At 45.1% G+C, this 288358-nt stretch overlaps 3 protein-coding genes, 2 long non-coding RNA genes and 1 pseudogene across 19 annotated transcripts; 3 read left to right on the forward strand and 3 right to left on the reverse strand.

Annotated features, from left to right (window-relative positions):
• The first annotated feature begins 295 nt into the window (after positions 1-295).
• DDR2 (discoidin domain receptor tyrosine kinase 2) lies at positions 296-149663 on the forward strand. 5 transcript variants are annotated; one of them, XM_077886841.1, is made up of 18 exons: positions 304-428; positions 22918-23062; positions 88026-88134; positions 114015-114117; positions 115535-115766; positions 116075-116222; positions 116607-116712; positions 120812-120995; positions 124570-124813; positions 128539-128601; positions 129377-129507; positions 132064-132274; positions 133682-133905; positions 135119-135246; positions 137296-137487; positions 137765-137999; positions 140718-140867; positions 142845-149663. In XM_077886841.1, exons 2-18 carry the CDS (start codon positions 23057-23059, stop codon positions 142977-142979), a joined length of 2601 nt encoding a protein of 866 aa, XP_077742967.1. In that variant the 5' UTR covers positions 304-428; positions 22918-23056; the 3' UTR covers positions 142980-149663. The 5 variants fall into 5 exon arrangements, with proteins under 5 accessions (XP_077742970.1, XP_077742967.1, XP_077742966.1 ...); XM_077886840.1 differs by lacking the exon at positions 304-428 and adding an exon at positions 747-950; XM_077886844.1 differs by lacking the exon at positions 22918-23062 and having other exon boundaries at positions 296-428.
• LOC144307005 (uncharacterized) lies at positions 54819-62544 on the forward strand. The gene is made up of 3 exons (XR_013373964.1): positions 54819-56844; positions 57558-57660; positions 61759-62544. It is a non-coding gene; the product is annotated as an uncharacterized LOC144307005 (long non-coding RNA).
• LOC144307241 (uncharacterized) lies at positions 119777-139602 on the reverse strand. Of its 3 annotated transcripts, none has more exons than XR_013374163.1 (4): positions 139477-139602; positions 129295-129498; positions 127720-127881; positions 119777-119926 (listed from the first exon to the last, which is right to left on the reverse strand). It is a non-coding gene; the product is annotated as an uncharacterized LOC144307241 (long non-coding RNA). The 3 variants fall into 3 exon arrangements; XR_013374164.1 differs by lacking the exon at positions 139477-139602 and adding an exon at positions 137275-137421; XR_013374162.1 differs by lacking the exon at positions 139477-139602 and adding an exon at positions 134013-134586.
• A 3925-nt stretch (positions 149664-153588) lies between the features above and the next one.
• On the forward strand, positions 153589-176865 carry HSD17B7 (hydroxysteroid 17-beta dehydrogenase 7). 8 transcript variants are annotated; one of them, XM_077887087.1, is made up of 9 exons: positions 153589-153702; positions 155149-155352; positions 158705-158797; positions 160156-160270; positions 164252-164446; positions 167572-167676; positions 168412-168468; positions 172494-172592; positions 175339-176865. In XM_077887087.1, the coding sequence occupies exons 1-9, from the start codon at positions 153668-153670 to the stop codon at positions 175453-175455; spliced, it is 1020 nt and encodes a 339-aa protein (XP_077743213.1). In that variant the 5' UTR covers positions 153589-153667; the 3' UTR covers positions 175456-176865. The 8 variants fall into 8 exon arrangements, 5 of the variants coding, with proteins under 5 accessions (XP_077743213.1, XP_077743214.1, XP_077743215.1 ...); XM_077887088.1 differs by lacking the exon at positions 158705-158797; XR_013374248.1 differs by lacking the exons at positions 168412-168468; positions 172494-172592; positions 175339-176865 and having other exon boundaries at positions 164284-164446.
• Positions 176866-201211: 24346 nt separating this feature from the next.
• CCDC190 (coiled-coil domain containing 190) lies at positions 201212-209747 on the reverse strand. Of its 2 annotated transcripts, XM_077886575.1 has the most exons (5): positions 209469-209671; positions 208211-208409; positions 203394-203520; positions 202557-203124; positions 201212-201695 (listed from the first exon to the last, which is right to left on the reverse strand). In XM_077886575.1, the coding sequence occupies exons 2-5, from the start codon at positions 208404-208406 to the stop codon at positions 201630-201632; spliced, it is 957 nt and encodes a 318-aa protein (XP_077742701.1). In that variant the 5' UTR covers positions 208407-208409; positions 209469-209671; the 3' UTR covers positions 201212-201629. The 2 variants fall into 2 exon arrangements, 1 of the variants encoding a protein (XP_077742701.1); XR_013373994.1 differs by lacking the exons at positions 201212-201695; positions 203394-203520; positions 208211-208409 and having other exon boundaries at positions 202986-203124; positions 209469-209747.
• Positions 209748-223412: 13665 nt separating this feature from the next.
• Positions 223413-224031, reverse strand: LOC144307225 (large ribosomal subunit protein eL15 pseudogene; annotated as a pseudogene).
• Positions 224032-288358: the final 64327 nt, after the last annotated feature.

The following is a 288358-nucleotide window of genomic DNA, read 5'->3' on the forward strand; positions in this document are numbered from 1 at the left end:
CCGCCTACACTCCCCTTTCACATGATCTCTGGCCATGGCCACGGATAGGAGGGGGAGAGAAGCGGAAAAGGAAGAAAAAAAAAAGGTTTTCAAAATAATTTAGAAGGTCTTTGTACAAGCTTGTGTTTTCAACCAGCAGCACGAATCCCAGGCAGCAATAGACCCTCGGAGGCAATAACCAACTGGGAATTGAGTGGAAAGAAAATAGGAATTCTAGACCCGAGAGCTGTCCAGTTTTTTTTTTTTTTTTTGGTGGGAGAGGGAGTAGGGGGAAGGGATTAAGTCCAATCTTTCTGGGGGAGGGCTCAGCTCTGGGCTTTCATGGATAAAACACTAAAGATCAACTCCATGTGTGTGACCCAACTGTCCTGGAAACTTCAGCTGGAAGGGAATCCAAACCTTCAGTTGTGCTTATAACTTCAGCTCAAGTAAGAAAAATGAGGTGGGGGGGGGGACAGGGTGGGGACCGAGGCTTCGGTGGCGGGGGAGGGCTTGGGGATGGATGCGGTGGGGACGAGGCGGAAGAGAGCTATGTCTTTAATTCTGTCCTATGGTTATACATATTTTTCTTCTATGAATGGGTTTTGCTGTAAATTATAGCTTTGCCCGTGGTCCCTTGGGTCAAAAGAAATAGTCTCTAAACAGAAAACAGCTCTGATTGGTGACTTTCCTTCTCCCCTCCCAACCCCCTTCCTAATTGAAACCAAATGTGCAATATATTGGATGCTGGGATCCCTGGCGCTCTCCCAGGAATCCTCAGAATGTGAGGTTTCTCTCAAAGCATCTTGCATCAGCCTGTGGATGTATGCCTACCGCCGGGCTCCTTCGCCGGCAAAGTGGAAAAAGAAGCGTTTCACAACAGATTCTTTTTTTGGGGGGGGTTGGAGGGGGACGCAGTGGATTATAAACTCTGTTTTCTTCTTCCCCAATCTGTGTACTCCTGGATGAACGTAAGTTACTGTTTTTGTTTCTCTTTCCTCTCCCCCACCCCCCCATTTTTCTAAAAAACGAAAGCTCTGAATTTGCTTCTGATGGCTCAGGAAAAGTTTTCAAAAGGAGGCAGAAGGGGGGTTTGGAGCCAGGCGAGGCCGGGGAGGGAACGGGGGCGCCGTAGACCCGAGAGATCCAAGCTCTCACGGTGTGCGGGGAGGGGTCCTGGATTTATCTTTACGGAGGGAAGAGAAAAGCAGCCGAAGCCAGAGCGCCCGGCCCGGAGCCACCAGCCGCATCCTCAGTGGCAGCTCCAGTGCAGGGCACGGCGGGGTGGCGTGTGGCAGGCAGGCCAGGCCCACGGCACCGCTGGTTCCTGCGCCTGGACAGGCCGAGCGCGGGAGCTGGTTTTGGGGTGCAGTAAGCGTGGTGCCCGAGGGTCCTGAGTCCGGGAGAGGACAACTGATTGCACTTTCGTTTTCTCAGCAGCGTCGCCGACTCCACTGGGAGCAGGGCAGCTTGCGGGCTGTCTGGCCGGGTGGCTGGGAGGGGGCCCGTGTGGAGCGGGGCTTCTCACCCCGCCTGGCTGGCCCGGGGGTGCCTTTCCCTTTGTTACCCCGCAGCTCGAGGCTGTTTGCAGTTGGGAGCCCTGCGTCCTGGCTGATGTTCAGGAGTCCCATCCAAGCGGCTGAAACTCTCGGGGTTGGGGTGCTCGCCCTGTCCGGGCCCGTGGAGGGTCAGCACCATCTTGCCCTCTGCTTTCTGCGTCCCTTCCCCCGAGTTAGAGCCCCGCGAGGAGCCTCAGAGGTGCACCCAGCCCGTTGATCCGCAGCTGCAGCAGGACTGACATGCCGGGGCCGCGCCGCGCACGCTGGTGGGCCTGGCCGTGGAATCGGGGCTTCCCTCGCCTTGAATGCAGCCCTCCGTCCCCCCCCCACCTCTACTTTCTTGTTCATTTCGTGGCCGAGACTATGGGGACACTTCAATGAACGAGTCCCCACAGGGACCCTCGTTACCGCCCATGGAGGATGCTAACGGTGGCTCATCAGCTCGTGGTATCTCTGGTCACACAGGGGACCCTTGAACAACAGGAGTTGGGGCACCGACCTCTTTGCAGTCGGAAGTTCATGTATAATTTCTGACTCCCCCAGAACTTACCTACCGATAGCCCACTGTGGACCAGAAGCCTTGCCCGCAACAGCTAGTCGGTTAGCGCGTGGACTGTGTGTCGTGTGTTCGCATATGTGTGTCTGTTACGTGCCGTATTCACGCAATAGAGTCGACTGGAGGAAAAATGTTACCGAGAAAATCATGAGGAAGAGGAAGAAGCATTAGCAGTACTGTACGTTTTTTTTTTTTATCAGAAAAAATCTGTATCAGCAGACCCACGCCGTTCAGACCCGTGTTTTTCGAGGGTCAGCTGTATTTGGTTGTGTGTGTGCATGTGTGTGTGTGTGTGTGTGTGTGTGGAAAGTAAAGGAGCTGACATCCGAGTGCTTACTATGCACCAGGCTCCACGCTCAGAGCTCAGTATGCAGCGTTGGACGGATCCTCAGCTCCGTAAGACGCGATTCCTATCTCATACGTGAGGATACCGAGTCTCCGCGAAGCGGAGCGGGCTGCTCAAGGAAATGCAGCTAAGAAGTCTGAAATTCACTCACGCCGGACTCTAAAACCTGTGCTCTTTTTTTTTTTTTTTTTTTTTAAACATCCTTTGCATTTTACTTTCTTACATTGAGGTATACCCATAACGGCCAGATATTTGTACTCCTTGCAAAGTGATCACCACGGTTCGTTCAGTCCCCATCCGTCTCCGCACATCGCCCCACAGAAGCGTTGCCTTGTGATGAGAGCTGAAATCTGTGCTTCGAGTCCCTGGGCGGTCATGCCCCCCTCACCCCTCCACACACGCCTGTGGTTACTTTCCGGGTCGAATTCCGCGTTTCCCTCCGTGGCCAGGAGGTGAAGGCATCAGGCTGGGCCGGGACGGATTCGGATTCTCTTGCGGGGTGTGCCCCTGTGCACGTGGCTGCGTATTTATCTGGTGCCAGACAGGGGCTGCAAGTGGGCACCCCTGCAGGCTTCCTTCTGCGCGTTCCCTAAATACTTCCCTTTGCCGTGCAAGGAGCCTGGGGTTTAGAGTCGGAAGCACCGAGTTCAGGTGCCGGCTCCACTTTTTACCTCCTGGCAGTGTTGCACCTTGGCCTCTGTATTTATTACCCGGGGACGACGGCAGGACTTCCCAGTGTTCTTGTTTGACGAGATATGGGACAGGAGCGTGTCCTGGAGGCTGGGAAGGGCTTAACCATACCCATTCCTGTAACGATGATCACTGCAAACCCAGGACCACAACGTGGGGCCGCCTGTGGCATGTACTTGTCTAAAACCCTGAAATGGGAGGCCGCAGCCCCAGCCTCCTTCGGATGGAAGCAGCCCCTCTCCGTGGGGGGAGCAGTTCCAGTCTTTCCATCTGAGGCTCCCCTCCGGTGGCCTGGCTTGGCCATCGCTCCTCGCCCCAGAGGTCACAGCGGGGACCGGAGGACACCATGCTGGCCTTGGGTCCCCTGCTTCGGTCTCCACCACCTCTGACCAGGGGGGTGTGTAGTCGTCCCTTGGTTTCTCCTTGAAGGAGATCGGCCTTTGAGGGGCTTCATGGCTGAGGGTGGATCCCTGACCCGAGGCTTTCTTGTCCTTGGCAGAGCGGCTCTGCACCCCATGTCCCCCGGGCTGTGCCTGTAGCCAGAAGGAATGCAGCTGCTCCCTGGGGTGGGGCTGGCGGCCCGGGCAGCGGGGAGGCCTCTGCCTCTGCTTCTGGTTAAGATCTGTTTGCTTTATAAACACGGAAGGTAAGGGCAGGGGGAGGGCCTTCTCAGGATCTCTTACTAAGAATCCTCACACTGCAAGTGCCCACAGTGTCTGTGCCTGTGGGATGATAGGAAATGCATGCCTGGTCTCTGCCCCCGGCCCTGGGCACAGGGCGCCTCACGCCCTCCTAGTTTTCCAAGCGCTGAGAGCACTGGGGGCATTTCTTTTGAGTCCTTCGGTCTCTGACCCATGTCCTGACCCAGGGCTCCTAAATCCCTCAGAATTTCCTGGGTGACAGGAGTGTCCTTTGTTCTAATGGGTGACTCTCGGTGGGCTCCTGGATGGGGGCCGGTCACCAGAAAGACAGCCCTGATCAGAAGCCTGATCAGCCCCAGAGGCTGGAGGGTGAGTCAATGATCCATCCTGCCTGCACGCGGAAGCTTCCATGAGAATCCCCGCAGAATGCAAGGGGGAGCTCGGCGAGCGCGTCTACCTGCTGGGGGGTGGTACGCCCCAACCCCAGGACAGAGGCTCCCGTTCTCGGGACGCTCCCAGGCCTCACCTGTGTATCTCTTCTTCCGGCTGTTCATCCGTCTCTCTTCTCGTATCTTTCTTTATATAATAAACTGGTAAAAGGAAGTAAGCGGTTCCTTGAGTTCCGTGGGCTGTTCTAGCAAATGATCAAATCCAAGGATGGGGTCGTGGGAACCTCTGATTCGTGGGCCGAGTCAGACAGAAGTTGGGGACCTGGTATTTGCCATTGATGCCTGCACTGGAGGGGGACGGTCTCGGGGGCCTGAGCCCTACCCTGTGGGGTCCACACCAGCTCCAGGAGGCCTGCGTCAAAATTTCTGGGTGCGGAAACCCACACAGCTGGTGGCAGAGGCATTGTGAGTGCGTGAGCGGAGGAAACGGAGTTTTTCCTGGACGATGTCTGAGCACAGGGTGGGAGCATCATCCAAGGGAGCCCCATCAGCCCCCCTCTCCTCTAGCGTCTCTGGTAGCGCACCGTCTTCTTCCTCCACAGTCCCTCCCTGGGCTTCAAGGCACATGAGCTACCTATGACACGTCAAGAATATAGTGCATAGTGCAGACCTTCCCACTCCGACTGCCTTTCTAACAGGCTACCAAATAAGAGCCCCCCCCACCCCGCTCTTGTTAACGCCACACGGTTCTAGGTTAGTGATCGTTCTCAGACTCGCTTCCTGAGCTCCTTTATGAGATCCCCTCTCAGGCACATCACCCACACCTCAAACACGCAACCCAAACACGTGTCTCACTGGCATCCAGAAGGCTCACCCCCGCCCCATCTAAAAACAGACTTCCTCGACGTGCCCAAGTCCTGTGCAGGCTCGCCCCAGCGGCGACCGTCGCGGTGCAGACACACTGGGCTCTTTATGCCCCTTGCCCTGTTGGAAGCCGTGCCCCGTGTGAATCGACTCTCTCCCAGCGATGACGACTCAGTCCAGAAATGTGCCCGACATCCCCAGGCATCCAAGAGCGTCTCTGAATTCAGCAGCCCGTCCGCAGTGAGGACTGCTCCCCAGGAAATTAGAAACCCCAGTGGGACTTAAGGACCTCCAGGCCAATGACGTCAGAGCATCTCCAGCTGGGGGTTGGGAACCAGTACTTTGAAGTGCCCGCAGAGTGGCTCTACCGTGAACCTCCCCTGCTGAATATCCACTTCGGTTGCCTCAGCCACTCCTTGACAGGCATGAAGGGCAGCCCGGACTGCACCCCCCTCTCCTGTTGTCCTACAAGCAATCTAACGCTTCGTGCCTCCCTCCTCCAGTTGCCTCGTGTGAGCTTCCCACAGACCTCCTCATGCTGTGTCCGACCTCGCTTTTCCCCTTAAGTGGAAATTGTCCAGGCCTCAGACTCTTCCCAGTGTGGAGTCAGATAGACCTGACTCCCAACCCGGGCCACGCTCACCCACGCTGGGCCCCTGGGCCACCTGCTCAAACCCCCTACGTCTCAGTGTCCCACTCTGTGATGTCAGGATTATAATTCCCATTTAATAGGCATTGCAAACGCCGCCCCCGAGCACTACACAGTTAATAGACGAGGTCGACGCGGATATCACCAGTTCAGCACTGCTGTGTGGTCCTCCCTGTTTTCCCGAGGCCCATTCTCAGCACTCACCTGCCCAAGTCGGCCTCTGCCAGCAACAGCACCCAAGGTGTGCTCGCAGAGCAGAGGACGTGGGTTCAAGTTCTGGCTTGGCCACTGTGTATTAGCCAAATGACCATAGACAAGATACCCAACCTCCTTGAATCTCCTTCGTCTTGTCTCACGGGTGTGATAGAAGAACAGGTGCCACTAGATATGCAGGGAGGCCCGTGCAAAGCCTCGCACATGGTGGGGTGAACGCTCAGTAAATGGCGCCTCTCTTACTTGTTCTGAGGCAACCATTGGTTCCTCACAGGCCACAGGCTCACTTTGCATGAACCTTGGGGACCAATGCCTTGGATTGATTCCTTTCATCTGAACACCTTGGTTAGGTCATGGATGAGATTTGCTGGAAATTAGCCTTTTTGGATTTGAAATGACAGCCGTTGTGTCATCTCCTCACCCCCACTCCCTGCTTCCCCCACTGCACCTTTACCCAACCTTTCCCCTAATACCCGGGACACACCTGTGCCCAATACCATCTTGTCATGGGGAACTGATCAAAGAGTGGGTTACATGGCTGGGGGTCTACATGACACCAGAAGAAAAAAAGAATTGGCAGTTTGGGGCAGGTAGGGAAGAGGGATATTATATATTAGCCATTGGGCAAGTCACTCCCATTACAATGAAAAGATTTAGAGGCTGTTACAAAGAGAAGATAATCCCATTACAATGAGAGGTTATGAGTCACAATGTCGACTGCTGTTAGCTGAATGCAAAATGCATTCAGGAAAGGGAGAGATGAGCTAACCAAAGAGAAATTCAAGTTTTGTGCTTCCGTAGGAATCTTCCAATAATAGACTGGTCCCACCATGGGTTCCAAACTGGAGGGACCACAGGAGGTGGGGGTCTGGGGGCACTGGCCTTGACTTGTTTGTGTTGACCTGTTTTCCCCTCCTTCTCATACCCAAGTCCCTGCCTCCCTTCCCCATCCCCACACTTCTCGGGAATTTCTAATCTGTTTCTCTCTGGTTGTTCTGGGTTCTCTCGGAAATTCCATTTTATTTTATTTGGTTTTCAATAAATGCGTCTATTCAACAAGTATTTATTCACTGCCTATTAGTGTAAGACACTCTGTTTAACATTTTTAAATAACCACAGCTTAATAAGGGAACTGAGATGTCCAGACGCCGGCCCAGGGACATTCACCAGAACACTCATCACCTAGTGGCTAAAGCAACGGTCTCCCTAAACTTTCTTTGTCTCTTTTCATTTCATATGCATGCATTTGGATTTGTTATGATTGGGCCCATATTATTCTGACATGACTTAGTTGAAAATAATTCTCTTCTTCTTTTGGTTTTCTCTCTGATTTTTGCTTTCTGTCCTTTCTGTTTTGCGTAGAACTATTTGATGCTTCCAAGTTTGTCTAATTCTCAAGCAATGGAGGCTCCCAGCACTTGGCAGGGTGTATACTTTTTAGCTGGAATCTCACCTTGGCCTTCCTCGCCTAAGAAAGGTCGAGTTTGACCCAGCCCAAGTGTCACTGAGTCCTGGAGGAGCAGTGAAAAGGTGAAGAAGTTCTAAACTGGGCTCATACTCACTTCGAAGGCCCTGGGTTCAGCTGGGCTTCTCCTGGACACCGGGAGGGTCTGCAGTGGATCACTCATTCACCTGTCTTGTGGATTGTGTTTTGTGCCTAGACAGACACCAAAGAGATGTTGGAGGGTCCCTTGGACCTACTGCTCAGAGGTTAAGAGTACCTGCACTGTGGTGTATGGGTTGGAGGGGAGGACATGATGGTTTCAGCACCATCATTTTCTAGATTTTTTTTTTAAAGATTTAATTTATTTATTCATGAGAGACACACACAGAGAGAGGCAGAGACACAGGCAGAGGGAGAAGCAGGCTCCATGCAGGGAGCCCGATGTGGGACTCGATCCCAGGTCTCCAGGATCACACCCTGGGCTGAAGGCAGGCTCTAAACCGCTGAGCCACGCGGGCTGCCCAATTTTCTAGATTTTTGAACTCAGAGAAGTCTTTTGACGTCCTTGGGCCTCAATGTCCTCATCTGTCTCCCTCCTGAGTTTTTATCCCCTCCTCCTTAGGTTCATATAAGATGATGTGTAAGAAGCTTTATACTGGAAAGCACCGTGCTTATGCCTACGAAGATGGTAGGTGGCCTGTCATTTTGGACACATTTCAGAGGTAGCTAATCCAGCAAAATTTTCCATATGCAAGATTGTCCTTAGGGTCTTCATGGCTTAGGCAGCCAAAAATGAATTGAGATGGGAAATGGATTAAAAAGAAGGACAAGGAGTATGTGAAAGAGGAATAATGTCTAGAACTTGAAAGTCAAGGAGTAGTAAAGGGGGGGTTGCTGTTTTTCTTTCTTTTTCTTTAAGATTTTATTTATTTATTCATGAGAAACACAGAGAGAGGCAGAGACACAGGCAGAGGGAGAAGCAGGCTCCCTGTAGGGGGCCCGATGTGGGACTCGATCCTAGGATGCCGGGATCACGCCCTGAACTGAAGGCAGATGCTTAACCACTGAGCCATCCAGGCATCCTATAGTGTTTTTCTAAATAAACTTATGAGTATATATAATTTTGATAAATATATGCCCTAATTACGAAGCAGTTCCTTTGCCATATATGCACGTGTGTAAATATATTTATTGTTTGTATCTTGATTATAGATTTTTATGTAGTTGTAGAAAAGGACAAATAATCTAGTTTTTTTTTTCATTTCTTCTTTAAAAATTTTGAACACTATAATTGAGAAAAATCCAACAATTAAAATCTTGGTGAATTCTTATGTCTTTTTTTAAAAAAAATTTAATTTATTTTGGTAGTCACAGAGAGAGAGAGAGGCAGAGACACAGGCAGAGGGAGAAGCAGGCTCCATGCACTGGGAGCCCGACGTAGGATTCGATCCCGGGTCTCCAGGATCGCACCCTAGGCCAAAGGCAGGCGCTAAACCGCTGCGCCACCCAAGGATCCTGAATTCTTATGTCTAAGAGAAGTAGTTTCTCACCAATTTTTACTCCAATGGCACTGATTTTTTAAAAGATCAATTTTTTTTTATCCATTATGAATTTTATGGCGTCTGGGAAGCTGTCATCGCTTTGTTTTTGCTGAATACATACATTTATGTCTTAGCAGATGTTTGTTGTGGGTTTGCTCTCTGCCAGGTGCTAGTCTAGGTGTTAGTGATCAAGAAGACTAACAAGATTTTAGATGTTTATGATCCTTCATTACATGATTACAAATCATGCTCCTTGGTATTTCCCTAAATGAGTTGAGAGCGTATGTCCGTCCACACAGAAACCTGCCTCAGATATTTGTGATGTTTATAGCAGGTTTATTTGCAATCGCCAAATGGATAAACTGAACGGACAAACTGTGGTCCATTCAGACCATGGAATATTACTTTGCAGTGAAAAGAAATTAGCCACCAAGCCGCGAAAAAAAAAAAAATAAGGAAGAGCATTCAATGCATGTGACTAAGTGACAGAAGCCAATGTGAAAAGGCTGCATTCTGTGTGGTTCCGACTCCATGACGTTCTGGAAAGGGCAAAACTATGGAGGCAGTAACAGGATGAGTGGTTTTTGGGGGTTAACGAGGAGGGAGAGATGAACATGAAGAGCGCAGAGGATTTTTAAGGCAGTGAAACTATTCTGTACGATACTAAATGGCAAATACATGTCATTATACTTTTGTGCAAACCCACAGAATGTGCAACACCAGGAATGAAGCCTGATGTCAACTATGGACTTTGGGTGATAATGACGTGTCAGCGTAAACTCACGGAGTGTTAGGAATGTACCACTGTTGGGGCGCCCGGGTGGCTTAATCGGTTGGGCATCCGACTCAGGTCTTGATCTCAGGGTCGTAAGTTCAGGCCCCACAATGTAACACGATGGTGCAGGATGTTGACGTAGGGAAGGCTGGATGCGTGTTTGGGGCGCAGGGAGTATATGAGAACGCTCTAGTGTCTGCTCAGCTTTGCTGTGAGCTGAAAACTGCTCTGCAGAATGAAGTCTCAAATCCCAAATTTCCAGTGTTTTGATTTCATTCTGGCTTCCTTTCTATTTGGAGGCAGACCTCGTATCATAGTTATAACGGTGAGCATTTCTATTTAAAAATTATTTTTACTTTTCAGATAACTGTTGCTATTGTACCCTAACGAATAATATATAATAATTAATAATAATAATAAATAAATAATAATGAATAATATCTTATTTATTAAAGGTAATGGAGGCAAAACTTTTGCTATAAGTGGTTAAAACGATTGGTAAAGACTGATTTAACAGCTTACTAGCAGATATTTGGGAAATCTCTTTGTCACATCATTCAAATTATAATAACTATCACCTGAAAGGAGAGTCATTTGTTTAATGTAACACACAAATACTCTCGCTTAAAATCATAGTGTGGTAGCAAGAGTGGGATAGTTCAGGTTAAAAGAATAAGCTTTTTTTTTTTTAATTTATTTTTTATTGGTGTTCAATTTACTAACATACAGAATAACCCCCAGTGCCGTCACCCTTTTTTTTAAAGTTTTTATTTAAATTCCACTTAACATACAGTGTAATATTAGTTTCAGGTGTACAATATAATGACTCAACACTCCCATACAACACCCGGTGCTCATCACAACAGTACACTCCTTCATCCCCCTCACCTGTTTCACCCATCCCCCCCCCACACCCGCCCCCTCTGGTGACCATCGGTGTGTTCTCTACAGTTAAGAGTCTGTTTCTTGGTTTTTATTTTCTCCCTCTTTCTCTTTTCCCCTTGGTTTTTATTTTCTTTCTCTTTCTCTTCCCCCCCTTTGGTTATTTGTTTTGTTTCTTAAATTCACATATGAGTGAAATCATGTGTATTTGTCTTTCTCTGAGTGACTTACTTCACTTAGCATTATGCTCCATCCACATCACTGCAAATGGTAAGCTTCATTCTTTTTTATAGCCAAGTAGTATTCCATTGTGTGTGTGTGTGACATCTTTTTTTATTCATTCATCAATCAATGAACAAATGAACACGTGGGCTGTTTTATAGTTTGGCTCTGGTAAGTAGTGTTGCTATAAATGTTCAGGGGCATGTATCCCTTTGAGTATTTTTGTATTATTGGGTAAATACCTAGTAGCACAATTGCACGTCTGTAGGGTAGCTCTTTTTTTAACTTACTGAGGGATCTCCATACTGTTTTCCAGAGTGGTTTCACCAATTTGCATTCCCACCAACAGTTCATGAGGGTTTCCTTTTCCCCATCCTTGTCAACATTGTTTCTTGTGTTGTTGACCTTAGCCATTCTGACAGGCATGAGGTGATACCTCATTGTGGTTTTGTTTTGCATTTCCCTGATGATGAGTGATGTTGAGCATCTTTTCATGTGTCTATTGGCCATCTGGATGTCTTCTTTGGAAAAATGTCTATTTATGTCTTCTGTCCATTTTTAAATTGGATTATTCATCTTGGGGGTGTTTAGTTTTTAATTTTAACTTTGCCACATTAGCAATTGGACTTTATGCAAGTATTTTTTAGACCTGTCTGCATTTCAATATTCTCATCTGGGCAATATGAAATTTCTCTATCTTCTTGTTCAAGTATGCTAATCACTGTCCATACCAGCACCCATTCTCCCATTTTCACTTTTATAGCTAGGTCTTCGATCACTGCAGTCTCAACTGTAGTTCTTACCATGTGCTCTGAATATCCTCTTCTGTCCTCTCATGTTAGCTAAATGCCACCCTCCTCTAAAGGTCAGCTTGAGTTTCAGATCCTCTGGCCAATTCAGACCTTCCTTTTGGAATCCCTGGTTCTTTGGGTCACAATCATGTAGTTTAGCAAGGAAAATGTCTTAGGTAATTTTTATAAGTCACCTTGTGGCATAATCCATAAGTATTTGCTGAGCTATCAATATATATTCTATTAAGGTCTCATGATTTGCCTCACATAGCGTTATTTGTTGCTGGGAAAATTCTTAGAGGGCTGTAACTGAAGCCTCATATACTATAGTCTTTGAGGATGTAAAGGAGCTCAATAGACTTCTATTACTTGGTTATTCTGTAAGATCAGGATGTCCAGAGAGCCAGGTTTTGGAGAAATGGTGTAAGCACTGGGCTCACTATCAGACATACTGGACTCAGTTCCTGCTTCTCTTGCACGGTGGAAATTGAAGAAAGGAACTAATGAATGTCTCTGTGAGTACAAATGAGAAGGAATAAAGTCACATGTGAACACTTGGTACACTGAGTATACAATGTACACAGGGCTAATTTTTTAAAAAGCAGTGAGTAGAGAATGGTTATTCCCAGAGACCAATGACTAGTCGATTCAGGTTTCAGGATACAGCCCCAGATTTGGCTTCTCCTGGTTTGACGATGGGCAGAGCTGGTGTCTTTCTTCGGATCATGCTTTTTCTCTCATGCGTTTGCTCAGACCTCTGGGGATAGAAGTGCTTACCTTTCACCTTCCCTTCGCACACTAGTACTCACTCTTCTTTGAAGCAGCTTTCATTTAAAACAATTATTAAAAAATTCTCATTTGAACATTCAGTGTCACATAAGAAGCAAATTAACTGCTGCTTTAGATCATACTTAGAGGTGAAAAAAATTTTAAACCTTTTAAAAGCTATTCATTACCACGGGGATGTCAAGCTAGGATGTAAATTCTAGACTTATGTGGATCCCTCAAAGGAGTATGAAAAGTTATTTTCTAACTCTTTTCCTGTGCTTTTGGTGGTAAACTTTGTTTTTGCAGGATAGAAGGCCAAGGATCGATGGCCTTCCTATTATCTCTTCACAACTTTCTGATGTTTACTTGCCTCCCTCATTTTCATGACTTCAGGTGCTAACTTTGGCCCCTTTACAAAGGCCCACAGGCACCCCACTTCTTCCAGAAAAAAGAGGGGCTCTGCTGTGCTGTATGCTTAGCTCGAAGAAATTCTAGCTCTAGGATACCAGGTCTCCTGGCTTTCATTTTCTAATTGATCATGTAGTTGCCAGCATTTATGATGGGTCTTCAATCAAAGACACTCAGAGTGTCTAAAGTTATCCTGTGAAACTTCAAATGACTTTGTACTTCCTGATGATCCTACTACCAGGAGCTTTGCGCCCTGGGCAGAGCAATCTAGGAGATGGAAGGAGCACCAAAATAGGCCGAAGTTCTCATTTTCAGCCCAAACTTCTCAAGTAGTATGAATCTTGAAAGGACTTTCAGTGTTTAAGATCTAAGTCCTCACTTGAGTTGAGCAGGGCAAGGAAAAGTCTGGCGAAGTTCTTAGGTAAATAGGAAAAAAAAAAGAGTTTGACGCTTTACAAATGGCTCCACATTTGTTATCTGCAGACTCCGTGTAACACACGAGTCCTGGTTTTGAGGGAGATGGTGCATGTGGAAAGTCTAGATACACTTACGATGTTGCTTTGTGCAAAGGTGATTAAGGCACGAGCTGGGGTACCTCCAATTTCTTTTGGAAATAAACTGATATTAGGTTTTCCAAAGAAGTATTGAAAAAGTCATAATGAAAAGGAATAGAAACTGTATTGAATACTGTTATACTTAATGCTATATTTTAGTGTGTGTGTGTGCGTGTGTGTGTTTTATAACAAAGTACTTTGTGGGGTGGGAGTGGGGAAGGTGCTCTAATACTTCAGTGCTCAGAGCCTCTAAAGGTTCTTCATCCAGCCCTTTATAGGAGTATCAGCCATAATTGTCATCGCTGATTTGTTCCCAAATTTACTCAGCCCCAGTTCCGTAGGGCCGTTGGAGAAACACTGTGATGCTATTCAAAAATACACCCAAATCTATCCCTGTGATGAGGTTATTGTAGTTTCTACTGAGTGATCCAGCAATCAGCATTAGGGAAGAACATCCATCCCACTGATCATGGGGGGTTCCAACACTTCCTTCTGAATAAATGAGGGTTAGATGAGAATGTTGACGAAGCATGGTGACGTCTAGACCCACGTCCTTTCCTTTGATCAGAACTCAGCAATTCCCAGCACCACCACTAACCACAACTCTTAGGGCCAGGCAAGTGGCTTCAAGGGCGAGGTGAGTGGTGTTCCAAGGAGAGTCTCTTGACCACCTCACCTCCACCCCCCTGCCCCCCACCAGACTAGTAGCTTTGCTGATACCAATGTAGGGGGCTTTGGGAAGTTAACAAAATGGTACAGAAGGCTGTATGGAACAGACATCCTGCAGGGGTGGCTTTGGGTGTGGGGTTCTGAAGGAGCAGATTCTCTGCTGCTTACTCTTGGTGAAAAGGCCGGGAGCAGGCTTTTCACAGGAGGCAGGTGCTCATGGGATAAACTTAGCTCTCCAAACATCTTCTCTTGGGATTATCCAGTTTGATGTTACTCAAATCTGAACAATATATAATAGACATATTTTATAGGATTTTTTTTCAGTTCCTCAGGACAATTGATTATTTAGATGTCATTAAAATATGAATACACATGACAATAGGTTTACACTTCTTGTGCTTATAGTTCTCCTGCAACTATAAAGCCAAACCAAATTTATAAATGAAATCAAATATAACTATGAACTCAATAAAATAAATTGAAAACATTATTTTACTGGTCAAATGATGTGGTTAGTTGAAACGAACTATTAGTGTGGAGGGTAAAGATAGAGTGGAACCATGTGGCCTCAGGGCTTGGTCTATGTTTCATTTGGGTCTGAAACAAGTGTAATTTAAATGTAATTAATATGCATGCAGAAAATGCCCATCAGGATAAGTATGCTAAATTGTTAATGATAGTCTCAGGGGTTTATGAGTTCAGGAAAATAAAATCTCATACTTAACCAAACACTAAAAGTAGGAAATGGTCAAATGTCAGTATTTATTTATTTATTTGAGAGAGCACACACACGAGCAGGGGAGGAACAGAGAGAGAGTGGCAAGCAGACTCCGCACTGCGTGTGGAGCCCGACATGGGACTGGATCTCGTGACCCTGAGATCGTGAGTCGAAACCAAGAAAACTGAAACCAAGAGTCGGTGGCTCAAACTGACGGAGCCACCCAGGCGCCCCCAGATGTCAGTTTTAATGAGGTATCATTTGATAATTTGTTTAATTGTCTGTTCACTGGAGGATAAGATTAGCATGGTGGTGACATTAAAATTAAGAGAATGAGGGACAGGACCATTCTGCTTTGTGTATTTATGCCTTGGGCTTCTGCGTACAAACCAGGAGGTGTTGGTATGTGAGAAGTCAGAGTCCACATCACACTTCTGCTCACAGCATGAACGTGGCACTGACGTCTATGGTGAGCAGATTGAACTGCCCGGTGCCATTCGGTGACTCAGTGCCCCCTCCCACCCCCCGCGTGTCCTCTGTTTGTAGATTGGTTCTTGACTTGATCTGGCTCTCATTTGGCATTTGTAGAGCGGTGAACACAAATGAAAAGGCAGGCACTGAAATTACACAGCAGAACTTGGTTCCCACTCCCATTAAGAGTTTCAAATGATAGAATCATAGATACAAAATTTTTAAAATGCTGGAAATTTTGTAGGTGGCAACTTACACTTGGGGACACTGCCTTTTTTTTTTTTTAATAAATTTATTTTTTATTGGTGTTCAATTTGCCAACATATAGAATAACACCCAGTGCTCATCCATCAAGTGCCCCCCTCAGTGCTTGTCACCCAGTCACCCCCACCCCCCGCCCACCTCCCCTTCCACCACCCCTAGTTCATTTCCCAGAGTTAGGAGTCTCTCATGTTTGGGGACACTGCTTTTAAACTAAATTCAGACTCCAGTTTTTCTCAGCAAAGACATTCTGATCTCCCCGGGTCTCTTTCAAATGTTTTAGTAATTACAGTAACAATCATGATGAATTCAGGGTGATGTGTTTAGTGTGTACCAAGATTTAGGCAAAGCCCTTTCTCTGCATAACCTTGTGGAAGCCTCGTGGTAGTTGTGTGGGGTGGGTGTCTTTCTGTTTTCCTATTTTATCTAGGAGGACACGTGGCGCGAATCACACGGCGATTTGCACGCAGGTCTCCCTTAACCCCACACCTAACCCTTCCCCACCACTTAGTCACTCTCCGCTCGCCTCCGTTACACATGGTGAACTTCCCTTTCGCTGGAAGCCGGCATCACATTTTATAAGGATCTCCTTAGCAGCCCGTCTTTTCCGCTGGCCAGTGGGGCTCTCCCCTTGAGTGTGCATCAGAATCACGTGGAGGGATTTTTACAAATGCAGATCCCAGGCTCCACCAGTGAATAAGAACTTTTTTTTCTTTTTTTTTTTTTTAAAGATTTTATTTATTTATTCATGAGAGACACAGAGAGAAGGAGAGGCAGAGAGACACAGGCAGAGGGAGAAGCAGGCTCCTCGCAGGGAGCCCGATGTGGGACTCGATCCCAGGTCTCCAGGATCAGGCCCTGGGCTGAAGGCGGCGCTAAACCGCTGAGCCACCCGGGCTGCCCGAATAAGAACTTTTCTGTGCAGCATCCGGGGAACCTGCATTTTCCTTTGAAACAACCTCCCCCAGGGGATTTTGTTGCAGGTGTTCTTCTGATGCACTTTGAGTAAAAGAGGGTCTGACCGTGGGTGCCTCATGGTTGTCTCTTAACCACCTCTGCATCCCAAGGCCTTGCTCGCCAAGTGTTTGTTGAATAAATCAGGGAATGAATGAAGAAACAATTTTCAATAGAGAATGTTCTTCTTGAGAAGAACACTCTTTTGGCCAGACCTTTGGAAAATGTGGAGCTCCTGTTTAAATATCACGGGATATGGTCAAGCTAGACTCTCCCCTGTGAGAAGGTGGTGGAAAGCACAGCTCTGTCTTCCAGAAAAAGAACAAAAACTCACTGGGTCCTTCAGGATGGGATTGAATCTGTCTTCCTTTTAATAAAAGAGGAAGCTCAAGATCAACTGAGCTAGAAACATTTTAATGCCTTGAGGCCCAGGAAAGGGTTAGTTTCCCCCAGTGTTTTATAGACGTGACGTTTTCTGCTTAACTTGTAGTTCTGAGGTCAGCGTGGATTAATTCCTTTATTCAGCAAGAGTGTTTTTGAATGCTTACTAAGTGCCTTGAATGTATTAAGGCCTGATCTTTTTTTTCTTCCTGAGTCTAATACCCATCAGAAAACTCAGGAAACACTGAAGCCATGCGAGTGTGTGCGGGGCTGGGTGCTCAGCGTCTGGAAGCACAAGAGCCCACGGAGGCGCTGGTACAGCAGGGCCCTGGAGCCCAAAGTGGCACGAGACTGGATTGAATCGGACAGGCAGGAAGCAGAGGGCAGGAGGCGTGGCGCCTTGGCAGCCACAGTGCTTGTGGCCGGCTGGTTCAGCTAGCAGAGGGGCCGGGCGCCTGCAGGGGTAGAAATGTGCACCGGGGAGCATGGAGAAACAGCATTGCACAGGCGTGTTTTCATACATGAAGGGGAGCTTTGGGTGTTGTGGGGTTTGGAACATTCCTTTTTGTCTTGGAGCAGATCATGTGTTGTTTTAAGATTAATGTGACTGTAGCCTGTAAGGTACACGGCTGGGGAGAAGGGGTTGAGTCAGAAGACCCATTAGAAGGCTGCTCTCGATCATCCAGATGTGGTTGGCTTTGGACCACGGTGGCAGAGTGAGCGAGGAAAAAAGCCCGAGTGGCTGTGGAAGGAACTGGAAAGGACACAAGGAGAGCTAATTGCTGGTAACGGTGCGGAAGCCCAGTGAAGCCTGCATGCTGGTGATGGGTGGGGTGAGCACCATTTCCCCACAAGAGCTCTTCGTTGGAGACCAGTGTCTGATGCTTCTGACCAGGACCCCAAGTCAGAATTTCTCAAGTAGATGTTTCACCCTTTGCTGTGGGCACAGCGGATGGCTCAGAAGACACTAGGACTGTTTGTTGTTCCTCCATCCTTCTCTGCCTCCTGTCGCTTCCCCGCCTGGTTCCCAGGCTTCTTGACACTTATGCTTGGGACCTACCAGAGAACTCTTGCTAATTAGACAGGGATGGTGTCTCCCAAAGTACAATCCTTGGAAACCTGTGGGTTTTTAAATAGATAACAGCAGGGGCAGGGCAAGGGCCAGAGTTCTACGGTCAAATAAGTTGGGGAAATATTCTTAGAGAATGACCCAGGTTTCTTTCCTGTAGGACTTGCCAAGATCTTTTAATATGGTAATAAGCATCTTGGCCGTCCAAGAGAGGGGTAGCTTATAGCACTCCACAAACCTTTTTCTTTTTAAAAGCATTCTTATTTTTTTTTAAAGATCTTACATATTTATTCGTGAGAGACACACAGAGAGAGGCAGAGGGAGAAGCAGGCTCCCTCTGGGGAACCCAATGTAGGACTCGATCCCAGGACCCCAGGATCATGCCCTGAGCCGAAGGCAGACGCTCAACCACTTAGCCACCCAAGTGCCCCTCCACAAATTTTTTGGACCATGGAGTTCCTTTTTAAAGAAGTATCTTTAGAGGAGAGGGCTTCATTGCATACATTTGGAAAAATTAGAGACTAAAGAGTTTGTCTTGGGAATAAGTCTCTGGCAGGGCGCCTGCGTGGCTCAGATGGTTAAGCATCGGACTCTTGACTTCGGCTCAGGCCATGATCTCAAGGCCCTGGGATCGGGCTCTGCGGTCAGCAGGGAGTCGGCCTCAGAGTCTCTCTCTCCCGCTGCCCTCCCCACCACTCGCATTCTCTCTCTCCCTCAAATAAATACATAAATCGTTAAGAAGTCTCTTGCATTAAAGGTTGGTAGTGAAATGGAAAGAAACGGGAGACTGGAATCTTGGTCTGGGCTCTACTACCAACAGCTCCTCTGGTCACCGAACCTCCCGGGGTCTGTTTCCATGGAGGCTGCACTAATGTGAGACAAACTGCCAAGCTCCTTCAGCTCTAGAGGCCTACGGTCACGTGCACGTTCAGAAGAACATTGTCGCTGATTTTTCTACCCTGTAATGACACCGGTGGCAGAGACGGTGCTGGGGAAAAGTCGGTGCAGAGGGTCCGTGGCAAGATGAGTAAGATGCAGTTTGAACCCTGAGCTGACTATGTGGTGGGGCACAGTGACAGTGCTGGACTCACGTAGCGGAGATAAAACAAGTTTCCAGTTGGTTCTCAGGCTTCTCTGAGTCCGGCCGTGTCCTGTGGTGCACGTGCAAGGCTACGTCGCCAAGGCAGTGCTAATTCCCAGGGGTCACGTAACCATCTAGTTACGGCTTGGCAGCTGTGAGGCCTCAGATACATCAGCCGCCTGGGCCTGAGTTTTCTTCATCTGTGAAATAAGGGATTTGGGGGAGATCGGGGGCTCCTGATGTTCTGGGAGGGGGAACTATTTTTGAGTTGTTCTGGGTCTCACCTGGGGAGGTTGGTCTTCTGCCCCCACTCAAGGCAGATGGGCCCCACGGGTTGTCTTCCTTGTTCTTCTCTTCCTTATTCCCACATCATTTCATCTGCCTCAGCCCTCATTTACTCCTTCATTCATTTGATGGTCAAACATTTATCTCTAACACCCAATTCTCTGGAACGCCAGACCCAAATTTCTGCCTCTCTGCCTGGTGTGTTTATCTGTTTCCATCTTAAGGAAGCCAGTTCTTTTTCTTTAGGGCGGGGACGAGTGGAGGGAGGGAGGGAGAGAATCCCAAGTAGACCCCGTGCGCAGCGCAGAGCCCAATGTGGGGCTCGATCTCACAATCTTGAGATTATGACCTGAGCCAAAATCAGGGGTTAATGCTTAACTGACTGAACCACCCCCCTTCAGGCAACCAATTCTTTATGTTCAAAACCAAACGCACCATCTCCCCTTACATACCAGTTCCTCTTCCGGTTTGCCCCGGTTTTATGAATAGTGACATGCTGCTGGTCACGTGCAGGTTGGAAACTCAGGCTTCTCTGATCCCTCCCTTCTTCCCTGCTGTAGCCAGCCACTGGCCAACCCTCAATTCTCTCCACATTATTATCTCTTTCTCTTCCTTCCTGAGGCCATGATTCTAGGCCAGGATCTGGTCGGTCCCTCTGCCCCTTGTCTCCCCTCTAGAGCATCCCTCATGCCAGATTAAGCCTGTAGCCTCCTGAACCTGCCATCTTTCTCTTCCGAGGCTGGCAAAATCCTATTTATATTTCAAGAGGGAGCTAAATGGTGCCTCACTCCTTCAGGCCTTCCCTGAACACCCCACTGGCTGCATGTCTCCTTCTTTTAGCACCTTATTCTTGTCTATCTTATTTCCCCACTAACCCAAATACGTATATGGTTATAGCTTATATCATGTGATAGGCCTTATACCTTCTTTGAGGCCAAGGGACAAGTTTCCTTCACATGTAGCACCTGACACCCCCTGGGAGCTAGAAATGTCATTGGATAAATTACCATGACATTATTTACTCATTATTCAAAATAATCATCTATAAATTGTAACAACCTATTCATCTCAATAACTGATATAATCAAATACTAATTAAATAAGACAATAAAATTTGTAATTCCCAAACTAATTAAATCTTGGCTTTGGTGTCCCGCCACTCTTAACTTCTGTGTCTAGTGCGGGGATGATTTTCTGAAGAATCTTGATTTTGATTTTGGTTACAGTATTGGGTTCAGACAATCATTAAATTACAGTTAACGAGGACTTGTCTGCCTTGCGAGACCATCCCTGTGAAGCCGCTGGCCTTGCCCCTTCGCCACAGGAACCTTAGTTTCCTCATCTGTAAATCGAGGTCGTAACACATCCGTCCTGTAATTATTGCAGACGCTGGTTCTACTCCCGAGAATTGTTCAGGAGTAAGTCCCTCATTTCTCATCCTCACCTGAGGGGCTCCTCCAAACCTGGTGGATTTCCTCTAGGTTCTGTGGATCTAAAAGTGCCAACCACACTGTCCCAGGTGATTTCAGAGGCAGACGGGACAGTCGAGACAGGATGGCAGGGAGTGTTGGTGCCCGTTTTCCTTGCCAGGGAGGAGGAAAGCAGACCCACGTCTCTCATTTTGAATCAGACAAAGACAAACATCTCACGAAATCCTTTTTGTTTGAAAAAAAAATCTCTACCATCCTGTCTTGCCCCAGTCTCTTAGATCTCCAGGCTTCCTAAAAGGCTGCACCCCTGGGTTTTCAGTGAAGAGCCAGCTCAGTCCAGGACCTAGGATCAGTCTCCTGTCTTATTTCTGTTCATAGAAATAGAAGGAGGTTACCAATGGTCAAGCATTGAACACCTACCTACTATGTGGTAGGCACACTCTATAGATAATTAAAATTACTTTTTTTTTTTTTTAGAAAAGATTTAATTTCTTTGAAAGAGAGAGAAAGAGCATATGAGTAAGCAGGGAGAGGGGAAGAGGGAGAGAGAATCTCAAGCAGACTAGACCCTAAGCAAGGAGCCGATGTGGGGGCGGTGGGGGGGACATGACTCGACGTCATGACGCTGACATCATGACCTGAGCCAAAATCAAGTGTCGGATGCTTAACCGAGCCCCCCGGGCCCCCCTGGATAATTAGAAGTGCTCTTAATAACTTCACGAGGTAGGTGTCATTGCTTCCATTTTACAAGTGAGTGGGAGCTACGATTGTATGGCTGGTAAATCTCAGAGAGAGGAAGTGAACCCTCATGGTCTGCATCAGTTCTAGCATTTGGAGCGTGCGACGTAACTGGACCAAAGTATCCCCGTGAGGGGCGGGTTTCCTGCGGGTGAGGGGTGTTGTGTTTCTGTGTCAGGGAAGTTGTGACCTAACAGGGTTAATCTCCGTTAACTTAGCACCACAGGGAAATAGTTTTCAGAAATACTGTCCGGGGACACTTGGACTACGATCCGGCCTTCTTGCCTCACAGTTATGTGACACTGATGGTAGCAGGTGTGTTTCCAGACAGGTTGATGTTTGTAAACATTCCTGTAAAAATAGGCACAGGGATTGTCAACACGAGTCTTTCTGGCACAGTGAGGTAAGCCCCAAGTATAATACTGGGTGACCCCAGTAATATGGCAAAAAAATGGGATATTTTCTCAAATTTTGAAGACTTCAGCTGCATGGCTTCTTAGGAAACTAGAAGCTGCAAGAAAGCTGTGCTAATACGTGTGACACCTGGTTTTTGCTCCATGTGGCCACTTCATTCCCATTAAGTCCTGTGTCCTTCACTGAAGAAAGTGGCAAGTCACCGTGGCTGTCCAGCAACCCGCCTGCGTACCGTGGCGCGGTACCAAGCTACGTGTTGTTAGATCCATTTAGTGGAGTACAAGAGGCCTGCAGAGATGACATAGTGACAAACACTAAAACGCAACGCCCCCCAACACGCGTAATGGAAAACTAGGTGAAATATAGAGTGTGCTCATAGTTGACTGTTGAAGATTAATTTAAAAAACCTCTACATCCCTATATTTACATGTATGTGTAGATACTTCTAGAAGACCGCTCAGGTCACTGATCACTGGTGGCATTGACGAAAGGTGATGACAGTCTGAGGGAGAAGCGGGACCTACTTTGATTGCACAGAACGGTGGGTCCAGGGCCGCCTGGGCGCCCGGGGAGCTCAGGAGACCCTCTCAGGGGATCTACAAGAATAAGAGTATTTTCACGATAATCCTAAAATGCTTTGCTTTTTTTTCCCCACTCTCATTTTCTCCCACGATTATATGGTGGAGTTTTCAAGAAGTTAAGTGATATGTGATATTGCAACAAATTTAATTCAGAAGCAGGTAGGAGAATCTGTGTTTGATTGAGCCAGATACCAAAGAGATTCTTTAAATTGTACAATTCACTCCACTCTTATTATTCTCTAAAAAATAGGTATTTTTATTTAAAAAAAATCATGACTTAATGTGGACACATAATCATCATAATTACATAAAAACAATGTTTAAGACATTAAAATGAATGATAAAATCTAAACACTATCATTTCAAATACATAATACATCGAAAATTCCGTTTTAATTTCTAAATCGATGAACATCAGTGGGTGTAACAACTAACCCTCGGAAACAAAATGTCTTTGAGATCTCCTTGGCGCCTGGGACACCTGGGACGTTTCTGTTTGACAGTCGTCAGGTAGGGAAGAAAACTGTGCATGGAGCCCATTTTCACGAAGCTTGTCACCTGGCATTGCTTTCCTTTGTTTCCTCCTCCATGAAGGGATATCTACAAGTGGCTGGAGTTCCGTGCTCTAGAAAGTTCCACGGCTTGTGGCTTAAAGCAGAGGCTGTGCCAGTTGAGGAGACACAGGAGGCAGCTGTCGTCGAGGATCCTGTTCCTCGGAGAATGTTCTGCACCTATGGCTGTAAGTCGGGCCAGCGCTGAAGCTGTCACCCCCTGAGCCGGGGTGGGGGGTGGTGGCAGGAGGGGTCACCGCCCCCTGCCAGTCTGGCCACCCTAGAGCCCCTCGCCCACCTGGCCGGTGTCCCAAGGCACGTCGAGTCCACGGGTTCTGTGCTGAGAGCTGATGTCGCCGGTGAACATGTGTCTGACCCGCCGGGAGGGCCGATGGGCAGCGTCAGTGGGCTCCGGGCACTTGCTGCCCTGGATGTGGCTAGCCCAGGTTAGGGGCCGCTCCGGGGTGTCCCCTGGCTCTGAGCCGCCCGGGTACCCCGCCTTCCCTGTCCCTGCAGAGCCCCCTGGAATCTCGGGGTTCCCACATCCGTCTGGATCTCTCCTATGTCATTCATCCATTTATTTTTTTTATGAGTTGCCTCCTTCCAGCAATACTTTGGGGTGGCTTAGAGAGCAACAATAATTCGGAGAACTACTAAAACCAGGGTCCTCATGAGGCTTGGAGGAGTTACACGTGCGGGAGGACCGAGCCCGGGGTACTTACTGCACAGAAATGCCCCCTTAGCCCCGGGCCCTGGTGCGTGGCCACCTGGAGCTTCTGCGGGGAAGGTGGGACAGGCTCACACATGGCTGGATCTGGGCTCGAGGGGAACCTCTCAGTTCATCCCTTAGCAGACTTGGATCCCACTAACGGATCCCCCTAACAGATCCCCCTAACGGATCCCACTAATGGATCTCATAACGGATCCCACTAACAGATCCCATAATGGATCCCACTAATGAGCCTCGAACTGTAGTCACGGCACAGGCCTGAGACTTTTCAGCCCGGAGCTCCCTCCAGGCAGAAACCGTGTCTCCTTCCCGCCCGCATCTCCAGCATCGGGCCGGGGCCTGGCACCCACCACATGCCCAGGGGGACCCCCTGACTTGACTTACCCCCCCTCACGGCGTCTGTAGAACCTGCTGAATGAATGATGTGGACCTGGGAGTCGCGGGGGTGAAGGGGGCAGTGTTTCCTCACCTCCTCTAGGAGGCGATTTCTTTGCACTGTCAGGTGCTCCGTGGATTAGACCCTCCTTCCTTCCCCTTATTATCCAGGGGGAGCCTCCTCCCCATTTCTCCGGCACTTCCTTGGGGCGGTAAACGTGCGGGGTCCCCTTCTTCCCACAGATTGCCTTGAAACTAATTTGTTCCCCGCCCCTGCTTCCAGCACCGCCCCCCCCATCCCCTCCCCAGGCTCCTGATGCGGGTCCTCGGGGGCCTCGGGGTCCTCGCGGGCCTCGGGCCTCCGCCGTGCGCCGACCCCAGTGAACAGCTCGGGGCTGCCCTTAACCCCAACCCGGAGTTACTGGGGGTTTCTCTGTTACACGAGGTTCCTCAGACGGGATTGGTCTGTGGCTCGCACCGCTCTGCTTTCCAGAGACCGTCCCTGCGGCCTTTTCTTCCCCAGACACCCAGGCCCCAGGGACGGTTTCAGGAATGAATATTTCAGCCCCGCGGCCTCGGCTGTGGCGCCCCGTCTGGCCGCCTCTCCCCACCTGCACCGACGCCGACGCCGACGCCGACCTCAGCCCCCCCCACCCCCCAGCCCCTCTGGCCTCTTCTGGCGGCCAGGCCAGGCTTCCTCCTGCGCTGGAGAAGGTCGCCACCACGTGTTCCCTTCTGGCCGGGGCCGCCGCGGCTCCTACCAGGAGGACCCAGTAGCCCAGCTTCGAAGCGGGAACACTTGGGGGGCTCATTACTGCCATTAAGGGGTGCTCCGGACCCGGGCTAACCCGCGCCTTCCCTTTCCTCCCTCGCCCTCCTCTCCTCTCCGCCCCCGCTCCTGTGGGCCTCCCGCCCGCTCCTCCCGCTCCTCCCTCTTCCCCTCCCCGCTCCTCCCTCTGGCTACTCCTTCCGGCTCCTCCGCCCGCTTCCCCCTCCCGCTCCCCCCTCCCGCTCCTCCCTCCCTCCCTCCCACTCCTCCCTCCCTCCCTCCCGCTCCTCCCTCCTGCTCCTCCTTCCCGCTCCCCCCTCTCGCTCCTCCCTCCCTCCCACCCGCTCCTCCCTCCCGCTCCTCCTTCCGCTCCTCCCTCCCTCCCTCCCGCTCCTCCCTCCCGCTCCTCCCTCCCACTCCTCCTTCCGCTCCTCCCTTCCGCTCCTCCCTCCCTCCCACCCGCTCCTCCCTCCCGCTCCTCCTTCCGCTCCTCCCTCCCTCCCTCCCTCCCTCCCTCTCCTCCCTCCCGCTCCCCCCTCTCGCTCTTCCCTCCCTCCCACCCGCTCCTCCCTCCTGCTCCTCCCTCCCTCCCTCCCGCTCCTCCCGCCCGCTCCTCCCTCCCACTCCTCCTTCCGCTCCTCCCTTCCGCTCCTCCCTTCCGCTCCTCCCTCCCACTCCTCCTTCTGCTCCTCCCTCCCGCTCCTCCCTCCCGCTCCTCCTTCCGCTCCTCCCTCCTCCTCCGCCTCCCCCTCCCGCTCCCCCCTCTGGCCCCCTGCTCCCTGTTCCTCCGTCTGTCTCCCGTCCACTTGTCACTCACGCGGTCTTCCCTCCCCTCTCCCCCAGGACGGCTCTCCCGGGTCGCTCAGCGGAGCATCGCTGCCAGCGTTAGCTTCTCCTTTAAAGGAAAAGTTTGTATTTCCAACTGGAACGTGATTTCCCTTCGTGCGTTAGAAGCCGCCCCCCCCGCCCCGCCCGTCTGCCGCGTGTCCGGTGCGCGGCGCTGCCTCGGCGTGTCCTGGGGGACGTGCGGTGTCCGTCGGGGCATCTGGGGCTGGGACCCGGACAGACGCACCCGGGCCGCGCCGCCCTGAACGAGCCTCCGGCCGCGAGGGGTCTGCCCGCAGGACCGGGCGGCCTTGGCTGCGGGGATGCTGCGCCGGGGCCGGGGCCAGAGAGCAGCGGGGGCTCCAGGGCCGGGGGGGGGGGCGGGGTGAGGCAGCTCTACTAACAAAAGCAGGAGCTGGTTTTTGTGTTTTAAGGTTTTATTTATTTGTTCCTGAAAGACACACACGGAGAGAGGCAGAGACCCAGGCAGAGGGAGAAGCGGGCTCCCTGCGGGGAGCCGGACGGGGGACTCGATCCCGGGACCCCGGGGTCACGCCCTGAGCCGAGGGCCCCAGGCCCCCGTGGTAACTGGTTATTGGGCACCTGTGATGGGTGGGGGCCCCGCAGGGGACCTGAAAGCGAGCAAGTACGAGATGATCCCAGCCCAAGTGCTCGTGGCAGGCAGGAGGCAGGAACAGGAGGAACAGAAAGGAGAACCGAGCTCGGGGTGGGGGGAAGGAGGTGCCCGGAGGTGCCCGGAGGGTGGTGGGTGCTGATGGAAGGCCCGGCCCTGTGTCTGGGTGGTCCTCGACTGCGGTGAGGGTGGGGGTACAGGTGCGTCACCACTGGGCATTCTCGGTGGAGCCGACCTCAGCACCAGGGACACCGAGTGACTAGTGAACAAGACCCCCCTGGACGTGGGGTCGAAGGGAGGGAGCAAATGGCAATCCGGCTGAGGCGTTCTGGAAGAGAAATCTGGAAAGGAAGGTGGCTGCCGGACTGGGGAGAGCGTGGCCTGCTGGCTGGGTGGCCATCTGGGTGCCATCCCAGGGGTTCTGTGCCCTGGGGGTGATGCCTCGGCTGTGGGGGACGCCGGCTTCCCATGCCCCTGCCCAGCGGAGCGTGAGTGCAGGTCCCAGCCAGGTTTAAGGGGGAACGGTTCGGGAGCCCAGAGATCCGCATGTGTGCCACACACCCCCGGCTGCGAGAGCAAGGATCTCACTTCCACGCTTGCAATGTTCACTTCCTTAGAATTTCTCACGTTATATTAGTCACTCTGGCCTGAGCTCGTGGCCCCAGGAGGCAGGTTCGGTGCTCCTGCCTGGCAACATTCACCGGATTTTTTTCTGCGCTTGAACCGACTCAAAGCTCCTGCTTCCCGGGATGTGGAGCCCCTGGTTCTTCCTTTTGTGATGGATGGGGTTGGGGGGGGGCATCCCTTCTAGACACCCATAGCATTCGCCAGGGTTTCCTCACTGATGTCTCATTGTCTTAGACATCCATGTGAACTCTTGTATTCAGTAATATTTTTTAGGTGTGTGAGCTCCCCTCTTTTACCCCCCCCCAAAAAAAAAAAGATTGTGAGAACCTCTTAGCCAAGGTCTGAGCCTCGGTCAGGTATTTTTGCTTTTGTGTTCCATCTAGCACAGTATTACACATGCGTCATCTGTTTTGGGGTAAAGAAACTGGGTAGCTGGTGGGGGGCTGCTGGAACCCCCCCCAGCTCTTGTGGTCATCCCAGGCCTGAGTTTTGTAGAGGATGCTCCAAAAGAGATCTTTGCTAATGAAAGCATCATCCACTGATAGCATCAGTGTCACTCAGGAGCTTGTGGGTCTCAGGCCTCAGGCCTCAGACCTCAGAGTCTGTAATTTGCCTGGTGTTTGAGGTGCAGTGGTCTCCAGATGTAACGCGTACAAACCCCCTGGGGATCATGTTAGAAGTGCCGTTTCTGGTGTCCTTTGAGGTTACTTAGATAACGGTAGAAGACGGAGGCCTCAGACTTTTCTCGTACCAAAGCAGCAACTCCCTTTCTAAGGGTGGCAGTGAGCTTCCCTCCCTCCTCCAACTGACTCCTGCACAGAACAGATGGTTTATATCAGGGATTGGTGGTCCAAATCCAGCTGCTTGGTGTTGTAAATAAAGTTTTATTAGCACACAGCTCTGCTCATTCATTTACATATTGCCTATGGCTTCTTTTGTGCTACCTAGGCCAAGCTGCATAGTTATGCCAGGGACCTTTTGGCCCACAAAGCCTAAAATATTTACTATCTGGGACCTTGCAGAAAAAAAGGAAAAAAAAAAGTTTGCCGGTGCTGGCTTATGCGATGAACCTAAAATATTTCCTTGAAGTAAAGGAAATAGCTATAATCCTTTGCCCCAGCGGCAAAATTTGCAAGCCCGTCTTAATCCATCACAGAGAAGCTGAGTCATAAAACGTAACTCCCAGGTGGGCAATGAAGCGTCTCGAGCCACAGATCGATCCTAATGGTACCAAGGAGTCTGTGACTTTCCAAGGCCTCTTTCATAACAACCTCCTAAAGAAATGATTGTAATTTTATTGAGCTGACTCCTTCCTCCACAAATTGATTCCATTAATTGTACAAAGTAAGTTTGGCTTTTCCTCAAGAATGGGGAGGAGCCAAAGGAAACAGGAGTGGAAATGTTTGGGACCAAAGAACCAAACAGCCTGGAAGGGGTTGGATAGAACGTCCTGGAACAGTAGCCTCAGCCCAGCCCACCTCTGGGCTCTTCACTGGGCAGCCAGACTCAGACGGCGTGGGCTGGGAGGCCTTCTCTTCATTCCCTCGGAGAATCCCACCACCTGTCTCTTATTTGGGGTTTTTGAATTGTGAAATGATGGCACACTCCAGCTCCAGGCTTGCTGCGTGTGTGCGCCAAGCACACAGAAACAGAAGGCAGAGGCTTGGGCTGGGGGGCAGGAAGCGCAGAAGGGGGGCAGCTGGCACCAGGCATCTGCTCTGCAAACCCAGCGGAGCAGGGGTTCGGGGCGGGGAGCGCAGCCCCTGTAGCTGCTTGAGGATGTGGGCGCCCTGCTCTGATCTTTACGCCTTGGAAATCCTGGCCGTCTTCCTTCCAGAACCGAGTTTCAGAGGAGGTGGTGTAGGATTAGGATCCCTTTTCTTATCCAGAGTGTCCGGGGCCAGCGTGGTTTAGTGTGGGATTCTATGGGAATCTTTGCTGTAGCTCTAGGAGCCTAAGGCTTACTTAGCTTCTTCTCCCATCGTCTGCATAGCCCGGGACACCAGACCTGAGGAGCTGGAGTGGACGAAAGCAGGGGGTCCCCTCCTCAATTCCAGACTATCTTACCTCCAGCCAATTCTGAGAGGTTGTAGGAGTGAATTAGCGCCTCCTATGTTGAGAACCCCCTGCTTTGTTGCAGAAAGTCCCTAAGCTGATCAGAACGTGGGGGTCTTTTTTTTTTTTAAGATTTTTATTTATTTATTCATGAGAGACACGGAGAGAGAGAGGCAGAGACAGAGGCAGAGGGAGAAGCAGGCTCCATGCAGGGAGCCCGATGTTGGACTCGATCCTAGGACCCCAGGATCACGCCCTGAGCCGAAGGCAGACACTCAACCACCGAGCCACCCAGGTGCCCCAAGAACGTGGGGGTCTTACAGCCAAAGCTACTATCTGGGCTGACATTTCGGCAGTTCTCTCCCCTGGAAGAAGTATAATGTAGTCATTGATTCATTCGTTTCTTCTTGGGTTCAGTGACTATCCCTGGAGAGCCCACCATGAAACAGGATGGTGGGAAAAACATGAACTGGGGAGTCAGGCAGACCTGGGTTCAAATTCTGGTTTCCCCGCTATGAACTAACTGCTCCTCACTCAAGTTCCAGTTGGCAGGTTTCCTCGCCCCTCACCCCACTTTCCCTGTGTCTCCCTGAGTCTGTGGTTGGCCTGGATGACCCCTTCTCTTGGCGTTGGCTGCAACTCCCGCAAGGTCTGGCCACGTACCGTATTATATGGAAATTATCTGGTCAGACGACAGTTTCTCTCGGCCCAGATTATAAAGTCACGGATGGCAGGGATTTTTGTTAATGTTTTTTACCCTTAGTTCTTGATACACACAGATATTGTCTTTCTAATAATCTGGATCGGGGGATCCCTGGGTGGCGTAGTGGTTTAGTGCCTGCCTTTGGCCCAGGGCGCGATCCTGGAGACCCTGGATCGAATCCCACGTCGGGCTCCCGGTGCATGGAGCCTGCTTCTCCCTCTGCCTGTGTCTCTGCCTCTCTCTCTCTCTCTGTGTGACTATCATGAATAAATTAAAAAATAAATAAAAATAAATAAAATAATCTGGATCGGTTGGGTTTTGGTAGAAGACAAGTAGAGGAGACTCATGAAAATGCGTGGAGATGTCCTAGTCCGCTTCTCCCGAAGTGAATGGTTGAGCTAGGCGGTGGGTCTGGAGAGCCCCGGGCTTGGGAGGCACAGTTTGGGTGGACAAGGTGGCAATGGCCAGGAAGCTCTGCGTCTCCCCTACTATTACATGCTTACAACGGGGGGCGGGGGTGTGTGTCTTATTTGCTTCTGTACCCCTTTATGCTCTTTTTTTTAAAGAAAAGATTTCATTTATTTATTCATGAGAGACACAGAGAGAGGGAGAGACACAGGCAGAGGGAGAAGCAGGCTCCCTGCAGGGAGCCTGATGCGGAACTTGATCCCAGGACCCCGGGATCACAACCTGGGCCAAAGGCAGCTGCTCAACGGCTGAGCCACCCCTTTATGCCTTTAAACACAACTAAAGAAGTGAGTAAGTGAGATGGACACTTACAAGTCAAAAATCCCCTGCCCTCAGATCTCCCCATATTCCTGACACGTATCTATCTGTCTTGAGAACCTGGATAGTGGAACCATTATACAAAGAGCTTGGATTTGGGGAGAAGAGAGTAAATTCAGTTTGAAACACGTCAAGTGCGAGCTCTGCCTGTGGAGCGTGCAGGCCTGGAGAACTGGAGGGAGGCGAGGGCTGGAGCCTCGTGACCCTTCCCACGTCTGGGTCAGCTCCCCTCTCCAGACGCAGAGCTCATGGCCCATCCCCTACGGCGCTTCACCAGTGCCCGTTAAAAAGCCTATGGTATATCTTTATCGACCCACTCCTGGATACCGACTTCCCATGTAAGTAACGGAGATGCTTGGACAGAGCTGCAAGGTGATAGGAATCTTGCTCCAGAAAGGCCTGCTTTTGCTGCAGCCAACAAGGAAGATTGTAAGGGGAAGGGGGTAGAGGCGGAGGCTCGGAGGCTCGGGAGGAGGCCAGCAGGGGGGCGGTGAAGGAGTCTGGGAGCAGAGCTGTGCCCGAAGGGAAAGGGAGCAGGGGGTTTTGACTGTGCGAGGGACTGGTGGTCTCCCCAGCACTAGCTCTAGAGAAGTCGCCTTGTCCTGGGAGGAGAAGGACCAGCCTCGGGTGGCTTTGGAACAAAAGCCAGCTACTACCTCCCGGGGGGGGGAGGGGGGGGGCGGGGGGGGGATGATGAGAAACACACAGGCCGTGAGGATCTGGAAAGCACCGCTCATCTCGTTGCAAACCGTACTTTCCAGAGCCCTGGGCAAGGGTGCAGAAGCCTCTGTGTGTGGACTTGTGTCCTTTACTAGGAAACACAAGATGGGATCCCCCTGGATAACCACAGACACACGTTGTCCCGGGATCTGAGAGGCCAAGAGAAGACGGGGCGGGGTGGGGAGTCAGGGAAGGGAGGGCCGGAGCACTGATCAGGAGACGGGGAAAGGAAGCAAAGGTGGTCCAGGGTGAGGGCGCACTAGGTTTCCTGGGCGCTGTGTTTTCTCACCGCCCAGCAGTCTAATTTTATGGAGAATTTTCTCTCCTTCAAATACGAAATATTTCTTTGTCATTAAAGGAAAGGCATCAAAGCAGAGAAACTACTTTCATTCAATAAAAACTCTAGTTTTAAGAGTTATGTGTTGTCAGATGCATAAGAACCGCCCCCACCCCGCGTTGTAAATCAATTCGACGAGGTGCGCCAATGACCTTAAAAACAGTCCATACTGGGGATCCCTGGGTGGCTCAGCGGTTTAGCACCTGCCTTTGGCCCAGGGCGCGATCCTGGAGTCCCGGGATCGAGTTCCGCATCGGGCTCCCAGCATGGAGCCTGTTTCTCCCTCCTCCTGTGTCTCTGCCTCTCTCTCTCTCTCTATCATAAATAAAAAAATCTTAAAAAAAATAAAAAAAAAAACAGTCCATACTATTGACGTGGGAATTTTGCTCTCATGAGTCTGTTCTAAGGAAATATTCGGAAGGGAACAAAAGCTGCTCACAACAATGTGTAGCATGAAGGAGGCAAGAGAAAGGACGCGAATGGCCAAACTTGAGAGTGTGGTTACGCATACAGATCACAAGCCTTTAAAATGATGCCTCTGAGAATTTTAAATAACATAAGATGGTATTTATGGTTTTATATTAAGTGAATTAGAAGTTATAAAGTCATATAAATATGGTATTCAGTAATGATGTAAAATCCACAAAAGAAAACTCCGATGAAATTGCGTCACAATATTAACTGGCTTTGGTTTTAGGTGAAGAGACCGGAGGAGTCATTTTGATTCTTCATCAAATTGGATGTTCATCAATGAGCATGTGTGGCTTTTGTTATATCAGAAAAGAAATAAAAGAAGTAATGTAATTTTTTTTTTTAAACGGAATGTTGTTATAAAGGAGTATTTGATGTTTTCAGAGAGAAAATACGAGAAATCTCAGTGAGCTCTCTCCTTCCCTGGAACTCTGAAGGGTTTTCCTCTCTTCCAGTCAGAAGTCCTCCCACATTCGTGGGGACAAAAAAAAAAAAAAAAAGCAAGGGTGCCACCTGAGCTCTGCTCCGATGCACATAGTGGTTGTCCGACTTCTACACAGTGAAAGACCCAAGATCGCATCCCCTTGGTCTCCTGTTTGACGCCTTTTGGAAGCACCTCCCAATCCATCCCTCCAGCTTCACTTCCCATCTGTTCCCTATGTGCTTTTTTTTTTTTTTCTCCTAAAATCAGATCCCCGTCAGACTTGCTATTTCTTGCACGTGTCCCCGTAGCTTCCCGTGTCTGCGCCTCTGCTTGTTCTGGGGACAGCACAGTGGCACACCTGTCATGTGCGGGAGGTGATAGCCGGTTGCCAAGCTTCCTTGCAGTGTCAAAGCCGGGGGGAGCCGGGTTCCTTCCGTGTCCTAGGTGTGCTTATTCATCCGTCCCCTGACCGCATTGGAACTGTCGCCTGAAGTGGCCCTCCCGTCCTCCCCAGCTGTCAAGTTGTGCACTTCCCAGCTCCTGTTCCTTTTCCTCATGAGCTGTCCCTAAGGGCTTCCAATGGACAATGAACTCGTTGCCCGTCCTTTGGCCACCCGTACGTACTGCCCCTTGCCAGACCCAGGGCTCCTGCCCAGGGTACAATAGATACTCCCGTTTGAGTAAAAATTCAGCTCCACGTGAGAAAAACCAAATTAAGGAAACTTTTGAGAGGAAGGTGCACACTTCTCTAAATCCTTTGTTGCTGGTCCAGACAGACCCCAGCCTGTGATCCCCACATATTTCAGGGGAGAGGAGCACGTAGACCATTTACAGTATCCCCCTAAATCCTAAGAAAAATCTCACGGTGGCCCACGGCAAGTCTGTGTTCATCGTGAGTCAGAGGAATTTTTCTTCTTTTTTGGCCAGCATGTAAATGTGAACCTCACAGCTTCCCCTCCTGCCAGCCACCGGCTTGACGTCCAGTCCACGTGTGGCTCCTACCCTGGCCAGAGCCCTTCTCTCCCTCCAGATTTCCACCAATACCTGGCTCCCCTCCTTTCTCTCCACTCCCCGTATATGTCCATGTTGGACCAAACCAAGAGGTTGGTTGAGCAAACAGAGATGTACCCAGACGTTGAGGGCATCTTTGGCACGTTCCAGCACAAAGGCCCCTCAAGAAGAAGGGGCATCAGAGTCATCTTCTGACTCAACCTCATGAGCGTAACCAGGGCGGCTGGGCTGTCCCAGCTGTTGGCTCTGTCTGCCCAGGGAGCCTTCTGCTTCCTCCTGTTTCCTATTAACAGCACAAGAGACTGTGAGCTGCTTAAGGGCAGAAATCTTGCCTTGTCCATCTTTGCAGCTCTTTCTGGAACCAAGTATGGTGCCAAGCCCACGGCAGGCCTCGGCGTTAGTGGACTGAACGAATGAGCACACGAAGGACAGATGTACTGTGACGGCAGCAGGGCCAGTGGGAACGGTGGCGAGAGCACAGGGCTAGAGGCAGAGTGGACCGTGGGTCCTTGCCTTGACCCTGACTTCCTGGTTGTGTGACCCTGGGCACGCCTCTTCATCACTGTGGGATTAGTCCCCCCAGCTGTTGAAAAAGTCTGCGTGAAGCAGCTAGTGATGGAAAATGTCTGCTTTCCGGGGAGTGTATATAAAATCATCCAGCATCGGCTGCAGGCATTTATGCAACACCGTGTTTCTTTAAATATTTGTAAAATTAAAAAACCTGAAAATCACCGATAATCCATAATCCCAGCATATAAGAAGGATATGAAATGAGAAGTAAAATCTCCCTTCCCAGCCATCTCTTTGGACTCCCCAGAGACAAGTGCTTTCCTTGACATTTAAGGCTTGATGCTGATTCTTTCTGCCTCTGAAGTTGCGCAGGCCGACCTATATGCACCCCCCCCGCCCCGCACATTTTCCAAATGGAACTGTTTTCATCTGTTTGTCTATCAGTTGTCTGTCTACCCACCTGCCTATCATCTATCATCTCTAATTCGATTATTTTCTGAATGATTACAGGATTATTCATCGTCTGCATATGCCGTAATTTACCCTCAGTCCCGCGATTCCCATGTTCTGTGATTACAAACCATACTTCCTTTTTTTTTAAGACTTTATTTATTCATGACAGACACAGAGAGAGAGAGAGGGAGAGAGAGAGAGAGAGAGACAGGCAGAGACACAAGCACAGGCAGAAGCAGGCTCCCATGCAGGGAGCCTGACGCGGGACTTGATCCCGAGTCCCCAGGATCAGGCCCTGGGCCCAAGGCAGCGTTAAACTGCTGGGGCTGCCCCAAACCATACTTCCTTATACAGATGCATTCGTAAGCTCTCACACAGCACTTAATTTAGCAGCAAGGCGCCTCAGCATCTACCATTCTCTTGGCTTATAACCACCATGAGAAGGAAGGATAGATATTGTTCGTCCATTTTATAGATGAAGAGACGGAGGATGGAAGGGAGCAAGCACCTTTCTGGAAACCCTGGATGCCGATGGAGTCAGGCCCTCTCATTAGAGCAGCCACGTGCGATATAGCCCTTGAATAAAACACTAGGCAGGGCCTGGGGTGGGGCGCCTGGGGGGGCTCAGTCGATGAAGCGTCTGACTCTTGGTTCCGGCTTAGGTCTTGATCTTGGGGTCATGGGATTGAGCTCCCATCAAGCCCCACAATGAGCTCTGTGCTCAGCGTGGAGTCTGCTTGAAATTCTCTCTCCCTCTGCTTCTGCCCCCTCCTTGTGCGCGCACGCTCTATCTCTCAAATAAATAAATAAATAAATAAATAAATAAATAAATAAATCTTTTAAAAAATAAAACACAAAAAATAAATAAAACACACACACACACACACACAAAGAAAAAAAAAAACAAACAAAAAAATAAAAAATAAAACAAACCACTAGGTGAAGAGTGGATCATGAGCAGGGAGTTACATTGAAATTGTACTTAGAACCCCAGAAGAATACAGAAACAATTTACAAAAAACTCACGGCCTAACACACTTGGAGGCAGTTGTTCAGAAGAGATGCGCTAGTGGCCAGCGAGGGGCCGACACCGGGTGAGTTGTTTTCATCCAGATATCCCCCCTTCTGGAGCGTTCTCAAGACGGCATCCCAGTGTGGAGGCTGGCTCGGGTGGCATAAATGTGGCAGGAGAATTACATGGGACACCCCAACAGTCCCAACAAGGACCCTGGCCCCCCGGCCCCACCCCCACCCCTTCACAGGGCAGCATCTAAAAAGGCCCTAGAGGCATCTGGTTAGGATTGGCCTTAATTGGCATCTTCCTCAATTATCTGCAGGAAATATCAGTGTTCAGTAAAATATTTTTTAAAAATGCCTAAAAACAGATGAATCAACTGGCAGAGTCACTGGAGACCAAGAATTATTGGTCATTGGAGGAGAACAATTCAACCTGGAAAAATGCCAACTAGTGAAAAGAACGTGAAAAGTCTGAGCGGAACAGGGCCAGGCCTGGGCTGAGGCCGGGAGGCACCCGCCTCCAGTAGAAACTGTAAAGGGGGGGGGGCACCAAAGCACCCCATGCCCAAGATGAATAAAGCTCTCATAGACTATATTAAAACATTCAGTTTGGCAAACTATACCCCACAAGCAGGGGGCCCGTTTGTAAAACCCAGTTTTTCTGGGAAGCCACTGAAAGCGAACGTAGAGCCACAAGTGAGCACCAATTCCCTGACCTGCAAAAACCCGGGTCAGGTCTAGCATGAGGATGTGAGACTGGACACATCGGACCCTACTTAGTCTGTGATTTATGGGACAGATACTTCTGAAGAAAAAGAATGAAGGAATTTGACTTTTTTTGATTACTTTCCTAGGGCTGCCTTCACAGGTGCCCACAAACGGGGCGGCTCCAGCCAAGGGCCACCCATTGCCTCCCAGTTCTGGAGACTAGAAGGCCCGAGTCACAGTGTCAGCAGGGTCAGGGCCCCCGGGAAGGCTCCGGGGAAGCATCCTTCCCTGTCTCTTCTACTTCTGGGGGGCTCCCGTGGCCACTCGGACCCCGCCTCTGTCGTCAGGGAGCCTTCTTCTCTGCGGGTGTCTCTGTGTCCCTGAAAACAGGGCTTCAGATGCCGTCAGAGGAGCCCCAGTCGGAGCCGGCGGTCTGGCACTCACGTCACAGGGCAGCCGCCCCCTGCCTGTCTTTGTTCCAGTCCCTTCCATCTCCGCCGTCTAGAACAGGGACGGCCCCCAGCAGACACTCAGATCTGTACTGACGGGGTGCATCTTTTCGGAGGCTGTCCTGGAGTGTATCGCTCAGAATCCAGCTGGAGACGCAGAGCCACCAGGAGATACACGTCGTGAGGGTCACTGCAAGGACTCGGTGTAGGCGACCTCGGGGCCCGGGCTGATGCTTTTCCCCCTTGGCCTGGTAAACATTCTGTGCTCGTTGCGGTGGTTCAAGGGGTGGATGGGATCTTCTCCTTGTGGCCCAGGAGGTTCACAGTAGACGAGGGGTGTGGCTTGGCCTCTGCTCGCCGTCGGGCATGAACGTGCCCTGTAACATGTGAATGCGTCTCGTCTGCAGCCTGGGTCTGGGGGGACAGGGACGCAGGGGGCGTCGTAGGAACAGGACTCCATGAGTGCCTCCTCCTAACCTCTCACCAGTGAAGCCCCTCCAGTGCCCCGTCCATTCCCTCGATACTCAGGATGTACTCTGGCCAGCGCCAGGCTAAGCAGGAGGCCCAAGGATTGAGCAGTGCACCTGTCGGATGCCCTCCCGGGCCTTGCAGAGCTTACCAGGGAGCAGTTGCAATGAGCAACGACTATCGTGACTGTCTTTGTTCTTTCAACCCAAGAAGAACCGGCCCTCCATGTTACGAGTTTCAGGTTTACAATGTAGAGGTTCGACAGTTCTCGATGGTTCTGTTGTGCTCGGCGTGAAGGCAGCCGCATGTGTCCGGTACAGCGCTGTCGCAGCCACGACATTCTGGGGGCTGTGCCTCTCCTCCCCGCTGCGGGGTGGTCATGACCTTACGACTTCCTGAAGGGCACTGTTTCCCAGGGGTGTGGGTTGTGATTGCGGAAGTGGGGGGCTAGTGTGGGTTAGGGCTAGGAGCTTCTGGTGGCCGATGGTTGATTATTCACACCTTTCCTGCTTGGGGTCACACCCTTCCCCTTGGGCCTCTTTTCCCCTCCCATGGTCCCCTCTTTTGGGTCTCAGGTGCCCCCTGGCCTGGGTCTCCTCTCCTCGGAGACCGCCTGCTGGGGAGCCTGGCCAGCCCGACCTCTAGTCCAAGCTGTAGCTGCCTGAAGGACGCCTCCCCAGGGAGCCCCCCAGGCCTCTCATGGGCACAGCATCTGTGCAAGAGCCTCACGTTTCCCTTCTATTCTTCCTTCCCTGATCCTGTCTCCTATTACTGACAATAATTCTTTTCTTTTTTTCATTTCCATTCAAAAACATAGTCATCTTTGATGTACTGTCCCCATCAGACCTGCTGGCCCCTTAGTCCCGTCCTCCGGGCGCCCTTCTATCTCTTCCCCTTGTTGATCTGCCCCCCAGGGCCGCCCCCAGTGCCCAGCTTTCCCCCACAACCTCAGTACTGCACCTTCCCCCTGTGTTAGTCCATCCTTTCCAGAACTACCAGAGCCTGGGTCCCTGATAGGCCTCATGGTGTCACTGTGTTGGTGTCAGAAGCCTTCAGCGGATCGGTGCTGGGTTCTAACCCCGCCTGCTGCACTTGGGCCAGGGATTCCCCACTCCTTGCCATCAGCTAGGTCGTCCTCAAGAGTTGTGCCCACCTCGTACGGTTGTGACCAGGCGTCAGTGAGCCAACATACGTGCAAGTGCTTGTAAAGGTCCCTGCCACTATATCAGCGTTCCATCCAGGTAGACCCCCAGGCTTCTTGTTTCTCCACGTTTTCTCTCTTATACCTTGACTTTGGCTTTTCTGGTTTGTCGCCTGTTATATTCCTGAATTGTTCTTTGCAAAGTAGCCCACTCACTATTGGCTGGACCTACATGAAATATGTATTTATCTTTCTTCACATCCCCCTAAAAATATATATTTTATTTATTATTACTTATTATTTTTATTTATTAAGTATATATATATATTTTACATGTATATTTTCTAAACTAGATCTGCATAGAGATGTGCACAGGTGCACTATACTAGTAAATACTAGTGTATACTAGTATATACACTAAACTATATATATATACACACACAGATGTACATATAGATTCACAAATACTCTCTTCTTTGTTTCTTGTTTAATTGACTCAATGTTCTGATGATGCTTCCAAATCATAAAGACTTGGGCAAATCCCTACCCACTATATGACGGTGAAAGAGTTATTTTTCCAAACCGTCCAGAGAACCGTTTTCCATCACCCTAATCATGACAGAGATATGTTTCCCAGTGTACCGGTCTTTCTGATAAGGGCGGACTGAGCCGGTTGGTCTCAGAGAAAGGGGCCCAGGCGTATCTTCTCAGGAGCCCTCTGTCCCTATGAAACAAATCCGCTCAGAGACACAGAAAACCTCTGAGATGAGCTCACATAGATGGTTTCGGCGATGAGAATAGCAATGTGAGGCAGTGCCAGGGATTTCAGGTTCCCAGAGTATAATTAGGATTTCTCCCGACTCATTGCACACTGTAATTTCATTGTTATATGCATCCTTTAATTATGGGCTCTAATTGTCCATTTTAGTTCTGTAATTAGATATAAAGATGTTGATTTTGTAGATATTATAATCAACTCAAATATACTTCCAGATTCTTTCCCCTACCCTCCCTTTTAAAGAAAATTAATACATCATTTAAAAGTTTGTACATGGAAGGAGCCTCTCAGAGGGCACCTGTTGGGAGCCAGTATTCTCTGGTTCAGGAAGGATATGGGAGCCTTACTCTGCTTCTATTCCCCCGTAGACCATACGGCTTCATGTCAGAGAGACAGTGTCAGGTCCAGAGCAGTGAAGAACTCCTTTGACTCATAAAGAAATGATTTCTCTCTCTCTTTTAAAAATTTAAATTCAGCTAATTAACATATAATGTATTATTTGGTTCAGAGGTAGAGGTCAGTGATACATCATCAGTCTTGTATGACACCCAGGGCTCACGACATCACGTGCCCTCCTCCATGCCCGTCACCCAGCTACCCCCTCCCCCCATGATACAATTTCTCTTCACTGGAAAATTTGAAGGTGACACCAATGCTTAGTGAATCTTGGGAGAGGAAAGAGCTAATGTTAGGGCCACTCTGGCCTCTTCTTTCTCTTGTGACTTGTTAAAGATGAAAATAGGAGGCATTTTAGATTCATGGAGTTTGCATTTTTATTTATGGGCAGCAGCTTATCTATATCAATCACCTATCTATCATTATCAGAGAGAGGAGGAAGAGAGGGGGCTTGCTTTACTTGAAAAAACCCCACAAGCCTTAACTAAACTAGAATTCATTTTATGGGTATCCTCAATAATTCAGATCTCTCTTCATTTTTTCCTCCACCTATAGCACTCTACTTTAAGAGAAAAAGACAGACTCTAGGGTTTTAACCAGTGGACTCTGCTATACCCATTTTATCCTCTATATTCTACGTATTTACCTATTTTACCCCCATTGATAAATCTGAACAAAAAGAGTCAGTGTGGTAGAGTAGAAAGGGCCTCTCCAGGTTCTGACCCCTCCCTCTTCTCCATTTCTCAAATACACCGTGTGATTATGTTAGTCTCAGACTTTACCGCGCTGTCTGTATGCTTCTGTCTCTCAACTTTCTGCCTCCAACCCCTCCTCTCCCCTGAGCTCCAGATGCAGATAACAATCAGAACTCTTGATATTTCCTCTTGGATGACTCATAGATATTTTAAGCTTGCCGTGTCCCAGACCGAATTGACTTATCCCCCAAACTCTTTGCTCCTTCCTTCCCAAACTTGATCAATGGTGACCCATCCACTGAGCCAGTCAAGCCAGAACACTCAGCCATCTCGATGGTTCCTCTCTCTATCCATGAGCCGTCTGCAAGGTGTGTTTTGTGCTCCAGAGCATACCTCAGGTCTGTCCAGCTCCCACCCTCGCCAGCGCCATTGTCCCAGTCCTAACTGCCTTCATGACATGCCTCATGACTGTGACCCCAATAGCTTCTAGTTTGCCCCCTTTGGTGTTTCCCCACCTTTCTCCCCAGCGCCAGCAAACACATTGATCATAAAAAATAAATTAGCTAATGTCACTCCCTTGCTTAAACTTTTTCATTGATTCCCTTTGTCTAAAACTCAAAGCTCTTACCATGGTGCATGCGTCAGCTTGAGCTTCTGTAACAAAATGCCATAGACTGCATGGCTCACACACTGACATTTACTTCCTCATAGTCCTGAAAGCTAGAAGATCCAAGATGAAGGTGCAGCAGGGTTTGGATTCTGGGGAGAGCTGCCCCCCTGGCTGGATGGCTGGCCGCCTTCTTGCCATGTCCCCACGTGGCACAGAGGGAGAGCAAGCGAGTCTTCTTGTTTCTCTTCTTCTAAGAACACTGATCTGATAGGATCTGGCTCCCTCCCTTATGACCTCATTTAACCTTAATTACCTCCTTATAAGCCTTGTCTCCAGATACAGTCACAGTAGAAGTTAGGGCTTCAACATACGCATTTTTTGGGCGGGGGGAGAGGAGATGCCTGCAATTCAGTCCACAGCACATGGTTGTGAAGCTCTGTGTGGTATCCCCCCCTCCACCCTTCCACCCCGCTCTGGTCATCTCCAATCTGGCCACTTGGGGTTCTTTTTGGTTTGAACCAGCCAAACTCTTTTCTGCTTAGGACTTTCTTGCAGATTATTTTATTTGCCAGGAGCAGCCAATGTCACATGACCCTTCTCCTGGTGATTCATCCTTCAGGTCTGGGCTTTCATCTTCTCAGGGGCCCCCCTACTCCCCCCTTCTGCAGGCCCCCACCTGCAGAGATCCTTCTCATTCTCAACAGCTGTGTGCTGGCCGTTTCTGTCACAGGACTCAGCGTGCTCCAATCATCCATAGATCCTTAATTCACTGCTGGGGTATCCAGCATTTAACATGGAACCCGGAACATGTTAGATGCTCAGTGATAGACGCTGAAGAGTGAATGAAGGAGAAACAGGGATGTGCCTGCGAGGAATTAAAAACTCAGAGCAGGACTGACCCAATTCCATAGGTAATCAATGAACAAGGTAAAGTGCACCATTTATCTTTTGGTGAGAATGGACTATTCCTTTGCTGTACTTTTCACCAACAAATCTTCCATTTTTCCTCCATTTTTAAAAATTATGGTAAAATACTTATAATACAAAAATTCCATTTTAACGATTTTTAAGGATAGAGTTTAGTTATATTAAATATACAGTTGACCCTTGAACAATATGAGAGCTAGGGACATTGATCCCCTGTGCAGTCAAAAATTTGTGTATAACTTTTGACTCCCCCAGATCTTAACTGCTAAGAGCCTACTGTTGACTAGAAGGCCTAACACAAGAGCCGATTAACATGTTTTGTGTATGTGTTGTATACTGTGTGTTTACAGTAAAGTAAGCTAGAGAAAAGGAAATGTTATTAAGAAAACCATAAGAAAGAGAAAATTCATTCACAGTATTGTATTGTCTTTATGGGAAAACATCCGTATATAAGTGGACCCATGTAGTTCAAACCCATGTTGTTCAAGGGTCAACTGTGTTCAGAATATTCAACCTCTACCACCGTCTGTCTCCGTAGCTGTTTTCATCTCATAAAACTGAAACTCTACACCCATCGAGCAGGAACTCCCCATCCCCCTCTGTCCAGCCCCTCGCTACCGTCTTGTACTTTCTCTCCCTGTCACGAATGCTTTCTAACACTCATTTATTTGGCCTAAAAGCCCAGGAAGTACTCCTTCTCCCTTTCGTTTTGAACCCACAGTACAGTCAGAAGTCTGAACACTGTACCAGATTTGTATATCATTTGCTAATTATGTTGTAATTGTTGCTCATAAAGCAAATATCAGTGTTGGAGGCCCACGAAGAGCGTTCTTTCTAGAACCACTTGAACGGGGAGGGATCAATGGTGCAAACACTGGGAACTGGGCAGAAACACTGCTTCACTCTGCAAGCACTTCCCGTGAGGTTCTCATGGTCCCGGGGGGACGTGCAAGCGCACAGTACAGAGATCACAGGCTAGTGGGTGTGGGGTAGGTGAACAAGAACTGGAAGGAAGGGACGCTGTCGTGGGTGCAGCTCCCACTGCAGGTTGGGTGGGGCCCCAGAGGCATGTGGTCAGTTCTGTGGGGCCATGACGGTGGGAAGGGGAATGCTGGTGATGGTGTCATGTTGGTGGTGTGTTTAGAAGGAACAGATCGAGAGGCAAAGGCCTGGAGGCTTTCAGGGAGCCACATTTTGGCCCTTGGACTCAGCTGTGTCAAAGAGAATGGGCTTGGCCCAAAGACTTGCCCATAGTAGGCACTCAGTGAATATTTAGTAAAGCCATGCATGGGTAACAGTGGCATGGGGTGGGTGGGGCTAGAGAGTTGGAGAGAGGCAAGATCACAGAGGGCCTTGGGTGCCGTGCTGGGACCGAGATGGGGTAAGGAGGTGGCCCCCGGGGTCTTCCCTCAGCAGTGCAGGGGGAGAGACTCTACCATCTGGGGACTGATTGGCATGTGTGAGCACGATGATGTTGAATGTCTGTGTTGGATAAAGTTGGGAAGTGAGTCGGAATGTCTGTGTGTGTGCATATGTCGGAGTGCTTACACTGTCATGCTTGGGAGTGTGTGTGTGTGTGTGTGTGTGTGTGCAAGTGAGCAGTCAGGAGTGCTCTCTAATACTCATCTCTTTGGCCTAAAGCTCAGGACGTGCTCCTTATGCTTTACTCCTGGTCACATGGTCCAAGTCACACGCAGAAATGGGCAGAAGAGCTCAGACCAGTACTTCTGTCCTGACTCACACTAAGCTGCCTCCAGCCAAGTTAATTAATTGCTCCTTCCTCATTGCTCACACAGCACTTTCCTCTACAACACTTCTCACACTGCTATTCTTAAGTTTATGTAATACTCGCTCCTTGCTAGCCTGTGAAATCCTTAAGGCTGGGAAAGTGTGTCATTCATCTTTCTGTCCCCAGGGCCTAACTTATTCAGGCACATAGTAGGTTCTCAGCTACTGTCTGTTGAATAAACTACAGGAAAAACTTATTTAGCTTATTTAGCCTAAATTGGCTGGTTACATTTAAAAAAATAATAAATCTCATGATCACCTCCTTCTGTATTTTTGGAAACAATACCAGTTACCAATTTTTAAGAACCTCCTATGAGCTAAGTACAATACCAGCTACATTATGTGCAAGGTTTTTAAAAATCCCTGGAGTTTCAAAAATCCTAGGAGGTCAGTATTATCCACTGCCTCCTACGGATGACACAGGGAGGCCCACTAGGGTTAGGTCACTTGCCAGGTCACAGCTAGAAAGTAGAGAACCACAATCAGAACCAAAGCCTATGCCCTTAACTCACTGTTCTCCATCCTGCCATTCCCTGTGGTGCCCTACCCTCTGCTCTTTCCTGCAGGATGCGAAAAAGTCACTCCTTTCCTGTGAGAAATAAAAGGGGTGAATTTGGTCAAAAGGAAACAGTGTTTCCTCTGTGCTCAAGGGGGTTTGGCCAATCACACGGAGGGAACCAAAAGCAATATTATCCCAGAGAAATGGCCAGTTTGGGTTAGCTCCAGTCCTGGATGCTATGAGCTGGTTCCCAGGAGTACAGGAAGAATGATAATTGTTCAGTCGAGATCCAAGCTCATGGCGGGTTGAAGATAGAGATTCCCCTTCCCTCAAATGTTTGCCTTTTTTCTTTTCTTCCCCAAGGATTCAGGCAGGATGCTTTCTACTCCCTGGGGAGCCACCTCCCAATTCTACTGTTACTGGGTTGAAATTTTCAAATTCATTGTGGGTTTTCTCTTTCCAGCCCTGTGTTGGATACGGAGGTAGATTTAAACAAAATGGCAAGGACTTTCTATCTCCAGATTACCTTGCATATATAGTTGGTATTCTATTAATATTCTATTTGTTGATGGCTTCGAATTTTCTGGTTACTCTTTGCCAGGCTCCATTCATGGATATATTGCAGCTGATTTTTGCAGGCTCCTCAGCTCTTTTCCCAGTGGGTTTCTCATCTTCATGGGTAACCCCGGGGAGGCGGAGGAGGAACAGAGGAGCTTCCGACTGGGGCAGGTGGGAGGATAGCAGGGAAGTTTTATAGCCGGTTCCTTCCTTCCTGACTTTTCTATACTCTCCAGATTGGGTGACTCATCCACACAGTCCTTCTACTTAGCATCTTGGGGCTGAGCGGCACCTCCCAGGCAGCCTCCCGCTGTGGGATGCAGACAGAAGTGAACATGGGGGTTATGACTTTTGGGAAAGTCCATGATTTCAGGACGCCCAGAAGGTGCCCTACCTCTGAAAACCACTTCCTGGGATATTGTCTGTATTGTCTCAGTTTTAGGCTTACATCTCTAGCTATGCTGTTCATCACCTCTCTCATTTCATATTATTTATACCTGTGTGCCGGGGCTTGGGCAAAGGTTTGTTGTTTGTTTGCTTTTTAGGGTTTTTTATTCTTAAAAAAATTTTATAGAAGGGAAACGATGCAGAGTTTGGACAACTGGTAGGGAAGGCGGGAGTGAATTTGGTGAAATCTGAAGTCAGGAAAGGTCATTCACTGGGGAGACACTGGGTTCTGCAGACAGATCTCTCCACCTAGAACAGCCCTTACAATACATGGCTCTGAAGCCAAACTGGCTGAGCTCATGAGTCAACTCGGCTCCCTACTAGTTGTATGACCACGGGCAGGTTAATTAAGTTCTCTGAGCCTTAGTTTATTCATGGGCAAATTAGTGGTAGGAATCGTTCCCATCTCATAGGGTCGTTGTGGGCATTGAATGGAACGATGTATGTAGAACATTACAGATTGTACATGACACATGGTAAACACTCATTCAAAAGCTATGACTAATGTTCGGTGGCTAAAGTTCTATCCTACCTGGTGTGTCAACCCCTCTCAACTAATTCTTCTGGGATTTGGCATTAGGGACCGAAGCCTGTGGAAAGTTAGGAGGGGGAGGAACCTTCAAGATTGTGCAACCCTAACGCCTTTGTAGATGAGGAAATGCAGGCCCGGGGTCACTGAGTGAGTGACTGTGGCATGGGACAAGGGGGTCCGGTCTGCTGCCCAGAACACGTTCCTTACAAAGCTGCCTGTCCTCCAGGTGCAACCTCATGTCTCCCTATAAATGCACCGCCTATCAAGCAGCTGGTGCAATTTCTACAAGAGTCTCTCAGATAACCAAGTAGGTTATGTTCTCAATCCTGGAGACCTATGGGTATAGGAGAGGTCTCGGGGTGATTTGATATGTAACGAGGAACACAAAAATTATCGAAGACACAGATGAACATCCCATCTTTAAGTCAAAGACTTGAGTAAAACATTGCCATGATGCTTCCTGCAATGCCCAGGCGTATTCTTAACAAGAGCCACACTTCCTAAGCTAATTTCTTTCTTGCCGAAGGCCTCAGTTCATTGGCCTCAGACATAATTAGAATGACACTGGGGGACACAGTCGTTCTTTTGTCATTTTGAAAAGAAAAAAGTGTAAAAATAATACAACCCAATCTTAGAGAAGGTTCCCTTTCTGGGGGAGACAACTTTACTCATCATTCTATCGGCTTGAATACATTCCAGTCTTTTTCTATCGACACAAAATTTTGTAAAATTAAAATTATAGGGCTAGACATTTCTAAGAAAACTCAAATCCTGTTCTTGGTTGAGTCAGAGACTTGCTGACTATTCTCAGGGAAGTCAATCTGGCTTCTTTTGGGAGGAGTGGGAGGAGTGTTTCCTCCATATAAACGCGAGCACTGGAGCGTGCCTCTGTGGTGGAGGGTGGTAGGATGGAGAGATCGCTCTGGAGCCAAAAGGCCTAGATTGAAACCAGACTGTAAGACTGAGCTCTGCTTTCCCATTTGCTGCATGACTTTGAGAAAATGTCTTAACCTTTCTGCATCAGGTTTTCTAGCTTTTTTAAAATAGATTATTGCCACACAGCAGTAGCATAGGCTGTTTAATGTGTGCTCTGCTCCACCTTGATGATGGCAAAAGGCTTCCTGGGGCTCAGGCTGAAATCTCATCTATATGGTCTTTACCTGCAGTTTGGTTGTTTGATTCGTACAATATTTACAATTGTGGATTGACAGAGTCATTGGTTTTTTTCCTTTATGCTGGTTCCTCAGGTCCTCTCCTCTCTGTGGTGACACGGGTCACTTACCAGATCACTGTATCCTTCCATTTTTACCCATCAGGCCATTAGAACCCACTCAGATCCCAGGAGAGCCTGCATGGATGATGGGAGTGGTAGGAGAGTGAACGTTCCCAGCCCAGGGATATTCACAGCTAAAGGGAACCATGACTTGTGTGCAGAGCTCTGCTTCTCTGCCCTGAGTCATCTTATTAGCTGCTTCATTTCAAGAGAGGAAAGTTAATTTTGGGTCCCCTCTGGAACATTCAGGGGCCTCTTGCCATATTCAGAATAGCCTGAGCTGTAACCTCATGAGGTCCCTGATGTGTCTGTGTGTCTGCTTTGGATCAGGCCCAAGGTGCTGCCCTGTGTTTTATCCACAGTGAGGGTGGAGGGTGGGGAGGGTCAGTGTTTATCTTGTGGGCCTCACTTGAGCTGGACACTGCTGCTTTGTTGGCTCAGGCTGAAGTATGCTTCTCCTCTTTTAATTGGCTGGGGACTCTCCCCCAGGCGCTTGGTCTGCCAATGATTTTGGCCCTTGCGTCTCAGGCCCTCTGGGATCACAAGCAGAGCACTCTTTTCCCCTTGCCTGCCCCAACCCAGCAGCTGTCAGTTATGAGTGGCATACGTGGTTGCAAGAACTATCAGGCCAAAGGTGTAGCCAGCGATCTGGAACTTTGCTTCTCACCCTAGTGAGGAGGTGGACCTATTAGAATATGTAGAGTCTTTGCCAAACGACTCCCAGGGCAAGAACCAGGCAGCGTGCTTGCGGGCTAGCTCAGGCGGGTGAAGCATTGTGGGTGTAGGCAAGCGCACCGGAGCCAGATTGGGTTTCAGTTCCAACCCACTGCTGCCTGGATGTGTTAAGCTAGGCAAATATATCTCAGCTTTCTAATTTGTAAAATAGGTATATTTGGAAGGTTCTGAGGATAGTGTGTTAAAGATTAAGCAAACTAATACATTAGATCCGAAACACCCGTAATTGCCGATATCGTAACTGTTTTGAATCCAAGACATAACAAAGACAGGAGAGTGCTCTCAAAACGTGACTCAACTACATGCTGTCCGTAAGAAATCCACTTCAGAGATGTAATGATACAAGCATGTTGAAAGAAAAAGGACGACAAAGGTTATGTTCTGCAAATGTTAACCAAAGGAAAGCAGGAGAGGCTGCTGAATTACTAGATGTGAAAATCGTCCACAAATATTACCAAATAGAATTCAATGATATATGAAAAGAATTGTACACTATGATCAAGTGGGATTTACTCCAGGTATGCAAGGGCGGTTCGGTGTGAAAAATCATATGCTCATATTAATTGATGTAGAAATAGCAAAACCCACTCACAATGGGAACTCTCAGAAAGGTAGGAGTAGAAGGGAGTTGCATCAACTTGATATAAAGCATTTATAAAACGTCCACAGCTAACAGTACACTCAATTGTGAAAGGCCAAATGCTTTCTCCCTAAGATAGTGCCACTTATAATCACTAGAAAACACTGAATAAAGTTCGCACAGCACTTGTATGCTGAAATTTATAAAGCACAAGGAAAGAAACAAAAAGGAGAATTAAATACATGGAGAGACACACGATGTCTGTGGATTAGAAAACTCCATATGGCGAAGATGCCAATTCTCCCCAAAGGACATACGGGTTTAACATGACTTCTCTCAAAGTTTTAGCAACTTTAAAAAATGAAGATAGACTAGATTATCCTAAAATTTAGATGAGAAGGGCAAGGAACTATATACCAGCTAGAACAAGTTTGAGAAAGAAGAATGGAGTGGGAGGACTCCGTCTGTCCTGGTTGACACTTACGTGGCCGTAGTAATCAAGACTGTGTGGTAGAGGCCGAAGAGAGGGCATGTGAATCAAAGCAACACAGCGGAGACTATAGAGACCACGCAGGTAGGCCCCTGTGTGGCTTTATTTATTTATTTATTTATTTATTTATTTATTTTTAAAAAAACTCTAGATTCAGAGACAGGAGGCCCACATTTAGGTACCACTTGCTGCATGGCCTTGGACGAATGACTTCTTCCAGTTGTAAGTCTTTGATTCTGGGTCTACATCACTTTCCTGTTCTGTTTAATGGGGAGAGCCTGCCCTCCCTTCCAGTCTTCTGTTTGACAGGGGATGGGTGACAAAATGCCTTTCTATTTTTTTTTTTTTTTGTATGAAGAATTCTGCTGGCCAAAAGAGTTGCTACATTGATCGTTGTAAATAATACCTCAGCACCATGAGAACCCTACTCTGTACCTGAAGCCAGATGCCAAGAACGTTAGTGTAATGTCTTCATGTGGCTTCTTTCTTCCCATCTGACACCAAGACTTCTTCATCTGGACGCCTTAAAGCGCACAAGGAACAGGCCTCATTTTTGAGGAGCTGCGTTTAGGGCTCTCTAAGGCCCAAAGTTTCGGGTTTGGTTGTGTGAATATCTGAGAATGTCTGTGAATAAAAGATTTTATAGTAGTTTAAGAGAGGTTCAGAGGGGCACCTGGCTGGCTCAGTCAAGTAAGCGTCCAACTCTTGATATCAGCTCAGGTCTTGATCTCAGGGTGGTGAGTTCAAACCCCACATTGGGTTCCATGATGGGTATGGAGCGAACTTAAGAAAAAGAAGAAGAAAAAAAGGAGAGAGATTCAGAGATAGATGATATGTGTCCCAGGAGACTGCTTCTGCTTATGTGGGTGGAACAGTCTTGAAATGATTCAACCAACCAACAATCAACCACCCAAAGGGGATTATATGTAAATTATATGTTGTGTGGGTCCTGGGAGCTGTGTAAGCCACATATGTGGGATACAGACAGACAGACAGACAGACACACACACACACACACAGACTCAGCACCCTCAGTACCAATGCCACTTTATGTGATTATTACCATAAATATTCATGGTTAAAGCCAAGCAAAAAAATTTAAGACATATGATATTGATAACACCCAGACCTGAACTAGGGCCACAGAACTTTTCCCTCTCAAACCAAACATATTTTAGAATGGGGTGAAGCAGAAATAGTCGTGTTCTTTTATATAATGTACAATTGCAGTGGGACGATTGGGGGCCCAGTGCCTTGAAATAATTTCTCCATGTATGTTGTCATGGTGTGGTCACCATAATACTCCTACCAACTATTCATTTCTTTGTTTGTGTAACTGAAAAACAAATATGTTCTGAGGAGGGTCAGCAGAATTATTTATAAATTATGAACTATAGCTTCTTAGACTGGGAGGCAGTTTGAAGACCTGGGGGAGGGGCTGGGTCTAACTCAAGACTCCTTTAACAAAGCGTGTGTTTGTGGACAAGCCTACTGGTGTCCTGGAGCCTCGTTCTCACCTGCACGCTGAGGAGGTCGAACCGTATGCATGACTGCTGAGGTCCTCCCCAGCTCTTAGATCTGAAGAGACAGGGGCCCCTGCAGGTGAGGAGACTGTCTTATCAAAATAAATACTGTTCTGTAGCAGCCACTCTTCTTAGCCTTTGACCTGTGTAACCCTGCAGCCATCCTATAAAAAGAAGGCTTTCTTATTACATAACCCCATTAAAAAAATATTTTATTTATTTATTTGAGAGAGACAGAGTATGTGATAGAGAGCCTGAGTGGATGGTGGAAAGAAGGGCAGAGGGTGAGGGAGAAGCAGACACCCCTCTGAGCAAGACTCTGGGATCTTGACCTGAGCCAAAGGCTGATGCTCAACTGAGTGAGCCACCCGGCGCCCCTATTACCCCCATTTTGCGGATAAGGAAACTGAAGCAGAGAGAGGCTGTGGTTGGCCCAGGGTCACGTGGCTGTTAAGTGGCACAGCTGGGCTTCATATCCGTACAGGGTCAAATACACATCCCAGGCTTTCAGTTCAGCACCAGACAGTGCTAGACAAGTAACGAAGCGGGAGAGACTGTCCTGCTCACCTCGTTTGCGCCACAGATCTGTAAGAGCGCCTAGAACTTTTTACAGGTCCTCAGCAAACCTCTACCATTCTTGTTGATGGGGATGACAAACATTTGTTGCGTGATGTTGATTCCAGCCTCCTGGGTTGCTAATTGCATAGCAAAGCCGGCCATGTTAAGCTGCATTTTCTTTTTTTTCTTCTCTTCCTTTCTTTTCTTTTTTTGCTGTTCTTTTCTTTCTTTTTTCTTTTCTTTTCTTTTCTTTTCTTTTGTTTTTTCTTTTCTTCTTTCTTTTCTTTTCTTTTTTTTTTTTCAAAAAGATTTTATTTATTTATTCATGAGACACACAGAGACACAGGTAGAGGGAGAGGCAGGCTCCCTGTGGGGAGCCCAATGGGGGACTCGATCCCTGGACCCTGGGATCATGACTTCAGCTGAAGGCAGATGTTCAACCACTAAACCACCCAGACGTCCCTTATTTTCTTTAGTTAATGTTATTCACACAAGGTGAAGGTTCTGGTTAAGGGCACAGGGAGGCTCCTGACAGGGTGGAAAGTGGGAAGATCCAGAGCAAGAGGAAGACGACAAGGCTGCCAGGCTTTGGGCTAGTCCAGCCTTTCCTCTGCCTGCCATCGTCTTCCTTTTATGACTGGTAAAGTGGTCTTGCTGGGTTCCTACAAGACCGAGTTTCGCCTCTCTGATGTCCCTCCAAGGTACCCCAAATGTGATAAAAGGAAGAGTAGGCAAGCCATTACCTAGACCAGGAGCATTGACAAGGCTTTGCTCCTTCCTGTGTGCCTAGTGCACTTGCCTTAGGCCTGAGAATGAGCGTGGCCACCATGGCCGTGACGGGGCGCCGCTGCTTGCTTTGCTTCCCCTCACCTCCGTACGTTTGGTGCTAATGGTGTAGACTGTCCCTGGCAATGCTGAGAGCTCACTTACTATTTCTAAAAGTGACCGTGGTAGAAGAGCAATGTTGCTTTGCTTTGAACTTTTCTTAAGGTTTGTCTTATTCATTTATTTATTTTTTTATTTTTTTAGTTCTGCGTATTGTTGAAAGGACATAATCTTTAGAAGTGTTTTCCCAGCTGTCTTAGAAAAAGAGCTCTGATCTTGGAGCCAGGAGCCCTGGGTGTTCTCGTCTCAGTTTTGGTTTTGACTGACTGTAGTACTGTGATCCCACTCTGACCTGTGCTCTCTTGTGACCCAGATCTCTGGTGGGGATGAAGGAGATGCCTGAGGCACTGACCCAGAGGCCATGCTGCCTGGGCCGTGGGGGGGATGGGGACAGATTGAACTCTTAGACCCTGGCCTTGTCAGTTCTGGCCAAATCGCAGTCACGCACCATATCCCATAATGGATAATGCGTATTTGGGGTACCCACGCCAAATATTAATGGGATAGTAGGCTGGATCATTTTTGTGGTTGCCCTTTTGTATTTCGGTACAATTGGAGAAGCAAAACATGATGTAGGTGGGCGTCTAGTGCTTTCACCCACAGCTTTTTGAAACTGCAACCCAGTCTACTAAAAGTTTCCAGGGTGACTCAGTGCAAAGGTGATTGTTTTGGAAAATCTGAATGAGATTGGTTTGGGCAACTTCAGGGTTATGCAAATAAAGGGATGGGGGCACTTGAAAGAACCTTGGCTTTGGACTTATTCTGAGTGACTTTCTACCAATGGGAATACTTGAGCATGGGTCAACAGGGGGACGAGGGACACCATCCTATTTCTCCGGTCCAAGCACCAGCACACAGAAATGGGCACCGCCCTTTGTTTTGTTCGGCGTGAGACCTCCTTTCGTGTGTCCTTTCCTTCCCTTTGCACAGATACCTTTACCCCCCTGGTGTGAGTGGTCTGCTAATCATAGCTGGCTGTGGATAGCGTTTACTACTTATCAGATACTTCCTAATGGTTTTACCCATGTTCTCTGGTTTGGTCTCGCGGAAACCATGTGCAGTCGATATAATGGTTGTATTTTACTGATAAGGCAACTGGGGCACAGAGAGGTTAGGTATCTCACACGAGGTGAGTGAGTGGTTCCGTTGAGCAGTGAACTCAAGTAGCACCCGGCTGTGGAACCTAAGCTCATAACCACAGCGCTCCCCTGGCTCTATAAAATATGCAAGTTTATTGATTTTAAGCTCTGTTAGTCGACGAGTGTTTATGCACCATCTCTATTAAAAATCCGAACTGTGTGTGTTGTGAATCTGTCCATAAGGAAGACTCTGCCGTGACTCACAAAGGAGGGGCATCTGGGGGGTGCGTCAGTAGACATGATCATCCAAAAGCTGTCCTGGGTTGAACTGAGCTGTTGGGGCTGCCAAACACCGGCTGGAGGAGGTCCAGGGAAGAACGAAGGGGTGGAAGGTAACCTGAGTGCTCAGCTCCCCACGTGTCCTTGGCGCCCAGCACTCGTAGCTCAGTTGGTTCTGGCCACGAACCAGCCTGGTGGTGCTGGCTCTCCTTAGACTCTCATCCATGGGTTGGTACCTCGGTGGCCTCGCATCCACTGATGATGGAGACCCGGACCCCAGGGCCCATTCACCATGTTCTGCCAGAAAATTGCCCTCACATTTGTTGTGTGGCTCAGGCCTTTAAATTCAGCCCGATTGACTGGACTTAGTTCCAGGAATGAGTACCGGCTTCATGTGCTCCTCTGTGCATCATTTCAGGCTGGTGTGAGGTGTGAGGGCCGGACCGTGAGCTGGGACCATGGCTCTGGGGACAGGCCAGGGTTGGTCACTGGAGAGACAGCAATACACCTTCAAGTCGCTGAGTCTGTGCCTTTGTACATGAATTCACAGGGGTCCCCACTGCCTGTGATGACGGCCACGTGCCTGTCTAGTCCTCACCACCGCCCTGTCAGGAGGTGCAGTTATGAAACTCACTGTGATTTGAAGAAATGTCGGCACACAGAGTCACCAACTTGCCCCAGGGCCATACGGTGAACGAACGGAGGAAGTAGGATTGAAGTCCTAGCAGCTAAGGCTGAGCATCTGTGCTCTTGACCACCAGGCTACCCCACCTCTCCTCTGCCAGGCTGTCTATGGGATAAAGTGATGAATAGTGTAGGACCTTCCCTCAAAGTCTGTCTCATTGTCTCGGATTTTTGGTAGCCTGTGGGTACGCTTCAAGTTGACGGACTTCTGGGAAAACTGTGATGTGTCATTTATAAGTAATGTTTCAGGTTTTGTCTCAGGCTCATTTTTCAAAGAGCTTACTTACCACGAACACAGAAGACCAAGTTGGGCCTTTAGGGACTAAGATTATTTATTTATTTATTTATTTATTTATTTATTCATTTTTAAGATTTTATTTGTTTATTCATGAGAGGCACACACAGAGAGAGGCAGAGACACAGGCAGAGGGAGAAGCAGGCTCCATGCAGGGAGCCCTATGCAGGACTCGATTCCGGGACCCCAGGATCATGCCCTGAGCCAAAGACAGATGCTCAACCGCTGAGCCACCCAGGCGTCCAAGATCATTTAGTCCCATCTTATCATTTGTGGTATAATAATAATGGCCCTTGTGCAGGGAACACATCCTGTGAGCTGGGCACTTGCAACATACTCTACATGTACTTCCTTGTTTGATGCTCACGATTGCCCTTAGGGAGTGGACCATGATTACCCCCACTTTATGGAAGAGGAGATTGAGTTTCAAGGATGTTATATAACCTGTTCACGGTCACACAGTTAGTAAGTGGTGGGGCTGGCTCAGGATCCCGAGCAGCCTGGCTCCAGAGCCCCATTTTCTTAATTAACCACCACTCCAGGGTAGAAAGATCACTGGGTTTGGGGTTAGGACGTTCACACCGGCTCCACCAAAATGTCAACATGACTAATGCTGGCCCAAGTCACAGCTTCTCTGTAGTTCTCACTCATTCATTCATTCATTCATTCATTCATTCAACAACTACTTAGAGCATACCTATGGTGTGCCAGCTGTGATTGGCACTGGGCATGTCCCAGTAAATAAGACAGACCTGGTTCGTGCTGGTGTAGAGCTTACAGTTAAATATTCAGTTTTCTTATCTGTAAAAGATGAGGATTAAAATATGTTAAGATATGTCTCATCCCTTTGAAAACCCGTGCCTCTCTTTATAACCATAAACCTTCATTCTTTCCCTCATGTTCTTTGAAATTTCCAAGTAAGTGAATTACCATGACTAAAAATAAGTTAAATCAATTATAATATTGAGTAATTTTTGTTTGAATCGCTGGCCCTCATCCCTACCCGGAGGGTGATTGTGATCCGCTGCCCACCCCCGCACCCCCCGCCACCCCCAGCCCTGGGCAGTCTTTCAGTTAAGAATCATAGGGATGGTATTTTCACTCTAACAACAAAGGGATCTACAGTTAATGTTTTAGATTGCTTTGAAATGCCGGGGTTGTGTCTTTTTGACTTTGTTTTCATTCTTTTGCTAGGTTTTGGCTCTTGGGTGTGCGTGGCAAATAAAACTTTACTCATTCCTCTTACTGAAAACCCCCTACCCCACCAGGCATTGTTGTGAGTCATGAATTCTCTCACCAACTGACATTTCCTCATCCTGTTTGTGGAGGGAAGGCCAAGGGCCGTGCCCTCGCGTGTCTGACACAGGGGCCCACGGGCTCCTCCTCGTTCGAGGACCTCGTGAGTGAGATGAGCTTTTGGCTCTAGACAGTGTCTGGGCTGTTTTTACTGAGATTTGCATAGGAAGCCATGCTTCCCAGACCTCTTAGGAGCACCAGCTGGCTCCGAAATGCCTCCTGAGGCCCGGGCTTCTCCGACACACGTCCTGTGTGCTCACTATGTGTCACTCTCTTGTGGCTCCCAAGCTCTCAGGGATGGTGTCACCATGCAGAGTAAATGAGCACCACGTACTCGCTGGTTGGACTGAGGGGTAGACAGCAGGATTCTTTAAAAACATTTTCTATTTTGAAAAGAACACTTAACATGAGAGCCACCCTCTTGACAAATGTTAAGCACGCAGTACATTGTTGTGTACAGGATGCGATGTTGGACAGCAGATCGTTAGAGTGAGTTCATCCTTACTTAACTGAAACTTCCGGCCTCTTGATCGGTAACACCCTGTTTCTTCTCCCTCCCCAACCCCTGGCAACCACCACTGCAGGCTCTGATTTTATGAATTTGACTGTTTCAGATTCCTCACATAAGTGGAATCACACAGTACTTGCCTTTCTGTGTTTGACTTGTTTCACTTAGCACGATGCTGGTAACAAAGGGAGGAGTTTCTTGTTGTTCTGAAAGTAGTGTTAGGTGTGAAAAAATACACCTTAATTCAACAGACATTGGTGCAGCCACTAGGCTCGGTGCTGTCATCTACGGTTGAATGAGACCAGCGTCTAATGATGTCTAACAGTGTCCAACGGTGGGCTCTGTGGGGCTCGGTGGCCTTGCTGATTGCCGTCGTGTAAAAATACTCTCACCGTGCTTCATTTCCAGCTACCAACATGATGCCAAATTGTTGATCGTGGAATAGCTCTCATGAGGCTATGCAAGCTTGTCCTGCATCTACTGCCATTGTTTGCAAACAAGTGTCTGCTTAGACTCCAAGCTGCAGGTGCAGCATGACAAGGCTGAGATGGAAGTATGTCCAGGGTAGGAAGGCAGCACGGGGGGACAGCGGTTCAGCTCTACTTTGGGCACATGTACTCGGTGAGCTGCAGGTACAGGAAGGACGGTGAGAAGGCCTACAGCTAGGTGGAGCTGGGGACCTCCAGCCACCTCCATTGTGTTCAGGTCAAGGAGAGGTGCCTTGGCCTACTTGGAGGTCCCTCATGGCCTAGGCTCACTTCATTGGGCTAACCTTTTCTCCCACGTTGACCAGCACACACTTTCCCCTCTAGCCTGGCCCAGCACAATCTAGGGAGCACGGCCCTGCCTTGGCTCACACCAGTCTCCACGTTTGGAAAGCACGTTCCCTTCCTTCCCACCTCTACTTCCCGCGTCCCCCTTTACCAATGCTTCCAGGTCACAGAAAACACCAACCAGAAGGGAAAAGGTGGATAACGTGGGTTACATCAAACTTAGGAATTTATGTTCCTCAAGAGTCACTGTTAGAAGGTGAAAGGCAAACACTAGAGTCTGAACAAGATGTTTGCAGCAGTCATAAACACTGATGAAGGGTTTGCACTCAGAACACAAAGGGAAATGCTTTGGAGCAAGAAGAGAAAGACAAAAGCAGGGAAGAGAGGCTTGTGCAGGAACTCACGAGAGTGGGTGTCACGTGGCGTGGACGAGAGAATGCTCCTCTGTGCTAGTCAGTCCCTGGGAGGTGAGACATTACTACAAACCCACCCGCACGGCCAACATGGATTAGACTCACAACCAAGTGCCAAGGATTTGGAGCAATGGAAAATTGCTCCATACATTGCAGGTGAGAGTTGAAATTGCTGCAATCATTTCACATAATGTATGACAACTGGGACAAAGCTCACAAATCTAATATTGAGCGAAAAGGGACCAGACGCTGAATACAAAGGGAACTAATTCTGTTTATGGAAAGTTCGAAACCAGGCAAAACTCTTTGTGGGGTTAGGAGTCAGTTTCCTGGGAACCTCTGGGGGAGAGCAAGAGGGGTGGTGCTTGGGAGGGTCGTGTTGGAAGCTCCTGAGGGTGTTTTATTCTCGCCCTGAGGGGTGATAACCTGAGTATGTTCGTTTTACCGGGATTGGCGGAGCCATCCGTGTATGATTTGTGCCCCTTTCCATATATCTAATGTTTTCATTAACTAAAAAACAGAGGAGCTGCTAAATGAAAGTGTGAGAAACAGAGGTCAGCGTGTTTTTCTAGACTGCTTCTGTTTCCTCTTTTAGCATTATCTATTTTTACAAATTTAATCTTTAGACAAAATATATTAAGAGTGATTATGTGCCAGGAACTATGTGAGATGCTGAGGATAAAAAAGGGAACAAAATAGAAAAAAAAAAAAACCCCTGCTGCTCCCATTCCCACGGGCTCAGGAAGGCGATTGAAGAAACAAACACATCCAGCGTGAGGTGGGGATGAATGCTGTGAACTAATACAGGCGGTAGGAGGGTAGGGAGTCGCGATGTGGGTGCTGATTAGGTGTCATTTTGTATCGGGCAGTTGAAGACTCTCCGATAGGGCAGCTTTTGAGCAGGGACCTGAATGTGGTGGAGAGTGAGCCCAACAGGAATGTGGGGAAAGAGCACTGCAGGCAGAGAGAACAGTAAGTGCAAAGGCCCTGTGGTGGGACCCCCTCCCCCCAGCTTCCCACACCAGAAACTTAGGCCCCAGTCTTGGCTTCTCTCTCCTCCCTTGCCCTCACATTCAACCCAGATCATTAATCCATTTGATTCCACACCTACATATCTCTTTATTTTTCCACTTTTTCCACCATCCTCACTGTTGTTGCTTATTCAGGAAATAGTTTCTTAACTCTGTCTTCTCATCCTCCTATTTATTTATTTATTTAGGTGACTGCCAGGGCTCCCCTTTATGCTTATATTAAATGCCCTACAAGACTTCTGCTTTCTTCTCTGGTCTCCTTTCTTGCTGCTTATGCCTTGCATCCCACACTTGAGTCATGCCTAAGTGATAACATTCCTCTAAGCCCTCCGGTCTCTGGGCCTTTCTCCATGAGGGTGCCCCTACTCGCAGCAATCCTTCCCCTCCGACCTGCTCATTCCAAGCTTTGCTCATCCCACAAGTCTTAACTTAGATGTTGCTGATGCTGGGAAGTTTTCCCTGCCCCTTAGCCGTGGCCAGGTGCCCTTCCTCCCCATCATTGCTGTCTTACATCACTCTGTAACTGCCTTTTATTTTCCTCAACTTCCCACTAACCTCCACGACACAGGTGGGAAGGAGCTCTGCTCTGTGTCTCAGTGCTTAGCACGGTTCCTGACATTTAGAAATTGCACAATAAATATCAAACGAGGGATCCCTGGGTGGCGCAGTGGTTTAGCGCCTGCCTTTGGCCCAGGGCGCGATCCTGGAGACCTGAGATCGAATCCCACGTCGGGCTCCCGGTGCATGGAGCCTGTTTCTCTCTCTGCCTGTGTCTCTGCCTCTCTTTCTCTCTCTCTGTGTGACTATCATAAATAAATAAAAATTAAAAAAAAATATCAAACGAATGAATGCATGTCGAGGTAGATCTCTATGATAGGACAAGGGTCTGGTGGTATTTTTGTTGGTAACTGATGGAACTTTTTAATTTTTTTAAAGATTTTATTTATTTGAGAGAGAAAGAGAACACGCATAAGCAGGGTAGGGGGTGCACAGGGAGAGGGAGAAGCAGATTCTCCGCTGAGCAGGGAGCCTGGTGCAGGAATCGAGATGCTCAGCCACTGAGCCTCCCAGGTGCAGATGGAACGATTTTACAGTCAAGACAGTCTTCACCACAAGAACCAGACCTGCTGTGTTTCAATTCTTATTCCTGGTAATTTTGTGTTCCATAATTTCTCAAACACATAAATAATATCCATCAAGTTTTAACATCACCTTATTTCACTCAATCATACGTAAAAACATCAGTTCAGGGGATCCCTGGGTGGCTCAGCAGTTTAGTGCCTGCCTTCAGCCCAAGGCATGATCCTGGAGACCTGGGATCAAGTCCCGCATCGGGCTCCCCGCATGGAGCCTGCTTCTTCCTCTGCCTGTGTCTCTGCCTCTCTCTCTCTCTCTCTCTCATGAATAAATAAATAAAATCTTTTAAAAAAAAATCAATTCAGAGAACTTTGAATATGTGGAAACATTTAAATGCAGAGATCCAAATGTCTTGCTCTGGCAGCAGAGTGATGTGATCACCGTGACTTATTCCTAGAATTGAAACTTAATTTCTAGAAAACAAAATCTGAGTTAGACTTTATTAGTTTTGTCAGGTTTTGGGCATGCCAGGTGGACGGTTCTTGCCAATTTATCACAGCTCCTTCATATGGAAACGAAAGCTCTTAACATGAGAAGAGAGTGGGAGACACAAGAAGAAAGATGTGCATGGTTGGTTCCCAGGTGGGACTGGAGGCTCCTGATCCCTGCTTGGCATGAGGGTTAGAAGAGATTATGGCAGGGAATTCAAATGGCAATGGGGGCACTGCGCCAAAGTCTCTCAAACTGACTTTTAAAAATGGTTTCAACAGGATGATTTGGAGAATTATAAATACTTGAGCATCAGATACCCCTATAGCTACTGTCTATTAAGCACTTGCTGTGTGGCACTGAAACTGTTTTAAAGAGACAATCTTACTTAGTTTTAATGCCAGTCATATGGGATCAATACCATTATATCCCCATTTTGCAGATGAGGAAATAAGGCCTAGAGAGGTTGAATGATTTGCCCTAGGTCACATAGCAGATTGGTGGTAGTACTGAACTGTGAACCCATTCTAATTTATTTTATTTTATTTTATTTTATTTTATTTTATTTTATTTTATTTTATTTTATTTTATTTTATTTATTTTATATTTTATTTTATTTTATTTTATTTTATTTTATTTTATTTTATTTTATTTTATTTTATATTTCCAGTTTAGTTAACATACAGTGTTATATTAATTTCAGGTGTGCAATGTAGTGACTCAGCACTTGCATGCATCACCTGGTGCTCATCACAAGTGCGTTCCTTAATCCCCATCACCTGTTTGACCTGTTCCTCCCCCATCCACCTCCCCTCTGGTGACCATCAGCTCTCAGTAGTTTAGAATCTGTTTCTAGGCTTGTCGCTTGCTCTCTCGCTCTGTCTCTCTCTTTTCCTTCAGTTTTTTGTTTGTTTGTTTGCTGGTTTGTTTCTTAAACTCCACATATGAATGAAATCATGTGGCATTTGTCTTTCTCTGACTGACTTATCGGATTTAGCATTATACCCTCTAGCTCCATCCATGTCATTGCAAATGGCAAGAGTTCTTTTTTCTTTTTAAGATTTTATTTATTTATTCATGAGAGACACCGAGAGACAGAGGCAGAGACCCAGGCAGAGGGAGAAGCAGACTCCCCGCAGGGGAGCTTTTTATCTTGATGAAGTCCCAATGGTTTATTTTTGCTTTTGTTTCCCTTGCCTCTGGAGACGTATCTAGAAAAATGTTGCGGTGGCCAGTGTCAAAGACCTTACTGTCTGTGTGCTCTCTTCTAGGAATTTTATGATTTCAAGTCTCACATTTAATTTTTTCATCCATTTTGAGTCTATTTCTGTGTATGCTGGAAGAAGGTGGCCCAGTTTCATTCTGGTGCAAGTAGCTGTCCAGTTTTCCCAACACCATTCGTTGAAGAGACTGCTTTCCCGTTGCATATTTTTTCTTACTTTGTTGAAGATGAACTGACTATATAATTGTGGGTTTATTTCTGGATTTTCTATTTTGTTCTCTTGACTTATGTGTCTATTTTTGGGCCAGTGCCATACTGTTTTGATTATTCGGGCTTTGTAGTATCACTTGAAGTCTGGGTTGCTTTGGTCCGCTTTTTCAAGATTGCTGTGGCTACTTAGGGGTCTTTTGTGCTTCCACACGAGTTTTAGAATTGTTTGTTCTAATTCTTTGAAAAATGCTGTTGGAGTTTTGATAGGGATTACATTAAATGTGTAGACTGCTTTTGGTGCTGTAGACATTTTAACAGTACTTGTTCTTCTGATCCATGAACATGGAATGTCTTTCCATTTCTTTGTAGGGTCTTCAATTTCTTTCGCTATTCTCTCTTTCTAGTCATTAGGCTGCACTGCCTCCCATATTGAACAACAAACCAACTAACTCATTCTAGAGCTAAATGCATCTTTTTTTAAAATAAATTTATTTTTTATTGGTGTTCAATTTGCCAACATATAGAATAACACCCAGTGCTCATCCCATCAAGTGCCCCCCTCAGTGCCCGTCACCCAGTCATCCCTACCCCCCCTTCCACCACCCCTAGTTCGTTTCCCAGAGTAGAGCTAAATGCATCTTACTTTGAGGTGTCTATTGCCGTGGATTATTCATGGCCTAATCCACTCATTTTGCTCCGGTACTGGCTAAAGGATAGGAGGGCTGTGATGGCAAATTCCCTGCAAAGGCAGGCATTTGATTACAGAGACTTTGCAAGACAATGTCTTTTTTTTTCTCCATCAAATAGCACCAAAATAAGCTTCACCAAGCAAGGATTCATAAAATAAGATTTTTCAGTTGTGGGCGGGATGGGTAAGTGTAGTCTTTGAACAAAAAGAGTCTCCCCGCTGGTGCAGTTGTGATCCTGGAGAGAAAGGGAGCAAATATCTGGCCCTCCTTCCCTCTCTGGCCCCTGGGCTCAGCTCTGGCCAAGGGTGTGTTTGTTTGGCTGTGATTCTTTTCCTTCAGTTTCCCTCTCTAGGTGTCGTGTTTCATGAGCTCCAGGGCCAGAGCCTGCCACAGAGCTCCAGGCTCCCGCCTGTTTCAGCCTCAGCCTCTGGCTTTCATCGCTGCTTCTTGGCCAAAGTGGAGTGAGGGTTTGCAGAACGACACGGATTGGATGCATATTTGGTGGGGGCGATGGCTGGACGAGCACCTCACCAATCCCTAGCCCCAAAGAAAACTGACAGCGACGCCCTCCTGGTTGGGGCCCAAACCACTACCTTATTAAGAGAGGCCCCTCAGCTCTCTGCTCCCCACCCACACCCTTGCAGCTTGCCCGTTCTTCCTGCTGCAGTCAGAGCGAGGCCTTGTGCCTCAGCCTTCTTCTCCGGCCTGCTCTCCACCCGCTGCTAGTTTCCTTGGACGGAAACTCGCTGAGCCTCCAGAAGTCACTTCCCAACCTCTGGAACCTTGAGTCCCTGTACTTAGTGGGCCAGAACCTCCACTTCCTGCTGAGGTTTCTCAGGACCCGGCGCCCTCTCTTTGTGTGTCCTCCTTCCGTGGAGTCTCCTGTCACTGCTCTGGGGGTGGGGGGTGGGGGGCACCTGTGTATCTGGAGTCCGATTGTCATCTTAGGAGAGCACAGTGGAGAAGTAATGACTTATTTATTTATTTATTTATTTATTTATTTATATTTTTTTAATGACACGTTTATAAGCAACTCTTTCTGTTCGTTTGTTGACTTCATAGGATGCATGGATCAGGATATTGGTCAGAGTGTGTGTCTCTTATAAGAGATGGAATTAAAGACAGGTTTTTAAAAAAATATTTTATTTATCTATTTATTTAAAGAGCACGAGCAGGGAGAGGGAGAGGGAGAGTCCCAAGGAGGCCCCGTGCCTAGCATGGAGCTCAACATGAGGCTTGATCTCAGGGACCCCAAGATCAGGACCTGAGTTGAAATCAAGAGTCAGATGCTCAACTCACTGAGCCACCCAGGCGCCCTTTAAAAACCTGGTTTTTAAGAAGCAAGGACTGGCTCCCAGAAGTCCACAGAGCAGCTCCACAACCAGAGCCAAAGTAGCCTCCTGGGTAGGTCGTAAGATCCAGGTCACAAGAACCCCCCAGGCAAGGAGAAATGGAGACTGCAGAGTCTCTCCCAGCCATGTGCTAAAGGCTGAAGTATCCCCCCACCCCCTGCAAGTTTATAACTCAAGAAGCACCAGGACATACTGGGAGAAACCCATTGCAGGGAGAGAAGGAATCTGACAATTCAGCATGCCAACCTGGGCTGTCTCTTGTCAGAGCAAGGGACGTGGAGCTCTTTGTTTTTTTGGTATGTTTGTTTTTGCTGCCAGGGTCTTGTCATGTTATGATTATTTAATATGTGCGAGCCCCAGCCAGGTACTTGGGGTAGTCAAAATATATTTACTGTGAAATGAGACAAACTCCAGGTCTTTAAACAGCTCCAGTTGTAATAATAAGACTCGAGGCTAAGCATCATTCTGAGTATTAACTCCTTTCTTCCTCACGGTGATCCTTTGGGGCGGTATCTGCCCCTAGCGGCCTGCTACTTCTTGGATGAAGAAACTGAGGCACGTGTGCTCTGAAAGGTCCGTGTTGAGATCTACAGGCAGGCCTCCTGGGGCTCCCCGGCCGAGCTGTGCTGCTTGCTCAGGGTGTTGGGGGCGGGGGGGTTGGTAGTGGTGGTAGCACGGATCAGACCAAGGTTATCCAGTACTAACCCTGGTTATCTCCACTTACTGGGAACAAGACAAAGCTGCCCCTTAGAGGAACCTGCCCCCCGAGCCTGAGAATAGAACCCACTCATCTGTGGGCGACTGACCTTTGCAACTTGTCTTCTCACCTGTGTGCATAACCGTGTTAGAACCTGGTTCTGAATGAATCTGAACGCTGGGGGCGGGCGGGTGGGGTGGATCGGAGAAGTGGGTGGGACAGGCTGAGAGGCAGGGAGATGGGACAAGTGGCAAAGCTCTGTGGGCCACTGTGTCCAGGGATCGAGTCCTCAGGAGCCGTGCAGGCAGCTGCTGTGGCTCCAGGGGTGCCGCTTGCTGGAAGCATCAGGGGAGGCACAGCCCGAGGCTCCCGCAGGAGGCCTACTCCTGCTGCCCCCTTAGCCCTGCCTGCCAGGAGAATGCACTTAACTAACCCTTTCTCGTCCCTTTATATTCACTCTGGATGAGCCCTGGGGATTGCTTTTCGAGGGAGAGGGAGTAATAGCACCTCCCAGGTTTGGGCTGAGATCCAGCCCTGTGGTTAGGGTAGGGCCGTCCTCCGCTGCCTCCCCCTGCCTTGGCCGCATGGGCCCCACTCAGTCAGGGCTGGGAGAAGGTCAGGAATGTTCCCACCTACCTAAGCTGATCCTGGGCAGCTCGCAGGTGCCTAGATGCTCACGGGCTTCTTTTCACATAGCAAGGGAGCCCTGAGGAGTCACTTGGAGGTTCCTCCCTGATTGTCCCTTTGCTGGCTTTGGAGGGCTTCTCTGACAATTGAGGCCTCTTAAGAACGTGCTTCACTTCTAAAGGGCGCCCTGGGGGTGTTCAGAGGAAAAGGAAGAGAGATCAGGAGGCTTTCCCCAGCCTGAAATTGCTCTGTTTGATTAATAGGGTGAAGAGTTTTCTTTTGATTTGCCAACATATCTTTTAACACCCAGTGCTCATCCCACCAAGTGCCCCCCTCAGTGCCCGTCACCCAGTCCACCCCATCCCCCTGCCCACCTCCCTTTCCAGTACCTCTTTTGTTCATTTCCCAGAGTCAGGAGTCTCTCATGTACTGTCATCCTCTCTGATATTTCCATGAAATGGGCAAAAGACATGAACAGAAATTTCACAGAGGAGGACATACACACTGACAACAAGCACTGTTGTCACTGAGAAAATGCTCCCTATCACTTGCCATCAGGGAAATACAAATCAAAACCACAATGAGATCCCACCTCACACCAGTGAGAATGGGGAAAATTAACAAGGCAGGAAGCAACAAATGTTGGAGAGGATGTGGAGCAAGGGGAACCCTCCTGCACTGTTGGTGGGAATGTGCACTGGTGCAGGCACTCTGGAAAACTGTGTGGAGGTTCCTCAAAGAGTTAAAAATAGACCTGCCCTACGACCCAGCAATTACACGGCTGGGGATTTACCCCAAAGATACAGATGCAGTGAAACGCTGGGACACCTGCACCCCGATGTTTCTAGCAGCAATGTCCACAATAGCCAAACTGTGGAAGGAGCCTCGGTGTCCATCGAAAGATGAATGGATAAAGAAGCTGTGGTCTATGTATACAATGGAATATTCCTCAGCCATTAGAAACGACAAATACCCACCATTTGCTTCAATGTGGTTGGAACTGGAGGGGATTATGCTGAGTGAATAAATCAGTCGGAGAAGGACAAGCATCATATGGTTTTACTCATACGGGAAATATAAAAAATGAGGGGGAGGAGTTTTCAATCTGTAATCCTTTGGGGGTTTTCTGTGCTGTGAGACTGTTCTCTGGGGCTCTTCAGATCCTGATGTAACCTGGATCATCTGCACCAGGATGCTCCCATGGCAGTCCACACTGCAGAAGGCTAGCATGGCCTGTTGACTTATGTCCCTGCCCCGTGATGCGGGATGTGAATGTGGTGGGAGGGCAAGGAAATCTTGAGAACGGACTGGAGGCATTCGGATTTTCCTGTGCCGCCTCAAAACCTGTGTGCTGAACTGAATTGGAACTGGTCCTGTTAGCATCATCATCCTAAACAGTGGCCTTGCTAGGCCACAATGATTTAAGGGTTGCCCTTATAAGATCTGTGCTGATTCCACTTGCATTTGTTTATACCCCATTGTTCCAAATCTGCATTCGTTCTGGACACTTCTCCTACTTTCCCAATATCACTCGTTGATTTTACCCTGCACTGCAAATCCAGATATTTTTTTTTGTAAAAAACTGACTGTAGTGGTTGCTGTAATTTGGGATTGCTCCCTTCTATGAACGTTGGCTTTGAAGAGCATGGAGTGCTGTTGGAGAATGGTTTGTGGCTAGATGTGGTTTTGTGATCTGGTCCCTACAGGCCGCCCAGCTGGTGGCTGGACACTCTCATGCCATTCTCTGTACCTCGTTTGGTTCGTTCAAAGCATGAGAAAATAAAAGCAAAATGTAGAGTTTCTCAGTGTATTCAACTTAAGTTTCTTTTTATTTCCTTTCTATAAGAATTGCTCATTATTTCTAAAGTGCCATCAGTTTTATCCAAGTGAATACGCAGTTGTAGCTTCATAAAACCATGGATGTGGGCTTAATTGCTCAGGCTCCCAGGTGACATTCTTATTCACAAAATGCCAAGATTTTTGGATTTGCAAAACAAATACTTTAGATAGTACTCAGAAAGATCTCTTCCTCCTAATTAGCTTCTTTTCTTACCTGCCCTGTTATATCAATTGGGACCTGGCCAAATTAGTTAGGAAAGTAGTAGCCCACACATGCCCTGACTATAAGCATCTTTGAACAAATATTTCTCATGAGAGAGCTTCTTTAAACTGCCACCGATGTACAGAGGTGCACGTCAGCACATTCACAGTGACCATGACTTTGCCCTGAGACTCTACCTGTGTCTCTTGTTTCCAATATTGCAGGATACAAACCTTATGATTCGCTTTCCTGTTTTCAACCTTAGCTCACCCCACACTTGATGTTTGGCAGCAATATCCTGGCTTCCCCTGGTAACATTACATTCTGGCACTTTGGGTGAAGGTGTTCCTTCTAATCAGCCCTGGACCCTATATTCAGGTGCGGGACCTGGTGAATGCTATGCTTCTTGGGTTACCATGGATCCCACGGCCATAACCTAGGAACTTCTATATGTCACATCCCTTCTCAGGGAGCTAAGCCAAGGATACCGTGCCACTTATTTGAGCACTATATTGGAGATTCACACCCAAGGCTCCGGGACTCCAGGATTTTATATGAGTGGTGTTGAGCTTTCGAGATTTTTATCACATGATGTCAGCCTCGGGACCCTGGTGTCCACACAGATGTCTGCACAATAGGGAGTATTTGCATAGAAGGATGAGCAGACTTGGGTTGGGTCATTCTTTTATTAAATGGACATTAAATATGGTATGTCTGTGAAAATGTACATTCAAACTAAAGTTTTGGAAGCCCTGGGACTGTAGAACTCTAATTTTGGGATTTGAGGACATGACAGGCTGTTAGAGGAGATGGCTCTGAGAGGCTGTAGCTATGAGATGTGGCTCGGTCATTAGTCACCTTCAGGACACTGTGGGTACATGCAGAGTCCAGGCCCCCAAAACTGCTTAGAGCTACTGAGACAGAAAAGGAAACTATATGCTGTGTGATTCAAACCTGTGTTTTCTTTCCCATATTCTGTCTTCTGTATGTGTCATAGGGAAGCGAAATAAGACAAACACTGAGCAGTGTCGGCTTACATTTCAGTGGTATCCAAGACCCTGATAAATAATTTAGGGTTTAGGGAGATCAGAACACAAGAGGAGGAACTGAAAAACAGGTAATTTACTCATGTATGTTTATAGATTCAAACACTTCAGTGCCTGGGACTTTATGACTGACCCCAGTAGATCGAATTATTCTTTATGACTATTAAGTGGTCTTCAATAAGTTTGCTATATTTTCTTGGAAAAGTGATCAATACTACTCTCCAGATCTTATTTCTGACTGAAGCTCAAAGTTACTTTAAGCAATTGAGCCCTAGTAGAGCAAAGTCCTGATACGTCACTTTTGCCACAGGATCTGGGCCAGATGGCCTATGCATAAGATGAAAGGTAACAATGGTCTGCTGTGGTGTCTGCTTGCATAGGTGGTGTGAGCGTGCAAGTGTTCACATGTCCACAAATCGTGGAACTCAGTGGCCATAAGTTATCATTGTGTGAAGCTTCGAATCTGCATCAGCATAAAAAAATAGTTCTTTCAAATCACACATTCCTCTGCGTTGGATTGCCCGTCAGCTTACCCTGTTTGGGGCTGTAATGAACAGACACATAGATGATTAAAACTGGAAGGGATTTTAGAAGTTAGCTAACACAGTCTCTTGCACAACAAAGGACTGTTCCCTACAGTCTTATAAATAAGGTGATTGTTCAGCTTCTACTTGAACACTTCCTGTAATGGGGAGCTCATACCCCGACAAAAAACACACCCCAATTTTGGATGGCTCTAATTTTTAGGATGTTCCCTCTTATGTTTGGTTAAAATCTGCCTCTCTGCAACTTGGTTAGTTATGACTTTGAAGCTGTGCTGTGTGATCTGAATACCTCTACTTTGGAAGAGTGTATCATGTATTTCAAGACCATCAACTCCTAGGGGAGCTTGTTTTTTTTGGCCAGGTGAAACATTCTAAGGTCCTTCAATGAATCCTCTTATTTTCTTTGTAGGGAAATAACTTCTTTCCTTTTCCTACTTGAACCTGTGGACTCTGGAGATTCTGCTCCCTTGTCACAGAGTCCAAAACACTTTCCCCGAGGAAAGTCTCATTCTTCTTATGGTGCCAGCCGTACAGTCTGGAGTTCTTTTCTCCACTTTTCTCATTTTCTTCCCAGCATCCTTACCACAGGCATTATTGTGCACAAAGTACTGAATCATATTCCTTACTCTTGCTTTTGTGTGAATGCTGTCATTCTTCCTTCCCTTTTGGATGATTTCTTCCATTTTCCTTTGAAAATTTTCAACTTCTCCCATCAGCTGGAAAAAAAAGAGTTATACTCTATTAGGAACTTTTCCTTCTCCTCCAGCTATAAAACCAGATTATATTTTCAGCTCATGGAACCAGTGAGTTCGAAAAGACCAAGAATAATATAAAGTCTTATATTCACTCTTGTTTCATGTGGAAGTTGGCTTCCCAACTGGATTCACAAGTGTGACTTTGAGTATAGACCAGTCACTGAGTGTCGCTACTAAAGTCTCTGGGTAGGGAGTTTGTTGATGTGGGCTTAAAAGTAGCTGCTTCTGGCCACAGAATCATTTTTTTCTAGATGTGTCTCCTCAGGCAAAGGAAACAAAAGCAAAAATAAAATTATTGGGACTACACCAAAATAAAGAGCTTTTGGATAGCAAAGGAAACTCTCAGCAAAACAAAAAGGCAGGCCACTGAATGGGAGAAGATATTTGCAGATGATATATCCAATAAGGGGTTAATATCCAAAATATTTAAAGAATTTATACAACTCAACACCAAAAAAAGCCAAATAATGAGATAAAAAAAAATGGGCAGAGGACCTGAATAGACGTTTTTCCAAGGAATGTATCCAGATGGCCAGCAGATATGAAAAGATCAACATCACTAATCGTCAGGGAAATGCGAATGAAAATCACAACGAGATATCACCTCATACCTTTCAGAATGGCTGGAATCAAAAAGATAAGAAATAACAAATGTTGGTGAGGATGTGGGGAAAAAAGAGGAACCCTTGTGTGCTGTTGGTGAGAATGCAGTTTGGTGCAGTCACTGTGGAAAAGAGTATAGAGATTTCTCAAAAAATTAAAGCAGTAATACCACATAATCCAGTAATTCCACTCCTGGGTATTTACCCAAAGAAAATGCAAATATGAATTCAGAAAGATAATGCACCCCGATGTTTATAGCAGCTTTACTTACAATGGCTAAGATGTGGAAGCAGTCCAGGTGACTATCGATAGATGAATGGATAAAGAAGATGTGATGCGTATATAAAACGGAATATTACTCAGCCATGAAAGAATGAGATCTTGTCATTGGCAACAGCATAGGTGGAGCTAGAGAGTGTAATGCCAAGTGAAATAATTCAGAGAAAGACAAATACTATATGATTTCACTTATGTGAAATGTAAGAGACAAAACAAATGAACAGAGAAAGAAAGAGACAAACAAAAAAGCCAGACTCTTAAACACAGAACAAACTGGTGGTTTCTAGAGGGGAAATGGGTGGGGGGGCATGGGTGAAATGGGTAAAGAGGATTAAGCGGTATAGATTTTCAGTTATAAGACAAATAAGCCACAGGGATGAAAAGTGCAGCCTAGGGAATAGAATCAATAATATAATAGTGTCATCTGGTGACAGATGGTGACTCTGCCTATCGTGGTGGCCACTGAGTAATGGATAGAATTGTTGAATCATTACATTATATGATTATATATGAAGTTGATAATTCAATTTTTAAATAGCTGTTTTTAAACACAGTTTAGATTTTATCTTCTATTTCAATCTCATGACTCTTGTTCTCTCAATAGCTAAAGCTCTTTTATTTCTTAAGGTTTATTTATTTATTTGAGAGAGAGAGACAGAGAGAGAGCACAGAAGCAAGGGGAGGGGCAGAGGGAGGGGGAAGCAGACTTCTTGCTGAGCATGGAGCTCAATCCCAGGACCCTGAGATCATGACCTTGAGCTGAAACCAAGAGCCAGACACTCAATGGACTGAGCCACCCATGTGCCCCAGCTCTAGCTCTTTTATTTTCCACTACAGATTGTCAGCATATGAACTTTGGAGCTGTTCATTGTCCACAAGGGACAGTATATGAGAGAGGGCGTGTCCTTGGCATGTCCTTTGTTTTACAGATTAAGAGGAAGAGTCTCAGGATAGAGTACTGAGCTCCTCCAAGTCTACACCGTTAGCGGAGCAGCTAGTCAGGCACCATTTCCGCCAAACCACCCAGCTACCTCACTCTCGGCTTTTGTAGAGAAAGAGACTTACACCATGACTTTTCTGATCTACATTGCATGTGTGTGTGTGCGTGTACGCAGGCCTACCTTGTTTTACTGTGCTTTATCACATTTGCAGATACTTTTTTTTTTTTTTTTTAACACATTGAAGGTTTGTGGTACTCCTGTGTTGAGCAAGTGTAGTGACACCATTTTTCCAACAGGTTTTGCTCACTTTGTGTCTTTGGGTCACATTTTGGTGATTCTCACAGTAGTTCAAACTTTTTTTGTTGTTATTATACTTGTTACGGTGATCTGTGATTGGCGATTATGACTCGCTGAGAGCTCAGGTGGTTAGCATTTTTTATCAATAAATTGGTGGTTAGCATTTTTTATCAATAAATTATTTTTAATAATTAATTAATAATTTAATAATAATAAAAAATTATTATTTTAATTTTTAAAGTCATGATGCTATTGCACACTTAATAGACTGCAGTATAGTGTAAGTAGAACTTAAATGCACTGGGAAACCAACAAATTCATTTGACACACTTTGTTGGGATATTCATTGTGGTGGTGGTCTGGCACCAGACCTACGATATCTCGAAGGTACGCCTGTATACAGCTTTTCCTCTTTCCCACCCAGCACATCGTCTGGTATGTGAGAACTCATCAATAAATGCTGGTTAAGGAATGTCTAGAGCCTTTTATCCTTTTAAAAGTTGGGAATACATTTAAGGGAAAAGGAGCAGTGTGAGTAATGAATACAGCATTCCCAGGGAAGTCAGAGCTCGGGAGACAGTCTGTGCAGTTTGGAAATGTATATCGCAGGGCGCTGGCTGCCATGGCGCCTACAGAGGATCTGTAACTCAGTCCCTGACCTCAGTGAATTTATAATGAGATAAGTACAGTAGGCCCTATACACATGGGATAAAAACAGAGACAAGACTGAATCATATGAAAAGAAAATTAACTTCCAGTCCAAGGCAGTAGGTAATCACCATCAGTGAGGAGTTCAGAGAAGGGAAGGAAATGGAGAGCTTGCTGCTGTGCGGTTCTCGGTTCTCGGTGGAATGGGGTGAGGGGGAAGGAGGAGGGAGGCCAGATGAGGAATGTGCTCTAGGACAGTCCTGTCCATTTAGAACCAGCCACAAAGTAAGTGGCAGAAGAGCCACACACCCACTGTCCACTTAAGTTCCTGAGAGACATGGAGAAGGAAAGGCAACCAACGTTTGCGGACACCTACTAACCAGGAGGTCAACCCCTACGTCCTGATCGCCTGCTCCATGACACTGTGTCAGGTGTGGGGGATTCAGCGGTTGATTCAGACCAACAGAGCAAGGGCTCCCTTCACGGAGCCTATGTTCTAGGGCTGACCAGGCCACGTGGTGGGAACCGGACATTCCAGGTGCTGGTTTTCATGTTCAGTGGATTTCGTAGTAGCTTCCTCCCTCCCAGCCCCCAACCCCCAGCCCCCAACCCCAGCCTTTTCCCAAGACTAACTCCCCTGGCCTAGCTCTGTCCTCTGCGAGCACGTGGGGATCCCCACGATGCGGGTGGTGCACATTCCTGCGGAACTGCCGGGCAGGATCCTCGCAAAAGGAGCTCAGTCCTTCATTTGACTTCAGACCTTCCACTCTCCTTTAAAAATATCTGACTGACACGGTTATGGGGAAACCTTATCCAGGAAGAACCTAAAGCTTAGGGAAGAGTTGCCCACAGGTGGCTTGCCATCAAACACAAATTACTGGCAAATCTCTCAACTTCCTTTTCTGGTGGAGGCACCGCACACGGGGGGGAGAGTGGGGGTGGCGGGGAGGGGTTAGGGTTGGGACTGGCAGGGTGTAGCAAGAGCATCTGCCTCCCCTCACCCCATCTGTCCTGATGTACATGCTGGCTACTTTCCCTAATCATGGTGGGCTGGGGGGGGGGGCACCTTGGAGCGGCAGAGGCGGCCAGCCAGAGGCAGGGAGGGGAGGAGGTGAGGCCGGAGGGAGGACGGTGTGCCTGTGGCCCTGCTCACCGTCCAGCGTGGAGGATGCTCAGGGCCCTTCATCCTGCCTTCAACACCAACTCACCACACGACGAGGCCTCTGAATCCCCCACACCTAACACAGGTGAATCCCCCACACCTAACACAGGTCACCTTACAGAACATGCGTTTGCTCAGGACCCTCTGTGGTGAGCTGACCGGCGTCGTGGTTGCTTCCAGGCCTTGTAGGGCCTCCTGGGTCCCCCTGCAGGTCGGCTCTGCGGCTTTGGGGGAAGTCGAGGGACAAGGCATCCGGCTCCGCGCCTCTCCACATTGCCCACTGGCTCCTTCCCAGCTGATGGATGCTTGTCGTTCTGCTTTGCGGGTGCCTCCCAGGACCCAGGGGGAGGCTCGCCTCATTTCTGTGGAGACCTCTGGCTGGACTCCTCGGCCTCTCCCAGGGGTGAGAGACGGCGGTTCCTGCAGCCTCAGGCCTGGCACCGGCTCGGCCCTGGTGGATCCAGGACCCGGGCCTCCAATCTCTCTCACTCTCTGGGGCCTCTTTGTCCCAGAGTGACCTCGCGGGCTGTCTCCGTGACCGGCTCTTCACGGCCCCTGCCATGGGTGATTTTCATTCCAGATGCGAGCCAGTGGATTCCTGAAAGGGACTATGTGGGCTTCGCTCGCCATCTCCGCTCTGGCCTCGGTCTGGCGGCGCTCTCCTCTGTGGTCTGGACGGGGGACGATGATGGACACAGGCTGCCCGTTGTTTTTGTTTTGTGATATTTAAAGCAACCAAAGCTCTCATTACTGTAATACAGTATGTGCCTGGGCTGGAGGGAGGAGCTGAATCCCTCCCGGGCCGGGGGGCAGTTCTGTTAGGTTGCGGTGAGCCTGGGCCCGGGTTCCGCACCACGCGCGATAAAATTCAGTGTGTCAGGGCCGAGCGGGGCCTCATCCCAACCCCGCTCCTCCTCATCCCAACCCCTCATCTGTAGCCCGATCAGGGAAGGGGATCGCGAGTAGCGGAGCCAGAACCAGAGCTCAGATCCCGAGGTGCACTCGCTGCCAGGTGCTGTAGCTTCTGCGTCTGCCCTCCTCACTTGTTCGAGATCCTTCTGAGGTCCTGACCCTAATTTGCCATTTGTAATTTTATACCATGTTTCTTAACAAAGTGGGCCTTCCGAAATTGTCCAAGCTTCGAGAGCCATAGAGACAGCTGCCCCCCAACCAGAACTTTCGGCTACCCCGAGCCGACCGTGTGGGTGAGTTCGCGTGAGCCGTCCCGACGCCGCGATGCCAAACCCAGCTCCGAGCTCAGGTACCCGGGAGGCTCCCCTTCGTCCCTCAGTGGGAAACAGTGAGCGGCGCGGGGATCAGGTGGGAATGCCCTCCCCGAGTCGGGTTCACTGGCTGGCGGTAGGGTCGAAATCTTGCAAGCGGAGTAGTTGACCATCGCCTCGTGCCTGATGACGATGTCCTGTAGCCTGGGAGTAGGGGTGCTGGGGAAAGCCCGCCCGGCCCAGCTTCAGAGCCGTGGTAGCCAGCTGTCAGGAACCAGAGATGGAAGGCCATTGCACTCGCCACCCGAGCCATCTCCGGCTGATTTTCTCTTCTCAGTGTTTTCTTCTGTACAACGAGGATGATAATCGTAATAACCTCAGGGAGCTGCTAGGAGGGCCACGTGGGAATATTCAGGTGAGACTTAGCGTGCTGCCTGGCATTGAACACGTGCTCCACAAGTGCCTGCGTATTCTCAGGAGCCCTGCGAGGTGCCAAGGGTCCTCGCCCTCCAGGAGCTCCGAGTCCTGCTGCGGAGACAAGATTTTCGCACCGTCCACAAGCCCGGTGACGGAGCGATAGAAGCCCCCACGCGGCACCTGCTAAGTTACGGGGTCTGGATGCCATGGTGTCGAGTCGGAGGAGGAGACCCCTTTAGGCTTGGGAGGAGGGCCGGGCAGGAGCGGGGCCAAGGGACGAAGCTTGTGTACTCCCCCCTCCCAGCGGTCAGCAGGCCAACCGGCTCCCCTGGACGTTCCTGGGCGCCGCGGACCCCCGGGGTCACCCATGCATCCACCAGCACCTTCCGCGCATATGTCCAGACTCTGCCCTGCCCTGGGGATTTAAAGCCACCTTGATAAGGTCCCTCCCTTGGGGGAGGCGCTCACAGCCCAGCTGGGAAGGGGAGGCCGTGGAGCAAGATCGCAGCCGACAAATGTTATGTCCGTGTCTGTTTCTGTCCCGAAGCCAAGCCTCTGAGCCCCAGGTGGGAGGGCTGATGTGAGAGAAGGCGTGATCTACCTGGTGGAAGGGGCTCCCTCTAGGCCACGTCCAGAGGAGCTGGAGGGGGTGGGCCTTCCGCCGGTGGAGTGGAGACAGTGGCTTGACCTCAGGGTGGGCGCCCCCTGACTGCGTGGAGAAGGCTCCCTGGCCGGGACGGGGCAGGTCCAGGTCCTCGGTTCCACACTTGGCCCTGGTGACGTGGCGTCTTGGCCCCGGGCTGGGAGTCGGGGGGCGCGGGCGGCTCTTCCGAAGGCAGGGGCCAGCGGCCAGCACAGGTGGCTCGGTGGGGAACCTCCCGAAGCAGATGGAGTCTGCAGGTGTCTCCGATCCTTAAATAAACTTCTGTTCTCTGCCCGCTTGCTTCGGGGGCTGCCGTGGAAGGCGGCAGAGGAGGGACGGTCTAGTGGCCACGAAGGCAGCCCGTGGAAAGTGTGAGAAGCGCGGCTCCCCTGGCCAAGCGCCTTCCTACTCGGCCGGGAGTGTAGGCCGCGGGGGCTGTTGGTGGGGGCGTGGGGACCCCGACGGGACCAGGCTGTGCCATTCAAACCCAAGCACCGCCAAGAGGCTTTCGGGCTCCGCGATCTGGGCAGAAAGCCGGGGGCCCCGTGTGTCCAGGGTGGTGGAGCCAGCACCCTGGGGGTCTGTGCGTCCCTGGGCCCCGGCTCCGTAACACCCTGGGTTCCACTGTGCCCTGCGAGCCCTGGAGCCAGGGCCGGGTGCCAGCCTGCTCACCCGCTGTCTGGCTGGTTTTCCTGCATGTTTGTCTGTGCATCTGCGGCCCGGAGCTGGCATTGATGACTTTTTTTTCCCAAAGATTTTATTTATTTATTCATGAGAGACACAGAGAGAGAAAGAGAGAGAGGGAGAGAGAGAGAGGCAGAGACCAGGCAGAGGGAGAAGCAAGCTCCATGCAGGGAGCCCAATGTGGGACTCGATCCTGGGACCCCGGGGTCACGCCCTGAGCTGAAGGCAGGTGCTCAACTGTGGAGCCACCCGGGTGGCCCTGATGCTTTTTGTTGTGTTATGTTCAGGTGACCAGGCCTGGGCTGGGCCCACCCCAGACGCCCTTGTCACCGTGGCTACTGGCCTGGTTTCCTTCTCCGCCGCCATCCTATGCATGATTCTGCTACTAAATAACAACTAAATATGAACAAGCACCTGCCATCTCCCGGGCACCGGGCACTGCGCTGCGAGCCCTTTATGTGCATCATCCCGTCTAATTGTGACAGCGACATCGTTTTCAAATTGTGTCCGTATCTCATACTGTCCTGGTCCCTAGATAAGTGCCTTTTAACCACGGCATTAATTGGTATCTGGTTGTTTAAAGGGCCTGACGTGGGGCAGCTGGCTGGCTCAGCTGGGAGAGCGCATGGCTCTTGATGTTGGGGTCGTGGGTTCAAGCCCCGGGTTGGGTGTGGAGCCTACTTTAAAATAATAAACAAATAAATGAAGGGTCTGACCTATATTATGGTTGAAGGTTTCACCACACACCCTGGTTGCCAGGGTCTCAGAGGTGAAGTCCTCCTGCTGAGGGTGGCAGAGGAGGAGAGGGATGTCCGAGCTCTTTGTGGCAAAAGCCCCGTGGTTAGCGCACGTATTCAGGAGGCCCCGAGTATGTAAAGGGGAGACACTTGGGTTGCTTTGCTGCAAGGGAGGTCCCAGCTGGTGTCTGGGAAAGAGGATCTGAGAGCCTGTCGTGGAGAAACTCTGGCGGAACGGAAAGCAGGGCTCGCTGGCAGCGCGCTGCCATCCTCTGGGGTTCGGGAGAGCTTCCTGCCACCCGATGCGAAGGGATCCACTCGCGTCCTGGAGAGTCTGCAGGTGTGATCGGGCTCCTGCAGGAAGCCAGCCCCCCGATGGGGCCCCGGGCTGTTAAGGCACCAGCACGACCATGGCCCCGAGAGAGGGCGGCCCGGGGGGTGGGGGGGGGCGAGGGTGCAGGGAGCCCGAGGCCTGCAGGTGGTGCAGCCGGGTGTGCCGTCACACCCAGGGACCCGCAGCGCGATCACGTCACTGTCCCCACACGTGTGGCCACCGCCCGGCTCTCCTGGGCCCCAGGCCGCCTCCTGCTGTGCTGCATCACAGTTCAGGACCTTTTATGGCTGTCAGGCGACCGCAGGTAAAGGACCCAGTCGGTTTGTCCAGAGGAAGCGTCACTCACGGCGACCTTTAGCACGCGGGTCCCAGGCCAGGGGTTGGTGTTGTTGGCCTTGCCTGCTTTATGAGCAAGGAGGGGACCCGTCGGCCAGGCTTCGTGTCCTCTGAGCACCCGCTGGATAGCTGCTAGCTGGTGCAAAAACTAAAGGCACAGGTAAGAAGCACGCTTTTGGCCTCTGATTCGGCAGATTCATGGAGGGGTCCACGCGTGGGGGCAGCGAGAGTCAGATGGAAATGCAGACATGCAGGAGCACCCTGACTGGGCCATGTTCCTTTTTTTTTTTTTTTTTAAAGATTTTATTTATTTATTCATGAGAGACACAGAGAGAGAGGCAGAGACACAGGCACTGGGAGAAGCAGGCTCCCTGTGGGGAGCCCGACGCGGGATTCGATCTCGGGTCTCCAGGATCACGCCCTGGGCCACCCAGGTGCCCCAGTAATTAAAAAATCTTAGAAAAAAAAGAAATGAGTTATCTGAGAGAGACAGGGCCTAAGGAAGGTGTGTGCACTCAGAGGTTTAGGAAGGACGAAGAGGAGGTCGGCCCAGGGCAGGCCGTGAGGCAGGAGGGCAGAGCTGGTTTGGGGGACCAGAGGCTGGGCCCGGGCCCTGCCCCGCAGTTGCCTGTGTCGAGGCCTCTCCGCTTTCCAGGCTGCCCCACTTTCCTCACCTTTAACCAGAGGGGATGGAGATGGGTGAGCTCTCAGGTCCCCTAAGCTCCCACTGCTGTGGGTCCATATATTTGAAGACTAGAGTCTTTATTCCGTAACCCCCAAGCCCCTCAGAGCCTAGTACCTTGTGCCAAGACCTTCCAGCGCCTGGAAATGCACGCAGGTGCACGCAGTCCGCCCTCTGCTCCCCTGTGTGGGGTGGGGGCTGGGGGGAGGGGGGGGAGGGCCTGGGGCAGAGCGTGGGACGAGGGAGGGCATGGGAGGCTGGTGGGAAAGCTGCTCAGGTGCCGGCCCACGGGGGGTTAGGTGCCAAGGAGGGATGCACATGAAGACGCAGGGGCTGCTGGAGCTCAGCGGGACTCGGTGAGCACCCCCGGGACCCCGCAGGCCCTAGGGTGCTGGGCCACAGCTCTTTCTGTGTTTGCAAACTGCCCTGCCCTCGCTGTCCTTACCCTCCTTCTGCCTCCTGCTCATCCGGCGAAGGCGTCAGATGTGACGCCGATGATGTGGAAAGTAACCTCGCACGATGTCACACAGTCAGGGTTCTGGGCTCCATGTGTCCCTGGTCGGGGGCAGAGTCTTCTGGGGCCAGGATGTCACTCAGCATCCTGTCGTCTCCACAGAGGCCGAGGGACAGAAAGGGAGAGCTACCTGGCTTCCCTCCTCTGCCGCGGCAGACCCAGGTTGTGTCCACCTTCCAGCCCGAGGAGCGAGGAGGAGGAGGGAGCAAAGTGCCCTTCCAAGCAAGGCAGCCGCGCAGCTCGCAGACTCACGGCCTCTGAGCCGGGACCGTGACCTCGGGTGGCCGGGGCATGGCCTGTGTGCAAACACAGATGGGGCGGTGGGGCCCTTGGCCTTAGCTCTGCGGGGCTACACTTTGCGAAGCGCGAGGCTGGGCCTCCCAGAGGAAGGACGGGCTGAGGGAGACTTAGTAAGTCTCTGGGAGCCCATCACCCGAGGCTGGCTGGTGTGTGAGTGTGCCCTTGCACATGCATCCGTGTGCGCGCGCGCGCGTGTGTGTGTATGGGTGTGTGTCTGGGGGCCCGACTCTTGCCAAAACCAAGCTCATTTCTGCATATTTGTTTGCTGAGTATTAAACACTCCAAAGATTGCTCTTTCGAATTGTTGAATCTGAGATGAAAATGAGTCAGCAGAGAGGAAAACAAGCCTGGAGGCCCCGATGGCCCCTGCGTGAAAACATGCGGCCCTAAAGCAAGCATGTGGGGCTTCTCTACCTGCCTCGGCCCCCCGCCCGCGCCCCCGAGGCCCCCCCCCCCCCCAGTACCCCTGGCTTCCCAGTACCGGCGTCTGCTGCAGCCTGACGAGCCTTCCAGAACCCCGCCCTTGCCCGCGGGGAAGGCCTGTCCTTAGGCTGGAGGCTACAGATGACTTTCCGGGAGGGCAGGCACTTCCTCTTCAGACCCCAGGGCAGCCTGAACAGGAAGATCTCTGCTGGGAATCCGGGAAGGCGCCGCCGTCCCCTGGAACCTCCTCTCGGGCCTTGGGACCTGGGAAGCCCGCTGGCCGGGGAGGATGACCATCTGCCAAATCAGATGCGCCTCGCTTCGGAGCTGGGCTGTCTTCCTGAAAACTTGACCGTGACAGCACTTAAGCACACCGGGCCATGCTCTGAATGCCCTGGAAGGATTTACCGGTCAAGGGAACCCGGTGCCCGGTGCGCCGAGCGAACGGCTGTTTGTAAGGTGGAGCCGCACTCGTGATTCAGGAGGTCAGTAAGTAGATGGGGCGGTTCTGGGTGCTGCGCGTCGGTGCCCTCGTACCCCGTGGAAAGCTCTTATTCAGGGGTACCTGGCGCTTCAGGGCTGTGCAGAGAGTTCTTGCGAAATGTGGATAAACGCTGCATGATTTGTGAGTTTGGCAAGTTCAGACGCTTCTCCGAGTGGGGCGTGTACCCCCGGTTCTGCTGCAGGGAAGAAGGCGTGGGTGCTGCTATTCGCACTTGCGGGGAGGAGAAAGCTCCACTATGTGTGAGTTAGGGTCACTCCAAAGGTGCTTGGGAGGAACAGAGACGCCCGCGGTTCCCATCCAGTGAGGGTGAGAGGTCCCCAGGGGTCCCTGCCCAGCCTACCTGCCGTGTCAGAGTGGAAATGATGGTGCGTTGTTCCCCCCAAATAAATGCAGTTACCTGTGATGGCTACATTTCTCAAGATGTTTCTCTTTATATCTACCTATGTGTCATCGAAATCTCCGTCATCTATCATCTATCTATCTATCATCTATCTATCTATCTATCTATCTATCATCTATCATGTATATTCAGTTCTCTAGCAAAGGAAGAGACATGGCGTGGGGCTCCGGTTTGGGAGCCCTGAAAGGCTGTTCCTTGAACCAGGATGGAGCGAGACACCTGACCTTGCCCCGCACCCCGCCTCACTCAGCATCCCAAAGGCATTCAGACCCCTCTCCTAAGTTCCCGTGCCTCGTCCTCAGCTGCCATCCTATTTGGGCGCCAGAGCAGAGCCTGTTACTAGGGCAACAGTCTGACTTTTCAAGGCGGTTGGAGAAGAGGAGTGTGTGTCTCCAGGCGCGTGTGACCTGGAGCTGTAGGCGACACAGGACAGACCAGGAGCGAGCCCTTCCTGTGTGAACTCTCCGTAGGATGGGATGGTGTCGGGCACAAGGTGCTGATGACTCGCTGCATGTGCTCCTGACTGTGTTTCAGGAAGAAGCTTTTAGAAATTCACTCAGTTACTGCGGTAACTTGTCACAAGTTTGACCTTCTAGATTCTTGTTTTTTTGACTTTGTTTTTTTTCATCCTTGCCGATTTCTTGTTGTGGCCATCACACTCCCACCTGCCTCCCATTTACTTCCTGGTTTTCCTGATGGCTTTGACCCACAGCCTGTCCAGATTCTGGTGTGGGCAGACCTGAGATGGAGTGCCAACCGTTCCCATCAGGTCTGGGGGTTCCTGAGCCATGGCTCCCTTTGGGGTCAGTTTGGAGTGTTCATCCAGCTTGGCCAGGGGAGGGGATTTTTGACTGTGAAGAGGGAAGTGAGTTCTTTATTACAAGGGACACATTCTCAGGGCACCTGGGTGGTCAGCAGTTGAGCATCTGTCTTTGGCTCAAGTCATGATCCTGGGGTCCTGGGATCGAGTCCCACATGGGGCTCCTTGCAGAGAGCCTGCTTCTCCCTCTGCCTCTCTCTCTGTGTGTCTCTCATGAATAAATAAATAAAATCTTAAAAAAAAAAGGAGACACCTTCTCTCTGAGCTACATACCTAATGATATTCTTTTTTTTTAATTTTTATTTGTTTATGATAGTCACACAGAGAGAGAGAGAGAGAGAGAGAGAGGCAGAGACATAGGCAGAGGGAGAAGCAGGCTTCATGCACCGGGAGCCCGACGTGGGATTCGATCCCAGCTCTCCAGGATCGCGCCCTGGGCCAAAGGGAGGTGCTAAACTGCTGCGCCACCCAGGGATCCCCCCTAATGATATTCTTTGGAAAATATTGGGCTGTGAGTGGGTGAAGGGACCTACGTCCTTACTTTCCTAGTCTGTAAAGGGAGGTGGTACTCTTTCTCCTCAGGAATGTTGTGAGGCTCAATAATAATGTGTTTAGGGGCACCTACTGAAGTGCAAGTGTTCTAGAAAAAAAAAAAAGCTCAACAAAGTAAGATATAAGCAGCAATTCTCAACTGTTTTTTTTTTTTTGCTTCTACTTTATTCATGTACGAGGTGTCCCAATCAATAAGACTGCTCAGTCCCACAAGTGCTTCTTCAGATACAAGAGAAGTTCCCCACATACCTCTAACCTCTGGGACATGCATGGTTGTAAGCACTCCCCCCCCCATTCTGATAGATTGCCCCCAGAAAATTGTTTTTTGTCACAAAAAGCAATGTAGAAGACATTAACAAGGAACACATTTTCCTTGTTAAGGATCCAAACACGACAAGTAAGGCTAGAGTTTCCTTTTGCTCGCCATTCCCAATCTCCTCTGCCAAGCACTCCTGTCTCTGAGGGACCTACTGTTATCAGCACTGTCTCTGAAGGGTCCTTGCTCTGCCTCTGTTTACCCTCTTATTTGAACACTGGGGGGAGCACTAGAATGAAGCTTGTTTTTAGGGCAGTGTTTACCCTTCTAGAGCTTTTGTGTAGGTATAAAAGTATGTGAGTGTGTGGGTGTATGTGCACTCACCCATAAAGATTTACATAGACCTTGTAACATGTTTGTTCATTCAAAAATACAAGATAGACACCTAACTATGTCACTCTCCAGCTCATCCTTTTAAAGTCTTGCATAGTATTTCACAGTAGGAATATACCGTAGTTTCTGGCATTCTCATATTTGTAGTAATTTCCCCCAAGTTTTTGTTATTTAAAAAAAAATATTGTGCCAACGGTGTCTTCACATCCTTGCCAACACTTCTCTCTCTCTCTCCCTCTCTCTCTTTGATACTGGCCTTTCTGAATAAGTGTGAGGTGATAACTCATTGCAGTTTTGATTTGTATTTGCCTGATGATGAATGATTAAGCATTTTTTTTTCATATGCCTCTTGTCCATTCATGTGTCTTCTTTGGAGAAATGTCTATTCAAGTCCTTAACCCATTTAAAAATTGGGTTATGAGTTTTTGGCTATTGAGTTGTAGTATTTTTTTTATATATTCTGAATATTAATCCCTTATCAGATGTATGGTTTACAGATCTTTTCTCCCATGGTATGGGTTGCCTTTCACTCTGTCAATGGTTTCCTTTGCTGTGGAGAAGCTTTTTAGTTTGGTGTAATCTTGCTTGTTTATTTTTGTTGTTGTTGCCTATGCTTTTGGTGTCGTATCTATGAAATCATCGCCAAGGCCGATGTCATGATGCTTTTCCCATGTTTTCTCCCAGGAGTTGTGAAGTTTCAGGTCTTACATTCAAGACTTTAATCCATTTTGAGTTGATCCTTGTGTGTGGCATAAGATCAGGGTCCAATTCCATTCTTTTACATGTGGGTATCGGTTTTTTTAATACCATTTTTGAAGAGATTGTTCCTTTCTCCAATTGTGTATTCATGGCACCCTTCTCAAAGATAAGTTGGCCACAGCCACTATGGAAGACAGTATGCAGGTTCATTAAATCCTACTTCTGCGGATTTTTTTCTTTTTTTTTTTTTGATTTTTTTCAAGAGAATTGGAATCAGGATCTTGAAGAAGTACTAGCACTCCCACATTCATTGCAGTACTATTTGCAAGAGCTAAGATGTGGAGACAATCCAGATATTGATACGTAAATGAATAAAAAAAATGTGGCCTATACACACAATGGAATATTATATTATTCGGCCTTCAAGAAGAAAGACATTCTGTAACATGCAACATTGATGAACCTTAAGGACATTATGTTAAGTGAAATAAATCAGTCACAGAAGGACAAATACTGCATAGTTCCAAGATATTATAATTATATTATATATTATATCCTGCCCTCAGCCCAGCATGTGATTCTGGATCTCCCTCTGCCTGTGTCTCTGCCTCTCTTTCTGTCTCTCTCATGAATAAATAAATAAAATCTTTAAAAAAATTATCTAATGGAAGAGTGGAATGGTGGTTGCCAGGGACTGAGGGGAAGGGGAAATGGGGAGCTACTAATTAACAGGCATAAAATTAAGATTGAGCAAGACGAGTGCATTCTAGAAATCTGATGTACCACATTGTACCTACGGTGAACAATAACATACTGAACACTGGAAAATTTATTAAGAGAGGAGATCTTACGTTATGTGTTCTTACCACAATAAAATAAAATTTTAAAAATATTCCAAAGCACTTCTTTGTACACACCCCATCGTGCAGGTTCATAAATATTTCTCTAGAGTAACTAATAATAAGTGGAATAGATGGATGATAGGGTATATGCAGTTTTAAATTTAAATTATTGTCTAATTTACACAGCCAGCGGCAGACTACAAGAGTATTTATTCCCCCACATTGTTGCCACATCCATATTATCACACTTAAAAATTTTGCCAACCTAATGAGTCAAATTGGTACTTAATGACGGTTTTAGTGTTTGTCTTTCTGATTCTTAATGAGGTTCAGTACTTTCAGATGTTTACTGGCATTATATTGTTTCTTCTGTTAAATGCTTTTAATTTACTTGGCTGATTTTAATAGTGGCTTTCAAAAAATGATCCATGCATCCATATTTACGTGGGAAATTACTTTGTTATAAAATTTCAAAGATCTATCTTAGCCTGTTGCTTCTCTGTTATGTTTATGATGCCTTTGGTCTCAAAGGCATTTAACATTTTGATGGAAGATTTTATCACTTTTTTCATTTTTGGATTTGTTTCCTTTGTCTCATTTGTGTAGGCCTTCCTTACGGTTAGCTTCTAGCAGATGCTATGCTTTCTTGAAATATTTTTAGAGTTCTACTTCTACATTTTGGGCTTTCTGTTTTGTGTGTGAGTTATGGGTATACCTTTATTTGTTTCCGAATACCCCTTTTAGAATTTAGTAAGTTCCCACTTATATATGAGTCTTTTCTGGGTTGCCTGTTCTCTTCATTGTTCTCTTTATATATTTCTGTGCCAATCCCACACTCGGACAGGGCTTTCCTGACCTCCGTACCTGAAGTAGCCCTCGTTTACTGTCTACTGCATCGCCCCATTGCGTTTTCTTCATGGCACACACATCTCTTTAGAGTTCTTGTTTATTTATTTGTTCGCTTGTGGATTGCAAGCTTCATGATGGCAGCTCCAAGCTGCCTTTTTTAGCACGTGGAATAGCACCCGTAGACACTTAGAGCATAGCTACTGGAAGAAGGGATGAAGGAACACCCCTTGAGCAAGGATATTTACAGTTGAGCTTTATTCTCAAAACTTGCATGAATTGTCAAAAGGATTTGTACTATCAACCAAAGAAGTGGATAGAGAAGGGCCTTTCTACATCCTTGAAGTTCTCCTATGTGTGTTTGTGGCTTCTGCTCACATTGTCGCATTGCTTAAATATGGAACCCTTGGAAAAACTCCCCCAAAGGGGCAGAAAAGGGTGATGTATGCTTATCATAAACCTCGGGTACACTTCCTTTTAGGGTATGGAATTTAGCGTGGCCAAATGTAGTCACTGAATATGTGGCCCAAGGCAATCATTAATTCACGCTGCAAATATTTATCCAGCACTCTGGTAGGTGTTGAGAAAGCAATGGCGAGTAGAATAAACATGGAACTTATAGGGGGAGGGGTGTAGGGGGAGACCCTAATTAGACACTACAGCAAAGAGTATGTAATTAGAAACTAGGATCATTTCTTTGTAGAAAAATAATAAGAAGCTTTTAGTGCGTGCAACCAGAAGGCCAGAGAGTAGTTCACAGAGGAAGTGACTGCTGAACAGAGCTTTGATGTAGACAAAGAGAGCACGAAGCATTTTGGCGGAGGTCCTGAGGCAGAAGCAGGAGTGTAGCTCTGGTGACGTGCGTGGGCAGAGGCCAGATCAAAGGATGACGACAAAAACAAAACAAACAACGACGACGACGACAAAACCCATGTGGGTATTGGAGTAATACAAACCCTGGGTTCGCATGAGTTTTGGCACCTGTCAGCTGTGTAACCAGATCAGTTTTAACCTCTTCCTCCTCAGTTACCTTGCTGATGAAAACTAACCAACTTGGGTTACCGTGAATATTACATGAGAGAGTCTTTGGCACGTGTTAGAGATCTGTGGTGTAGTTAGGGTACTTCACTTCTTCCGTGTTTGTTAGCTGCCAACACCTTAATTTTAAGCAAGCAAAGCAGAAATAGTCACTTGTTTTGGGGATTCACAGCCTGAAACCAAGCTGCAGTTTCCAAAAGGAAATGCAGTCAAAATTTTTTGAACATCTGATAGGTTCTACTTCATTCCGTGAAAAACCATTTTTGAGCACCTGCTTTGTGCAAAATAGAAAGTATTCTTCAGGGGATACAAGGATGAGCCATTTTGAAGGTAATGACTACATGGGTAAATTTATAACCGTGTCACAGAGAATCTATGGAGGCAAGATCAGTGTGTGTTTTGGTGAACGAGTGAGGTATAAAAGATGGGCCCAGTAGAAGGAACCACCGGGGATGGCTATGGTGGGGAGGAGGGCATGGCCAACAACTCAGGAGAAAGGTGCCATGAGAGAGAATTGTAGGACTCCCTTACAAAAGGAGAGGGCAGTTGGCCTCGGCAGTGCTCGCAGGGCCAAATGGTTGCACGCAAGGAGCTCAGTCTTTGTGGAAGGACATCCTGGATTGTGGTCATGGCTGGTGCTGGAGTACAGCCACGACCAATGTCTCCAAGATCTGCCTGCGTGCTTCTCTGGACATACTAGTTTGGGGACTCTTTGATGGAAACACGATGTTCTTGCTGCTGGCAGTGACTAGGGATGCTGCGACACATATCTACCCATCCAAATCAGTGCCATGAGACCATGCTTATCTTTTGTGGTCTTTGGATCACCCATCGCTGACCCCCACCATAAGGCCACTTTAGTCTTGTGTGTTTGATTAGTTTTGGCTCCATCCTCTCCAGGCATATGAATAACTGCTTTGGTGCTGTGGTTTGGTGTGTGTTTTTTCTTTTTTCTTTTTTCTTTTTTTTTACCACTTTTTTTGAGGAGGGCAGATCAGAGTTCTACTGCCTAGAAAACATCATGGAAAGCTTCTGTTTCCTCAAACAGGGTCTTGGCTATGTTAGCACATTATTTACTCTCTCCCCATTGTAGCCCATTATAATCCTACTAGCTTTCAAGAACCTGATCAGATCAGAGTTCTCCGTGAAGCCTTCTTTAATCACCCCAGCTGAACGGGATTTTGTCTTCCTTTATAATTATGTATTACAGGTTATTTATAACAGTGGATCCAGTGTTTGGTTGATGACTGGTGTTACCTGGAGAAAACTTTTGAAGAAAATTTTTATTCTAGAACAACTTTATATTTACAGAATCAATGCAAGGATAGTGCATGAAATTCCTGTTTATCCAATAGCCAGTGTGTCTCCTATTATTAACGTTGTACATTAGTATAGGACCTTTGTCACAGTAAATGAACCAATGTTGATACGTTATTATTAACTAAAGTCTATACTTTATTCAGAAGTCCTCAGTTTTCTGCTGATGTCCTTTATCTGTTCCAGGATGGTCCTTCAGGGCACCACACTACCTGTAGTTATGACGTCTCCTAAGTCTCCCTTAGCTGTGACAGTTTCTTGGACTTTCTTGTCTTTGGTGATCTTGACAGTTTTGAGGATTACTCAATAGGGATTTTGGAAAATGTCCCTAAATTTGGATCCGTCTGATGGTTTTCTCATGATCAGACTGAAGTAATGAGTTTTTAGGAGGAAGACCACAGAGGCTAAGTACCATTCTCATCACATCATATCCAGGATATGTAGTATCAGTATGACTTATCAGTGGTGAGGCTAACCTCCATCACCTGGCTTGAGGTTGTGTTCATCAAGTTCCTCTGCTGAAAAGGTCCTTTCTCCATGTCCATACTGGGCTCTTTGGGAGAAAGTCACTGTGCGCAGTTCACCCTAAGGGGAGAGGTTATGTGTCAACTCTTTTAAGAGCTGAGTGTCTGCCTAAATTATTTAGAATTCTTCTGAATGGGAAATTTTTCTGTTCTCCCCATTTGTTTATTCAATCATTTATTTATATCAACACGGACTTGTAGATATTTATTTTATACCTTGAGTTATAATCCAATACTACTTTATTTATTTTGTCACTCAAGATGTTCCAGCTTTGGCCACTGGGAACTTTTTCAGTTGATTCCTGTGTCCCTTTGATACGTCCCCATCATTTTGGGGGGTGTATGCTTTCTTGATTTCTGTCACTAAAAGATTCTGTATGTGTCCTGCCCCAGACCTGGGATCAGCCACGTCTCCAGGGAACTCTGGTTCCTTTTTTTGAGGTATTGAAAACCAAGATGGGGGCACCAGGCTTACTTGCGGACATCATGGTGTCTGGCTTCCAGGCCCTCTTGGCCGACACAGCAAAGAGACCATGTGTGTATGCTAACCTGTATATATGCCTATATCTGTAAATGTTCCATATGTAACGTTATGTATCTCTATTAAACTGAATGTGAGTTCATACTCAGTGTCTCAACCCTAAGCCCTTACCACACAGGTCATTTGGGGGAATTTAAAGACACAGAATCCCAGGTACCTACCACTCCAGAGCCAGTAAAGTCAGGATCAATATTGACCTTAGATCTTTTGAAAGGCAAACACATTAACACCATGGAATGTTTTTCTTGGTTTAGTTTTGGAATCAATATCAAAATTATGAAAACTTCATAAACGTAGGTTTTGTTTTCTCACCATTTGCAATTTGGGTAGTTTTATATCTCAGTAAAAGTTTGTTGCCTGTCTAAAATTTTGCTAATTTTAATTCCACAATCTAATAGAGTTTGGAAATTCCTACATGATGTGACTTTTGAGTGTCCCAATGGTTCTCAAAGTCTGTGATTTGAAGTCCCTGATATAGAAATAAAAACGCTAAGAACACAAATATAATCGTACAAGTCATATTCATTCATGTTGACAGTATTTATGTCACTCATTTCCTCTCCTCTTTCTTGTTTTCTCGAATTTTTTGGTGGGCTGCAGTCTCCAGTTCCAACACCATCTTGTGAGCTGAACTCCGTTCCCAGGATGCCCTTGATGCTGCTCCTGCTGCTGCCCATCTTGAGTTCTGCAAAAGCTCAGGTCAATCCAGGTAACACAGCCATTGCTCAGCCACATGCTGGAAGAGTCCATCAGTGTTCATCTTGGGAAAGACCCTGCCAAGGGTACCCAAAGGGTTCCTTCCTTCCTTCTCTTGCTTTCCCTTCCTTCTTTCCTTCCTTCCTTCCTTCCTTCCTTCCTTCCTTCCTTCCTTCCTTCCTTCCTTCCTTCCTTCTTTCTTTCCTTCTCTCTTTTTTTCTCTTTCTCTCTCTTTCCTGCTCCCTCCCTCTCTCCTTCCTTCCTTCCTTCCTTCCTTCCTTCCTTCCTTCCTTCCTCTTACTTTCATGATGAAACATGTCCAAAATAGAATCAGAAACTAATGTCCTGTGTCTGTATAACATCTTGACTATCACAAAAGAGTTCCTGATATAAAGTAGGGTGGAGGAAATGGGAATTAAAAAAAAAAAAGTGGAAGAAGCAGGCATTTGCTTCTGCATCTTCTAAGAAACAGAAGGAGAGAATTTTTAGATGCCATGCAGAACCTCTGCAGGTTGGATTTCCAGTTATTTTTCTCTGGTTCAGGTTTGTGTTTTACTTGGACGTCCTGTTGTGCCTTTGGGACCTTCGTCTTGTGGGCAGTCTTTCCTGCCGGGTGTGGCCATACTAAAAAATACATGTGTTAAGAGAAATCTTTTTAGTTTCCCTCATTTTTTAAAAGTTACATGTATATTTTACCTTTAAATTGAAGCATACGGTTTTATCCCTTGTCTATTACCCCAGCAGTGCCTCCTAACAACCTGTGTAGTGCTGGTAATTTAGTTTGGGCTTGGTTGAACTGTTGTTCTGATCTCTGGGTTCATGCACATATCCGGGAGTCAGCTGGTTATTGGTTCATCGGGGATGGTGTTGGCTCTGATGACCAGGCACCTTGGCTGTGCTCTCTTCCAGCAGACTAGTATGGAGATCTTTTAGCAGAATTGCACAAGAGCAAAAGCAGAAGCAGAAATGCGCAGCATTTTGCAAGCTGATGCTTCAGTCACTGAAATCTCATTGTCCAAAGTGAGTGGCATGGCCAAGCCCAGCATCACAGTGGAATGGCATAAAGAGTTACCGGGGGGAAGGCTTGAATACAGGGAAGGGTGAAGGACAACAGTCAATTTTTCATGTCAACACATAAAAATATAGGAAGGTACCCATAGTCTAAGTGCTCAATGTGATGAATTTTGCAAACTGAATACATCCATCAGCAGGATCCAGATTACAAAACAGAGCTTCACCAGACTTGGAAGGCAGGCTCTCCTCATGCTCCTCTCCAGTTACTTCTTCCCACGCTCACCCCATGCTAAATGTTATCCTGCTTTCTAACAATATAGGTTAATTTTTGCCTGTTTTTGTACTTTATATAAGTGAAAGCAGATGATCCCTAAATACTCTTTTGTGTCTGGCTTCTTTCATTCATTGTGTTGTTTGTGACATTCATCCCTACTCTTACATGCAGTTGGCAACTGTTTGTTTTCATTGTTATATAATGTTACTTTGTTTGACTATTTTATTTATCCAGTCTACTGTGGATGGGAATTTGGATTGTTTCCAGTTTGCATTCATCAGGAACAAATCTGCTACAATCATTCTCATAAAGGTCTTTTGGTAGAACTATGTACTCAGCTTTTTGGGGTACACACCTAGAAGCGGAATTGCTGGGTTGTATGCTACATACAATATGATTTTCTACATACTGCCAAAGGGTTTTCTAAAGGGATTTTTCCTAATTTTCCACTCCACGATAGTGTATGAGAGTTTTAGGTGCTCCATGATGTATTTGATTTTTGAGGACATTTTTATTTTGTCCTTTTCATGTAGCATGAGGGTAGTTGTGAAAATTCTCACCCTCTTCCCCTCACCAGAATCCCATCTCCACGGGATATTCTTCATACCTGAAAAGGAACTATAATCAAAACACCTTAAAACCAAAGATTTATTGGTTTAATAAACCCAGTGCCCTACAGCTTTCTTACAATGAGCTTAATTGGAACATCTCGGATCTGAACTCGGACTCACCGTTTTTTCATTTTTTCTCCTCTGAGTTCCTCTCATCTGGTTGAAGTGTGGTTGCCTCTTGTTATGTTTAACAAGCCCAGATTGGGTTTCGGAGGAAGAGTCACTATGTGTGCACAGTGGTCAAAGGTTTTGGTGCCAGGCACATCCACAGAGACTGGAATGACATGTTTTAATGGGTAAAACCAGAGGAGCTGTCCCTCTGTGTGAGAGAACCCTGCTGGATCCCTGCAGCAGGAGCTATTGGAAGATAGCAAAGAGTTATCTTTAAATCTTTTCCCCCTATTCCTGCTGTCACCCATTTCTGTTGGATCTTTCTGCCAAGGAAAAAGAAATAAAGGTCTTGATTTGCAAAGATCTTTATAGGAACATAGAATATTTGAAATACATTAATGAACTAATCCTTCTCTCTACCGATTTTTCTATTCTACCAAGGTAAGCTGAAGGCAAACAATGGGATATTGTAATTCATGTTACAGGATTTGGTCACCAAGCTGAGGGGTCGTGGAGTCTTAGGGGATACACACTGATGAACATAGAGTAGATATATAATAAATGCACGCCTATGGATTTATGGGTGACTTTTTAGAAGTCCTTATTGGTATCTATTGAGAGATGGAAATTCTTGGCCACTTATGTTTTCCCCATAGGTTGGCTGCATGGAATAACTAAATGGCATCTTGGATTTAAGTCAGGAGAACTGGCTTATAAACAGATCTTATATAGAGCCAATTGTAAAAATATCAACACATATTTTAATAGATTACTTGATATAAAATATTGGCTGGCAAAAAGCAACTGGGCTAAGCACTAAACTTAATAATACTGAGTCTAAAATAAGCTCATTAATTTAAGTCCATTTTAGAGATTTCATCATGGCTGCTGGCGTCACCCCTCAGGGGATGCAGAGTAGTGCTAGTGCGATACAGGTAGTAGATCATGACATGAGACATGATGGCAGAGTGCTGCTGGCTCACTACTCTAAAACGCCAGAGCTTTGACAGTGGCAGTGAAGGGGTTAGTGGGGCAGGTGGTAGTGGTGGCATTTCCAGTAATGGCAGTGTTGAAGGTGGTGTTACCACTGGGGGCTGCGGTGTGGGCTCTGCAGGTCCACCCCGGAAATACTGACATGCAGGAGGATGCACACACAGTTCTAAAGTGTGGGCAGTGTGCTGAGTCATCTTCCAGTTGTAACAGTGCCCCAGGGACTGGGTCCTGAAGACTGTCGATTCAATGACGGAAGTCATTGGAAAAGGTCAAGGCAGTTTCCTCTGTCAAAATCATGGCTCAGGTGTGTCAGCTAGCGAGTGGTATCCCTGTCAAACAGTCATACCAACAATTTCTGAAAAACGTTCCTACAAATCAACAAATGACTTGGATATTATTAGAACAATCTGATGAATGATTTGCAATTCACACAGAACATAGTATTTAACTCACTCAGAAGATTATTTTGAGGAACAACCTAGTTACAACCCTGGGATGGTCTTAAATTAGTTGTGTGGCATTAAGCATGCCGTTGTACTTTTCTTCACACTTCCTTAATCCTTTCTCCTGTAGTGAGATGAAGTTGGACTACATGATCTCTGAGAGCCTTTCTGGCACAAACTTACTATGATTTTATGGTGTGGGAGCCTTACTGCCTATATTGGAATATATGGATGGGCTTTAGGCTTGGAAGTAGGGTTCCTGACCTTGAGTGGCTCTTTGTAAGAAAACCTGCTTGTCCACAACTCCTGGTGCTTCTCAGACTCAGGAATCTAAAATCTGAGCTTCATTACAAGCTTGCCTTTGAGGTTAAGCACAAAGAAGATAGCTGATTAATTAAAAAAAAAAAAATGTACCCTAAAATGCCCCCTAGTGACAGATTGGGTACAGAATAGCTGCCCCAGCCTGACATGCAGGAGTTTCATAATACTAGAAGCCTTTTGTATGGCTTTTTTTTTTTTTTTTTTTGTCTCTGGAGGTGGGTCCAAGAAGTCTTTCAGGAAGAAGGAATAGCATAAGCTGTTGCTGGAGGGAGGGAGAGGTTCACATGGGCTGCCTGGAGGAGGGTGAGTGAGGGACCCAAAGAGGCAGCTTTTCCATCCTCTTGCAGGTCTTTGGGTCAAGTTTCGCCTCCTTCTCAACTTGAGCTGGGCTACTGGACTCAACAGGAGAGCCTGGGAGTACCTCCAGGAGAAAGAGAAGTCTTTAGACTTCACAATGAAGCATAAGAACGCTCTGGGCTTTAGTATTTGTTTGATCAGCCAGCAAGGTCAGACTCCTCTAGGCTTCTCCCTCGATGGCCAGCCAGGGCCCAGAATCTCATGACTTTCTAGCTAAGAGGATGAATAAAAGTGACCTGATTACCCCGGACCCAAGCCCAGGGGTCTGAGGTCCTAAAGACTCACCAAACCAACCTGATAATTGCTGTCTGTGAGGAGCACAAGGGCAGTTGGTCTCACCCTCTGACTTGGCCTGTGATAACTGGTTTTACTTGGAAAAGGGAAAAACAGTTCTTTTTCCCTAACAGGCAACCCAGGCATTTAGGATCCATGGTATGGAGCCAGGGCAGGGCAGGGCAGGGCTGGGGCTTCCTTCCTGTTTCCATTCCACGCTTTCCCCTCATAGGAAGCAGGCAACTTACTAGTGATTCAGAGCCCTGGGGTGGGGGAGTCCTCTTTCGGTGTCTAGAATGTTCTTCTCTCAGGGCAGAGACAAAGACATGAAGGGGCTGGGATTTTGAGAGGAGGAATTCTTCTCCTATAGACTCCAGATTTGTTTTAGGTTCCTCACTGGGGTTTTGTTATTTCCAGCATCAATCCTACCTTCCAGTAAGTTCTTCGGGTCTAGGCAAACTAGCATCCTAGGCCGTTTGTGTTGCAATGGACCTTAGTGATATTTAAGTCCCTCTTCCTCATTTGACAGATAAAGGAAGTGGTGTCAAAGGGGGTGAGTGATTCGTCCATGGGCACACATCTAGCTAATGGTAAAGCAGGAACTCATGGCACTAGTCTCCTGGCCCTAAGTTCTTTCCACTAAAACCATCCAGCCCCACCAGGGAGTCAGTAAGGAAATGACTTTCTCCAATAATCATGTAATAGCTGGGCATCCTCATGGTTTCCTTTTGTGACTGCCAGTGTGCGTTGATGGGGATGAGGGGTCACTGGGGTTTGAGGGATGACCTGAGGCCAAGGAATAAGAGAAGACTAACAGGATCATACAGAGCTCGTTCTTGTAGCCTTGGTCTCGTTAGCACGCCCAGCAAGCTAGGCTGGCACTAGAAAGCCCCTTGGGACTGACTCACCCTCGCAAAGAAACCATAGCACCAGAGATGCTCTGGTTCCTTTCTGCACAGAGTTGTCCTCTTGTCCTCACCCCCTTGTCTCCCACCAAAGCTGATACAAGTTAAGTTACTTACACACATTTCCAAATTGCAGAATCATTTTTGTTTCCTTGAGCTCTCCTTATTCATGTGCTCAGAGAGTGCGAGAGGGTTGGTGGGGGTCATGCAATGAGCCTGTGGTACTAGTTTCAGGTTTCTGAAACCAGATCTGAGGTGCTAGTGTTATGCGTATGTATATATGTGTGTGTGTGTGTGTGAGAGAGAGAGAGAGAGAGGGAGGGAGAGAGAGAGAGGGAGGGAGAGAGAGAGAGAGATTTTGCTTGCTTGCTTTATTCGGCTGAGGAGGGCCCTCAGAGGGAGATAAAAAATTCTGGGAAGGACCTCCCTGCTTGAATTTCTCTGAAGCAAGCAATGCCTGATGCAGCCCAGATTGGCTTTCTTGCTTGTGTGTGTGTGTGTGTGTGTGTGTGTGTGTGTGTTGTTTGTCAAGTCTAGCCTGAGGGTGGCCTTTGGTATCCTTCCTGCCAGTAAAAGGATCTTTCTCTGGGGACAACAGAAGCTCATCTGCCCCTCAAACATCCCTGGTTGTGCCAAATAGGGAAAAAGAGAATGCAGAGTTCAAAGAAGGGCACCAACTAATATTCAATGAGCGCTTAATATATTCCTGGTGCTATTCTAAGTGGGTGTCAGCAAATTTAATCTTCACAATAATTTTATGAATTAGGTCATACTGTTATTCACAAAGGAGAAACTGAGTCCCAGGAACATTAGGTGACTCCCTCAAGATTACAGAGCTCGCGAGGTGGCGGAGGGAAGATGCGATCCACCTCCAGCAGCATATTCTTGACCTCTGTGCTCTAACTGCCGCTTGGAGTGTGAGACTCACAGGATGTTCATGTGCTACACAACCCGGGTCAGGTCCCCAGTGTCTTCCTGGTTGAAATACGGAAGGTATGAGAGTGAGCTGGACAGGAAGGAATTGGTTAGGCTAGATGAAAAGAAAAAAGGAGAGCATGTGAGCTTAAGGAAAGGCACAGAGCACAATAGGAAAGTAAGAGTGTGGAGATGTTTGTCATCGAGGGGTCATGAGGGCAAGAGGGAGGTTACGGTGGTACCAAAACCAGGAGCCACAGAACTTTGGGATCCTCGGTATGTGACAAATGCTTTCTGATCACAAGCTTTGTCTTCATCCGGTGATAACAAAACGCTATGCCATGTCCTTCCTCCCAGGATGCTCGTTCTTTCCACTGCCCCTTACAACAGTTAGATTTCTTATTTTATTTTTAAGTAAATTTATATCCCCTTCACCCATTTCTCCCACCCCTCTACCCCTGACCTCAGGCAACCACCGATCTCTTCTCTATGTCTGTGAGCTTGTTTTTCTTGTTGTTTTTTTTAGATTCCCCATTTAAGAGAGATCATAGAGTATTGACTCTGACTTATTCCACTTAGCATAATGCCCTCGGGTTTCATTCATGTTGTCACGAATGGCAGGATTTCCTTCTTTCTCATAATTAAGATTCTATTGTACAATATACCACAATTTCCTTATCCATTCATCCATTGATGGACGCTTTGGTTGTTTCCACATCTTGGCTCTTATAAATAATGCTGTGGTGAACATAGGGGTGGTGGTGCATATATCTTTTTGAATTAATGTTTTCATTTTTTTCAGATAAATATCAAAAAGTGAAATTGCTGGATCACATGGTAGTTCTATTTTTTTAAAAGGTTTTATTTATTAATTTGAGAGAGAGAGAGAGAGAAAGAGAATGAAAGCACAAGCAGGGGGAGAAACAGAGGGAGAGAGAGAGAAGCAGATTCCCCAGTGAGCAGGGAGCTGGATGCAGGGCTCCATCCCAGGACCCCGAGACCATGACCTGAGCTGAAGGCAGATGCCTAACTGACTGAGCCACCCAGAATGGTAGTTCTATTTTTAATGTTTTCAGGAAACTCCACACTGTTTTCCATAGAGGCTACACCAATTTACATTTGTACCAGTAGCGCATAAAGATTTATTTTTCTCCATATCCTCACCAACACTTGTTATTTCTTATCTCTTTGACAGTAGCCATTCCAAAAGGTGGGAGGTGAGATCTCATTGGGGTTTTGATTTGCATTCCCCTGATGATGCACAGATATTGGACATCTTTTCATTACTTGTTTGCCATCTGTATGTCTCCTTTGGAAAATGTCTATTTGGATCTTCTGCCTGTTTTTTAATTGGATTTTTGTTGTTGTTGTTGTTTTTGCTATTGAGTTGTACGAGTTCTTTATATATTTTGGATATTAATTCCTTACCAGATATACTATTTGCAAATATTTTTTCACCCATACAGCAGGTTGCCTTTTCATTTGTTGATGGTTTCCTTTGCTGTGCAGAAGCTTTTTAGTTTGATGTAGTTCCACTTATTTATTTTTGCTTTTGCTGCTTTTGCTTTTGGTATCAGATTAAAAAAAATGTTGCCAAGACACACATCAAGCAACTTACTGCCTATGTTTTCTTCTAGGAGTTCTATGATTTTAGTTTTATGTGCAAATCTTTAATTCATTTCGAGTTCATTTTTGTGCATAGTATAAGACAGTGGTCAAGTTTTATTCATTTGCATGTGGCTACCCAGTTTTCCCACCACCATTTATTGAAGAGACAGTCCTTTCCCCATTGTATGTTCTTGGCTCCTTTGTTGTAAATTAACTGACCATGTATGTGTGGATTTATGTCCAGGTTCTCCGTTTTTTTTTTTTTTTTTAATGTCCAGGTTCTCTGTTTTGTTCCATTGATCTATATGTATGCTTTTATGCCAATACTGCACTGTTTTAATTACTACAGCTTTGTAAAGTATCTTGCAATTGGGGAGCATAATGCCTTCAGCTTTATTCTTTTTTTTCAGGATTGCTTTTGCTATTCAGATTCTTTGGTGGTTCCATACAAATTTTAGAATTATCTGTTTTTATCCGTTTGAAAAACAACCACTGGAATTTTGATTGAATCTATAGATTTCTTTGGAGAATATGGACATTTGAGCAATATTTATTCTTTCATCTATAAGCATGGAAGATATTTCTATTTATTTGTATCGTCTTTGATTTCTTTTATTAATGCTTTGTAGTTTTTGATATACAGGTCTTTCACCTGCTTGGTTAAGTGTATTTCTAGGTATTTTTATGCAATTTTATTTATTTATTTTTTTAATGCAATTTTAAATGGGATTATTTTCTTTATTTCTCTTTCTGATACTTCATTTTTAGTGTATAGAAATGCAACAGATTTTTGTGTATTGATTTTATATCCTATAACCAGGATGCAGGTTCCTTTTGCTATCATATTTTTTAAAGATTTTATTTATTTATTTGTTTACTTATTTAAGAGAGAGAGAGTGAGCATGAGCAGGGGAAAGAGAAGAGGGAGAGGATCTTCAGCAGATTCCCCAGTGAGCAAGGAGCCCGACACAGGGCTTGATCTCATGACCCTGAAATCATGACCTGAACCAAAATCAAGAGTTGGATGGTTAACCAACTGAGCCACCCAGGCACCCCTTGTATCATATTTCAACAAATCTGAGACCAACATATTCTAAGATGTAGACAGGCAGTAAGCCCTCCTGGGTCCTTGGTCCAGATTGTTCCCCAAATTGGTGGTTCTTCTTGACCCTGAGATAGTGTGGAGAGTGAGTGTTGACACACAGTGTGATGCCAATGTGGTTGGTGAATAGACCATGGCAATGGAAATCAAGAGACCTAGAGTCTGATTCCAGCTCTGTCACTATCTAGCTTTGTGACTTTAGGTAAAACTCTGTATACAACTTTACTCACTTATAAAATGGAGGGAATAAACTCCACTCTCTGCACTTCACACAGCTATTATAGGGGGTCCAAATGAGATATAAGGGAAGTTAATGGGCTTTGGAACGTTACATGCAAATATTAAGGGTTGTGATTTGTTACTTTTGGAAGAAAAGGAAAATAAAATAAACCAAATACCATAAAACAATGGTTTCTATTTAGCAGATGATGGGGGAATAAAGAAAAAAAGAGTTCATTAGTGACCATTATGGTCCGTTGTGGTTTCCAAGAAAGACTCAAGTTACCTTTGGGAATTGGGGGCTTCTGACAATCCTGAACTCTGGCCATCCTGACTCCAAGGGGACACGGGGCCCTGTGCCCAGGCGAGCTTATCCACAGCAGTGTGTTTTTCTGAGGGAGAATACTGTGATTGTTGACTTAGCTTTTGGTCCTAGCCAACAGGACTCTGAAGAGCATGGATGTGGCAAGATTAGGCCTCCCAGAACTTTTCGTGGTTTGGATGCATACACAGTAAAGTAAAGTAAAAGTTAAGACATTCAAAACAGTGAGGTTTTGGGGGAAGGGGTGTAAGTAGGAGGTGATGAGTTGTTAAAAAATATGCAACATTTCCCCCCCTGCTTCACTGATGTTTATGACTTTGGTCTTTGTCTTGTTTGGTGTGGCAGTGATCTCTTGCATAGTCACGACCAACACCTATCACAGTACTTGGCTTATATAGGCAATCAGTAAGTGCTTGAGGAATGAGGAGAAGGCGGGAAGGAAGGGAGCCAAGGGGCACCAGGCTTCTCTATTTTTCTGCAAAAAAAAGCATCTAAATTCTGCCATTTGAGACTTGATCTCACAAAGATGTTAGGAACCCCGAGGGGGAGTTCATAAGAGTATCATCCCTTTGAATGATGGGGATGCCAAGTACAGAGGGAGTGAGCCAGAAGGAGGACGGGGACTCTGCAGCCCTCTAGCTGCAGCTGCTTGTGTGAAGTGTCAGGCGTCCAGCCTCCTGGTGTCTGAGGGCCCAGAGAGCTCTAGCCCTGGGCAGAGGCAGAGCAACCTCTGTGCTTTTTCTCAAATGCCTAAAGTCTCCTTGCTTTGGCCCTATCAGCAGAGCATTTTAGAGGTTGTAAATAGAGGGAAACATGCTTAAATTTACCCAGCTATGTACCCAAAAGCTCTGACTTTTGGCACGATAGGGACGGAATTCAGATTCAACCTTTGGGGTGCCATAGCCTCTATTCAAGATATCAGGCCAAACAACAAAGTGCATTTTCTGTGTACCAGCATGGCTAGCTTAAGAAATGATTCATCCTGGCACAGGGGGAGCCCTGGCTATGGGGGTGGGGCAAATCCACCTTGGGAAAGCTATAATTTTAGTTTGTTTGCTTTTAGTAGGTTGGACCAATATTTAGGACATTGTTGGAGCCTTTCTTATTGAGAAACTTGCTCAACAGTGATAGATAGCTATGCATTTGGCAAATGTGCTCAGCAAGAAAAATGCTGCTGGCTGGAGGGATCCCTGGTCTCCCTCAAGAGCTCTGGGGTTTTGCCCCCGAGTGATGCTCTGTCTGTGCAAAGCCCAGAGTCCGCCTCCTGCTCCTGCTCCAGAATTGAGGACTGGCTAAACGCGGCTGCAGGAGTTCTATCACCTCTCAGATTCTCCCTTCTGTGAAGCGCTAGTCCCCTTTCCTCACAACCTCTTTGGAGAAACATCTGTTTGGATTTTCTGACCATTTTTAACCTTTTTATTTATTTTTTTAAACATCAGGCAGCAATCAGATGCTTACAAAGAGATGCTTTATGAATTTTATCTAGCTCTTCCAGATATTCTCAGGGAGAGCACTGGTTACTGCAAGCTACTCCATCTCACCTGGAAGCAGGACTAAAAAGTTGACTCTTATTGCCATCCTGATTCACGTTAACTGGTTATGGTGTGCTTTTTGAGTTGGTTAGTGGGAAACTTGGAGCCAGATTTGAGGCCCATCACCAGCAGAGGGCTAGATCCAAATGTAATATATTTCTGACATTAATCTTAGCTCTCCAGTTCATCTTATTGTCCCTATTCTCTTTCCCCTTAGCATACATACCTTCATTTGTTTGTTTATTATCTCACACAATCTTGGAAGCCAATTCCAATCTTTGTTGTAATGAGTCAGAGTAAAATAGCTTAAAAAAAAAAAAATATATATATATATATATATAACATCTAACCTCTGTTATTACTGCTCTAAGTGTTACTCTGCTTTAAACCTTATGAAGTACCTGATGTATGTTAACCCCTCTTTCCTTGCATGTAGCATTCCCATAAGCAAATACTAGGATTACCATTAAGCCGAGAGCTGAAAGGTAAGTAACCTTCCCCAGGCCATAAAACCTCTGAATTGCTCAATAAAGAGTGAACACGTAATAGTTAAAACAAGTAATCCCTTCTTCCTCCTTCCAAACGTCATTTCTGGAGCTCTGTAATACTTCATGAAGTATGCTAAATCCTGCATATTCACTATATGAAGTCTCTGTAACAACCCTTTGGGCAATATTTTGAAAGACGAGGAGATTCAGGTTTAGAGAGGTTTAGGAACTTGTCTTGGAGTCGCATAATTTGGAAGTGGCAGATCTAGTTTTAAGCTTCCAAACCAAAAAAAAAAAAAAAAAAAAAAGAAAGAAAGAAAGCTTCCAAACCCTGCTTTTTTCTTCTCTTTTCAATTCCTGACCTTCATGGCGACCTAGCTGTCCCCTCAACGTGCCTCTTTGTTAGAGGGAAGGACACACCATTTCACCGTGAAGCCGTCACTGATGTTGTGAGCCAGGAGGAAGACTGTATCCTGGCTGGCCCTCACTTTACTACCCTGGAATCCCATTCAGCCTGGGGACCTCTCTTCTGGAGCTCTGCAGCAATGGTTTCCGGGAAGTATTTGGGCTTCTAGGAAAGCTGCAATTCTAAAGGGCTAATCCCAAGGGGGATTTCGACTTGGGACAAAGGGGTCCTGGCAAAATAGACCCGTGTACGTAGAGGAGCCCAAGTAATCTTCCTTGGCTCTTAGCAGGATCCCATTGTGCAGATATTTACCTGAATAGCGAACCAGTTTGAAGCAGCCTCCCATGTGGGGTTTGCGGGGAGCAGGGACCCAAGCAACAGCTTCTTTAATGAGATCATCTTATCCTTTCTGGAACTGGAAGAAATCCATCATGGTAGCCAGGGGTTGAAGAAAGAGTAACCAGGGATCAGGAGACCTGAATTTCAGTCCTAATTACACTCGTCAGCAGTGCATCCCTAAGTAACTCAGTTTGCTTCTGGGGGGCTCTGAGGTTCTGATATTTAATACAGAGTCATTGGAGGCATTGGTTCCTGAAGCCCGTTTCTGGCTCTAAAGTCTATGATTGCAGATGTTCTTTTAGACCATAGATCGTCTTGGGCCCCCTGGTTGACCCCAATAGCCCCACTCTTGATCAGTCTTGTCTTACTTGCACCCAGCAAGGCCCAGGTGTCAGTGCTCCATGCCCCTGGCCTCACATGTGCCATGTGTGTGTTTTCCTGGAAGCTGCATATAGGACACTCATTGACAGGTCAGCCTGTGGTCTGGAGCTAGCAGTGAGATGGTAAACATCATGGAACAAGCAGCCCTTTCAGGCTCTCAACCTTGGCAGCACGGCATGAAAATAATTCTTGGGAAGCTGGGGCCCTAGTGGCAGCTGCTTCTCCTCAGCCTGCCTGCCAGGCCCTAACGGAGCTCAGGACGGATCGAGCTCTCCCTGGGCATGCGGCAGCCGGCACTGGTACTTTTCCATTCTGGGAAACTGGAAAGGGAATTGGCTTCTCTGTCCAGGAGATCGGCGGGTAGCGGAAGTGTCAAGAACCACCAAGACAGCTCAGCAGGCAGATTCAGGACACACTTCTTTGCTGCCGGGTCTCTTGCTTTTCTTGCCTGTTCTCTGCCTTTTCATGCTTCCTTATCTTTCATGATGCGGAGTTCAGAGACAGATGGATGGAATCTGATAAAAAAAAAAAATGAAGTGGGCTTGGGGGGAAAGCAAAGGGGGCCTGACATTTAGGACTTGGCACTCTGAGCCTTTGCTATTGGCTGAGATCCCTTCCACAGAAGGAGTTTACCAAAAATAGGCATAGTCAATAGGAAAACCACAGTGGTACTGCTGAGAAGTGCCACGTTGGTTGCCCTGGGCCAAGGCTTATCCTGGTTCCAAAGACCCACTAGGATGAGAAAGGCCATCCAAGATCAGCTTGTCTATTTTCCTGTGCCCTTTCTCTGAGGCCCCTGGGAATACTGATTCACCAAGAAACTTTGCCTAATGGCTGCTTCTCTGGCTCTTATCTCTGGATTCCCCATCCTTATTCCTATATTCTTTGATCCCAGCACCTAGACCTTCAGACCCACCCCCATTGTCTGGAAAAGGTTTGTAATACCTGCGGGCTGAGAGCTTGGCTCTGGCTTTGAGCTGGGGACCCTCATCAAGGCATACAGTGTGATTCCCAGCTGTTTTCCCATCTCCTGTGCCTCTCATCACCAGAGCTTGGAGATCCCTCCTTAGCACAGCTTGTTGAACAGTTACCCAGTATCCATTGACTAATATTCATGCCAGAGCTTTTCTTCCTTTCATGCAAATGCCCCCCAAGCCCTTGAAAGGCATCCCTGCTGCTCACCATCATTTGGAGATGGTTGAGAAATGAATCATTTCTGGAGACGTGAATCAGTCACAGCACCTACCCTCAAGAGTTCAGCGCTCCATTCACTCAGCCTTGCATCCATCCATCCATCCATCCATCCATCTCTCCATCCCTCTACTCTCTTGCTTACTTATTTATTTGCCAGGTGTATATTGAGCATCTAATGGGCACTATGTGTTGCCAGGTGTGTATTGAGCATCTAATGGGCACTATGTGTTGGCAGTGGCTGAGAGGGGGAAAAGAAAGAGTCTGACGTGATTACTATTCTCAAAATTGCTTATAATTTCAGTAAGGAGGTAAACAAGTACAAGGGAACTAGAAAATCTGGTGAAGGTTGTTACCTAAAAGCACTTGCCACCCACCTCTTTTATCTCCTTGTCATATTTTAGGGTTTAGGGTTTTTCCGTAGCTTTTATTGTCTAAAATAGTAACAACTGCATAATAGCTATTGTCAAATAGACAGTTTGATCGCCCATTTGATTATTGCAAATCTCTTGCCTTTTGTTCCTCTCCTCTACCAAAATGTAAGATCCATGGGCTAAGTCACTTTGTCTATCCTGTACACCTTGGACCTTCAAAGCAGGAACTTATTTTAGATAAATTCATGGATGTTAAATAAACTAACATTAACATTAAATACATACAGTTGTTAAATAAATACATGAACAAAAAGATGGGTTACAAGAGATACGTAATGACCATCAATTACAAGAAAGTCTTATAGGTCTGGTCAAACATCATTAGTCAAGGCTACCCTTGTCTGATTTCCCAGATCTTTGTTTTTAAGCCTCATAATTATGAACAACAGAAAACTCTTCTTTTGTCACTTTTTAAACAGATATTTACTGAGCCTTCAGTTAATGCCAGACACCCTACTAGAAATTAGGGAAGCAACAGAGAGGCTCCCTGGCCATATGACACTGTTTAGTGGAGAGACTAAAACCAAACAAATAATTATTTGTATTACAAGTATGAAGAACACTAAAAAGGGAACCAGTGCATTATAAGAACATGTAACAGGGGCATGCCCCTGGGTGGCTCAATGGTTGAGCGTCTGCCTTTGGCTCAGGTTGTGATCTCAGGATCTTGGGATCGAGTCCCGCATCAGGCTCCCTGTAGGGAACCTGCTTCTCCCTCTGCCTGTGTCTCTGTCTCTCTCTTGTGTCTCTCATGAATTAATAAATAAAAATCTTAAAAAAAAAAAGAGCATGTAACAGAGATTCCTAATTTCCCCCGAAGGCTCAGAGGAGTTCCCTGAGAGCTGGGGGATGAGCAAAAGTCAGCAGGTAAGGAAGGGGAAGGAAGGAACATTCCAGGTAAAGGGAACATGACCTACAGAGGTTAGAAGGTACTCTGCATTGATGAAGTTGAGATGAGACCCAGTGTGCTGGGACACAGAGAGTGTAGATGTGCTGATAGCCTAAGGTGAGGCTGGAGAGGTAGGCTGAGGCCCAAGCCCTCAGACCACACAGGCCACACTGTCCCGGGCAGTCTGAAAAGCTGGTTCATGTCAAAATAAGGTTTTAGGAAGCCCGCGTGGGCTGCTGTGTGGAGAAGAGTTGGTGGAAGAACCAGAAAGAGAGCCAGAAGGCATTATTGTAGTTCAGTTGTGAGGTGGCGGAGGTTGGGCCCTGTATGGGAGGCGAGGAGAAGGACAGAGATGGCTGGACTCAAGAAATCGGCAGTAAGTAGGGGTTGTAGGATTTGCTAATGGACTGGATGACTGACTCCCAAAAGACAGGTTTACCTCTCACTCCTCAACTGCCTCCTAGCAGGAATAAACATGTCACCTGTCATTCCTGACCTGTCCTGGTCCCCAGGCAGAGGTCTAGGGCCACATCTACCATGGATCAGGGAGGCCTTCCAGGTCTCATCGTGGTGTTGCCACTGCTGTCCATACGTGGTTGGCTTACACCCTTTTGTGTGAGGGAAGGGCTGGAGGGGAGGAAGAGGAGGGAATCACTGACACAGGTAGATTTTTTTTTTAATATATGGAGAACTGAAGTCTCCTTTCATCCCCTAGTTATTCCAGTTATGAAACTGGGGCTGCATCAGTGTCACCTGGAGGGCTGGTGACCACGTAGTTGGCTGGGCTCCACAGGCAGAGTGATTCAGTAGATCAGAGGTGGGGACTGAGGATCTGCATTGGTATCAAGTTCCCCAGTGGTGGGGATGCTGCTAGTCCCCGAGTGCACTGTGAGGATTGCAGCCCTTACACAGGAATAGATCAGGGGAGCAAAGAGCCTCAGCAGGGGAACTGGTGCTCCTCTGACACCAAGCAGAGTATCCTAGGTGGGATCTCTCTCCCTCTCTTTCTCTCCCTTTCTTTGTTAAATATGGAAAGGTTCAGTCAGAGCATAACATAGACAGGATTCCTGAGCCCAGGAGATATGGACATGTTTCATAACAGCGGCTCAGCTGCAGCACTCTGTTAAAACTTCCTGGTTGCAGTTCCCAGGATAAGCAGTGCCTTGGTGGAGAAGTTATTTGCAACATTATCATGACTCACCCCATGCGACCCTCTTTCCCATTTCTGGTTTACTTTAGATGTTCTGAGAAACAGAAGTTCTCATTACACTTGTGGCCCAATGACTAGAGATGCACGATAGCCAGGAATGAAAGCCCAGTGGGACTGTGAGTGTGGATGTCTCTGGACTTCGGAATGGCCCCAGAGAATCATCATGTGTCCAGGCTGGAAGGGACCTGGGAGCGGTGCTTCCCAAGCCTGGCTGTACAGCAGAATCACCTGGGAAATCTTTTAAATATGCAGGTTCCTGGGCACAGTTTCAGATCTCCCAAAGAAAAGCCTCTAAGACGGAGCTCACAACCATATGTTCTACAATCTTCCTAAGCAATTCTAAAGCAGTCATCCATGGACTGGCTTTTGGGAACCCTTGCCTTGGAAAACATCTAATCTAGCTCCCTCGCTTTTTGCACAAGAAAACTGAGACCCAGAAGGGATGTGACCTTTGCTCGGATACCAGAGTGGATTTGAAATCTCTTTATTTTCAGAGGTTGTGTGGCCAAGAGGGCAGTCTTTCAAATCAGATTCTAAAGTGACTTAGTATTTAGTCAATGGATGGCTTTGGGCATTTTAAAAAAAAATCATGTATTTATTTTGAGAGAGAGAGAGAGAGAGAGAGAGAGAGCATGAGCAGGAGGGCCAGAGGGAGAAGGAGAGAGAATTCTAAGCAGACTCCTGTGCTCAACATAGAGCCTGACATGAGGCTTAACTTAATAGTTACTCAATGAACGGCCTTGGGCAGTCATCTTCTTCTTCTTCTTCTTCTTCTTCTTCTTCTTCTTCTTCTTCTTCTTCTTCTTCTTCAGATTTCTTTATTTATTTTTAGAGAGAGGGAGAGAGAGAACAAGAGCAGGAGGGACAGAGGGAGAAGGAGAGAGAATTCCAAGCAGACTCTGAGCTCAGCTTGAGCCTGACATGGGCTTTGATCTTATGATCCTGAGATCACAACCTGAGCCAAAACCAAAAGTTGGTCTTTTAACTGACAGCACCAGCCAGGCACCCCTCCTTGGGTGGTTATTTAAACTCTTACCTATGGAGAAGTGATTCGTGAGAAATATGAAGAAATGAGAGAAAACACCACATTGTCCGACACTTGACAACTACTTCTGAATGGATGCTATGGTTACTGTACTTCATCAAAGTTAAGACTCTGCTGACTCTACCATGTGTCATTACTTTGTGTAACTCTAAGAAGAAAAAAAAAAAAAACCCAGACAGTTAAGCTATGATTCACCATTTGCTTGTAAGCTGCATTCAGATTTTAGATCTGTTAACGTGTGAAAATTAATAAGAAATATGGTCTTTCACTCCTCTTTCCTCAGCCTGCACAGATTACTACTATTACTAAATTAATTACTTCAATGTCTAAAGAAGCATACTTAGTGTGCTTGAGGAACACCAAGGAGATCAGGGTGGCCAGATGGGGGAGTGTGCTGGATGGGGGTCCAGAGACCAACTCCACAGGTCCCTGGAGACCACTCGTGGGTTTTAATATCATTATGAGTGAGGTGGGAGATTCCTGAAGGGCAATGAGCAGAAGAGTTACAGGGTCTGACTTACATTTTTCTAGATACATGGGGCAAGGTGGACCAAGGAAGTCCAGGTAGGAGGTGCTTGTTCTATTCCTGGCGAATAGGAGGCAGTGGATTGGCCTAGAATGGTAACAGCATAAGTGGGAAGTAGATGGGTTACGGGAATTTTTTAGGGTGGCTTACAGGATTTCTTATCAGCTGATGGGGTGGATATGGAGTAAGAAAGGAGTCAAGGGTGGCCTCAAGATTTTTGGCTTAAGTAATGGGAAGAATGGAATTTGTTGAAATGGAACAGTCTAGGGGGTAAGATTTGCAGGGAGACATTATTTTACTCAACTTTATTTTTACTCCTAATTGATACCTAGTTCTTTTCTCAGTATTTTTGAGCACCTGTTGTCTCCCTAGATAGGCACTGAGAAATAAAATGGAATAAGATACAACCCCCCCCTTCCCCCTGTTTTTTCCCTCTAAAAAGTTTGCCATCTGAGGGGAGATAGGACTTCCCACACAATTATATGAGAAAGCACTATGTACCTAAGGCTATAAAACAGACACCAAAAATGTCAGAAATCAGAGGAAAGAGAATTTACCAAAATTGGTCCTATTCTTATTCAAAAATGCTTGCTTTGGAGGCATCCAGGTTCATTACATTGCAAAGCGACAATGCTGGATAGTAACTTAAGCTAGTTTTTCCACTTCATGTGTGCCACCTCCTTGTACCTGAAACAACCAAGAAGACTCTTTTCTCAACTTCCTGTTCCCTTTCCGTGAAACATCCCGCCCTCTAAGAGTCACTTGGCTCACTGGCTTCCTTCACTCAGGTCTCTGCTCACAGTCCCCTTATCTGAGCAGCCTTTCTTATCACTTTGCAGGAAAAAGCACCTATTACCTTTCCACACTTAACTTTCTTCACACCATTTACCATCTTCTCTCGTCTTGTGTATTTATTTGCCTATTGTCTGTTTCCCCTCACTAGGATGTAGACTCTGACAAAAGGCACTTTGTTTTGTTTATGGCTGTATTCCCATAGTGCTCCAAAATAAAATAAAATAAAATAAAATCACAGAATGAATGAATGAATACAAATAGGAACTTAAAAACCCTATGAATCTGGAAAGCCATGAGCAAACAGTAGATTATTGTGCTGGGGATGGAGATAGGTCTGGATCCACGAACAAAGCTTTGGTTTCAGAAGCGAGGGAAGGGGCCAGAGGCCAACTCTCTTACTAAATCTGCAAGGCTCCTGCCTCAGCCTGGCATGCTGGGAGAAACAGTTTGCATTGTGTCGCACCTGTGGTTAAAGCAGACGGGGACCGTCTGGTACGCTGGACTAATTTTGGATTAGGACTGCTTAATAGCTGTGAGACTTTAACTGGCTTCCTCACGTGTAGTTTGAAAATAGTAATACACGTCCTGTCTACCATGTAGGGCTATTGTAAGGGTAAACCAGATGTAAACACGGGGACAGCACTTTGAAAACTGTGAGGAACTGTATTTCAGGAGTCAAGATCGGGATTGGGAGCACCATGACGTGAATGATAGCCAAAGGAGCAAGGGTTGCCTGCCTTGGCCAGCCAGGCCCCCTCCCCAGAAGGTTCTCAGGGGAAATATACACACAGGGGACAATAACAAAAGGAAAGCAAAGGTCTAGTTTATTAGTAGCCGGCTTGTGTCCCAAATGCCAAACTGGACTGGTGCACGTGGCATGTGGGATAAAGGTGTCCAGAAGCTTCTCCTTGCCATTAAGTCACTGACCCTGAGAAGCACTAAGCACCAGCGCTAAAATCAGAGGATGGCCTCCACTGCATGGACGGGTGGCCCACAAGAGAGGACACGCCCTGTGAGTGATTTCTGAAATGTTCTTTGACCTCACCCATTGGTAATCTTGGCCTCACTGGCATCCTGTATCAATATTTCCTCATCCTTACTCCTCCTTTCAGTTTCATATCCTGGAGGGTTTAGAATCTGAGAATGTGGGGCTTCATTCCTGAACAACCCAGAATTATACTTGAGATTCAGGCATAATGGTTATGGGTAGAAGCTGTCACCTCAGATGGAGAAATTATACATCCCCCCATAGCTCCCATGTTCGTCCCTTGATTCAAATTTGACTTGGAAAATGTAGTGGACAGGAACCTAGAAGTGTTTCAGGGTGGTGGTGGCCATGATTCTGGCCAAAGTGGCTGTGTATGGTTTTGCTTCACCACACTGTCTCTAGAAGCATCACGTGACATTACAGATGTACTTTGTCAAATGCTCTTTCTGTGTCTGTTGAACTGATCATATGGTTTTTATCCTTTCTAATATTGATGTGACATATCATGTCGATTGTTTTGTGAATATTAAACCGCCTCTGCATCCTGGGAGTAAGTCCTATTTGATTGTGGTATGTGATTTTTAAAATATATTGTTAGATTCAGTTTGCTAATATTTTGTTGAGGATTTTTGTATCTGTATTCATGAGAGATAATGGCCTGTAGTCCTCTTTTTTTTTTTTTTTAAAGATTTATTTATTTATTTATTTATTTATTTATTTATTTATTTATTTATGAGAGACACAGATTGAGAGAGAGAGGCAGAGACACAGGCAGAGGAAGAAGCAGGCCCCATGCCGAGAGCCCGATGCAGGACTCTATCCCAGGACTCCAGGATCGTGCGCTGGGCCAAAGGCAGGCACCAAACCACTGAGCCACCCAGGGATCCTCTCTTTTTTTTTTTTTTTCCTGTAGTGCCTTTGTCCAGTTTTGGTATCTGGGTGATTCATTCCTCTTGTATTTTTTGGAATAGTTTAAGAAAAATAGGTATTAACTCTACTCGAAATGTTTGGTAGAATTTGCCTGTGAAACCATCTAGCTTTATTTTTGGGGAGTTTTTTGTATTGATTCAATTGCATTGTTGGTGATTGGTCTGTTCAAATTTTCTATGGCTTCCTCCTTTAGTTTTGGTAGCTTGTAATGTTTCTAGGAATTTATTCATTTCTTCTAAGTTGTCCAGTTTGTTGGCATATAGGTTTTCATAATATTCTGTTATAATTGTTCCTATTAGGGAAGTTCTTTTCTTTTCTTCTTTTCCTTTTTTTTTTAAGAGAGAGAGAGCAGGGGAGTAGGGGCAGAGAGAGAGGGAGAGAGAGAATCTTAAGTAGGCTTCATACTCAGCATGGAGCCTGACACAGGGCTAGATCTCATGACCTTGAGATCATAACCTGAGACAAAATCAAGAGTTGGACACGTAACCAATTGAGCATCTGGGGGCCCTGAGGAAGTTCCTTTCTATTTCTAGTTTGCTGAGAATGTTTATCAGAAAAGGATGTTTGAATTTATCAAATGCTTTTTCTATATCTACTGAAGTGATGATATAGTTTCATTTTTAAGTTTGTGGTGAATTTCATTGACTGATTTCTGAATGTCAAACCAACCTTGCATTCCTAGAATAAACCCCACTTGGTCATCACATGTTATCCTTTTTATGTATTTTTGGATTCAATTTACTAAAATTTTGTTTAGAGATTTTGCATCTATGTTCATGATGGTTATTGGTGTATAGTTTTCTTATAATGTTCCTGTTTGGTTTTTGTATTAGAATAATATGATGTCATAGAATGAATGAGGAAATATCCTCTCCTTTTTTTAATTTTCTGGAAGAGTTGGTGAGAGCTTGGTATTTTTTTCTTTCTGAAATATTTGTTAGAATTCAAAAGTAAAGCCATCTTATGCTGGAGGGTTTTTTTTTTTTGTGTGTGGAAATGTTGTTGACTATATATTTAATATTCAGTTTATCTATTTCTTTACAGGTGTGGTTTGGTAGTTTGTATCTTTCAAGAAATTTGACTATTTTATCAGAGTTGTTGAAATTGTTGGCATAATATTGTTTATAATATTTTCTTCCCGTACTTTTAACATCTGTAGTATCTGTAACTAGGTAACTTCCTACATTTCCTAATATTGGTAGTGTTTTTTTTTCTTTTTTCTCTCCAAGTCAACCTAGCTAGAGATTCTTTTTCCTTTTAAGTCTTGTCAAGGAACCAGCTTTTGCTTTTATAAAGTTTCTTTGCTATTTTTCTGTTTTCTATTTCACTGATTTCCACTAATATATCCTTTTCTTTCTTATAATTACTTTGTGTTTTATTTGCTCTACTATTACTAGTTTCTGAAGGTGAAAACTGAGATCATAGTTTTAAGATCTTTCCTTTTGGGCAGCTCGGGTGGCTCAGTGGTTTAGTGCCGCCTTCAGCCGAGGGCCTGATCCTGGAGACCTGGGATCAAGTCCCATGTCAGGCTGCCTGCTTGGAGCCTGTTTCTCCCTCTGCCTGTATCTGTCTGTCTGTCTGTCTGTCTCTCTCTCTCTCTGTGTCTCTCATGAATAAATAAATAAATAAATATTTTTTTAAATAAGATCTTTCCTTTTTTCTAATATAGGCTTTTATTGTGATAGTTTTCCCCATAAGTACTTCTCAAGTGGTGTCCACAAATTTTGTTATGTTGTATTTTCTTTATCTTACAGTACAGAATAGTTTCTAATTTCCCTTTTGATTTCATCTTTGACCCATGGCATATTTAGAAGAGTGTTATTTAGTTTGCAAATATTTGGGGATTTTCCAGGTATCTTTCCACTATTTATTTTTCTGAATAGTAATTGCATTATGACAGAGAACATACTTTTTTGACTTGAATAATTAATATTTATTGGGATTTCTTTTATGATTCAGAATATGGTTTATCTTGGTTTATCTTGGTTATATATGCACTTTAAAATAATTTATACTTTTTGTTGGGTAGAGTTCTATAAAGTTCAGTTAGGTAAAACTAGTAGATAATGTTGTTCAAATCTTCAATATCCTTACTAATTTTTTGTCCACTTGTTTTACCAATTATTGAGATATAAAACCATCTATAATTGTGGTTTTGTTAATTTTTCCCTGCAGTCTTTTTTTTAAATCCTTTTCATTTGTTTTGAAGCTGATACATGCATAAATATTTAGGACTGTCATGTGTTCTTGATTAACTAACTCCTTTATCATTGTGAAGTACCATCTCTATTTCTTATCTTAAAATGTATTGTGTCTGGTATTAATACAACCACTCCAGATTTTTAAAAATTAAGTATTCATGGTTTGTCTTTTTTTCATCCTTTTACTTATAACTTATCTGTGGTTCTCTGCCTTCTATTCAGTGAATTGAAATTTTTATGATTCCATTTCACCTCTTGCTGACTGATTAGCTATAAATCTTTTTGAAAATATTATTTTAGTGCTTGCTTTAGGATTTGCCATGTACATCTTTAATTAAATAAAGTCTATCTTTAAGTGATATTATATCACTTCATGTGGGGTATAAAAATCTTCCAACAGGATAACTTCCATTTTACCTTTTTTAGCCTTTATGCTATTGTTTTCATGCATTTCATCTTGGTGTATATTACAAAACCCACTGTATATTGTTACTGTTTTTGTTTAAATAGTCAGTTACCTTTTAAAAAGATGTAAATAACATGGAAACTCATCTTATATATTTACTATGTAATTACCATTCCCAATGGGACATTTGCTGTCATTTTCTTTGGTCCTCTGTTCATGATATGTTCTTTTAAAACTTAAAAAACTGCTTAAAACTGGCAGCTTAAAAGCTTTTCTCCTTATCACTTGTTTTAACCAGTTGGATCATGATGTACGGTAGCATAATTTTCTTCATGTTTCTTGTGCTTCAGGTCATTGAGCTTCTCAAATTTGAGAGAAAATTCTACCATGTTTTATTCAAATACTTTTTTGGTCTTTCTTTCTCCTCTTCTTTAAGGAATCCATTTACATGTATAGTAAGATGTTTGAAATTGTTCCAAAATTAACTAGTGTTCTATTTTTTATTGTTGATTATTTGGTTTATTTCTGTCATGGTTTCATTTTGGATGATTTCTATTGCTGTCTTTAATTTCACCGATCTTTTCTTTAATGTATAACCTTCCTTTAATCTTATCCAGTATATTTTCTCAGTCAGGTTCACCTCTAAAATTTGATTTATATTCTTTCTATATCACTTGTAGCTTTCCTTATATTTTTGTTTTTTGTTTTTATTCAAGTATTATTAACATTCAGTGTTGTATCAGTTTCAGGTGTACAATATAATGATCCAACAATTCAACTTTCTCAGTGCTCATCAATATAAGTGTAGTCTTTGTCTTCTTTATCTATTTCACCTATCTTCCCCATCCACCTCCTCTCAGGCAACCACCAGTTTGTTCTCTGTATTTAAGAGACTGATTTTTGTGTGTGTGTCTCTTTTTAAAATTTGTTTTGTTTCTCAAATTCCACATCCAAGCGAAATCATATGGTATTTGTCTTTCTCTGATTTACTTCTTTTAGCATTATATCTTCTAGGTCCATCCATGTTGTTACAAGTGGCAAGATCTCATTCTTTTTATGGCTGAGTAATATATACATATATATAAATATATATACTGTTTCTTCTTTATCCATTCATCAGTCAATGAATACTTGAGTGGCTTTCATATCTTGTCTATTGTGAGTAATGCTGCAAGAAACATAGGGGTGCACACATCTCTTCAAATTAGTGTTTGGGTATTCTTTGGGTAAATACCCAGTAGTAGTAGAATTACTGGATCATATGGTAATTCTTCTTTAAATTTTTGAGGAACTTCTGTACTGTTTCCCACAGTGGCTGACCTTGTATTTTTGAACACGTACAATATAGTTATAACTGTTTTAATACTCTTCTTCTTAAATTCTAACTTCTATATAAGTTCTGAATTAGTTTTGATTGTTTTTTTCATTATATGTTCTATCATCTGCTTCTGCACATGCCTGCTTCTTTAAAAATTATGTCATACAAAAAAATAAAAATTACATCATACATATTTACACTAAAATTATTGCTTATTTGAAATTTATTATTATTTTTAAAGATTTTATTTATCCATTTGAGAGAGAGAGAGAAAGAGCATGAGCAGGGTGAGGGGCAGAGGGAGGAGCAGATTCCCCGCTGAGCAGGGAGTCCCATGTGGGGCTCGATCCCAGGACCCCGAGATCAGGACCTGAGCTGAAAGTAGCCACTCAACTGACTGAGCCACCCAGGCACCCCTGTTTATCTGAAAGTTAAGTTTAGCTAGGAATCCTGTATTTAATCCTGTATTTCTCTGGCAACCCAAGATCCCCATGGCTTCTCCAGACCCTTGTCTCCTTGATTTGGGGAATCCTCTAGACTCTGCTTGAGTTCTCACTCACTGTGCTGCAGCCTGAATCTGTCACAGTAGTAAACTGGTGCCACTGTAGGACTTATCTTTGTCCTCTGTCTCTCAGGGATTGTCGTCCTCTGTTGTCTGATATTCATTGTATTGAAATCCAGTGTTTTGTGTACTTTGTCCATTTTTTGATTGTTTCACCCAGGAGAGTAAGTCTGGCTCCTCTTACTCTGTCTTGGCTGGGGATGGAAGTCCCTCTCCAGAGGCTATTATTTTTAGCCAGTGGCCAAAACATGGTGCTGTTGGGGGCCAAAGCTGTGTGTTCAGTCTGTTGGCTTTTTGAGTTTGTTGGCTTTGTTGGCTTTGTTCCACAGTTTTGTGCAATCACCTACCTAGAAAAAAGAATGCTTTGGATCACAGGTAATATCTGCTGACTGTGCGGATGACTCAGCACAGTTGGGAAACTGGTTAGAAGTGTACATTTGCTAATAGGAGAATGGGAACGGGCCATGGGCTTACTGCCAAATAAAAGGATAAATCAGGACAGTGCATTATGTTACATTAGTTGTCAGATTTTGGACCAAAAGATAGGTGTGGCTGAAGGTCAGTGCTCAAGGGATTGGACACTAATAAGTTTGGAGGGAGGGCCAGGGTGAAAAAGCTGAGAGAAGGTGATCAAACTGGGGTCATAGAAAGACTTTGGAAAATTTTAGTCCTCTGTTTCCCTGTCCAATAATCAATTACATTATTCCTACAAGGGGCAGGGGATCTTTGGAAATAAAAAGAAAAGTATTTCCTCTCTTTTTTTCTTCGGTTTCTCTTGGTCCAGCCATATGTCGCTATCCTCTGGGCATGTCAGGAGGCCACATTCCAGATGAGGACATCACAGCTTCCAGTCAGTGGTCAGAATCCACAGCTGCCAAATATGGAAGGTGAGGATGGATACCCCAAGAAAGCCTGAGTCCTGGGTTGGAATACGTTTTCTGACTCAAGGGACTGGGGAAGAAGAGTAGTATTTGGTGGGAGCTGGAAGGCATGAGGGAAGGACATCAAGTGGGCCTGTCATGTTCTGTATATTTTCAGGAAGAGAATTCAGGGCTTGGTACTAAATGGTCATCTGGCAACCCCATCCCAACCACAAGACCTTGCCCCACTATGGCCACAACAGATGGGTTCATTGACATGCAGTGGTTTGCTTTACTTCACCTTCTCACTGTGAGCACCTGCAGGAAGCTGGCGACAGTGGTAGGAGAAGGTGCAGATGAAGTTAAGGCACTGGGAGCTAGGAGACCCGGTCCTCTTCTCAGTGGGTGTCTCTGAAACATCACTCACAGTGCAAAGCATCAAGGCTGTAAGCATATGCTGAGGCCTCCAATAAATTCTTCCCTTCTCTCAAGGATACCTCATAGAAGGGCCATCCTCAACTATAAAGAGTATGGTGTGTTCCTAGTGGCCTAATAGCAGGGATCTTCTAAAGCAATAAACACCCTTGTCAAAGACTACTCTGCTTGTTAGAGCGCAATCCTCCTCCTCCTGGAATCTAATTCTTTTAGTGTAAAGTGTTGATTTCTGTTAAAATGGAATCTCCCATAAGAAAAGCAATCTTAGTAAACCTTCCCTATAATTTCTTCATATGTGAAAGATGAGAGTGGGTTGGTGGGGTTGGAAGAGAACAACGAGTAGGTGACATCTGTAAGAAAAGAGACATTCCAGGGAAGAGGGAAAGTGGTAAGAGGTTCCCAAAATAAACCTTATACTTATTTCACAATTTTCCTCACTGGTAGTTTAGTTTAGAGGTAATAAAATGAAACCAGATTATTTACTACTCCCCTGACATGCTCCTACCCCTCACTCTCATCATGGGTTCCCATGGCTTTCTGCTGGGCCGCCATGCCCATCCTGTTGGTTAAAATTCCACTGCGTTACATAACCCACACTGGGGATCTTATGATCCCTCCCTCCTCCTTCCTATAACTTGATATCCAAGCAAGGGGTGGCCACCCTTGTTATGTTGGGACTGAATGTGGAAGGGGGTGGTAAAATGACTCATGGGGGGGGTATAGGGTAGAAAAGGTTTCATTTCCCTTGAGACCTTTAAATCAGGATGAGAAGTAAAGACTACATCTGATCTGAAAGCCTCTAGGCCCTGGTTGTGTTTCTCTGGGTTTCATAGTGCCTCAGGGACAGGGGACTGACCACGGGTGATGGCAGTAAGGCTTGAAGGGAGACCAGAAGAGTCTTTTTAGAGTGGGAACCCAGCCTGCTCTCTCCCCTCAGTTGCTTGCTGTGGATTGGTAAACAACTGTAGTTTCATGGTTTCTCTCTGTTTCCCTAACCCTGTGTCTCAAGGCTGGACTCAGAAGACGGGGATGGAGCCTGGTGCCCTGAGATTCCAGTGGAACCCGATGACCTGAAGGAGTTCCTACAGATTGACTTGCACACCCTGCACTTTATCACTCTGGTGGGGACCCAAGGGCGCCATGCCGGGGGCCATGGCATTGAGTTTGCCCCCATGTACAAGATCAATTACAGTCGGGATGGCACTCGCTGGATCTCTTGGCGGAACCGGCATGGGAAACAGGTAGGAAGAAGAGACATCTAGACCCTGAGATGTCCAGGACCATATTTTGACTTAGGCTAGAAGAGGAAGTACGCAGGCTGTCTTGTAGGTATGTGCATCCACACACCTGGCATGCCCTTGTAAATGTCTGACCGAGGATGAGGGAGGGTGGACTGGGGCTATTGGGAGGAATATCAAGGCTGCTGAGACAGCTGAGTGGATACATTCTTCTCCTTCAATTCAAAAGAGAGGGTCCATGAAAGGGGTGATGAGGAAGAGTCAGTGTAACCTCATAGCATCTTCCTGCTCTTTCTCTTCTCTTTCCTCAGGTGCTGGATGGGAATAGTAACCCCTATGACATTTTCCTAAAGGACTTGGAGCCACCCATCGTGGCCAGATTTGTCCGCTTCATTCCAGTCACTGACCACTCCATGAATGTGTGCATGCGGGTGGAGCTTTATGGCTGTGTCTGGCTAGGTAGGTCTCCAGAGACAGAGAGCTTATAGACCTTATAAAAAACCCCAACCCCTGGAAAATAAAGGCAAACAGGTCGGAGAGGTATGGGATTAGTAATCTCTGGAGTGATGTGATTCCCTCTAGGTTAGAGTCAAGAAAGGATATTGTTTCTCCACCAAGATTTGGTGCTGTATGCTCTAAATGATGCATTCTGATTCATTTCACTGACTGCCACTGAGGAGTGCTCCTCAGCCGTGCTCCTTTTGTGCCCAGGTTAAGTCCTATGCAGACACACTGAACACGATTGCATCCTTGCAGTCTTATGTAACTCCCTGTGAGAATTGGTCTGAGCAGTAGGTGTATCTCCTTCCTGAGGCACTGACACATTTGTGTTTCCTTTGGCAGATGGCTTGGTGTCTTACAATGCTCCAGCTGGACAGCAGTTTGTACTCCCTGGAGGCTCCATCATTTATCTGAATGATTCTGTCTATGATGGAGCTGTTGGGTACAGGTAAATTCTCGGAAACTTTGGTCATCAGAATGAGAATGTGGCTACTAGAAGAGAGTAATATTTTATTATGGCTTGGGATTAATAATTAATCAACAGGTCAACCAACTGGTGTTTATTTAGACCCTGTATTAGGCATTGTGAGATAATTTAGATGAAGTAAAATATGGAGTTCTGCAAGGAACTTAGATCCTAGTTTGGGAAGACAGAGAAATAGAAAATTACATAAAACAAAGGCTGAAATTGTGGTATAGCTCTAAGTATGGTAGCCATATTTTTTTGACCCTTAAAACAGGACATATGGTCTGACTATGGAGACAAAGGACTAGAAGGATTGAAATTATAAGTATACTAAATAAGCTAAGTCATGAAGTTCAGGAAGAATGAACCCCATACATATAAATGCTTTAGAAGTCATGAAAAGGAGACTCATAAGGCTTATGAGAGACAAGGAGAGTTTCTAGGATGATATGATTTAGAGCAGAGAAGGCAGGTAGAAGGGAGCAGAGGAAAGGGCTGAGGACAAGAATGGCCTGATTGTAGCAGAAACTCAAGCTGGGACCAGCAGAAAGGACCAGTGGGAAGTCCTGAAATGGACCTATGGAGGGCCATGGTGGAAGAGTATGATTGGACATGGTAGGAATTTAGGGTTGGATGAGAAGTGTTCCCACTTATCTCACCTCACTCTGAGCCTTGCCATTCTTCTTCTAGTCCACTTCAACACTTTTCTCTCTCTTAACTTGGTCTTTGTCTGCAAAGATTGAGCCTGGGAGAGAGGTTAAGTCCAGACTAGATGTTGGAGGTTTCTAGTGGTTGAGAGAGGGAGAAATTAGTCTCAGGAAGGGGAGTGAGAGATTAGAGCACTTCTATTGTTTTAGGTGTGAAGAATAAAGCCCCCCAGATACCACTCCCTGAGAGTGAAGACCTGACTCCTCCAATATTCAATTTCTAGCTACTTCCTTTCCATCTGCTTAGTCACTGTTCTTCCCCATTCACTTAAACTGTCTGGGCATCCTTTTATTCAGCCACACTCCAACTGACATTTACTCAAAGCATAGAGGAAATCAGAGATCAATTGAATTCATTTAGGTCAATAAATCTTTGCTAATCCACTGTTACTACCTACAAGGAATTTGGACAGACTTGGCAGGTACTCAAAAATATAAGAAAGTCCTTGATCCTACCTTTAAGAAGCTCACAGTTAGGAATGGGAACTAAACCAGGATATAAATCACTGTGATACAAACATAGGATTAAGAGACATCTTATGAGTATGCTGGGGTTCAAAGGAACAAGTAAGCTATGGTAGGAAAGCATAGCACTGGGAGTGAAAACACTTGGCTGCATGTCATAAAAGTTGCTTATGTTTGCTTAAAGTGATAAAAAATGTATGAGAAAAGCATTTTGTAAAGGTAAAGTGAAAAATACATGTAAGTTTTTATCTGATTTGGAAAACTGGCAAAGACATGATGGAATAGATGAAATCTCAAGTGGGCCCCAAGGAAGGGTGGAACTTTCACAGGTAAAGAATGTTGAAATTCTATTTGAGGCAGAGTGAATCGCAAGACAGAAGAAACACACTGTAAGGTTCAGGGGAATGTCTGCTAAAGACCAATAGTTTAGGGCAGCCCGGGTGGCTCAGCGGTTTAGCGCTGCCTTCAGCCCTGATCCTGGAGACCTGGGATCGAGTCCCACATCAGGCTCCCTGTATGGAGCCTGCTTCTCTCTCTGCCTGTGTCTCTGCCTCTCTCTCTCTCTCTCTCTCTCTCTCTGTGTGTGTGTGTCTCATGAACAAATAAATAAAATCTTTAGAAAAAAAAAGATCAATAGTTTAACCACCAGCCATACTTAGGTAGCAAAAGAGTAGATGAGAAGCATGATTGAGCAGATGATGTCCTATTTTGGAGGTACTTGAATGTTAGGGCCAGGAGGAAGAAGGGGAGGAGGAGTTTTCTTTTCATCATCAACATAATCACCAACAGAACAAATCTTTGAAGATTTTGAAAGCTGAGGAAGGACATGATTGGAACTGTGCTTTAGACAGATTAATCAAGAGGCTTGCAAAGGTTAGATTTGAGTGAAAAGAGGAGGTGACGAGGGACATTTTCTAATTGCAAATTCTGTCAGATGAGAAGAAGGAAGGACCAAGGCTGCTAAAATGGTGACTGTGGGAACAAGAGGAGGAGACATTCACATAGGGGTCGTTTGCAATCTGATTGGATATAGAGGAGAGACAGTCGGGTGAGAAAAAGAGGTAGATGAAACCTTGGGGATGGCATTTATTCACTAACAAAAAAATTTTGGTGCTCGTGTTGTGCCAGGCACTTTGAGCCACTGAATATGAGAAAAATATAATGGGCAGAAATGAGAAACTTAAGGGGAAATATTTAGTTAAGAAAGGGATAGTGATGGGTTTCAGTTGGGTTATAAATTTAAGGGACTAGCAGGGGATTCAAATGGATAAATAAGGCAGGTAACTAGTAACAGAGGGAAGATCAAGAATAATTGCAATAGTTTTCACACAATCATCTCCCATTTATAGCTGAGGTAGTGAGGTTATCACTATGGAGTGTGCCTGAGTGATGAGGTATAAGCTCCCTAATTCAGAATCTCAGGATTAGATAGTTTTAGTAGCAAAAGTTATCTTTTTTTAACTAAAAAATTTATAGAGATAGTACATGCTTGTTGTAGTGATTTCTAACAATTCTAAAGGAGATTAAGTAAACCAGGAAAGTTTCTTTCCTTACCCATCCCCATGTGATTTAATTTTGATTAAAACAAATTAATTTTTCATTTGTGTTGCTTTCATAAGTTTCATGGGGATTTATAATTCTGGGGACAATGGGAAATATACTTATTGCAAGTAAACTTATGTTCTCCTAGCCTTCTGATCTGTAGAGAGAAGAAAAAGATGGCAAATCCTTGGAAGGGAGATCCAGGCTCTGGTCACTGTGGATAAGGCCAGTCAAATTTTATAATTTGCCAAACATTTTTCAATGAACAAATAAATAAAAAAATGTATCTGTAAGGCTGGCATAATCACGCAATTATTTTTTGTGAATTCACAACTTTTATGTAACCTAAAGGGGCACATGTATTTTTGCTTGAGGGTGAGTATCCCAATATTTTCATTTGGGAGACTCCTGACTATCATTTAGAGCTTGAAATGCAGAGTTTGAGGAGAGAGGAGTCCCAGTTGATGAGTTCTTGCTCTGTCCTTCCATAAAAAGAAGGTAAAATAAAAAGAGAAAGCCAATAAGAAATAGCCAAATTAACATAAATACACAATTGTCCTATATACTAATCAAGCAAAGCCTTACAATCAGAAATGGAAAGCCCGCCAAGCTAGAAAGCAAGACTAAATCCAATGCCTGAGCCCCTCATGTAATTCATGCATTTTATTTCATGACTCTAGTATTCTGCAAATTTAATTAAAATTAGAAATAAATTAGTATTTAAATTTGGCATTGATTACTTTCCCCCCTTTAGTTTGGGGTCAAATTGGGTGGTTGGATGTGGGGTAGAGGAGTGCATGACTGGCTTCTCTGGAATTGATTCACTGAAAAATGACAACATTAAGTCAAAGAAGAGTCAGAAAAATTTCCAACAAGCTCTGGGACTATTTATTGAGTGATAGTCAAGTGCTACTATCTACTGTAGTGTTCATTGTATGCATCCATCCATCCATTCATTCATTTACTCATTAATAGATTAATTAATCAAATGAATTTGATAACATTGAATTATTATTGAAAAGCATATTATATTCAGTTTCCAAGAATAGGTAAGGATACAATAGATTATAGAACGCTTTTCTTATAACCTGATAAAATATTGTTCAAAAGCTTTGCTGCTGAAGGAGTAAGCAATTAAGTATTTTATAAAATTTATTTGTATGAAATTCTTTGTTCTCCATTGATGCAGGATAAATGCATCAATATTATAAAATATACTGGATTTTTCATAATCCTTCAACCTTCAAGATAATCAACTCTTACAAAACCCTGGGGTGAAGAAGCTGGGTATAAAAGCTCTTCCTCGAATGTGCAATTAATTCTAGATTTCTCTCTCCCTTTCCCGTCTTTTCCCCTGGCTTGCGCAGCATGACTGAAGGGTTGGGCCAGCTGACAGATGGGGTGTCTGGCCTGGATGACTTCACTCAGACTCACGAATACCACGTGTGGCCGGGCTATGACTACGTGGGCTGGAGGAATGAAAGTGCCCCCAGTGGTTACATCGAGATCATGTTTGAATTTGACCGCATCAGGAATTTCACAACCATGAAGGTCAGTGGAGTTAGGTGTAGTGGAACGTGTCCAAGGAATCCAAAATGATGGTGTAGTGAAAAGGCACACTAGAAAGAACCCTGGGTGGTGCCAGCAGAACTGGATTCAAATCGGTATTCTGCTACTAATGAGCCACATGTGTTTCCAAGTCACTTCATCTCTTGGCTTCTTGCTTCCTTTGTAAATAAGGGGGTTAGACTAGGTCACTGTTTCTCAATGTTTTCTGTTGTTCCAACATCAGAGCCTACATACCATTAGGCACAGTGGGCCTAGAGCTCACAGGACTTTTTAAAGCCCCTGGAAATGTTTTAACTTTAACTTCTTTTAATGTCAGTGGGGGAAAAGAACTTTTAGGGTCAAAAATTATTTTCATCTGTTTAACAACACAATTTTAAAATACAGTTTTATTTTATTTTATTTTTAGTGGAGGGAGGGGCTCACAAGAGCAAAAGTAACAATTGCCCATGGAAATCATTTTATGGCCCTGCCCCATGTGCCCCAGGGACAAGACATACTTTTATCAATAAGGCTGGCTTGTTGCAACTCTAATTCTAAATGGAAGACATGAATATTTTGTATTTTGTCTTTGGAATAACTTTCCACCCCTACCCTGTCTCTTTAACCCCTGCAGCACTGAGAAATCATAATAGAAGGCTCTGTACTCTTCTGTTTCCAGAGTTCTTTGTCCCTTATCTGTTGCAACAGCACATCTGTCTGGTCATCCTACTAGATTTTGATCTCCCCCAAACTGAACTCTAAGCTTGAGGAAAACTGGGGCTTAAAAGTACAAAGTCCTTTTGTTGAATGTAAGGGAGACCCCTGAAGTTTTTGTGGTTCACATAGAATTTTTACTGGTTTGTTGAGGAGCATAAGAGGACTCTAATAAGAGGCCCAAGAAAGTGGACAAGTGCATTTGACCTCACACATGGATCCTCATTTATCTGTCAGTTTCCCAATTAATAGTTAATATCATTATAATAATATTATATTAATATTATAACATTATAATAATATTATTTCCCTATTAATAGTTGAATACAGAATATTAATGGCCAAAAACCTGGTGTTGCTGCCTCTATTTCAATCCCCTTGGGATGATTTGCAGTTCAGTGTGGGGAGAGGCACTACCTATTTGCAAAAGGAGATATGTAGGATGAGTTGAAGATCCAGCAGAAGGAAATCTGTGTTATCATTAAGGGTCCCTAGTGAATCAAAATTTGTTATTCTTGGCACAAACCTGGAGTCAAAGAGGAAATCCATGTCTATTATATCACCCTCACATGTTAATGTGGTAATATCTCCTAACTGGACTAATAGCTATCAGTTAAATGAACAAATATTTAAGATGAGAACAGAAGGATCAACACATGCCCATCTACTTGTATATTGTTCAAGGCTGGCTCCTTGGCAGTTGTAAAACATAAGTACGTGCAGTTGTGTGTAACACACTCTTCTTCACAAGGTTTTCTGGAGGGAGGAAGAGAATATGCATAGTGGCAAAAATATGTACCTCCAGGGAAAATTTATTTGTTTTGCTGAATAATGAGATAGCCACATGCGCCTATGAACATGTCTGTTGATTCAGAGAAATATACCATTGGGATAACTTTTAGTCTCAGAAATAATAAAATGTATGTTAAACTCTCCACAAAATTGTACTATTTAGTCAATAGACGTAATCTTCCTGAGTCCCCTGTAGCTCCGGTTTAATTAGTTTATCACAGGTCAGAATTATTCAGAAGCATAATCTACAGTAAGCAGGTGCCAGAAACTTCGAAGAAGCTATCTCAGGCTCAGGCCTCTCGAGCCCAAACAGGTCTCTAGCATATTTTAATTTTTCTGAGACAAATAAAATGTAAACGATGACTTTTGGATCACTAACATCTTTTAGAGAGTAGTTATTGGTTTCTAGGCAAATTATTGCCATTCCCCTCAGTCCTTAAATATAGTCAAAATAGCCTATTGAAGTATATTCATGTACTTTTAAAATGTTCTGCATTTATTAAATAAATATGTAAGCCCAGAGGGGAATGAAATTCTATACTATTTATTTGCATTCCAGGAGAATTCTCAAAACATCTGGAGGAGAGATTATTACCTCCCCCGCAGGCTACCTATCCAACACTTTGCAGATTTCAAAAAAAAAAAAAAAAAAATCTAAAAAATCTAGTGAAGCTGTAGATGGTATTTTTTGGATTTTTTTTTCTAGCCTTGCTCCATTGACTTGTGCTCAATAAACTGGAACAGTTAACTCATCCCAAAGAAAGAAGGTACTAACAGATGTTTTCAACATTAAAAAGTTTACAGGAAAATCCAAATGGAGAAGTTAAAGCAACTTGCTCCATTTCTGTGTGACATGGTATTGGCAAGAGCACTGGACTAAGAGTCTAGAGTTCTAGACTCCATCCTGTTGTTGACTGCTCATTTCTCTGCTCATTTCTTCAACCATAAAATTGCTGCAATCATTGCTGCTGCTTCTTCATTTAAAAATAAATTCTGAATGGTAGTCCTCCTGTATTTCCCATCCAGAGAGCAGAGGAGGGTACCAAAGACAGTCGGAGGGTTACAATTCAGGCCCTAAGCAAGACATTAAAATGCAAATAGCAAATATATCCCCAGAATGGCAAAGATGCTTTTCCAACTTGTGCAGTCTTTTAGTTCAGGGGATAGCGATCCACAAAGCTCCATTTTCCACGTACGACTAAGCCAGAGGAAATGTCAGTGAACTACCACGAGGGACCTGACCTAGTTACAAATATGCATATTCCATTTCTGAGGGATGTTAAATGCAGCAAGGTGCTCCAGAGGAACTGTTGTGGGATCTTTGTTTCCGATGACCCTTTTAAAAGCCATACAAATATCCTGGTGAAAGAGTCATGGCAGCAGGCAAGAGGATGCAAGCTACTTTCCGAAAGACCTTCTTTTCTCATCTCAGAAAATATCCGTGGGGAAGATTTCATGCCCACATCAGAATGGCTTCACCTTAACTTAACTTAAATGAAGATAGTGTGTCTCTGGCTGAAAAATGCCAATATGTGGCCCTTGAAATGAGATTCCTAAAGAGAAAGATGAAATTGTTTTGGAATGTGTACTGTTTCAGATTTCTCAGCTAACCCTGTTGGAAGGAGTGGACTGGCTTTAGAATGCACCTAGGAGGGAGCAGGAGAGAGGACTCCCCCTTACCTCAGTTCAGAGCAGCCTGCTTCTGGGTGCATGGCAAGCCTGTTGGAGAGGGTTAGACACCTGGGAGTGTTAAGCGCAAGGAAGGCCCCGAAAGGATGCTGGTCCAGCCCTCATTTAACAGATGAGGTGACAGGAAATGAGGTGACCCGGGCCTTACAGGTGTAGACAGGTGACCAGGGGAGCCACCTCGGTTCTGAGGGCCAGACCAATGTATCCCTGCCACCCTTCAAGTTCCTGGAAGAGCAAGTCTGAAAGACTACAGAGCAACTTCTCACCAAGGGCAGTGCTCAGATAAATGGTCAGGTCTAGGACGTCAGGGGTTAGGTTGCACTGTGTCCCTGCGCCACTTACTGCTGTCAGCCTGTCACTCGCATGCCTCTTTCTCTGCCAGGTCCATTGCAACAACATGTTTGCTAAAGGTGTGAAGATTTTTAAGGAGGTGCAGTGCTACTTCCGCTCTGAGGCCAACGAGTGGGAACCTAACGCTGTGTCCTTCCCCCTCGTCCTGGACGATGTCAACCCCAGTGCCCGCTTCGTCACGGTGCCCCTCCACCACCGCATGGCCAGTGCCATCAAGTGCCAATACCATTTTGCGGACACCTGGATGATGTTCAGTGAAATCACCTTCCAATCAGGTTGGGAGCTGAGGGAGCCTCCTGTGGAAATGGGAGGAACAGGAGGAAGGGGTGGACTGGAGCTGCTCACTGGAGGGTCTCTAAGGAAAAGGGTTGCATGGCGGCTTCTCGCAGATGCATAGAGGAATCTTCCGTAAGACTAGAATACTTACTGGGTTCTACATATTTTTGTAAAAGGCACATAAATAAAGGACTAATACATGAGAATACAATGAGCTAAAGCTATATAAATGAAGCCAGTTAAGGGGAAGCACACTACTAAAATATTTAAGTGAAAATTTCTAAATAGGGGCACCTCGTTGGCTCTTTGGTTGAGCGTCTGCCAACCTGATCCTGGGGTGATCCTGGGGTCCTGGGATCGAGTCCCACATTGGGCTCCCTGCAGGGAACCTGCTTCTCCCTCTGCCTGTGTCTCTGCCTCTCTCTGTGTGTCTCTTATGAATAAATAAAATCTTAAGAAAAAATTCTAAATACACAAAAGTAAAGACCCCTCATCAGTCACTGCCTTACTAACCACTGGTTTTGCCAGTCTTGTTTTATCCATTTCTCCCTTTCCATTGTAGAATTTTAAATAAATTTGAGACATTATTTGATTTCATTACTAAAAATGTGAGACCACATCTAAGAAAATAGCATTATCTTTATAAACATCATGCCTCATACGCATAAAGCATTATGGCATCTAACAACATTTGTTAATAAGTAATTCTTTAACATTAGCTAATAGGTTGTCCACATTCAGGTATCCCTGATTGTCTAATACTACTACTACAGTTGGCTTGATCAAATTCAGATCCAAATAAGGTCCTCTTGGGGATCCCTGGGTGGCGCAGTGGTTTGGCGCCTGCCTTTGGCCCAGGGCGCGATCCTGGAGACCCAGGATCGAATCCCACGTCGGGCTCCCGGTGCATGCAGCCTGCTTCTCCCTCTGCCTGTGTCTCTGCCTCTCTCTCTCTCTCTCTGTGTGACTATCATATATAAATAAAGAAAAAAAATTTTAAAAAACCAAAAAAACAAATAAGGTCCTCTTGGGAGATTTCCTTTAGGATATTCCTAAGTGTCTCTCTTAATATAAAACAGTCCTTTTAAAAAAAATCCATTCTGGTTTGGCTGATTGCTTTCTGTGATGCCATTTTTTAGAGCATATATCTTTTGTCATTTCTGTAGACTCGTGGTTATATCTACAGGCTGATTTGATTCAAGTTCAATATTTATTTTTGTCAAGAATTTTCATAGATAGTGCTGTGTCCTTTATGTTAAACCTCATCATGAGGATGTAATGTTAGATTCTCTCACCTTAAGTAATGCTAAGATTGATTTCTGGGCTCAAGTTATCTCCACTGATGACCACTGCTTGAATTATTTATTTCATTAGGGATTGTTAAATGGTGATTTTCTAGTTTTTGCATTCCTTCTGCATTTATTAGCTCAATTTCTTCTGACTAGTAGAACTGTTCCTCATGCACTTGCTTACCCTGAGATATGGTTCACATTGAAAGGGCAGGAAACATGATTAATTTTTTCTCTTCATCAATTTTCAGAGTTGATGCCCTAGCAACCTTCAATAATGTTTTGGTTTTTAATATCATCATGCATTCATTGCTTTTTTAATAATTTCAGTATGTTTAATCAGTTGTAATTATTAATTATTTCTGATGCTCAAATTGTCTTACATTTGACCAGAGCATACACCTTTAGGCTGGCTCTGTGTTCTTTGTATCTGGACTTATAAGACTTTGATAAATATCTTATTTTCTGGAAGAACAAAATTATGCAAGCTCTTTTTAAACATTGGTGTTCCAGATATGGAGTCAACCATTTCCTTAAGCAGTCCTCGTTCCTTTTATTGGAGAATGGTGCTTAGAGACCACAAACCGGGTAGTAGGGATTGTGCTGAATCTTGCAAAATTAAAAGGCATTTAGGACATTGTCTACCACCATTGAGATGAGGTACAAAACCCACACATTGATTTTTCTAAAGATGCTCAAAAAATCAAAAAACTGATACCAAGAATTAGCAGTCAGGAGAGAGGTCAGTAGAGGGTGGGTTCATAACAGTGTCAAAAGAGTGAGCCTTGCACTGGACTGGTAGAAAAGTTTAGGTGAAAAATAACAGAAGAGGGGAAGAGAGACTAATGTGAAGATAAAGTACAAGACCCCATGCTTTCTGATTTAACTTTTATTTCTTAAAAATTTTTGTTTATTTATTTTAAGATTTTAAAAATTTATATATTTATTTATTTGAGAAAGAGAGAGAGAGAGAGAGAGAGAGAGAGCAGGAGGATGAGTAGAGGGAGAGGGACAAACAGGCTCTATGCTGAGAGCAGAGCCCAACATGGGACTCCACCCCATGACTGAAGATCTCATGACTGAGATCATGACTTGAGCCAAAATCAAGAGTCGGACCCTTAACTGACTGAGCCACCCAGGCACCCCTGATTTAAGTTTTAAAGGAAGAAAATTTCAGGACAGTTTGCTCATTAAGATGTACTGATAAGGAAATAGAACATCTGTTTGAAAAAAAAACAAGTTTGGTGCCTTGATGCCTTCTTCTATAAAGACCTAATTTAAGAATAGATTGATTATTTTACATGAAGTATTTACTAAGAGCAGAAATTTAGAGCAGTCTGGGTGGCTCAGCAGTTTAGCGCTGCCTTCATCCCAGGGTGTGGTCCTGGGGACCCAGGATTGAATCCCACGTCAGGCTCCCTGCATGGAATGGAGCCTGCTTCTCCCTCTGCCTCTGTCTGTGCCTCTCATGAATAAATAAATTAAATCTTAAAAAAAAAGAACAGTGGTTTAGATGTTTAAAAACGGTGTCATTACATTGTGTTAACAATGAGACCATAGATTCTCATCCATCCTCAGGGATTCTATTCTCTTGGCAGAGTAATTAGTCCACTTACCTTGTTATACCCAATTGCAGCAATGGGCTAGTTTTTGACTCCTGGGATCTCTTGAGTTTTATAATCCAATGTCATGATAACATTCATTTCCATTGGAGCTTGAGGACCCAATGCAGAAAAGTATATGTAGATGCCAGATACCTCCCAATTTGCATAATAATGCTAAGAAGAAGAAAAATTAGGACTTACGGAGAGCATGCGGGTTGAAGGGAATTGCATATTCTAATTCTTGACTTCCTTCCTTAGACAAATCAGAGGGGAAAATGAGTTGCCAACATCAATCTAGCAAATACATTCTGGGGGGCTAGTTTTAGAAGCTTATACATCACAGTAAAGGACACTCCGGTATCAATAATTTACCTATAAGGATGAGGTTTGATTATAAATTAAAGGGCTAGGTCAATGAGCATAGTGAAAACAACTTAATTTCTTTGGAGAGCCGCTTAGCGCTATGTCTGTTCCATGACCACTTACCCATCATGTTCTCTCTACATTTTGCTGAATTTGGGTCTGACTTCCTATGCATGCTTTATGATAATGTGTGGTCACAGCCCTCTGAGCCACTGTTTCATAAACTTCTTTGTACCATGACACCTAGTATCGTTTAAACAAACATTTTCCAAAAGAAGAGTTGCTCTTACTGTCCAGATGAATGATGATTTTTTAAAATTTAGAATATTATATGAGTTCCTTTTTAAGAAAAGCTGATGACAACTCGCTAAATTGATTTCACAATGTGCTAGGTCACGATCTGCCTCCAGAAAAACCACTACTTAGCTGTATTCTCCCCAGCTCTGACTCACACTTATTTTGTAACAGACGCTGCAATGTATAACAACTCTGGAGCCCTGCCCACCTCACCTGTGGCACCCACAACCTATGGTATGTGTGATTTCTAGTTATAAAAGTTAAAATTGAAGGGGGCTTCTAAAAGATGAAGAAGGGTAGAGATTTGCAAGGGCCTGATTGTCTGCATAGGAGGCTTTATACCAGGTGGCTTTGGATGAAGGGTAGTTCTGGAAAGATAGAATCCAAAGTAAAGGATCCAAACTCACTCTCCTCACTAGTTCATTTTATTCTTCAGTTAAAGCAGAGTCTGGAGTTGTTCCAATTGCTTCATGAAAGTTTGGGTATCTCAGAACAAAAACAAGGAAAGGGACATTTCTAGGGGATCTCAATGGATGGAAGTCCATTAAACAAAATGGTAGTCTCTCTAATTGGAGATACATGCAAAAATGTATCCAGTGCTTTAGATGATCACTGGTAATATGAGCCGGCAATATGGGAAACACATATGATCAAGTGTCTCCAAGGGGGACTCTTCACCTATTTTTCATGAGGTATGACTGTGGGCCAGTAGACCTAGGCTGTGGTAATAAAGGAACAAAATTTGAGGATGAATTGAAAACTTCTCCATTATCCAGTCTGATACATGAGGAGGAGGCGGAGGCTACGGCCCCAAGGAGGAGGACTGTATGTTGGAGGAGCAAAGTCATACAAGACTAGCAAGACTGAAACTAAGCAGAAGTGTTAAGGCGGCATCTTGTAGAATTATCCTGAAGGAAAAAGTTCTACCTCTGTCCCTGGTCCAGTCTCTCATGCTTTTCCTTGCCCCATGAGATGGTGATGTTCTCCATCTCTCTCTTCTTGGTCACAGATCCAATGCTTAAAGTCGATGACAGCAACACTCGGATCCTGATTGGCTGCTTGGTGGCCATCATCTTCATTCTCCTGGCCATCATTGTCATCATCCTCTGGAGGCAGTTCTGGCAGAAAATGCTGGAGAAGGTAAGGAAGTGCAGAACAGTCATGGGATAAGAACCTGTGCTACACGTGCCTAAGCCACTGTCACCCCAGGAGAAAAAGGCAAACTATAAGAACTTGTAAATGCTTAGAGCATTAACTGAGGCCACTAAGAAGCCTGGGATTGGAGAAGCTTGTTGCTGAAGGGAGTCAGAAAAGAATAAGCTAAGTCCATTTTCTCATGTTTGAAACAAGGATTTTGGAGCCTCCCTAGGAAACTCTTCCTAATACATTGAATCTCAACTCAAACATCTTCCTTGAAGGTTTTGATTCACTGGGTTTGGGGAGAGTGCAGGCATCTGTGTTTTTTAAAAAAATTAACAGATGTACAATTGGTACCTAGCTAAAATTTCTGATAATGCTGTTCCTTCTCTTGTTACTGTTTACACACATGCATGTGTGTGTGTGTGTAGAAAAACATTCAGCCTCATTAATATCCAAGCCAAGTTTCTCATAGTCCTGTTTCTACTTTATTTACTTGGAAGTTGTGATTATGCATCCTTCTGGGTCCCTCTTCAGATTTGTTTTGTCCAGCCTAACTTACCTGAATAATTTTTATACATTTGCCTAACATTCGACAATCTGCAAGGTCTTTTTTTTGTGTGTACTCTTTTACTTAAACTTTGTTGAATAATGGTGAGCTGGGCCTAGTAAGTTATATAGAAGTGTGATGTACTTAAGGTCATATAACTGATAGCCTATTTTCTATGGTCATTCCAATTGTCAGTGTTGAAATTTGTCAACTTTTTTCCTTTTAAAATATATACATTCCACTGAAAAGTTGGAATATCTATAACTTTGGTATTTTAGGCTAGATAGCAACTCCCTGGGCATTTCTGCTAGGTATCTGATACTCTTAGGGTCTGCTGATGTTTAAGTGTTTCTAGATTTGGCCATGGACGTCTTCACTGATCCATGGATTCAAAGGGATGTGGACTGAAAGGTTAGAGAAGCTCTGAGCTTTGAGGTAATTCAAGACCTTTCTTCTAGAATGCTGGAACACACTGGGTATCTAAGTTCTGGATGAGGAGCAGCAAAATGTGCTGGTGGTAGTAGAAGCTGGTAGTCTGAAGGTCCATGGGACAGCTTGAAGCTGATGTGTGTCTTATTGAGTATTTTGTTATGCCTGCATTTTCATTGGGAAGAGGGAATCTGTGTTCTATACCGTGTGAGCTATATTTCTCTTTATTGGAGAAATTACCACACTTCTCTGGATCTTCTGAGCCTGATTGGAATATGTTCATGACTGGAAGAGGAGTATTGGATTGGAGATTCTTCAAGTAAAAGGGAAAGCAAAAATTTTGCCCTGGAATATTTAACTTGGTCCTTCAAAAAATTATTTCTACCCTGTGTATCCTAGTAAGATAAATCCAGATGCTTTGGAATGACAGGATTTCTTCCTGGGGACAGAATTTGTGTCTCTGTGTGTGTCTATGCGTTTGTGTGCACGTATGCGTATGTGTGTGTATAAAACCCTTAGGCATACACATATATTCCAAAAACCATGATTCAAAATAGCTTTAGACTAACCATTATTTGCAGGATGCTTTTAGTAGTGTCCTTAACATTTTTTCTTTGAGAGAACTAAATAAACCCATATTTATTGAGTACCTACTATGTGCTGGGCTCCAAACTCTGTATTGAGGATGTGATTGTAACAAAGGACTTTTTAGTCCAGGGGATAAAGCAGACATCTAAGTGTCTCCACTGAACACTCAAACATGTGTTTATGAGAGTGGAACATTTTTTATGTTCAAATCCAAATAGTTCACATACATTCAAATTCGTGCATTTTCCTTTAGAAGGTGCAGATAGATCACATCGGCTAGGATGCCAAAACAATTTTATTATCTTTCTCCTCCCTCCCCCCCTCCTCCTCCCCCTCCTCCTCTCCCTCCTCCTTCTCCTCCTCTTCTTCTTCTTCTTCTTCTTCTTCTTCTTCTTCTTCTTCTTCTTCATTAGGTATAATTCACTTCAGTATCCCCAGGGATTTCCTTTTGCATTCTTATAGCTATTTTATTTTGGGCTAGTAAAAATGCAGGATTGAGGACATATTATCCTAAGCTATGGAGCCAGAGTGATGGAGTGCACTACTGAGCCATCATGTTATAGCACATCTGTTGAGTGAATGAGCATTTTAATGTGTCTACACAGAATCAAACCAATTAAAAGATAAGCCTGCTAAAATCCAGTATATAATAGAACATCAAAAACTGTAAGATGGAGAAGATCTTTGATTGGCCACTGATAGGTTCTCACAGTGTCATATAAATAATGCTTATAAATGCTTCAGTGGAAGTTAACAAACATTGGCAGCACAGAAGTTAGGAGATCACATTTTGCCTTGAAGCAATGGAGGATTACTCTCAGTTCCTATGACACAGGCATTTGACACAGGTCGCATCCCTGTCACTTGTGGTGCTTCCAGGGTTTAAGAGTAACAGAGAGGTATTTCACCTGAGTGGAGGAGCTGGATCTCAGAAGAGGAGGAGGCTACGATCCCCTTTGTGCCAACATGCCTTCCCCATTCTTCTCATTCAGGCTTCCCGGAGGATGCTGGATGATGAAATGACAGTCAGCCTGTCCCTGCCCAGTGAGTCCAGCATGTTCAACAACAACCGCTCCTCATCGCCAAGTGAGCAGGAGTCCAATTCCACTTATGATCGCATCTTTCCCCTTCGTCCTGACTACCAGGAGCCATCGAGGCTGATACGAAAACTCCCAGAATTTGCTCCTGGGGAGGAAGAGTCAGGTGAGGATGGCCCAGTGGCAGAGAATGAGGGAGAGATCTTGACGGGCATCATGAAGGTGTGACACTTTTCTCCTCCTCAGCCAAGACTGGTTTTAATCGAGAGGAGCCCACGTTTTCCTGAGAAGTCCACACTCTCTTTCTAGACTGATCTGCCACTGGTCCTACCCTAATCTGAGTGCCTCTCTTTTGCTACTGCACATAGTAGGTATTTAAAAGGACCCTCAGGTCAGAAGAGAAAGAAAATAGATAAAGGTTGTCGCTAAGGTGCTAACACCTGAAGAGCCTAAGCTAAGTCCAACTAGTCTGGTCTCTTCATTTTCCATAGGAAGAAGGTGAGGAAGCCCAGCTAGGGCACTCACCCAATACCAAACATCATTAGTGGTAAATTCAGGACTAGCATTTCACCTGGAGAAAACAAATAAATGAAGCTAAAGACATCCTGGAATTCCCAATCTTCTAGCCATCTAGATAACTGAGTTTATCTAATTTTTGTTTATTTCTCTTTGGTGAAAATTTATTAGAATGATACAAGATCTTTTACATCAGTGAATATTTCTTGCCTTTCTTCAATAAAAAGCATTGCTTTGGTAAAATAGTGCCAATTGATTCATATCCAGTGTTTTTTAGAGTGCTGCAGAGTGACATCAGAAGGGATTCTGGGGTCATCAGTGAGGCTCAGAGCAGCTTTTCCATAAGGTCAGCACCTGAGGAATGACCTAAGTCAGTGGAACTTGTGTTTGGGAGAAAGGCCAGATGGAGAAGCAGACAGACCTAACTGGGCACGCATAGGCTTTGCAAGGGCTCTTTTCAAAGGAGGAAAGGAAACTCGCATATGTTTATCACTCAGCGGATAAGAAACATTGAAGGAGCACGTTGAACTCAAGGATATTAACGAATTTATTTCCTAGGCTAACCTAAAGTAACTTACCTATTTTCTAATATGTTAAAACATCTCCCCCCTCATATTTTAAGTTATTTTTTTTTAAGGAAGAATGTGTCTCAAACTATATTGAATCATCAGAAAGTTGTTTCATCCCTAAAATATGTTATTAAATCAATGAGAGTGTCTTCAAATTAAAGAAATAAGTGATGTGATTAAATCATCGAACTTTCCTACTCTGCTCTTATCTAGAGTGAACTACACCTACAGCTTCACCACGATCCCCTAAGATTAGCCAAGGAGGTTGCTAATGATCACGTAGTTTGAGAAGAATAAGAGAAAATGATATTCTACATTCTGAAGGCCACGAGACAGGGTCTCCAGGGGAACCATTCTTTGAGTGAGAATGGCATGGAGTAGTGTAGGCTGTCTTAGGGGCAGGTCCTAGCCTTCCTTTTGGATTTTCTTCCTGGAAGGATCTCCAAAGATGCCCCTTGGAGGAGGACTTATTGCCTGTGTCTTCCCAGGCTGCAGTGGCGTCGTGAAGCCTGCCCAGCCCAGCGGGCCTGAGGGGGCGCCACACTACGCAGAGGCTGACATCGTGAACCTGCAGGGGGTCACGGGAGGCAACACCTACTCGGTGCCTGCCGTTACCATGGACCTGCTCTCAGGGAAGGACGTGGCTGTGGAAGAGTTCCCCAGGAAACTCCTAACGTTCAAGGAGAAGCTGGGAGAAGGCCAGTTCGGGGAGGTGAGTTGAATCTTTTAGTGGGGTCTCTGGTTCTTGGTATCTCAAAGATAGGGGTTGAATACAAATGGCCAGTAGAGCCAAGTGTCCCTTCCGAAGTGGGTTCAGACCTCAGTGTCTCCTTCACTCCTCTGTCCTTGCCTCGTCCTCTGGAAGGCTGGTATTGGGATCAACCTCATCTTTGTGAAATAGCCCACAAAGGTTGCTGGGTCTTCTGAGTTCTGTATAGAAATTTTTAAAGCAAGCAAGTCACTAGACTGCAGATATCTTGAAAAACATGCAATATTTTCAAATTTTTTTACGATAGGTTACAAAGGGTGGGGTCCCGTAAGATGTGATCATCTTTGATAAACTGTCCAAGAACATCCTGCTACTTGATAGCCACTTTGTTTTCTTCCTGTCAGTGGGAGTTATGTGTAAAGTGGTCAAAAACAACCTCGCCCCTGACTTGAGTCCCAGAATCAGCCGGAGGGAATGAATTGCCAACTGAGATAAGGAGGAGCACTCTTCCCGATGGCCCTCCGAGTGATGCACGTAATAGTGACTTTGCACTCTTCTATCAGTCACGGGAACCTTCTGAGAATCCAAAGCCATGACTTAAGTGGCAACAGGAGCCTTTCACCAGCACCATCTGAACCCCAGATGAAATATAGGAATATGTTATTGGTTTTCAGTGTGGGTGGCATGCTTTGCCCTTGGGTAGGTTTGGTGTTGGTGGATGTACAAGGGCCGGTGACATCTGTTTGTGATGTCGTATATACTCATTCTGTCCCCTGGGTTAAAAACACAGGCTCATTATTCTGTTACTAATACATAGGGGTTACTTATGTACTAACACCATACTAAGGGATTACCTTAGAGAAGAAACTGCCATATGTTTCCTATGAGCCAATAACTAAACTTCCTTGAGTCAAAGTTGGAGTGTTTCTGCCGAGCGCCATTTTAGAGTGGCCTATGCCGTAATACAATAGTATGTTGTAGGTTCAGTCACATAGCATCCCAATCCACGTATGTTTCTTTTATAAAGCAGTAACAATGTCAAACTTTATCATTGTTTGTCTCGACTATTTGCATTAAAGGCATGTTACACGTATCTTAACATGTATGATTTGGCTTGAGTTGTAAGAGTTAGCTTATCTCCAGGAAATGCCCAGCAAGAGTACTGAGCCATCTTCAGGAGAAACGATGATGCTGAGACTAGATGACTTTTGTCTAGGTTCATCTCTGTGAAGTGGAGGGGATGGAAAAATTCAAAGACAAAGATTTTGCCCTAGATGTCAGTGCCAACCAGCCTGTCCTGGTGGCCGTGAAAATGCTCCGAGCAGACGCCAACAAGAATGCCAGGTCTGTGGTCTGCATTTTGAATTTTTCTTTATGTATTTCGCCTTCAGGATCAGGAACACTCCTGGAAACCTTTGAGCATTTTTTGTTTTTCTTTGAGATGGGAAGGTCTGTGAGCTGCCTCACCTTTCACTGTTGTGCTCTATTTTTCTGAGGGGCCTGCAGTCCTCATCTCTCTTCTCTGTCTCCGGCAAATGCAGATGTCCACTTTCCATTGAATTAGCTCCATGTTTACTTCCTCACTCCCTTTGCACAGAGCTGTACTTCCCAACACACCCAACAGCCTGAATATGTGCTCCTTCGACCATGGCGCTCAGACATCCTCCTGAATGTCATTACTGCCTCTTGGCCGACTTCCACTTTTACACACAACTTTCTTGCTGAGTCTCCTCCATGCTCCTTTATTCGCGTCTCTATTTACTGTCTCATTCCTTTTTTTTTCTCTTTTATGCTCCTTTTCTTCTGTGACCAGCAAACCCCCAAATGAGAAGCTACCTCTACTTGGAAAAGTATCCATGGACCTCAAAGCAAAAGGATCCTACAGTTGGTTAGCGTGTCCCAAACTGGCCAATAGTCTCTTGGATCCTTTACTACATAAATTGCAGTTTCCAGCCATACTCCGTTGTCTGACAGCCTTTCCATTACAGTAATGGTGAGTTAATCCTCACCCAGAGAGGCATGCTGGTTGAAAGCTGGTTGTCTGTGTCTCAAAGAAGTCTGCACATCTGGGTAACGTATGTATTTTCCCATTTGTGTTGACTTGGTTTGTCTCGCTGATACTCACAGCGAGAGAAAGCTTATTATCCCTGTCCCCCAAATTATTGTAAATTCCAAGTATGGTCAGTAGAGTTTCATTAAAAGTGTTGCAACGGACAGGATGTGAAATGAAGAAGGAAGAAAGGTGAGGGAACACAATTGGAATTTTAACTGTGAGAACTTCAGTCTTAAAGACCTGGATATGCATGAAAAATGACATCCTCTGGGTCCCTTAGAGAGACAAGATATTCTTAATATTAACTTTATCACGTGATTGGAGAGAGTGGCGAGAAGAAAAAAAAAACATAGGATATAACAAAGCCTTTGCCCATTGGTTTGGTTGGTGAGGTTTGGTGTTCCTCTCCCGGGGCCACTGTAATTTAGCAGTGAAGGATGGTCTCCCCCAAGCTGTGGAGACCCCTGGTTTTGAGTGGAAGGGAAATGAAAGAGGGGACATGTCACATCAGGACTACATTGATTTCTGGGGTTTTATATTGATACAGTATAACTCCCAGTCCAGAATTCCTAGAAAACTCACCAGAGATTCATAGCTCATCTGCTCTGATAGTTTTAAGAATGTGGGCCAGTGGTCTCACTGACCCAAATATTGTTACTGGGAAAGATGATAGCCCATTTTGTGACTCGAGTGGTTGTCACTAGGGTCCTCAAACAGTTCTAGTCCAAGTGAGTGCTGATTTGGAAGCAACTCCACACTACCACCATGAACTTGAAAACAGCTCTGTTTTGAACAGGCTGCTCAGTGTGTGTTGTGACTACTGCTGGTGTGCCCTGTAGTGCGAACAACCAGTATGAGAAAAAGAAAGAGTTCCCAGATAAAGCAGAGGATGATTTTTCACGTTATAAAGGATTTCTTTGCTTGATCGATAGAGTGAGTCCGTAGCTTTTTAAAAAAGTAAATACTCCAGTGTACTTAAGAAACAATTTCCAGGGAAAAGTTTCATTTTGCATATGAGTTTTTAGCAGCATATCTGTGTTTCAGCAAATAGTAGTCACTTTCTATGTGGTGGGCCTTTTGTTGGACTCTAGGGATGTAAATGTGAGCAGGTCATGGCTCTTGTTCTCAAAAAGACCACAGTTGAATAAACATGCATCCTATTCCAGGATGTGTAGAATAAGGCATTTCCAGGTACCAACTTCTCTGTCCTCCCAAAGGTTATTTAAAGGGAAATAAGACTCTGGGGAAATGGGTAGGACTAGGCTTTGCTGTGTCTCCTTCCCCCTCTTGTTTCTAACCCTGGCAGCCTCTGGGTTTACCTATGTCTGTGTCCTCCAAAGGAACGATTTTCTCAAGGAGATAAAGATCATGTCCCGACTCAAGGACCCAAACATCATCCGCCTCTTAGCTGTGTGTATCACCGATGACCCGCTGTGCATGATCACTGAGTACATGGAGAATGGAGATCTCAATCAGTTTCTTTCCCGCCACGAGCCCCCTAGTTCTGCCTCCGGCAATGTACCCACCGTCAGGTAAGTAAGTCGGGTCCCCCATCCCTTCTCTGCATTCAAGAGGCTAACCTGGGCTCCGGGGAGTAAAGTTCATCAATGTTCTGGCATGAGGAGGGGAGGTTAGCACGCAGGAATAATGGAGCAGCCACCCTTTGAGGGAAAGCAAAGAGATCCACTGAGAACAGAGAAGAGATGTTGGTGGAAACTCCAGTTGACTGGTACCCCCTGGAGAATGTGTGCCTCTCGCAGCTTGCTCTTTCCATAGGCTACTTCCTCCCCTCTTTTTTTATTCCCTCAGTTATGCCAACCTGAAGTTTATGGCTACCCAGATTGCCTCTGGCATGAAGTACCTTTCCTCTCTCAATTTTGTCCACCGAGATCTGGCCACACGAAACTGCTTAGTGGGTAAGAACTATACCATCAAGATAGCTGACTTCGGAATGAGCAGAAACCTGTACAGTGGTGACTACTACCGGATCCAGGGCCGCGCGGTGCTCCCCATCCGCTGGATGTCTTGGGAGAGTATCTTGCTGGTGAGTTCCTCTCGTTTTTAAGCGCTACCTCAACAACGGACGTGTAGGCAGGTACGCGTGGCACACAGGGACAAGCCTGAGACAAGGCAAGTTTGCAGCAAGCAAACACTAGATGTTGATATTTTCTCTGACTTGAGATGATTTACTCGGTATATTCACCATTATTATTATTTTTACACTTGCCTACTTCTGCTGATAAAGTGTAACATGCTCGCTATAGAAAATTCAGGACAAGGTTAAAAATGCACCTATCATCATACAAGATTTACTATCCTTCGTTTTCTCTCTACCCTTTCGACCTACTGATTGGTCTTCATTAATTTGTGATATTAAAAACCTTATCATGGGGATCCCTGGGTGGCTCAGCGGTTTGGCGCCTGCCTTTGGCCCAGGGCGCGATCCTGGAGTCCTGGGATTGAGTCCCACGTCAGGCTCCTGGCATGGAGCCTGCTTCTCCCTCTTCCTGTGTCTCTGCCTCTCTCTCTCTCTCTCTCTCTATCATTCATAAATAAATAAATAAATAAATAAATAAATAAAGCTTTAAATAAATAAATAAAAATAAAAACCTTATCACTTAATGAAATGTTATCCACACAGAATATTTTTCTTCTGTATTAATTTCATAACCATATTTCTAATGAATTATTTGGATTGACATCTCTATATTTATTTTAATGAGTTTTGCTGCTTTTTATTTTAAGTTCATCATTCTTTGCTTTATAATTTTTATTCAATGCTTGGTATTCTGGACCATGAGCGAGTAATTTTTTCCAAATGTCTCTCTTGGAGGTGTATTTTCTGACCCTGCGAATCTGAGACATGTCAGTGTTGATTTTACACCACTTAGCTGATTTGTGGAATTATTAGACTTTAAACACTTACTTCCTACAATGCTATGTACATGTAATTTTGTCTTTTGTCATTTAGTATTGCAGAGAAAAGCCTGAGAGCAATCTAGCTTTGTTCATTTATAGTCAATCAGCTTATTTCTTGTTCATATTCTTAAAGGATTCATTAATTAAATTTGAAATGAAAAAATATAGTTATTCCCTTTCTCTCACCAAGATAACCACTTAATATTTTGGTATATTTCCTTTGGGGTTGTTTTCTATACACACATTTCTGTGTATGTGTATATGTGTCTATGTATATATACGTGTATATATGTATATATATGTGTATATGTATGTATGTGTATATGTACAGTAGACCCCCTTATTTACGGGGGATATGTCCAGGGCCTCCAGTGGATGCCTGAAACTGCAGGTAGTACTGAACCCTATACATACTATGTTTTTTTCCCATACATACACACCTATGATAAAGGTATAATAGATATTTTAATATAGAAATCAGGTACAGTAAGAGATTAAAAACAGTAATTAATAATAAAATAGAACAATTGTAACAATATACTGTCAAAAGTCATGTAAATATGGTTTCTCTCTCTCTCTCCAAAATATTGTACTGTACTCACCCTTCCTCTTGTGATGATATAAGGTGATAAAATGCCTGCCTGAAGAGATGGAGCAGGTGAATTGTGGAGGCATTGTGATGTAACGTTAGGTTACTACTAACCCGCTGATGATACATTAGAAGGAGGGTGCTCTGCTTCTGGGCCACTGTTGACTGTGGGTAACTGAAATCATGGAAAATGGAACTGCAGATAAAGGGGACTACCCTGTGGAACTAATTATAGTACATAACCAGGGTGATGTAATGCACGTATCATTCTACATCATTAGCCTTTCCTATGTCATTCAATGTTCTTCAAAAACCTGACTTTAACAGCTGAATAATATTCCATTGTGTGTATCTATCCAATAATTTAATAACATCTCTGTCATTTGACGTGTAAGTGCTTTCCAGTTGCCCCATTGTTATGACTGTTGCTGTGATGTACACCAGTTTACGTAGTCCTTATAAGGGTCTTTATCATCTCTGTATGTGAATCACATATTTTATGTGATTATTTAGCATTGCTCCCTTTAAAGGTATTATACAGTGTTGTAAAAGAGTATTAGTGTGACATTCACAGGATCCTGTTCCAAATCTGTTTTTCCATTGCTAATGGCCTTACTCTCTAGGAGATTTTGGTAAACCCCTCATCTCACTTTTCTGATCTGAAAAAATAAGGATAAATAACATCAGGTACCTGAGTGTTGTATTTCTTGAATAGGAAATGTGCACGATTCTATGCGTGCTGATCACACCTGAAGCCCATTGCCGTCACGTGTTAGTTGACCCTTCAAGACTGGGACTTTCCCTGGCCTGGAAGCGAGAGTCCTGGATTCTCCCAGGGACCTCTCCGAGCACTTAAACTAGATTCCTTTATCTCTAACATCCAAATGATTGACCTCCCATTCTAATTTTGCCATCCCCATGGGCATTTTCCCAAGGCTACCCTAGAACCTGAAGTTTGAGCTTCTGACACTGAGTGGCAGAGTCAGATAGCTTCCGGCCGCACCTCTTTCAGCCCCAGGATCTCATCCCCAGGAGAAGCACACCTAAACTGAGACCAGGAGGACGAGACAGTGGCCTGCAGCCTGACGTCAAAACAACGTCACTTTTTTCTTTTAGATTCTCTGTGTACATCGTGGCAGTTTTAGTAGTCCTTGCCCCGGGTGTCACAAGGGCATAACCAGGTCATGCAGACCTTACCTGCTCTTGTCATGCACAGACTATTCTGGTTTCTTCTTTTTTTCTTTGTGTAAACAGGGCAAATTTACGACAGCGAGCGACGTGTGGGCCTTTGGGGTGACTCTGTGGGAGACTTTCACCTTTTGCCAGGAGCAGCCCTATTCCCAGCTGTCAGATGAACAGGTCATCGAGAATACTGGAGAGTTCTTCCGGGACCAAGGGAGGCAGGTGAGAACTGCTGGGGATGGCTGGGTCTGGAGCTTGGTGCTCCAGAAGGTGAGAAGAAGAAAGTCTTGACTGAGCCAGGTATCCTGAGCTGGAAGTTGGGCTACCTGGGTGGCAGTCTTTGGTGCCTAATTTTCCAGATGACCTGGAGGATGGACTGAGAGGTTCCCCCCTCCTCAACTCCTGCCCCACCATACCCTCTGCTTTATCCATATGGCAACCCATGATCACTGGAGGGGACAGGAGGGGTCAGTTACATCAGGCTCCTCCCCAACTCAATGGTAGCAGGAAATAAAATCCTCTTTCTCGTGTTGGCTCTATTTTTTGATCTAGACTGTGTAGTTTGTCCTCCTAGTGGAAATACACAAAAACAAAAATATAAGTTTAAAAGTGAATAAGGGATTTATTGGTAGGAATTAACAATTTGGTTTGGACTAAACATTTAGCAATGTTTCTAGATTTACATGCTCAGAGATGATCAAGTGCATCCTGGACTGTGGCTTCCCAGAGCTCGGGAAAATCTGGATTCCCACGCTGACAAGGATCCCAATTCCCGGTCAAGATACTCCAAGATTTCTTTGGCTGACTCCGTTTGTAAAGTCCCCATGAGATGTAGAATTTAGGGCTTGCTGATGTGGCTAGAACTCTGACCACCCCACCCCACTCCACACCCCCCCCGCCCCGCCCCTGGAGCATGGCAGCTCAAGCTAACAGCTGGGGATGGAGAGAAAATAACTCGATTTTCCCAATTGCTTAAGTGTATTGGAGCAAGCAAAAGATAAGGGAACGACAAGAGATAGGACAATATGCAGGTTGAAAATAATAGGGAGAGGTCCTGGAATTTCATTTTATTTTGACACTCTGCACATATTTTGGGAGCAGGGGACCCAAATTATCTATCTTGGTTATAAAAATAATTGCTTTCTTACCATGACAGAGGGCAACTTTACTCCTGTGGCAGAGATAAGTGAGTGGACCAAGGAAAAAATGGTTTTTCTCCCGGACTAAACCATCATGACCCCAGGTTGACCTAGTTTCATTTTAATTTCTAACAATCTCCAGGATTTTATTTTTCTTATTTATTTTTGAATACTCAGCTTAAAAGGACTCACCATTTCATCTTCACTAAATACTGGTTGTGAACCAAATATGTTTTCACCGACCACCAAATGGTCGAATCGTGAAGTTAAGTAATTGAGTGAAGCCAAGGTCAAAATCAAATATTGCCATTATATATGCTGAGTAAACGTCTCACCTATAGGCATAAGTTTAAATTGTCAACAAAAATATATTGAATTGAGCACATTGATTACTAAACATAATTTATCAAAATTATACCTGGTTACATTTTACAACATTTAATTACTTTATATTTGATTGCTAAAATTTCAGTATTCACATCTTAAAAGTTTGACATTAGAGTGGAGGAATAGTCATTTCTCAACACTATCAGCTGCGAGGTGGGCTCTGTGGTCAGCAGACTCCTCTCTGCAGAGAGGGGAGAGGTCTGGGGCAGGGGGTCACAGGGGACATGACAGTAGGAGCAACGTGGATGCTTTGCAGTGTCTGTGTCCGGCCAGGCTCCTGTTCAAGTGGGGGAGCTGAGACAACTCACCCGCTTGCCGCCCCTGCCATGATTGGCTCAGCCAAGATCAACCTCAACATGCGTGGGCCGTAAACGGAGGATCTAGTGTTCTAACCATTTGCTTTCAGTCTGAGACCTCTTTTTGCTTCAGGTTCATCTTTTGCATGATGGTAGGGACCTCAGAGTGGTTCATCAGGAGATCCTGGTCCAGATGACTTGGCACGACAAGGGAAGGGGACAGGGGCCGAGATGAGCGTGGGAAGAACAGGCACCTCACCTGTTCCAGTTATCAAGTTCAAGCAGAGAGGGAGGCAAATAAAACCACAATGCGGCTACACTTCCTCTTTGCCCTTCTTCTGAACATTCTCATTTTTTGTTCACTTTTGTTTTCCAAGATTTACCTCCCCCAGCCTGTCATTTGCCCTGACTCTGTGTACAAGCTGATGCTCAGCTGCTGGAGAAGAGACACCAAGCACCGTCCTTCGTTCCAGGAAATCCACCTTCTGCTCCTTCAACAAGGGGACGAGTGATGCTGTCACTGCCTGGCGACATTCCGATGGTCCAGGTCCTTCTCACGAGACCTACCACTCACCCACGCCTAAGCCACTCCATCTGGACGTTGAATGGGCCTGGGAGGCGGAGGCTTGTTCACTTCTCTCTCCGTGTCCCTGGCCGCTCTTCACTCCACTCCCACACTTCTCTACCCCCCAACCCATATATACTCTTTTTTTTTTTTTTTACATTAAAGAACTAAAAAAAGAAAAAAAAAAGCCTAGGACAGATAAAATCTAGTAAAGAAATCTTACTTAATATACCAAAGTGTTGGATAGCAGGCTAGACAATTTAGATAATTTATAAAGGTTAAATATGCTATGTTTATAAATGTGCAGATGCTACAATACTTCTTCTATGTCACCTTTTAAAATGTATTTCCAGAAAGAAAAACTTGAAGAATACTCATGTCTTAGGAAACATGAGATGAGGCTTAGGGAAAACACTCAGTAAGTGTGGAGAATTGGATGGAATGGTTGGTATTCAGTAACTGATCATAGATTTCTTGGTTTCCTAATTTGGCCCTCTGGACACGTCCTACTCTCTGCGCTTGCCTGTCCTGTCAAAGCAGACGATACATGCTTGAAAAACCCTGGCTTCTCGGAGTGGGTGTTTTGTTCATTTGTGGGCAGGGGTCAAGGATAAGGTCTATACGGTCTACACGCATAGGCAACACAGGGGATGCGCAGAGCAGAGGATGTCCGCTGCAAGGCTGTATGAAGGGGCGCTGTCACTTGCCAAAAAGGTACCTCGTGCATGGAAGGATTCTTGAACAGAGAATGGACATAGGAGAAGAGGTCTGTGGAGGACAGGTAACAGGTGTGCTATTCCCCTGTGATTTCTGCAGAGGGTCCTCTTGTTCAGATATTTTCAGGTGTGTGTGTGTGTTGGTGAGAGCCTGGTTTTGAATCAGTGAAGACTGGTGTTTTGAGGTCTGGATCACAGGCCCTTTGGTTTATCTTCTCTAAGTCTTACAGCCCTTTTAGTGGATGCATCATCCCCTAGGGGACCCGTATCCGAAGGCTGTGTGCAATACACAGTAGATCTGTTCTGCGTATTTCCAAAATGTTGACCACTGAGGGCCAGTGAGGGAAAGGTACGAGCAGAGAGCTTTCCACTTTTCATTAGAGAAAGCCTGGACAGCAGAAGACACAGGAGGCTAAATGGGCTACCTCCAGAGGGCGGGTGGTAGGCTGAAGAGTAGGCAAGAGAGGTGTAGGCTTTCAAACACGAGGTAAATGGTTGTAGGAGACGACATTTAATGTCCTTCTAACCCTAGGAGCCCTTGATTTCAGAATGGGACGGGGAGAGCCCGAGAGGGAAGTCATTCACTGCTGCTGCTCCGTACAGACGCTCTGGCCTCAGGGATGGTGTGAGCAGCAGGAGAGAAATCGGGAAGGTCCGGGTGAGAATTCCTGGAAACATACGCTGTCATTTAAGAGTCCCCTCGGAAGAGATTGTGAGCTTTATGCTTCCCAAGGGCTCAGATGTAGTGGAAGCAGGAAGGGGGGGCTTCTCAACTCCCACAGAGGAGAACAAGAAAAGGTTACAGAATAAACTTCCCGAGCTCAGAAGTAATAGTCTTAATGGTCTTGAGTCCTTGGGTCTGCTGCTGGAGCCCTTGCCTGGTCCCCCTTGTCATGGCCGTTCGGGGACTTGAGATTTCTCCCCTGTTCAGCCCTCAAGCATTGCTCCAGGTGACAGCAGAGGCAAAGTTCCCCAATTCCCCAGATCATCGGGTGACCCTAGCAAATACCTTCCCCCACCGCTGTCCTTTGTCTCTGGGTTCCAGTCTCTCCCGGGACTAATTCTGTGGAGATGGTTGGTTTGGGGGTCAGGAGAGCATCGGTTTGGGAGCTTTGATCCTACTTCTGCCTCAAGCCCAGCATGTCACCTTGGACAAGTCCCTTTAGTCTTTCCAGACTTCGGTTTCCCTGTCCGTAAGATGAGGAAATTGGATTAGACGGACTTGAAGCCTCTCCCAGTCCTGATATGAGCAGGGGTGTCTGGACAACTGGATCAACAGGTGATGCAGATTCCCTTACCTGACTGTGTCTCCTGCTCTGAAGATCGTGCTCAGCAGAAGGAATAATGGGGGGAACTACTGCAATAGCGACAGCATCAGCTGCCACGTGGACAGTGCCTTAAAGTGTACCAGGCCTTTCTACAGACATAATCTCATTTGATGTGTGCCAGGCCGGACAGGTTCTTATACCGGATACTCTGCTTTCAAGACCAGTGCTAATTAACCTCATGTATTGGAGAATTCTCTAGAGACACAGAATCAATTAAGTACAGACATAAATATATATAATTTATTATAAGGGATTGGCCCACGTGGTTGTGGAGCCTCCGAAGCTCAGCATCGGCCGCCTGAAGCTGCAGCCCCGGGGAAGCTGGTGGTGGTGTGCTTTTGAGAGACAGGCCGGGAGACTGGTGTCCTAGCTCGGCAGTCAGGGAGCAAGGATAGAGCCCCCCTTCCTCCATCTGATTCATCCTTTCCCCATTCTCCCATGGATTTGATGAGGTCCCCCCAGCACAGGAGAGGGGGAGGGCAAGGTGCTGCACTCAGTGCTCCAGTTCCCACGCTCCCGTCACCTGGAAACACCGTCACAGACACACCCAGAAGTTGTGCTGCATCTGGGCACCCGACTTAAGTAGAATTAAAGGGCCGTGAAATCAGGCCAGCGGGCTGTTCTCCTGCACACCCATGCGTCTGGGAGGGCGACGTGCAGACCCTGCCCACGGCTTCTCTGTGTGACAAGAAGTAACAGCATCATGTCCCCATCTTTGCCTCATCTCTCCACTTCTTTCTTTTTACCCTTCTGCCTAGATGCACTGCCTTCCATGATCCCATAAAAAAAAATAATAACCCAATCATCTTGAAAATGAACTTAATGTGTCTGGATTTTCGTCGCCTCGAGTCACAGAGCAACATGCTGCAAGTGGCTGGCAGGCCTGCTTTGGCAGGTACAGCTGCCCCATCCTGGGAGGAGGAAGCTCGTCTTCCAGCACAGACACAGGTCTAGCTTCTCACCTGGTTGCACCCACAGAGCCTCGCCCTACAGACCGAAGAGACCCAACACGGGACATGGAGAAGAAGGCCTAGTACGTAGAAGTTAAAAGCAGTTCAAACCCCGATGAGAGGAATGCTAGCTGGGCATCTTTAGAAAAGGACCTAGGAAGAGGGACAGGAAACCACGGGGCTTTGTTACGTTTGTAGGGAGTCCTCCTCTGCATGACATAAGTGGAAAAGTTTATGTCCAGATCATGGTGTGGGATCGCCAGATTTAAATTCATACTTTTGCTGGTTAATGTGCTGATAACTAGGTCCCAAGCTTGATGCGTGATCCAGACACACACGTGGTCAGCAGAGATCTGGAGTGGAGCGAGGCACGGGGCAGGGGGCACGTGGCTTTCATGCTGTGGAAAGGTCACTTGCAAGTGCACGGGACAGTATCGCAGAGAGCATCATAGGGAAGTGGAGTCGGAAATGAGGAGATGAGTGCACAGGTGCCGGAGTGGGGAGGCTGGTGGGGAGGACAGAGAAGGGTCTGGGGAGTACCTGGGAGGGACCCAGGGTGCCCTGGGCAGCGAGGTAGAAACAGGTGGCGCCGAAGCAGGAGAGCACATCTCTGGAGAGAGATCCGAGAGCGGGCAGGACAAGTAAGTGTCTCGAAGATAAAGGATGAATATGTATAGAGAAAGAGGTTCTGGATGACAGAGATTTTATAAGTATTAAGAAATGAAAAGTCAGGTGCAATGTATGGAAAGGAAGGGAGTTTTCAGAAAAGGCAAGTCCTTAGAGAAACAGGCAAGCAACCGTTGGGGGAAGGTCTTCTCATTTCAGCGGAGGCGGGGAAGGGGGGTGTGAGGGTGTCTGTGGATGCCGGGCCCCTGCGAGCTGGGGATACTGGTACTGAGAGGGAACCAACTCCTAGCCTGAACTGCACTGTGTTTCCCAAGTGCCACTTTGGACACGAGGACCTAGAAATAGGGTATTTATGGCATCTCATGGGTCTCTTCTCCCCCCTTCCCTTCCTTCCGCCAACCAAATCCATTTTAAATAATGCCTGTCATTGCTGTGCCCAGAAGGGCCACCGGGAAACATTGAAACAAGGGCTGAAGTTAGACGAGACCAAGTCTTGTTTGAGATCTACACAACGAGGTATGTGGCACATTGGAGCCATGTGTTTTCCTAGTTCCATCCAGACTTCCCACAAGAAAGCCATGATGTGGGGCTGAGCCATGTGTTTTGAGTAAAGGGGAACAGAAGAAGGGGAGTGTCTGCAAGAGGGAGGGATGAGATGTTCCAAGGAAATATTCTAAAACAGAACAGCATCTGTTTTGCCCAAGATTGAAAAAAAAAAAAAAAGAAGAAGAAGAAGAAGAAGAGACATAGAGTTAGGGCTTTGGTTACTCCAACATTTGGCTCTTAAGTCTTTGATCTGAACTTGCATTTATATACCTGCCATCTTGGTCTTTTCAGCAAGGCTCTGACCTCTGGCAGTACTTTGGTAGGCCCCAGAATATTTCTGGAAGTTGCAGATCCTGCTTTATGCTGGGAGATCCTTCTGAATTGAAATTTAATATTTTTATAGAAACAGATGAATGTCTTTTCCACTCGGCAAATGTCTTGGAATGCTGAATCAAGATGGAAAGACACCAGAATGGTAAATGGTGATTGGATTTCTGGCATTTTGAGTTCTCTGGCACAATTAGCTGCGTTGCCTGGTGGCAGACAAGTGGTGGGTAATTATTTACTTGCTGTGTATGTCTCTCTCTCTTTTTAAAACTTGTTATTTTGAAATACTTTAAGACTCACAAGACGTTGGGAAAGTAGTAGAGCGGCCTTCCCCGAACGCCCATTGATAACATCTTACATAATCATGGTCTGTTTTCAGAATCAGAAAGTTGACATTTGAAACGCTATTAACTAAACAGAAGACCTCACTCAGATTTCACCACTTACTGTTTGTTTGTTTTAACATGCATTTATTTAGTTTCTGGATACTTCATCCCTTTCTGATTTGTAACCTGGTCTGGCTTGGATGCAGCAGGAAAAATACTATCTGGGTATAATTCTACAAAATTCTAAAGAGAGTAAAACAAATCAATCTGTTCCCTATCAATGAGCAAAATCCTGCCTAGACTGCTTCCACATTTTTCTGACTAGTTTGGCTTTGGATTTGGAACCACAAGAGACAGTGAGATCTGCACGTAGCTTGCTGGCTAGAGAATCAGGTGTGGGGCATTCTAGATGGTTCTTGCTGTTCCTATAAGTGAGTAGGATCTGTAGTGGTGGCAGGCAGGGGGCTTTGGGTTCACCCAGTATTTTGGTCAAGAGCTGGGTGGCACTTAGTTAATGGCACCAACGCTGCCTTGTGGGAGGAATAGAGTACAATGGCATCGGATCCCCCAGCGTGTGATGAAACACAACGTTTGGAATAGCAGAGACCTTCCATTTGGCTAAATATCCATTTTTAAACGGAATAACGGCTACATTGGACCAAACTAAATGTAAACACAGAAGCAACCTCAGGGGTGGGGTTGCTTAGTGTTTCATAGTACACTTCATAGTACATTTACTATGAAGGAGCTGTGGGTTTTGTGCAGGAATCTTTCACCTCCCCCCTTACTGGGTCACAAGGTGGTTACTGGGTTCACACTGCCTACCGCATGTCCTGTCAAGTTCCAGACACATAGCGAGCACTCAGGAGGTATCTGCTGAGTGTTGTTTCTTGAATGAATAAAAGTCAGAAGCTGAAACTTGTCATCTAGTCTAAGTGGGGTGAATTTAGGGAGAACTGCTTTGCTATAATGCCGGGGGCTTATTTTCAAATGAAGAAAGAGAGAAAAGTGCCCAGGCTCGTACCTGGTGAAGTACATTCTCCATTTGTATATTTTCTAAGGATGAAATAGATGTTTGGAGATATCTCATTCTTTGGGGTTATTTAGACAGCAGTGCAAGGCAGTTCTCTACAAGGCACCCCCCACCCCCAACAAGAGCAGGGAGGGACTCTGGTCCCAAACCCAACCTATTTGAAACAAACTTTTTGGTTTCTCCAGCAGACACCTGTCGAGAACCTCTAAGGGCGAAGGATCAGAGTCCCCAGCTAGGCTCTGCTTACCAACATGCACAAAAGCATACGAAGGAAGAATCTGCAAAGAGGCTCAAGGGAAAGCACAATGTGATAAGGCGATCACTTTGCATGAAAACCTGTTTTCTTGCAAAGAGGCTTAGAATTAGTTGGAATTGGGTAGGGTTCCTGCAAGCACACCAAGAGTTTGTAACCTAGCCTGTTCATTTTATGTCCTTTACTACTCATGATATCCTGTTCTTCTCCCCGGTCGTCTGGCAACTTTTCCTGAGGACTGAGTTTCCGAACCAACAGGGCTCGCTCTTCCTCCGAGGAGGGAATATCTGGGCCTCAGTTTTGTGGGCTTGGGAGGATGATGTGTCTTGTCAAGGGGTAAAGAGCAAACTGATCGATCCCTGCTTAAAACTATCATAGTCATTCCCAAATAGAACACGTAAAAGTTCTCTGTATTAGAAAAAGGAACGAGATACCAATTGTATATTTTCTTTTCTTTATTTATTCTCTGTAAGTCTGTCAGATGATAAATTGTAAATAACAATGATTAAAGAAATATGCTACTGATGGATCCTTCTTTCTGTGTCAACAGCACCAGTTCTGGGCTTTCTTACCTTTACTCCTTACGGTCTTCCTGGAGAAGTGATGGGGTGGCGGGGGGAGGTAGGGGAAGCCAAGGGTGTGCCTGTTTGTGGGGGGATATCCAACAGAGGGTTGCTTACACAGGCCTCTCACATATTACTTGACTGTTTATTGGAGGAAAAGCATCTTGGTCTCTGGCACATCCAAACATACTAGAGATTGGGACTTTGTGTTGTCACATTAGTCCAGTTTTGGAGAATCCAGTCCAGAATTAACTGCAGATGCTTTATTGTTGTTGTTACAGAGTGGTCTTGTTTGATACATAGAGATCTCTTCTAAATCCAAATATAATCTGCCTCAAGACCACCCAGGCATATAAAAAATAACAAAAACTATGAACAACCGGAATACAGACTCCGTCTTCACAGGAGAAATTAAGATGAACCGGCACCCCCACCCCCGCAAAAAAGAAAAGAAAAGAAAAGAAAAGAAAAGAAAAGAAAAGAAAAGAAAAGAAAAAAGAAAAACAACAACCATATTTCTCACTTGGTCACTGAAAAATAAATTCATACTTTTAATTTTCTGAATAATTATATATTATTTCAGCAATGGCCATGATAAGAAAATGGATAAAAGTTTTCAGAGAATACTCAGAGGACAATAATTCACAAATGCACACTCTGACCCCCCCAGAGTCAGGGCTAAAGGCCAGGGATTCAAGTATCTATGTGGTGGGAGTGGGGTTGAAGACAAAAGAGAGAAAAAGAAAACAGGAACAACAGAGGTGTTCAGAGAGGCACAGTTCTACTGTTAACACCTGCTTCAAGCTTTAGAGGAAGGTGCGAGTGAGATGTATTTGCACAGGATATGGCATATATGTACTATGCATGTATCTGAGTGATTTGTTATCATTTAGTGCCAATTATACTTTTATGTTCACTTTGTATTTGAGAAAGAAGCATGCACACTTACCTTCTGGTCTTGAGTCACACTGAATAGCTGCTTATGTATAAGGCACATACTTACCTCTTCCTATCTGATGAAATGGGTGAAATCCCACGCTCGAAGTAGGTTTGGGCCAGGCTGAATGTGTAGTGATTTGAAGAGGAGACGGATGAAAGCTACCCCCAAGAAAAGCTACGTGGCCCCGCTGGCAGCTGTTCTTTTGCCCCTGTTTGTAAAACAGAGGCAAGTCAATTCTGGAGAGGTTTCTAGGGACCCAAAATAGATGTCAGTCATGGGTGCTAAAGGTACCTTTACTCATCTTTGTCTACCTAAGGACTATGTTGGGCACCACCAAAAGAGCCAGAAATCACTTTCAGCATTTACGGTAGAGGCAAATTTATTTTATAAGGTAGTAAATAGTCAAAGGTGGAAGCGCTACATTTACTATTTTTTTTAAAGATTTATATATTTATTTATAAATAATAAGAGACACAGAGAGAGAGGCAGAGACACAGGCAGAGAGAAGCAGGCTTCCTGAAGGAGCACGATGTAGGACTCGATCCCGGGACTCTGGGATCACACCCTGAGCCGAAGGCAGGCTCTCAACCGCTGAGCCACCCAGGCGTCCCTACATTTACTATTCTGTTCAAGGGGCCAAGCGTTGCCAGGGATAAATGGGATCTTTGTGTACCAATTTTTTCTTCTTTTTCCAGGAAAACAGCCCAGGAACAGCATAAACTCAAGATGACTAGTTCAGGATGATGAAAGCAATACTTACCTATGAATACACTGTATATTATACAGTTACTGACATATCCTACGTGTGATAAAATATTTTTAAAATACAAAGTCCAATGACATCTGTTGCAACAGATTTCTGTTCTCCTGGTCTCTCTAGCACCCCTAGTGGTTCATCCCATCTCGTGAAGGTTGAAGGACCTTGAAAGGTCCAACCTGAATTGAAAGAGGGAAGCAAAGCCCAAGGTTTCCTCGCTTGGATTGGATGGACATCATGCTAGTAGGAAACTGCCGTTCTTGCTTTGGGCTCCCTGTAGTGGGTCCTACACTGGTTGTCATCCCAAGATCGTGATGATTCTGACTCTCCAGGAGCCCAGGCCCTTCTCTGTCTTTATAGGAATGAGTTTTTCATAGAATAGCCCCACAATCTTATTCCTTTTATGTGTCACTTCTGAGCCCTAGAACATTTTAAAAGGAGCCTTTGGGTCTAGACTGTAAAGATTGGGGTTAATTTTATTCTAGAACTCCCAGAAAATATTGTTAAAGCGTGGTCTCTTTAGAATGGTGGAAAGTGTCATAAAGGTAGGAGCTGAGTTCCACCCAGATGACAATAAAGACATTTTAATGTTTTGGGAATCTAATATTCAAGTAACTGGATTTATTTTTTGAATACGATTTTATGGTATAAGATCACTACAGTAGTCAAAATTGTTACTGGACAGAGAACCAGTTCTGAACTCAGGTTCGGCTGCTTACCTGTGGAAATCAACACTCGAGAGACACGTGACAGTGAGAAAGCACAGTTTGCTTTATTCAGGAAGCCGGCAACCCGGGATGATGGTGGACTAGATTCTCCAAAGACCATTTTCCCATCCAGGCAAAGGTAGAGGGTTTTAAAGGGGAAGGCATGGGAGGAGGGAGGGGTGGGCTGTACGGAGGAGAAGCTCCAGCCCAGGTGGTTAGTTGAATGTTGACATGACCCTGAACAGACCTGCCAGTATACACGGCAGCTGTTTTTGAATCTATGTAGTCAGATCTTATCTTCTGGGGAAGTTTGGTTCCCTTAAGGCCAGTGGTCTGCAGATTTCAAGGAAAGTAGGTTAGTTCTGCTGCAGACCAAGGGACTTAGGTCAGCAAGCAGGGAGCGCGTGAGCTAGAAGCAAGTTGGAGTGCTGTTACAATATCAAATTAATCAAGACCTCTATGATTTCAGAAGCCAGTGTAAATGCTCTCAGTCTCCCGTTGCTCAGGGCTCATTGCTGGGCATAAATAATTGAAACTCTGAAAGAGGCCATGAAGTAGATTAAAGTGTGTTCCCTAGAGTCGGGCACATGGTGCGTGGAGTTCAGGACACATACAGAAACCTAGAATAGGCCTTAGAAACGTCAATAGCAGTTTGGCTGAAGATCCTTTTACATGTTGAATCTAGTACTACTACTACTACTACTACTACTACTAATAATAATAATAATAAAAATGGGGCTTGTGCTTTGCATCCTTCCCTTTTTATTTCATTTTTCTAATAATCCATTGTTACCATAGTTTCCAAAAGTACCCATCTGGGATGGCTTGGAAAACCATAAGGGGCCCTTTACCACGGAGTTTGAGAAACACTGAAGTAGGAGCTTCCAGTACAGCGCCCATAATGTCCTATGAGGTTCTTGGACACTCTGATTCATGCCATGTTCCAAATTTTGAAAATTGGTAAATTCAAGCGTGATTCTACAGACACGTTTTACTGAAATCCATGTTCATTTCTCCAAAGGCGATTTTTTTTTTTTTTTTTTTAAAGAGAAAGAGCAGGTCTGGGGTCACCAGAAGCCGGCCCGTAAAGCGCTACAGCTCCCGTGTTCCTAGAGCCACGGTTCCAAAAAAGGAGTGGAAAACAAGGTCGACGATACCCAAACCGTTCGTTCCTAGGCCCAAGCCCTTCCCCCCAGGCCGAGGCGTTTGCAGGCGGAGACGCCCCGCGCGCCCCCGAGCCCCGCGCCCGCCGCAGGGAGCACCTGGACCGCGAGCCGCAGGTGCGGGAGGGGCGGCGCCCGGGGACACCTGCGCCCTCGGGCCGGACTCTCCGGATTGGCCCGGGCGCGGCCCCGCCCCTCGGCCTAGGTCACCCCACGCCGGCCCCGGCCCCCGGAGCGCAGCGCGGGCCGCGATTGGAGGGCCCAGCGCGGAGGCCGTGACGTCAGGGACCCGGCGGGCGCTGATTGGGCGGCGGCGGCATCGTGGGCGTGGCCTCGGCGGGCGCCGGCCTCCGCTGCCCGGGAGGGAGGCGGAGACGGCGGCGGCGGCGGCGGGAGGCCATGCGGAAGGTGGTGTTGGTCACCGGGGCCAGCAGGTGAGGCGCCCTCGGCGGTCGGGGGCCCCAGGGGGCGGGGGTGTCGTTGCAAAAAGCCCGGAGCAGACCCCGCGACACATCTTAGTGACCCTCCGGGCCGCCTGGCTGGCCCAGGCCGTGACCCCGGGGTCCCCGGATCGAGTCCCGCATCGGGTTCCCTGCATGGAGCCTGCTTCTCCCTCTGTGTCCCTGCCTCTCTCTCTCTCTGTGTCTCTCATGCATAAATAAAAATCATAAAAAATAAAAATCACCCTCCACCTGATAAGACGTGGGAAGAGTGCAAATAACCCCTGCTGCCGCTTCCTAATTGTTCCGGGGCTGTCCCTGTGGACTCAGCCTCTTCAGTGAAGATCGCGGGCAGGATGACACCCATCAAACCATCAAACCATTCTGTTTGCATGCCTGTTGCAGGGGGAGGTCTTGAGGGATTAAGGCAGAGAGGATGGGTCCAGTGTCATCCCATCAGACGTGCCCTAGCCACACCCCCCTCAGCTGAGCCAGCGGCGCAGGCGCAGGTGTCTGTGAGTGTCCTCCCCTGGGTGCCCTGAACCCCCCACCTGGTGCTGCAGGAGCCCAAGGCCTGGAGGCAACTCAGAGCTGTTTTGGTGTGTTTCTTTGTTGTGCGGATATGGTGATGGATGCCATTGGATGTTCATCGTAAGGACCCACTCTGCTCAGGGAGGAGGAATAAACGTGCATGTATTTGGTGCTCTGCTGGGACGGCCCCGGCTTGGGGTGCAGCCCTGCCCAGCTGGTCTGCCTGGTGCCCTCAATCCCCATGCACTTGCAGATGCCGTTCCTGAAGTGGTTCATCTGTCTTTGACCTGTGCCCTGCCCGCCCCCCCTTCCTAGGCGCCATCTCCTATTTCCTCTCCTTACCTGCTGCTTAATCAGTGGAGTCTTCAATTAGGAAGTGGCAGCAGGGGTTATTTGTCCTTACTGAGGGGGACCTGCCTCCTGCTGTGTTAGGTAAAGAGCCATCTGTTCCTTACTGGGATTGGCTCTTGCTCTTGCTCAGGATGGTGGCAGCGATGCCAACAGGTAGTAGAGCCCCTGCCCTTGAGCAACCCAGCAAACAGCCACCACGATGCTCTGTTCAGCTCTCGCTGGTGACAGACTGAATCACTCTCCCGAGTGTCCTAACAGGTACAAAATGAAAAGCGCCGGGTGGGTGCCCGCCGATGAAAAGACAGCTCTGCGCGCAGTGCACTTTTTGCAAAATGAGAGAAACACAAACTGGACAGCATCCTGAGCACGTGACTGACTATTCAAGTTGGGGTGGGGGGGTTGTCCCTTCTTTTAAAAAAAACCTTTGAGTCTTTTTTCTCTGCCTGGGCCCTGCACTGGAGCCCACGTTGGCAGAGGTGGTTTTCCGAACCAGAGAGCAATGCCTCCGTTTGGCACTGTCGGCATTAATGCGTGTTCTTGTCTGAACTGTCCTGTCAGTGGCGTGGGCCTCGCGCTCTGCAAGCGGCTGCTGGAGGAGGACGACGAGCTGCACGTGTGTTTGGCATGCAGGAACGTGAGCAAAGCGGAAGCTGTCAGCGCTGATCTGCTGGCTTCTCACCCCGCCGCCGAGGTCAGCATCGTGCAGGTGGATGTCAGCAACCTGCAGTCGGTCATCCGGGCCTCCAGCGAGCTCAAGCAAAGGTAACACCTCTGGTTAGTGGCTTTTCTCGCCCGTGATCGCATGACACAGCAGTGGATAAGATCAGAAAGAGGAAAGCCTGAAAAGAAACAGGTGCAGTGTGAGAAGTTGTGCTCTAGAGTGACCTGTGGTGTCTCGGTAGCGCATTTTCACGCCCAGTCCTAGTCATGCTTATTTCATGAGGATTAATTTGAGTGCACCTTGATGTATGGCTAGTTGTGTGGACATTATGGTAACTCCTTTCTGAATATGGTTTTTGCATCTTTCCTCCATGTACAACTTTGCTAAGTAGGTTGGGCAGGTGCCTGAGAAGGTTGTAGGACGGGATATTGATCGGGTTGGACTTAGAACCCCCATCGGTACCCCGTTTCTTCAGAGATTTTCCCCCCCCCACAGGCCTGTAAAGATGTGTTTGCATATGCGTGGTAATCGGCGTGTAATAGGCATTTGAGAAATACTTGGCATCTGAAGGAATAGAGTCTTTAGATGTCTAACTCCCTAGAGAGTGTACACAGAATTGCATATAGGTGCACAATGCATTTTTTCCTGGGGAAAGAGGGCATAGTTTGTTTTTTTGTTTTTGTTTTTTTTTTTTAATTCTAGGGAGAATTTATGATCCAAAAAGCTCAAGAGCCCCGCACTAGTCCATACTCAGCCCCAAGGGTATGCAGAATAATTAATTTTCAAGCATTTTTGTAATTGAAGTCCTTAAGAAACAAGAACTGCTTTATTTTCTTGGACAGTAAAGTGAGGTTCAGTGAAAACAAGGCCTTTTTTTTAAAGGCATTTTCCTAAAGAATACAACTTCGTGTTTCATGTATGGGGGCTGCTAGCCCATTTGCATTTTCCTGTTCCAAATGTACAAGTTATAAAGCAAAGGTGGGGCCGGTTTTCTTCACCCCACTCTTCTAGTTTCAGCCTTAGCCTCTTGTGAAATGTCATTTCTCCTAGAATTTTCTGCCACATTATCTTTCTACAGAACTAAGGAGATTTTCTAGGTTTGATATCTCCTACTCTTCCACAAATATGAGTTCCCGAGTCTGTGAAGCTACACAGTAAATGTCCTTACTGAGGTAAAAACCCGAGAGTCAGGACAGAAGTCTTGAGCTCAAATCAGGTTTCAGGCATTTCTTTGCCCAAACCTTCTCAGCCAGCCGGCTTTCTGTTTTGTATAGATTTAGTTATATTTCCTCATTTAGCAGAAAAGAACCTTCATCCTCAGTTAGGAATAGCCCATTCCAGGCCAACAGACACAGGAAGAAATGCTCAACATCACTCAGTATCAGGGAAGTACAAATCAGAACCATGATGAGAAACTACCTCACACCCGTCAGAATGGTTAAAATGAACAAGTCAGGAAACAACAGAAGTTAGCGAGGATGTGGAGAAAGGGCAACCCTCTCACGTTGCTGGTGGGGATGCAAGCTGGTGCAGCCGCTCTGGAAAACAGCATGGAGGTTCTTCAAAGAGTTGAAAGTAGGGCTACCCTGTGACCCAGCAATTACACTACTAGGAATTTACCCCAAAAGTACAAATGTAGTGACCCGAAGGGGCACCTGCACCCCAGTGCTCATAGCAGCAATGCCCACAGTAGCCAAACCATAAAAAAAAAAAAAAAAAGAAAGAGCCCGGATGTCCATCGACAGATGAGTGGATGAAGAAGAGGTGGTATCTATACAAGGGAATATTACTCAGCCATCAGAAAGAATGAAATCTTGTCATTTGCCATGATGTGGATGGAACTAGAGGGTTCATGCTAAGTGAAATAAGTCAGTCAGAGAAAGACAATTCACTCGTATGTGGAATTTAAGAAACAAAACATGAACACAGGGAGGGGAAGGGAAGGAAAAATAAAATAGGATGAAAACAGAGAGGGAGATAAACCATAAGAGACTCTTAACTCTAGAAAAAAAAATGAGGGTGGCTGGAAGGGAAGTGGGTGAGGGGATGGGGTCACTGGGTGACAGGCACTAAGGAGGGCATGTGATGGGATGAGCCCTGGGTACTATATGCAACTGATGAATCACTAAATTCTACTCCTGAAGCTAATAATACACTATATGTTAACTAAATGAATTCAAAGAAAAGAATAGATGGGCCCGCATGACTTCATGGCGCTTACATGGATGGCCCAGTAGTACACATCAGCATTTTATTTTTTATTTTTTATTTTTTAAATTTTTTTAAAAGTCTCTCCTTTTACTTATTTATTTAGGTTTTATTTATTTATTCATGAGACATACAGAGAAAGAGACAGAGGCAGAGACACAGGCAGAGGGAGAAGCAGGCTCTATGCAGGGAGCCTGACATGGGACTCGATCCCGGGTCTCCAGGATCACGCCCTGGGCTGAAGGCAGGCGCTAAACTGCTAAGCCACCCAGGGATCCCCCACATCAGCATTTTAAACAGAAAGTTTAGTAACTAGAGTCATTTGGCTGTTAATTACTTATAGGATGATCAAGAGATGTTTGCGTGCAATCTGTATTGGTAACGTAGATGTATTTTAAGGTAACTGTGGCCCGTACGGTCTTGGGCGATGCAGAAGAGGGCACGGAGACAGTGTAATGTGTAGAATTGTAGGAGATCTTGTGAGTATTCACGGTGCCTGTATCACGAGGGCAGGCTTGGCCCTAGAGGAATACGCTACATTAAGGCTTATGGAGGTTTAAAAATGAAAAAGCTCTCACAAGTCCACACATCACTGTTCTCTCCATGACAGATGTCCTGTAGGGAGCTTTCCAGGAGCGCCTTCCCCCATTCAGCATCTGTCATGTCATTGTCTTCCTGTGAGCTTTCTTCATTTTGTGATTCCCGAGCACCTGGCTGTGAAGAGTGGAGGGTTTCCACTTGGCTCTGTTGTTGCCTTAGTAGATACGTTGACACTCAGCCTCCAGCACTGATGGATCAGATTGGGCGATCACGAATATTACATATATTTTACTTATCCCTAGGGAAGATGTGAATCTTAAGAAAAAAGTAGAAGACGTCCTAAGACCAGAAAGAGAGTGGGTTTAATGGACAGAGGGTTACGTAATTAGGTGTGCAGTGTCAATTGGGAGGACAAAGCTGGAAGGAGTATCCATCTGAGTAGACGTAACTTCAAAGCCCATTATAGCTCCCCAAATTGTTTGAAGCCACTGTAAAAAAAAAAAAAAATTCTCAAATATTTACTGTTTACTGTGGCTGGAGAAACCCCGTTGAGAAAGAAGCGGTGTCAGCGGATGTGCCATGCATCCCCTTCAGCTGGCTGTGGCCACTATTTGGGTGCAGAGAGCATTTTTCCGTCCATCGTAGGGCTTCTTTATTCCAGTTGCTCTAGAAAAAAAGAACAATCTGGTCTTGTTTTCCTCACAGGTTTCAGAGATTAGACTACGTCTATCTGAACGCTGGGATCATGCCCAATCCACAGCTGAATATCAAAGCACTTTTCTGTGGCCTCTTTTCAAGGTAATGTCCATTTTCTAGATGAACTGAGTAGGAGGAGTCAGGTTTTGGTTTTGGTTTTGGGTGTTTTTTTTTTTTTTTTTTTTTTTTTTGCCTGGTTTTGCCCTCGGTAGGTTAAGTTGGGGGCTGAGGGCCGGGTGAGAAGAATAAGGACGGGAAGTGTTGCAGCCACGTCATGAAGGAAGAGCACCCATCTTTTGTGGAGAACGCTGCACGTCCTGGGCCTTAGGGTGCTCCAGGTCTCCGGGACATTCCAGGTGGCTCCATGCTGCAGAGGGTCCATTTTTGGTCTGCCTGGATGTGCCTCGTAGCAGGGTCATGTCAGGATTTGGCAGAGCTGTCGGTGAGATTGTCCAGGGTTGTCAGTACCCGGGACGGCTGCTTTGGAAGCGTCCCCTGGCGCTGTGGCAGGTGCTCTGCCCCGTAGCCTGGGAAATGCGCCGAAGGAAAGGCCTCCCTGGGAGAGTCTCAGTACGCGGTAGCACAGACGTGCTTCTGAAAGGTCTGGCCATGACCCACAGTAAGAACTGAATCTAGGGGCGCCTGGGGGCTCCGTCGGCTGGGCGTCCGCCTTCAGCTCAGGTCATGATCCCGGGGTCCTGGGATGGAGCCCCACGTCCAGTTCTCTGCTTGGCGCCGAGCCTGCTTCTCCCTCCCCTTCTGCCTCTCCCCCTGCTTCCGCGTCTCTCTCTCTCTGCCAAATAAATAAAATCTTTAAAAATAAAAGAACTAAATCTTACTCTGTGACTTAGTAAACTTACAGGTAGATATTCTCACTCTTCCTGCATGCTCCTTCCTACGTTGCTACTTCTGTTTTACTTCTCTTCCGTCACACACACACACACACACACCCAGGTCTTGACCTACTAAATTGATCTCACAGCAAATCACCGTGTTAATCCACTCGGTGCTTTAAGAATTCCCAGTAAAAAAAACCAACCTGTGTAGCTTTGGCAGTTACCCAACAGCTTGTGCAGGGGAAGACTTTTGCTCCTTGGCACGGCTCTTTTTCCCCCAGAGAGGTTCACCTGCGACGTGACATGGAAAAAAGTGAGAAGAGTTTCAGCAGCAGTTTTTTTGAGCCAGGGTCCTATTGGTAGTCTGACTTCTAACGTGAATACTTCTCTGAATCGGGGCCAGGGGGGCAGGGCGGGTGGGGGGTAGGAGGTGGGGAAGGAAGCATTTTTGCATGGTATTTATAGATTCACAATAACACAATCTGAGAAATGGGTATTTTTATTCTTGATATTATAGGATCAAGGAAAATGTGGTTTTGGGGCAGGGGAGAGCAGCAGGGACTATTTTTCAGTATCTTCAGTTAAAGAAGCTTTTCAAAGGCATGCAATTGTCTTCTGTTTCAGAAAAGTGATTCATATGTTCTCCACAGCTGAAGGATTGCTGACCCAGGAAGACAAAGTCACTGCCGATGGCCTCCAGGAGGTCTTTGAAACCAACGTCTTTGGCCACTTTATTCTGGTAAAGAGACTTGGGGCCCAATTCGCTCACTCTAGTGCTCTAACCCTAAAGGCTTGTGTGGCCTCGTCCTGGGCCTGTTTGCTCAGCTCGTTAGCTTATGGCTAGCGTTGGATGCTTGAGTATTTGGATTGAATGATCCCTGCACTCTATGAAAACATTGCTTCGCTAAAGCAGTGTATCGATGTATATATATGTTTTTTTCTGTTTTTTTTTTTTTTTTTCTTTTGACATCAACTCTAGACGGCAGAGACAGAGTGAGAAGGAAACACAAGCGCCTTCAGAAACAGCGTGCAGAACTGTGAGAAAGTACGGGTCCTGCTCTGAACGGCCTTTGCAACTGGGCTGGGTGCCAGATAGGATGGGGTGGTGGGCAAGCCATTGTTAAACAGCAAATTTGTAATTAGTCTTTTATCATTATGTTGGTTTCTGATGCTTCGGCATCGGTACCATGTGTTACAGTTCCAGGCGTACAGGTACACGTAAACAAGAGCTGTGTAGTTTGTCTGGCTTGTTCCGTGTTCTTGCCTCATGTGTAACCCAGAGGACAGCCTTAATACCTAGATTAAGTAATGCCCGGCTTTGTTGCTGGTTGCCTAGAATTGCTCGGTGTTGGAGGATCAGCTCCTGTTGCCGGGTTGGCCTGCACAGAACCCGCATTTCTGACGCCTCTGTATTCACCAGCACTCTTCTCCACTGTCAGCTTAATTTCCCTTAACGTTGGAACTCTTTGAGTACTTGGCCCGTATTTAGAGTAAATGAAGATAGAGGCAGATGTTGGAATATTATGGATCCATGAGAAGAAATGAGGTAAACGTTTTGCACTTACATGCGATGGCCTCTTGTGGTTTTTTTTTTTAATTTTTTTAATTTTATATTTTGTTGATATATTCATGAGAGACAGAGAGAGAGAGGCAGAGGGAAAGGGAGAAGCAGGTTCCATGCAGGGAGCCTGATGTGGGACTCAATCTGGGGACCATGGGATCATGCCCTGAGCCGAAGGCAGATGCTCAACCACTGAGCCCCCAGGTCTCCCGGCCTCTCGCATTTTATCGTGAAGAAGGAATGGCAGGGTGCAGCATGTATAGTGTGATCTCATTTGTAGAAATAGAAGAAGATACATGTTTACCTAGAGTATATAAACGTACATAACATTTCTAGAATGATACGGATGAAATTGGGAGCACTGGTTGCCTTGAACTGGGGCGCCAGTTCATGGTGGGGGGGCTTCATGTTTCATTCTATAACCTTTCATGCTATTGATTTAACACAATACGGTGTCACTTTTTCAATGACAAAAGTCAATTAAAATGTAAAGTCAGAATGGGATTCAGTTCTTGCCTTTCTTTATACCTTTACACAGATCCATTATCTACTTTTTCCTTTATCTTTTTAATATAATACTCGTTCTTTGCCTTCTCTTTGAATTATTAAATTAGTTGGCAATAAAAGAAGATAATTATTACTAGTCTGTTAATTTTATGATAAATCTAGTGTCTAAAAATTAATGTTCAGGAGATCAGGTATTTGGGTCATCTGGGTTGGGGGAATGGCAGTGGTGGCCATGGGGACAATGGTCACAGGTGTCCCGATGACGTGACCTGTCCATGTGTATCCTGGTATTGGTAGGCATATCGGCAAGGTTTTTTTTTTTTTTTTTTTTTAAGATTTTATTTATTTATTCATGAGAGACACAGAGAGAGAAAGAGGGAAGCAGAGACACAGGCAGAGGGAGAAGCAGGCTCCATGCAGGGAGCCCGATATGGGACTCGATTCCGGGACTCCAGGATCACGCCCTGGGCTAAAGGCAGACACTTAACCACTGAGCCACCCAGGTGTCCCTCGGCAAGGGTTTTGGAAGTGATTTATCAAGTAAAATAATCAGAAGGCGTAGAGCACTTCCCACTCTCTTCAGGTTCGATTTAACAGTCTTACCACTTCTCCTGGAATACAAACTTGGATTCTGGGTTCCGGTGTAAATGCATTGTGCAAATGGATCATCCGTCCCCAGTTTGATTATAGGTGACGTGACCAAACCTTTAGGGTTGTTACAAAGAGTGGAGGTAATTTCTCTGGAGTCCCGAGCACAGTGTAGTATTACTGTCCAGGAACCAGTTAAACTGACTGCATTTGACTTATCTGTTCATTGCAAATGGGGCGCGCATTTGGAAGCTTTTCTACGTTTTTCTCTAATACGGTTTTTGTTATAGAATAGTTTTAGATTTGCAGATTCGTTGCAGAGCTAGTGCAGAGTTCCTATGGCCCACCCCCTGCCGCCCGGCCCAGTTTTCTCTGCTACTAACCTCTTACATTATTGGGATACATTTGTCGCAATCTGAGAACCAATAGTGATGCCTTATTATTAACCAAAACTCTAAACTTGATCCAGATTTCTTCAGTTTTGCCTAATGTCCTTTGTCACGTCCAGGATCCCCTCTTGGGTACCACAGTACATGTAGTGGCTGTCTCCTTGGGCTCCCCTTGGTTGTGACAGTTTCTCAGATTTCCTTGTTTTTGATGACAGTCGGGATTTGTCCGAGGTTTTCCTCATGGTTAGACTTGAGTACTGTGTCTGCGGGAGGAGGACCACAGAGGTGAAGTCCCATTCTCATCACATCGCATCAAGGGCATCATCAGCTATCGCTGTGACTTGTGGGTATTGATGTTCTCTTTGATCATCTGACTCGAGGGAGTGTTTGTCAGGTTTTTCATTGTAAAGTCTCTTTTTTTTTGGTTTTCTCTCCCTTTCCATATTGCATTCTCTGGAGGAGACTTCTATGTGTACCTCGTACTGAAGGGTTTGTGTTTGACGCCCCGAAGGTTTCATTAGCTACATGAATTGTTTGGAATTTCTCTGCAAGAGAGATTGTCTGTTCTCCATCTGATGCTCCATTCAGTCATTTCTTGGTCAAGTATACCTCAGTAAAGCTGCAAAAATCACTTATCATCTTCCCATGGGCTTGTGGATATGTATTTTCTACTTGGAGCTGGAAATACTACTTTATTGGGGCACCTGCATGGCTCAGTGGTTGTGGACAGAGTCTGCCTTTGGCTCAGGTCACCATCCCAGGGTTCTGGAATTGAGTCTCACATAGGACTCCCTGCATGGAGCCTGCTTCTCCCTCTGCCTGTGTCTCTGCCTCTCTCTGTGTGTCTCTTACAAATAAATAAACAAAATCTTTTTAAAAACAAAAGGATGGGGGAAATACTACTTATTTTTGTTCCCCAGTTATTTGAGTTTAGGCCATTGAGGGCTCTTTCTGTTGGATCCTGCATCTCTCTGGTATAGCCTCATCCGCATGGTTTTCTTTTTGAGCATGTTCTTTCTGGCATTACAAGATGGTTCAGACTCATCAGATTTATTTCCTAGAATCAGCCATTTCCCTAAGGAGATCTGGTGCCGCTTTTTTTTTAGATTTATTTATTTTAGAGAGAGACAGAGAGCTTGAGCAGGAGGAGGAAGAGAGGGAGAGGGAGAGAATCCTCAAGCAGACTCTCCACTGCTGTGGAGCCTGACGTGGGGCTCCATCCCAGGACCCTGAGATCATGACCTGAGCTGAAATCAAGAGTTGGACGCTCAACCAACTGAGCCACCAGGTGTCCCAAAATCTGGTTCTTCTTACTGGACAATGGTATTAAAAACCAAGATCTGGGTGCTTGTTGCTATTGATGGATCAATAGATTCTAGGCTAACAGAGCAGAGAGATAAACATGCAGGGTCATCCATGTATATGTAAGTGCCTATAAATATCTTTATATGCATCCATCTTTATGAAGCTAAACATCGGTTCCAGATGTCTCTAACTCTAACTCATCTCACGTGGGTCGTTCCAGCCTCCTCTCACACGTCCAGAGTAGCCCCGTCAGTGATGACATACCGGTTTGCTTCCAGGGTACACGGACAATGGTTTCACAGCTCATACCTGTACTCCTCCAGTAGATTTTGATCTTTTTTTTTTTGTTCCTTTTTTTAATCTCATTCAGATTCAGGAACTGGAACCTCTTCTCTGTCACAGGGACAGTCCCTCCCAGCTCATCTGGACATCGTCTCGCAATGCAAGGAAATCTAATTTCCACCTTGAGGACATCCAGCACAGCAGAGGCCAGGAGCCTTACAGCTCCTCCAAATATGCAGTTGACCTGCTGAGTGTGGCGCTGAACCGGAACTTCAACCCACGGGTGAGGCCTGTCCCGGTGATGGGAATGGCAGGGCAGTGGTTTCCCAGCTATGGTTGACTTCCTAGTAATGGGGTTGGCTTTCCATGAACTGTCATCATTTAGAAGACGCAGTATCGTTTCTTGAGCAGGATTGCTCTGAGGACAAGATAAGATGTGAATAAGATTGGCAGTTGGCGTGCCTAAAAGTTTTGGGGGCAGAGATAATTAGCTCCTGACCTTTTAGGTACGTGTGGTTTCGTTTGCCCTTCCGTACCTCTTCACGAGCTATAATTTATGAACAGAACGACATTATTGATGATGGCAGTACTTACTGGGTCTGAGATACTGTACTCCTTCCCTGTGTACGTCACTCAGTGCCCCTCCTGTCACAGCGAGGCTAGGCCTGAGTGTTCCCAGTTTCATGTGAGGACACCACAGTCGGGTGACATGAGGTACCCAGAGGTCACACGGCTGGTTAGTGGTCAAGCTCAGACTTGAGCCCGGGCTGTCTGACTGTCAGACGTTTCCCACTAAGCTGTGCCATGTCCTAGTGTTTATCACGTCAGGCACTAGAGGACCATCAGGAGTAGCCAAGCCTCCTGGGTAGTGGTGATCTTTGGTGAGACTCACTCCACAGGCCTGTCTGTGCAGACTCCAACTTTTGGGACTGTTTCTATGGAGAAGGTGGCCTTTGGCAGTTATGTGGGCTCCCTGTGGCCCCTGGGGTCTGGAGCTTACAGTAGCTGCCCTGGATACCTCTCCTGCTCAGGTCCAAAACCTTAACTGAAAATCTCTAGTTTTTCTCGGGGCATTTTCCTTGGTTTTCTTTGACTCTGCTATTTGAGGGTGGGACTGGGGAGAAATTTAATCCTGCTAATACTTACAGAATGCTTACCATCTTCAGGGCTTCGGGCCAGGCTTGGGGTTGGAGAGAAAGGAGAAATAAAAAGATGACCGAGAAGCTGTCTGCCCTTGCGGGACCTTCTCTGGTGATGCTTTGGACACAGTCACAATCCTGGCGTATCCGGGAATGGATCCCCTATCAGATTAGAACGAAATCTCCTGGAAACATGCCTCTTAAAAAGGAGGGTGGTCTAAGAGTAGAAGCTGAGAGTATCTCCCAGAACTGGATTTGAATCCTTAGACAAATTGTATCTTCTCCCAATGCCTCAGGTTCCTCATCTGAAAAATAGGGATGAACATAGTGCCTGTCTCGCAGGTCTGTTGGGAGGGTTGAATGAGGGGGGTGGTGTGGAGCACTCCCAGGAGCTAGAGGTCTCAGAATGTGTGTGCGTGTGTGTGATGTGATTATACATGTGCTGTCTGCATGTGTGTAGGCGTCATGTGTGTATGGAAGTCATGTGGTCTGTGCACAAGTGTGCATGAGCTTGTGTGTGTTTATGTCGGCTATCATCATCATCATCATTATTATTACTGTCATTGTTATTATTTGAGTTCAGTGTGTTTGTCCAGTTGTTAGCTTCCTTCTGAGGTTTCTTGAGATATTTAAAAAGTTGTCACAACTGCTTGTTCTCTGGAAGCTCTCTTGTGGGCACAAGGTCAGGGTGGATTAGCTTCTCTTTTTATAAAATGCTTTGGGACTTTACTCAAGTTTTGTTGTCAAGTAAGCTTCGGGATTTCATCTTTTACAAGAAGGGAGATTTAGCAAATGGTGCTGTCTCCTAAAATCTGTGTGATTGGTTTTCAGCCCACAGCTTTTCCTCCTTGGCTCTTAGGAAGAGAGACTTTAAAAGTAGTAGAAATAAGAGTTAAAATAGTCAATAGCTACGTAAGGTAAAATGTAGTAAAAATTGGGGCACACCTGGGTGGCTCAGTGGTTGAACATCTGCCTGTGGCCCAGGGTGTGATCCTGGGGTACTGGGATCGAGTCCCACATCGGGCTCCCTGCATGGAGCCTGCTTCTCCCTCTGCCTGTGTCTCTGCCTCTTTCTCTCTGTGTCTCTCGTGAATAAATAAAATCTTTAAAAAAAAAAAAAGAAAAAGTGAAAATCTAACTAAATAAACTAGTACAACAAATCCCAGTGGTCCAAGGATTAGTAAAGCCCACACAGGGCCCTTCCTGGTAACACACGCTCTGTGGTAGTTGGGCCCTCTTTCTAGGGCAGATCTTTCTAAAATGACAAGTCCTGGGCCAAGGACCTGATGTAGAGCTCTTCAGTTGGGGTGGGGGTCCTTGTGGAACCACACGCAGCCCTTCATTCACCTCTCGTGTCAGGAGCTCCCACCTCAAGCTACAGCGTGGGTCTAATGAACTGCAGGGAGACAGACAGAGACTTTAGGTCTAGCTGTCGTATTTACTAGATCAGAAACTTCTTGAAGGCAGAGACTGTACTGTATATGTATTTTTTTTTTTTAAAGATTTATTTTAGAGAGAGAGCAGCAGGGAGGGGCAGAAGGAGAGAGAGAGTCTTTTTTTTTTTTTTTTTTTAAGATTTTATTTATTTATTCATGACAGACACAGAGAGAGAAAGAGAGAGACAGAGACACAGGCAGAGGGAGAAGCAGGCTCCATGCAGGGAGCCCGATGTGGGACTCAATCCTGGGACTCCAGGATCACGCCCTGGACCGAAGGCAGGTGCTAAACCGCTGGGCCACCCGGGCTGCCTGAGAGAGAGTCTTAAGCAGACTCCCCGCTGAGCACGGAGCCCAACGCAGGGCTCGATCTCCTGACCCTGAGATCGTGACCTGAGCCGAAACCAGGAGCTTGGATGCTCAACTGCCTGCCACCCAGATGCCCCCGTATATGTCCTTTTTTTTTTTCTTAAGTGCTTACTATGATTCATAAACCGTTCTTAAATTAAGCCAATACATGGGAAACTCCAGTGACCGGATCCTACTTTTCTCTTCCAGCTTCAAGCTCGGTCATTCTGTGTACTGTGAGTTTCTTGAGAACAGAGATCTTGTCTTACTAATTTTTGCATCCTCAGCGCTTCTCATAGTGAGTCCTCCGTGCGTGACTCTCTCACCGAGTGGCTCGCGCAGCTTGGGGCAGCCCAGAGCATCCGTGCTTCGTGCCCTGGCGTCCTGGCTCATCTGCACGCCCTCTTTACTCACACGCGTCCTGGTGGCCTGGCTCAGTACACACTGAGTTTGAGTCCTCTTCTTGGTCCTCTCCGTGCTGCCAGGGTCTGTACTCCAGCGTGGTGTGCCCGGGTACGATGGTGACCAACATGACCTACGGGATTCTCCCTCCCTTGGTGTGGACGCTGCTGCTGCCAATCATATGGCTGGTGAGTGTGAACGCTCCGTTCTTGGTTTGCTTCCGCTCTTCCGCGTGCGGCCAACGTGACACGCTTGAGGGTTGGGAACGGATTTAAGAAATTGAACCAGAAGGTGGCAGAGTTTCATTTCATTTGAGGTTTTTGAAGTTCCTCAGTCCAGTCACCCCTGCTTCGCACTCCCTGGGGCCCCGCTGCCTCACCACCTGCACACCCGCTTCTCTTTACAGGGATGTGCCTTTGATCATGCACCGTAGCTCCCGAGGGTACCAGGATGACATCATTTTTAGAAACCTGCATCAAGGGATATTAAACTGGGTGTCTCTGAGCTTTCAGAGTGGTCATATGCATTAAAAGTTCCCCAGAAGGGGATGGTTGAGCACGGTATGACCACAGAACCGTGTTTTTGCTCGTTTGTTAATGTTTTGAGTGTCTTGCAGGACCAGTGTTCCTCCAGCACACGTTAGAAAATGCCCCTCATAGGAGACATTTCTCTCTTGCAGAGCTCTGAAAAAAATTGTCCCTGCATTATGGCAGGTATAGGAAAAAGATGAAAAGGAAATATGCCTCCCTGTTAAAAATGGTTGGCTCGGAGCGACAGAGATTGTGAGATTTCTTTTTTAGACTTCTTTATTTTTTAGTACTTAAGAAATGTTCTATGACAAGAAATGAATGTCTTCTTTTAATGTCGCTTTTGTGACTGTTCTAAATCACCACAAAAAATGACTGTTCGTTTCTTTTCCTCAGCTTCGCTTTTTTGCAAATGCTTTCACTTTGACGCCGTACAATGGAACAGAAGCCCTGGTACGTTACTAGAGTTGCAGTTGCCTGTACGCTTGCCTAGCAGGTATAAATTTCAGTTCGCCGGTAGTGGAAACCCTCTCAACAGAAAAGAGAAGCTCTGTGAATGATCAGGGTCCTGCTTTGGACTAAGGGGGACCATAAGACTGAGTGTAGAGTATGAGGAGTCAAATTTCAAAGTGTAGTGTCTACCATAGCACTGGGGAGCATGGTCGTAGGGACAGCACTTCTGCAGAAGCAAGATCCACCAGCAGCTCGAGGGCAAAGCAGCGGAACACCACAGGGGCAGGCAAAGCAAGATGGTGGCCGGGCCAGCGGTTCCCATGGAGAAGGTGCACCTTGCAGGCCAAGAGTACAGGTGACACCATCCAACTCCATTTCCTTTTATATGAAGATTCTCTTTCCTCTGTTTAAATATTAGAGAATCGAGTGTTAACTTTATTTGAAAATCAGTGCACTTCCTTAAAATCACACATGGCAAATGGATTACATGTGTTTCCCCATCAATGGCAGATATTACTCATTACACAAATGATGCCTTTGATGATTCATCAACTCAAGGCCCCAAAGGCACCTTCTGCTAATGGATCAGAAACGTCCCTCAAGATGAAGCTCATTTGTCCCCTGTCACTGTAGTGCTTATACTTAGTAGATTCTTGAATCTTGGCTGAATTGAAATTAGCTAAGGAGGGGCAGCCCTGGTGGCGCAGCGGTTTGGCACCACCTGCAGCCTGGGTGTGATCCTGGAGACCCGGGATCAAGTCCCGCATCGGGCTCCCTGCATGGAGCCTGCTTCTCCCTCTGCCTGTGTCTCTGCCTCTCTGTGTGTCTATGAATAAATAAATAAAAAATCTTTTAAAAAAAATGAAATTAGCTAAGGAAAACACTGAGGGATTTGGTTTGCACTCTTGTTTTGGTAAATGTTGCAGAAATAAATGCGTTTTGTTGTAAGAACACAGATTGTCAAGTACTTTTAAACCAATTTTAATTAGTCACTGTATTTGTCAAAGCACTAGAAGTAGTATGTGATCCTTTAGAGATAATGAAAATCAAATGTGGAGGTCAAGTATATATTGAGTATCAGTGATACGAGGAATACTTAGGAGACAAAATCCCCAGGTACTAAGGAGCTTAGGGTCATATTTTGAAAAAAAAAGAAAAGAATGTAGGAGACAGGCAAGAAAATAAAACATTCTGTCATCAGGTGGTGAGTAGTTAGACTGTTCAGAGAGGATGATCACAGGAAGCTGGGATGGTGGGCACAGGCTTTGCTTCACTAAGTAGGGCTTGATCTGGGCTCTGAAGGATGCATTGATCTGGATAGGACAGCATGACCCGTGTCACAATTTAAAATTTTGTGACTTTGCTGTAATTTTCTATAATATGGATGGATGCCTCCGATTGCCAAGTAGTAATGATTGTAGATGCTGGTGGATGTGGATGGATGAGGATTTGGGCCTAGTGCATGTGTCGTAAGAATCTCTGCAGTCCTCACGGGAGTTTCATCTCCGTACGTGAGCTAACCTGGAGTGGCCAAAAGCCAGTGGTTCAGAGTGTGGGCTCTACAATTCTGCTGATTCTGTTCAAGTCCCACTTCTCCAGGTTCTAGCTATGGATCCGGGGACACATTTTTTGTTTTGTTTTGTTTTGTTTTGTTTTGTTTTTACTCATTTAAGCCTTTTATCATCTGTAAAACAGGAATTCTAGGCATAAACAAGAGGAAGCTTACTGTAAAGGATTCTTCGTATTTCAGCATTCAAGATATTTAAGAAAACTCTCTTAATGAAAACAGTATAGTGCTGGCATGTGACTTGGCTGATGAGGGAGTAGACTAGAAGGTTCAGGACAGGCCTGCGGCATGTAGGGACCTGGCAAATGATGGTGCCTGTATTCTAGATTAGTGGGGGAGAGGGATTATCTGGCAAATGTTGCCAAAAAATAGAACAGGATCTTTTCTTCATCCCTCACACTCAAAATTCTAGATAAATTAAAAGATTTACACCCAAAAGTCAAAAAACATAATGACTAGAAGGAAATAGGGGAATATGTTTTAATAGTTTTTTTTTTTTTTTAATTTTTTTTTCATTTACTTATGATAGTCACACACACAGAGAGAGAGAGGCAGAGACACAGACAGAGGGAGAAGCAGGCTCCATGCACCGGGAGCCCGACGTGGGATTCGATCCCGGGTCTGCAGGATCGCGCCCTGGGCCAAAGGCAGGCGCTAAACCGCTGCGCCACCCAGGGATCCCTGTTTTAATAGTTTTAAGGGTGTAGGGGCTTAGCTACTCTTAGAACTGTAAGAAAAAAAGATGGAACTTTTTTTCAAGATTTTACTTACTTATTAGAGAGAGAGAGGCAGCATGAGTGGCAGTGGGTAGGGATAGAGGGAGAGGGAGAAGCAGACTCCCCACTTAGCAGGGAGCCTGACACAGGGCTCGATCCCAAAACCCTGAGGTCATGACTTGAGCTGAAGGCAGATGCTTGATTGACTGAGCCACCCAGACACCCGTGAACTTTTCGATTAAATTAAAATAATCCCATTTCACGTGACCAAAATCCTCACTATAAATATGCTCCAAAGACTAACCAAATTGTGGAGGAAAAATAGCTGCCATTCGTATCATAGGAAAGGGCTAATTTTCATACTAACGAGTATGGAGGAGCTTCAGCAAATCAAGAGAAATGACCATCTGTTGGCACGGTGGGCAAAGGGTATGAAGAGAGTCTTTAAACTGTGTTGGTCACGGCAAAAGTGCTCCGTCTTACTCAGGCAAATCACAACTGTAACGAAAGATTGTTTTCCACCTCTGATTAGCAGCCACTAGAAAGTTCGGTATTGCACCCACCTGGTGGGGCCGTCAGGAGTGGACATGCCCCCGCACTGCTAGGGAAGGTGGACTGACGCAGCCTGTATCCAGGACTGTTTGGCAGGATCTTTCAAAATAATTCGCGCCCAGCCTCCTCACCCAGCGATTCCATCTTTGGTATTTATCTTACCGACGTACTCAGGTTCTATGAGCCGGCGTATTCATCCTTCGGTGCAGTGTGGCTTGTAATAGCAAAGACTGGAAACTACATATACGTCCGTCATTTGGAAATTGATTTTTTTTTTAAAGATTTTATTTATTTATTCATGATAGACATAGAGAGAGAGAGAGGCAGAGACACAGGCAGAGGGAGAAGCAGGCTCCATGCACGGGGAGCCCGATGTGGGATTCGATCCTGGGACTCCAGGATTGCACCCCGGACCAAAGGAAGGCGCCAAACCGCTGCGCCACCCAGGGATCCCCTGGAAATTGATTTCATAAATGACGGTCCAGCCACGAGATGGAATACTGGGCTGCTTTAAATAAAAAAGAACAGAGCAGCTCTCTACTGGTCTGAACATCTCTCGAAAGGGCCTGTTGTTCAAGTGAAAGATGCTGAGTCTGGAATAGTATGTATATTTTGCTTCCACTTGAGTTAAGAGAAAAGGCTATCTATGTTTTTAAACAAATAGATTTTCTTTGGAAGAACATGTAAGATACTAGCAAGAGTGCTTGGTTCCAGAGAGGGGTGGCTGGAAAATTTGGGAGGGTAGGGAGACTCACTTACTACCATGTACATCTTGTGAACGATGCACATGCTCGTGCTTATCTATTAAGAAAATGAAAATGAATAGTACAAGTTTTAACCTGTACTTCCTGTGGCATGGGCTGAGTATCAACCTTGAAAAAGCTATCTATACGCGTGAACTTTAATTTGGAGATTAAGGGAAGAGACAGCTAAAATATGAGGCTTTTTTTTTTTTTTTTTTAGCTTTAAATAAATTTTCAAAGGATGCTATTAAGCAAGTTGCCCTCCTTTCTTCCTTCAGATTATGTTAGTGGTTCATGAGGACGTCACAGCTGATGATACCCAAGAGAATTTTTAGAGTTTGTTTAGAGCTCGGTAAAATGCTGATTATAGATCCCCCCCACTCTCCCTGGCTTCACTCATCTTGGGCAGAAGAAGAAAAAAATCATTGACATCCTCTTCCTTTCTAGGTATGGCTTTTCCACCAAAAGCCGGAGTCTCTAAATCCTCTGACCAAATACCTGAGTGCCACCACTGGCTTTGGAAGCAATTATGTAGCGACCCAGAAGGTAAATGTGTTTACACTGCTGCACGGAGGACGCTTGCTGCTTGGCTGCTGAACTGGTCCCCACGGCTTCCCTCTCTGGTCGCTGGCGTCCGGCTGACCTGCTTTCGTTCTCTGCTCTGTCCTGCCTCTGAGTCTTGCATGTCTTCTTCCGTCCACCTGAATGGCTCTTACCCTTCTTCTTCCTTTTTTTTTCCTAACGATTTTATTTATGTGTTTTTGTGTGTGTGAGAGAGAGAGACAACAAGCATGAGCTGGGGGAAGGAAGCAGAGAGGGAGGGAGAATCAGGCTCCCTGCTGAGCAGGGGGCCGGACGTGGGGCTCGATCCCAGGACCCCGGGATCATGACCTGAGCTGAAGGCAGAAGCTCAACCAACAGAGCCACCCAGGTGCCCACCCTTCTTTCAACTGATAGATTTCTGCTTATGCTTAAGACCTCAGCTTGTACCCCAGCTTCTGTGACCTGGTAGACCAGGTTAGGTGCCTCCATCACAGGCTTTCTTGGCATCTCGTACCTCTTCTGTGTAGGATTCCTTCCACGTCGGACTCCTGTGTCCAAATATAAGCTCTGTGAGGGGGAGGATTAAACCCCCTTCCCAAGCAGGTTGCCTCCCATGTGGTAGGTGCACAATAAACGTGTTGCAAGTGTCTTTCTGAGGGAAGCTACCTTCCCCTCGAATGTTCAGTTCTGCTTGTGACGATTATTAGCTTTGATAGATTGGACTTTTCACGAGGCAGGGCATGAAGTACGGGGAAATAAAGGCCTTGATGCTGTGGATTTTAGCCTCTGGATAGTCTTCTAAAAACAAGTCAAACATGGAATTACATACAAGAAAAAGAAAATTTATTTTGAACTTATAAAACTGTTTTTGCTGTATTTTTGTCAGGAGTAGGGTTTATTTCAGCCTCCTGTTTTCCGCTGCCTAGTTTATGTGGGAGGCGTGGGCCTAAAATAAAACTAGATTGAGACAAATAATTTTTCTCCGCGATGTCAAATAATTGGCAGTGATCAGGTCTGTGTCAGGAGCTGAGGTCTGAAGGGAACCGTGCTCTTGCTCCCGCAACGTCTCTTTACTAAAAATGAACCTGTGAACCTCCAGTGTTTTCCAAAATATGTTCTGTGGGATTCTGGTTCCTTGAGAAGATTTGCAAAAAGCTGTTTGTCGGCCAAGGAAGTTTGAGAAAAGCTTCATATTGTGTTCCCCATTTGCAGAGACCTCCACTGAGCACACTCGCCCAGGGAAGGCTCCGAGAAGGTGCCGGAGTTCACCTGTGTGTGTCTGCAGTGTCCCATCCTGCTCTTTCTCACTTTTTCTCGACTACATGACTTTTTATTTTTTCCTTCACGTTTTATGTAGCACTTAATAAAATCCCAAAGAACACACCTTGGGCTACTCTGTTGTAAATTAATAAACTTCCTTTTAAGAAGGGCCTCAGAGTTTGTTTGAACAGACTGTTAATCTCAAGGGCATGACTTGTTTATCAATGGTGAGAAAACGCTTCATTTTACAAACCAAAATATTAGCATTTTATGGAAATGCGTTGAAAGTTTGCTTTAAAAACGTTGATCAATTTGGGGGGTTAGCTTTCTCCTCTGTTCAGAGCGGGGGTTGCATGAGATCGCTCTTGCCTCTTCCAGTTCCCATATGGAAAACTCTGATGAGATTTATGTTGAATGTAAAAGTTACTTCCAAAATGTTAAAAAAGTTTTCATTTTTAGCCTGTCAGCTTTGTGCAGAAAGAGCCTCTGTGTTGACCTGAAAGGAGATGTTGCTTTATTTTATAGGGGCTGAAAGTTTGCTTTTACATAGAGTGTATCAATTAAAATTAAATTTTCTAGGGGCGCCTGGGGGCTCAGTTGGTTGAGTGTCTATCTTTGGCTCAGGTCATGATCTCGGGGTCCTGGGATCGAGCCCCACATCGGGCTCGCTGCTCAGCAAAGAGCCTGCTTCTCCCTCTGCCTCTGTTGCTCCCCCAGCTCATGCTCATGTGCGTGCTCTCTCTGTCTGAAGTAAACAAATAAATAAAAATAAAATTGGGTTTTCTACGTGGGACAGAAGAGTGTGAACTAATAGATTAAACAGGATGGAAACTCAGGTCTCTCGCACGTAAAAGCAGTTTTGGAGAGAGGTAGCCTTGGGCGGGTTGGGCAGCTCCCCAGATTGTCAGGACCCAGGGTCCTTCAGCCACCCTCTGCCATTCCTGGGGTATGACCCTCATTCTTACGGCTCAAGAGAGCCAGGGGAAGAAGGGGAAAGGGAGGTGCTGATGCCTTTACAGGAGACTTGTGGGCAATACCACCCACTTCCACTCAGCTCTCATGGCCAGGGCACAGCTGCAAGGCACCCAGTAGCTTCCGTGGAGCCTGGCAATGTAAGTGAGCTCTTACCTGGAGGCCAGTGAGCCCAGCTACAGCTGGGGTGCTTGATGAAAGAAGATGGACATTAGGTGGATGTCAGTTAAATTCCAAAAACCCTTGGCTGGTGTCTCCTGTGACTGGATACACAAGAGTTAGGGGAGAAAGCAAAACCAGGTCTTTCACTCTTGCTGTGTGAGGGCGGCAACGGTAGGTTTCCTGAGGGCTGGAGCTTGGGACACGTCCTCAGAGTCAGGAACCCCAGCCCCGACCTACCAGCCCTGTTCTTTTTTCCCCCGTTCTCTTATGTATGTCGAATGCCTTCCTTTTACGCAGATGCCATTCATATTATTTTTCCTTTTTGCTTATATCCCTATCTTTGCCTCTTTTCCAGATGGACCTAGATGAAGACACTGCTGAAAAATTTTACCAAAACTTACTGGAACTGGAAAAGCGTGTTAGGGTCACCATTCAAAAAAACATAATCAGAGCTGACGATGACAGTGTCTGAAATCTGAAACATCGCACACCTGCTGTGCTTTCTGGGTTTTTGTGGAGTTGGATGATGTGCATTTGTGGTAGACAGTGAGCTATAATTGTCTCTTTTCCTTCCTGTCAGGATTATCTCTAGGATTACGGGTGCATCTGTATATAAACAGGAGAAAAAGATCGATAAGTAAAATACGACTTAGAGGTTCTCCAGAATGGTGTCACATCAGAGTTGTGCTAGAGTCACCCAACCAAGTGTGTGCTTATTGGTTCTGACAACTGGATCCCAAGCTCCACCTCAGGTAGAGGTGACCCAGGCACTCACTGGTCCTCCTTTTGGCCTGGCCCCTCTCTGAGTGGTAATCTGAGCTTTGTTCCTTTTTTTTATGGACAGTTTTCTTAGGTCTTATACCTTATTTCTTCCTCCACGGGGTGTTTCTAAAAATCCTCAGATTGTGGGGTGTCTGAATAACTCTGTTAGGCGTCCGACTCTTGATTTCCACTCAGGTCATGATCTCACGGTTGTGAAATCGAGCCCTGAGTCAGGCTTTGTGCTCTGTGCAGGGTCTACTTGGGATTCTCTCTGCCCCTCCCCCTGCTCACGTGTACTCTCACTCTCTTTCTCTCAAATAAATAAATAGAATCTTTAAAAATCCTGAGATTGTTAGACTCCTAACAGACCTAATACAGATATCCATGTAGTTCATCACAGGAACAGAAGAATATATATGTTTGGGATACTGGAATTTTTTCTTATTTTGAAAGTATCTTTCATTGATGTTGAGGTAGTCAGTGTTAATATTGGGCTTGACCTTTAACACCATTTGCAAATGTGTTCATTGCTGACCAACCTGTTTTTCATGATTGTATTTTAATGTATGCAAACTTGCAGGAAAAACTATTTACTCACATTGTTTCAAGGAAGTTTTCCAATCGAATAATTGCTGGCGGGATATCTGCTGGTATCAGAAGTGGTCGGAGGTGGTTAAGACTTAGTTTGTATGATATGAAGACAGGATGCTAAAATGCCTGAATGTTTTTAACCCTAAATATAACCACTATGCCCAGAATATAAGAAAGTGGGCGAAATCTTGAACGATTTAATAAAAGTCAAAAGTTGCATAGAAATACAGTTTCTATACATATTCTGTATGAGTTTCTGGTTATAGTTTCTCAAATTTTGTTGCTAAAGATATTTTTAATAAAGTTGAGCATTCCGTATGTGCAAACGGGCGGTGAGGTTGGGGAGCTGAGAGCAGCTCCAGGTTGTGCTCTTGCGATCACTCACCCTGCAGGTTTGCGAGAAGCACTTTACTGTGAATCCCAGGCTTCTCCTCTGTAAAGTGGAGTCCTTCTCTTTCTGCTCCTGGGTGTGGAGGAACATTAAATGCAATAATACGTGTGAATGAATAAAGAGCATTTTTGAGAATGATGCCAACACGGTTTTTATTAGAGATGGATAAACCAGAATGTCATGGTTCAGGTGGCGCAGCAGAAGGTTCTGAGTGACGACAGTTGTCCCCTCTGAGAGCTGGCTGGGTTTTCTGAATGCTGAGGAGGCAGAGAAGATCCAGGGAAGCAGGAAGGCACCGGGAGGAGCGTGGGCTCTGGGACGACGGGCTCTGTCTGGGACAGCGAGGACACTGGGTCAGATTTGGGTCCAGTCATTAACTCGATGACTTAGGGAAAACTACTTCAATTTATACTTTCATTGAGTCACCGAAAATATTGCTACCAATGCTTACTTTGAAGAATTGTGAGATTGTGTCCTAGTAGACGGTCGGTCGGTGCAAACTGTTACTTATTTCTGTTCTATGATAAGTGCCCAAAAGGAGACTTAGAGCATGAACTCAGTCCCCGTCTCATGCTATTATGATGTTGGTTAGTGCTCTACATATTTTCTGAGCCATTTTATCAAATTTCCTTGAAATGGAGAACAAATCACAGCCCCCCCTCAAGTACATACCCCAAGTGGCATACCTCAGCAGTTGGTTCTTGTCATTAAATTATCCCAGATTTCACTGTTTTTGTACCTGAACTTAGATACTAGGTTGAAGATTCAATTATTAAGAAGGGCTCCAGGAGATGCCTGATTTTTTTCCCTTAAAAATGGCTAACCAGATTTCTTTGGACTGGTGCATTTATTCTGATTTCCATGATGGATTTAGCTTAAGTCATTCATTCATTCTGCAGATACGTATCAGGCCTTGGCTTTATGCACTGTTGGGTTTTGAGGATAGAGAGTGGACATGTGGAAGATAGAATGGGACATTTCGAAATGCATTTAGTAAGTGTTCCAGAAGGAGGGAATTGAGAAATGGGAAAGAGGCAACATTTGAAGAGAGAAAAGCTGAGCATTTGTCAGATCCGATGGCAGCTGTGATCATCAGATTGAGGAAAAATGACGATTCTCAATCACAAACCCAGATACAATGAAAGTGCTGAGGGTCCGAGAAACGGACTTGCCCGTCAGAGACAAGAGATCACTAATGAGAGTTCTTGAGACTGACAGCAGACTTCTTCCCGCATTGCCTTAGAGAAGACAAGAAAATAGTAAGCACTGAGTGAAATTAAACCCATGTGAACTGTAACTTCAGAATGAGGCTGAAATAAAAATTTGAGACAAAAGTTGCAAGTTTATCACTAACCCTTTCTGACAGTTTACCTCTAACATTCCTTTTTTGAAAAAGATTCCTGGGAGATGTATTTGGAGACGAAAATGGAATCCTGCAAAGCAGAAGTGAGATGCAAAAGGAATAATGAGTAAAGATACTTGCAGTCATGTAGATAAGCTTTAAACTCTGACTTTCTAAAGCAATAACAAAGATGGCTAATTTCAGAAGGAAGTAAAGCAAAGTGGCCGTATGCAAGCTGGGGGAGTTGACTAAAGATACTCAAGATATCAGATACGCCATTTAAAAAAAATATTTTATTTATTCATGAGCAACACAGAGAAAGGCAGAGACACAGGCAGATGGAGAAGCAGGCTCCCCGCTGAGCAGGAAGCCCGATTTGGGACTCGATCCCAGGAGCCTGGGGTCACGACCTGAGCCAAAGGCAGATGCTCAACCGCTGCGCCCCCCCCCCCCCCCCCGCCCCAAGCATCCCAAGAAAACCACTTTTAAACTCACGAGTCCAGGGAGAATTCATATTGGAATCTAGAAAATATTTGCAATTAAACCATGAAAATTCTACATGCGGATGAGTGAAGCTCCTCTGAGAACTACTAAAGGAGAGATTTATAGATGAGTAGATTAGAAAAAAGGCAAAATTAATGACTTCACTCTACTCAAGAAGTTAGAGGGAATATGGACAAATTCCAAGAAAGTAGAAGGAAAGAAAAGACAAAAGCAGAAGATAATAGGTGTACAGTGAAAACAAGTGAGAGTTGATTCTTTAAAAAGAAAAATAGGGGAACTTCTGGTGAGGTGAATATATGCAAAAGGAATAGACTGGTAAATAACAATGTAGGACCCAAAGGGGGAACATAAGTACAGAAGTAGAGATTTTAAAAATGGGAGCAAACTATGAAAAAGCTTACACTATTTTTGGTGGAATGTTTACAAGAAAAAAATGTTCTTTAGCAAAATGAACACAAGCAGAAACAGAAAACCTGAATACCTGAGAGCAATTGAAATCTGCATGAAGAACACCCTTCTTTTCCTCTGTGGGATTATTGAAGGGCAGGACAAAGAATCCTGGTAATTATGGGACTGTATATCTTGATTGTGGTAGCAGATACACAAATCTGTAGGTGTGATGAATTGTATAGGGCAAAATACACCAACACAAATAAGTACAAGTAAAACTGAGGAAAACTGGAAAAGGCTTATCAATGCCTGCATCGTTTTTGCAAGATGTTATCAGTGGAGGAAACTGGATAAAAGGTACATGGAATTCTCTCGATTTTCTACTCCTATAAACCAACCTACAATTCTTTCAATAAAAATTTCAATTAAAAAAGGGCACAACCATCCCTAGATGCCAGATAGGATTAGTGACGAATTCCTCCAAACATCAAAAAACAAACCTTAGCTCAATCCTAATACAAACCATTCCAGATTATTTGGAAAGGAGTGCTTTTTACAAAGAACGTTTCATGAAGGCAGCATAACATCTTTACCAGACAAGCACGGTCCTTTAAAGGAAAATCATAGGCTGAATTCACTTACCATAGAAAGATGTCATAGCTGAATATAGCAATATATTAATAAAGCGAAGCATGACCAGATTGTATGTATACGAGGAACACGGGACAGCTCAGCACCAGAAGAGCTAATAATGTAATTCATTACATCGAGACAGAGCTTGAGCGAGGGGAGGGGCAGAGGGAGAGGGAGCGAATCATCCAGCAGATTCCCCACTGAGCGCAGGGTCCCATGTGGTGCTCGATCCCAGAACCCTGAGATCATGACCTGAGCCAAAACTAAGAGTCGGATGCTTAACCCACTGAACCACCCAGGCGCCCCTGTGAATCATTGTTAAAAAGGAGGAAAAGTAATAGGCTCCTCTTGGTAGATGCAGGAATATATTTAATAAAATTCAACACTCATGCAATAGTAGAAACATCTCAAGTAATCAGTAATAGGAACTCCCATATCCTGCAGCCAGCAAATACCCTTGGCATCACATTCAATGAAATATTGGGAGCGTTTTTTTAAAAGACAGGCACCAAGTGCATACATACATCTACTATCCCCATTTCTTTTCAGCCTTGTACTAGAAGTTTGGACCAGAGGTTAAAGCAAGACAGAGAAATAATAATGCTCTCAGGATCAGAGAGCAAGAAAGAAAATAGCTATTTGCAGATGACATGGAGCTCTAAAGGGTCAACCAAAGAGACACACACATTAATTAAAAAAAAAAAAAAAAAAGTCCATTGCATTCCTGTGCATGAAAAAGAAACAGCTAAGTGACCCTTAACAGGAGACTAGGTGGTTATGCCCCAACAGTCTGTAGAGCAATTTAAAACTAAAGACCTAGAGATACTTGGGTCAATAGGGATAAATCTAAAAATACATAATATTGAATAAAGACAGACTTCAGAAAGATGTATGCAGCTTGGTTCCACTCATAGTTTAGGAATACCTTCGTATGTGCAAAGAGCAAAAGTCCCATCAAATTCAGGACACTGGTTGCTCTTGACGCCTGGCTATGGGAGAGCCACGGGGGGATCGCACTGGTGCCTGGGATGCTCCTCCTAAGCTAGATTGTGTGCACGTCCGCACAGTTCGGGGTGGACAGTGTGTTGTGTCGGTCTCGCTCTTGGGGTCAGGCAGGGAGAGGAGTAATTAGAGTCGTTATTTGTGTTTTGTTTCTTATTTTCTTTGCTTCTCAGTGGGCTCCTTTCCCATCTCCTCATCTGGAATTTCATCAGGCTGGTCAAGTTTTCTCATCTCTCTTTTTTTTTTTTTTTTTTTTACTACTCATTACCTGGGGACCTGGGATCGAGTCCCACGTCGGGCTCCCGGTGCATGGAGCCTGCTTCTCCCTCTGCCTGTGTCTCTGCCCCCCCCCCCCTCTCTCTGTGTGACTATCATAAATAAATAAAAATTTTTAAAAAAGAAACACACAGTTTTGTTGTTAGTGATTCATAAATGGGTTTAAATCTGAATAGGGTCCCAGGTGCAGCTTTAGGCAGAGGCCATGCATAGATTTCTTTCTTCTTTAGGCTAGGAAGTACCTCTATCCCATTCTTTTCTATTTAACAACCAGGATGGTGCTGTATTCTCTGGGTTGTTGATTGCAAAAGGATTTCCATTTATAACTATCATTTACATTCTGTAGTTGAAAAGAAAGCATATTCACAAGCACACATTTTCTCATTTCTGAGATGTTTAGAAAGGAAAATGATTTTTTTTGTGGCCTATGAGTAAGAAGATGAAATGTTAAAATAAAAAAAAATAAATAAAAAGTAATCCCCCCAATCCTATCCCCTGAATTAGTTCTGAACCAGGCTGGATGCAGGGGGATTTGAAAAAAACAGATATGAGGGGTAAGAGGGAAGGGCTGGGAAGGAGGGAATATTTGATTTCAAGGCAGTACTTCTTTCTTTCTCCTGCTTACAACTGGAGGTTCAACTCATTCCAGAGAGATTTACAGAGAAGTGGAAGTTCTCTGTTATAAAGTGCTAAGGATAAGTCATTTTACCCTTGGCCGTCCATGACAATTCAGGCACACAAAGAGAATCAAAGCTAGATTTTAAAGTTCAGAGTCGAAATGGATGGGGAAAAGAGCAAATAACCAGCTGGAGGTAGATCTAGCTGGCAGATTATTAGTAAAGGCCTGGATCAAAGATTTTATAGGAATAGGGTGATCATGACCAAGCTGTTCTCCTGAGTGCCCAGAAACTGAAGTGTCTATAGCAAAAAAACAAAAACCAAAAACAAGATGAAAACACTGGAGCTATTGAAAACACAATCGAGACATGGACAAAAGGATGATATTATGACAACCACCCATTACATCATATAATAATATAATGGTGTAAATAAATGACATTGCAATCATCCCAAGGTCTGTCCTGGCTTCTCCTTCAGCCAGTTGTTCCAAGTCTGCAGCAGCTGGAAGGCCACTTCTTTAGTTGAAGTCAAGTCGAAGTTGAAGCCAAGTCTCTGGGAATACAAGCAAGTAGGTCTTTCTTACCTGGTGCAGGTGGATGTAGGATGGGAAGGAGAAGCTGCTGACCGGGCTCCAATGCCCAGAAGCTTCCTGGAGCTCACAGTTTCCTCTGGCTGTCATTCCCAGAGTATAATGAGCACCGATCCTACAAGATCCAGACCTTTCCCTCATCTCTACAGGGGTGAGCTCCCCATGGAACAGCCACACACCAGAGCTTCTGCTCTTTCTTCCCTCACGGGGCACCGTTGAGCCCTGGACCTTTCACATCGAATCAATGGCACTGGCCCCAGAATGGGACTATTCTGATTGCCAGGAGTTTTAGAGTTGTCAAATACAAATCTCTTGCCCCTAGAGGAGCTGAAAGCGGCCGAATGGAGGGGCTGAGTTCCACTCAGATCAATGATATTTCCGAATTGTCCAGCAATCCAAATTTCGAACAACCAAATTGGTATCAGTGATTTATTCAAAAATAATTGTGGGACAACCGGCTAGTAATCGAAAGAAGTTAGACTCTTACTTCATTGCTCTAGTAGGCCAAATTCGAAATGTGCCCTAGGATCTTTGCTCAGAGTTACCCTCATGTTTATCTTTATGGCACAGTTGACCATAACAGGGAGATTATCCCAGATTTTTGACATGGGCCCAGTGTAATCACATGAGCCTTTAAAAGCAGGAGAGAAATAGCAGAGCTCAAGTCAGAGATTTGAAGATACAGTAGATGCTACCCTGTGGCCTTTCGAGAAACAAATCACCATATTGTGGAAAGGCTGTGTGACTAGAGAGGATGGGTGTCCTCTAGAAGCTGAAGCTGGGTGCCCAGCTGGGAGACAACAAGGAAACAGGGACCTCAGATCTACCGGGCAAGGAGCTGGAATCCTGCCTGGCCAATACCTTGATTTTAGCTCAGTGAGTCTCTGAGCAGAGAATCTAATCAAGCTGTGCTGGACTTCTGACCTACACAATCGAGAGATAATACATTTGTATTGTTTTAAACTGCTAAGTTTGGGGATCCCTGGGTGACTCAGTGGTTTAGAGCCTGCCTTCAGCCCAGGGCGTGATCCTGGAGACCCGGGATCGAGTCCCACATCAGGCACCCTACATGGAGCCTGCTTCTCCCTCTGCCTGTGTCTCTGCCTCTCTCTCTGTGTCTCTCATAAATAAAATCTTTAAAAAAATAAATAAAGTGCTAAGTTTGTGACAGTTTGTTATGGCATGCAAACAACTCCTTACATCAAAATAAGTTCCAGATGGATCAATGAGGAATGAATCCAATTACAAAAGAACTAAAACTTCCTCTACAATAGATTATCATAAATAAAACTAAAACAAAATACAAACAACAAATGGGGAAAAAGTATTTGGAACACATATTGAGAGTCATTGGGGTAATTAAGCTCATACCTAAGGAATGTACATAAATCGATGGTAAATTCTAAAGATGCTTAATCTCACCCATAATAAAATGAGCTCGAAACTACATGTGTTATCTTTTCACTGATCCTATTAGCAAACATCAGAAAGTTTTGTTTGGATGTGAAAGAAGAGGAGAACAGGCATTTTTTAAATAAAGATTTTATTTATGTATTTGAGAGAAAGAGCTCTAGCGAGAGCATGAAGACAGGGTGGAGTGGCAAGGGGGAGACACAAGCAGATTCCCCGCCAAGCAGGAAGCTTGATGCAGGGCTCGATCCCAGCACCCCGGGATCATGACCTGAGTTGAAGGCAGATGCTTAACCGACTGAGCCACCCAGGCACCCCAGAAGAGGCATTTTTATTTAATATTATTTGCGATGTAAATCATGAACTCCTTTGAAGAGCAATTTGACAGTATCTGTCAAAATTTGAAATGCACATTTTGTTAGCAGCTCTACTTTTCCAAATTTATCCTCAAGATACAACTCATAAATATGTACAGAGATATTTACACGGGGCTATCGTCACTGCCCTAAAACCGTTACTGCTGAATGTGCTGCAGAACTTTAAACTGCTTGGATTTTAGAAAGATAAGTCTGTGCACACAACACAGTATTTTTTGTAACAACTCTAGTGGGAGTTGGTATAACAACCTGTAATCAAACCCAGTAATATGTCAGCAAAAAGATATATGAATTCACATTAAGTGGTATAAAGGCTATAAATAGCCTCACATTTGCTCAGCTGTAGTTTAGCCGCCAAATGACTGTGCCAAAAATTTGAAAAGACTTTCAGTTATTTAAGCTGTTTGGGCTTTGGAATTGCAGACAAGGGATTTTAGACAAGAACACTCATTGCAGCTTTAAAAAAAGAATTTTTTTTTTTTTTTATCCTGCAACAGCAGAAGAGTAGAAAGACTTAAACAGCTTTACCCAGCCACAGGGTACTGGATAAAGAATGATGTCATAGCCATAAAAATGTAAGAACAATATTTAAAGCCATAAAAATATTAAAAGGAATTAAGTACAAAGAATATAAGCAGGTATAGATGGATTATTTATTTATTTATTTATTTATTTATTTATTTATGAGACACACACAGAGAGGCAGAGACACAGGCAGAGGGAGAAGCAGGCTCCCTGCAGGGAGCATGATGTGGGACTCGATTCCGGGACCCTGGGATCATGACCTGAGCCAAGGACAGATGTTCAATCACTGAGCCACCCAGATGCCCCATGGGTTGATAAGTGAATAAAAATAAGGTGCTGTGAAGTGTGTATATTTTGCTTCCAGTTGTGTTACACACACACACATACACACACACACACACAGAATCTCGAGGCATGGGAAGAAACTAAGGTTTTATGGTAGTGACTGGTTGTTCCGGGAAGCTGAACAAGACCCGGGCTTTCCTCTGCATTTCTCTTGCATTGAATTTGTAGTTTATATATTTTATTTTCAATTGCCAGCACGTATTACTCAAAAAGGAAAAAACAAATCTCTAGGACATTAAACGTGTAGCTCAGATTTCGCTGCCTCCAGGCGTCCTATGTTGACCTTGCCACCTCCTCTGATGGGGGATATTTGGGAAGATGGTCCTGAAAAAGCAGAGAAAAAGTGATGGTGGGGGCGGAGGTGGGAAATGGATTGAAGTATTTTCCAGAACTCCAGGGTGGACTGCAGGCAGCTGGGGTGTGTCCCCTCGTCCACACCATGGAATCATATACCCCGTTATATTACATACGATTCCTTACCAAGAGCCAGATTTCTTTCTGCTTCAGCCTGTAATCGAAGACATCAAGTCAAATGGAGAGTCTTCTCGAAGGCGGCTGCAGTTAGGGGTGTGGTGGCAATGGAGGGAACGCAGAGGAGATGCCCGGTGGGAACGGGAACTCAAGGATGTCCTTACCTTTCAAACAGAGCAAAAGACTGACCGGAATAACGATGCCAAATGCCAGCTGGTGGGTGGGGAGCTCGGGGACTGGCCAGGGCATGGGGGGCCGTGGGGTGCCGCGTGGGGGGCTGCCCTAGGGCAGCAGGGGTCGCCCTCCCGCCCAACCTGGGCCCAGGTGCATGGGAGCGCAGGGCCCGGGGTCAGCTGCGGGCAGGAACCAGCCCTGGGGAGCCGCTCTCAAGGCTCCCGGGGCGCATCTGGGTTCCCGGCCTGCAGGTGCGGCGCCGAGCAGGTGCGAGTAGCATCCAGGTGTGGTGGGCAGGAGCGGCCACCCTCCCCGACCCCAGAGGGCCCCCCGCTCCGGAGGTCAGGTTGTGGTTTCCTGTGGGTGACATGTTCTGCTTCTCTCCCAACTGGACCTAATTGTCCAGTGGGATGGGAACTGGTGGTGGGGTATCTGTTACTTGGGTGACTAACCGATCGGAGGGAAGAACCATCACCTTTTTATTTTATTTTATTTTATTTTATTTTATTTTATTTTATTTTATTTTATTTTATTTTATTTTATTTATTCATGAGAGACACAGAGAGAGAGGCAGAGACACAGGCAGAGGGAGAAGCAGGCTCCACGCAGGCAGCCCGACGTGGGACTCGATCCCGGAGTCTCCAGGATCACATCCTGGGCTGAAGGCCGTGCTAAACCACTGAGCCACCCGGGCTGCCCGAACCATCACCTTTTGAACGTGGAGAGGATCAGAGACTCCCAGAACGCCAGTGCCTCAGCAGCTGGCTCTGCTTCTGGATGCTTCCCTTAGCTGCCTTTCCAGTGCAGGGGCCTGGAGAGAAAGGCCTTTAGACCTTAACCAGTACATTCCGTTACTTTGGGGCTCGGGGCTCGTAGTTTCTGCTGGTGCTCGGTATAAAGGGTTCAGTAAAAATCCCCCTGCGTGGATGGAATTTACCGACACTATTACCCCAAGCAGCTCTTTAGTGCTCGACAGCACCTTGACCATGCCCAGCGAAGGTCCCCCAGATCCCCCACAAGCCCGGTGACAACAGTGCCTTCCCCCCAGTAGCCCCCACACCGTGCGCAGAAGCTCAGAGAGGGCCTCGTTATCAAACTGGGTTGAGCCAATAACTCTAGCTACCCAGGTCCCGGGCACGGCTCTACGTGTGTGATGTTTGTTTTTTCTTGTGATTTTAATGCCGTGGGGCCAGGCACCATCAGGACCCTCCCTTTACACATGAGGCAAGGAGTAACTCGCCCAGGGCCCGGAGCTGTAAGCAATAGAGTCGGGGTTCAAAGCCAGCCAGTGCAGTTCCAGACGGTGCGCTCCTAACTACAACCCTGCATCCTCTGTCGTGACAGCGTGGTACGTGCAGCCTCTCCGTGCATGTGCATGTGTGCACCTGTGCATTAACCGTGAAACAAAGGTTTGGATTCTGGGCTCACAGAGCTGCTGAAGGGTGTGTTTCACAGCGTGTGTTGGAGCTTATTGAAACATTTGTCACCATGTGGGAGGGAGACGGGGAAGATGTATTTAGTAAGTCCTGGCTAGTGCCTTTTATTTATTTATTTAAAAAAATTTTTTAAAGATTTTATTTATTTATTTATGATAGACAGAGAGAGAGAGAGACAGAGAGAGAGAGAGAGAGAGAGGCAGAGACACAGGCAGAGGGAGAAGCAGGCTCCTTGCAGGGAGCCGGACGTGGGACTTGATTCTGGGACTCCAGGATCACGCCCTGGGCCGAAGGCAGGTGCCAAACCACTGAGCCACTCAGGGATCCCCTGGCTAATATCTTTTAAATACATGGGCCTGCTTGCACCCCCCGGACGCCTGAATCCTTGGGCCCCCACTTTTCCTCGTGTCTCTTTCCCGGTCCCTTGTTTGTATTTCCTTCAGCAAGATATCGCTGCTGTATCTGGAGGGCAGGTGGGCCGCTGAGCCTGATGATGCTGGCACCCCACCCCCCTTGGCTGTCTTCTTTCTAAAAGAACAGGGCTTTGTCAGTATTCCAGGGGAGGTGACGAAGGTACAGAGAGGATGCAAGTTACCTAAGGTCGCACGGTGGGAGGTGAGGCATAAAGGACCCCCCACTCACCGTCCCTCCTGGTTCGTGCCCTGAGTGACATGCACATAGGGCTTCCAGATGAACTTTATTTCTGGCAAAATGGGACCGGGGCTAAAAGTAGATCTTCCTAGTGCCATGTGAGTGGAGATCAGCGTGCATGGACGAGGCCTTTGGCCTTCGCTCTGGCGCACAGCCTGCCTTCGTACGCGGGTGGGAAAGAGAAGGACGGCGGCTGACCGTGGCCGAAGAGCACACCTGCTCGGCCCCTTTGCTTAGTCTCACCTGCAAGTCACCCCTCCTTCCACAGGGAGGGCCCGTGGAGGTGGCCGGAGGTCTGGCGACTTCTGAGCAATGCCATGGAGACACATGACTGAGCAATACCATGGAGACACATGTCATGGAGCCTTTGGAAACTTTGGGTGTACACATGTGAGACAAAAGAGTGGAAAAGACCATAATGTATTATTAGGGAAATAGTTGTGACCTCACAGGCACTCTGCATGAGTTTCCTGGCTCACACTTCAAGAACCATCGTTCTAGCACCAGCTGCCGCTTCTTGGTGTTCTCTCGGTTCACCAGACACATTTTGCTCCCAGAAAGTTCTGGAAGGGGTCAGAACAGTGGGTGGGTCAGAACCCAGCTAGGCTGTGGCTTCCCGCTTCCTTCTTTTTCACCTAATAGTGATTGATGTGTTGGAGACTCTGAATTTTAGTTCTGAGATTCCCTCGCCCAGGGGCTTTGTGTTAGTTCTAAAAATAAGATGGGGAAACACAGCCCTCTCAGCTCTTCTGAGCTCTCCTTGAAATAGGACTCATTACTCTTTTGGGGGGGAAGTTCTGGGTCGATATTTATAAAATGCTTAGAACAGTATCTGGCATACAGCAGCTACTGCTGTATTAGTGTTTATTAAAATAATTAAATAATAAATAGATAATGAGCTGCCAAGGGCTGTGATGTTGAGTCTAAGGCTATTTACCTGACCTTCCCCAGGGGACATTATGAGCTTCTTACTTAACCACATAGGGAACTCGATGGGAGTTGTGCTCTAAGGGATAGCTGACTTCTCTCTGTCTTGCTGACTAGGGCAAGAAAGGCAATAGGCCCCTTTTATTTGGGGCATAGGCCAAACACGGGCTCCCTCACATACATTGGCATTTTCTGGCCCTTGCCGAAATGAATAAAATTAAGATAAAAAAATTAAGATCAAAATAATTTGTTATTGAAAATAATTATTATAAGGTTACATATGATAGCTATAATTATGTAATGTTGCTATGCATAATCCTATCACATATAATTCCGTAACGTGATCATTATCCTAATTATTAAAAATTAAAATGAAGATTTAAGGGAAGTTAAAATTAAGATGACAAGAAATAAATATGTTTTTAAGATAAATTATCCATAATTAAAACGAACCACCTCAAATTACACCAGATATAAAATAGCAGAGCAATTCTGCTGGGGGTAGCGGTAGCAACCACTGAAGATCAAGCCATGCCTTTGGATGAAATAAAACAAGTAAAAGCCAACATAAATCCAAGTTAAGGTTGCTTTTCCCTCTAGCAAGGCATTAACACTGAGACAGTTGGGAGCTTCCTGGAGGAACGCGACCCTCTGCCCACGTCAAGTTTCTGTCCATGGGCTGCAGGTGATCAGGACGTTTCATTGTATCTGCATTTCCTTCTGGAAGCCACGTCATTGATTAAAAACGCTTTGTTCTTATAAATTGCTAAGACATTTGTAAACTGAGGCAGACCCAAGTTTTGCTGGATTGTGATCTCTATTAAGTTAACTATTTATTTTTCCTTTCCTTAGCTTTAGGGCAGCCAGGAGTGCCTGAGGAAGGTCACCCAAGTCCCACCGGGGGTGGGGGGTTGCAGGGTGTCAGCCTCTTCTTTGTCCTCTGCTTGCCTTCTGCTGGGGGGACCCAGGCTGGGTCTGAGCCTCTTGGTGTGAGGCTCCTCTGGGGCTGGAAGGTTCCTACCTTAAGATACAGGTGATGGATGTCCCACCTCCAGGAACATTGCCCTTCCCGCAGCCGTTTCTTAGCTAAAGGCACAGGACAGCTGCCGATGTTTTCATACTAGAAGTTTCTGGGGGGAGTAGAGGCTTCTTTTATATTCCCACCTCTTTTCATGTAGTGGACACACAGCACCTGGTTGTTAAACCAGAGTTCCATTTTCTTTTCTTTTCTTTTTTTTTTTTCTTTTTTTAAGATTTTATTTATTCATGAGAAAGAGAGAGAGATGCAGAGACACAGGCAGAGGGAGAAGCAGGCTCCATGCAGGGAGCCTGATGTAGGATTTGATCCCAGGACCCCAGGATCACGCCCTGAGCCCAAGGCAGATGCTCCATCCTGAGCTACCCAGGCGCCCCAAGAAAGCAGATCTTGATGTAAATTTTAAGAGTTTTATGGGTTTTTCACTTTGACTCCGTCCTACCAACTCCAGGGAGCGCTGCCGGACAGTCCTGTTTAGCCTGTCGGGCTTTCCTGAGGCTGTTCCCGGCCTAGGACAAGGCCTGCTGCCCCCCTGGGCTGCGGGGCTCTGGGGGTGGGAACACCAACGGAGAAACTACTTCCCAAGCGTGTTCTGTGCTATGTGACTCTGCTGCAAGATGCTGTTGGTAACAAAAGGGAGGAAGCAGGAAAGAAGGGAAGGAGAGGGAAGGGGGGGAGAGGGAGGGGGTGGGAGGAAGACAGCAAGTAAGAAAAGGGGACCGTTTCCAGAGGAATCTGCTTATAGTGGAACGTCCCAAGGCCTTTGTTGTGTGGATACCGAGTTACCACAGGCCTTCGCCCAATGCGTGTAAGCACAGGTGCTTGAGTACTGGGGGTTATCCTGTGTGTTGGCAGAGTGAATTTAAATAAAAGTTAAAAAAAAAAAAATAGACACAGATTGCCTCTTTTGAGAGCATCCGGTGGCAAGTAGGACCAGTGGACCCGCTTTGGGAACGGGTGTCCATCCTTTAACAGAAACCACAAGGTCGAAGGCTCCTCTGTGTGTTGGCTGGTGCTGGAATTCGTCTCCTTCCTGACGATGCCTGGATACAAAGACTGGAAAGAAGCCTGCTACCATCGCCACCGCGTCGCCTCTCACTGGGGGCCTGTGTCTATGCCTTGCAGCCCCTGCAACACCTTCCGTACTTCCTAAAGATCTACGCTTAGCATACAGGATGCAGCCACAAAAATGATTAAATCAAAATTAAGCACTGGGTGTTATGCTCTATGTTGGCAGATTGAACCCCAATAAAAACAAAACAAAACAAAACCAAAAACCAAATATTCTCCAAAACAAGAAAAAAATATGCTTTTAAGACCCTGGCTGACCTACTCAAATATTGTGAGTCGTTAATGAGCGGCTTATGGCTCTTTGTGAACCCCTTCGCAGTGACACCTCCTGGGGGCACAGATGTGTTTGGCAAAGGCTCGGGCCTCAGACTCCTTCTTAACACCGCCCCCCAAGGCAGCCGTTATGAGGGCCTGTTGAGCAAAGAACCTGCCTGCCAGACGTGACTTGCGTCGTGTGAGAAGGTCACAGTGCATGCTGCTCTCATGTTGCTGTGCCTGTGTCCGGCTGCAGGCTCCCTGTGGGCAGCCCGGGCCCAGGCAAGGGGCGCTCACCGGGCTGCGGCCTTGCTCTCGGCAACGTCTGGCCCGCTCAGTACTGGCTACTCCTAGTTAGGGCTTTGTGATTGTTGGCTCCATTAAAACAAAGTAAAGGGTTTAGTAAAAGGGGAATTTAGAGTCCGAGTGAGAAACCCTACTTTGACTTTCTTACGCAGCTTTCTCTCCTTTTGGGAATTGCCAGGAAGGCTCTCAGACGTGCTCTGGGGGGCACTCACAGGTTGCATCTTAGAGCATCGGGGGCGGGGGGGGGTAAGGCAAGAGCATGAGTATGTATGGATGTGCTCTCTGGGGGGAGGGTGGGGTTGTATTAGATGGAAAATGTGGCCCCATGACCCCTCCCCATCACACACACACACACACACACACACACACACACACATACACACACATACTCTGCAGGGACCTTTAGCCTGAAACACCACTGAAATACAAAAATGGTGATGGGTGAAGACCAGACTTTCTAGAGCAAAGTTTAGGATCATGTAGTAGGAGGGCAGGTGTTCTAGGGTGGATGGGAAAGGAGATCAGTTGGGAAAGGCTTCATGCCCTGGGTGGGACTTCAGCGGGATTAGAGGCATTTCAGCATAATCTCAATGTTTAGCTAATGTGATCTTTCCCTGATTTCTTATGATTAGGGCCACCGGAGACTGTCACCCAAGACCTTATCATCTTCTCACAGGGTGCTTGCTTGTTTGCAGGTGACAGACGTGAGAAAAAGTAAGTGTGTGTCACGCACGCGATATACACACTCAGATAGACCTCGTTGCTTCAGTCCTAAAATGTACATTTTCGCATTTTAACTTCTCTGAAATTGTGATGCAGCTTCCAGTCAACAGCATGTCAGTTTAATTGGCAGCATGTTTTCCTTTCTTACTGGAAAATAATGGTGTGTGTCATGAAATATGGGATCCTGGGTCAGATGAAATATGGTAATGAATATTCATGCACACATTTCCATATGTATAACTGTACATGCTTGTGCATATGTATGTCTGCACTCACACCAGTGTTTGAGCCTGCGTGAGAGACGCGGTTTGCTGTCCTCTTCGGTAATTTGGGAAGGATGAGCTGCTCTGGTAGGCAGCAGGCTTGGCCCTTTATTATCCGTCTAACCTGGGTTTGGATGTGTCTGGTCTCCAGTTTTATAAGGAAAACTAGACGAATACTAATTCAATGCCAAACGACGTCTAGAACACATGTTGAATTAGTTATGGTTGAGGGGTCTGTTTTGATCCATGTCTTATCAACCCATTTTCAAGTCCCAGGAGACTAGGGATTTGTATCTTGTGTTGACACGGGGTGTGCTAAGTTATACACCATGAGCCTAAGGGAAGGAGACAGCCGTAATGGGACCTTGTTTCATTTAAATAATTTGCGAGGACACTGCTCATCAGTCTGCCCAGCTTCCTTCCTCCGGCTTACTTGCCAGGCACCTGCAATCCCTGGAGAAAGAACAAATAGAAGAATAAGACACTTGTAAGGTTGTTCGGCGTCAGGTACAAGGTGAAGGGTGCCACCGTCCCCCTCGGCTTGGGTAGGTACGAGTCACACACATTCCTGTTCCTTTAATAGTTGTGTCTGTTCCAGCAAAAGGGGAGTCTCCTGGTCCCCTCACCAACATCACAACGCTCCTGCAGGCCTTAGACACGAGGATGTCAATCCCCCAAAAGTAGAGCTGACCCTGGAACAAACAGCATGTGGGCTATGGGGCATCGACCAACCGCCACCTTCCGTGGAGCTGTCGAAAATCCATGTATACCTTTGGACTCCCCTAAAAACAAAACTACGAAGAGCCTACTGTTGACCGGAAGCCCTACCCACAACCTAAACAGTCGGTTAACCCGTACTTGGTATGTGTACCGTGTATTATATACTGTATTCTTACGGTAAAGTATGCTAGAGAAAAGAAAATGTTAAGAAAATCATAAGCGAAAATCCATTTATAGTATTTTTTGAAGAAAATCCCCATGTAAGTGGACCCACGCAGTTCAAACCTGTGCTGTTCACGGGTCAACTGTACTTCTGGGGGATTGGTATCCTCGTGAACATGGTTTAACCGAAAACTTTTAGTAGCAAGACCCCTGCCTCTTCTCTTACAAGCCTTTCCAGCCCTTTCTCTGCCTCTTCTCTCTGAGCTCCAGCCCCGCTCTTCCTCCTCCAGGACCCACTTAACCCCATGCTTCTTCTCATCTAAGGACCTTTGCTCGGGTTCATCTTCCTTCTAGAAACTCAGCCCCTCCCCTTTTACCTTGTTGACTTCTCCTTCCCCGTCAGGTCTCAGCTTACCCATCCGTCCTCAGAGAGGCCTTCCCTGTCCCTCCAGATGAGGTCGGGAGGCTGTTCTAGGCTAAGAAGCACCTGTACTTCCTCCTAGCACTCTTTATGGTTGTGATCAAAGAATTAATGGAATACCTGTTTTCTTATTTCTTATTGGCTCTCCGGCCAGAGTAAATGCTCCAAGAGCATTATATATCCGTGTCCCCAGCCCCTGGAGCAGGAACTTTATATATATGAATGAATGGCCAAACAAGGAGAACTCTGATTAGCTGAAAGTACTTTTCCCTTAAGAGGTGAACTACTTTTTTTCTTTTTTTTAAGAGGCGAACTACTTTTTTAAGTCATCCTAAGGCTGCTCTCACTTTGAGCGCCACCAGTTATAGCAGTCTGTAGTCAACACTGTTGTTTTGAAGGCGCTGAGGATGGAATTCGGAGACAGGGGAGGTCTTCCTAGGCTCAGAAGGATCTTTTGCAAAGAAAGCTTCTATCAGGAAGAAAAAAACTCATGGTTAGCCTGCAAGGACTGTGTGTCACTTCATCATGGTCACACTCCAGGCTTCCTGCACTTAGCTTCTTCATTGTTTGCTCTTTTGGCTCTTGTGAAGTACAGGGTGAGGTCATGGAGCTGGAAGGGAAACTGGGAGGGGAGAGAGAGAGCGTGGCGTGTTTTCTGGACAAACACCAGCCTATCAGATGTCTGTCTTTATTGGATTAGATTCATAGACATGAACGAAAAGCCTGGAAGCTGGCCCTGCAGGCAATGATCATGCCTTGTTTCCTGTTCTCTGTAACGAGGGGATGGTCCTATCACATAATGGTGCTCGGGAGAGATGTTTGTTGGATGAATGAATTAATGAATTCTCAAGCCATAGGGCAGTGGGTGTTTTGTCCCCTGGCCAGCCACCACCACATCGCATTTATTATCTTGGCTGGGGGTTGGAATGAATGCTTCACGGAAGTCGGGCCCCTCGTTTGTATTGCAGCTGGTGAGATCACAAGGAGAGAAAATGAGGGAGAGAGATGGATTCAGGGAGAAAGAGAACGATCTGACTGGAGCCACGGCATGGGCGTAATCTAAAATCCAGGCATGGGGCGAGTTTTTGTCTCCTTGATGTGTCCTGGGCCTCAGACACATATGCTGCCTCCTATCTTTTCTCGTTGACAGTCCAACAGATGAGCCACTAAAATGGATTCTCGTCCCTCAATTTTTTTCTCTCCTTCTTAATCTTTGCCAGACTGGATAATTTCCCCCCACCCCTAATTTACTTTCTACGATTCCCATCGAGGTGCATTCCCACGCACAGGCCTATTCAGCGCGTTCAGCTGAACTCAGCCTCCCCTGGGCTTCAGAGGTTGGCTGCCTGGACTTTAACCAGGGTGAAGAGAGGACCGTGCCCTTCATATGGCCCAAGTCCTGGGAAGAGGCACCATCTTTCACGTAGATGTCCAAGTCAACATTGTTCATCCTCTTCATCTTTGTGACCCGTTGAACACAGAGCCAGTCCTTCAACCTCTCTCATATGGACCATGCCTCCAGTTTTATCCCAATTCTCATCTGGTCCCTTGAATCTCTTCTCTCCATTATGGCCAGAAATGTGTGTCTAACCAGTTGACAGGGCTACAACCTTTCTTTCCTTCCAAACTGTGAAGTGGCCAGACCCAGGCAAAGCCCACACTCTTTAGCCTGGGATGTAAGAAGATCTGTCCCTTCTATGCCTGTTAGCTCAGCTTATTGATCACTAGCATCCCTTCTCATCCTCAGAGGTGCTCCAGGGTGGATGGTAAATTATACAGTCGTCCCAAACATAAAGCCTTTTATGATCTGCCTCCTACCTACTTTTCCAGCTCTGCCTCTGGCTCATCACTGCCCGGGCTTCCTCCTCAGTCTGCAGCAGGATGACATCAGTGGTTCAGGTAATCATATGCAGATAGGACAGTGTCTGCAAGACGAGTGCAACCGTTTTATCTGTGTTGATTGTTGATTCCTTAGGAATGGGAAGGCCTGTCCTAGAGCCCTCGGTTGACCCTCTGGATCAAAACAGACCCCTCAACCAACACTAATTCAATCCTCATGTCTGATTGTCAACAACTGAGTCACATGCCCTTTCCTGAATGAGTTCCTGGCAGGAAGAATAGAATTACCATGACTGGTTTTATATGATCATTTGGGGTAGGGTAGATGTTAGAGAATAGACAGCCATTATTTTATTTTTGAAGATTTAGTTCTTTATTTTAGAGGAGGCAGGGGAGAGGGAAAGAGAAATGTAAGCAGACTCCATGCTGAACATGGAGCCTGACGTGGGGCTCGATCTCATGACCCTGAGGTCATGACCTGCACCGAAACCAAGAGCTGGATGCTCAACAGACTGTGTCACCCAGATGCACATACAATGTCAATTTTACTTGAGTTTATCTTTGTTTATTCCACTTAACAACAAAGTTCTTCAGACGAGGGCCTGTGCTGGAGCCTCTCACCCAGTGCTTGGCATTAGCAATTATTGTTGTTGAATTTTTGGGTGGAAGTAAGCAGGATGGGGTGATGTGGGAAGAGCAGGGGCTTTGGAGATAAACAGAAATAGGCTTGATCTCAGCTCTGTATTTATTGTCAATGCAGGATCCAGCTGAACTTCTGAATGCAGATTTCTCATCTGTGAAATGAAGCAAAGATTACCTCCCAACACATGTAACCCATATAAAGTGGCTGCAACAGCCACAAACATTACCTCACCTTCTTACCATTTTTGTCGTTTTGCCCTAAGAAAATTTTTGAGTGAGGCTGTTGTCACGTTTGTGTGTATATGTGTGTTCGTGTGTGTGTGTGTGCACGTGCACGCAGGAACACCTAGAAGGAAAATGAGGGAAATATTCTCTATATAAAGTGTCATTCCTGCTATTGCCATCTGGAATTTGTAAGATCTTTGCTGACTATTTGACCTATATGTGAAAAGAAACCTCTCCTAATCTAGTTTTTATTCCAAGACAATGTTTCTAAGGTGTGATTAGTGAATTATCACAGTCTCCGAAGATGATTCATGTACAAAACTGTCATGGTCATATCATTTAGAGGAATTCAGCATGACATAATTTTTCCCCAGACGTTCACCATAATCTTAGCATATTGAAAGTTTAGAGAGGCCCCTGGGAGAGAGATTTGTTTTTATTGTTTAACCCACGTTTCCCCAAACTTATTTTTTTTTAATTTAAATTCAACTAGTTAACATAGTTAACTAGTTAACAAATTTAGTTCAGTTTAGTTAACATGGCATTATTAGTTTCAGGGGTAGAATTTATGATTCATCAGTTGCATATAACACCCAGTGGTCATCCCATCACGTGCCCTCCTTAATGCCCCTCACCCAGTTACCCCAGCCCCCATACCCCTCCCCTACAACAACCCTCAGCTTGTTTCCCAGAGTTGAGTCTCTTATGGTTTGCCTCCCTCTGTTTTCATCTTATTTTATTTTTCCCTCCCTTCCCCTATGTTCAACCGTTTTGTTTCTTAAATTTTATATATGAGTGAGATTATATGGTCTTTGGCTTTCTCTGACTCACTTCACTTAGCGTAATACCCTCTAGTTCCATCCACATCACTGCAAATAGCAAGATTTCATTCTTTTTTGATGGCTGAGTAATAGTGCATGTAGATACACACCACATCTTTATCCATTTATCTGTCGATGGACATCTGGGCTCTTTCCAGAGTTTGGCTCTTGTGTACACTGAACTTCGGGACGCAGGTGCCCCTATGAATCACTATGTTCGTATCCTTCAGATAAATACCTAGGAGTGCAATTGCTGGGTCTTAGGGTAGCTCTATTTTTAGCTTCTTGAAGAACCTCCATACTGTTTTGCAGAGTAGCTGCACCAGCTTACGTGCATTCCCACAAACAGTGTAAGAGGGTTCCCCTTTCTCCCCTTTCTCCTCTATCCTCGCCAACATCTGTTGTTTCCTGAGTTGTTAATTTTAACTCATTCTGACTGGTGTGAGGTGGTATCTCATTGTGGTTTTGATTTGTATTTATTTTCCCGATGCCGAGTGATGTTGAGCATTTTTTGATGTGTCTGTTGGCCATCTGTATGTCCCCAAACTTATTTTAACTCAGAGTCCTTTTTTCCTCTTGCACTTTGTAGCATTTGTGGGAATATCTTCTGGGAAATCATATCAGTCTAATAACTAACTCCTGGCCCTGAAGATTACATGCTCGAACCTGCCATCTTCCTCACAAAGGAAGGTCATTGGTTTACAAAGAGTGAACAGACTTTCAACTCTAGATCAGAGGCATTGGTGGGAAATTGACTGAAAGCAAGTGTTTTCACTTTCTGTTTGTTTCGAAAGTCATCTCATACCTCTGGACTGAGCTTGAACTGATTCATCTTCAAAGCCTTTGCTAACTCCAATATCCTATGGAACAACTCCAAGATGACCAGTATAAACCAGATGGTTATTTCTATATTACCAAACACAGACTTGTTTATTTTCTTTTTAGTGATAATTAGGATTAAACAGTAAAGTACGGTTGAGCTGTAGAAGTCTTAAGTCTGGGGATTCTGATCACTCTGAGTCACATTTCAGAAAGCATGTTCTCCTGAGTGTAAATTATTGACAACGTCTGCAGGTTATTACTTGTTTTCTATACTGAAGGGATATCTGTTGAGAATTATAATAGAATTATATATAATAGAATTATAATAATATAATAGAAGAAAAATTTACTCATCTTATAGCTTCTCAGATAATTATGAGTCTCGATTCTAGAATTGTGGTCTCTGTTGTGTTTTTAGTGCAGAGGCTTTTCCTCTTCCTGGATCATGACACCAGGAGTGAGCCTCTGCCCAAAGACACAGACAATGGGGGCAGCAAGGCTCAGATCTGTCAGCTTTTCCACTTTTGTGGGTCCCAGTTGGCTGGATAAGGGACAGAGCTGGGATTATGAGATCACGTGTCTTCAAGTTGCTGGGAATTCCTAGAGGAGTCCTAGCTTGCTGTTCTTTTCCATCCATAGCTTTTCACTCTCTTCCTATTCATGTAAAATGCCTTCCTTTTAAACTCAAATTTTATTAATCCCATTTTCCTTTAGGACCCAAATTATATCTGCTTTTGCTTTCATTTCCAGATGGACCTGCACGAAGACACTGCTGAAAAATTTTACCGAATTTGCTAGAATGGGAAAAGTATGTTAGGGCAACGATTGACGTCTCATATCTTACACTGATTATGAGGATCCCTGGAACCTCCTCAGCTCCCACATGCACGCCGGGTGCTGCGATGTTGTTGGTGGGAGCACTTGTAGTGAACCAGCCCCTGGGACCACAGGGCACCGGGTTAGGAGGGTGTTGTGTATGTATTTGTTTGAGTGTGGACCTCCTAAAAAAATGAAGGGAAATTCTTTAGGAAAAATACCATTCAAATATGAATTCTTTTTTTTTTAAGGATTTTATTTATTTGAGAGATAGAGACACAGCATGAGTAGGGGAGAGGAGGCAGAGGGAGAGGGAGAAGCAGACTCCCTGCGGAGCAGGAAGCCCAATGTGGGGGCTCAATCCCAGGACCCTGGGGTCATGACCTGAGCTGAAGGCAGATGCTTAATTGACTGAGCAACCCGGGTGCCCCTCAAATGTGAATTCTTATACCTATTCTACAAAATTCTATCTAATCTTTTGTGCAATCATATTGAAATAACTGTTGGAATCACTCATTCTGCTCATGCTATCCTAGTGGCTAGAGCTTAAGCTGAGAGAGAAAGAGGCTGAGCCCTGGCGACGGCTCTGGCTCTGCAGGCACCTGCTTCCCACTTCCTGCAGCTCACTCCAGGTTAGACCTCAGCAAGAGTGTGCACAAATTTCCCAGCAGCGGATTGCGTAATTACACAGCTTCACGGATAACTTGCATACATTTTCTCTCTACCACATGCTTTTGGAATAGTATTTTAATAGAAATAATGTGGAGTCGAGAAGCCCCACGCCAGTATTGGGTGTGATTCCAAGCAACACGTGTAAAGTGTGTTTGGAGTCTTTATTATGTGTTTCCCTTTGACCAGGAAGGTTTCTCCCTTGCCCAGCGTCACAGCCCAACCTGAATGGAATTAAACTGGAGCGATTGAAAGTAATCAAACCAATTGCATTCGATTTCATCCGCAGTTTCTAGGTAGTGCCGGCTACTGGGACCCAGGACAGTAGTGCTTTCTCCGCCCCAGAGAGACGACGGGAGAACCTGCATTTGGTTCATATAACATCTAATTAGGAACAGACCTTTTCTCCTACACATCTCAGGTGGGCCGCATCCCCAGCCACATCTGAGATATCTCAGCACCACGCTGCTCCACCTGGATCCCGCTGAGAACTCCCGGCGTGGTCAGGTGCACGCATGGGGTGGGCGCTTTTCTCCCGGGAACTGCTGCCAGCTTTGCTTGATACCATCGCAGTCCGATCCAGCAACTTCCAGTTGTTCTGTTTTCCCAGTTTTGTTTCTCTTCAACCACGTGAGCTATGATTCCTTAGGGTCCTGACCAGTTAAAATCCTTCCTTCCCCACCCCAGTGTGGCTTGGGCTCCGCAGGAGCATGAGGCCTGAGGCCCGGCCTCCCCATCTCCCTCCTTCTGTCCTCTGTATCCAAATGCCTGTGCAGGGCTGGGGTCCAGCTGCAGTCCTATGTCTCTGGCAGGTCTTGCTATGCCGGCTGTCATTGATGTGGGGCTGTTGACTTCTGTTTGGTTGGCACAGAGGCTCCTCTGGCCCCGGGGTTCTTGGAGTGGGGGCGGACCTCTCAAGTTCCCCTCCCTCTGCCTTGCCTTCACCCTCAGAGGGGCTGTCACAACTTTTACCCAATCATGGAGGGCTGTGGGAAACTTTGGGGTCCCTCTCAGCAGCCTGCACCACCATGGGACCCTGGGTGACAGGCTGAGCCACCATCTCAGAGTTTTCTAGATGCCTCTGCCTCCGGGTGGAGCGTGGATTCCCTGCCCGCTGGATGGGTTCAGGTGATGAGGTGAAAGCCCCCTTTCCCTTACGGCAGGGGGAAGGGGTATAAATGGGGAAGACTGCTTCCTCAATACACCTCTGAATTAATGATGCATGTAGTAAAAAAATGTCAGGTTCCCTCAAAATTGAAGTATGAGTTTTTCCTTCTCATTATTTTTAATTTTATTGCATACGATTTTCAGTTATAGGGTAAGAAAGTATTTCAAAGTGAAAATGAGGGCATAAGCCATTGTACATTGTGTCAGCGCCCCCCACCCCCGGCTTTCTGAGAGAGAAGATAGGACAGGAAAGTAGTATCCTGGCCCTTGGTCCTCATTCACATTACCATTTAGAGATTTTGCTTATCGTGAGCCTCAATTTTTTTCTTTTCTGTAAAATGGAAGCAGTTGTCTCACCGATTTCTTACCCTTCAGAGGCTTTTGCAAAGGCTTAATACAGTGGTGTTTTAACCACCTCGCCAGATTGTCTCTGAACAGTGCTCCTTTGGGGAGCACACTGATCCCCCGGGGGGGACCATGGGAGGAATGAATGACTTGAAGCTGACTCGGTGCAAGCCGTCCTGGAGCTCAGTGTGCCTCGGGAAGACTAGGGCTTTGCCCTGTCCTTTAGGGCATAATGAGTTAGGGCAGCCACGGCCCCCGCAGCAGCTTCCCGCCTGGTTGCGTTGAGTGGTGCCAATAAAAGTGCTCATCTGTTGTATCGAAGGAGGAACACATATTGGACTAAATGATAAGAACATGAAATCTGTGTGGATGGAAGGTTCGTAATGCACAATTTTGGGGCAGCGCAGGACACGTCATTTTAAAGAGGGTGTATCAGGTCCCGGAGTGGGAAGGCCAGGCAGGCCTGGGCCCCTCTGACCTGTGAAGACACAAGCACGGTCACAGCGAGGACCGTGCAGAATGTTTATTTCTTGAGTTGGCAACACAGGTGTGCTCAGGGTGGGGGCTTGATGGCACGCAGGGAGCAGGGCCCAGGCTGAGGCCACATCCCCAGTGGCTTGGCCTGGACGAAAGGCCCTGGAGGAGTGAGACAGATCCTTTGGGAAACTCCCCCTTGGAGCATGCTTGAAATGCAGACAGACAGGGTTTAGGCAGGAAACAAGGAGGAAGGACATACAATAAGGGGCTGGGGCACTTTGCAGGGGGCTCTCTACACTGTGGGGCCTGCTAGCTGGGGCCTGGGCCCGTGGGAATAAAGTAAGTGTCCGTGAATCCCTCCTGTGGCTCCGGCCTGCCTTCCTCGGTTGCTTTGCTTCTTGGGGAGGAAATGTTGGAGGAGGTGATACAAATTGTTTACTCTTCCTTTATTAGGATCCAGAAAGTGTGCTCTGAGTGGGTAGAAAGCAGGAATGAGAAAACCAAAGTGGAGCCACCTGGGAAGAAAGGAAGGAAGGAAAGACTTCGGTGTTTGTTTGTTGGGTTTTTTTTTTTTTTTTTTTTTTTTTTTTTACCAAGATGAACAATTTACTCCAGAAATAATTAACAGATCAGTGCTTTTCACAAGTACTTATTAATGAATTCAGTGAGATCCAAGAATATATTACATCTCTAAAATATAATAGGTTGCAAAAAAAAAACCCATCAGAAATGACAGTGTTCTTACAAATCGCAAAGAAACATTGGACTTCTGTTCCTGCTTAGGATGTAGAAATCAGCAAGAGCGTTGTTCTCACCCTAACGAGAGCAAGCCTGGTAGTCTTAAAAAATCCTATTTTTTTCTTGCCCTTCAGGTAGCAGGTTTTTTTTTCTTTTTTTTTCAGGGAGCAGGTTTTATTTCTAGCACCTACGAGGATGCGTATTTCCGAGAATGCTCCTATGCCCACCGTTCCAGTGAGGACAGAAGACCTTTGTCCTTTGCCAGCAGGTGGCACCGTAAGAACCTCCTATAAGAAAAGGGGCGACCAAAGTAAGCAAGACCCCGAATATTTTTCTTTTCGGGGAAAAGTCTAGTCATCAGTGGAGATGCACAGAATTGGTGGCATCAGCAACACGTGGGCACCGCTTACAGCGTTTTCAGAAGATTCGTCTCTCCCCTCATTTGTCATATGCCCGTCTTGCTCGTTCAGTGAAAGATTCTATCCCCATAAAAGGAAAAAAAGGCCCGAGGGTTTAAAATAAAATCGACACACATTATATACTACTTTCTGCAGCTTCTTGAGGAACGCATCCCTTTAGCAAGTACGATCTACGTTATTGTGAGGTTACCTGGGTGGTTAGGGCCGGAGGGTGCTCACCGTGTCCTCACGTTCCTGGGCTGCCCTGGGCTGCAAGGATTCCTCGTGCCCGAATATCTCCCCGATAGTAAGCAATCTCTCAGACTCGGGGGGGACCCTGTGCCGGAGGTAGTGGGCGTTTCTGACCTTCGCAAACAGCTCTGAGAAGGTAGGTGTTGTGGACTCGCCTTTCCAATTTCCTGCACATTCCCTGGGGTTCAGGGGGCTTTGTCTCCCGGCCTGGGGGTCTGGCTTTAGGCTGGCATCCTCCGACCTGGCCTCATCAACGTGTGCTCTTCCACTCTCGCCAGCTGGGCTGGAACCGGGGCCTTGATCTACAGTGTGGGTGGAGACATCTCCATCCTGACACAGAGTAGAGATGCCCTTGTTGGACTCTTTGCCCTTCGGGGGCCTTAGGCAGTCTTTCTCTTGGGCTTGTGTCTTCTCGGCTGTGAAGTGGGAAGCCTTGTAGTTTGGAGGTAGTGACTGTTCTTTGCTTTTCACGGAGTCCCTTAGACCAGCCTGATGGAAAGGAGGCACCTGTGTCTTGGATTTATATATCTCTTGGGTCGTGTTGGTGGCCAGTGCTCTGGGGAAAGAGGTAAAAAGAAGAAAGATCTGTGAAAGCCAGCAACAAGGCCCATATTTGGAATTTCCCAGTTGTTAGGTCACGTTTGGTGTGGAATTAATTGGCTGAGGTGATGAAGTGGCTGAGAAGGAGGTGGTCAAGCTATGGGGAAGTGTTTCATTGCTTAAGGAGGAAAGACAGCATTTTCTTAGGGAGAGGATGATTCAGGGAGGTGAAGTGGGAAGGAGGATTCAGTAGCATCCCCATGAGGGTAGTAAGCATTTTCTCACCTAACTTTATTAGCCTGTGGAACTCTGTGCTTCTGCCTTCCTGGTGGTGAGGGCACAAGGACATCTTCTGGTCTCTTCTGAATTTCATTCCCCAAATAAGAGGAGAGTTTTTTCTTGATAATATCTGCTTTGAGTCAATAAAAAGTGTTACCGGTTGAATTCTGTTTTCCCCAAATGTCATAGGTAGATGTCCTAACCCCATAGCACCTCAGAACTTGTAGAAATAGGAGATAGGGCCTTTAAGGAGATAGGCCAGTTAAGAGGAGGTCATTAGGGGGAGCCCTAATCCATGGCTGGTGTCCTTATAACAAGGGGAAATTGGGACACAGAGACACAGATAGAGGGAGGACAGTGGTGAAGGGATGTAGGGGAAAGACAGCCACTGGTACTCCAAGGAGAGAGGCCTGAGAGTAGTCCTTCCCTTAGAGCCTCAGAGCGAATCAGTCCCCCAGACACCTCGATCTTGGACTTGGAGCCTCCAGAACCACAAGGCAATAAATAAGACAGCCAGTTAGTGGTTCTCTCTGACGGAAACCCTAAAAACTAACCTAGTAAGAGAAGAACAGAAAGGATTCTGGACTGGAAACTTGTTCTCTGGGCAGAGAACCAACGTACAAACGCTCTCAGACCGCATACACATAAGATGGATTTGGCAGGACGGGGGAAGACAGAAAAACTTACAGCAGCTCCCCAGTGTTGACCTAGAACATGTTAACAAGGATTTAGAGAAATACTGAGATTAGAGGTTGAAACTGGCTGGAGGCCCGTGGAGGTTTTGTTTGAATGTCTTACTTGGCAAGCATTGTGTTTTCAAGACAAAATAACTGGGCGTGGGCGATACCCAGAGATGGTGCCCTATTGTTTCATTCACCTCAATTATGTGACCTCCTACTCGCCTGACCCAGGAGTTGCAACTGCCGGGTACGATTAAGTGGGTTTTTCACTCTTTGAGTAAATGTTTCAGCATCTTGGAGTCATGGCTGCTCTGGAGGACCCTGTTAGCCTTCAGGACACCTCAGGAGTTGGTGACTTGGGGTTGAAAGTCTTGCACTGGTTTGGGAGTGAGTTCCCTGAATGTGCATGGGGTCAGCAGGCACCAGGCAGAGGGAATATGACCAGATAAGGGGACTGGAACTCACATTAAACTCCTAACACTGCTTCATCTGATCACTTCTTTGCGAGGTAGTCAAGACAGGAGACTGTCTTTCGTGAGCCCTTCTTCCCCTGTTGTTTCCTTGAGTGTGTGTGTGTCTTTTCCATGTAATAACCTCATCTGTTTCCTATAAGCTGAGAGATTTTAAGCTACTTCTCCCAGCCAGGCCATTCTTCTGCAGTTTGGCCCTGTTGAGTCAACAGGCTCAGAAATGAACATAACTTTCCTGACACTACATCTGTCCTCCGTGTTCCCTTGTGGACACACGGCACCTGGATGTGTCCAGCTGTCCCACTCAATAAGATTAATTGAAAACCAACTTTGTGCCAGGCAATAGACTCTGGGCCCTGGACATATAATTACTCGCAAAGCTCTGACGATTCTACTTTCCAAATATCTCAAAATACTCATTCTCTTCACTCGGCCAATCCTCTGGTTTAGGTCTGAATTTGGGGATTCTCTTAAACCTTGCAGCCAGGGTGAACATGTCATCTCATCTCCCCACCGCCAGACCCTGGAGGGTGAAAACTAAACTCCTTTGTAAGACCTATGGAACTCTCCATGAGCGGAGACACTGCCCATACGGCCTTGCCTCAACACCGTGCCTCACCTTCTCCTCGCCCCTCACCCTCCTCAGTACTGGACTATTTGGAGCAAGTTATGCTCATGCGGCGCCTTTGTACATACTGTTCCCTCTGGCCTGGGTGTGTCCCACGTGTCCTCCATGCAAACCGTGCTGCCCCCTGCCCCATTCTCCTCCAGGATTCTGCTTGCACACTGCTTTTTTTGGGAGATCTCACCTGAGGCCCTTTGACATAGGAATCTTCTTATGCTCCTGCCCTACTTTGGAAATAACTCTAATTTAGCAATTAGTATTTTCTTTTTTTTTTTTTTAAGATTTTATTTATTTATTCATGAGAGACACAGAAACAGAGGCAGAGGGAGAAGCAGGCTCCCTGTAGGAAGCCCGATGTGGGACTCGATCTTGGGACCCCGGGATCATGCCCTGAGCTAAAGGCAGACGCTCAACCACTGACCGTCCCAGCAATTAGCATCTATCATAATTTTTCACAAGCACAGCTACCTTCCAATTTAAACGTGAGCATCTACAGGAAGCGGATCATGTTTTTTTTTTGTTTTTTTTTGTTTTTTTTTTTTTAATATTTAGAATCCCGCATCTATTGGAGTGGCTGTAATACTGTTTTGTAAAGTCTGGTCCACAAAATACCTGTCCCATAATAATCTGCCTTAGTATCGCCTCAGTTAAACATGTGGGTTTTTGAGCCTAATTCCCAACCTGAATATCCAAATCTTTACAGATGAGGACTGGGAATATGCATTTTAGATAATCCACCAACCGGCATATAGTTGAATCTCAGTAACAATTTTGGTAAATGAATCATGGAAAAATACTGCCTAGTGCAATGCCTGATAAATACTGAAATGTAATACATATTATTTCATCCCCTTTTCCTTATTCCCCCTCCCCCTTTCCCTTTATTGTACTGTCAAGAAGCCTGAGGCTCAGAAAGAATATGACTTTCTAAAGGACAGAGGGACGGAGGCCGCTGAATCAGTTTCCTGCCTCCTGGTCCAGACTTTCCCACACTACCTGCCACTGAGGCAAACTTGCTACTCAGCCAGGACACCAGCTACCTCGGGCCTGGCCTTCTGCATACCTCCCCCACCCCTCTCCTTGGAAGTAGGTATATGGTCTTCAGTGTCCTTTTGAGAATGGAAGTGGAATTTAATTAGATGGCTTTTAAGGTTCTTTTCCAGTCTATGAGCGCTCATTGGAGTTTGTTTTAACCATTTTTGCAGACAGGGAAATAGAAAGCAGAGAAGTTCAGCTACTTGCTCAGAATCCTCCTTCAGACCCAAAGCTGTGGGAAATAATTCCCAGGCCAGCTGTTTGGACATTACTCTTTATTCTTGCACCCATATATTAGCTGTGTAGGCCTAAACAGATTTACATTGAATACGACACCTGGCTTTCCTCTGGAACATGCTCTAGCATTTTCAGAGCTTCTGAGTCCTGATACCTGCCTTTAGTGAGAAGGGCCTATAGTTTCCCAGAGCTGGGGGGGTGGGGGGGGGGTCCTTTCTGTGCTGAATTTTGTTGTAAAGCAAAATCTAATTATTTTAATGATGGATGTAGTTTCTACAAATCATACAACTAGTTTGTGGTTTTCTTTCTTTTTTTAAAAAAACTATTTTTAAAATTTAAATTCAATTTGCCAACATATAGTATAACACCCAGTGCTAGTTTGCAGTTGTCAACAAAGCAGGAGTTTTATTTTATTTTATTTTAGTTTAGTTTAGTTTTTTTAGCAGTAGAAGTTTTAATCCTGTAACCATCTTTTATTGATTGATTGACTGATTGATTGATTAAGTGATCAGAGTAAACATTTACCTAACACTTATTGTGTGTTTAGGTACTGTTCCAAGTGCCTAAATCCTCAACTAACTCCATGAAGTGGGGAACATCATTTCTATTTAACTTGGAGGCAAGTGAGGCACAGACTGGTCCAGTGAGCCCCCCAAGGCCTCACCCTAGTAAATGAGAATCAGGATTTCAACACTGACAGTCTGGGTCCAGATTCTGTGTTCTTAGCCACCATGTTTAATGGGATCATCAAATAGAGGAGTTTTCTTTCCCCATTTTTTTTTGACTGGTGTAAGCAGCTCTGGAAGGTCCAAGATTCTGGACACCACCCTGTAGTCCTTTGTTCCATGATGATCAGTAGCTACTAACCAGAACCAGTTTTTTAGCTTACATTATTCTCATTATCACTACTTAACTACTTACTTATCTCCATAAATTGGATGGTCTTCTGAGTGATGTATACACTTGGAAAGGGTTATTTGGAGACAGGAGGTTTTATGGAAGAACATTATTATAAAGAATATGAGCACATGGCTTACAGGTAAAGAGGTCTCTTTGGGAAAACAGCAGAAATATTGGGTCTTTGCCTTCAGAGTCCAAGAAAACACAGTACTGATATACCACACAATTACTTGTTTGAAATTTTCTGACCTAAGCAAAATCTGTAGGCTCTAGTGTGAACACACATAGGAAGGTGATTGAGAAGTTCGTTTTGCACAGAAGGTAGGAAGGGCCTCAATCTCATTGGCGAGTGTTGAAAATGGCCAGATGCTCTTGCTCAGCCCCATCAGAGGACAGCTGTCAGTATGAGGATATTGATCTGTGGTTGCTAATCCTGGGGATCTTTTTTTTTTTTAACTTCCCTTTCTTAATGTGACATGCACATTAACAGTTGCTCAATCAATGCTGACCAAGCATAGAGATGAAACCAAATCAACCCAGATGTAGTGAAAGGAAAGCAGAATGGAAAATAATGTAAAAAGAAAACAAAGGTCTAAAGCAAGAAAAAGCTCATTTGAAACACAGAAGTAACTGGAAGCCTGAGAAGTATTAGCTCAAAAAGCCTCGCTGCTGAGCTGCTGGGGGAAGCTGTGTAACCCAGGGAGGAGGGTGGTGGGAGGGCAGGCAGCCTCAAATCCAGGTCGGGTTAAGTTCTTGCTTCCTTGATATCCAGGTCTCTGAAAGAGCCCTTGTCCTGAGGCAGGGATGCCACTCTGGCCTCAGCCAGGTGATGGCTTGCTGCCCTGGCCTGCCTCTCCCTAATCCCGGAGGCCTCACCTTGCTGCAACCTCTGCAGTTCTTTCTGGAGCTGTCTCTGCTCCTGGGTCAGCAGCTTCATATGGTACAGGCAGATGTGCTCTAATCTCTGCAGTCTTTGGCTGAGTCTGGCTTCTGCCCACCTGGTGTTCTTCCTCTCCAAATCAAAGTGCATATACAGAGGGCCCATGACCATGTGTCTCTCCATCCTCTTCATGGTCTACAGACAATAATACGAGAGTCTCTCACACACCATGACTAACCTGATAGAGAAAGATGGGAGGACTCTGAACATTGGCTTTTAATCAGGTTTCAATATTTGAATCCTGTGTTTTTCTGAAACCACAGCTGGCCACTCAGATGAAGTCACACCATTGGGAAATTTTGCCCTGTTACTAATGAATTCCTAGGGTGACATAGAGAATTGAGGGTAAAATTGTTCTCCTGAGGCTTAGTGTCCTTCCAATAAAATAGCGATAGATGGTAGGTTCCCTATGTAGTCCCAATAAGATTGCCATAAAGATCAAGCATATGAACAACTCTTTGGAGAGAAACAATAGAAACACTTCACTTATACAAGGCATTATTTACTTAATAAGAGAGTCTCTTCCACAATTCCTTAGAGGTTTCCAAAAAGCCTGCACAAGGGTCTGGAGAGGATCTGGGACTTAGGACAGAGCCATTTTCTGGGACCCTTTTTGGTTCATTCATTCACAATGAATGGGTCCATGCAGCCTGTAGCCTACCAGGTCCTAGGTACTACACTAAGTGCTGAGAGTCGTGGTGACCAAGTCACCATTCCCACTCCCAAGGGGCTTTCAGATTTGTGACTATAGAGTCTAATAATACACACTAAATCAGTCAACATTTCAAACATGGGAAGGGTAGGACCCTACTGGTCACAAAACAAGGCAGGTGTCCCAAACCAGCAGTCTGGGCAGCACTAGTGAGCCCAGTTGGGTTGGACATGCTCACCTATCTTCTCAGACCTCTGGTCCTCTCTACCCTTCTTGTACCTTGATGACCAAGCCCACACTGGCTTCCTCCTCCTGGGAACTCTCACATGCATAGGCAGGACGCACCTTCCTCTTCTTTGAGTCCTTCGCAATACTATTTCAGAACATGCCCCCAGGATATAAATGGATTGCTATTGATGGAGCTTTGGTGATAATAATACAGGAAAAAACTCAGTGTTAAAAGGGAGGATTAGTTCAGGACCCAGAAAGACCTTTTAAGACAGCTTGCTTTATAGTTTAAAGGACAGGTGAGTAGCACTTACCTACAAACCCAGAGTTCTCACCATGAGAATGCTGCTTGTATCTTTTGCTATGTCAGGCTGAGTCTGGATTAATGAGCTTGTTTTTCTTCAGGAAATTTAGGAGTTTGGTGTTAGGGAGTGGGGAGGAAGAGGCTGTCGGGGAGAATGTTGAATACTCTTGAAAGCTCTCTCCCATGCCACCTCCCCTGGGCAGGAATGCTAACTCCCTGGACACGGGCACCAATCCCAGATCTCTAAATAGCTCTGTGAGTTAAGGAAGCCTGCCAGCGTCCAGCAGTCCCCTAATGGGACCCATAGTGCTCCTTCTGGGCTGTGTCTATGGGAGCCAAGAATGAAAGCAAGGATTGTTTTACTGTGTTCTCATTCTCTCTCCTTCCCCACCCCCTTCTCTCTTTCCACCTCATTTGTCATCCCACCCCTCCCCCTACCTACCATGCTCATTCTGACTTCTTAGAAATCAGGCCAGGCCCCAAAAGAATGGACCGTTCTTTGTTTTCTGGTTTTTTTTTTTTTTTTTTTTTTTTTTCCTGGAGGTGGGGTGAGGAGAGTGAGATTGTGCACATTTTGTGCAGGAGAGTAATCTTTTTTTTAAATTGTGCATTCTTGCACACCATACTCACTTTTCTCAGGCTTCTATCCATATTGTGTACTTCAGAGCTTATTAAGATTTTCTGTTGTGACATGAGAATTAGGTACAATGAACCTTAAGTCAACTTTTGTGATCAGAGTTTGGGCAACTGCTGTACACCAGTTGAACTATTGGTTATAGAGCAGAATATTAAGTGGGATCTTTACTGTTGCCTGGGGCTTCATCAGAAAACAGGAGGCACTCTTGTGCTACAGTCTAAAGAGACCTGCCAGCTGTATGGCCTATTAATCCCCCCAGAGATTACTGAGAAGAGCTAAACAGTCCCTATTACCCACAGTCATCACCTAGCTAACAAGCTATTATAAGGAGATTACCGGGGAGAGGAAAAGGGAAGGCCATTATTTATTCTCTCAGTAGGAGGTAATTCCTTTTCCAGCCTTCCCACAGGTAATTCTCTCACCTCCAGTATTTAAATGAATAGGGTGGGGTTCCAAGAACACCATCGTAGAGAATGGAGTGCCTACACAGGCAGAGACTGGCAGCTCACTCCGCAGCTAGACTTGATGACCAACAGAACCATAGAAGAGTTCCCATTCCAGCCCTTTGCTGCCACCAGGACTCATGATGGTGAGGGATTTCTTAGAAAAGCTGGTTACTCCATGTCATCTTGAGAGCTGAGAAGGGAGGCTTGCAGAAATAATCCAAGGCTGGAGGATAGGAATGAGCCTTAGTGTGGTGAGTGCAAGGGAATGGTGACCAACCCACCCTAGTTCCCTCTTGGCCCTTTGAGAGTTCCAAAGAGGACCTGAGTAGTTTCCTGGCCCCATGTGAAGGAGCAGAGGGGTTATATAAGGAAGCAGAAACCATGGAAGACTTGAGGTCAAATAAGGTAATAACTTCACCAGAGTGAGCATTGAACCTCAGGTGGGGCCACAGGAAGTAGGGACAGAGAGATCTGACTGAAGGAGAACTTCCTCATGAAAACACCTTGTAAGAGCAGAGGACAGCAGAAAACATAGAACATCACTGGTCAGGACAAGATTACTAATGGTCACACAAGCAACAGTTATATAGGAAGAGCTGTGCCTCTTCTGTTTCCCTTTGATCCCACAACCTCAGAAGGATTAGATACGGAGAAGACCGGGGAAGGGATTAGATATTGAGGAGACAGGGAGGGGGATTAGATATTAAGAAAACAGGAGAAGTATACAAAACAAGACCACATTCCCCATTCCACCCCAAGGTGTTGGAGAAGGAAGAATGATAAAGCAGTTAGTTCATCCCACTCCCTCTCCAAGTCCTTTGGAGTCTGGTGGGGGAAGGGTTTAAATTGTATGTGAGATTGGAACTTCTAAGGGGACTGGCCTTTTTATAACCAGAATGGCCAGGAATGTGGGGAATATGCCCACAATGTCACTAAAAGACAAGAAAGGAAAACCAGCAAAGATAATGATTGGAAATGTAAAATTGTCATTCTTTTTTTTTAATTTATTTTAATTTATTTATGATAGTCACACACACACACACACACACAGAGAGAGAGAGAAAGAGAGAGAGAGAGAGGCAGAGACATGGGCAGAGGGAGAAGCAGGCTCCATGCACCGGGAGCCTGATGTGGGATTCGATCCCGGGTCTCCAGGATCGCTCCCTGGGCCAAAGGCAGGTGCCAAACCGCTGTGCCACCCAGGGATCCCTAAAATTGTCATTCTTACATTGCATTCTGAGAGAAAGGGGGGGGTTTCAACTGCTCGTTAAAGTGGTTATGATTAAAATAAATTTTACAGAATGGATTTTATTAGTTTGCACTCTGCACTTTCCTGTCTCTCTTTTTTATCTGGAGGGAGCATCCTTCTGTAGTCAAAGACAACTGAGATCAAATAATTCTGTCATTTAATAGAGTATATGGCTTTATTCATTAATTTGTCAAAGCCCCTGGTTCCTCATCTGTAAAAAGGGTTCAGAGTATCTTCAGCATAGGACTTCTAACAGAATTGAATGAAAGGATAAATGAAAAGTGTTTGTGCATAGTAGGTGCACAATAAAAGTTAGTTTCTGGTTTCTAGCAAAGGAATAGGAACTAGATTTACTCTTTTATGTGAAACAATTTAAAAATCAGACACAAAATTTATGAAATGATTTTTTGTTGTTCCATTGGACATCAGGTAGAGAGGATGGCAGTCTCTGAAAGAGCAGAAACAAACCAGGCGATCCCTTTTATTGCCCCAGCTTACTGCCTGGGAAGAGGTTTCAGGCCACAGGGCAGGGAAAAGCAGCAAGGCATGGATTCCTGAGTTGAGGAGACAGAGGTAGAAGTCCAGAAAAACAAGGCAGCTAGCCTAGCATCAGCCAGGCAGAGTACCAGATTCAAGAAGCTCAATGAGTCCTAAGCAAAACAAACATACATAAAATGACTCTGAGGGATATAAGGTCTAACTGCTAAAAAAAAAAAGTAACAAAGAAATAAAGAGGGCAGCCCGGGTGGCTCAGCGGTTTGGCGCCTGCCTTCGGCTCTGGGTGTGATCCTGGAAACTCAGGATCGAGTCCCACATTGGGCTCCCTGTGTGGAGCCTGCTTCTCCCTCTGCCTGTGTCTGTGCCTCTCTCTCTCTCCATGTCTCTCTCATGAATAAATAAAGAAAATCTTAAAACAAAACAAAACAAAACAAAACAAAAAAAACCACAAAGAAATAAAGACAGCAATTGTCAATATCATAAATAAGAGAGGTACATCACTACAGATTCTACAGACAGTAAAAAGCTAATAAGAGAATATTGTAAATAAGTTTACACCAACAATTTGGCAAATTCAATGAAAAAGACAAATTCCTTGAAAGACATAAAATGCCAGTCCTTTATTTTATTTTTTTCTAAAAAGCAAATATTTATTTTTTTATTTTTTAATAATACATTTTTAATTGGTGTTCAATTTGCCATCATACAGAATAACACCCAGTGCTCATCCCATCAAGTGCCCCCCTCAGTGCCCATCACCCATTGACCCCCACCCCCCGCCCTCCTCCCCTTCCACCACCCCTAGTTCGTTTCCCAGAGTTAGGAGTCTTCATGTTCTGTCTCCCTTTCTGATATTTCCTACCCTTTTCTTCTCCCTTCCCTTCTATTCCCTTTCACTATTATTTATATTCCCCAAATGAATGAGACCATATAATGCTTGTCCTTCTCCGATTGACTTATTTCACTCAGCATAATCCCCTCCAGTTCCATCCATGTTGAAGCAAATGGTGGGTATTTGTCATTTCTAATGGCTGAGGAATATTCCATTGTATACATAAACCACAACTTCTTTATCCATTCATCTTTCGATGGACACCGAGGCTCCTTCCACAGTTTGGCTATCGTGGCCATTGCTGCTATAAACATCGGGGTGCAGGTGTCCCAGTTTTTCATTGCATCTGTATCTTTGGGGGTAAATCTCCAGCAGTGCAATTGCTGGATCGTAGGGCAGGTCTATTTTTAACTCTTTGAGGAACCTCCACACAGTTTTCCAGAGTGGCTGCACCATTTCACATTCCCACCAACAGTGTAAGGGATAGAATTCACATTCTATCCCTTTTCTCCGCATCCTCTCCAACATTTGTGGTTTCCTGCCTTGTTAATTTTCCCCATTCTCACTGGTGTGAGGTGGTATCTCATTGTGGTTTTGATATTTATTTCCCTGATGGCAAGTGATGCAGAGCATTTTCTCATGTGTGTGTTGGCCATGTCTATGTCTTCCTCTGTGAGATTTCTGTTCATGTCTTTTGCCCATTTCATTATTGGATTGTTTGTTTCTTTGCTGTTGAGTTGAATAAGTTCTTTATAGATCTTGGAAACTAGCCCTTTATCTGATACGTCATTTGCAAATATCTTCTCACATTCTGTAGGTTGTCTTTGAGTTTTGTTGACTGTATCCTTTGCTGTGCAAAAGCTTCTTATCTTGATGAAGTCCCAATAGTTCATTTTTGCTTTTGTTTCTTTTGCCTTTGTGAATGTATCTTGCAAGAAGTTACTGTGGCCGAGTTCAAAAAGGGTGTTGCCTGTGTTCTCCTCTAGGATTTTGATGGAATCTTGTCTCACATTTAGATCTTTCATCCATTTTGAGTTTATCTTTGTGTATGGTGCAAGAGAGTGGTCTAATTTCATTCTTCTGCATGTGGATGTCCAATTTTCCCAGCACCATTTATTGAAGAGACTGTCTTTCTTCCAGTGGATAGTCTTTCCTCCTTTGTCGAATATTAGTTGACCATAAAGTTGAGGGTCCACTTCTGGATTCTCTATTCTGTTCCATTGATCTATGTGTCTGTTTTTGTGCCAGTACCACACTGTTTTGATGACCACAGCTTTGTAGTACAACCTGAAATCTAAATGCCAGTCCTTTAAAAAGAAATAGATCAACAAAATACCCTTATTACAGATGAAAGAAACTGAATTTGTAGTTAAAGTCTTCCCACAAAGTAAACTGGGTGATTCTACCAAACATTTAAGGAAGAAATAAAGATGAACTTTACAGAAACTCTCCCAGAAAATTGAAAAGGAGATATTTCCAGAAAAAAATGTTATGAGAAATGAATACTGTAGAACAATATTTTTCATGATCATAAATATGAAGGATTGTAGATATGGTCTATCATATCAAATATGTAAAATATGTAAAAAGGATAATTATGACCAAATGTGGTTATCCCCAGAATGCAAGGGTGATTGAACATTAAAAAATAAATCAATGTGGTTCATCATCTTAACAGACTAAAAGAGAAAAATATATAATTAGCTCCATAGATAAAGAAAAAAGACATGACAAAACCCAAAATTCCTTCTTGGTAAAATCTCTTAACAAAGACCAAGAGGGAACTTAGTCTCATAAAAGATATCGATGAAAAACTGATGACTAGCAATCATGCTTAATAGTGAAAGACTGAATTCTTTCTTATAAGATCACAGACAAGGCAAGGATGTCTACCTTCTATTCTACATTTAGATTAAATTTAAATTTAAAATGGCATCAAAACCACTCTTGGTGTTAGTGATAATACAGAGCAATTAAAACTTTCATGAATCGATGCTGGAAATGTAAAATTGTATTACTATTTTGGAGAAGAGTTTGGCAATTTCCCATAAAATTTAACATATACTTACACATGACCCAGAAATTCCATTCCTAGTTATTTAACCAAAAGAAATGAAAACATGTACTCAGCAATAAAAAAAAACCCCAAACATTGACACATATAATGGCACCAATAAATCTTACAGACATGATACTGGTGAAGGAATCCAGATACAAAAGAGAAACTGATTCTACACATTTGAAATATTAGGACAGATGCAATTACTCTGTAGTGAGAGATTAGATAACTGGTTGCCCAGGTTGAGAGGTGTGGATGAAGACTGATTGCAAAAAAGGAATGAGGAAGTTTCTGGGGGAGACAGAGGTGGTGATTATATGTTGCATACATTTGTCAAAACCAACAACGTGTAGACGTCAACTGTGAATTTTAAAGTATATAAATTATACCTCAGTAAAGCTGATTGAAAAAAAAACCTAATTTAATCTTGTCAAAAAGATGCAAGAGACTTCTGCTTTCACCATGAAGGATGGACTTTTATGAGAATTGCCCTTCTCCCTTAAAACTTGGAAAACTAAACAAAATATATGAAACTACTGCTTTCAGATGTTGGAAGATAGGCAATGAAGGTTTGTGATCCCCTGGAGATAAGATACAAACAAGGTGAACTCTGTGACTGCCCCACGTTAGTACCTGGATGCAGTTTCCAGGCTGTGGTGCAGGAAGGGGGCACTCAAACAGAATTCCACTGTCTCTTTGAGTTGAGGATCCAGAGAATGGGGTTTGGGCAGGCTTGGGTGGCTGGATGTATAAAACAGAACCAGACAGGAGGTAAATACTTGGTGGGGGCAGAGGGCCCAGAGATCTGCAGAGGAGTCCTTTTGAGTTTTTGGCTGACCTACTTCATGCAAGGATGAAATGTCCAATAAAACTGTGGATTAAGAAATAAAATGGAATATGTTCATATAATAAAAAACTATTTATAAAAAACAAAACAAAAACAAACAAACCCTACTGATACATGAAACAACATGGATTACTCTAAAAAAGCATTGTGTGAAGAGAAAGATGACCATACAAAAGACTAAATTTGGGTGACTTCACTTATAGAAAATTCTAGAAAAGGTAAACAAAGTGATAGAAAGCAGACAGAGAGGCAGCTTGGAGCCAAGCTAAGGAACACAGATGGACTTGAAAGGACAAGAGAAAAGTTCCTGGGGGTCCTGGAGATGTTCTAATCTTGATCGTGATGTGTTTACATAGATGTTTGCATCTGTCAGAATTGTTCAAACTGTGTACTCAATATGGGTGAATTTTATTGGACAAACATTAAGCCTTAATAAAGCTGATTTAAAAAAAAGACATAAGAATCATTATGAAAAGTTTCTACAGATCAATTATATTTGGAGGTGGCTTAGGTAGGGACTCACTACCCTGAAAATTAACAAAGGGAAAGGATCACGCATCTACACTGTCTTTCCTATATAAACTATATTTTCAGGGCGATGAAAGAGTAGATGAAGGAAAGGTTTTTTTTTAGAAGTCTTGGAGCTACTAGATCAGAAGGAATGATAGCAGTAGGAAAACCATTTTATTTTATTTTTAAAAAAGATTTTACTGGGGCAGCCTGGGTGGCTCAGCGGTTTAGCGCCACCTTTGGCCCAGGGTGTGATCCTGGAGACCCAGGATCGAGTCCCACCTTGGGCTCCCTGCATGGGGCCTGCTTCTTCCTCTCCCTCCCTCTCTCTCTCTCTCTCTCTCTGTCTCTCATGAGTAAATAAATAAAATTTTTTAAAAAAATATTTTACTTATTCATTTGAGAGGGAGAGAGAATCCCAAGCAGACTCCCCACAGAGCAGAGAGCCCAAAGCAGAACTCGATCCCAGGACCCTTAGATGATGACCTGAGCCACCAGGCACCCCAGAAAACCATCGTTTAAAAACCTCCATTGGAGTCATGGACCTACGCCAAGTCCTCAGTGGTACTAACATCCTCGGTGGAAGGTCGAGGGATACTTCAGAATGGAGGCATCAGCCAACACTCCTTAAGCTCATGGTTCACACTTAGAGACCTAAGAAAGGGAAAAGCAAGCATATTATTCACCATGAATACACCGAAGAAATATATTTACTAAGATATATTTAACCCAAATCTAGTCAAACCTCTAGGTCTGACTGACCATTCATAGAAATGTGAAGAAATGATTCAACAACTTGAGAAAGCCCAATCCAGAATGGGGGTCTCTCTAAAGAATTATCTGGTTTTCCTGACAAATCTATAGCAAGGACAGAAAAACCCAAGGGAGGGCCACTTGTAATAAAATAGTCTTAAAAGAAATAGCACCCAAGGTGATGTGTGGGCTTCTTTGGATCCTGATTTCCACAAACCAACTGTGAAAAGCACCTGTGGGACAAGTGGGAAATTTCAACGAAAATGGGTATTCGAAGATTTAAGGCGTTTTGCTAATTTTACTAGTTGTGATAATGGGGGGTGCTTACGTTAATGAAGTCCTTATCAGTTAGAGGTACACATTGAAGTATTTACAGATGAAAAGACATGAGCTGATATTTTGTATCTGTTCGAAAAGACTCCAGTAAAAATGAAATAAAATACTAAAACAAGTGCATAAGAGCCTGCATGTGTGGGAAGAGGCGACACAAAAGTGGCAAAGTGTTGATAATTGTTGAAGCTGGGATGTGGGCACAAAGAGTTTATTGGATGAGTCTTTCTAATTAGGAACATGTTTTAAAATTTTCCATAACAAGTAGTTAAAAAATTTTTTTTGAGGCAGCCAGATTGAGGGAAGACTTATTATATTCAAAGGAGTGATCAGTACATTTTTAGCTGAGTTTTCAACAGTAATGATGGAAAGCAGAAAACAGTGGAGTATCTTCAATATCCTGAAAGACAGTAAGTGCCAACCTAAAATTCTGTATGTGGTAAAATAAAGACATTCTCAGACAGATAAACAAAAAGCAGAGTCTGTACTGCCCTAAATAAAATTCTAAAGGATGTACTTATGGCAGAAAGAAACATTCCTAGATGTAGGACCAGGAAGGAATGTAGGGCAGAGAAAGTAGTAGATATGTGGGCACATCTAAATGAATAAAGGCTATAGAAAACCGAGATTTGGAAAATAAAATATTTAATGCACCATAATAAAGCATTGAGCTTTCAAAGGGGTAGGATGGATAATGTGTGAGCTTGTTGGGTTTCTGAAATCCAGCAGCCTTTACCAGAGAAGGGTAAAGACCCTGATTAACATGACATACCCATAAATTAAGATTCATGCCATCATGTCTGGGATGACTATTAAAAGGATTATGTAAGAGAGTATGATTTACAAACCAGTACAGGATAAGAATGGAAATGGAAAAAAAAAAACAAACAATGAACCTAAAATGGGAGAAAGATGGGGAAAGCAGAGAGTACAAACCAAGATGGAAATTTCAGTCCAAATAGATCAGGAATTGTGTACATAAGTGACTAAATGCTGTAATTAAAAGCCAAGAGTTGTCAGGCTGGATTTTTTTTTTTAAGAGTGCAACTTGGCACCAAAATGATTATAAATCTAAATACAAATGGACATGAGGAAGTCATGTGAAATTTCTCTAGTAAATGATGGTCACTGAGATGATTCAAATATTTTATTTTATTTATTTTTTTTTCCAGTGATTCTTTTTTTTTAAATTTTTTAAAAATTTTTATTTATTTATGATAGTTACAGAGAGAGAGAGAGGCAGAGACACAGGCAGAGGGAGAAGCAGGCTCCATGCACCCGGAGCCCGATGTGGGATTCGATCCCGGGTCTCCAGGATCGCGCTCTGGGCCAAAGGCAGGCGCCAAACCGCTGCGCCACCCAGGGATCCCCCGATTCAAATATTTTAATATTGCTCCCCAACATGGGAACTTGAAATGTATAAGGTGAAATTTAAAGCGAGTAGAAGAAAAAAAAAACAGACATCTGAAATCCCAGTGGAAAACGTTAATTCACCTATATCAGTAATTAATGGAATCGGTTAGGAATCGATGAGGACATGGGACATTTGGAGAACACAGTCGCAAATTTAACCTTACAGACATTATAGAGAAAAATCACCTCGCTTTTAAGAAAGGTTCCCGGAAGCTGCCATAAGATATTTCTGCTTACAATTCATTGACTTGAACTTGAGCTAGCTTCAAGCAAGACTGGGCAATATTTTTGTTTTTTCTTTTTTGTTTTTATTTTTCTGGACAGCTGGGTTCGGGGTTTCGTTACTTGGGAAGAAGGAGAGATGTATGCTAGGAGACCACGGATGCTACTACACAGAGACAGCCTAGAGTCACCGAGCGCTCACCACTCTCACTATGTGACAGGCTCCGATCAGATAGGCACTAATTGGTACAAACGTTATTATAAATGCAAATGCAAAGTCTAAAATCACTGGCAGTGCCTCTCTTGTAAGGTGGTTTATCCAGATGGTCAGAATATGTTAATAGAACTGTTTTAGATCATATTCGAAGCAGAGCGCACGCACGCACGCATGCTTTCTTACAGACAAGTTCAAAATCCCCCCATTGTGTTAACGGACACCAGTTTGAAAACACCTGCCTCAGAGAATGAGGCTCACGCGCACATTTTCAAGGCACAGCCCTGGCCTCATCTCCTACTCTCCCGCAGCTCCCCGTGCTGTTTGCATTTTTCCAAAGACGACATGAATTCTTGAGGCTCCAGGTTTTGGCACAGACTGTTTCTTCCCTTGCTGACCCATTCTCCATCCCTTGGCTCTTTGTCCTCCTTGGAGGAATAGGGGTGTGCCAACAGGACAGGCCGGTGCCCTTTATCTTTCCAGAGGGAACCAAGCACACTTTTCTCTCTCCTCCCTTAATGCACGTAAAACATACAGTTTATTTGACATTATTATTACTACTACTACTATTGTTACGCCCTCCAGCAGGAGCCTTTATTACACTTTATTACAGTTTTTTTTTTTTAAATATCAGTATCCTTTTAATGATTTGTTGATTTCTCCTCCTGGTGTGCCTATTCCTTGAGAGAAGGGCCTTGAAAAACTTCTCGGTGTCTTCAGTAGGCACCCCGGTTGCCTGACTCACGATAAGTGTTCAATACATGTTTGCTGAATTAAAACTTAATTCGGAAAAAGTAGCCAGCAACTTAAATAATCTCCCCTGAAAACTTACACAACTCAAACTTTTAATTTTCCTACTAATCAACAGCCAAGAGGACTTTAGTTCTTCTCTTATCAAACTGAGAAGGTGAGAGTGTTTTTAAGGTAATGCCAACTGTCTTATTAATATTTTGAGCTGGGAAAACCGTGACCTGTAGGGTATATCCATGCTTATAATGGTTATCCCATATTAGTGGTAAGTTGACTAATTTTCCCCTATCATGTCCCCTCACCTGGCTCATTCTTGATTTATTGCTGAAGTTTTATCTTTCATCTTTCTGTTTTATATTAGAACAGATAATGTGTGAGCTTGTTGGGTTTCTGAAACCCAGCAGCCTTTACCAGGGAGGAAGGGGTGCGGTGAGGTGCCCAGAACATGTTTCTTTGGTGGGGATGGGATGGTGAGGGAAGTGGACTGGATAACACCTCCTTATTTCTGGTAATGAGACTTAAGCCTTCATCACAGAGTGATAACAGAACAGTTGTGGTCACCCTGAATCAAGGAAAAAGTACACAGAGTTATTGAACTAATACACTCCTAATCTCCGCATCTGCTTAATGGGTAACGTGAGGCAGTGTGTGGATCTCCGTAGTGATATGGTCCTGTAGTATCCACCCCACCTACAAAACTAGACATCTACCGCTCCTCTCCTGCTCTGAGTGCTCAAGAGGACTCTACTAGTTTTCTGGGGCTGCCATCACCAAGTGGGTGGTTTAGAACAACAGAAATTTATTCTTTCAAGGCTCTGGAGGCTAGAAGCCTGAAATGGAGGGGTTGACAGGGCCATGTTCCCTCCTCAGCCTCTGGAGAAGGAATCTCCCAGGTTCTGGTAGCTCCAGACACTCCTTGGCTTGTGGTGGAGTCCTGGTGATCCCTGTGTCCATGCTGTCATGGCTCTCTTCCTTCCGTGTTTGCTTTTGTGTCTCTTCTTGTCTTATAAGGACTCTGGTCACATTGGATTAGGGCCCACCCAATTCACTATGAACTCATCTTAAATTGATTACATCTCTAAAGACCCTATTTTGAAGTGAGGTCACATTCACATGGACTAGGCATTAGGACTTACATCATTTTGGGGGCCATGATTCAAACCATGGTGGAGAATTTTAAAGAAGCCCTATGGAGCCCTTTCTTTTGGGTCAATGTTACTCAGTTTTTTTATTTCCAATTTTTACAAACAGGTGTTTTGTATATATGTATATGTTTTAGTTAATAAACACTTATGCCTTTAGTTGAACAATGTCTACACACAAAAATATATGTATGGTTTAGGATCTTTTTTTGAGTAGAAAGGAATTTAGGTCTCAGAGGTTTTGAGCCTGTTTTCTGGAAGTCATTTAACTGAGCCTAAGACCCCTGGAAAAAATATAAAAAGTGGCTCAAGGAAACCAGCAATTAGATTTTGCAATCAAACTATGAATTAAGTCGGCAAACTTAGAATTGGGGTGATTCCTCTGCTGTATTTACTGCCTACTCAGATTCACCCTGGGAAACAGAAACCTCATCTATTGGAAGACAGAATGGAAACAGAATGTGATGGCATGCTTAACATCAAGGTGGGCTCAATTGGTGGGCTGCCAAGTTTATGGAATGGCAAGGATTTTGAGGGATTTGAGTAAGAATGAGAAAAATGACTCTGAAGAACACATATAAGGATTAGATTGGAAACTATAGACATGTACTGACACCAACTACATGACTTTTCTCAATAGCCTATGGGAATGGATAAGTGGGTTGACCCAAGATGACTTAGGACTTAGAATGAGCAATGATGTACTTTTAAAGCCAATCCTATTTTTTCCCCTAAGGTGGCCAGTGGATTCATAATTGCCACAAAGACCATGGATAAAGTGTTTAAAGTTATGACCAAAGCCAACTTTAATTTTTCCTCACATTTCAAAGGTTGTCTGATGGCCAGCAGTTTCCTAATAGCTTACGAATCTTAAGGTAAAGTCTTTCTTCTCATTTACCGAATGTTCAATTTCCATCCATTTTTAAAAATTAATTAATTTATTTATTCGTGAGAGACAGAGAGGGGGAGAGAGAGAGAGAAAGAGAGAGAGAGGCAGAGACATAGGCAGACGGAGAAGCAGGCTCCCTGCGGGGAGCCTGATGCGGGACTTGATCCTAGGACCCCAGGATCATGACCTGAGCCAAAGGCAGATGCTCAACTACTGAGCCACCCAGGTGCCCCTCCATCAGTTTTCATATAGACCAGAGTAAATACCATTAACTGACTGCTTTGTATGAAATTCAGTATTCTACAGATCCCATGGAATCATGGGATAGAACCAAAAGCCTCCACTTTTTATGTGACCTTCCAATGGTACTGTGGAGACCAAGGCAGGTTTGCTGTGGTTAGGCAGGATTTATTTTCATTTTTAAGAGAATCCTCTTGCAACATGTTTATGCAATTCTCTTAAAAAAATGTTGATCTTTAAAAAAACTAATGTTTCCAAAGCATCAGTTACATAAATGGAATATTGCATTCAACCTAAATGTGTGGTTCCTAGTTAACACTGTTCTGCATATGATCAAGATTAAAGATTAAGATATTCTTCACATTTTCAAGCAAAATCCAGTTTTAAAAGCCTTGTTCCATGGGCACTGAGGGGGGCACTTGATGGGATGAGCACTCGGTGTTATTCTATATGTTGGCAAATTGAACACCAATAAAAATAAATTTATATATATATATATATATATATATATATATATATATATATATATATAAAATAAAAGCCTTGTTCCTACCAAACTCCTAAAAACAGCCATTTGAGAGTAAACCAAAGCATCACATCATTCCAATGAAGCTGTAGGATTCATTACATGCACCAACCAATCTACATGGCTAGCTTCTGCATTACGCTTTTACAGAATTTATTTTACACCTGTTATACGAAACAGCATTTTAAACACTGACATATAAGCTCCCTAACAAGATAAAGCAAAGACAAAAGTGTTTATCTTATTACAAACATGATACACCATCACTTACAGTCTTCAAACATTATTGCGCTTTAACTTTCATAATTTGACAATGCATTTATGGAACGATCTGCACACAGCTAGTTTTCACAGACAAATTAAAGAACACTTCTAAGCAGACATGGCTGTCCTAAATTGTTTTTTTTTAGGTAAGAATTTTGCAAACGTTACTTATGTTAGTGGTAACGGTAGAGCTGGAGAGTATTGCGTCTTCTCCATGTCGCAGTGAGAGACCCGCCAATAGGGTGGTGGAACTTGTGACCCTTTCCAAGGCCATGGCTCTCGTGGCCTGCAGGTGTCTCCCTGTGCTTGTAGACTGCCTTGGTGGTCCCCTGGGTGTAAGGATTCCCTCTGATAGCTTTACACAATGGCTCAATGAGGATAACCTCAAAGAATTTGTACGTAGAATCTTCACCAACTCAGTAAGAAGAATTCGCGACTCTCAGAGCCCCACGTGGCAGCCAGCTCACTCCTCTGCAACAGACTGAAGGCTTTGGGCAAACTTTAGCTGGTTAACACCATGATGGGCAGGCTTGCTGTACACAGCACCCTTAGGAACCGGGTGTTTGTGGCCACCACGACGGACATGAACCCGACATACGACGTAACCTTGCTTGGCCTTGGACCCCAGTCTATGCACTTTATCAGCCCGGGTTGGGTGGGGGGCCCTGTGGACGGTGCACCCTGAGAATAAAGCACATTACATCAGACCGCTTCTTCCTCCATAGCTCCTGGGTGTACCTGTAAGCACCCATCTTGGTCTACCTTTGAGCTGATGGTTGCCACCGGATGGAAAGCCTGGCTGTGTATTTTTTAAAATTAAAAAAAAAATTGCTGCAATTTTAATGTTTACTATTTTCATTACTGGGAGTTACACTATTTTAATGATCCAACATACATCTTATTTTTTAAACTTCCGGTAACATGACACGTGTCTTAATGTACCATCTTCGCCATTTGATTTACTTATTTCTGTTGCTAATACTCTAATTTTTCCAGCTGCTTAGCCTTGTCACCATCACTGATTCCTCTTTTCCTCTTGACCTGCTTATCCTTTACCAAACCCTCTGAATCTGTCCGTTAGAATATCCCTTTCTTCCATCTCTTCCTGAACACTCACTACCATCATGCTTTTGACTCCTTATGCCTAAACCATGATAAGGAATTCCTGTCTGATTTCCTGACCTGGGTCTCTCCTCACATCACCAGATTAGTAATCATGTGACCTCATTGTTTAAAACCTTTCTAGAATATATCTTTGTTTGATAAATTAAAGAAATGTTTTCACCTGGGAGAATCAGAAGCTTGACCTGGAAACATAACTCTATGGTGTCGATGATAGAAGTGTTCATGTTTCTAATGACTTACCAATATGGTGTCAGGATACATAATATTTACAGCAATTGACCTAATGATTCCCCAAATGTCCAATCATCCAAGAAAAGTAAACTTGTTATTTACAAGGGTAGAAGATAGCATAACTTGGAGGGATATCGAAAAAATATTGATATGAAAGATTTTTGTAATGATGTTTAATATTTGGTCGGTATGAAATTAAGATCTGCTTCATGCAGAAAATTTGGAAAATATGGAAAGGCATCGGTAAAATAGTGAAAGAACCACCCGTGGTTGTATCAATGATTAACATTTTGAAATGAGGTCTAGTCTTGAAGGAGGAAAACTGTAATGAAATGCTTTTCTGTCCAGGCCACCACAAACCTCCCTACTCCTCTTATGACCCCTCTCTCTTCAGTCTCAGATTATTTTAACTTAGCCAATACATGCCTATTCCATGCTCCATGTTCCCCACAAGTTCTTTTCTTTTGTCTAGGGTATGAGTTGAGGCTTCCTCTCCCCAAACCAATCTTCAGAGGGCTTGAGGTCTTGAAGATTTTCCAAATCATCTTGGATCTTATTGTGCCACCTGCTGGAGAGAGAGGAGGTGAGGCCATTACAAACCAGTAGCTCCTGTGAACCTTTCAGGAGATCTTCAAGAGTGGGATGCAAAAGCATGAGAGAAAAGGGTCATGGTCGCTCTCCATCTAGACCCACAGGCCTCCCCAAACATTCTGACCTTCCTTCTTGCTTCCAGGGAGATGAGTTCGACTTTGAACCCAACCACCCTGTGCAGAGAAGCTGATGTCCCTCGCTTTACAATCCCATCTGACCCAGTCCCAGAAATGGACAAATTAAAGATTTCCTTGACTGCAAAGCTCCATTCAACCTTCCCTCCATTAAGAAGAGAAGCCTGGGAATGGCTTCAGGGGTGCAAACAACTGAACTTGGAAGCTCCCAGAGGGAATTGGAAGCAACCAGGGCAGAGTGCACATCAACATCCCCCTCCAGGCACAAGGTGGACATACCTATTTCAGGTTCTTACCTGCACGTCTCTCCTCCTGCTTCCATCTCATCCTCATTTTCTCTGTCTCTGCGCTGGCGCAGCGGTTCACAGGCTGTAAACTCCTGGGTTATTTATCAAAGAGATTTCTGTTTGAGAAGCTAGAGATCTTTCTTAAGATTTTGCACATCTTGCCCTCATGTCTGCTTACTTCCTTTTTTTAAAAAAAAATTATTTGAGAGAGAGAGACAGAGACACACAGAGAGAATATGAGAGTGAGAGCACAAGTGGGGAAGGGCAGAGGAGGAGGGAGAAAGCACCTGAAGTGGGTTCCGCACTAAGCTTGGAGCCCGGTCTAGGGTCTCTATCCCACAATGGTGAGATCATGACCTGAGCTGAAACAGAGAAGTTTCCTTAACTGACTTAGCCACCCAGGGGCCCCACATGTCCTCACTTCGTAAGGAGCCCAGAGTCAGGGATCCTGCTTCTGCCCCTGGTCGCTCACTCTGGAATTCTGTTACTGCCGCTGTCAAGAAGTTTCTTCCATATCAACTGCTATTCTTTCTGGGTTAATCCAGCACATGTGCACCGAGCATTGCTGCTGTGCTCAATAGCAGGAGAGCTGTGGAGAAAGGTAAAAATGATCCTTGCCTTGAGGAAATGAAAGTCAAGTTGAGGGAAGTAACAGGTAGAAAGATGAAGAGACTCCAAAATTGAGTTTGTTCACCTCTTGAAGGTATCTTATGTTCCAGGAACAAAACAGGTCACATGTTTGGGAAAATTATGACCAGGGAGAAGTGACTTGAACCTTGGTTCAAGGTTTGCCCTTTGTTCTGCCCTTTGTTCTGGAAATCAGCAGAAGCATCTGAGTTAGTGCGGGGACCATTTGTAATAAAAACCAAGAAAAGAAGTTAGATTTACTTTTAACACAGTAAGGTCAGGGTTACTATTTTGCAAGTAGAGCTAAAGACTTTTTTTTTTTTTACAGGGTATATGTAAGTGGTCTATACAGTCATCAGAAGAACATTAATTTCAGAGGCACCAAACATGTTAGCATTTTAGGTAAATTAGGAGGGAAATACTCAGGAGAGGTGCCTTGAAGGTGAAGCACCTGCTTCTCTCCCCCACACCCCCGCCCCCTGCCCACGTGCGCCGCCTGCCCACCCACAGGCCCTAAACTAGCTTTTGCCTCCTTTCTCCCCCCACCCCACCCCCCTCCGGACCAAGGTCCAAAGTGGCAGTATTTGCATTTTCTTTCTTTCTTCTTTCTTTCTTTCTTTCTTTCTTTCTTTCTTTCTTTCTTTCTTTCTTTCTTTCTTTCTTTCTTTCTTTCTTTCTTTCTTTCTTTCTTTCTTTCTTTCTTTCTTTTCTTCTTTCTTTTTTCTTTCTTTCTCCTCTTTATTTCTCTTTCTTCTCCTTCTCTTTCTCTTTCTTTCTCATTTCTTTTCTTTCTTCTCTTTTTCCTCTTTCTTTTTTCTCTTACTCCTCTTTTTCTTTCTCCTCTTTCTTTTTTTCTTTTCTTTCTTCTCTTTCTCTTTCTTTCTTTCTCCACTTTCTTTTTTCTCTTTCTTTTCTTTCTTCTCTTTCTCCTCTTTTCTTTCTCTTTCTTTCTTTCTTTCTTTCTTTCTTTCTTTCTTTCTTTTTTTTCTCTTTCTCTTTCTATTTCTTCTTTCTTTCTTTTCTTTCTTTCTTTCTTTCTTTCTTTCTTTCTTTCTTTCTTTCTTTCTTTCTTTCTTTCTTTTCTTATTTGAGAGCAAGCACATGATTGGAGGGAGAGGCAGAGGCAGAGGGAGAGAGAGAATCTCAGACACACTCCCCAGTGAGCACAGAGCCTGACGCAGGGCTCCATCTCATGACCCTGGGTTCAGGACCTGAGTGGAAATTAAGAGTTGGTGGCTCAACCAACTGAGCTGCCCAGGTGGCAGAGTTTTGAAGACACAAGAAGGGTTTGAGGTGAGGCTTTGTTATTCTGTTATTCAGGCGGAGGGTGTGAAGGTGGGGAGGGTTTGAAGACTCAAGGATATTAACATAGTCGGTAAGTGAGAGGGTTTCCACTTTGTAACACTTGAATCTTTAGACCACATGCGTGTGTAGTCAAGGGAGTACTTAACCATCACTGATGATGATGATGATGGTGATGGTGATGATGATACCCAGTCCCAATTTTGCTTTCAGACATTTTGGAATCATCCTATATAGAACTCTTATAGGTGTGTTGGAATTAGGTCGCATGAGCTCCAGATATAACCACAGGCAAGAAATGAGTTTCTGGTTGGAATTTCAGTCGGACGCCTCCAGTTAAAGCTCCTCCTGTGAAAACCTGTTGTGGCTTCTGAGTGTGACACGGGGTGGCGCTCCTAAACCACTCGCTGAGCCTTGAGGCCTCTGCGCTGCACTCAAGGCTGGAAATGCGGGGAAAGCCCAGGAGGGCTGGGCGGGAGCCTCCCCTCCCTTCACCTTTTAGCTACGTTGCACACTTGCTGGTCCTGTTTTGTTTAAACGGGGCTTTCATTTTTTAATGCGATTTATGAGGCAGCAATTTTTTTCATGATAGAAGTGGGGTTACATTAAAAAATACTTTTTTAAAGGATAAAACTATGCCACATGATTAATTCTCTCTTCTTTGACGTTAGAATGAAAAACATGACTCTTTTCTGCATCAGCCAAAGAATTACTTCTGCAGGGCTCTGCCCAAAGGCCCCCGTCAACTCTTCATTCTGCACCTCGTAAGGCACTCTGAAGCTATATTCATAAAATAACAGAATGAAAAGACTTTTTAAAAACCATAAAATGGTGATTGTCATGACGGGCACTGAGGGGGGCACTTGACGGGATGATCACTGGGTGTTATTCTGTATGTTGGCCATACACCAATAAAAAATAAATTTATTATAAAAAAAATTTGCCCGGGCAAGAGGTTTAAGTTCTTTTACATGCTAAGGACTTTGTTACCATCATTTCACATATTTTGGTCATGAGCAGCCTCTTGATGAAATTCGTCTCCAGGTCCTGGCCAATGCTGGTCCTCACTGGGTGGAGGGAGGAAACTACAACAGAGCTGCTCAGCTTCCTTGCCATCTACCCAGACGGAGCCCTTCTTAACCTGCTGGTCCCGGTTTCCCTCTTTTCTGTTTTTCTGAACATCATACCAGCACCTGCTCCCCCTCAGAAGAGAGCCTTCTCTGCTCTCTTAGTATTTTCCTCCTGCCTCGGCTTGCTCCAGGAGTTTGCCTATTCTGACACCTGTCCTCACAGTCCCAGACCACAGTGGCTACAGACTGAGCTGCTTCCATTTTGTGGCTCCTTATTTCACATATAATATATATTAACATATCATTCCATTAATATAATTCCATATAACATATTATTCCATTAATATAATTCCATATAATATATATTAACATATTATTCCATTAATATTATTCCATTAATAGTACATGAAATATTAACAGAATTAAGAATATATAATATTAAAAAATAAAAGAATAGCATACTAACACTATAATATATATTATCTAACATATAGACATATATGTATTATATACAGAGGGAGACCATGTATGTATATTCTATGTATAATGTAGAGAACAGCCCATTCACCTACTTTGGTTTGTTTTGTGTTGACCCCCTTTATTCCTTATTTTTCTATTATTTTGAGGAGCCTCCACTCTCTTTTGGTCATATGTCTGATGATATATCTCTGTTTTCTGGATATAAGTCTGCTTTCCTGAGAGCTCAGTTGGCCACACAGAATCACCTTTTTTGTGTTGAAAGACTCCAAGCTGGCAGTTCTTCTCCTACATGTCCCTCGCCATCGAGGACCGATATTTGTCTATTTCTACTTCTCCAGTTCTTTTGTCTTAAGCCCTCAAATCTGTAGTAGCAATTCTCCCTCATGCTTCCGAAAGCCATACTTGTGAGCTATGAGAACACGTGAGGTGAAATTTGAAGAAGCTACTTATGAATACAAATGAACTTCTTAGCAACCTGTCCAACACATAGGTGGCACCCACTGAATGAAAGGCGTTGTTAGTAGTTGCCCATCCCATGTAATCCAACACACTTGAAATATCTGCTTGATGCCCAACACTTTGTATCGGAGGTGTGAAAATAAAGAAGTCACGATCTCTTTCCTTGAGAATCTGGAAGACTAGGGCAGCCGACAGGCATCTAAATTCGTCATGGCAAAACAACATGACCCTTCGAATTAGGAATTGCTGGGGAAAGTGGTGAGCGAGGATGGGAAGAATCAGGAAGGTGTTCATAGAATAATGACCAGCAGCCGTTCCATGTTTCAGATGGAGCAGGTGCTGTTTTTAATCTTCCACAGGTATTGGCTTATTTAATTCTTAACACATTACTGTGTGAAGTTAACTACTGGATAGACGTCGTCCTCACATTCCAGGAAAGCAAAGTAAGGGGCAGACAGGCTAGGAAGCATCGGCTAGGGGTGGCCGAGCTGGGATTGGAACCCAGGAGATCTGGTGCTCAGAGGTGATGGTCTTGACTCCTCTCCTGCTTTCAGCACGTTGAAGAAATGGGGAGGAGCAGGAGGGCCTCCAGGAAGATGGGACGGGCTGAGCGAGAGCCCACATGGAAGCAAGAAAACATGTGGGGTGGTGAAAAAAGCCTGGTTAGCTGTGGCAGGACAGAGCCGGTCACAGGAGAGCAAGGCTGGGGGCACTCAGGACTTCTCAGGACTTCTCAGGACATTTGTCCTAATCTTCTATTTTGGACATTGGGAGGGAACCTTGACCCATCCTGAGGAAGGGAGGCACATTTGGGCATCATGCCACCTGGAGCAGAGCAGGGTGGCATTTGCTCCTGTGTGTCCCATCCCCTATATGGCCATCAGCCCTTTGACACCCCATGCGGCCCTCTGTGAGTTCATGGAAAAAGAGCTGCGGAGGTAAGCACAGTGTTTCCTCTGCAGCCCCATCAGCCCCCAGAGCAGCCTCCCCCCGTCTAAGGCCTGGGCTGTCTGTGGATGTAACTTTCCCAGGGCAAGCGACTTTTTGCTTGGGTTGACAGTCCCAGACATTCTGGTATCTGTCATCTGGTTCTGCTTTAAACCAAGGCCTGCTTGCAGCAGTGGCCCTGAGAGGGTGATTCCAGGGAGGGGTGTGTACGTGCTCCTGATGGGTAGGCGAGAGACGGTAATCGGGCAGGGGTGGGATGGCAGGAAGGAGCCTGCACACCTCCTGCTTCTGCTGGCAGCCTGTGTGACTTTGTCCATGTACCCACATTCTTTTCCTCCCTCCATCCCCATGGGAGAGGTGTCTCGTGTCCCCAACAGATGCTTCCTAAGTGTGCGATTTCCAGCTTGAGACATGCAGGCTGGGAGAGGCTGCGTTGGTAACTAGATTCAGCTGTCTGTTATGGCTATAATGGGCTCTCAAGTCCAGATGGCTGCCCCTTGGGCCAACCCACATCTGGCTGAGAATGCCGTGAAGCACGTAGCGGGCTGGGTGCGGGGCTGGCCCCTGGAGGATGCAAAGGAGGGAAGAATGCTCTCCTATGTCTGGATTTTTCCCGAATTTTCTCGGCTGTCCTACTGCCCCTCACCTCCACCTCTGACCCCAGTGCATGAAGACCAAAGCTAAAACTAGACATCTGGTTCCATGCCTCTGATTTCTGCTTCCTTGCATGTGATGGCAAGATACGGGGCTTTCCTTAGGGAAGACTTGCAAAGCCCCCAGTTAAACTTGGCCAACCAACGCCCTGTAAGGCTGGCATCAGTCTATCCACAGGATTGCCCTTTGGCCCCATGAACAACCTGAAAGATCACATTTACTTCCCATTGACTGTGGAGACCTTAGAAATGTCTGGAAGATCACCAGCCACAGGGAGCCAGTAATAGGCACAGGGAGCCTGTGTAATCTGACAGGACAAACCATATCTGTGATATGGATTTGGGGAAATGTCACTGCTCTGCAGAGCCAGTGGTTTTTAGAGTCAAGACCTGCTTTAGCGAGTGGGTTGTATTCCCATCCTGCTTGCCTCATGATCCAGGAGAGGATCTGGGACGCAGAGCTTTAAAAGGACTTGCCTAAAGCTACACAATGAGTTAGAAGTGGAGCTGGGATCCAGCTGGGAGAGCAAGGCTGGGGGCACTCAGGACTTCTCAGGACATTTGTCCTAATCTATTTTGGACATTGGGAGGGAATCTATTTTGGACATTGGGAGGGAATCCAGATTTATGAACCCAGAGCTTGGTGATTTCTACCCAAAGCCCACCTCAACTTCCATTCTCCCCTCCAGCTCTGTGATAGATGCGTTTCTAACAGGGTGAGGGCAGGCTGTGCTAGACACAGTGTGGTCACTGGTAGAGACAGTTATGCAGTTACAACCAGGGATGAGTTTGAGACTCTTTGTTCTGTAACGCCAATGGAATGTCTACGGCATGCAGTCCCCCGATGATGTGGCCACTGGAACTTGGTTCTCTGTGGTCTCCTTGTCCTGCTGTAGGCCACCTTTGGTTTCAAACAGAAACAGGACCAGGGACATTTGTACTGCAAACTCTCTGTGTCTTGTTGTCATTCAGTGTTTGCATTTGGCCTGTTTCTCAGTTCTTGACTCCTCTTACTCTGTCTGCTGGTGCCTACCCTCCTGTACACTGTTGAAATTTTCTATACTTTAACATCTAATTTAGATCCCTTGTTCATATCACTGATTGCTGCTGCCTTGTTTCCCGTACTCTGATCCCGGCTTACTTGCTCTGGTGTTGCCTTTCTGCCTCCACACCCATCCCGTGATCCTCTAGTCCTCTGGAGCCATCTAACTCCCAGGTCCAGTGTCTCCTTGGCGTTTCCATTTTGCTGCTCCCCGAGGCCAAGTAGGACATCCCTCCCTTGAACTCAAGGCTTCTAAGTCATGGGCTGGATTGCCTCTGACTGAAGCGAAGTCTACAAGTATTCTTAGGAACAAGCAACCAAGGGTCACTCTAGGGCTGAGCTACATGGAGGTTAGAGTTAAATTACTGGGAAACTTTTTGATTTTAAAATGATATGGGATGACTTGACAAAAGAAGACTGAACTATTATTACCTATTATTAATGAGAAGGTTACCATTTCATACCAAGACTTTTAAACTTTGTCCCAAAGTACCACTTTTAAAAATGGTTATTTAATATTTGTTGATTTTACATGGCTTGATAAATATATTTTTGTTTTTAATTTAATTTTTGAGAGAGAGAAAGAGAGTGAGCATGAGCTTGAGGAGGTGTGGGGAGGGGCAGAGGAAGAGGGGGAGAGAGAGACTCTTAAGCAGACTCCATACCCAGCATAGAGCCTGATGTGGGACTCAATCTCATGACCCTGAGATCATGACCTGAGCTGAAACCAAGAGTTAGCTGCTTAACCAACTGAGCTACCCAGGCACCCCAATATGCTTTTATTTTTAGAAAAAGAGTAGCACGTTCACGGTAACCTACCTGTAGAGTTTGAGCACAGGGTCTCCACAAGACTCCATAAGTGAGAGTACGTCCAGGAGCACAGGGCCACAGCACAGTGCTCTCACCTGGTAGCAGCCTCCCTGCCCAAGTTTTTCCATCAACACTTTGAAAGGCAAGTAACTCTTTGAAAATTTACTCTTCAAAATTGAAGTGGCTGCAAATGCCAGGCACAAAAGGAATTCCAAGACTGTGTGGAGACCAGTTCTTGACTCCTAGCCCAGTGGTTCTCAAACTTCCCTGCACATTGGGATCACCTGGGGAGCTTATAAAAATCCCGATCACACTCTCTACCCATGAAATTGAATCTCCCTAGAAGCGAGGGGCGGGCATCTCTAGAGGGCCTATTAAAATGCAGATACCTGGGTCTCATCCTTGGCATTTCTAACTCAGTGGGTTTGGGGCAAGGTCCAGAAATGTGCATTTTCTAACAAGTTCTGAGGTGGTACTGATGCTGATCTGGGAGCCACAGTTTGAGGAACGTTGGGCTACTCTGTACATTAAAAGCAATGGCCCTTATTGTTTATAACATTGCTGTTGTCAGAAACTGATGAATGAGCCCTGTCTTGAATTGACGATTATCCATGCACCTGTTGCCTGGTGAATAGTTTTGCAAAAACAAAACAAAAATAAAAAAGAAATTAGTCCTACCTCTTACCTGTGAGGTGGTAACCAGTATACCTGCCCCTTAAAGGAAAAACATTACATTCACAACCTTGGAATCAAGCTTCCCTAGGGTACATTTTCCCCTAGAGGCCAGAGATCTGTTGTGTGATGGTGTTTCCAACATCCGGTTTATTGCCCCTTAGACAACACTGATGCGTTTGTGTTGAGGAAAATGCTCGTTATTTTCTAAAATGAGGCGTCTTATTATGTTTTCAAGGAATCTTGGTAGTGCTCTCTTTTCAGAAAATCGATGGCTGGATTTTCCCTCAGTGGGAGCTGGCTTCCTGTCTCTCTGGCTGTGCGTGGAGGGAGAGAGACATCCATCAGCGTCTAACAGAAGTTTATCTACAACAATCCCGTCCCAGCGCCCGAAGCACGTGAGGGGAGGGAGTCCAGTTCCACTGGACCTTGCTGCTTACCTGTTTCTATTTTGGTAATTCATGTGAACAGATCAGATGGCTGGTATCCATCTCCAGTCGGGGCCTGCTGGAGATAGGCATAGGCCAGCCCCAAATGTATGGGGCAGGTCCGTGTTCTTCTCCAGCGGGCCAGAACTGGATTCTCCTGGGCAGCTGCCCTTTGTGAGTTCACACAGAGAGAGTTGCTGAAAGCGAGCAGCAGCTGGGCCAAGCTAATCATTCTGATCAATAGGCCTCTCCTGATTAGGGATTTGCAGAGATGAGGGGTTGCCAGGCCGTGCAGAGCACATCATTATGCTGTTTGTCTTCCTCTGACCTTGTAATTCAGGCCCCAGGGAAAGTAGAGAGTGAGAAGTAGGTGGTTGAGGGGGCAGATTGCTGAGTTGTCTGGCCCCTGCTCCATGCAGGGTAGTCCTGACGGGTTTGCGGGCTCTCCTTGCTAGGAAGGAGGGAGGGGTCTGCAAGGTTTACCAGCACGAGGAGCCCTCTGGGGTTCCCTAGGGTAGCTTTCTCTCTGACATTCATGAAGGCTCTGAGATTAGGCCTTACTCCTGCATCCAGAATCACAGACAAGCAGTGAAGTGCTAAAGAGGGGCGACGGTGACCTGGCCTGCCACAGGGAAGTCTCAGAAAGTAGCAACATTTTCAATTCACAAATAATTCTTGACACCCCTTCCACACACACTACATGTCTGGCCCCACGCTCAGCAGTGAAATTATAAACATGCTGGACCTCAAGAGGCTCACAGCTTTCAATTATTCCCATGTTTATCTCTGTGCTCAAAATAAATTTCCAGAGAATTCTGTAAAGCTGGTAGAGGCAAAACCCCCACATTCCTCCCCATGTTGTAATGGCTGGTGTCCTCACCCTTTCCTCCCACGTGTAGTCCACACCAAATGTGTTTTGACATGGGGCCACGTCCTGGAGATGAAGAGGTGGACAAGACGCATTTCCTACTGTTGAGGAGCACATGGTTCCACCCACCAGTGGAACTTAGAACCACAACCTCTTTAGGATTATTAGGACTTTTTAACTGTTTTGTGGGTGGAATCTGGAGACTTTCTTTTTGGAGAGGTGGCTCCTGTCTAGCAGGAAGAGCAACTATGTAGGTCTATTAACCAATGTCCCCACTGTTCCACCCAGATACTGACACTTCTCATTCCTTCAGCCAACATCTTTCTGCCCGAGTCACATGGCTGGTCTGTAGGAAACAGAAGGGCAGCCAAAAGCTACAGAAAAAGTAGAAAATGCAGGCAGCCACTTTACCTCATCAGGAACCTCAGCATGATTGTGTAAGACCATTCCCAGCATCCCGGGGAATTGTCTCTGTATGGCCAGTAATAATATTTACCTCTTGGGTGAGTGGGAACAAGTGAGATGAGATGGTTTGGTTTGAATTGCAACTCTTTTTTTTTTTTTTAAGATTTACTTATTTGGGAGAGAAAGGGAGAGAGAGTGAGTGAACAGGGGGAGGGACCGAGAAGGGGGAGAGAGAGAGAGTCTCAAGCAGACTCCCTACTGAGCATGGGGCCTGATATGGGACTTGATCCCAGGACCCTGAGATCATGACCTGAGCCAAAATCAAGAGTTGGATGCTTAACCAACTGAGCCACCCAGGTGCCCCTTGAGTTACTACTCTTTTGGAAAAGCCCAAGATTCCTTAGAAGCCTCTCCATTGATCCCCTCCTGTTGGGGATGGCTGCATTTTTAGATGGAGGTGTCCTATGTAGCAACAGGAACCTTAACATCTACAAGAAAGTGCTGGGGAGTCAGGTGAAATGAGACATGGTCTCGAGTCATGTCTATTTTCCTGAATGGGAAGTGGTGCTTCCAAGGCTCTACATGCTGCTGGCTACACGTTCTGGCCGAAGAAATTACCCCCATAGTTGGTTTTGATGAAGTTAAATTTCTGTTTGGAAAACTATTCCCCCCAAAAAACAAACAAACAAACAAACAAAAAACAAAACAAAAAAACAAACAAAAAAGAAAAGAAAACTATTCTCTTGTTTTTCTAAGCTCTGTGTGATTCATTGAATTAACAAGTCTTACCCTTGTATTCTCAGTCCTTGCTTTCATCAGAACATTCCTGAACAATATTCCTTCTCATTGTTTCCAGTTGCATGGCAAACTGAGACTGGGTCTCAGGTCTACTTACCATTCTTATTATCATAAAGGAGCCCTGTAAGGATGGAGACCTGTAGGGCCACTTTTTGGAATTTAATACTACATGAAACCCTGTGGTATAACATGATTTCATATTGGCATGGTATTTGTGGTAAGTAACCACAGATCGCATCTGAGGACCCTGGCTTGTTGGGGTCATGGAGTCTGACATATTTCTGTAGAAGAAGTGGGGTTTTCCTGAAAGGTGATTGGTGTTATTATGGCCAATCATCCTACAAAGTGCTGGGGGCTCACTACATAATTTGCCCACCTGATGCAGGATGAAAATGGGGGCCCTGGGCAGGGGATGGGGAAATCAGTCTTCCCTTTCCATGGCCCACTGCCCCAGACCCTGGTGGACAGGCAGTCGTCAAGGGATTGCAACCTTGGCAAGACCCCCCCACCCCCATCAACCCTCTGCCTGTCACCTCTGCTTGCCTGCCAACTGCTTTTTGGTGCTGCCAACCAGGTGTGGAGGATGGCTGCTGCCCTGGTCTGACCCAGACACCAGCCACTAGTCTCCTGTCATACCTCCGATATCCCCCACCCCCCATCCAGGTGGTGTGGTCACCCTGAGCAGAGGATGACAGGAGTCATGGGGCAGGGGTGAGGAGAGGGAGGCCGAGAATGTGTCCGTGGAGCTGGGGAGGTGACAGCACGTGCCCCACTGTCCTGTTGGACCTCACTTACAAAACATACATTCAAAGATAAAATGATTAAGAATTCCCAGATGGTCACCACAGAGCATTAAACCCCAAGTGCAGAGCCCTTCTGCCCCCATCACATGCCGTGAAAGCAGCCCTGGCAGGGGTTACTTAGTCTTGGGACAGAAATAGGCAGGCTGGGTGTCCTCTTTTCTGGGCCAGAAGAAGACAAGACCTGGTTCTAGGGTATCAGGGAGCTGGTAACGGCCCCCATGATGTGGCAGGCTGACACGGAGAGAGGGGATGGGCTAACGTTCATTGGGGACCCTTGGGCAGATCTTAGTTTATGCCATAGGTGTCCCCCCTTGTCTGGGGCTTCACTTTCCAGGGCTTCTGCTACACCTCGTCAACCGCTGGCCTGAAGCAGAGGATCATCCTTTTGAGGCAGCATCAAGACTTCAGTTGTGGCCTAATGCTGTGTCACGGTGCCTGTGTCATTCCACTCAGTCATCTCAGCACGTGGGCATTTTATCATCTCACATCCTCACAGGAGGAAGGGTGGCTACGGTAATATATTTCCAGAGAGAGAGACCATGTTCACATAACTGTCATAGTATATTGTTATAATTGTTCTATTTTATTATTGGTGGTATTAATCGTCTCCTACTGTGCCTAATTCAGAAATTAAGCTTGATCACAGGTATGTATGTATAGGCCAGAACATGCTATGTGTGTGTGTGTGTATATATATATATATATATATATATATATATATATATATATATAGGATTTGGCTCTAGCTGCAGTTTCAGGCATTCAGTGGGGGTCTTGGACTTGGTCCCCTGTGAGTCAGGGAGGGCATTGCAGTTAGGTGAGCCTGGGCTGTGCTTGGGACGGTGTGGTGCAGTTGGAGCCCTGTTCTCTCCTTTGATATCAGAAGGCATGGAGTGGGGGTTCCAATAGGCCGCCAGTAAGGGGTAGCACAGGGCCTCTGCTTTGGGCAGTTGCTCTTGCAACAAGAGCAGGGCAGAGCTGGCTGGCTCTGGCATCTAGGACAGCTTTGTAGCCTTCTGCAGCCTCCGAGGACTATATGAGCATCTTGACTCAATGCATGAGCTGAGAGAGGAGCCAGGAGCGATCTCGTTAATATCTGCCACTAGGCACGCAGGGAAATTTGGGAATTATCAGGGCAGGGGAGCTCGAGAGAAAGACTGGACTTCTTGTTGATCTTGGCACGTTAATAATGATAGCTAACACTCACGAGGGCTCGTTATGTGCCAGACCCTGTTTGAAGAATGTTTTATGCATTCATTTAATTCAACAGGATGGGGCTATTGTTCTCCCCATCCGACAGATGGGCAAACTGACCTAGGGAGAGATAAATTCCCCAAAGGTCACATGGCTGGTAGGTGAGTGGTAGAGTCGGCATCCGGCCCAGGCATTCTGGTCCTAACCTGCACTCTTCACCACCGTCCTGTACCTCCCTCTGTGAGGCACTGGCCTAGGTGCCGTGTACACATTAGGGATTGTATTGTGATGGAGGGGTTTGGGTCGCCCAAAGTGACAATCCTCCCGAGAAGGTACAATCAGGGGACGCCTGAGTGGCTCAGTGGTTAAGCATCTGCCTTCAGCTCAGGGCGTGACCCCGGGGTCCCAGGATTAGGTCCCACATTGGGCTCCCCCCAGGGAGCCTGCTTCTCCTGTGTCTCTGCCTCTTTCTCTGTGTCTCTAATGAATAAATAAAATCTTTAAAAAAGGTACAATCGGATCTACTGATTATATACTTTATAGTTACAGGTTCTACTTTTCACAAATGTCATCTTGTTAAATCCTTCCGATGACCTACGAGATGGGTAAGGCAAGATTACTACAAAGCTTTGGCTCGGCCATGTTGGGCTCTGTGACATTGGGCAAATTACTTCAACCTCTCTGAGAGTCTATTTTCTTCATTTTGCGTCTTCCTTGCAGATCAACATACTATTTCTATCTGCATTTTTGAAATGGACAAAAAATAAGTTTATGAAACTCTATCCTTATCTGGGAGGACCCCTTAAACTTTGGGGTTCCAAATGGGGCACATCGACCTGTTCCAAACTATAGCAGCAATTTCTTACTATTTCTAGAGGCTTTCCTCATTGTACCTGTCTTACGTTCTGGGGGACACTGTAGAGCTCCCACAGCTCCCGCTGCCAATGGTCCTGAAGTTCCTGGATTGTGGGGCACGAAGCCAGGGAGTGGAGGGCTCTACAGTGAGCTTTCTTATGTGATGCAAACCCTGCATGATAGAAGACGGGAAATAATTGAATATGCTCTTAAGTATGGGTTTATTGACCATATCAAATGTAGTTATGCTTTCTCCAAGTCAAATTCAGGCTGTTTTTCTTCTTCATGCTTAATTACAAGTGTTTTTAATTAGATGAATTCCATTAATGGCCAATTAAGTTTCAATTTAGAGGTCACATATGCACGCTGGCACCCCCATCACAGCTTGGGCTCTGTGCAAAGTGACCCGGGTCTGAGCTTCCATCTGCTTAATGTTGCTTTGCCCATTAAGGGAAGTTAATGTTTCCTAATTGTTTGCTTTGGGAAAGGAGCCAAGTTGTGCCCTTTCCCCAACTGCCTGTACTTTCCCAGCTGCAGTGAGAGCTGCTGGGCAGGGGAGGGAGGAGAATGAGGGGTAGGAGAGGGGAGGTTTGTGGGGCTACCAAGAGAAGGAGGTAGCCCAGAGGAGTGACTTCTTGGGAGTCTGGGCAGTGTGAGAGCTGGCAGGAATGGTGCACAACTAACTGTCATGAAAAGGGTGATGCTTTGGGTTTCTCAGGCCAGCACCTGAAAGAGGAGGCTTTTTCTCCCCTCCACGGCATGCCTTGTATTAGCACCTGGGCCCACTGGAGTGGAGGATGGGGGAAGGAGGCACACGGGCAGCACAAAGAGTCCCAGGCTAGAGTGGAAATGGCATGGGCTGATGGGCAGGAATTTGGGTGAAACCGATGATAATTCAATCTCATCATGTAGGGGCTTATTCCATATGCCGGAAAGGGGAAGTATGCTTTTGGAGTTTGGGGATGAAGCTCTTCTTGTGCAAATCTGCTTATTTAAAAACGATAACCGTGGTTGTCATTAATCCGCCTGCTGGGATTTCAAGGATGCTCAAGTATCAGAATCCTAGAAAACCAATGTTGAAAGGTCCTTGAAGTGGTTACTTCAAGCTTCTAAATTTGCAGGTGGAGAAACAGAGGTCCAAACAGGAAGGGTGATTTGCCTGAAGTTGGAAGCTGGGGAGTGGCAGGGAAGATAAATGCCAGGTCTGGGGACCTAAGGCCAGTGTTTTCTCCTTTTCACATTGTCTCCACCCACATTCTTCTTTTTTTAAAAGTATTAATTAATTAATTAATTAATTTATTTATTTATTTAACAGAGAGAGAAAGAGAGAGCACACAAGAAGGTGGAGCAGCAGGCGGAGGGAGAGGGAGAAGCAGGGTCCCCACTGAGCAGGGAGCCTAACGCGGGGCTTGATCCCAGGACCCCAAGATCATGACCTGAGCTGCAGGTAGATGCTTCACTGACTGAGCTACCCAGGTGCCCCTCCACCCACATTCTTGAACAATGTCTGTGATTGTTCTGTAGAGAGAAAAGAAAAGCTTGTCGTTCCCCCTCCTCTGTCTCTTTCTCAGCATTGGGAGTGATATAATGACAATATAACTCTCAGTGTACAGGGCTGAGTGCACCTGCCCCTCTGCTCTACTCTTGTACCTCCTGCAGCTAAGCTAAGTGATGAATGACTTAAATACCCAGGAGCACACTGTTTAAAATGCACCTTAAATTGTAGATACCTGCGAGCTAGATCTCTTAAGAATGGGTTTTGAAGAGCAGAAGAAAAGAAACAGAGAGCTTGGTGGGCAGACACACAGGCAGGAGGGCAGGGAGAGCAAAGCGGGGTACCATCGGCTTCCTTCCTTCGCCCCCATGAGAGGTTTGTGGTAGATCTGACTCTGGTTGCTGGATCAGACTTGCACTGTTTTTAACTGAAGAGTTGATCATTAATGGAGACATGAGCATATTTAAGTAGTTAATTAAATTTATGAATCTTAAAAATAAGATCTTATTACCCCCTATTTATAGAGCATGCTGACTGCCTGTGATATAAATAAGTTATCATAGGAATACATTAAATGTTGAGTCACAGACTCTCATGTTGTGACTGCAAACACATAAGCATCACTGTGATCAAATTTACAGATAACTTCATAGGTTTTAGGCCACGAGAGGATGGGTCTGCCTCTGATAACTTTGCGTGATGACTTTTGCTTCTTCCACATTAAAAATAGGACAGTCAAGTTATCAGAAATTAAATGGTTCGCTCATGACAGAACCAGAATTCTGTGGATCGAGCGTGGGCTGCAGAATCAGGCATGTGCATTTAAATCCCGGTTTAGCCGTTGATTTCCTAGATGCATAACCATGTTGAATTTCTGAGCTTTTCTGTACTTCGTCTTTCATCTGCAAGATGAGAATAAAAACATCCAATAGCGTTGTTGTGAAGATCAAATATGATAACGTGTGGTATGCAAGTGATTCACGTATACAAAGCCATTGTTAAATGCTATTTTTGTTACTTCCCTCCTTTCTCCTTCCCACTGGTCCGCCTCTGAGATGAGGGGACCACTGAATGGTTTCCCCAACAGATCAGAGCGAGAATCCACTCACCAGGAAGGCCTGGAGAGTATCCGTGTGATGACCCACCTCCATCCTGGCGGCTTAGCCTCCTGGTTGTTCCACTGCTGTTCTTTATTGTGGGGAAACAATGTCTTCTTGATAAATAGCCACCCCCTTAATGAGGCTCCAGCCTTGAGATTTCACGTAGAACCTGATGTAAGCATCAGCCTTAGGGTTTCTCCAAATGCATCCAGGCAAACGATAGCCAGGGATGAGACCCAGCACACTTTTCTTCTCCTTTTCTTCCTCTCCTCTGTCTTTCCTTACTTCCAGGTTAACCCTGTAGAGATCCCACCTTTGTATGAATCTAAATGTAGGCTTTCTACTCAGGAGACAGGACCAGGGAATACGTGACTTCTCTGAGACACAACAACCCAACCAGTGATGGACTTTCTGTGCTATATGAGGCTTTGGTCCTTTGGAGAAGGGAGGTGGTGACTTCCTGCTTTGGGTTCTGGGTTCACATGGGAATTTGGGAGGAAAATTTTACATTCCTCAGGATTGGAACAGTTGGAGACTTGAGGACTTTCAGGGCTCTGCTTTATTTTATTTTTATTATTTGTTTATTTTTAAAGATTTTTTTTTGATTTTTTATTTTTAAAGATTTATTTATTTGAGAAAGAGGGAGGGGGGTGGGGGAGGGACAAGGAGAGAGGGAGAGGGAGAATCCCAAGCAGACTCCATACCTGTAGGGCTTGATCTCAGATCTCTGAGATCATGATCTGAGTTGAAACCAAGAGTGAAATGCTTAACTGGTTGAGCCCTTCAAGCACCCCAGGGCTCTCCTTCAATTAGTCTTAGGAAATTCTTTCTGGGCAGACATCATTCCCAGAAAGTCACACAGTGTAGAAAAGGCCTGTAGGAATAAACCATTTGTTACCTTCCAAACTGGCAGATATTAAAATGAAATATTCAGTTGTGAGGTGAGAGCTCTTAAACACAGTAGGCAGAAGTAGAAGTCAATATTACTTATTAGAAGAATCTTTGGGAAATATTTTTAACATGTACAAATGTTTAATTAATTTCACTTTCATTAATCCATTCCCAAATTGTTGGAATGGTTACCATTATACCACATCCATGTAATATAATATTATATAGCTCTTTGAGATTGTGCTTTTGAAGATTATCTAATGATATAGAGCTGAAATCTGATGGTACAATATTAAATACAAAATCAGGAATCAAATCTATATTGATAGATCTAAATCTATGATGTATGATCAGTTTTATACAGGTTGTAGCTATGCTTCAAATGCCTAAAATAAATAATCCAAAATACTAACAGGGATTATCTCTGACTCCTGAGCTTACTATTGATATTTTAATTTTCTTTCTTATACTTTTCTGTATTTTTCACATTTTCTACCATAAAAGATGTGTTTGTCTAATTAGAAAACATTGTGTAAAAAAAGAAAAAGGTAGAAAGGATACTTTCTGATTTAATGAAATACAAAATATTTTAAGACTCTTTTCCAAAAATCTCCCTTATTCTTCCTGTGGAAAATAAAATTGGCATTACAGATGGTTTAAAGATTTAAACATAAAAATAACTCATACTTTCCAAATGAAACCATTGGTTGATATATTAATAATCCTGGAATGAGCAAAGCCTTTAATCAAGAGAGAAAATCCAAAAGTCACATAGGAAATGAGAGATAAATTGGACTACATAAAGAACTTTAAAAAAAAAATCTATTTGGGAAAAAGAAATCCTTCAAATAATGTTAGAAGTCAAACCATAAACCAAGAAGAAAATATCTGTAGCACACACAACAGCTAAATAACATTCTTAATTTACAAGGAGACCATCTAAATCATTAAGGAAAAAAAGAGGCGACTTATGCATTAGGAAAATGTGGACAAATGTATTTTTATTTTTGGTATTTTTATTTTGATAGTGGGTCTGAGGCTAGGTACCTATCTTGCTTTAGGTAGAAAACCTATCTAAAGGTAACGGGAAAACTTAGAAGATATTGAATAATTAAAGGTAAAGTCTGGGAGAATAAGGAATTGTAGAGGGGTAAGCCCATAAATTCCCTAAGGGGCAACTGTTAACAGCAGAGTTCCTGGTCCTGATCAGACCTTTTGATAGGAAACACCTTGAGAAGAGCCTGATTTCACGTATTTGAGCGGTTCGGGTTGGTGGTGGTGGTGGTGGTGGGGAATAGTAATCCTAAAGACTATGGAAATGGATGACTGCCTTCAGTGTCTTTAATGCACTGGAGAAAGATCGAAAGGCTGAGGGTAACTCACCACCAATTTAAAATAAATTATGAAAGACAGAAGGTCTTCTTTGTTGCAGAAAGAACAGAGAATAAGGTCCAGGACTTAATTATAAGGGAAACAGAAGAGCAGAGAAAATTGAGATCAAAGCTGAGTCCCTGATGGGCACCATGTCTTCAGACAACCAGTCAACCTCTTAATGGTGAGTCGTTTGCAGGGGACGCCTGCCATTCTTCCCCTACCTCTATTGCAATGTTACACCTTACTGTCTGGTCCTCCTCTCATCCTTCTCTCCGAGAGATGACCTGTTCCCCTATATCTTGTAACATTTTCCCATTTTGATGTTTACTCTCTGCTCTCAGGGAGATAATGATGTAGAACAAAAAGCTCTGAAGCTTGTTCAAGTCCTGACTCTACCAATACTTGATATGATTGTGGACAAGTTACTTAATAATCGTAAAAATACTTTATCCAAGGCCAACTATCAACCAGATGTCAGCCATGCACATCTCTCGCACACAATTCTTCATCTGAAATCTGAAAAAACAGAGATTTGGTGGGGGTTAAGAGATGTGCCCAAAGTTACATACATAGCAAGGGGTTGTTGGAGTTAGGATCCTAACCCAGATCTTCCTATACCCAAGACCTACCCCATACTGTGTAATTAAAACATCTGAGCTTCGGAATCTCCAGTTGTAAAATGTGAATAATAGCACTACTCTCATGAAATTTGAGGGAAGGTGAACTGAAATGCATGGAAGTGTTTGTTATTTATAGCACGCTAATAATAGAAGTGAGTATTTATTGAGTGCATGTTATGTGCCAGATACTGTGCCAAGAACAGGATTAGCTCATTTCATCCTGTGAAGTAGGACTATTATTATATCCATCTTACAGTTAAGGGGACTGAGATACTGAAGGTCAAGTAGTGTTCTGGTGGCTTCATAGCTTCTGGGTGATGGTTGCAGGCTCTGTCCTTACGCAGCTTGTTTCTTAAGCACAGGCCTGAGCTCTGGTCATTATATTTTCCAGCCAATGTAACATATTATTCTTTATTCATTAAATTGTGGGCTCGTGCACTAGAGCTTCTGTAACAAAGTTCCACAAAGCAAACAGCTTACCCAACAGAAATGTACTGTGTCACAGTCTGGGTGCTAGGAGTCTGAGATCGGGGTGTTGTCAGCATTGATTCCTTCTGAGAAATGATGGCAGCAGACCCGTCCCACCTTCCATGTGTCTCCCAGCTTCTGGCGATTTGCTGATGATCTTTGGTGTTTCTTGGTTTATAGAAACCTCACCCCAATCTCTGCCTTTATCTTCATGTGATGTTCTTTCCATGCACGTGTATATGTGTGTCCGTGTCCAAATTTCCCCTTGATAAGTCGTCATATATATCAGCTTAGCGACCCACCCAACTCCAGTATGACTTCCTTTTAACTAATCAATTACATCTGCAAAAACTATATTTCCAAATCTGGCCACATTCTGATGTCCTGGGGGCTGAGATTCAATCTATGAACTTTGTGGGGGACACAATTCAGGGCGCGTCCTCAGAAGCATGTCAGGGCGATCTCTCATTGTCATCCTTTCATTCCCTGAGAAATGAGCAGGTCTTTTGGCAGATGGTAGGTATTGTGGTGACAGAAGTGTTTCCCGAGATGCAGGGGCTGCTTAGGCCTTTGGCTTTTTTCTCAACACCAAGAGTCCGGATCGGTGGGTCTGGTGGCTGGAGTAACCCAGCTGATTGGGAGGCTGTGTACACATTGTACGCTCCGAGGGATAAAGGTGATTGACGTGTTTTTAATCATTTCTGCTTTATTGCTGTTTGTTCTGGTCAACACCAGCGTCTAAATTAAGTTCACCCTTTACATAATGTCTCATTATGTAAAGTCAGGGAAAGCTTTTGAGAAGGGACCTTCTGCTTTTTAGCAGGGCCTGGTGACAAGATTAGGTGGACTGATCGTCTGGAGACCATAGACATGGGCAGGGCTTTCCCCTTCTTCCAGCTTTATGTTCCTCATTTCATAACTTTCCTGGGGTGCATGTGTGCCCTCTTTTTCTTCCTAAGCCATCCTGACCCCAGCGCTGCCCACATGTCATCATCCCTGCTCCCTGCTTGTTCCTTTTTCAATCAACATGGCCCAAGCAATTCTTATACCTGATAACCACCTTCCTGCCACCCTTGGGACCTCGCACGTGGAGGGGCAGATGCACGTTCATGTATGGCCAATGGTCATCACTGGTCTGTGCAAGGGCCATCACTTGCTTTGTTTATTTCCTGTTAGATGTAGTCCCCCTTCCCTCGGCCCTCCTCTGGAAATAATCACTCTGATGTGGTGGTTGACGTTTCATTGAATTTTTCCATGCTTACATATATTTAATTCATGAAGAGTATTTTGCTTGAGACTGTCTTCACACTCGTGGTAGAGGTTATTTTTGGCTCCCTGATCGAAAGTGGCTTTTTATCCTGTCCTAAATTCAGGAATTCTGGTGATCTCACTTCATTTTTCAGAAGAGAGTGAAGTGACTTGCTCAGTGTCACAGCCCACGAGGGCCACACAGGGACCGGGAGCCAGGTTTCCGTCATCCTCCATTGGGGCTCTCTCAACAGCCCCTTAATCACCTGACCTCTTTGAGCTTTTCAGTTCAAAGAAGTTCTTGTGCTTTGGGGGTTCCTCAAAGTACCAGATATCTGTGGAAGGGAAGCTACAGGAACTGAGTTTTGGGGAAGGGAGGAAGGGGGGAGGAACTGGAATCACAGGATATTCCCGGAAAGGCTGCATCAACCCCAATATGATTTCATTAGGTTTAACAAATATGAATCAAGGAAGACTGGGTGGTTCAGTGGTTGAGCATCTGCCTTTGGCTCAGGGCATGATCCCCGGGCCCTGGAATCGAGTCCCGCATTTGGGGTCCCCACAGGGAGCCTGCTTCTCCCTTTGCCTGTGTCTCTGCCTCTCTCTGTGTGTCTCTCATGAATAAATACATAAAATTAAAAACAAAAAAACAAATATGAATCAGGCTGTAGGCCAGGAGCTATTAATACATTGAGACACATTGTCCTCAGGTGGCTCACTGTTTTGGCAGAGGCAGACTCGAAAAGAAGAGCCACAGGGTATATCAGAGGCTAAATGGAGGGAGGAGAAGAGACCATCAGGAGCAAAAGGATGGAGAAATTAGGCCTCCCTGGAGGCTGGGGCAGTTGGTCAAGCCCAAGAAGATCATTTCAGGTGAGTCCAAAACCATGAGGGAGCAAAGCAGCCATAGTCTGGTGTGTTTGGGAAACACCAAATGCTTCCTCGTGGACAATGGTAATGAGGCCGTAGCCACTCTTTCTTCCGGCATGAGCACATCACCTCAGCACTCAGGCCCTGAACCCCAGTGATCCAGCTGTGGTCTCAGGTTATAACCCATGCTGAGCCTTAGCCCAGAAGAAAGGAGTCACTTCAGGGAGATTTTCAAGATTCTCTCTTCTGGCCAAATCTTAACCTGTATTTGTAGGAGGCTCCCCGGGACCCCTGCCTGAGCCCCCACAGAGGGCATTGCTGAAACAGCTGGCTTGGGCTCATCCAACTTCCTAGGTTAGGAAGACCTAGGTAAGGATCCAGGCTTGTTCTCCGTGTTGGGTTGGCACAGCTGCCTTACCGTCAACTCATATGGTTCTAGGCAACCCATCAGGGCCACGGCTACTGGGATGGATCCCTGGTCATTGCTCTGCTTCCATCTTAGGATATTGCTTCCATCCCGGGAAGACTCTTCTGTCTTACCTCGTAGGCCTCAGGACCTCTGTTTCTTTCTCTTTTCTCTTACTTGAGGAACACCATTCCCTGGTCCTCTCACTCATGAGAGGACTGTAGCCACTGTCCCGTTGTCCAGTGGGATCCTGGCGCACTGCATTTCCATTTGAGGCCAAACCCAGCATCGCATCACATCCCTCAAAACAGCCCAAGCCACATGCCTTACCAAGGACTAAGTCTCTCACCATGGGTTTAGCGGGTACACAGGATGTTTTAAAGAATATCTACACAGGTACCACACAACGAGGTGTTCCAAACATTCTGCATCGATATTACTTTTGGCTTCAGATTGATTTCTGGATGACACTTGTCTCATCCCACGTTTTTTTTTTTTTTTTTTTTAATTCCTCAATAGCTTCTAACCTATTTGGTTGAGAACCTCTTCCTGCAGAGAAAGAGAGGCAGATTCAGGTCCAACTTACCAAAACATTTGTCCCCCCTACAATTCTCTTCCTAGGGGCAGGTGGGGCCTAGTCCACTACAGCGAAAGTTAAGTTTTTGTTGAAATCTCAAACTCATTCTGGTATTCAATTTGTCATTTTCTGTCCTTGTTACGGTCTCCATCCTGTGTTTACAGCTTTTAAGGACAATGATTCACTCAACAAATATTTATTGAAAGCCTATCGTGTGTACTCTTGACGAGGTGTGGAAAATTTCGTGGTGTTCCTTATCTTCACGGAACCTGCCTTCTGTAGGCGGGGAGGTGGTAAACAATAAACAAGTAGCAAGTGAATCAGGGAAGTCATTAGGGATTGTGCTAAACTCCACCTAGGAAATAAACACTGGAATACTTGGGTACACACAGCATCCCCTGTGTGCCAGGCCCCATGCTAAGGGCTTTCCCCGTGTTAACTCATTTAACCTTTAACAGTCCTGTGAGATTGCTACCGTGACCCCCATCCCATCTTTAGAACAGTTGGTGAAGCATCTGCCTTAAGGACAATGATTTAGGGATCAATGATTCAAGGATCAATGATTCAACGATCAGGTCATGATCCTGGGGTCCTGGGACGGAGCCCCACATTGGGCTCCCTGCTCAGTGGGGAGTCTGCAGGCAGAGCAGGTGTTTCTACTTGTATTTTACAATCACACCAGAGAACTGCTAAGCTGAAGCTACCAGACTCGTCTAAGTAGGGCCACAATTTGGATCCTGATTTTGTGATTCTAAATAACATGCTCAAGTCCTGATGATGCTGTTCCATGTGTTGATGGGTTGATTTTTTTTTTAAAGATCGTATTTATTTGAGAGAGAGAGAGAGAGAGAGAGAGAGAGCACGAGCATGAGCACGAGCAAGAGCAAGGGCAGAGGGAGAGGGAGAAGGAGACTCCCAGCTGAGCAGGGACCCTGATGCAGGACTCGATCCCAGGATGCTGGGATCATGACCTGAGCCCAAGGCAGATGTTAACTGGCTGCACCATCCAGGTGACCTCAATTGCTTGATTGAAGATGACTATGAAGGGAGAGTACTGACCGGAGGGGTCGACAGGGTGCTCAGGACAACACACGTCTATACTGAGAGGCGGCTTGTGCATGCCCTCTGATTACCACTGTGGGTGTGTGTGTCCATTTCTCCCACATAGTGGTCAGTTCCTGAGGAGCAGAGATCGTGCTTCTCTGTTTTCCGTGCATCCTGCCACAGGTGGCTCAGGGCCTAGCATGGTGGGAACTGAATTGAGAAGCTGTATGTTGGGAGAAGTCATCGAGGGGATGTGACCGCCAGTGGAAACTGTGAGCAAGACCCGGGATGCAGAGGCTCCTCACCCCCTCCCTTGTCCTTGGAATGTGCATTCCGCTTGCCTTCCCTGCTTCCTGAGACCTCCCCAAGGATACAGCCTTGTGATAGTGATGTGGTGTTGACACATTCCGAGACCCAGCTATGACTTCCACAGGAGTTTTTAACATTTGGTGGATGGGCACAGAGATCTAGTGCTTTGCATCCGCCCAAGAGAAGCCTTGCTTATGAGACCTGCCACCTCCAGTGTGGAGTGGCCTACCTCTTTCTTTGGTCTTTCCCGAAGTGGTTCAGAGTGTACCCGGGAAGCTGTCCTGGCAGTATCCAAGAGAAACACAGTGCAAGCCACGCATCTAGCTTTTTTAAAATGTTCTAGTAGCTACCTTACAAAAAGTAAGAGGAAGCATGAAAAAAATTAATTTCAATAATATATTGTCATTTCAACATGTAATCAATATAAAATTATTTTTATTATTTTTTTTTATTGGAGTTCAATTTGCCAACACCTAACATAACATCCAGTGCTCATCCCATCAAGTGCCCCACTCAGTGCCCATCACCCAGTCACCCCCACCCCCTGCCCACCTCCCTTTCTACCACCCCTTGTTCGTTTCCCAGAGTTAGGAGTCTCTCATGTTCTGTCTCCCTTTCTGATATTTCCCGCTCATTTTTTCTTCTTTTTAAAAGATTTTTATTTATTTATTTATTTATTTGGGGGGGAGAGAGAGAAAGAGAGAGCATGAGCCAGGGTGGGGGAGGGAGAGGGAGAAGCAGACTCCCCACTGAGCAGGGAGCCCAATGCAGGGCTTCATCCCAGGATGCCAGGATCATGACCTGAGCTGAAGGCAGATGCTTAACCGACTGTGTCACCCAGGTGCCCCTAAAAATTATTAAGATAGTTTATATTCCACTTCTCATACTAAGTCTTGGAAATCTGGTGTGTGTTTTGCTTTCGTAGCATATCTCAGTTGGGATTGGCCACATTATAAGTGCTCTGTAGCCACACATGTGGTTAGTGGCTACTGCACTAGATGGTGCAGAGAAATATTAATGAAACCAGTGAGTGAGCCCCAGGGACGCCAGACAGGTATCAACTACTTGGATCCCAAAACCAAGCCATGTAAATAACTCTCAATTTGTATCACCCGGACAAAGGATCTCTGTGTCACCAGCCTTTAAAGTGAGGCCTTCTGAAAGTGAAAGTTGGTGAAGCCTCGTAGAAAGCATGTTTTTTAGACAGGCTCCCTACTAATTACTTAACCTGGAGCAAGTTACTTCATCTTTTAAATCTATTTTCCTTCTCTGTAAAAGACGGACCCTCTCCCACCCAAAATCTCTTGCAGAGCTGAAGTATATTTATATGCCTGGTACAACATAGGCACTCAATAAATGATAGCTCTCATTAAATATTTTATTTTGTGATATCAGACACATTGCTTATTTGCTGGAATAAAAGATCTGACAAATGAGACCCCTAGAAGATATTAGTTACCCAACAAATATTAATGTGGCATCTACCATGTGCTCTACTGTTCCAGGCACTTAGGACACATTAATGAACAAACAGACTAATGACACGGGGTGTCTCCTGAATAATCAGCACAAGGCCCTGGTAGGACTGACCCACCACTCTGTCTTAGGGCAAAACTTTCCAGCATTTCAGCATGAATCTTGTATCAGAAGAGAAACAGGATTAGAAGACACAGCAAAAACAGGATGCTTCTGATCAAGGGGTGGGGACCTGTGGGAGATACTAATCAAGCTCTGGCATTACCCATCCCCAGATTTCTAAAAGGGGTTCAATGTTGCATGGTGATGCTGCAGCTGTATGTTCCACATGGTTATCCTCCTTGGAATATCCTTAATATTTGAAGATACATGCTTTAAGATATTTTAACACAAAACAAACACAGAGGTATCTCGAAGGCAAAATGCAAAATCATATGAAGTTTTATAATAACATATAAGACTCTAAAGAAATTGCCAAGTTCTAGTGAGCATTTTGGCTACATGTCAGAGAGATTATATATTATGATTTATTTTAATATGGAATACCTTAATGGGCAAGTCTGGGAAGGAGCCTGCTATTTATTTTGTATTCCTTCCTCAACATATAGAAACTGTTTTAGATGCTGAGATGACCACGAGATTGTTTGAACCCTTCTGTGAACAGAGATGGGGGATACCAGTGTGAGGGGAAAGAAGTGTTTTATCACTGGTTTCCTCAAATCTGATGGAGTAGGTCCAAGATAAGAGTTTGCAGGTGCTCCAATCTCTGCCTGTACCTACAGATCAAGAGGCTAGGGATTATGTTCATTCAGTTCCATATCTGTAGTCCCTACTTCCCTTTCACACAAACTGAAATTACATTAAAGCTTTTATAAGAATCACAGATCATGGCAATGTTCAATAGAAACAAAGTTATCAGAGAGAAAAAAGCATCTACGGACTATTCGGATTATCTGGTGCTTGACAATTCCCATAGCGATACCTGCTGTAGATGGAGTCCCTACTCCCAGGAAGCCAGTGGCCACAGGACCTGGGCTTTAGGGGGAACTTATTGGCATCAAGGAGCTATTCTATATTCAATATTGTGGAGAAAAACTCTTCTGTACTTGCCTGGAGAGTCCGCAATCTTGGCCAATAAATGCTGAATTCAATAAAACAACTATTTTTTTTTTTTTTATAAAAACGTTTGTTCAGTTACAGGTTGAGTCAGCCCTGGAGATGGCTGGCATCCCTGCCAACCTGACCCGTGAGCAATAATGATGACTCACTTTGAATAATGGTTTATGAATGACAAAAGTCTTGCTCATATATTATTCTCTGTGGTCCCCACATCAACCCTATTTGGCAGAGATGGAGACACATCCCCCAATACCTATCCCTCTTATTCCCCATGATAATATAATCTGCAATTTTTAGATGGTCTTTTAGAGTAAATGCACCCCCAAGACTCACCTAATTTATAACTTCATTCTGTGTGGCCAGAGAACACACTTTGTATGGTTTCAATACTTTTAAGTTTATTGAGACTCATTTTATGGCCTAATATATGGCCCTTGGTCCATCCTGAATAATACACCATGCAGACTTTGGGAGAATACACACTCTGCCACTGTTGGGCGAAGTCTCTATAGATACCTTTAGGTTTAGTTGGTTTATATTGCTTTTTAAGTCTTTTATTTCCTTGTTGATCTCAAGACTACTTGTTCTATCCGTTACTGACAGTGAGTCTTCAAATTTCTATTGTCTGTCAGTTCCTTCAGTTCTGGCAGTTTTTGCTTCACGTATTTTAGGGCTCTGATGTTGCATAAATGTTTATAATTGTTATCTTTGGTTATAATTGGTTATCTTTGGTTGACAATTATGTTTATAATTGTTATCTTTGGTATCAGATGTACTTCTTCAGATGTACTTCTTTGTTTCTGGTCACAATTTCTTTCTTTTTTTTTTTAAATTTTTTATTGGTGTTCAATTTACTAACATACAGAATAACCCCCAGTGCCCGTCACCCATTCACTCCCACCCCCCGCCCTCCTCCCCTTCTACCACCCCTAGTTCGTTTCCCAGAGTTAGCAGTCTTTACGTTCTGTCTCCCTTTCTGATATTTCCCACACATTTCTTCTCCCTTCCCTTATATTCCCTTTCACTATTATTTATATTCCCCAAATGAATGAGAACATATAATGTTTGTCCTTCTCCGACTGACTTACTTCACTCAGCATAATACCCTCCAGTTCCATCCACGTTGAAGCAAATGGTGGGTATTTGTCATTTCTAATAGCTGAGTAATATTCCATTGTATACATAAACCACATCTTCTTTATCCATTCATCTTTCGTTGGACACCGGGGCTCCTTCCACAGTTTGGCTATCGTGGCCACAATTTCTATCTTAAATTCTATTTTGTCGGGCAGCCTGGGTGGCTCAGTGGTTTAGCACTGCCTTCAGCCCAGAGCGTGATCCTGGGGACCCGGTATCAAGGCCCGTGTCATGCTCCCTGCATGGAGTCTGCTTCTGCCTCTGCCTGTGTCTCTCCCTCTCTCTCTCTGTGTCTCTCATGAATATATAAATAAAAATTTAAAAAATTCTATTTTGTCTGGAATTAGTGCTACACTCCTGTCTCTCTTGCTTATTGCTAGCATGGTATAGCTTTTTCCAGCCTTTACCTTTCAGCCTATTAGTGTCGTTGAATCTGAAGTGTGTTTTGTAGACCATCTATAGTTGAAACACTTAAATAAAGTTCATTATGCCAACCTATGTCTTCACTGGAGTGTATGCTTCGTGTTATTACTGGTAAGTAAGTCTGATTCTGTCATTATATATTTGTTTTCTTTTTTTTTAATTTTTTATTTATTTATGATAGTCACAGAGAGAGAGAGAGGCAGAGACACAGGCAGAGGGAGAAGCAGGCTCCATGCACTGGGAACCCGACGTGGGATTCGATCCCGGGTCTCCAGGATCGTGCCCTGGGCCAAAGGTAGGCGCCAAACCGCTGCGCCACCCAGGGTTCCCATATATTTGTTTTCTATGTGTCTTTTTTTTACTCCTCTATCCCTTCATTATGGTCTTCTTTTCTGTTAAATAGATGCTTTGGGGGGTACCATTTTAATTTCCTTGTCATTTATTTTATTTTCTTATAAGTTATTTTCTTAGTGATTATCCTGGGATTACAATGAACATTTTAATTTATCATAATCTAGTTTACCAATGTAATTACAACAGTATACACTATACATAGCTCCATTCCCTTCCTGTTCCTTTGTGCTACTATTATCCTACAATTTATATTTTTCTATTTTTGAAATGTACCCAGTTGAAGACTTGGGCAGTGCACATGGGATTGTCCACATCAGAAACAGCAGAGGTGGAAGAGTGAAGTGAAGAGCATCAAAGCAGGTGTCACAAGGAAGAAGGTCAAAGCAAAATACAAAACAAAACCAAAACACTTTCTAAACACCCCTTGAGGGATGTCTAGAAAGGAGAAATTCATAGAGCTGTGGCTAAGACCAAACAGAGTAAGAAATGAATGAGGGTAACATTTTAGAGTATTTTTTAAAATACTGATAGTATTTTTTAAAAAGTCATCTCTACATCCAACATGGGGCTTGAACTCACAAGATCAGAGTCCCATGCTCTAATGACTGGGCCAGCCAGGCATCCCTATCAATATTTTTTTAAAACCAGGGAAGGAAATTTAATTTATTTTTCAATTTTGAATTCTAATTTCTGCATAAGACCTTAATAATGGATGCAAATTCATATTGTATTATTTGGAGTATTGTATAACATCCTCTACTGAGAAATTGTCAAATTCAAGGACTCTGTAGCCAGAGTTCCCATGTTCTAATTCTCATTCTACCATTTCCAAGCTATGCTGTCTTGGACAATTTACTTATAATTTTTGTGCTTTGGTTTATATTTTTGTTCATGAGAACAATAGTAGTGCCTCCAAACATTGCTTTGGGGACAAACATACTCAGTATATCTTGCCTTTTCTTCTAATGCTGTGGGTTGCATTACAGATTGGCCTTGACTTCTACTGTGTAGGAGCATCACTCTCTGGGATTAAGAAATAAAATAGACAGAGGGGAGGAGGAAAGAAAGCACTTCATTTTTTTAAAAAATGAATGCTGTATAGCTGTATGTTCTAACCTCGCTTAGACCATAAAAGTTTGCATTGGAATATGAAGTCCTTCCCAGGTTATTAACCAAATCAATACTTTATTTTGTATTTTGTCATAATCTTGTGTTCATCTGCCATCAGCTGCAAGCCTGACAGTGTGGGGGACCCGCAGGCTATAGTGCCATTCAGCCATCAAAACCCAGCATGGCTGGCCATCAAAAGATGCCTGTGGGATTTCCTTTCTAGCAATCATCTTCTCTAGGACAAGCTACCCTTCCCCCTACCACATACACATCCCAAACATTGCTATTTTGAAAGCTTCCAGAAAATATATGGATGAATGTATGGGATAGTTAGCTATCTCATTAAAGTCCTAATGGTCTTTACGGGGAATATCCTGTAACCAGGTTAATTTTTCTCGAAGCCCTGTCTTTTAGGACTTTGGGAATAGCTCATCATTTTATTAATGAGGAGGCTAGAAACACTGCTTTAGCTGGTTTTCGAAGTTCTGCCTAGACTGGGGTGTTTAAGGGGCTATGCAAAATGCATCCATTCATCCTCTTGTAAAGCAAAGAAGACTCTTAGTCTTGAGCTCATCTCTGTATTGCTATGCACAAGCTGAGAACATTATCACTTGTTGAATACTTACTATATGCCATGCATTGGGTGAGATACTGTCATTTCCCCCCTGATTGCAGATTTTCAGAACTAGAAATGACCCTAAAGAGCATCTAGCTCAATTTACAGATGAATAATTTGAGGCCCATTGAGATGAAAGTGTTGGGATGCAAGAGCACCAATGAACTATATCCTTTTATGCCAAAGTTTTGCATCAATTAAAATATAAAATAAGATAAAGGAGTAAGTTTGAGCCCAAATATTACTTATATTTAAGTAATACCACCTCTAACTAGTATTCCATTTACTGGGTATGGCTTATATCTGTGGACAAATTTTCTTAATACCGAATGTCAGTGTTTAAGTACATCAACTCAGCTACACTGAATGAGGGAGGCTATCCTCATGGGAGGAGTTCACCCGCACAGGGGCGGAGCAGAGCACATTCCCTGTGGACAGCTAGCTCATAAGAGGAGAGGGAGAGCAAAAAAAGAAAAAAAAAAATAGACAACGCGCACCAGGGAAGCCAGAGCAGATGAGATTCTCAAATTCTCCTCACAACAACTTTGTGCAATAAGTATTATTGTCAACGTTTTGCAGCTAAAGAGATACATGTTCAGAGAAGTCAAGTAGCTTGCTGGTGATCACAAGCCTAGGAAGTGGTGACTTTGGGATGTGAATGTCGGCTCGCCCGACTCTGTAGTCATGCCCTTCCTACTACAGAGCAAGCCAGCCCAAGGAGGTTAATGGCAAGTGCCAGGTGAGTGGCTTAAGGGGAGTAACAATTCATTGGAAGGCAAAATCTCTCCTGAGTAGAAGACACCAAGTTGAAGTACAGTTCACCGAGGAGTTGATAGAAGTAAGAGAATTCTGGGGAAATGGATTGCAGGAAACAAAGCTTGGAATTGAGAATCTGTACAGCATTACTGGAGAGATATTAAGTGGACCAATGATTCTGAATCTGAGGATTGCCTACCATGTTCTATCAAAGTATCAACTTTCTCAATTTGTTATATTCATATTGAAGACAGACACAGAGCTGGGCCTTGGACCTCAGGGGCCCAGGCCAGAGAGGAGTGTGAATCAGCCCAAGACAGTGAGACAGGGAAGAGAAGACAAAGGGCTCCAGCAATGAAGACGGTTCCAGGAAAGACCTGCAGCATATGCCAGAGGAAGGTCACAAGCTATACACCAAAAAGGAGAAAGATTCAATGTTAATGCTGGGGGGGCTGGGCAGGTAGGGATCTGCAAAGATACACAGAGTGGTCGATATGGAGATGGGGCCATGGAAGGCATGAGTGGGTATGAGAGCAGCTTCTATCTCTCCTGGATCACCAGCTCTGACTAGTATCCCTTTAATATGGGGTCTGAGTCTAGCCCTAAAAGGCTGCCTCATGCTGAATCAAAAGACCAATAAGTCATATGGATTTATTGATTAATCAAGAATAAGGAAGTTAAGCAATTGATAGCAGATATTACTGTATAGATAGGGGTTTTCAGGGCAACGTGTCTAATTTCAGAGAGAAAAGACTTCTGAGGAATTTTTGGTGATAAAAGATTTGGAACCAAAATATCAACTAATGACTTCTAAGATCTTTCCCATTTAACATTCTGTACATTTTTCCCTCCTTGTTTTTCTTACTCCCTTCATGTCAGAACTTGAAGTCATCCAAACATTGTTCCTTCTTAGGAATTCCAGTGAGCATTCAATAATTTATTATTAATATTAATATTGTTATTAAAATAACACTACTTACTATAATTATTAAGTGATGCAATGGAATAGTATTCTGAAATACTGTGGTTTTTTTTCTTAGTATTTCCAATCACCTTAACACTCCTCCCTTGTTTAGGCACCTAGATCATGCACATTAACACATACTATACTGTGGAGAGAAGGTTTGAATTTCAGAAGCCTGGACTCTGAGAAGATGTAGAGTATAGAAGATGCAAAATGAGTCAGACCTATTTCTCATGCCCCAAAATGATTAAGGTTTACTGGAGTAGATGAGGCAGTGGGCTGGAATGAAGGAGGTGCATGTCACAGAAGAAGCTAGAAATAAACAGGTATTCTGGTTTCTAAGATGAATTTAGAGATTCAACTGCAGAGAGAACCCATGGTTCCTTTCCTCTTGGATGGAGGGCAGTGAGGCAGTGATACTCCAGAATAGAAGGAGCTATATGGAATGTCTAGCCTGATAGACCCGGGAGGGTTTAAAAACTTCCATTGTTCACCATAATGGAGGAGCCAAGAAGTCAGCGAGAAGCATGAATTTGGTGCAGGACTATGTGCAGCCCCACTGGATTTTCACAGCTCATGTGATGTGGGAACAGCAGTACAACAATCCCAGAGTGGGACAGAGGGTTCTCTGAGAGGATACCAATCACAGAGGATCTTGGGTTAAGAATGAAGGATGATTCAACAGTGGTCCTCATGGAGCCAAAGACTGGTTAGGAACAAAACCAGCGGACAGGCACCTGTCCAGATGGGTAACAGCCCAGACTAGATGCTCCTCTTCTCTCCCCTTGACCTGACTGATCTGCGCCCTAAACCCTTGTTCAGCCCCATATAATCTCTCCCTGGAAATCAAGCCCTGAGGATATTGGTGGAGGATGTTGGTTCACCAAATTGATTGAGGCAAAGTTTCTGCCTCTTAGTAGATTAAGGATGCATCTGTAGATTTTAAATTGATTTACAGAAAAATAAAATTGTATTCAAACACTCTTCAGTTCACAGGTCAAAATTCTTATCCACTGTGGTCAGTATCTTAATTAGATTATTTAGAATCTTCCCAAAGATCCTTTAGTGACCTCTTCTCCTATTCGATGTTTTTAACTTCCTGCCAAGTTCCAGGACACACAGAACATCCCTCATGTCTGCAAGCAACACCTTTCACAGGACTGTGTTTTTCTTTTATCCCCATTTCACAGATGAGTACTTGAGGCCAAGAGATTAAGTAACTTGCCCGAAGGCACAAAACTGGTCATTGGAGGAAGGAGGACTTAAATCCATCTGGTTGTCATGTCCCTGTTCTTTCTATAGACCACACCACTTTTTAACAAGATATGCCTGCCCAAGGTGGGTTAGACAGAAAATGAGAGCAACCTAGTACTGGGTGCCAGTCCAAAATTGTTACTGGGCCAGTTGCCAAATTCTCTTTGCAATAGCTGTGATTCACTCACAAAAAGGAAGGAAGCTGCTAACAAAGAATAAAAAATGTGTCTTTTAGTAAGAGGCAGTTAACGTCTGGTCTCCTTGGGTCAAATCCCCTTCATGGCTCTTTGTTGCACATACAATGACTCAAATTATGTTTAAAGAAAAGGCTATTTACTCTAGGCTATATACTGACAGGATAAACCCAGGACAAAGTCTAGTGAATTTGGAAACAGAATTCTCCAGGTTGGCTCTCTATAGCAGACTTCTTTTTATGTCTGCCATGAGTGGGAACAGAACCCAGAGGGACCTGGCACAAGGATCCCTGTTCCAGGTAAAACAAAAGACAGTGACAAAATGCCTGCTAAAGCTGGTAGAATTATTTTCGGGTTGTTTACTTGTAGTGGTTGTTGAAGGCCTAATGGAAGGTAGGAGGTGGCCGTTAGCTTAGGTCATTTCACAAGTTCTGGGGCCGTGGATGGATATAGCCCCTTTACTGCAAAAAGCGTGGTCAGTGGACATATAGGTCACAGTGGGTAAGCCAGACTTTCTCAGCAATGGGAGGCTGAAGAAAAGAAGCCCTGATGATTCAGTAACACCTGCATCACTGTCTCACTAGGTTGGTATTGTGTGTGCGCATATACAAAACAATTTTTTAAAAAAGTACGACTATGCAAAAACTTTGCTTCTGTTCCTGATTATTTTTTAAAAGATTTTATTTATTTATTCGTGAGAGACACACAGAGAGAGAGAGAGGCAGAGACACAGGCAGAGGGAGAAGCAGGTTCCATGCAGGAGCTCAATATGGGACTTGATCCCGGGACTCCAGGACCACGCCCTGGGCCAAAGGCAGGTGCCAAACCACTAATCCACCCAGGGATCCCCGATACTAACATTTCTACTTAGACCCTCTCCCAATAGTAAGATTTACTTCAGGGTTTACTGTATGGTCTGTTTGGTTCAAATCATTGCCTTCAGTAACCTCTTCCCTTATCTGATGTTCTTACCTTCCCTCCAGGTCCAAGGCACACAGGACATGCCTCGTGTCTGCAAGCAACACCCTTCACAGAGCTGCGCCTTCCAGCTGCCAGAAGGAGCTTTTCTCTCACACTAAATCAATTTCTGTGAAAAGTCTTTGTCACTCACAATGTGATGTGGCTCCTGAGTCCATGCGACATCCTAGCAGAAGTTTCTCCATGTGGACTGTAAGCCATCTTCCTGTGACCCTACTCTGACCTCCCTCACTGTGTTGCCTTTCTACTTTGACATTTCTCATCATTCCCTCTGAAACTCCTGTTGCAACAACAACTTCTTGCTCAAACTTCACCGTTTGGAAAGAAGTCTTGGATTTTTTCTTGTTATCTTTCTCTTTTTAAAGATTTTATTTATTTATTCATGAGAGATACAGAGAGAGAGGCAGAGACATAGGAAGAAGGAGAACCAGGCTCCCTGTGGGGAGCCTGGTGCAGGACTCGATCCCAGGACCCCGGGATCACGTCCTACACCAAAGGCAGATGCTCAACCTCTGAGCCACCCAGGTACCCTTATTGTTCTCTTTCAGAACTGTTTCTGACCTCTGACTTCTTTCTGGTGTGTGTGTGTGTGTGTGTGTGTGTGTGTGTGTGTTGTAGTTCTCATCTACTAATATGCCCTCAAGACATTCCAAAACATTTTTGACTAGATTTTGGTTAATGCTAATAACAATAATAGTAATAAAACACTTTAGAGTTTACACAGCACTTCTTAACACTACCTGCTAGCCAACTTATAGACATTCAGTAGTGAAAGTTCTGGGCTCCTCAATAGCAAGCCATTGTTAGGTTTAAAATTCCTGTTCTGGGAAAATTGACTCAGCTAACACTCAGTTCAAAGGTTGGTTTTATAATGGTTCCCAAGTCATAAAAAACAGAAACCGCCCACCCAACCAAACAACACATAGACAAACTAAAAATTGCAGCAGGCAATTTCTGAGATTACACTTTGTCAGGAGATGGTCTTCCCTAAATTCCTGATTTGAGGGATCCTGAGATTTAACATCAGCCATAGTAGCAGCTAGAGTGACAATAAAGAATCAATGATAACTTGACTTATAAATTTCCAACAACTGCATATAGAGAGTAAGTGTCTTCTTTTTTTTTTTCTTGGAAACACCAAATTCAGATGTATGTTCGATTTGTAGAGACCGAGGCACCACTGAAGAGTGGGGTGACCAAACCCAGGTTGATGACAGAGGTGCTTACTTTGGCCAGCCTGATTGTCTGATTCCCTGCTTCCTCCTTGAAAGAAGTGGTGGTGGGGATTCTGAGTGTGTGTATGTGTGATGTGTGTGTGCATCCTCACACACCCTTCTGTGTGTTCATATTTGTATGCTTTAACTAGCTTAGCGAACTAAAGTTTATAAAAATAGCTAACATTTATTGAGCAACAGTAATGAGGCAGCACCTCCACTTAGTACTTTCTAGGTGTTATCTAATTAAAATTTCCCCACAAACTCCTGGAAATAAGGCTATTGTCCCCTTCCCCACTTATCGGGTGAGGATATGATGGTCAATGATTTCATCAACCATGACTGTGTGATGGAGTCTGCAAGAAAACCCAAAAGGGCTAGGTCATAAAAGTGTCCAGGTTGGCCAACACATGGAGGTTCAGGGACAGTGTCATGTCTGGAGAGGGCATGGAAGCTCAGCACCCTTCCACCACACCTTGCCCTGGGAGTCTCTTCTACCTGGAGGTTCCAGAGTTTCAGTCTTTTGTAAGAAACCAGTAATCTGGTAAGTGAGACAGATTTCTCAAGTGTTTCTCTGAGGTCTGGGTTCAAATTGAACCCAATGAGGGTCTTTGGAACCCAGCCTGTTGGTCAGAAGTAAGGATAACCAGCTGGACTTTCGATTGGCATTCTGAGTTGGAGGAGGTCATAGTAGCCTCCGGTGATTATAGCCAGTCAGTCAGAAGTACCATGTACAGCCTGGGGTATGACTGGCATCTGTAGGGGAGGAGCAATCTTGTAAGACTGAACCCTTACCCTGAGGAATCTGATGCTATCTGCGGGTATCTAGTAGTGTCAGAACTGAGTTGAATTGTGTTGAATTGTGGGATGCCCAGCTGGTACAGCCTCATGACAAATGAAGTTTACATTTGAGCTCTGTGCACTCTCTGATGTCAAATCTCCAATATCTCACTTATATGGATGAATCAGTTGTTTTCTCAAGACAGGGCTGGTAATTTATTTATAATCCAGTGTTTTCTGTTTGCCTGTTCCTAGGATGGTTATCTCCTGTATTACCCCCCTGCTTAATTGGTCCCATAGATGGTCTTTGGGGAGCAGCGTTTCTAACTTAAATTCCCATAAGAGTGTATTTTCCTGTTTCAAATGCTTATTGCAAATTCAGCATCTGAAGCTTTGGTCCATCTCCCACTTTAATTAGCATCTTTCTGAAGAAGTTGTGGAGATTTTCAATATCAAACCTGTATGTAGGGACTGATCATTTTTCTACCCAATAAAAAACAGGTTAGTGATTTTCTATCTTTCTCTCTCCCCTTTAGCCCATCTCCCTTCTCATCTCTGATTTGTACCTCTCTTTAGGTACTTATGAATCTGTATATTTTGCATTATTTTCATCTGTTTCTCCTATTAGAATGTGTGTCCCCTTGAGGATGGAAGTCATATCCTTTTATGCTCATATATGTCTAATGAGGGCCCTTGCACAATATCTGTTCATGATTTTGCCCCTTTTGTTCATTGCTGTAGGTCCAGAAACCTGGAAAATCCCTGGCACACATATTTTGTTGCATGATTAAGTTGATGGTGTTTATAACTGGAACTTTAGTAATTTTGATGAATAAGAAATTCGTGTAAAAGACCAGACAAGTAGAAGACACTCATGTACTCTGTCTGAATTAGAATCCATGAGTTATTGAATACAATGAATTATTTAGAAAATGCAACATTAATAAGTCATACTTAATCCAGGCTGAACACTTGGTGACCTTTCTTCATAGTTTCCATCATGGATGCCCATTTGTCTGAAAGTTCCTAAGTCTTGGAAGAAAGAATGTAAGAACTTTGTATAATTATCCTACCCCTACCTCAACCCACACGCAGAAAGTTGTTTTTGGGAGGTGAAGGCATGGGGCAACAGAGGAAAGCCAGAGGTTATGTGTGGCATTTCAGAATACATGAGAGTTTCAGGTCCATGAGGACTGCCTAGTTAATTTGTGGAGTCCAGTGCCAAATGATAATGCAATTCTTTGTTAAAGAATTATCAAGAATTTCCAGATGGTGACAGCAGAGTGTTAATGCAAGCATGGGGCCCTCTGAGTATGGGCACAGGTGGCCCATCCATGAAGCCAGCCTGGGCTCTGTGTGAGGTCTTCCAACTATGATCTTTCTGGCTTAGTTTAAGTTAGTCTGTGTGGAGGAAGTAATAACTGTAGAAGAAAGAATCTGCTGAGGCGGGGCATTGTTGTTGGGAAGAGATATGGAGCTGTTGGCATTATTTGAGCAATGGCAGGGGGTCCCCTAGGCCATTTACAACTACATGAGGGAGGTAGACATGGACTCTCACCTGAGAGCTTGGGAATGCTCTTGCCAACAAGTTCTCTTAAAATTGGAGCCCCGCGTATCTGTACAAAGGCCTGAATTCAGAGCAATTTTCAATTTAACATGAGTCCCTTTAATTGAATGGCCACAGATGTGACCTGGGAAATGTGAGCTACCGTGAGTCACACACTGCAGATGATAGGCATCGTGGGGAGCCTAGTCAGAAGGTTTATACTGCCGCTCTGGCTTGGCCTTGGGCACCTGTGACCCTCTGGGCACCCTTCTCTGAGTCTCCGCTTCCCAAAGAGAGTCAAACCAATTGATTCCCCAAGTTACCTTTCAGTATCAACAGTCAAATATAAGCCATGATTCTGGTGGTGTTACTTTTATAGCGCACGCAGCAGTTTCACACATGCTACTTCATTCTGCAGCTGTTGAAACCAGGCCTCTGCTTTCCAGCTCAGGCTCCTTCCACTTCCCCATGCTGCCTTCCGGCACCAATTCCCTTATTGTAGATGGGAAGTGAGCTTCACACTGTCTCCAGCCCATGATTTTTTCTCACGCCGGGCTCACTCTCTATGGTACTCTGTCCCAAGTGTCTAGGTGGGGTGGAGACATTGAAATCAATGTGCCAGGGGACATCTCTGAGAACATTTGGACTCAGTTTTAAGTCTTGTTAAATCCCCTATGTACCCCCAAGGAAAATATGGAAGTACATTCTTGGTTCTGTCACCAAAGGAGAAATAAAAAAACAAGAAAACCAATTCCACAAAGCAACAAACTGGGGTGACAGAAATAAGATGCTAACCTTTAGAATCTGACATGACATATCCACTGTAGGCTTGGAAATAGCCCAGTGCCCATGACCAATGGTAGGACGAGGCCATCAGTGCCATGCTTGGGAGGGAGGCAGGAAGTGGGGCCTCACATAAAACCCAGACAGTAAGGAGCTGTGGTTTGCCACAAGACTTCTGGCAAATTTCCTTCCTGCCCAGAGTCACACTGCTGGCTGTTATGTTCGGCTGGTTTGTTGGCCAAAGGTGAATCCATTGATGGTTTTGTCATTGCTTTAATTCGATCAGCATCATGGAGAGGATGTGGTCTCTGGGCTTGATGCACTGTCTACGTGAACTTGTAAAATGGAAACTACTAATAATGATACTATCTTCAGACATTGATTTAAGGATTTCATGATAAAATTTTATGAAAGTCTTTGGAACTCAGTGGTTGCAAAAAATTAGGGTTCAAGTTCTATACCATCATGGAAATACTTAAAAACCTGTAAAGTCAAGAGCAATCCCTCTTTAACTACAGAGGGCTTGTCACAGGGACTACATCAGCACAGTGAGAGGTCTTAGGATTCCATCACTAGAGTTTGGTATTGGGTGAACAGAAAAGCAATGGAAACGGGACGCAGAATGAAACTGATTTGATATTTATCATCAAGTGGACCAAGGGAAGGAAAGGGGCTTTTCACTTGAGCCCAAGGGCTCTTCTTTAATTCTTGAGCAAGAAAAAAATAGTTAAACTAGTGTAATTTGGGATACAGACAAAGCACAGATGGTCTGAAGAAGGATGTCAGGTCAGGATTGAGGAAGAGGGTGATCTCTCGCACTGTCCCTCAACAAACACTTATTGGGCCTTCATAGACATGTATCAGGTGCAAGGTACTTGAAGTTGGCTTCAAGTTATGGACTAACAGGAGAGGTGGGCCCATGACAGGCTCTAGAAAGCAAAATGCCGAAGAGAAGCAGTTCAGGAGTTCAGATGGCACCTGGCTGAATGGCTTAGGGAGCTTTGCCAAGAAGGTAATGGTTGAAATAGTCCTTAAAGCAAGTCCTTCAGACCGTGGGTTGTAAATGTATTTCAAATAAGAAAGAAAAGAGAACGCGCCCATAGTAAGAATAAGTATCGTTATCTGGAAGTTTTGTTTCCATGTGCATGCTAGGTCAAAATATGCATTTCTTACTGTGGCTCATCAAAAAGGCCTGCAAGTGCTTCCCTTAAGAGAGGAGTAAGGTTTGGCTATGTTCCTTTGTCCTTTGTGACCAGCTATTTGGCTATTTCATGTCTCTTACTCTCCTCTCTCTCTTGCCTTCCCAGCACTGATCTGAACTGAATAATTCAATGTTGCCTCTTTCCATAGGACTTTCCTGACCCCTCCTCCTCTCCAGCTCCCCCCTTGTGTGGGCTGAGTGCTCCACCCACCCCCAAAACCCCCGGTACTCACACATTTCATAGAACTTACCATCAGAGAGCAACTGTTTTTACTCACCTGTTCTATCCATCCTAATGAGCTTCTGGGGTCAGAGACTGTGCCTTATTCAGGGCTAGCCTTATGGGTTTGCTACCTGGATGGCCACACAGGGATCCAGACTCAGAAGGAAGGGCCCTGTGTTTGTCATGCACTGTTGTCACTATCTTGAAATTCTTTTTTTTTTTTTTTTTTTTTTTAAGATTTTACTCATTCATTAGAGACAGAGCAAGAGTAAGGGAAGAACAAGAGGGAAAGGAAGAAGCAGGCTTCCCGCTGAGCAAGGAGCCCGATTTGGGGCTGGATCCCAGGACCCTGAGATCATGACCTGAGCCGAAGGCAGACACTTAACTGACTGAGCCTCCCAGGTGCTATCTTGAAATTCTTAATGATTTTCAAGCAAAGGCCCATGGTTTCACAGTATAACAACTGATGTAGCCAGTTCTGTTCTTTATCCTAATGTAGCAGGGGCCCAGCTTGGTCAACAATGAACAGGAATCACAAGTGAATGAATAAAAGATGAATGAATGTGTGAATAAAGGCCCATCATGTGCTGAGAGCCTCTTACGTTAGCCCCACCACTGGGCTGGCACTGGGCACATGCGTTAGGTCATTTATGTGTCTGAGGAACTGGGGACAAGTAACTGGCAGACGGAGAGGTGAGAAGGCATTAGTTGAAGACGTATCTGGAAAGTAAGACTAGATCATGGAGGAGAGCTGAGAAGTTGGCCTTTATTCTGATGATAATGGAGGGTCAAGGAACATTCTGAATAAGGTGAGGGTATGAATAAAAGCGTTTGAACCGTCCAAAATATCTATTCAGCTCTCAAAGAGTAAATGGAGAACCTATTTACCTTTTGGGAATGGAAATTTTGGAGAACTCAGTGAAGTCAGCGTCAGACTGCATTGGATGTGTTTCTCCAGAAGTGTGAAAACCAAATGCTACAAGTCAAATAGCTTTTCAAAATGAAATATTTTAAATGCACTGAGAGAGACTGTTATTTCAAAGAATGTGTTTTTTTAAGGCAATAATCAATTTGATCTACAACTTTGGAAAGAGATTTCTTAAGATGTGCTCTTCCGTGATTAGGAAATAGTTGATGTGGAACAACTTAGGTTATTGATAAAATATCAATATTCAGCCTCATTAAAAAAAAAAAAGGCAAAGATTGCACCTGGCACACTCATGTTGGGAACCGTGGCAGAGCCTTTCTGGGTAAAGACAACATGTGTTTCTGGTAGGGAGAGCTCAGATGTGGCCTGGTCACTCAACATGTGATTCCAGCAAATCATGCCATGACAGAGCAAACTGTATAGACACGTTGGGATGACTTCCAAGAAATTGATGGAATTGGATCTTTCAAGGTCTTACTTAGACCCCACTCCTCCTTTTACCAGTGACAAATCTGAGGCATAGAGAGACATGCACCCGGCCTAGGCTCCCAAAGCCAGACAGTGGCCAAATCGAAGCAAATCTCAACCAAGGCTGGTTAGGTTGAATTATGAAGATTGTTGCTAACTTGCAGTTTTCTTGGGGTGAGATGAATTCCCTTTGTGATGGATGCTGATTAGGAACTCACACTTGGCCTAAAAATAATAAACATTTGAACCTGCAGGTCTACTCATACACGGTGCGTGTACGATTTTTCCCCTTCTTTCCTCTGCCATCATGGAATCCAAAATAGAACAAACAGGTTTTAGATATTCAAACGGTGCCTGGCTAGCAATTTATAGCTGTCCCTGTCTAAACACATTGTATATCAAATATCTAAATAGAGATCAGAGTCATTTTTCTTTTCTTGCTGCCAGTAGATAAGTAAATAGAAGGGGGGAAAAAAAGAGCAGGAGAAAAAATAGAAGTAAAAAAAAAAACCTGTCATTTGCTTAAAGTAAACGAGCTTTTATTATGGGCCTGTGAGATAAGGAAAAAGCATTTTCAGACAGTTGCTCTGGTGATAAATCGGAGCAGAAGAGATTAGAGCTTAGAAGAGAGAATTGGTGCAAGGTGCAGTGATTTTTTTTTTTCTCCCGTGGGGAATAGATTTCATTTCTAACCTTGGTAGGTTGCATACAGCTCCTTCAGCAAATGTCATTCAGGAAATTCAAACCAACAGCCAGTTTTTGAGGGCTTTAGAGGGTGCCATGCCTTGTGCCAGCAATTGGGCTAGAGCATTAAGAGCATAAAATATTTCTTAGATTTAGGAGCTCAAGGTTCTAGTGGGAAAGCAACGCAGTAAGTACTACAAAGGGGTGTGTGGACTATGATCAACATGACCCTTGGATATTAGTAGAGTGCCGAGGAAGAGCATGTTGTCAGCACTGGAGATCTGGGAAGGCTTCCTGGAGGAAGGATGGCTGTCTGCTGTGCAAATGCAAAAGATTTGAGGACAGAAGGTGTTCCACATAGCAGAAGAGCGTGTTCAAAGGCACAAGGGTTTAGAGGACCCTGCTCATTCTGCCTCGGTGGCCAGGAAAACTTGACATGTTTCCCATCCATTTTTCCCTGTGAGAAAACAAGTGATTCCCCATCACTCTTCTGACCCCCTAAAACTGTAAAGGATTTAGTAGAATGTGTTAGAAGATGGCACCGTTGAAAATATAGCGTCATAGAAAAACATTGAGACCATGGGGAGAAGTGAGCTGGTCTAGAGACCTGACTTGTGCCCTCATTGTTTCTGGGATCTCAGGCAAGTTGTTCATCTCTTGGGGCTTCGTTTCCTTATCTGTTAAATGGAGAGATAATAATGCCTGCCTACATCACCGGCTCCTTGTGCCAATCGATGTTAACAAACTGCAAAGTAGTATATGACACAGTAAATGTTACAAACACACACACACGTGGGTGTGCACACACACATAATTATGTAGTTAATTAAACGGTAAATAGACTATAATAGTTCTTATGACCCAGATGTTTTTCTCATGAAGTGAGACGTCCTCCACCCTGCAGGCCACGTGATCCATCTACACCATGAATCAGGTCTGTCACGCTTCCCTATCGATAAACCCCCTCTGCCTACCAACATTCACACTTCTGAGTATGATACGCAAGACTCTCCAGACAGGTCCTGTTACTTTTTAGTTTAATCTACAATTGATTTATTTTGTGCTTTAGTAGGATCAAGATGCCCTGAGACCTCTTTCTTGTTCTTCCTTTCATGGCGCCCATTAATGTTCTGCCTCCGGGATATTTTCTCTTCTGACCGCACTGGGGACCATTTGGAAATACACAGACTATCTCTAGGCTCTGAGATCTGAAGCTCGTATTGATTACTAAGGAGTTTCTCTCCTGTGTATTCCACCTTGATCTGTGAAAGCCTGGAGACTGTACTATGAGTAGCTAGTAAAGATGGGCCTTTGTTGTTTAAATAAAAAATTTATTTATTTATTCATGAGAGACACACAGAGAGAGGCAGATACACAGGCAGAGGGAGAAGCAGGCTCCCCGTGGGGAGCCCAGTGTGGGACTCAATCCCAGGATCCTGGAATCATGTCCTGAGCTGAAGGCAGATGCTCGACCACTGAGCCACCCAGGAGCCCCTAAAGTTGGGTCTTAACCCCAAACCTGTGTGCTTCACATCAGCCCTTGCATAACAATATCCTCCACCAGTGGTGAAAGTTTTTGGCATGTGTGAGGTTGATCTTATAAGGTCTGAGGTTCATTTCTGCATTTTAAGACATCATTTGTCTAAACACTTGATGTCCAATATGTGTGTTTGAATGCAGTGTTCACACAGTCCACTACAAAACCCAGCCGTTTATAATAAATGGTATGTTCCAGACATATCTACACTATATAGTCACATTTCTGGGAAAATCCATCCATCTAAATGGCCCCTCTGGGTTATTCTCCTGCACAGAGGAACAGAGTGCCCATGAGAAGTGGATTCAATTCTTTATGGAAGTGGAAATGCTTTCAGCTTTTCACAGATTTTCTTTCTATGATTGAACTTCATTCACACCCTTTCTCCTTCTTCTTCCCTAGCTCACATCTCCTCATCTGTCTGGCAATAGGGGCTCTATGGTGGCTGCTCAGGTTCTGTGAGAGCAAGGGGATGCACCTGGCTGAAAAGGCCCCTAATAGCTCCTATGAACATGGCAACCCATGCATGGCTGTGTTTTCTCTCCATGAGGAGAAGGAGCTAAGAGAGAGAAGGTTGATGGACTCTACCCCCCAAGACTTTTAGGGAGAATTGAAGACGAGTCCCAGGCATACATAGAAACCCCCAGTTTTGTTTTTGGATTTTTGAGAATTATTTATTTATTAGAGAGAGGAGGGGAGGGGCAGAGGGAGAGAGAGAGAGAGAGTCTTGAGCAGACTCCATGCTGAGCACAGAACCTGAGTTGGGCCTGGATCTCACAACCCTGAGATCATGACTGGGAGTCTGACGCTTAACCAACTTTGCCACCCAGGCACTCCAGAAACTCTCAGTTCTTAAATTTTATCATATTGAATCATTTGGGAGAGTTTTTATGCATTCACATTTCCCACCTTATCCCTAGAGATTCTGATTTAAAGCTGCCATGGGGAGTGTTTGTGTAGTGGAGGGCGAAATACAGAAATAATTGCATACGCTAAGAAAAAACTCCTGCTCTATTATCTGGACTATCTCAGGATATGAAAGTCTTGCCACGACGGGGGCAGGGGCAGGGAATGCAGACAGAACTGATTCATCAACCCAAAGCCTTAGTGAAGCTCTTTTTTGTTTTGTTTTGTTTTAAGGCTTCAGCTATAAGGGGTCTCCAAGCTTCCACAAAAATTTACTTGCCACAGATCCACACACATGCTCTGCCAACGTCAGCATCAATAGTGTGTGTGTGTGTTTGCGTGTGCACATCTCTACCTACTCTTTGCACTTTGGAAAACACCACACATCCCATGTTACTCCTCTTCTGTCGGGAACAGCCACTGCCTGCATGGGTGTCCCTGCCTCAGGGATGGCTGCTTGAACAAGTGCTAGGAGCTACCCCGTAGTGGGACCTTCCTATATGCTTTGTCCCCAGCTGAGCAACGACCCCGGCCTCCACCACATACAGAAAGAACCTTACCTCAAGCTTTATTGCACTGCATTTTTCTCCTTTCTGCCAAAGCTCCGCCATCCGCTTTAGCTAGGCCTTCCTACCCCATGCCCTTCACTAGCTTCTCAAGGATCTACTGTCCCCATAGGACAATCCTTGACTTGCAGATTATTATATGACACCCACCACCCCCAGCCTACTGCAGTGAGTCTGCTATGTCTTCTGAACTCTTGCTGCTGCCTGGATGTGCTTTGCTGTCATGAAACTAGGGGGATTTACGTTAAATATTTATGAGTTTCCTATGTTGCTGCCTCATCGAAGCCGATTTGGCATCAGGCAACCAGAATTTTCCAAACAAATGTTCAGCATAGGACTGTCTAGGGCACACAGGCTGCAGGCCTCACTAGGTTCTTATATCTTACTTCATACAAGTGAGGGGAGTCTTTCCAGAATATTATGGACAATCCAGATGTTTTCAGCAACAATTTTCACCAAGAGCAAACTATTACTAAAATCTGTTCACTAAAATATTTGTATTTTCGTCAGTTAAAACCTGTTTCTAGAATTCATTAACACTAACCAGCAGAACTTCTGACATTAATGGGCAATAATGATCGGCTGAGCTATTGTCAGTAGTTTCCTATGAAGTTTGGCCCTTTGAAAGAAATATTACCTAACCACTATTATGTAAATAGCTAAGGCAAGTGATTGCCCCTAAAGTATAGCTTAAACTAATCCACACCGAAAAACCTTATGATGAAGTAAATTACAGACATCATGGTGCTCTGGGTTCGGAAGATGAAGCAAACAACAGCACAGCAGAGCCAACCCCAGGGTCAAGCTTCTAAGCAGAGCTAAGCCATTGGGGGTGATCAAGTTTTTATACATTGTCAGAAGAATTATTCTATTTTCTAAGGTCCCACAAACCACAAAGATCATCATCTTAACAAATGTGAATGTATCTGGAGGAGTTAAAGGGCCATCAGTGCTTATTCATTCAATCAGATTTGGAGAAGTTAGTTTGGTGAAAATTAATTTAACCAAATGATTTTTTTTTCTTACTGTTCATGTTGGGCTAGGCAAGTGAAACAAGGGGGTAAGCCAGAAACAGAGGTCGGGTCCCTGGGGCCATGTAGAGGCCTGTCTGAGTATCCTATCTGAAGTGATCAGAGTGAAAAAGGCAGAATGGTCAATATGGGCCAAGTTCCTGGAGAATTGTAGAAATAACCTAGAAGGCTACGTTGGTGAAGAATTGCCAGGACAGTTTGCTCTGTAGAGACTGAGATTTTCCCATCACATGCTATACTGTAACATTTTTGGCCATCAAGTTAGCTTCAAAAGCAGACTTATCAAACTTGATTATAATAGGGCAGTTTGAATTTAGAAGATAATTCTGTGTTTGGAATGTAATGGTGCACTTGAACTTAAGTCACACACTTTATTCATTTATTTACTTTTAAAGATCTACTTTTTAAGTAATTGCTATCGCTACACCCAACATGGGGCTTGAACTTAACAACCCTCAGATCAAGAATCTCACGCTCTACTGACTGAGCCAGCCAGGCTCCCCTAAGTCATATATTTTAATAGGATTGATAGATCGCTTGCACTCAAGTAGACTAGAACCTGAAGGATAGTCACTTTCAGTAAGATCCAGGGCTATATCCATCTGCCGTAGGAAGTGTTTGATCCTATGATCAAGGTCCAATGATCAACTCTCTGGGTCAGACTGGAGCAACAAGTAATGCCAAGAGGACTTGGCAAAGCCATTATAAGGAGTAAAGGAAAGCTGCATCCTAGGCTGGTTATCTCTACTTCAAAGCTTGTGCTCATCCATACAGCTGATGTACAGAGGATGGGCAGTGGGGGAGAATTGGTCAGGGAAGGTGGTGAAGAGCCCTTTTCAATGGCGTAGATGAGAGACATGATATCTGTGTTGGTGACAGTGTAGCTGAAGGGAAGTAGACAGATTCAGGACAGATTCTAAAGGCAGAATGGATAAAATTTTATCATGGTTTGAAGACGAAGAGGAGGTCATGACAGAAAAAAGCAATTAATTCTGAATTCTAGATATTTGGTTTGAGCCACCAAAGTGGATCATGTATCATTTTGTGAAAAGAGGGGAGAAGATTTTAGGGAAAAAAAAAAAAAAAGAGGTTTTGGCCAGGGTGGGTAGGAGTTTAAAGAGGAAATGTGAAGTTTTGTTTTGGCTTTGTTATGTGGTTAGACGCCCGTTAGACATGCAAGTGAAAGAGTAAGTCAGGAGAAAGATAATTATAAATCGTCGTAACATCCTTTTGACGCTTCTAAGTCAAATTGGTTGCAAAATGTAACCTTAAATAATTAAACATTGATATGAGTATAGAAGGTTGAAGATAAGGCACTTACATTTCAGAGTTCTATTAAAAGTTACGATTTGGAAAAAAAAAAAAAATCCAACCCAACAGTGCTTCCTGAGTGTCATCCGGCAGCCTCAGTCAGTAGAGCATGCAACTCTTGATCTTGAGGTTGTGAGTTTGAGTCTCACACTGGGAGTGGAGTTTACTTTAAAAAAAATTAAGTTATAATTTGGGTCTTAGAGAAGTTTTTGGTAAGCCCTTCTTCCTGACAGTAGTTTTATAACAGGGCAAATTGTGCAGTCTTTATTTTTAGGACAAAGTAGGAGGTTTTTCATTTATCTTCTTAAAGGCTTTTTCTGAGTCTATCCTCTCAATTAGGAAACTTTATCCCAACTTCCAGGAGCCTCAACAAAAGCTACGCCTACTGAAATTCATTTCACCTGCATGTTAAATGACCTCCAGTAGTCTAACCTGGAAGCCCAGCCACTCATGACAAGTGTTTTGTTGTTGTTGTTGTTGTTGTTGTTGTTGTTGTTGTTATTGTTGTTGTTTTCTTTTAATGAAAAAGTATATTCTAAATTCCAACAACTCACTTAAATAACCATTGGGAGCACAGCCTGCTAGTTAAATCACAGACTGCTTGCACCTCTCCACCCAATTTTCAAGTTGGAGGCAGTTTCAGAGAGGAATAGGCCGAAAGGCCTCAGCTGTGCATCCAGACAGAATTTTAATTGGAATGTGAATCATATTTGGATAGCAGAGTAGAACTTGCAATAACCCAGGGTCTCAGGAACAGAGATCACACCTGGGTTGGAGAGTTTAGAAGTGAGAGGCTCCTGCCTTGCTTGTCTGTAGAGGCACCACACACAGCATCTTCTGTTGAGACTTGTAGCTCCTGAGATAGGGAGGCCGTGGAGATGCTCAAAAGGCCATGTGCAAATGGGACATATGTGGTGTGTCTTGGAGAGAAAATGGAATCTAGAATTGGACAAGCCTGGGTTTCAGTCATCTGGTTTTACTAATCATATGGCCTGAACTTATGAGAAAGTCACTTAACCTATAGGAGTTTCAATTTTCTTACATACAAAATGATGACATATATCTCATGAGATCTGCTTGTTTGGTAATTCAGGCATCCATTCTTTCACCAGATGTTTTTGGAGCATTTTCTATGTCCCTGATGTGGGTTAGGTGTTAGGTGTACAAGGGCAAGCAACACAGACGTGCGGTCAAAGACTTAGACGGGAGACCATTTCATATGCACTTGCCATAAAATGGAATTATTTCCCTGTTAGAGGGAAAATATATTAGAGTATGTGGCAGGAAGACCTCACATAGGCTTGGGGGACGGGGTTCTGGAAAGGCCACCCAGAGATGTGAGGGAGAGAGGGATAGAAGGATGCAGAACATATCCCTGCCCTGTGTCCCTTCTATTTCGTGGCTGATGCTCTGTTGCTTCTCTCGTCCCAATATTTCATTCTTCTCCAGATAGAGTCATCTTAGGCAATCAGGCAACACATCTCTAACAATACAGAGTCCATCTTTCTGAGCTGTTTCTTCTCCTTGGGAATCCTCCAAGGTTAAGTTTGTTGTCCTTTCCTCTTCCAGAGAACCCAACTGACTCCCACTTTTAACCATGACCCCCATATTGATGACCTATAAATCTATATAGCAGTGGTTCTCAGCGGAGGGCAAATTTGTCCCCTGGGGGACAGTTTTGATTGTCACAACTGGGGGCAATGGCTATGGGTACTGCTAAACGTGCTACAATGCATCGGATGGCCCCCACAACAAAGAACTGTCTGGCCCGAAATGTTATAGTGCCAAATTGAAAGACCCGCTCTGTAGGCCCCCTTGCTGAAGCTCCAGTTCTTTAGTTTAGCCGGTGTCTAAGACATTTCTACTTGGTCTTCACAATATTATGCTACTTCAGAACAATACCCAACCTACTTTCCTTGTTTTCATCAATGATCATAATGGGGACTTGCACTTATGTAGTGACCCAGATGTCTGCTGGGATGGCCTGTCCTGAGAGACCCAGATAACGTTGCTTTTATCCACGGTCCTCTTCCCAGAGTTCTATAAATACCTAGAGGATTATACTCAAGCCCTATTCCTCTGGGCTTCCTGCCTTTTCCCCCTACAGCTTCTGTCTGTTTCACTCCGCATCAGTCTAGACATGACGGCCTCTGAACAAATTTATATATAAAAGGGCACTCACAAACAACATTCTTGGGCTTATCTCTCTTTATTGAAGATTTCTGAGGAATCGTAGAGAGGGCATCACATTACACAGTGCAGCCTTTTCCTTTCCTTCATCTCTATCATCTCTGTTCTTACCCTATCCTTGGTTTACCCTCTGAGAACTCCAGATTCTTCTCTCTTTTGAAAAAAAAAAAAAAAGGAACTTTCTCCCTTTTTGAAGTTTGGCATTCACTGATCCCTGAAGACCTGGTGGGGGCTGAGGGTTTTGAGGCTTATCAACTACTACTAACACTTGTCAACACATTTTTTGAAATAAGGTAGTGGTATCTGTGTGATAATTCCTAGTATATAAAATCTTGTTTTTAAAACGTTTGCTATTTTTTTTGCATTAATTTAAGACTTTGTTTTTGAAATCTTTTCTATTTGTGAGACAGAAAATGTATTAACTAGGAGATAGATTCAGTAACACAAAACAGAGATGTAAAATCAGAGTGGCTTAAAGATTAGTTTCCCCCCTCCCTTTTTTTTTTTTTTTTTTAGAGAGAGAGAGAGAGAGAGAGAGCAGAGGTACAAGCAGCAGAGAGAGGAGAGAATCTTAAGGAGACTCCACATCCAGTGTGGAGCTGAATGTGGGGCTCGATCTCATAACCCTGAGATCATGACTGGAGTCAAAATCAAGACTCAGACCCTTAACCGAATGAGCTACCCAGGAACCCTAGTTCCCCTGCTCCGAAATGTCTGACCCAGTATCCATTTGGGGAAAAACAGAGGCCCAGGCTTCCTCTTTATTGGCTGTGCCATTCTGAGGCTGTGGTTCTCGCCTGCACAGTCCACAATGGTCCTCCACCCCATCTTCACTCCATAGGAGGGATGGGAGAGAGAACAGAGGACATGGCCCTTACTGTGAGGGCACCGCCTGGAAGTTGCCCCACACTTCCACTTCCATTCCAGAACTTAGTCATCTGACCACTCCCAGGACAGTGGGATTGGAGGCTGTAATCTATCTTCTGACTGGTCATGTGTAGCTAAAGGTCAAGGATGTCGTCCCTAGAAGAAGACAAGAATAGACAAAGTAGGACAATTGGCGGTATCTGCCTCTGCAGGAACTTGGCTTCAGGTAAAGCACCAGGCTGAAAACAAGAGATAGTGTGTCTTTACCTCTTTTTCTGTCCCTTCTGTTTTCTGGATAACCTTTTTTTTTTTTTTAAAGATTTTATTTATTTATTCATGAGAGACAAAGAAAGGGAGGCAGAGACAGAGGGGGAAACAGACTCCCCATGAAGCAGGGAGCTGGACGTGGGGCTCGATCCCAGGACCCCAGGATCATGACCTGAGCAGAAGGCAGATGCTTCACAGACTGAGCCCCCCAGGCACCCCTGAATGGATGCCTCTTATGACAATAGCTTCATTGTCAGATTTTTGTTGTCTAATTTGTCATTTTTGGATAACAGGGGTACTGGAGAAATTCTGGTTAAAAAAGAAAAACAATCTCTGATTTGTGGTGTGATGTACCAGCCACACTCATGGTCCTACCAGGTCATTGCTCGCCACCGACCTGGGCCTTGGGTTATGCTCTTGGACTTTGACTTGATGGTTCTTTCCCAGGGGGCTCCTCAGCCCAGCTCCCATTCCCAATCCTTCCAGCATGAACAGGCTTACATGGGTCTCTGGTGAACACAATTAGGTGCAAACAGAAATTTCTGTAACTATTGGAGCTCCAGTTGTGGTGGCTGGAAGGCCTGGGCGCTGGACAAGGATGGCAGTGGAGGAGAAAGTCTTTTAAAAACATTATTTATTTATATTTATTTTTTATTTTTTTAATGCATGCATTTGCCAGCTCCATACCTAATACCCTCAAACATTCCTTATTCCCCCCTAAAGATTATATCTATTGATTTATGAGAGACATACACTGAGAGAGAGAGAGAGAGAGAGAGAGAGAGGGAGGCAGAGACACAGGCAGAGAGAGAAGTAAGACTCAATCCCAGGACCCCGGGATCACGCCCTGAGCTGAAGGCAGATGCTGAACCACTGAGCCACCCAGGTGCCCCAGAAAGTCTATCTTGTCGGGCATTCTGATAGGAGGACCAACTCCCTCTGGACTGAAGGACAGAAAGCCTCAGCCATCTCTTCTGCAAAGGAGGATGGATGATGGCTACTTTTTCCTTCCTTCTGCTTTTCCTCTCCTTCCTTTTGCTTGTCAGCTGTTCCTTCTAGTATCCAGGATCCCTTCTAGTCTCCTTCTATTTCTTTGCTTACTTCCAAATCTGCAACAAGCCTTTCCAGTGGAATGCATCCTCTTTATCCATTTGGAATGACCATCAAACATAGGGTCCTCACTTGTCAAAAGGTTGTATTAAGAATTGTAAGATGTAAACCTATGCCCTTGAAAAGGTTGGGGTGTAGGGACTGACCCTATGCCTGCCATCAAAAGTATCCTTGGTGTCAACTAACATCTGGTGGGCACTATCAGGGAATATATTTCTAGAATGCTATGCTCTGCTTACATGCCATCTCTTTAATTTTTGTGCCATCTGTATGTGATTTGTAATGTTTAAACAGGTATGGAAATTGAGGTTCAGAGAAATTGAGACACTTACCCAAGGTTATGCACAGTGAATAAGTCCTGGAGCTAGAGGTTAAACTTCAATTATCTAATGGGGATCTTTCAGCATCCCCGAAGGGTGGAATCCCCGAGCTCCATACATGACAGCTGCAGACCACAGGTGTGCCTGGCCATAATGAGGACGTGCGTCCTGGAAGAGACGGAGTTTCCCACTATGCTTTGAGTCACGAAGGTGAATATAGCTAACTTTCTCCAAGGGCCTATAATGTGCCTACCGGCCACTTCATGTATGCTGCCTCATGGAGTTCTCATGAGCTTGTGGGCTTAAATATCTCAATTCTCATTTTGGCGATTAAGAAACTGAAGGTTAGAGACAGAGTAGACAGGGTACGTCGCATAGCTGCTGGGGATCAGAGCACGGGTTTCAATCTGGTCTGCCCTTCAAGGGTGTGGCTCTGAGAGGTGGCCAAGAGGGAAGCCGAGAATTTCCGATGTGAGAGCTCTAAGGAGCATCTACACTGGAGAGGAGATATACATACATATACAACAGACAACAGAAAACTAGCTTCATAAGGGAGAAGAAGGGAAAGAGGCCAAGGCACTGGGAGACGAAGTAGCCCTGGTGCATCCTAAAGTCCAAGTTGGCAGGTGTGACAGCCCTGGCCTCCGGCAGGGTTGTGACGTGGAAAGACCGGGTACTAACAGCTGTTTTTATTTTCTGCATATGAGACAGAAAAAAGGACAGTGATTGGAACCTGGGAAACACCTGGGAGAGCATTGCTAATCACTCCTAATTCATGATGATGGTGATGGTTGCATTTTTTTTTTTTTTGAAATTGGCGATATGCCCAGCTCTGATCTAGGTGCTTTACATATGTTGATCTTTTGAATATTCCCAATTAGTTTACAAACTATTATTATCTTCATCCCCCTTCTACAGAGCAGGATCCTGGGGTTCAGAGAGGCTAAGTAACTCCCCGAAGGGGTTGGAATTCCTATGAGGTCTGTGCGACCTCTCAGCCCCTGAGCTTTACCCTCTACCGTGCTATTTCTCATCATTTTGCCTATCACTTGGGCACAGGCTTCTAGAGCATTCTCAGATCAGTCCGGGGTCCTGGGGGAGGCAGCAATGACAGTCTCTTGTCCCAGGCATTGGGCTGTCCTGTACCTACAAGCACTAGATCAAGTGTAATTTCTCTGCCTGGGCTTTACGAGTTCTGGGCATGAGATGCTTTAGCTTGAGCTGTTCTGGAAACAATAGATGGCAACTTCCTCTGGCACAGCTGTAGCTTTGTAAAAGCTTCAGAAAAGGTGTTAACTGTGCACAATTTATTCACAGAGGTTCCCCATTCATAAATACTCTCCTTTTTCTGAAAGAAATGGACTAGTTCCGGGGGCGCCTGGGCTGCTCTGTTGGTTGAGCATCTGATTCTTGATTTCAGCTCAGGTCATGATCTCAGAGTCATGAGATTGAGCCCTGTGTCGGGCTGAGCCTGGAGCCTGCTTGGGATTTTCTCTCTCTCTCTCCCCTTCTCCCTTTCCCTATGCCCCTCCCTGGCCCCTACCGCTTACTCTTCTCTCTCTCTCTCTCTCTCTCTCTCTCTCTTTCTCTCTCTTAAAAGAGAGAAATCAACTAGTTCCTATGAGCCAAATGTTGTTGCATAAGACTTTAAAATAGATCAAAGAGTGTATCTCAAACTTTTCCACTCTCCTAACTGCAGGGGAAGTGAATGGAAATCCCAGGGGGTTGAAAGATAGTAGGCCAAGAGCAAGGCATTTCTTTGAAGTTTCATGCTTATGTTAAAAATTTGTGTGAAGTTTCCATTCCCACAAAACACATGTGTTTTTAAAATTAAAATGTATTTAAAACTGGAGAAAGACACCAGGATAATCCAGTACATTCATGCACTCCCTAGTATACACCTCCTCTTAATTCTGAAGTCTACAACATCCACATGAGGCACCAGACGTGACAATTTTCAACTATTTCTCTGTGTGGCCATGGGAGCAGCCCCTTCCAATCCCATGCTCTCTCTGTTGTCAAAGGGAGACAGAAGGTCATAACCCATAGCAGTATCATGCACCAGGACGATTGCACAAATGCACACACCATGTTTGCAACCACAGAGACTCTTCGGGTCCTCAGGACACCTGAATGCCAATGTAGTTTAGTGGTTAAGGATGGGCCTTTGCCTTTAAAGGGAAATTATAAATGATTCAAATCTCAGCTTTGATGATAACAGCTATAGCACCTTGAGTTAATTATTTAGCCACTTAAATCTCAGACTCAGAAAGGTTAAACATATAAATACATATTATAGTGTCTAGAATACTGCTGGGCATATTGTAAATACTCAATAAATGGTAGCTTTATTCTGGTTAATCATTTTCAGATCACTAGATTTATTTTTGAATGCAAATTGGAAAATTTGAAAATAAATAGTTGAAAGTCTTGCAAATGATTATTGTCTTTTAAAAGGAAAATAACCTTTCAGGTACTAGGAGGAGGCCTATGAGGGTGATTCGGTCATGAGGACACAGCCCTTATGAATGAGATTAATGCCTTTATCAAAGAAGCTCTAAAGGGACTCCAGGGTGGTTCAGTCGGTTAAGCATCTGCCTTTGGCTCAGGTAATGATCTTGGGGTCATGGGATCAAGTCCTTCATCAGGTTCCCTGCTCAGCCGGAGCTTGCTTCTCCTTCTCCCTCTGTTCCTCTCCCCCGGTGCACTCTCTCTCTCTCTCTCTCTCTCAAATAAATAACATCTTAAAAGAAGAAGCAGCAGAAGCAGAAGCAGAAAAAGAAGAAGCAGAAGCAGCTCTGGAGAAGCTCCGAACCCCCTCACCTGTGAGGGCACAGTGAGAGGTCACCAGGAGGAGGGCCTGAACCAGAATGCAATCACACAGACACATTGATCTTGGACTTCTCAGCTTCCAGAGCTGTGAGAAATAAATTTATAAGCCACCTAGCCTGTAGTAATTTTTTTTTATAGCTTTCTGGGGAATTTATTTTAGAGACCCTCAGGAATAGAGAAACCAGGGGCCGGTACAGAATCAAAGAATACTTGTTGATTACAGGGGCTCATGCATACTACAGACATATATTTCTTGATTGAATGAACACAGGTTGGTGAGAAAGAAATATTAGCACTTACTGGAGGCTCTCAACCATGACGTGGTCAGAAAAACTGCAACGGTTGGCTGGGGAATGAAAACAAAGTTTCCGGAAGGAAACATGGATTCTGCGTCCACAGCCCTGGATCTGGGGGACAGGATTAGGTTTGCATTTCTAACTGTGTGCATGTTGAACCATAAGAAACCATCAGTTATTGGCCATCTTTGACCTCACAGATGTCAATTTCATATGTTCAGTTTAATCATTCTTGTGAAGACATGAATCACAGAGGGTTTTTTTTTTTTTTTAAATTCCAGAACACTATAAGTAATATGTCCTTGCCAAAAGAATGCTCTGGATATGGAAGTGTTAAGGGAGAACAGATTGGTTGTGTAGGCTGGGGTAGACCAGAAAGACTTATGAGGGGCACGCAATTTAGATCAGTGGGAAGAGGACAGTCGGTTCAGGCAGGGGAAGGACCGTGCTGTGGTCTGTGCAGGGGGGAGAATGGTTCCATTTTCCAGTAACTGAAGAATATTTAGGCAAGTCAGTGAAAGTCGGGAAGGTGGGAACCATATACTGGGGAAGCTAGGGTACTCGGTTAAGGAATTGGAACTTTTCCTATTGGCAGTGAGGAGCCATGAAAGTTTTCTAAGGAAGGGAGTTCCAAGATCAAAGTGATATTTTAAGAATAATCCTTTAGATCTAATATCAACCAGTACTGAAGGGAATAGAGCCTGCAGCTAGGCATGCCCAGCATGACAGGGCTTGGGAAAAGAGAACCGAGAAGACCTCAGATAGGGCACTACTTGTTGAGGTCTGAGTGGTCAGTGGCAGAAAGTGAGAAGCAACTTTGTCTTTTCCATGTAAATGGCTCTTCCTTTGCTGTAACTGCATGAAGAATTCAGTGTAGATTAGAACAACCCAGAAGGCACCTGAGGGAAAATGCTGGATGTGACGGGGCTTTGAAGAGGGTGGGATTTGGGTGGGTTCTGAATAAAGAGGCTGACCTTTTGGGTGGGAGGTGTAGCATGAGCAAAGACACAGAGGCTCAGAGACAACAGACAGGACACCTGGCAATTCTAGGGCTCACTGAGTACCCCTCAGTCCTACATTTCTCTCTCCAAGCCTTACCCTCCTTCACCCTGTGGGATTCTTTTCTCCATGTCCTAATGATGTGACCAATGCCAGTTTCTCTATCCCTTTGACGCAAGGAGAAATTAGCTGATAAAGCATCGGTCAGCTGAGGCTAAGGGAGCTCTCCTTGACCCAAATTTTAGAGACATCATTATCAAACTAGAACCAGCGCATGCCCTCAAGGGAGATGAATCAGACCTGCAGGGTTGCAGGCAGTTTCCTGTAGCTCTTTCTGCAGCATGCAAATTTGATCCGATGGGTGGTAACTCAAAGAAAGTAATTAATTTCTACGATTCTTTCACAGTCACACACCAGACCCATATTCAGGGAACTGTCATAAATATTAATATTCAGGAAGTTTTCATGAATATTCAGTGAATGGCAAAAAGATCTGCAGACAGTCCTCATAGAGTCCATTGGAAAGGAGTGCATCTGGTTTTTGCAAGCTTCCTCTCCACAGGGAAGGCTAAGAGGAAGGGGTGGTGGAGGAGGATGAGATGAAGCAAGCTTCCATGTGCCAGCTCCTGGGTTCATGTTCCACCTCCGCTGGATCTGCGTGCATATAATCCAAGCCAGATGCCTGGCTACCCTCCCTGCTGCATCTAATTGAATGTGGATTTGTGTTTACTCCATTCACGATCCTTGAGCTCCAGTATTTACAGAGTTCACAGAACAGGCGACCCTTGAAGACCTATAGGTTCTCCTGGGTAGCCTCCAAAGTCAGGATGAAGGGAAAAGCATAACTTTAAGAATTGTTTGCGTGCTGAGATTCAATGTGGTTTTATATCCTTGAAAACCTACACTAATTTCATTGAGGAGATGCAGGCTGGCACGTGAATTGTAGTTAATTAATAGGGAAAGTGGATTAATGTATTCAACTTTTCACTTTAAAAATGCTAACATTAGCATTTATGACATTAAGGAGAAAATTATACTATAATCCCACCACCTGCCCTCTTAAAGCTTATTTTACTCTCTGATTTCTTTCAATGTTTACTTAAAATGTGTAGATATTTTTTGCATAAATACCATCATAGCACATGATTTTGCGTTCTATTTTTTTTTTTTTTTTTTTTTGCTTAATGTTATTTGAGTTGGGAGATTTATCTTAGACCTAATCAAATCTCTCCTATTAGCAATATATATTGCTCTCCCATAAAAGAAAGCTCTTCTAGGGTTTACGTTTTTTTTTTTTCTGGTTTCATTGAGGTATAGTTGACAAAAGTTGTATCTATTTCAGATAGATATTCTGCACAGTGTGATATTTTGATATATGTATCCATTGTGAAATGACTGTCACAGTGAAGCTAATGAGCACATCCATAGGATGTACATATTGTGATGCAAACAAACACTTTCTCAACATTTCTACATCTGCTTCTTGTTCATAGAAGAGCCGGGATCTGTTTGAAAGTTGATGCGAATCTTGGTCTTGTACTTGCAGAGGAAAATAAACTATGTGACAAGAAATACTAGGTCACTAATATGCAGATTGTTCCTTTACTTAGATGATGATATTGAGACAGGAGACAGTGAGATTATGCATCTTGGATTAAATTACATATTTGCATCTTAACAGGAAAATAAATCAACTGCTAGTCTCTATGATTACTCAGCTAACTCTGCTTTTAAGGAGAATTGGGTTTCTACAAATAAACTATGTATCTGCATCCTTTCCAACTCTACAGTCTCTGGATTAACAAAACACTCCTCAGATTTCACCTTCCTCTCGGAAGTTTTATGTTCCTTTGGATTTTGGATGGGGCCAAACTTCTTGGGGCTATTGTGCACTCGGCTAGATGCCGCCAGTCCAGGTACCTGGATTCCGGTGAGTAACTGAGTCCAGAGAGGAGGTTTCCCAACTTTGCTCTCTGGAGTCAAGCAGATGAAAGGAATGGCCGCAGGAAAGGGTTCAGCAACCCTAATGCTCTACCTCAGGGTTATGTAGGTCAACCGAATCTCAGTAAAATCCTGTGGTGTATTTAGCGATCACCCATTGAGTGCTTGCTGCATGCTTAACTGTCTACCTTTGAAAAGCTCAGGCTCATGAGGGAAAAGACCATATAAATGAATAATTACAGGTCAACGCATTCAGTGGTGTGCCAGGAATCTTCCTGGGGAGTGAAATGCCCTGGTGGGAGTGTAAGGGGGCCACTGTGGCAAAGGGGATGAACTACATAGAGTTGACTCAGACTTGAGAGGCAATGGTTTTGCCCAAACAGATACAGAACACGAAGAAGTAAGAGGAGGAGCAGGACTTCCTTGGCACTGGGAACAGTGTCTGGCATGACTGCAGGGCATATCCGTGAAAATGTTCAGGAGGCCTTCAGATGGATGTGCTGCTCAAGAGGTAGGTCCGGACTGAAATGATAGATTTGCGGCAATTGGCAGGTGGATGATAGTGGATGCTCCAGAAAGAGGCGAGAATGCCAGGGGGAGTATGCAGAGTAAAAAGTGGCTGAGAAGGAATGCTTAGGAATTCATACAGTGAATGGAGATGGTGCTAAGACCCAGCTTCTAAAGGCTATTTTTCCATGAATTGGCTTTCCTGAGGTCACATCGCTAGAGGATGACATTACAGTGAAATGTTTTCCCTTGACTTTTATTATAGAAATGTCCCACATATAGCTAGAGATGAAAAGGCAGCAAAATGAATGCAACAAAACAAAACAGAGGAACAGGTCTGGTCTGGTCTCTCAGTCCAGGAAAGACGCTGGGACTGTGTTGCTGGACTCCTTTAGTTAGAATGGAACCCAGTGTGCATGTGTGTGCATGTGTGAATTTATTTAAAATAGCAGAGAAGGGGCTGAATATGACTATGTTGAATTTTGTAAATGGTAATTACCATTTAAATCCCTCCCACCGGGCAGCCCGGGTGGCTCAGCGGTTTAGTGAGTCCCATGTCGGGCTCCCTGCATGGAGCCTGCTTCTCCCTCTGCCTCTCTCTCTCTCTCTCTCTCTCTCTCTCTCTCTCTGTGTCTCTCATGAATAAATAAATAAAATCTTTTAAAAAAATAAATCCCTCCCACCCCAATGATTATATTTTCTGTGTCATTTGCTCCTTCTAAATATTACCAACACAAGAACCTACCGCAGAGCAAACTGTTGTTGGTTTTCATGGGGTAAAAATACATCATTTTCTCCTCAATTTCTTGTTTTCAATCACATGGTTTCTGATCCCCCCTTCCCCCACCGTGGGTGTTTACTAACAACACCCATGATATAAACAAACATGACATAGTGCCATCCTGAGGTTTTGGTATCTACTTCTACCTCTCCCTGTGAATTCTTCATTCTCATGACTTGTATTAGAGGGTGACCTGGTCACAGTGAGTGCTTTGTCCTCTGCAGTGAGCTGGCGTGCCATCTTACTTTGTCAAAGCCCTGCCCACACTCAATCCCACGGCATTCGTTCATTCCACAAGTATTTCTTGAGTATCCACCCTGTGTGTACATGTGTGTGTCTGCTCTGGACTCTCACGCTGACTTATGAAAGCCATGAGCATATTCAGTGACTGTCTGAGGTTATCAATTATTGTTATCATTATTGGTTATCACAGGCAATATAATAATTGCATCTCAAGACTCTTTTCCTAACATTCCTTCGAATAGATAGGCTTAGCAGCATAATATAGGAATCAGAGAGATGCAACTGTGGACTCCCTCCACCATCCCACACCACCACCACCCTCACCACCACCACCACCACCACCACCACCACCAACAACAACAACAACACAAGCTACATTTATTGAAAACTCCTATGGGCCAAGTACTTTGCAAATACTTTACCCACATTATCCTATTTGTATTTCAGTTCCCATATAAAGAAACCAAGACTGAAAGTTTTAATAATTCACGAGAAGACATACCTACTATTTGTGGCACAGTAAGGGTAATGAAATGACATGAGTGTCTTAATAAGGTTTACTGAACTGTAGTGTGAAGTGGAGGCAGACTGAGCTCAGGATGAGGTCATGGAATTTCAGAGTGAAAAAAACCCATAGGCAACAACAAATATTTGTGCGATGCTGAAGAGGGGGGTGATTCTAGAGAGGATACTGTGAGGATAAAGCTCTTATCCCCATTTTCTTGGAGACTTCATTATTCCCTAACCCTATATGTCCCATTCATACAGTGAATGGAGATGGTGCTAAGACCCACTGCAGCTTCTAAAGGCTATTTTTCCATGAATTGGCTTGCCTGAGGTCACATCGCTAGAGGATGACATTACAGTGAAATGTTTTCCCTTGACTTTTATTATAGAAATGTCCCACATATAGCTAGAGATGAAAAGGCAGCAAAATGAATGCAACAAAACAAAATGCCGTGAGGGAAAGAATGAGTAAATAAATGATTTTCAACTGTCCTTACTGTTTCCGGGCTAAAGCAGAGGCAAAGCAAAATTATAATAGGAACGCAATGAGCTGCACTTTATTTTTCAAGGGATATTGATTTCAAATGTTCCTGTTCCCAGTTCTTTGGGCAATTGCTGTTTTTGAGTGTCCCAATTGACCACCTTTGTCACCTGGCCCCCAAAATGCTTAAAGGAATCAGCCTCGGGAATGCTTCCATCAAGCAGGGCACTGCCCTCATGGTGACAAAGAGACATATTTAGCACTTGTTTTAACCTTTCTTCTGATTGAAGTAGGTGCTCAAAAGGCTGGGAGGACAAAAGTAATTGCTTTAGGTTTTTCAGCACAGACTGTTACCGCATAGGGGAACGTTGACAGTGTTTGTGGGATACAGAATGATCTCAAGCCCCTGGAATTGCTTAATTGACTTCTCTTCTCTGAAATCACCTACGGGGAATCTCTGTCATCATTGCATCTTAAATATTCCTTAAAGAGGTCATGCTCATCAGGAGATCCCCTATATTCACGCTCTCTCAGACGATTGTCCCCACAGTGCCTTTCCCTCTCCTCGCGTATTTTATATTGAAGGCTTTGATTTTCTTTTTTCTGGGAGGGAGATTGCATAGTCCAAATCCAGGGCATTTTTACGTGGATGGCATTATTTTATTTGGTCTCTGGTGCCATTAGGTGCTCACTACGTAACCCTCATGGTGAGCTAAGTTGGACACTGGGTCTAATTGGAGATAGGAAAGAGACTATGTTGTGTATTTGTGACTAGTATGGACTGGAAGTTACCTTGATAATCTTTTTTAGCTCTTTTTAGGAGCCATTTTAGGGTGTGAGCTGCCCTCACCCTCCTGTCTCACTGGTTCCAGGTCGCATTTTCCATTTGTACCTCCAGAACTCTTCCAGAGCTTATGTGTCTGTGCCCTGAAGGCAGACCTTCAAGGGCAGCAGTATCCATCTGCCTTGCCCTCTGATTTCTACTTCCACCAGTGGGAAGCCCTGGCAGGAGGTCCAGGGGCAGAAGGAGAGAAGGGTTGGGGTGTTTTTCTTCTGGCCCACCTCCCTAGCACCTTTGGTTGACTGGCTTATCCCTTCATGGAAGGCTGTGAGCATTCCCTTGCTCCTTGTATGGATTTCTGGGGGCCACGCCTTCCCCTTACTCTTTCACCTAGGAAGGGTACAACTTCCTACTCTCTCTAAATTTTGTCACGCTTTTATGTAAAGTCCCCTCATTAAACTTTCTTAAACTGCCCTTCCCCCTCCCTTTTTAAAGATTCTATTTATTTAAGAGAGGGAAAGTGAGAGAGCACAAGCAGGGGAAGGGGCAGAGGGAGAGGGAAAAGCAGGCTCCTGGCTAAGGAGGGAGGCCGATGTGGGGCCCGATACTAGGACCCCAAGACCATGACTCCAGCCAAAGGTGGATGCCCAACCGACTGAACCATCCAGGCACCCCTTAAGCCACCGTTTTCTGGGGCAGCCCAGGTGGCTCAGCGGTTTAGTGCCTGCCTTTGGCCCAGGGCGTGATCCTGGAGACCCGAGATCGAGTCCCACATCGGGCTCCCGGCATGGAGCCTGCTTCTCCCTCTGCCTGTGTCTCTGCCTCTCTCTCTCTCTCTCTGTGCATCTCTCAGGAATAAACAAATAAAATCTTAAAAAAAAAAAAAGCCACCGTTTTCTGAGGGTGACATCTGTTTCTGCTGAGACTCTGACTGATACAGACACAGAGAAGTAAGCACTAGCAAAGTATCCCCCAGATTCCCCGATGATCTCAATCTCTTTCCTCCAGCCACTCCCTGTTGGCCAAAGGCTTGCTTAGAAAGCATAGCATTTTCATTTTTTTATAAATTTATTTTTTATTGGTATTCAATTTGCCAACATATAGAATAACACCCAGTGCTCATCCCATCAAGTGCTCCCCTCAGTGCCCGTCACCCAGTCACCCCCACCCCCTGCCCACTTCCCCTTGAACCACCCCTAGTTCGTTTCCCAGAG

The sequence above is a fragment of the Canis aureus genome, chromosome 38 (genome assembly GCF_053574225.1).
Source record: "Canis aureus isolate CA01 chromosome 38, VMU_Caureus_v.1.0, whole genome shotgun sequence".
In the NCBI taxonomy this organism is placed as follows: domain Eukaryota; kingdom Metazoa; phylum Chordata; class Mammalia; order Carnivora; family Canidae; genus Canis; species Canis aureus.

Excerpts from the sequence above, each read along its gene's own strand:
- DDR2 (XM_077886841.1), top strand. Across the intron at positions 129,508-132,063 it reads GGCAGAAAATGCTGGAGAAG|GCTTCCCGGAGGATGCTGGA; the intron begins GTAAGGAAGTGC and ends CTTCTCATTCAG. Across the intron at positions 135,247-137,295 it reads GACGCCAACAAGAATGCCAG|GAACGATTTTCTCAAGGAGA; the intron begins GTCTGTGGTCTG and ends TGTCCTCCAAAG.
- CCDC190 (XM_077886575.1), bottom strand. The coding sequence starts at position 208,406 with ATGAAGAGGATGGAGAGACACATGGTCATGGGCCCTCTGTATATGCAC. Across the intron at positions 203,521-208,210 it reads ACTGCAGAGGTTGCAGCAAG|CAGATATTATCAAGAAAAAA; the intron begins GTGAGGCCTCCG and ends ATTGACTCAAAG. Across the intron at positions 201,696-202,556 it reads CCCAGGAACGTGAGGACACG|GTGGCTCCACTTTGGTTTTC; the intron begins GTGAGCACCCTC and ends CTTTCTTCCCAG.
- HSD17B7 (XM_077887087.1), top strand. The coding sequence starts at position 153,668 with ATGCGGAAGGTGGTGTTGGTCACCGGGGCCAGCAG. Across the intron at positions 153,703-155,148 it reads TTGGTCACCGGGGCCAGCAG|TGGCGTGGGCCTCGCGCTCT; the intron begins GTGAGGCGCCCT and ends CTGTCCTGTCAG. Across the intron at positions 160,271-164,251 it reads TCTTTGGCCACTTTATTCTG|ATTCAGGAACTGGAACCTCT; the intron begins GTAAAGAGACTT and ends AATCTCATTCAG.